The sequence below is a fragment of the Aquarana catesbeiana genome, linkage group LG05, assembly GCF_042186555.1.
Source record: "Aquarana catesbeiana isolate 2022-GZ linkage group LG05, ASM4218655v1, whole genome shotgun sequence".
In the NCBI taxonomy this organism is placed as follows: domain Eukaryota; kingdom Metazoa; phylum Chordata; class Amphibia; order Anura; family Ranidae; genus Aquarana; species Aquarana catesbeiana.
Genome location: NC_133328.1, coordinates 63,775,045 through 64,045,132, shown reverse-complemented (window position 1 = coordinate 64,045,132; position 270,088 = coordinate 63,775,045). Strand labels below are relative to the sequence as shown.

The 270,088-nt window shown below is 41.6% G+C and overlaps 1 protein-coding gene across 3 annotated transcripts; it reads left to right on the top strand.

Moving 5' to 3' along the window:
* Positions 1-27,288: 27,288 nt before the first annotated feature.
* MKX (mohawk homeobox) lies at positions 27,289-206,428 on the top strand. 3 transcript variants are annotated; one of them, XM_073629834.1, is made up of 7 exons: positions 27,289-27,542; positions 48,836-49,085; positions 78,320-78,479; positions 99,603-99,756; positions 106,067-106,402; positions 200,904-200,937; positions 205,649-206,428. In XM_073629834.1, the coding sequence occupies exons 2-7, from the start codon at positions 48,907-48,909 to the stop codon at positions 205,836-205,838; spliced, it is 1,053 nt and encodes a 350-aa protein (XP_073485935.1). In that variant the 5' UTR covers positions 27,289-27,542; positions 48,836-48,906; the 3' UTR covers positions 205,839-206,428. The 3 variants fall into 3 exon arrangements, with proteins under 3 accessions (XP_073485935.1, XP_073485934.1, XP_073485936.1); XM_073629833.1 differs by having other exon boundaries at positions 27,293-27,542; positions 78,317-78,479; XM_073629835.1 differs by having other exon boundaries at positions 27,293-27,542; positions 78,317-78,479; positions 205,654-205,786.
* Positions 206,429-270,088: the final 63,660 nt, after the last annotated feature.

Sequence of the window (270,088 nt, the reverse complement as noted above, 5' to 3'; positions counted from 1 at the left end):
CATCCATGCCACCTATCAGTGCCCATCAGTGCCACCTCATCAGTGCCATCTCATTGGTGCCATCTCATCAGCGCCCGTCAGAGCAGCCCCATCAGTGAAGGAGAAAACGTACTTATTTACAAAGTTTTGTAACAGAAACAAAAAAAACTTTTGTTTTCAAAATTTTTTTTATTTGTTTAGCAAAAATAAAAACCCCAGAGCTGATCAAATACCACCAAAAGAAAGCTCTATTTGTGGGAACAAAATGATAAGAATTTAGTTTAGGTACAGTGTAGCATCACCGCGCAATTGTCATTCAAAGTGCGACAGCGCTGAAAGCTGAAAATTGGTCTAGGCAGGAAGGTGTATAAGTGCCCTGTATTGAAGTGGTTAAAAACCATACATATGATCCCACACATCGAACAAAAACACATTTAGGGTAACATACACATTATTAACCACTTTAGCCCCGGAAGATTTGGCTGCTCAATGACCAGGCCATTTTTTTGCGATATGGCACTGCGTCGCTTTAACTGACAATTGCGCGGTCGTGCGACACCGCACCCAAACAAAATTGACGTCCTTTTTTCCCCACAAATAGAGCTTTCTTTTGGTAGTATTTGATCAAATGAAGAGCGTCAATTTTGAAAAAAACAAAAAAAAAATATTTTGTACTTTTTGCTATAATAAATATCCCCAATTTTTTTTAAAAAAGTGATTTTTTCAGTTTTTTCAGTATAGGCCGATATGTGTTCTTCTACATATTTTTGTTAATAAAAATCGCAATAAGTTGTTTATTGATTGGTTTGCGTAATTATAGAGTGGTTATAGCGTCTACAAAATAGGTGATAGATTTATGGCATTTTTATTACTATTTTTTCTTTATACTAGTACTGGAGGTGATCTGCGATTTTTATCGGGACTGCGACATTGTGGCAGACAGATCGGACACTTTTGACACATTTTTGGGACCATTGACATTTATACAGCGAATCATAAAAATGCACTGATTACTGGGTAAATGTCACTGGCAGGGAAAAGGTTAACACTGGGGGGCGATCAAGGGGTTAACTGTGTTTCCTCAGTGTGTTCTAACTGTGGAGGATGGGACTGACTACAGGAGATGACAGATCGTTGTTCCTAGCTAGTAGGAACACACGATCTGCCTCTCCTCTCCACACAGAACAGGGATTTGTGTGTTTACACACACGTCTCTGTTCTGGCTCTTGTGCCCACAATCGTGCATGGCAGGAGGTCATCGCGACTGCTGGACAGTCACGATGACCCCCGCAGTCCATCAGCACGCACACACCTGCTATCCCCACTTGAAGGGCCGATGTACAGCTACGATGGTTCGTGTGAAACTTGCCGACCTGCCGCAGTATAAAGACGGAGGCTGGTTGGCAAGCGGTTAATATTGTATCTGGGTATTTTGCCTTGTCTTGCGGTGGGACTGCACAGGAATAGCCCCCCAATGCAATCCCTCCACCCCTGGTGTGATTGGGCCCCTAGGGCTCCAGCAAGGAGCTGCAATTGACCTACTTTGCATTGTGCATCTTAGGATGAGTTGCATTTCAACTGGAAGCAAAGCAGGTCAAACAATCGCTTTCCTGTCAAACGCTTCATTTTCCATCTGAACGCAGCTGCATGGGTTCAAATTTAAAACACAGCATTTGCCAAGAACACCCATCAACATGTGCTCATACTCTACCCAGGTATAGTCCAGGAGCATCAACACAAAGGGGTTGATTTACTAAAGGCAAATAGGCTGTGAACTTTGCAAAGTGCAGTTGCTCCAGAGCTTAGTAAACGAGGTTAAGCTTCACTTTGCAAAGAATACCCAATCACATGATTGGATGATGGAAGTCAGCAGAGCATTTACTAAGCTCTGGTGCAACTGCACTTTGCAAAGTGCACAGTCTATTTGCCTTTAGTAAATAAACCCCAAACAGTAACATTGCATCCTATCAATTATACACACGCATCCATACAGTAGCTGCTTACCTTTCTGGCCAGACTATACCTCTGGTTGCACAGCTGGCTGTCTCTCCAGCCTCTTCAGCTCCCCTTGTTCCTGCTCCTTCTGCTGGGGAGAGAGTAGGGGCAATTTTGCACTGCAGCAGAAACATGGATGTCAGCATCCTCGGCACCTGGGGAACCAGGCAAGTTATGTAGGCCAGGGCCGTCATTAACGCAGGGCAAAAGGGGCAGCTGCCCTGGGCCCTGTCATTGCTGTGGGGCCCAAAGCAGCTGTCACTTAAGCCCTGCGCTGCCCGCAGTTTTCCCGGAGTAGCGGGTGCAGCCGACCCCCCCTCCCCTGCTGTCCCAAATGGCGGCCACAATATGACAGAGAGAGCGGGACAGCTGCCATATTCATGTGCTTAAGCCCGCTCGTCCCACTTCCCGCTCGTACAGAGGGGAGCTGTGGATGGAGGGGGGTACAGAGGTGAGCTGTGGATGGAGGGGGGTACAGAGGGGAGCTGTGGATGTAGGGGGGTACAGAGGGGAGCTGTGGATGGAGGGGGGTACAGAGGTGAGCTGTAGATGGAGGGGGGTACAGAGGTGAGCTGTGGATGGAGGGGGGTACAGAGGTGAGCTGTGGACTGAGGGGGGTACAGAGGTGAGCTGTGGATGGAGGGGGGTATAGAGGTGAGCTGTAGATGGAGGGGGGTACAGAGGTGAGCTGTGGATGGAGGGGGGTACAGAGGGGAGCTGTGGATGGAGGGGGGTACAGAGGTGAGCTGTAGATGGAGGGGGGTACAGAGGGGAGCTGTGGATGGAGGGGAGTACAGAGGGGAGCTGTGGATGGAGGGGGGTACAGAGGTGAGCTGTAGATGGAGGGGGGTACAGAGGGGAGCTGTGGATGGAGGGGAGTACAGAGGGGAGCTGTGGATGGAGGGGGGTACAGAAGTGAACATGGATGGAGGGGGGTACAGAGGGGAGCTGTGAATGGAGGGGGGTACAAAGGTAAACGTGGATGGAGGGGGGTACAAAGGTGAACATGGATGGAGGGGGGTACAGAGGGGAGCTGTGGATGGAGGGGGGTACAGAGGTGAACGTGGATGGAGGGGGGTACAAAGGTGAACATGGATGGAGGGGGGTACAGAGGGGAGCTGTGGATGGAGGGGGGTACAGAGGTGAACGTGGATGGAGGGGGGTACAGAGGTGAGCTATGGATGGAGGGGGGTACAGAGGTGAACGTGGATTGAGGGGGTACAGAGGTGAGCTGTGGATGGAGGGGGGTACAGAGGTGAACGTGGATGGAGGGGAGTACATTGGGACCTCCCCTGCTGTCCCAAGCGACGGCCACAATATGACAGAGAGAGTGGGACAGCTGCGATATTCATGTGCTTGAGCACGCGTGTCCGCTTCTCCCTCTGTCAGGAGCTGCGGACTGGAGTGACAGGGAATGACAGAGCGGCGCTCCGTGTTCCTCCCGCCCCCACCCCCACCTGACAGACCTGTGTAGCACACAGTGGAGTGCAGTGTTCTGGGGGTCTGATAGGCGGAGACTGTGTTGCACCCCCATGTCATCAGGTGAGAAAGATCACCCTGGAGAGAAGGGGATTCACATGTGCAGAGAATTGGGGGTACAGAGGTGTGGTGGAGGAGGGGGGTACAGAGGTGTGGTGGAGGAGGGGGGTACAGAGGTGAACGTGGATGGGGGGTACAGACGTGAACATGGAATACAGAGGTGAACTGTGGATGGGGAGAACAGAGGTGGTGGAGGAGGAGGGGGGGAACAGAGGTGAACGTGGATGGAGGGGGGGGGGTACAGAGGTGAGCTGTGGATGGAGGGGGTACAGAGGTGAACGTGGATGGAGGGGGTACAGAGGTTAACTGTAGATGGAGGGGGGTACAGAGGTGAGCTGTGGATGGAGGGGGTACAGAAGTGAACGTGGATGGAGTGGGTACAGAGGGGAGCTGTGGATGGAGGGGGGTACAGAGGTGAGCTGTGGATTGAGGGGGGTACAGAGGTGAGCTGTGGATGGAGGGGGGTACAGAGGTGAACGTGGGTGGAGGGGGGTACAGAGGGGAGCTGTGGATGGAGGGGGGTACAGAGGTGAGCTGTGGATGGAGGGGGGGTACAAAGGTGAACGTGGGTGGAGGGGGGTACAGAGGTTAGCTGTGGATGGAGGGGGTACAGAGGTGAACGTGGATGGAGGGGGGTAAAGAGGTGAACGTGGATGGAGGGGGTTACAGAGGGGAGCTGTGGATGGAGGGGGGTACAGAGGTGAACGTGGATTGAGGGGGGTACAGAGGTGAGCTGTGGATGGAGGGGGGTACAGAGGTGAACGTGGGTGGAGGGGGGTACAGAGGGGAGCTGTGGATGGAGGGGGGTACAGAGGTGAGCTGTGGATGGAGGGGGGTACAGAGGTGAGCTGTGGATGGAGGGGGGTACAGAGGTGAACGTGGATGGAGGAGGGTACAGAGGTGAACGTGGATGGAGGAGGGTACAGAGGTGACCTTTGGATGGAGGGGGTACAGAGGTGAGCTGTGGATGGAGGGGGGTACAGAGGTTAGCTGTGGATGGAGGGGGGTACAGAGGTGGCCATGGATGGAGGAGGGTACAGAGGGGAGCTGTGGATTGAGGGAGGTACAGAGGTGAACGTGGGTGGAGGGGGGTACAGAGGTTAGCTGTGGATGGAGGGGGTACAGAGGTGAACGTGGATGGAGGGGGGTAAAGAGGTGAACGTGGATGGAGGGGGTTACAGAGGGGAGCTGTGGATGGAGGGGGGTACAGAGGTGAACGTGGATGGAGGGGGGTACAGAGGTGAGTTGTGGATGGAGGGGGGTACAGAGGTGAACATGGATGGAGGTGGGTACAGAGAGGAGCTGTGAATGGAGGGGGGTACAGAGGTGAATGTGGATGGAGGGGGGTACAGAGGTGAACGTGGATGGAGGAGGGTACAGAGGTGAACGTGGATGGACGAGGGTACAGAGGTGACCTTTGGATGGAGGGGGTACAGAGGTGAGCTGTGGATGGAGGGGGGTACAGAGGTTAGCTGTGGATGGAGGAGGGTACAGAGGGGAGCTGTGGATTGAGGGAGGTACAGAGGTGAACGTGGATGGAGGGGGGTACAGAGGTGACCTGTGGATGGAGGGGGGTACAGAGGTGAACGTGGATGGAGGAGGGTACAAGGTGAGCTGTGGATGGAGGGGGGTACAGAGGTTAGCTGTGGATGGAGGGGGGTACAGGGGTGTGGTGGAGGAGGGGGGTACAGAGGTGACCTGTGGATGGAGGGGGGTACAGGGGTGTGGTGGAGGAGGGGGGTACAGAGGTGAGCTGTGGATGGAGGGGGGTACAGAGGTAAGCTGTGGATGGAGGGGAGTACAGAGCTGAGCTGTGGTTGGAGGGGGGTACAGAGGTGAGCTGTGGATGGAGGGGGGTACAGAGGTGAGCTGTGGATGGAGGGGAGTACAGAGGTGAGCTGTGGATGGAGGGGGGTACAGAGGTAAGCTGTGGATGGAGGGGGGGTACAAAGGTGAACGTGGGTGGAGGGGGGTACAGAGGTTAGCTGTGGATGGAGGGGGGTACAGAGGTGAGCAAAGTGGTGTGCAGAGGTGACTAATAGATGGTTACTTTGGGGAAGGGGGGGGGGAATATGCAAGTGCTGCCCCTCGTGCTGATTTCTTTCTGTGCCCTGTATGATACAAACACCTCACAGTACACACTCCCAATCCCTGTGTGTCGTCCTGGACTCCTCTACTCCCCCCTGCATCATCTTGAACTTCCCCATCATCCTGCACTCCGCTACCCCCCCCCCCCCCCCCATCATCATTATCATTATACAGGATTTATAGCTCCGACAGTTTGTGCAGCACTTTACAACATGAGTGCAGACAGTACAGGTACATTACAATTCAATACATACGTTTACATGTGTTTTTGTTTTTTGGAATGTTGGGGTGGAGAGAAAATTTGCATGGGGGGCGGGGGCCAAGAAAATGTTTGCTCAGGGTCCAATCAATATTATAGCCGGCCCTGATGTAGACCACATTCTCCGGGTGCCCGATGCAAGTGACTCCCATGGTGCCCATGCTGTGTACCAGGGCTGTGTAAATCTCTCACACCTGCATGCAATCGACTGGAGCCATTGTGTGAGTATTCTGAGAGTTAGTTGCAACGCCTGTCAGAATACAATAGTGGGCACTGTAGATTCATCCATCCTCACTGTTTAGTATTAATGGAGGAAACTGTTCAATTTCTTTCATTCAGCCTGCAGGCTGAACATAAGAAATCTACAGTATAAATGTATAATAATCAGCTTATAGCGTTTGTTACCTCAACACTTCATGTTCCTGATATGTGCCATCTGTACCATGTACTTGTATGAGAAAGTATTCTGTTCTCTTTGTATTACTTCCTTTATGTGAAATCCCTGATGTTCCTGCCAGTCCCCTTGCTTTCCTATTAAAAACTGACCACACTAAGCAGGAGAGCACAGATCAGTTCTCTAGCTATGTTGGGAACTCAGTGTGCTCTCCTCCAATAATCAGACTTGTCCTGACATGCCCCCTGCTGCACAGCCATTTACTGGGAAGCTCAGCATGCTGCTGCTTTTCCTCCCCCCCAGCTCTTATGCAGCTGAGAACAGAGGGAATGGGATCACTTATAAAAAAAGGGATAACAGATATTTATAACATTTTTTTTTTTTATATCTATACAAAAATGTTTTGCCTTTCATTTCTATTTTAAAATGATGGCTTGTTTTACAATGTGATTGTTTACAATCACTTTAACTCTTCCCAATACTTTGGCTAAGGGGGCCAGGTTTGCCGCCCTCCCAAAAATATTTAGCACCAGCCGCCACTGGTTTACACTTATGCTAATTGGATGTGGGTTTCCCTGCATCCAATTCGCATGACAGGAGAGTGTGACCGGCTCTTAATCTAGCCGGTTCACACATCTCCGGGGCGACCGTGGAGCGCACAGCAGAAGTGTCCTGTGCGTCTTTGGCTTTGTTTCAGGTCCGAATTCAGGCAAAAATTCTGACCTAATACTGACCAGATGCGGTGAACGGGAACGCACCGGACCCCTGCTGCGAGCCGCGCCACATATAGTGTGAACCCAGCCTCAGTCTAGTACTAACCAAACCCCTAATCAAATCTCCTAAATAAGGAGACACTAAAGAGAACAGCCTGGGACTGAAAACAAACAGCCCCAATCTTCTGACTGTGAAAATGAGCACGTATGTCAGACACCCCCTTTTCCATTTAAACAGTGTCGGCTGGTGCTCAAAATTTGTTGGGGGGTGCAAACAAACTGAATAATTCTGAAAAATACTAAAAAAAAAACATCAATTGCAGCCTCACTGTGCCCATCAAATGCAGCAACTGTGCCATCAAATGCCGCCTTTGTGCCCATCAATTGCAGCCACTGTGCCATTAAATGCCGCCACTGTGCCCATCAATTGCAGCTATTGTGCCATCAAATGCTGCCACTGTGCCCCATCAAATGCTGCCACTGTGCTCCATCAAATACTGCCACTGTACCCATCAATTTCAGCCACTGTGCCCCTTCAATTGCAGCCACTGTGCCCCATCAAATGCTGCCACTGTGCCCCATCAAATGCTGCCACTGTGCCCATCAAATGCCTCCACTGTGCCCATCAAAAGTTGCCACTGTGACACCCCCACCTGCTCGCTGTCTGACTGACACTTACCCTATCTCGGTGGCAGGTCAGGCAGCGGGTGATGGCGGCAAGCTGTGGGACCTTGCAGCGGGTCAGACAGCGGCTCCTGTGTCCTCCATGCATCTCCTCCCCTCCTCCTGATAGGCATCCAATAGCAGCGCCTGTCCTTTCAGCCAATCAGGTGATTGCTAATTGACCCTTGCTTTCTGATTGGTGGAGAGGCAGTTCAAATATTCATTTGCTTTTCTAACACACCTGGGTGGACTCTAAACGCAATGCTTTGCGCTCCGAGTTCACCTTTTTTGAAGCCTCTAGAGCCTATGGCTCTAATCAGGTGCTTCAAAAATACACCGCTGCTGTAATTCAGGTGCCCGGCATCTGAAAAGGGGTCGGGCGCCTGAATAGGGGGTGGCAGCAGTGGCGGTCATGGATAGATTCATGCAATGCATGAATCTATCCATTATTCATAGTGGGGGGTGTCTGGAGAGAGGAGGCGGCGCCCGTGTGCCCTTAATGAGTACACCGCCACTGAATTTAAATGTAGCACTTCTCCTAACAATATCAGGGCACTTATCAGGAGGCACTGATGATGAGGCACTGATGGACACTGATAGATGGCACTGGTGGGCATGGATTTGCAGCACTGGAGGGCACTGATTAGCGGCACTGGTTGGCACTTAGGAGAACAATGTCCCTCTAACATAAGCCGGCTACCAGCTTTATTCTTTTCTTCACGCTGATAGCATGAAGAAAAAAAAAAAAGCCGGCAACCGCCTTCTGTTTCCGTGATCAGCTGTCATTGGCTGACAGCTGATCACGTGGTAGGTAAGGGCCACTGTGATTGGCCCTTTACTCTGCTGTGTGAACAGCCAAGTCCAAAAAACTTGGCGATCTCAGAGCGCGGGAGGACGTACATGGACTCCCTCCCGGCATTTGGGGTCTGCGCTGTAGCCGTCTTTCGGCTATAACACGAACGTCAAGTGGTTAAGGGGAAATGCGGGATTAAAAAAAAAAAAACATACATATACTCACCTTCCTGATGCTGCAGCTGTCCCCCGCAAGCTCTAAAACCAAGAACTGAGTGATCACATGACTGCTAATCACTCAGTTCTCAGTCTGCTCTCCACTCTCAGTCACTGCTCTCTGCTCTGCCCAGTTTGCTGTCCAATCTGTCTCTGCTCTCTGCTCTGCCCCTCCAGCGCTCACTGGAGGGCTGGGCTGAGGAGGAGAGGGGAGCGGCTGGCTCCAGCTCTCTGCCACATGCTGAGAAGCTGAACCAGCAGCCAGGCCAGGCATGTGGGTGGATCCCAACATCCCAACAGCCTGGATCGGCTCTGTGATGTCAGCAGACAGCAGGCTGAACCTGATTCTGGGCCAGAGGAGGATACAAGTAGGTGTATTCCTGTGACCCTCAAGAGAAGTATGTCCAAAAAATCTTTACAAAATGTAGAAGAAAAACAGCCATTTACATGAGACCTAACAGATACTCTATCATTTATAATAGACACATTACATAATAGTAGATTTGCTGTACTTTATAATAGACATCATAGAGTAGAAAACAATTAACAAAGTGAGAAACAGCCACAACATCTACTGTGCCCTTTCTTCTAGCTTTTTTCTAATTAACTACATTTCATTCCTCATAAATTGCTCATATTATGACGCAAGTCAAATTTAGGCAGCTGTTTATAAAGCAATGGAATCTGCGATTTTTTTTTCTAGATTTTACGGGCTTTGATTTTACTACTAGTACATAAATATGTAACACAAAGGAACAAAATGCTGTGAAAAAAAGGATGAAAAAGTGGTGACACTGTGGGAAACCCAGGAAAATTAGAACAATAAGGCCATTGTAAGGAAAATGTCCTCTTTTCCCTTCTTTGACAATAATGGGTTATGCCTGGATAGGCATGCTGTTATATGGAACAGTGGCCGCTGGTGCTCAATATTTTGATATTTTGGGGGGTGGCAAACTAACACACCCCCCCCCCCCGGAGACGGACGGTGGCGGTCGACCCCCCCCCCCCCCGCATGGGAGACGGACATAGGTGATTAATCCCACCCGCAGACAGATGTGAATGCAATCAGATGCCTTACTTTAGGAGGCAGGGGGAAGGAAGAGCCGGGCCGCTCCGACCGCTTCTCCCGGCCGGACAGACAGTGCATGATGCAGCCATACAGAGAGACATTCTCCTCCCGGCCGAACAGGAAGTCCTGAGACACGATTGGCCTAAGAGTCCTAAGAGAATCAGGAAGACACTAGCGAATATTAATTCGCTATTGTCACACAAGTGCGTGGGCTCCAAGCCCACCATTTTTTGAAGCCAATTAGAGCCTTAAGCCTCGTATACATGATCGTATTGGCCAACAAAACCGTGGAATTTTGTCTGAAGGGCGTTGGCCCAAACTTGTCTTGCATTAACACGCACACACGTGGTGAACAATCACGAACGTAGTGACGTACTACATTGTTTTTCAGCACTTTAGCGCCACCCTTTGGGCTCCTTCTGCTAATTTCGTGTTAGTAGAAGTTTGGTGAGTGTTGATTTGCGCTTTTCATTTTGCGCTTTTCATTTAGCGCTTTTCAGTTCTCGTTTTTCATTTCGTGCTTTTCAGTTCGTTTCTGAACGGGCGTTCGTCAACCAGACATGCTGCGGAATCAGAGGAGATAACGTGTTATTTATTATTGGCCTTGGAGTTATTGCTTTGATTATTATTTTTTTGGTTGAATAATAATTTGATTTGGTATATTTTCTATATTTTTGGATGCATAGAATGCACTTTTTGGTTAAATTCTATTGGCAGATAGCATGAATAATTTTATTTGTTTTCTTTTTTTTAATGCACAATAAAAATTATGTGTAGAATAATACTTGGCTATGTGTTTTACTTCAAATGACAGTTTGGGAGTAGGCAGTTACATTTTAAAAAATATAATGTAAAATTGAAAAGGGACACCAACATAGTTGTATCTTTGATCTTAAAAACTACGGGATAATTGTGTTGTGGTATCTTGCCCAAATGAAAAAAAAAAAAAGAGTAATAATATTATTCTTAATAATACTAGAAAAAAAAAGCTTTTGAAAATTTGTTTGCAATAACTCTATCAGTATGAGCAGCAAAGCAGCTTCATTATTATCCCATTAAAGAAGAAGAGAATTGTGCGCTGCATTTCGAATTTGCCACGTCACGAATGTTCTGTATTACAAACGCTAGTTTACAAGACCGATCGCTTCTGGCTCGTCCTTGCTTCTGAGCATGCGTGTTGTACTTTGGACTTTTGTCCGACGGACTTGTGTACACACGCTGGGAAAATCCAACAACAGACATTGGTCCGCAGAAAATTTTAAAACCAACATTTGTCCGTGGAAAATCCGACAACAATTGAACAAACAGTCAGATTTTCCACCAACAGCCTGTCATCACACATTTCCCGTCGGATAATCAGATCATGTGTACAAGGCTTATGGCAATAATCACATGCTTAAAAAGCAAAAAACCCCATAGAAAGTCATGCGTTCGGCACCCCACATGTAAATTTGGGGGCCAGATGCAGGGACAGGGGGGTGGCGCCTGTGCACCCTGCATGGACGGGCTGCCATTGATATGAAGTAATAAAAAAAATCCCCAGTGCTAAATCCTGCTAACCAGCAACAGGATTCTAACTCACCCCCCAACACTTTAATAAGAACAGAGGCTTGACTTGGGTGGGTACTTTTGCAAATGTATGCATAACCCACATGACATGTCAATGATTCTTTGTCCTTTGTGTTACTACTCTATTCTGTATATAACACCAGTACTGGAATATACACAGAATATTTGGACATTAAAAGCAGTGTTGCCTGAAAATCATTCCACCTTTCTAAGTGGCTTTATATTCGCGCAACTTCATTTTAAATCGGACAAAGTCAGTGCGACTTGGAAGACATCTGTATGGCTTCCTGCACAGATGTAAATCCAAGTCGCTCCTGCAATCGCCAAAAGTAGTGTAGGAACTACTTTTTCAAATCAATGCAGCACTGCAAAGTCCGCATCATGCCGATTTGAACAGTGCCATTGCCGACAATAAGGTGCGACTTGTAAAGCAATTTGACCTTCCAAATCGTAAATCACTCCGGTGTGAATGGGGGTTTAAAGAGCCAATCTTCCCAGAAGTGATAATTTAGTTACGGGTGGAGCCTAACGGGCTGAGTCAGCCTCTGGCTTCTCATATGGCTTGTATACTCCCTGCCATAATTCCTGACTCTGTACCTATCCACCTTGGAGTTCTTGATGTTCCAGCTTACTTTTAAACATTCAAGCAGCTTCTGATGCATTTGTCATAGTGTTACTAAAAAATTGAAAATTCCAACTGTGGGAGCCACAGCAGGTGTGCAGATCCAGGAATTGACGCACAAATATCTAACCAATAAAGTCCCCAAGACTTGGTCAAGAAAATGGTCAAGTTGTTTCATTTTGAAATATTGGTCTTGGCTAGACTGGTCCTTTAAAGGTTCAGCAACACATTAGAAATAGTTCTGTAAAGGGAAGTCAATGAGAGCAATTGTTTACTTGTTTCTTATCTGCCCAAACTGTACAGGGAGTCTGTATTCCTCTATCAAAATAAAAAACAAAATATTACTGCGCTTGTGTCAGTACTTAAAAACATAAAGCTGCAACCACAACTGTGATAAAATGAAAATAAAAAATAATGTGTTGTGCTAAACTAAAATGGGTAATACACTGTGCATATGAAAGTGCTCAATCCAATAAAAATCCAAAACAAAATAAAAATAGTCCCATAAAATGGTGATGGAAAGAAGTAGAGATTCTTGCAATCAAGGATCAGGGATGAGGCGAATAAAACTCCCTCCACCACGGGGGTCCACCAGCACCAAAGAACTAAGATATGCTCTTACCAGATAGCCAGGACCTCCTATAAGGAAGGTCAAACACGCTATGGGGTAATCCCCTATTGTGCATGGATCGCAGAGAGGGCAGAGGTTTCTTTTCCCAATAACATCCACAACAGCAGCCACGGATTCCCGATGGATAATGTGGATAAACAAAACACTATATAGTGTAAAACCTTAAAAACTATTATTTTATTAAAAGAAATACAATCACATCGTAGAATGAAATATGCGCATATAAAGGAGTACATCCAGACAGGTAAAATGGCATCTGCCTCCAATTCTGGGTAATCCAATAACATAGATAAGTAACTCCGCCCTATGCGTTTCGTCACCATAGGACTTCTTCTGGGCATATAGTTTAACAACACATTTTTTTTTATTTTCACCGATTGTCGCCATGAAGCTCACAGTTTTATGAGGCACTTTTTTTATCAAATGTATGCATGTAAGTGTCTACCTGACAGACCCTCCCCCCCCCCCCCCATATCAAATGGATATTTTTGCTAAAAATAAATTAAAATTATCATTCGCAGACACAAACACAACATATAAAATTCCTGCTAAATCTAAAGGATAAAACTGTATTAAGTTAATAAATAGAGCTCCATGTGTGAATAAGGTCTTTGGGGCTCATTTACATGGGTGCTGTGGCTTATCGTGCGAATCAGTGTTTTTGTTTTTTTTTAGCGTGGCCAGAGCTGTATGCAGGCAGCCTACGTTACACTATAGGGACGCAGGAGCTGTGTATGAACACAGCCGCAGATCCTAATTTGACTGTCATGTGGGTGCAGGTGTTTGGTCCAAACACAGTGTGCATTAGACCTGGTTCACACCTATGCGTTTTTTAATGCTTTTTGCAGAAACGCATTACAGGCAATTTAACATGGTTTCCTATGGGACACGTTAACATCTATGCTTTTTTCAGCCACTGCATTTTTGGAAAGGGACACTTTTTTAAATGCAAAACTGTGCATTTTTGGTTCAATAGACTTCAATAGAGAAGTTGCAGAAAAGCATGTTGTGCATTTTTGCTGCTTTTTGTGTTTTTTTTTAATCTGCCCAACAACAAAAACACAAATGGTGAAGGTCTGCTTTAATGTGAAGCAGCCTTTCTCATCCAGGGTTCCTTTAGCAATTTCTGCCTCTTAGATAAGTGACCACCAACACCAATGATCTTTTTTAACTATCCATAAAGGGGGTATTTTTCTACTCACCAAAAATTAATGAGCATTTTTCATTGACCATTATTCTAATGTGCCTTGAGCTGTACAAATATTAATTTTCACAAAGTCTCTGCTGCCTCAGTTTTTATGATGGCAATTTGCATATGTTATGAAGAGTGATCAGAAGAATTGCAATTAATTGCAAAGTGCCTCTTTGCCATGAAAATGAACTTAATCCCATAAAAAAAACATTTCCACTGCATTTGTGAAGAAGGCTTCAGAGAGCTCAAGAAAATCCAGCAAGCGCCAGGACCATCTCCTACAGTTGATTCAGCTGTGGGATCGGGGGGCACCACCAGTGCAGAACTTGCTCAGGAATGGCAACAGGCAGGTGTGAGTACATCTGCATACACAGTGAGGTGAAGACTTTTGGAGGATGGCCTGGTGTCAAGAAGGGCAGAAAAGAAGCCACTTCTCTCCAGGAAAAACATCAGGGACAGACTGGTATCCTGCAAAAGGTACAGGGATTGGACTGCTGAGGACTGGGGTAAAGTGTTTTCTCTGATGAATCCCCTTTCTGATTGTTTGGGGCATCTGAAAAAAACCTTGTTCAGAGACGAAAGCTGAGCGCTACCAACAGTCCTGTGTCATGCCAACAGTAAAGCATCCTGAGGCCATTCATGTGTGGGGTTGCTGCTCATCCAAGGGAGTGTGCTTACTCACAATTGTGCCTAAGAACACAGCAATGAATAAAGAATGCTACAAAACAGCAACTTCTCCCAACCATCCGAAAACAGTGAGTGACAATGCCTTTTCCAGCACGATGGAGCACCTTGCCATAAGTCAAAAGTGATAACTAAGTGGCTTGGGGAACAAAACATCGAAATTTTGGGTCCATGGCCAGAAAACGCCCCAGAAGTTAATCCCATTGAGAACTTGTGGTCAATCCTCAAGAGGCAGGTGAACAACCCACGCACACACGCACACACACACAAACTAATTCTGACAAATTCCAAGCATTGATTATGCCATAAGTCAGGATGTGGCCCAGAAGTTGATTGACAGCATGCCAGGGCGAATTGCAGAGGCCTTAAAAAATGCTCTTTGCATAAACTTAATGTAAGTGTTAATAAAAGCCTTTGACACTTATGAAATGCTTGTAATTATACTTCATTATCCACTTGCTTGCTGGGCACCTAAACCCCCCTCCTGCCCAGACCAATTTTCAGCTTTTAGCGCTGTCACTCTTTGAACTACAATTGTGCGGTCATACAACACTGTACCCAAATGAAAAAAATGATCATTTTTTCCCCACAAATAGAGCTTTCTTTTGGTGGTATTTGATCACCTCTGGGGTTTTTTTTTTTCCGTTAAAAAATTAGAAAAGACCGAATTTTTTTTAAAATACAAAGCCGTTTTATATTTTGTTAATAAATTTTGCAAACAGGTAATTTTTCTCCTTTATTTATGTACACTAATGAGGCTGCACTGATGGGCACTGATAGGCTGCACTGATGGGCACCGATAGGCTGCATTGATGGACACTGATAAGGCGGCACTGATGGGCACTAATAGGCGACACTGATGGGCACTTATAGGTGGCACTAGTGGGCACTGATGAGGTGGCACTGGTGGGAACTGATAGGTGGTGCTGATGGGTAGCACAGATGCGTGGCACTGATGGGTGGCATTGATGGGCGGCACTGAAGGGCATTGTTAGGTGGCACTGAAGGGCACTAATAGGTGGCACTGATAGCTGTCACTGATGGGCACTGATAGGTGGCAGTGATGAGCACTGATGGGTGGCAGTGATGGGCACTAATGGGTGGCAGTGATAAGCACTGATCGGCACTGGTAGGTGACACTGATAGGCAGCACTGCTAGGTGGCACTGATGAGGCACCATTGGTGGGCATTGATAGGTGGCACTCGTGGGCATTGATAGATGGCTCTGATTGCTGGCACTTATACACAGGGCCGGACTGGGAATGAAAACCAGCCCTGGAAAAAATGTCATACCAGCCCCATAGCATTATTATACCAGCCCAACAGCATAACGCCATTATTTTCTTGTTCATAAAATGGAAAACCATGCATTTTGAAGCATATTTGAAGAATGCATTATATAAAGATAAGACACATATAAAAGCACATAGGGCTTTATATATATATATATATATATATATATATATATATATATATATATATATATATATATAAAAGCAAATTACAGTTAAAAGTGGTAAAAGTGGAGCAATCATCAAGAACAGTCAACTTATTGCTATGGTGATATATATTGCCAGAATAAAGAATAATCAAAGAACTTTACTTCAAAGTATGGAAGACATAAACATGTTCAAAACTTTATTAACGTAACATAAATAAATTACTCACAAAGACACAAAATATTAGTAGATAAATACTATACATAAAAAAAGGCAAAATGTTTTACTTAACAGTAATTAAATATTGTAACAGTTACAATAAACCGTTTGAGATATAAATATAAAAAAATATCGCAAATAAATACCACCAAAAGAAAGCTCTATTTGTGTGTACAGCGTTGCATGACCACGCAATTGTCATTGAAATTGCGAGAGCGCTGAAAGCTGAAAATTGGCCTGGGAAGGAAGGGGGTGAAAGTGCCCAGTAATGCACACAAAAAATAAAAAAAATTGCCTGCACACCATCGCCCTTTACACATGTATGGTGTATCAACATTTAGGAGGTGTTAATCTGTCCCTTAAAGTGAATGTAAACCCAATGTCATAATTTCTAAACTACTGCCATAGGGGTTATCTATAAGGATATACATGCCTCCTGCATGTATCTTTACCTGTCAAATGTCTCCCCTCTGTCTGGTAATGGACCCGAAAAACTGCAGATTCTGTGGGCGGGTCTGTTGTCTGGAGCTCGGTGGGTGGAGTCATGATGTCAGTAGACTCCCCGCCCATCTCTACACTCCCCTGTGTATTTCTAACTGAACTTCTGCTATGATCTCTAACATCCAGTGAAAAGCCAGAAAAGTAACCACATGACTTCAGCATGCCAAATCATGCTGAGGTGTGGATTTGGCATGCTGAAGGAACTGCCCCCTATTCAGGTGTCCAGCCCCTTGTCGGGCGTCGGGCATCTGAATTACAGCGGCGGGGGTGTTTTTAGAAGTGCCTGATTAGAGCCGTTGGTTCTAATAGGCTTCCAAATTGGTAAACAGCGGGCACACTTACACAGTGCTGTGTTAGGAAATCAAATAAATCGCTTCCCTAACACTGACCCACCTCTCAGCCAATCAGGTGCCCTGGGTCTGGTTACCTGTCACCTGATTGGCTGAAGCGACAGGCACTGTGATTGGATGCCTATCGGAGGGAGCGTGGAGGAACGCGCTGACCTGAGACAGGTAAGTGCCGGGCGGGGGGGGGGGGGACACTGGCAGCATTTGATGGGCAAACTGGTGGCAATTGATAGGGCAAACTGGTGGCAATTGATAGGGCAAACTGGCGGTAATTGATGGGGCAAACTGGCGGCAATTGATGGGGCAAACTGGCGCCAATTGATGGCAGTGGCACATTGGCTGCGCTTGATGGCACACACAGTGGCTGCGTTTAATGGGCACAGTGGTGGCAATTTATGGGTACAGTGGCTGCACTTGATGGCACAGTGGCTGCGTTTAATGGGCACAGTGGTGGCAATTTATGGGTACAGTGTCAGCGTTTGATGGTGCAATGGCTGTGTTTAATGGCACAGTGGCTTGATGGGCACAGTGGATGTGTTTAATGGGCACAGTGGTGGCAAGTTATGGGTACAGTGGCTGCGCTTGATGGCACAGTGACTGCGTTTAATGGACACTGTGGTGGCAATTGATGGGTACAGTGGCTGCGTTTGATGGTACAGTGGCTGCATTTGATGGCATAGTGGCTGTGTTTGATGGGCACAGTGGCTGCATTTAATGGGCACAGTGGTGGCAATTTAAGGATACAGTGGCTGCGCTTGATGGCAGTGGCTGCGTTTGATGGCACAGTGGCTGAGTTTGATGGGCACAGTGGCGGCAATTTATGGGTACAGTGGCTGTGCTTGATGGCACAGTGGTGGCAATTTATGGGTACAGTGGCGGGGAAATAAAAGTAAAGTTTTGTGCTAATACACTATGTAATTAACAAGCAGCACTCATAAGACTAATATCTAGTTTCTGTATACAGCTTTTGCAAGATAATCTGGAACTTGAACAAAACATGAACTTCTACAGATCCCTGAAGACCACACTGCAGACAAATGTGACTGCCACAAAAAAGAGAGAGAGAGAGAGAGAGAGAGAGAGAGAGAGAGAGAGAGAGAAAGAGAGACAGAGAGAGACAGAGAGAGACAGAGAGATTTTTTTAAGTACCTTAATTCTTCTGATGCACAGGCGGCCTTTAACTTCTCCTATTCTCCTTGTGCAGATTAGTGGGCGGTGCTGGCGCCGCACGGGAAGAGTTATGAATGGAAGGGGAAATCCACCTGCACGGTGTTCCCCTGCTCCTCCCCTCAGGCACACAGAGGCATATCACTCTGCAGTTCAGTGGGCGGCGCCGGATCGGAGGCACACACAGGCATTGCATAGTGCGGCAGCCGTCGCTGCTCTTTATTTTGCTGACACAGCCAGCCAAGCTCCGAACCAAAAGCAGCCCCAGGGCACTGAGTGCAGACAGCCTACCGGGAAATTTCCCGGTATCCTGGTAGGCCAGTCCGGCCCTGCCTATGCACTGATTCCTGGCACTGTGTGGGCACTGGCAGGTGGCACTGGAAGGCGGTACTGGTGGGCACAGATGAGGTGGCTTCGCCTCTTCTTCTTCGGGACCGATATCCCTTGCACTGAAGCCAGTGATCAGCTTTTTTTTCTCCTCACGCTGTTAGCTTAAGGAGAAAAAAAAAGGATTACCGATCTTCTGTTTACATCACGTGATCAGCTGTCATTGGCTGATCACGTGGTGGGGGCCGGGATCGGCCCTTTACTCCGATCAGTCATCACCCGAGTCTCATTGACCCGGTGATCACAGCGCGCAAAGGGAAGGACGTCTATTGACGGCCTCCTGGCAAAGTAGATCCGCACTGTAGCCATCATTCGGCTATAGCACAGATCTGAAGGAGTTAAACCATAGCAATATCTGACAAAAAGATCTAAAAACACTGAAGCAGCAGACTTTGTAAAAATGTATGGTTGTGTCATTCTCAAAACTTTTGGACACGGCTGTAGATATATTATCTCTGTAGATATAGTAACTATTAGTCCCCTGCGATTTTGAAGGTTACGTCCATGTTATAAAAGTTGGGAAAGCCTGATGTGGAAGGAACAATAAAGATATGTAAAAAAAAAAATCCTCATATACATTACACAGTATGTAACAATCACATACAGATATCAGGATATACTATTTGACATGATGGTTGTGTTACCAGTGGAATATTGCCCCCCCCCCCCTCCCCCCCCTCACATTTATAGATCCCATCTCTGCTTTAGCTTTATAGAGGGGGGGGTCATTTTCCTGCTGAGGTGGATGATATTCAAGGAGGGAAATTTTGTCTGCTTTAATAAATGTGCCCCATTATCCTATATAACAGGCTGACTATCTGTCCGTGTTTGTCTTTCTAGAAGAGTTTCCAGTGTTCCTCTGTAGACCATAAGAGGAGCCTCCTGTTCTCTGCACCAACTATTATCTTGTAGGGGAAGCACAAGGAACAGGGTTCTCTTACATCCAGCCTGGCTCTAATTAGAGAGCAGCAGGGCTGGATGGAGCAAAGGGAAAGGCTTGGAAAAGCTTCTACAAAAAGCTGAACACCCCAATGTCTGCAGCTGCAGCTTCAGCCCAGGTAGGTCTCCTCTCCTCTCCCTTCCTATGGTGCTCATTGCCTTTTGTAAATGCTCTTTTCCCACGCACTATACCAGCTGCCACTACACAGATACTAAGCAACCCGTGTATATATATATATACTTCGTTACACTTTGTTTCACCTAATTCCTTTTTTACAGCTATACTTGTTGCTGCTTTATTATTACCTTAACTCGTAATGTCCCAGGACCCATTTGATGCTGACTAAATGCTGACTGATGCTGACTGTTACTAAATGCAGAGAATAACATAAAAAGATGTGCTGGACAATCGGCAGTCCTTTAATAAATGTTGGTGCTAGGTGTTGTGTTCGTAGCTAAGTGCTGAGATTGTTTGGATGAAGAATGGGAATATTGTATGTAACCTATATATATATACTGTATACAATAGTATATAGAGACACAACTGTCACTTTTGAGACACAACTGTCACACATTGGGGGAATTCCTAAGGACTCTGTGAACAGCAGGGCAGAGATTTGAGGAAAAATGTGTGCGATGGAAAAAAAGTATTTTTAATGCTAAAAATGTAGTTTTAATGTCACCTATAGAAAGGGAGAGTGACTTACCTGCTGTACACGTTGCAGTGTAATGCGATGAACATCTTTAAGGATAAAAGATTAATAGGGATTGATAGGGACACTCTTCAACCTCATGATTTCATGTCTACAGTAGTTCAAATATATTTTACTTCGAATAAGATTTTTTTCTATTCATTCGTTAGAATCGATCTCGCTGAACACCCGAGACAGTCCTGATGTATTCTCCATAGTATATATCAATGACAATTGAAGAGATTTGAACCCAAAACGAATAATTGTCTGTCTGCCCTTTAATCACTGTCATTGCTGGTTAAATAAATCCGATAAATTCGCAGAATTATTTGTGTACTATACTCTCTTCTAAAAATTCGTATATTAGCATCTTTAATAATGTGTGTACTATCCTCTCTTCTAATAAGGTCTGTACTATCATCTCTAATAATGTGTGTACTATCATCCCTTGTAATAATGTGTGTACTATCCTCTCTAATAATGTCTGTACTATCATCTCTAATAATCCTCTCTAATAATGTGTGTACTATCCTCTCTTCTAATAATGTGTGTACTATCCTCTCTAATAATGTGTGTACTATCATCTCTAATAATCCTCTCTAATAATGTGTGTACTATCCTCTCTAATAATGTGTGTACTATCATCTCTAATAATCCTCTCTAATAATGTCTGTACTATCCTCTCTAATAATCCTCTCTAATAATGTGTGTACTATCCTCACTAATGACGTCTGTACTATCCTCTCTAATAATGTGTGCACTATCCTCTCTAATAATGTGTGTACTATCCTCGCTAATAATCCTCTCTAATAATGTGTGTACTATCCTCTCTAATAATGTGTGTACTATCCTCTCTAATAATATGTGTCCTATCCTCTTTAATAATGTGTGTACTATCATCTCTAATAATCCTCTCTAATAATGTGTGTACTATCGTCTCTTCTAATAATGTGTGCACTATCCTCAATGTGTGTACTATCATCTCTACTAATGTGTGTACTATCCTCTCTAATAATGTGTGTACTATCATCTCTAATAATGTCTGTACTATCCTCTCTCTTAAAAATTCGTATACATCTCTAATAATGTGGGTGCTATCCTCTATTCTAATAATGCCTATACTATCCTTGCTATTCTCTCTTCTAATAATGTGTGTAATATCATCTCTAATAAATTGTGTGCTATCCTCTTTTCTAATAATGTGTGTACTATAATCTCTAATAATGTGTGTACTATAATCTCTAATAATAATCCATGTACTATCTTCTCTGTAATTTGTATACTATCCTTTCTTTTAGAAATGTGTGTATTATCTCCTTGTCTAATAATTTGTTTACTATCCTCACTTAATAATCATTCGTATACTATTATCTCCAATAAATTGCATTCTATCCTCTCTTCTAATCAGATTTCACTCGATCGCTTACATTGGTTTCCATCTGATCATGAAAAGAATTGGAAATATATTTGGTAGAGGATATATGAAAGCTGTGACACAATTCATTTTATAACAATGACACATTATGGACTAGATTTTGTTTGCACACATCTGTGGTTTATGGTTATATCTAAAAATGGTATTTCCTCTTTCTTTTCCTAAGTTGACAAATAAATGTGTTCAATTACAATACAGCCTGTCAGCTCTTCTACACTCTTCTCACTGTCTGCAATGATGTGTTTTTGCTGCCACCAGCCATCCGTGTCTTTTGAGTGGATTGTTCGTTTGATGTGATGAGATTAGTTAGTGGTATCAAAGCCAAAAACAAACCTGCAGCAGTTTACCAATCCTGAAATGTGGTGGCTGCATTTGTTTTCTTTTTTTCTTTTGGCTTTTTAGGTTCCTTTATAGGTCTGGCCAGTAACACACTTCCTGCCTTGGGGTGTCTCCACTATGCCTGGAGGAGCACTGGAGACACCTTTGGACAGCAGCATTGTCAGTTTGGGGAGAGGATAGTGTTAAACTAGCAGATTTAGATGGACTTGACTAACAGATTGAAGCTGAACTGCAGATAACACATTCATTTACAGCAACAGTTTTCTTCCCTTTTGGAGCAAAGATTTTACATAAATAAATAAAATCTGATCGTTGTAAGCACCCATGTTAGTGTTACATTTTTGTCTCATTCCTCTAACTGCCACTTTTGTTGGACAGCCTTTCTCTGTTAAAGAATGTTTTAAAAAAATAGCAGGCTTACTGGCAGGATCACCAGGTAAAAATAAAAGGAAAAAAAAACTAAAAAAAAAAAAGAAAAGAAAAGAAAACGAATGCAACCACCACGTCTAAAATTGGTAAGCTGCACTATATTACATTTTTGTTTTTGAGTTGGTAAAGCTGTGTCCAATTCTATCTACCAATCTTCAGCTGCTTTAAAAAAAAAAAACTTTTTTTAATGTTTCTGTCTATTCAAAATGAGATCAGGTTCACCATATTTACTACTATTTACTTTGCAATTGCACAGTCTTTACTCCTTTAGTAAAACAGCCATTATATGTGTGAAGTAGAGAATGTAATTATGGCCACAACAACCACAATACACCTGTTATTTTCTGGTTCAGGATAGCAAAGAGAAATTGACATCTGACTACTACTATGACTACTACTATGACTACTACTATGGGCAATGGAAACACTTTTCAGTGGTATTTAGGAATTGTGTTTACAGGACAGCGATTGGGGATGAAGAGAAGGTGTCTAATTATTTACTATTTAAATTAAATCAATTCAGTCACAGTTTATCATTTACTATTTTTATTGAATGTGAAGATATTCACCAACAGGTGGAAATGAAAATGATCTAAATAGGCTCAATCAGAGGGATCGCTAAATTGCATTGTTTATCACACTGTGTATATTTGCATTCTGATTGGTCTGATTTGAGCAGACTCAAGTAGTTCAGGGTAGTTGAGGGACCTAATCAGTTGTGATCCAAGAATGATGAGTTTGTTTGCAGATTGGAAAATTCCTAAATATATATCCAGGGGTACCAGAAAATTGCAATCACTCATTTTTCATTTTTCAGGCAGAGTTTTATTAATATTTATCTCCTTTATACAAACATGTTGCACAGCACTCTAGAGTTACAAAACCATCGGGCTATGACACTGACATTGAAAAGAGTGCAGAGTTACTGGAATTTGTACAAAGAGGACCTGTCCCAGGAGAGGCAGAGAGCACAATGTTTGCAGAGCAGGCTGAACAAATTGCTGCTCTTGCTGTCAGATGACCAAAAAGGGAAATCTGTGATTTCAACATAATTATCACCATCATCATTATCATTATCATCATTATCACCATCATCATTATCATCATTATGCTTTGCATTTTTTGGAAAAAGTGTTAGGCAAAGTGCAGCATCCAAGAATTGTCAGCCAGCAATTGTCTTTCATGATTATGCCACTTTGAAAACAATTAAATCTGATTGGTTGCTATTGGTTTTGGCACTTGACACATCAGCAATGTATATTGCATGGCCTTAGTAAATAAGCCTAACACAAATTTTAATACACTTCTGTCAGGAATACCTGAAATCTGATTATACAGCCAGTCATGTACCACATAGACAGCACCTTCCATTAAACTCTGTGTTATAATTGTATTTATCGGGTGGAAAAGTAATGTCCAAAGTACAGGTATCCATCCCATGCAATCACCCAGATTTCATCATGAATAGTTCTGACTGCAGTCAGATTTACTAAAGGGAAACAGATTGTGCACTTTGCAGAGTGCAGTTGCAGAGCTTATTTAATGAAGTAACGTTTCACTTTGCAAAGAATACCCAATCATATGCAAGGAAAATTAACAAAAAAATGCATTTTTGCTTGCACATGATTGGATGATGGAAGTCAGCAGAGCTTCTACTCATTTACTAAGCTCTGGAGCAACTGCACTTTGCTCACACTCTATTTGCTTTAGTAAATCAACCCCTATGTGTCTCTTTGCATGTTCTTTTTTATTATTGTTCTTTGCCTGGCCCAATCAATCTATTGTATTAATCTATCTAGCTACCTATCTAGTCAAAATATCACTGTATCCCTTTATCTTTAAATCAACATTCTGGGGGTTACTTACTAAAAGAAAATCTACTTTGGACTGCAAGTGCACTTGGAAGTGCAGTCGCTGTAGATCCGAGGGGGACATGCAAGGAAAATAAAAAACAGCATTTTACCTTGCACATGATTGGATAATAAAATCAGCAGAGCTTCCCCTCATTTCAGATCTACCCCTTGGATTTACAGCTACTGCACTTCCAAGTGCACTTTCAGTGCAATTTCAAGTGCACTTTGCACTGGTAGTTTGCACTTGTAGTGCAAAGTGGATTTGCCTTTCTTAAATAACCCCCATAATCTATCTTTCTGTGAGTATGTATATATGTGTATTTTACTATCCCTCCTGGATCAGTACATATGGACTGTACATCAATAGTAACTTCATCTTCAAAGGAAATCATTGTGGAGGAAGTCTCCACAATTCATGTTTTCTGTACAAATCTGTAATATTCGTGTTATTGCTGCATAAGAGGTTCTATTTATCTACACCTCAGGCACTCAGGATTGCCCGTTGTTTTCCGGGCAGGGATGTGGGCTGCTTCTTCCATTCTTCCCGGAGATAGGTGTTGGGTTTATTTTGGAAGGAAGTGGGGAATCTCAGGTTCACTGAGAAAACAAAGAACATCTTTCCATGTCAGACTTAACTGTGCTCTTCCCAGATCTCCCTTGGGGGGCTGGAAATGAATCCTCCATAGCAGACACAGGCAGGGCTGAGAAAAGGGAGGATGATTGACAGGAGGGGCAACACCACATTAGTGATGGACAGGTACAGGGACAGAGGGGTAATAAGAGGACAAAGACTTCAGAACACAGTGTAACAGGGGTGTCATTCAAGGACAGGGAGTGTGTAATAGAGGGAGTAATAAGAAAACACTGTAATAAAGAGTAATAAGAAAACACTGTGTAATAAAGAGTAATAAGAAAACACTGTAATGGAGAGTAATAAAAAGACACTGTAATAGAGAGTAATAAGAAAACAATGTAATAGAGAGTAATAAGAAAACAATGTAATAGAGAGTAATAGGAAGACACTGTAATAGAGAGTAATAAGAAGACACTGTAATAGAGAGTAATAAGAGAGTAATAAGAAGACACTGTAATAGAGAATAATAAGAAAACAATGTAATAGAGAGTAATAAGAAGACACTGTAATAGAGAGTAATAAGAAGACACTGTAATAGAGAGTAATAAGTAAGCAATGAATAGAGTAATAAGAAGACACTGTAATAGAGAGTAATAAGAAAACACTGTGTAATAGAGAGTAATACGAGGGCTGTGAGTGTGTAATAAAGAGTAGACAATGTATGGTTAATAAAGAGTAATAAGAAGAGTGTGTATTATGGAGAGTACAGTAAGTTTGCAAAGAGATAATAGGAGAACAGTTAGGGGGTAATATAATAGAGAGCGATAAGAGGACAGTGAGTGTGCATTGTGGAGAGAATTAATAGGTCAGTGGATGTGTAATAGAGAGTAATAAGAGGACAGTGAGTGTGTAATAAAGAGTAACAAGAAGACAGAGATGGTGCTGAATAGAGATAGAGAGAAATAGGAGGACAGTAAATGTGTAATATAGAGTATTAAGAGGACAGTAAGTGTGTAGCTAAGTATAAATTGGGAAAATAATGTGTAACAAAGTGTAGCAAAACAGAGAAATAAGAGGATAGTGAGTGTGTAATAGAAAGTAATATAGTGAGTGTGTAATAAAAAGTAACATAGAGAAAGTGAGTGTGTAATAGAGAGTAACTATACAAAGACAGCAAGTGTATAATAAAATATAATAAGACAACAGTAAGTGTGTAACAAAGTGTAATAAGGAGGACAGCGAGAGTGTAAGTATAATAAAAGGAGAGCAAGTGTGTAGGAGACAATAATAAAGAGGGAAATAAGTGTGTAATGGAATGTGATAAGAGGACAATAAATGTGTAGCAGAGAGTACCAGGAAGCGACTGAGTGTGTAACAGGGAGAGTAATAACAGTATGGGTGTGTAACAACATGCTAATGTATGTTAAACAGAGAATAGTAAAATGAGAGTGCAAGAAATACAAAAAGGGTAGAATTGATGTGTATTGGAATGTATTTGGAGAACAATGAATGTGTAACAGAGAGTATTAAGAGGACAGTGAATGTGTAATAGAGTGTAGCTAAGGGACATTGAGTGTGTAACAGAGAGGACACAGAAGAGTTTGTAATAAGAGGATAGAGAGTGTGTAACAAAGACTAGTCAAAAAAGTGTGTAAAATAGTGTAATAGGAGGACAGAGAGTGTAAGGGAGTAGACAGAAGACTGGGAGTGTGTAATAGAGTGTAATGAGAGGGCAGGGTGTGTGTAGCAGAGAGTACTCAGAAGAGTCTGAGGACAGTGAGTATGAGGAGAGTAGCCAAGTAATAACGTGTAAAAGGAGAGTAGTCAGACTAGTGTACTGTATAATAAGAATAACGGAGTGTAATATGGGGGACAGTCAGGGAGTGTGTAATAGAGAGTAATAAGAGGGTGACAAATGTGTAGAAGAAAATGCAGACAAGGGTGAATGTAATGAGAGGAAAGGGACTATGGTCAGAGGGGTGTGTAAGTGAATAAGGAGAGTGGGGTCGGAGTATAATGGGGGGTCTCTGGGAATGGGTAACATATTGTGTGTGTGTGTGTGTGGGGGGAGTTAATGAATGAAGGATATAATGCAGGGCAGTCATTATTACATATAGGGACTATATAAGTCCTGTATAAGTTGTATGCATTGGAGTATATTTGCCCATTATTGTACATTGTCCCTCAATCCTCATTATGTGATATGTCATACAAAGCAATAATACATAACACAGGTAAATATGTGAAGCTGCATAATTATAAGACATGTATAATGTATGGGGTATACACATGGACCATGGCTCGGTGTAATACATAGAGAGAACACTATAGGTAGGATTGGGGAGGTATGTGTCGATCCCTATGTGGACTTTTCTCTCCCAGTGATCAGTCCTCCTCCATGCAGTCCTCCTCCATGCAGTCCTCCTGGCTGGGCTGTACCTGTCCTATGTACAGAGAATAGACGGAGAACAGAACACAGCCCTCCTCCCCCGTCCTCCCCCCGCCACCCGGGAAGCCGCATCCCAGCAGAGGACGATGTTCGCGGACTGGGCTGGCCAGCTGGGAAACATGAGCCGCATGGAGTATGCGCATTGCGGGGCGGCGGAGTGTCTGGCTGGTAAATAGAAGAGAAGGAGAGGCGGCCGCGGTTCGTGTGGTTAGAGGAGAGGAGAGGAGGACAGACCGTGCGGGGAACATGTACCGCTCACACCGGGGATGGCACTAGATTGGACGAGCTGGATTATCATCATCACCCTTCTCACCCATCACCGGAGCCAATCACCTCCACCCCGGGAGGGGACCACAAGACACAGCAGGTCTGTCATCTCCATCCATCACCACTGCATGCCAGGACAGCAGGATTCCCTGTAGGAGCAAATGTCAGATCATGGTGACAACCCCAACCCACAATCTGCCAGATGTACTGGACACGGGGGATGCTGGGACTGATAGTTCTACAGACACCTTATAGCTAAGAGGACAGCTATGCATATGCTTCCTATCTATCTATCTATCTATCTATCTATCTATCTATCTATCTATCTATCTATCTATCTATCGATTGGAACTATTTATCTTCCTTACTTTCTTTGAACCTTGAGCATGCTGGGACATGTAGTTCCACAACAGCCTTAAAGTTACAAGGACAGCAATTCTGGCACTCATGTGTTTTATATAACATCATTTTCTTTCTTTCTTTCTTTCTTTCTTTCTTTCTTTCTTTCTTTCTTTCTTTCTTTCTTTCTTTCTTTCTTTCTTTCTTTCTTTCTTTCTTTCTTTCTTTCTTTCTTTCTTTCTTCTCTGTTATCTATCACCTACCTACATATCTATGTTCTATTCCTTCCTTCCTTCCTTCCTTCCTTCCTTCCTTCCTTCCTTCCTTCCTTCCTTCCTTCCTTCCTTCCTTCCTTCCTTCCTTCCTTCCTTCCTTCTTTCCTTCCTTCCATCCACATGTTAAATCTATCTATCTATCTATCTATCTATCTATCTATCTATCTATCTATCTATCTATCTATCTATCTATCTATCTATCTATCTATCTATCTATCTATCTATCTCTATCTATCTATGTTATGTATGTTAGATTCCATCCATTGGCAGGCAGTGATTGTGTAGGGGGGTTGATGTTTGACGTGTCTGTGGTTCCTATACTGGCCCATAATGCAGTATAGAGAAGGTAGGTGGTCCTCCCTGAATGGCAGTGCTGTGTACAGGGAAGGGGGTGTTTCGGTACTGCTGGGGTCCTCTCTATGGATAGCCGGGCTCTCTGTATTATAGGCAGGGAAGGGGGAGTTTGGGTAAGGCTAGGTCCTCTCTTTGGATAGCTGGGCTCTCTGTATTATGTACAGGGAAGGGGGTGTTTGGGGTCCTCTCTATGGATAGCCGGACCCTCTGTATTATGTACAGGGAAGGGGGTGTTTGAGGTCTTCTCTATGGATAACCGGGCTCTCTGTATTATGTACAGGGAAGGGGGTGTTTGGGGTCCTCTCTATGGATAGCCGGGCTCTCTGTATTATGTACAGGGAAGGGGGTGTTTGGGGTCCTCTCTATGGATAGCCGGGCTCTCTGTATTATGTACAGGGAAGGGGGTGTTTGGGGTCCTCTCTATGGATAGCTGGGCTCTCTGTATTATGTACAGGGAAGGGGGTGTTTGGGGTCCTCTCTATGGATAGCCGGGCTCTCTGTATTATATACAGGGAAGGGGGTGTTTGGGGTCCTCTCTATGGATAGCCGGGCTCTCTGTATTATGTACAGGGAAGGGGGTGTTTGGGGTCCTCTCTATGGATAGCCGGGCTCTCTGTATTATGTACAGGGAAGGGGGTGTTTGGGGTCCTCTCTATGGATAGCCGTGCTCTCTGTATTATATACAGGGAAGGGGGTGTTTGGGGTCCTCTCTATGGATAGCCGGGCTCTCTGTATTATGCACAGGGAAGGGGGTGTTTGGGGTCCTCTTATGGATAGCCGGGCTCTCTGTATTATAGGCAGGGAAGGGGGTGTTTGGGTAAGGCTGGGGTCCTCTCTTTGGATAGCCGGGCTCTCTGTTATATATTATGTGCAGGAAGCCGATTCCCCAAAAAATAGTGAATTTTCATGAATAGCATTAAACTTTCCCAAGTTATGTAAACATGTCTTCCTGCTGGCCGGACTGTGAGATCCCACAAGTGCTGCACAAACATTTCTGTGCCCCTCTTACATATTACACGGAGCCGTCACATGTAGAAGTTACGTGTTACTGGTCCTGTGCAGTAAATTAGAAGGTGGACAGAGCAGTGTCTTGGCATTGGGGCTGAGCTGAGAAATTTGTAGAAGAAGAACTTTTGTCTGGAGCAACTAATGAGATTTCAGCTTTCATCCTCTTTTGCACAGGGAAATTGAAGATACTCTGATTATTTTTGTCTGTGTGTATTTAATTGCTGTTGGTAGTGTGTATTGATAGTGGAAGCAGATGTTGTATGTACTAGGGAACCATACGACACGTGTATAAACATGCAGAGCGTGCAGGTTTATGCCTATGTCGGACACCCCGGTGTTGGTCTTATCTCAGGGGAGCCATAGTGATCATCTAGGAAGATCCATACCAGGCATGAGATTCTTCGCCAAGGTTGTGGACAGGTTGGTGGTAGCCCACACAGATCTGTGACTTCTTCTAGCCTGGGGGAATGATCATCTCATGTCTGTAGACAGTATAAGATACAAGCAGTAGCAGAGATGTTATAGAATAATTCAGTAAGAGAGCGCAAGGAACCAAGGTGCTATAATACACAGCACCCAATCACATGCACTCGTTTAGCAGTTCACAGAAAGTGTACCAGTGAAATGCTGTTGCTGATTGGTTGATTTTGAATACTGTACAGCGCTTGTAAATAAGCCAAGTTTATTCAGTAGGACCGCCAGTAATGATGACATTCGGTAACCCATAGCAACCATGTTTTTGTTTACTGCAGCCTATCCTGTTTCGGATGGGTTGGTACAGGCTACAGCATTGCCTATTGCTCTCAGGCTTACAAGGTAGTGCAGAGAACAGTAATGATGGGTACGCAATCTGATTTTACTTTACGGCCGTCATTCCAATGAACAGTCATTTTGAATCAGTTGCTATGGGTTACGGCACTTCACCTGTTGCTTTTAAATAAACCAGTATCGCTCTCATGGTACCCATAGAGGCTTCAATTTTATTATTAAATCTATCAATTAGCAAACAATCGAATAAACATAACTTCCCTTACGATCGATTTAGACCGGAGCCTATCAAACCAATTTAATCAACCGGGGTGCAAAATCATTGATCGTTTTGCATTGATCAACAGCATTGAGATGCTTTAGTCATGAATTGGATTGTATTTCGATCAATCAGATTATGAGATTGCATGAGATACAGTTGATAAGTTATGATTGTATCTTACAGCTATTGATGGAAATCCACTTTCCCATGTGTGACATATTGATTGAATGGGTTGTGGGCTATTATTATTATAATACAGGATTTATATAGTGCCAACAGTTTGTGCAGCGCTTTACAACATGAGGACAGACAGTACACTTACATTACAACTCAATACTGGAGGAATCAGAGGGCCGGTGAAAAAAAAGATCATTTATTGAAGTGTGTATGGCCAACATTGGGCTCACCATAGATGTGACAATGTGAGTAAACAATCTCTATACAGTCATTGTTAAGCTCACCACACACATTCCAATCTACTTCAGATCTATCAACAACTATGTAGCCTAAGGGCCTGTCTGATTAGATACAAATTGATCAGATAGAGGAGGTAGGTTCTCATATTACAAAGATTTAGTAAATCTAAAGTTGATTGTGCAAAGATTGTATGGCCAGGTTGTAACGTGCATGATAACCCTTAGGGCTCGTTCACATGTAAGGCATGGACAGCCACTCCTCTGAAAAGCAATGCATGTTCAGACCGCTTTTCAGAGATGTTTAACAAGCGGTGAGGAGATACGTTGCATCCTCACTGCCTTCTTTAACCCTATAATTGCTGCATTATCATGCTGCGATCGAATGCGCAGCATAAAACTGTATTAGCCGCATTTGGCAGGAGCAACACCTGCTTAAATTTTGCCCCAACTGCGGTGCTCTGCATGTGTACCGCTGTGAGCAGCTGTGTATTAGTGGGTAGGCGGGTGGTTGGGGGGGGCGATAAAACGGTGATTATACTGTCCCCCAACTGCATGTGTGAACAAAGCCTTAAGTCGACCATAGGTGGATCAAATCTCAGCCGGTTCAACAGGGATGGTCCAAAATTCATTCCATCTATGGGCAGGTTGGTTGTACTGAAGTCGATCCAGTGCAACCAGCCTGTCAGATTTTTTGCATTCGATTACTGCTGGCAGCTATAGCCACCAACAGTGATTACTGTGTTCTGCCGGCAGGGAAGGCTCCCCAGTGGCAGAACACAATAGCGCTGCGGGAGGGATTCCCCCATCAACACTGACTGTGTTGATGGGGGAATCAAGCGATTTATTTGCATTATCTGTGGCTAGCTGTAGATCAATCACAACTAGGTAATCAACCTAAATTATCGAATCAATTAGTATCCAATCGGGCAGGGCCGTACACTACATTTAGGACTGGTTAACACCAAAAGGCGCACTCCAGATCCATTTCGGAAGCGTTTCTGCATGTACGTTTTTAACGTGTTTTTGGCGCCTTCCATTGCAGTTTTGATGTGTTTCCGGATGCCTTCCAGATGCTTTTTTTCTTCTTTTTTCCTGTTTATTTTTACTGTACTGGGGTCTGGTGCATTTTTGATGCGTTTTTCCACGTTCCTGTACAGTCCAGTGCAGGTAAACTGCAGCATGTTCTACCTTTTTTTTTCTGGAACTGGAAAGCCCTGGAACTGACCGCACTGGTGTGAACGATGCCATTCGAAACCATATCAATGACATTCCATGCATTTTGCTGCAGAAAAACAAAATGCACTGGACTGCATGTGGTGTAAAAGCAGATTGTACAATCAGACTGTAACGTGTGTGGTGAGCTTTAGCAGGCGGTGCAAAAATCAGTGACAGTGTGCAAAGTGCAGTAGCTCACAGCAACCAGATTTCAGCCCACAGCATCCTGTTGGTGGTAAATGTTTTGTCGACGGTTGCCGTGGGTTACCGCACTTGGTAGGCGACGCCAGCCGGTGAGACCTTGTCCCAGAAGGCAGCGGGGCGTTCTATAAATAGCGTTGACACATTGCAGCGGTGTAGAAAGGCTACACAAATACAAGTGCTGCTGATGTTATTGTAGTATACAGTGGGGCAGTCTGGGGAATTCAGACAGCTGGCCATATTTTATGGAGAACAGACAAATAGCGTCTGAATTACATCCCTGCAAATATTTATAGTGGCCACCCTTTCATGTTGCTCCACTTCAATCTAAACACAGTAAAACCACACTGGGATCCGGGGCTGAGGCTGCAGCAGGTTGTTGATGGTGCTGCTGGATGAAGGAGGGTCAGTGTGTAATCCATCAGGGCCGCTCACACTGTAGAGACTGTTCTGCCGCTGGAACCATCAAAGGCATCGCAGGCTCATCTGGAGGGACGGATGGACGGACGGCTGCAGCTTTACAGCGTTGCCTTCTGCTGCAGGGGGGCTGCCACCCGCCACACTGGAAACCCCCCCGAGGTCCTTACACTACTTCCCCGCTCACTACTACAAAAATTCAAGCAGTAAAAGTTTGAATTTGCTGGGAATTTGACCATACTTTTGGCACACAACACAATCCAGTTACGCTGTTTTTGTGTTCTACATTGTTATTAATGTGCGTGGTTTAATTTTGACATTTTAGCTGCAAGTACTGGAGTAGAAACAGCCAGATGTGCAGATGAGGGTCCATCCAAAACGTTTTATTATTATTCTTATACAGGATTTATATAGCGCCAACAGTTTGCGCAGTGCTTTTGACTTTTAAGTAACATGAGTGCGATCGGATTGTGTAGGTGTGTGTCTTTTGAAATTCGTTTTGGGGTTACGGTCTATAAATTCGTTACCTTTAATCACGCATCCTCAGAAAGTCTTAAAATTGGTACATACCGCAATAAGGACTCATTGTTTTGAGTACTACACATGGAGGCTGATTTACTAAATTGGGGTAGAGAATGTTCATGCAATAAATTCTGTGAATAATATTATTGTTATCATTATTATAATACAGAATTTATATAGTGCCCATCGTTTTCACACATTCTCAGAAAGTCTCAAAATTGGTATATACCCCAATTGTGCTCGTTGCTTTGAGTACACATTGGGGCTGATTTACTAAATTAGTGGCAGAGAATGTTCATGCAATAAATTGTGTGAACGCTATTATTATTATTATCATTATTATTATAATACAGAATTTATATAGTGCCCACCAGTCTCAAAATTGGTACATACCCCAATTGGGGCTCATTGCTTTGAGTACACATTAAGGCTGATTTACTAAATTAGAGGCAGAGAATATTCATGCGATAAATTGTGTGAACGTTATTATTATTATTATTATTATTATTATTATTATTATTATAATACAGAATTTATATAGTGTCCACCAGAAAGTCTTAAAATTGGTACATACCCGAATTGGGGCTCATTGCTTTGAGTACACATTAAGGCTGATTTACTAAATTAGTGGCAGAGAATGTTCATGCAATGAATTGCGTGAATATTATTATTATTATAATTAATATAATACAGAATTTATATAGTGCCCACTGTTTACACACATTCTCAGAAAGTCTCAAAATTGGTATATACCCCAATTGGGGCTCATTGCTTTGAGTACACATTGAGGCTAATTTACTAAATTGGGGTAGAGAATGTTGATGCAATAAATTGTGTGAACATTATCATTATTATTATTATAATAATACAGAAATTATATAGTGCCAACCGTCTACGCACATCTTCAGAAAGTCTCAAAATACCCCAAATGGACCTCATTGCTTTGAATAAAGAATGGGGTTGATTTAATAAAACTGGAGAGTGCAAAATCCGATGCAGCTGTGCATGTTAGCCAATCAGCTTCTAACTTCAGCTTGTTCATTTAAGCTTTGACAAATAAACCTGGAAGCTGATTGGCTACCACGCACAGCTGCATCGGATTTTGCACTCTCCAGTTCTAGTAAATCAACCCCACTGAGTTTGATTTATCAAATCAGGAGTAGAGAATGTCCATGCAATAAATTGTGTGAATATTGTGTGACTACTATCGTAGAAAGTATTTTTTTTTTTTTTTTTTACCAAAAACAGTTGAGTACTCTCCATGATACTTTTTTTTTTCATTAACGTCCACTTTTTTTAGGACAAGCTTTCGAGGTGTACCCTCTTCTTCAAGGTCCAAGCAGTACACCTTGAAGAAGGGGTTACACTCCAAAAGCCTGTCCTGAAAAATTTGGCTGCAAATTTAAAAAAAAAAGTATCACGGAGGGAAGTCACTTTTTTTTGTTGCAAGTGCACTAATACGGATACAATTACAAATATTTTTAACCGAAAGAGTAGTTGATGCTTTGAATAGACTTCCAGTAGAGGTGGTGAGTCCGTCAACAGTAAGAGGATTCAAATATACTTGTGGCACTTAAGATATACTCACTCTAAAAAATAATAATTAAAAAAAAAACAAAAAAAACAAAAAGTAGGGCAGTCTCATTGGGCCACTTGGTCCTTTTTTTATTCAGTCAATTCTTTGTTTCAAAATACAAAACCATCTAAAAACATTGACCTTGCATGAACCTGTACTACGTTTGTCATCCATTTTTAAAATACAACCGCAACCAGCTGTTCATATTGTCATAAATGGTTAGGTTTGGTGCATACATGTTCATGCCCATATGATTTCCGTATACGGGGGTATAATCAATCTATGTATACTTAATACCAAATATATACAGTACATATTATTTTTATTAATATTATTATTATACAGGATATATATAGCGCAAACAGTTTGCACGGCGCTTTACAACGTTAGGGCAAACAGTACAGTTGCAATACAATTAAATCAGACTCTCTCTCTCTCTCTCTCTCTCTCTCTCTCTCTCGCTATATATATATATATTTTATATATATATATATACAAATATATATATATATACATATATATATATATATATATATATATATATATATATATATATATATATATATATATATATATACAGTAAGTACATATTTATTTAAATAAATATATATATATATATATTATTATGACTTCTTATATATATTTAGATTCACTATACTAGCTAATACTATAATACTTCTGACAATCAGTAAACTATACTATCTATGGTCATAAAATTAATTTGATAGTATGTATTTTTTTACACTATGAGCAATAAAACAGATGTAAAACTTTTTTTTTTTTTTTTTAACTTCTTTTAAATTGAATCAATCATCAAACATGTCTGTTTTATCAATTAAAGTACGGCAGTTTAAACTGCGCATGTGTGCTTGTACGTTCGCACCTGTTTGACCCATTTGCACACAACGACTGAACTTTTTGTCAGATTGATGAAACATACGTCTTGCAGAGGTGACCTGCAAGTACATCTGAGAATGCATGCACGTATAGAGCAAAGCGGGGCTGGGGGTGTGAACGCGCATTAAACGTGATTGAGAATTTAGAAAATGTTCACCTTTGCTGGCTGAGTGCTTTTTTTTTAACATATGTCTATTTTTTACATTATAAACTAGAACACTATCTAATTGTGATGCTTCCTGATCATGTTTGAGAGGCAAAACAGTTTATTTATTAAAGAGTTTTTTTTTAATACAGTTGTTTATTTTATATGTGAAATCATAGCATAGGTTTTTTTATACTTAAGGAGGGAAATATTTTATTTAATTATTTTTTTTTCAAATCATTACATTAAAATATTTCTAAGCCTGAATAGTGTAACAATTAGAAAACGTGAACATTAAAATGTTACTCAACATAAAATATATCAATTTTTTAAAATATATGTGAGGCTAGGGGATATGCACTCGGAAATAGGCTTTTACGACATGTGGTTGACTGTAATGTATTTGAATGTGCATAGTACTAGGCTGTTTTTCTTGTGTGTAATTTATGAGCATCCACATGTGCGTCACATTTGCTTGGAGTAAACTAGGGGAGACCTCGGTTCTGCACTGTCGGAGAATAGTGGCTCAGGGCAACGAGCTTACCACCTTAGGAAATCGGAGTCACTAAGTGGATAGTGAAGCCATGTCCACAGGTCACTGAACTCTATGTTGGGTCACTGATGTGGTTTGTGGTCGTGAAGGCTTGCAAACCTCTTTATTTCCACAAATTGTATTAAGTTTGTAATAAAAAAAAAAACAAAAAACAAAAAAACAATATTTCACTCAAAGTGCTGGTAATGATTTTTATGCCCCCTTATATTGGAAGCCTATTTAGATTGGAATTAGATTAGCAGTGGATATAATAAAATATTATGGGACAGTGTTCCATTTAATTAGTTTACCTAGTAGGTAACATCATACAGCCTCTTTTACCACCTGTATTTCAGGTGATATTTAATTATTTATTTATTTATTCCAGGTACTTGTAGCACTAGTAGTCTATTTATGCAGCACTTTTACATATATATTATACATTCACATATATCTAAGGTCCCCAACTCACGTTCATACATACATACAGGGGGGAAATAATTATTGATCCCCTGTAGATTTTGTAAGTTTGCCCACTTACAAAGAAATGAAGGGTTTATAATTTTTTTTATAGGTGTATTTTAAATGATAGAGACCAAAAATCCATAAAAAAACACATAAAACAAATTTTAAATTGAGTTGCAGTGATTAAAATAAGTATTTGATCCCCAAGTAAAACATGACTTAGTACTTGGTGGAGAACCCCTTGTTGACAAGCACAGAAGTAAAATGTTTCTTTTAGTTGGTTTCAGGTTTGCACACATCTCAGGAGGGATTTTGGTCCACTCTTCTTACAAATCTTCTCTAAATCCTTAAGGTTTCTTGGCTGTCACTTGGCAACTCGAAGTTTCAGCTCCCTTGATAAATTTTCTATAGGCTTAAGGTCTGGAGACTGGCTAGGCCACTCCATGACCTTAATGTGCTTCTTCTTGAGACAATTCCTTTGTTTCTTTGTTTTGGGTCATTGTCATGATTTAAGACCATCTATGACCCATCTTCAGTGTCTGGCTGAAAGAAGAAGGTTCTCATCCAAGATTTTACAATACATGACCCCGTCCATTGGCCGCTCAATGTGGCAAAGTCGGCCTTTACCTTTAGCAGAGGAACAGCCCCAAAGCATTTTGTTTCCACCTCCATACTTGACTGTAGGGATGGTGTTCTTATGGGTCATAGTCAGCATTTTTCTTCCTTCAAACACGGTGAGTCGAGTTAATGCCAAAGAGCTCAATTTAGGTCTCATCGGACCACAGCACTTTCTCCAAATCCTTCCTTGAATTATTTAGATGTTCATTTGCAAACTTCCGGCAGGCCTGTACATGTGTCTTCTTGAGGAGGAGGACCTTGTGGGCACTGCAGGATTTCAATCCATGGCGGTGTATTGGGTTACCAATAGTTTGTTTGGTGACTGTGGTCCCAACTGCCTTGCGATCATTCAAAAGCTCCTCCCGTGTAGTTCTGGGCTGATCCCTCGCTGTTTTTATGATTGTTCTTACCTCATGAGGTGAAATCCTGCATGGAGCTCCAGACTGAGGGCGATTGATGGTTATTTTGTATTTCTTCCGTTTGCGAATAATCGCTCCAACAGATGTCTCTTTCTCACCAAGCTTCTTGCTGATGGTCTTGTAGCCCATTTTAGCTTTGTTCAAGTCCACAATCTTGTCCCTGATGTCCTTTAACAGCTCTTTGGTCTTGTCCATGAAGGTGAGGTTTGAATGGAAGAAAGAGATTCTGTGGACAGGTGTCTTTTATACACATAATGAGTTGTTGTTAGGAGCACCTTCTTAAATTGACAGGCCTAATCTGTATGCCACATGAGCACACTCTGTATCCAGTCTATGGGAGCCAGAATTATTGTTGGTTGGTAGGGGATCAATTACGTATTTTACTCACTGAACGTCAACTCAATTTATAACATTTGTTTTATGTGTTTTTTCTGGATTTTTTGTTAATATTTTGTCTCTATCATTTAAAAGGTAAAAGGTATAGACCCTTCATTTCTTTGTAAGTGGACAAACTTACAAAATCTGTAGGGGATCAAATAATTATTTTCCCCACTGTATATTAGGGCCAATTTAGACAGGAGCCAATTAACCTACCAGCATATCTTTGGAGTGTAGGAGGAAACCGGAGTACCCAGAGGAAAACCGCACAGGAAGAACATGCAAACTCCAGGCAGGTAGTGTCAGGGTTGGGAATTCGATATGTTCTGGAAAGGCAGTACTGTACTGGTAGAAGGATACCTGACAGTGATACATAAAATAATGGGTAAATAACTGATTAAAATAAAACACTTTTTGGCCTCGTGCACAGGAGCAGAAAAAAATGCTGCTTTTATTTTTTATTTATTCAATCAGTGGGGTTGATTTACTAAAACAAGTTGAGGTTAGATGCCGATTGGCTTCCATGCACAGCCGCACCAGATTTTGCACTCTCCAGTTTTAGTAAATCAACCCCAATACAACTGTGCACCTTGTGGCATTCAGGTTCTTATTTTAGAGCAGTGTTCAAGGGCAAAAAAAAAAAAAAAAATGCCCCAAACCTGCATTCAAACCTGCCATAATTTCTGCACATACGGGCATAAATGCACATGTCTGCATATAAGTACATTCCAGTGGCCAGAATACATAAATATTCTAGCCAATAGATAGAGTTTACGCACTTTTACAGTAAATGTCATATGCTGGTAAACACTTATAAATGTGTGTAATTACATGCCAAAACAAGCATTTTTTGCCCTGGATTTTTCTGCTAGCTCCTGGATAGGAGTATTTATTTGAAGCTTTACGCTTTTTCTGCATTCTGAAACATAACTCACTGTTATACGTAAACTTGGAAGACCAGGTGAATTTTTTCTAATGCTTGCATTCATGGTTGCATAGCATGCAGTTTGCAGAGGATCATACAATTTTAGATTGCCTAAATTGCACAACTCTCCAGGGGACATATGAATCAATTAGAAAATATTAAGGCAAATAAAAAAAAAAAACAATGACTTGTTAATTTCTTAGTTTGATCATCACCAATAATCTTGCGTCAAATGACAGATGTGTTGACTGCTCTTATTACATGCAGAGAGGCGGCTGAAGGTGTCAAAAGTCATATTATCAGTGATATCTTCCTGGCATCTCTTTTTATTCTAACTATATTGTCTAAATATTAGGAGCGTAACATTAAGTGTTTATGTAATGTACATTAATAATTTTATTTATTTTTGTTAGTACAGTGTTGTATTTGTGTTATTGCATTCTACAAAATAAACTTTAATAAAACAAAAGAGAAAAAAAAGGGAAGAGCAAAACAAAATAGTAATTTCTTAGTATTTATACTCAGCTGTGGAAAAATTGTAGTTTTGGTGCCCTCCTTTTAATTAAGACACTTGTTGGGTTTGGGAGTTCCCAGCCCTGTTCTTTGCCTGGACTCTGCAGACACATTACTTTAAATTCAACATTCGCAGTGAACTTAGTATTACATAGTAACATTAGTCAAGACACTGATAGATTCAGCAGAAACATGTTACTTGTATTGGTGAACTGCTGTGTTTTTTAGCGTTTTTGGTGACAGATTCCCTTTGATTTTAACCCTTATGAGCGTACCTTGCTATGATCCACCGATGCTTATATTATTTTTCTTTTTGTTATCTTTTATGTTGTTTATATGCTCTCTGCAAAGTGCATGATATAAAAGATTCTCATGTGCATATTGGTTAAAAATTCATATGTTTGCCCAAAGATTACGAAAATAATGACTACCTTTGTTGATTTGCTTTAGATTTGATTAATGACAAGAGTTTTGCACCCAATTGTCAAACTCTTTTTTTGCTTTAAATACTCCTTCACGTTGTACAAAATACATTTATTTGTTAAATATGAAAATCAATTGGGGTGTTCTAAGTGAATACAGATTTCGGACCTGTAATTAAGCCTATTGCTGTCTTAGAAAAAAAGTTTAAAGGGGGTGATTTACTAAAGGCAATAGGGCTGTTCACTTTGCAAGGGAATTTTCCTCAGAGTGAATGTGAAGTTAAAGCGGAGTTCCGCAAAAAAAAAAAAGGACCTGTGACGTGTCCCAGATGATTGCCGAGAGGGAGGGGGAGAGATGAACTTACTTCCGGTACCGCGGTCCCAGGGAGGAAGTGGGAGCTGGTACCCTCTAAAAAGAGGGTTTCCGCCCCCCCCCCCAAAAAAAAAATAACATGCCAAATTTGGCATGTCAGGGGGTCACCTTCCCTTAAAGCAGAAGTTCCATTTTTGGGTGGAACTCTGCTTTAAGCTTGCAGACTTCCAATTATCGAATCATGTGCACACAAAAAATGCTGTTTATATTTATTTTCTTTGCATGTGATTGGATATTCTTTGCAAAGTGAAACTCTACCATATTCACTAGGCTTTGGGGCTAATTCCCTTACAAAGTGCAACTCCCCTTACAAAGTGAACAGCCTTTTTTTTTTTTTAAGTAGTTGTAAACCTCAGACATGTAAAATGAACAATGCACATCCTACTATAGTGTGTACTAACCTGAATCCAATGCACTGGTTCCTCTCTGATCTCTCTCTTTCTCTCTCTTGTCTGCATGCCTCACTCCTAATAGATTAAGCCAACACCGCGGCCTCCCAGGAGACCGCCTGCCCACCCCTCCAGCACACAGCAGATGACTGATATCCTCAGGTCTATGTTTCTGTGAAGAGTGGGGTGTGTCACTTTCCTCCAATCAGCTGTCAGATTACACCCAGCTCTGTGCTCTAGCTCTGCAGTGTATGTGTGTGACATCAGATCTCTGCCTACTGCTTTCTGCTACTGAGAAAAATCTTTTGGATCTGTGTGTTGTAGAAGGCGGTACGGGACAGATGGGTGCAGATAAACAGGTACAACTTATATAGGAGGATTCTTTTCATTTCCGTAGATTACCTGGATATTCAATGTGTATCATCTATGTGTATCACCTGATGTTTTCACAGGGTACATGTAATGGTTTACAACCACATTCAGTAAATCAACCCCTAAGTCACTTTAATGACTATGTAATTTAATCTTAGGCCACTTCCACACTGAACACTGCCCCACGCTAGTGGTAAAACACTGCTCGTTTTAGCGGCGCTGTGCTACTCATTGATTTCAATGGGCAGGGCGTTTTGGAAGCGGTGTGTACACTGCTCTCGCATCGCCCCAAAGACGCTGCTTGCAGGACTTTTTTTTCCCGTCCTGCCAGCTCACCGCCCCAGTGTGAAAGCACTCGGGCTTTCACATTGTGGTGGCTTGAGAAGCGCTTTTCAGGTGCTATTTTTATCGCTAAAATGGCTGAAAAGCGCCTAAGCGTGAAAGTGGCCTTATGCAATTTACGCTATTCATAATTATTATTACTACCCTGATGTTACAACGTGTATACCACAAGCCTCTTTCTTAGACAGTTTTATCTTCTGATGTAATAGTAATAGTCTTCCGACAGATTTGCTGTTCTGCATCATTTGCTAATAATTGTCTGACATTTAGGTTTAAGCATCTCAGAGGCTTTGCTAGGTAATCTAGTCAGATTAAATTATACTTAGCTGGTTAATGCCTTAAGTAGTTTTCATTCTTTTTTACATATGAAGATTAAATTAAAGGAAAAAATAATTTGAGGGACTTCTTCATAATTGGAGCAGCTGTGCAGGATAACCAATCAGCTTCTATCTTTAGCTTGTTCAGTTAGGCTTTGAAAATGAAAGATAGAAGCTGATTGGCTGCCATTCATACATGCTCCAGTTTTGATAAATTCCCCTCATTGCTTTTGACTATGTTGGGTTTTAGTTTGCTTTCTCTCTGGGTGAAGGTGAAATCTGGTTAGGGTCAAAACAAATCATAGTAAACCATAGTGACTAATCTGGACTTTGCATTAAGATCTCCCTGACTTGAGTACAATAAAGTGGATTCTCATTGGTTGCTTTTGCTTATTTAATTTGTTTATTGATTGTCACATATTTTATTTAGCCTTTGTTCAGTAAGCCCAATGCTATTGAGCACAGATAAGTAAAAGTATAGAGATATACTGGCAGGCTAATTAGCTCCTGTCTAATTGGCCCTAGTATGTGTATGTATGGATGGGAAGCAGGGACCTTAGATTGTAAGCTCCTTGAGGGCAGGGACCAATGTGAGTATGCAATATACATATATATGTAAAGCATTGCGTAAATTGTCAGCGCTGTATGGGTACCTCAAATATATAAATGTATAAATATAGGCTTCCCCCCCCATCACCCTCCTCGGCCCGTTTAGTCTGTTATGGTAATCATTGTATAATGCAGGGACATGTATATGGATAATTAAAGGGCATTAATAGACTGAGACAGAAATGTAATGGATCATCTCAATGCATGGCTGTAATTGCCGTAGAAGAGTAAACACACAAAAATCATACTGTACAGAGTCACAGCGAGCAGAGAAGAGGAAGGTCGATTGAGTATAACAAATCACAGCATTGTCTTCAGCCAATTATCTTCATTGTATGCTGTCCGCTCCTCTCTCCCTCCTCATGGCTCTGTGTGTCCTATTTTGCTGCATCCTGAAAATTGGAAGACAGGCGGGAGTAGACATAGAGCATTCCTAAACACGGATGGTTGCATTTTACAACATTTTCCACAGCAACGCCTTTAGTGTACACATGGGCCTCGATTATTGAATAACCAAAAAGAACACTACAATTCTACTGTCACGGCAGACAAGCTGCACTAATTATTTTGTGATGAACATGTCCGTTTTGAAACTTAAGTACAGAATCACAATAAAAAGAAACAAAAAGGCAACTACGTTATCACAATAAAAAAAAAAAAAAAAAGGCAACTATGTTATCATAAAAAAAAAAGGGGTTATTTCTTACAGTATAGCTAAACCTACATTTTTAGCTTTGGATAGAGCAGGGCATTGTAAAAACTCAGTCAGGCTTTTTGTTATTTCTGTGTCTCATTGAGGAGATTGCCCCTGACTTCCTGTCCTGAAGATACAACAGGAAGTGGCAAAAAAAAGTGAGTGGAAACCTTTTTTTGGTTGTCACCATAACAGGTGTCCTCATTAGAAGTTTTCCCCTCACCTCCTGTTTCAGGGACATCTGTAATATTTAGAATTTCCAACACCTTCTGTGCTGGTGATAATTAACACCAGCACAAATAGAGAAGGTGAACAAAAACAGCAGTTAAAACATGATCGGGGGTTCTAACACTTCCACACCCCAACCTAAACGAATAAAACAATTTTGGCTTTTGATACCGTTTTTACAATAGTCATGGAACTATGTAGAGGTGTGCAATCAGAACCAATACAGCCCCAATACAGCCTTATAGCATCCCTGTCATCATCCCCAAATTATTACTTAAATCAGTTCACTTATACTTGAAAAAAAGAACAGATAGTGTGCTTACCTTTATTGGAGCCCATGTCTTCTTCTCTCTGTTCTGGTGCTACAACCTCTTTTAGACACTTCAGCATTCAACATTCTTGTCCTCCACCAGGAAAATTGTCCACTTTGATTCCACCCACTGACCCCTATGTCTACAAGACTTAGGGGTTGGAGAGTGGAACCACATGGGGACACAGGCACGCAACATCACTGGAAGGGTCGAACACTAAATGCTTACTTAACATGGTAGGGTTGGGAAGCACAAAGATGTGCCAATTTTGTTTTTGATGAACCAAAAGAAACTAGAATCTCCAATTTCTTTGAACATTGAAAATCCCATTAATAAATGTCTCTTTAAACGATGTCTTGTTAAACAAGACTTTATCATTGACTGAATTCAGCCAAACTAATACACCTGCTTTGTATAGGTCAATTTCTTATATCTTTCTGTAACTTTATTGGCAGGACCTCCCCAGTACATACCATATCAACCAAAAAAAAATAGACGTTACCAGTTTAGTGGAGCCAGACTACCTAACCTTTCCTCAGCACTCCTTCCTAAAAATCACAAGATGAGGAGATTTGACCTCATTTATAGACAGGAAAATAGTCCCTATACTCTTAAAGAGATTGTTCAGAGAGAAAGAAAATATGTCCACATGCCTCCTGTTGCTGGCCAATATAGATGTCCTTATTCCCAGCCCCTCTGACTTGCTGTCTAAACAGTTCCAAGGTTCCCACTAGTTGAAGCAGTTAATTCTCACTTGTAGCAGAGCAGTTGGTGTTCGGAAACTCATTGGGTCTTCTCAAGGTTGGGAGGACAATGGGGTTCTGACCATAGGTGTGCACAGCTTATTGCATTAGGGTGTGCACCCCAAAGCTCATATGTGTGCCTATACTGTATTTATAGGGCAGTAGGGCAATGGACAGTGTCGGTAGAGCAGTGGACGGTGTCAGAAGGGCAGAGATTGGTGTCAGTAGTTTATTTTTTATATATTTTTTTATTATTACTTTCTTACAATTTTATAATTTTTTACAAACATTTTTTTAAAATGTTATATTACTTTTTTTTTTTACAATTGTTTTAAGAGCTCCATTGGGGGGCTTTGATGAAATATCATGGGTCTAAACAGACCCCTGATGTCTCACTTTTGAGACAGAGAAAGGGACTAAGGACAGATATTCCCCAATTCCTTTCTCTGCAACCAAGCAGCAGGGGAAATGTGCCCAGCACAGGGTGATTAGGGTGTGCCCAAGCACACCTGGCACACCCTGTGCGCACGCCTATGGTTCTGACTTTCTCACACCAAAGAAAAATGAGTAGAGTTACAAACAGTGGTAGTCCGGGAGTTACTCTGCAGTGCTATTTAAAGTTAATCAGTAGGAGTTCTGAACTAGGTAACCCCTGATAATTGCCAGCCACATGATGTAGAGGCTGTGCGATATACTAAGTTCTCTCTAAAAGTAGAAACCCCTTTTAATGGTTGTCCTGTACACTTTTGTTAATCTTTAGTGATGCAAGACTTGATCCTTAGCCAAGTCGTGCCAAACCGATCTATTAGTTTGATATAGATGCTGCTAGTTCAGTTTGTTACAATTCATTTTACCGGAAAGACCTCCTATGTGCATATCTTATTGACCAAGCCGAAATAAGCTTTTATTAGTTTTGTGTTGCCAGACTTCTAGTCATGTAAAATACAGATTTTTTGTTACACGAAATTATCAAGATCAATTAATGACCTTGAACTCTGTGTAATGTTTTTGTACATCTTCCAAGTGCTGTAAAAAAGGTATAGACACACATTAGGATGTTCTCATCAGGATTAGTCACTATTGAAGATCTTAGAAGAGCAAAGAATCACAGCTTTGAAAATCATTACAGGCTCTGTGACAAGAATCCGAGGAAAAATGCTTCAAACTAAAAAAAACAAAAAAACAAAAAAAAAAGCTTGCTAGATTGCACAGATCACTTGGTTTATTAAAATTGTAAAGTAAAAATTGCACTAACATTTTATACCTATTACAGGCATATGAGGTGTATCGAAAAAGTTTGGTGAATGGTAGCAGAAAACAAACAAAACAGATGATACAGACAAATGACCTTTATCCTTCACAACACACTTTTGGCATGGTTCATAAAGCTTCTGGAAACTGTCAGCAAAGGCATCTTTAGGAATCGATTGCAGAACTGCTTGCACACATTCTTGGATCCCCTTATGGATGATGCCATCGTTATCGAAAAAAGGCAATCAACATTGTCTTGACCTTGGACTTTTGCAGGGGACTCTTTTTGGTACAACGATCTCCCCGCTAAGCTTTTGTGTTCTGACAGGGACAGCTGATCGTCATTCCATCGATTGCCACTTGGATTCTGGATTGAACTGGTAGCACCTGGTCTCATTCCCTGTGACAATGGTTCGCAGAAAGGATGAATCCTGCTCACACATGGAAATGAAATCTCCAGAGGTTTCCATCCGTTTTGCTTTTTGTTCATCTGTCAGCTTGTGCAGCACAAACTAGGAACAGATTCCACTTACCCAAATCTTCACGGACGATGGTGCGCACCGTGTCCATGCTAATGCCCATTTCCTCTGCCATCAATAGTAGAGTCACCAATCTCATGCCAGCATCTGTCGCACTCGCTTGATCATGTTTGGGGTTCTGCTTGTTGAAGGCCGACCCGAACGTGGCTCATCCTCAGTCGTTTACTTCCGTTGCAAAAACGTTTGAACCGTAAACACATTTTCTGCTCACGGCTTCCGTCCCGTACACTTGCACCAATATTTCATGTGTCTCCGTTGCCATTCTCCCCAATTTTGTAGCAGAACTTGATGTTCACTTGTTGCTCCATTGCACTGTGACCCTACCTCTCATGCTGACTATGTTCGACTGCCCATAACGGGTTTACCCTGAAGGTCACGTGTACTCCATGCTAGGTGGCACTTCTCGATGTGCTTCTGGATAGCTCTGTGCAAGCACGCACACCTGGCCCATGTTGCCGTTTACATATTGGTTCATTCACCAAACTTTTTAGACACACTTCGTATAAGAACAGGTCGTTTTTGAATTATCCCCTTCAGTAGAAGCTCTCAGCCCCCACCTAATAGAGGGCAAGTGGTTGAGGGAAAAGCAGGAGGATCCTATACTAGTGTAGCAAACATGCAAGTCCCTACAAACCACTCCACACTGCTGCTTAAAGATTACCCCGCTAATATCTTCTGGAACTCAGCCCCTTTAGATCCCCTATAAAGTAAGGGCAGACTTGCTGATATTAGTTGGGGTTAAGCACTTCTACTGAATGAGATACGGACCCAAAATCTGCCTGTTTTTATATGCCTGTTTTTTAATTGCAGCTTACAGTGGCTGCATTATTCTTTTTTAGGCTTGTGATGCAGCCAGTAAGTCTGTTAATTATCAAATTCCTTTAACAGACCAAGCTGTCCAAACAAAGTGGCAGTTGAGACAAATTATTTACCACTCACAGTGGTGCTTACAATGGTCATCTTTTATTTATTGATATAAAACATTTATAGCAAAAGGAAAAAAAGCTGTCCTGTAACTGTGTAGCCTCCCTGGCGGTTTTCCCGAGTGTGACTCGGGGGTTACATTTCAGCACCATTAGCGGTAACCCCGAGCCACACTCGGGATTACATCTCAGGATCCTGGTTCAGTGTACTTACCTTGTCCCCAGGATCCTGCAATGTCCCCCCAATGTGTCTGCGGGCTCTGTCCTCCGCCCCGATGTCCTGTGTGCCAGGCTCCGTTCCCTGCGAGCGCCGCGACGCACGGGGGCGGAGCCTGGTGGCAAATTCAAAAAAGTGAAAATTCATAACACATACAGTACACTGTAATCTTACAGATTACAGTACTGTATGAAATTATTTCACATCCCTTTTGTCCCCAGTGATTTGTCCAGTGCCCTGCATGCAGTTTTATATGATATATACTGTTCTTTCTGCCTGGAAACTGGAGATTGTCCAAAGCAACCAAAAAGTGTCCCTTTACGTCAAAAGTGGCTTTAGACCAGCTAGAAAACAGCGATAGTAAATTAGAACACTTGCAGAATTAAGCGATAGTGAATCGTGGGGAAAGTAATTTTATTATTATTATATTATTATTTTTTATAATTATTTATATTTATTTATTGTATTATAATTTATGATTTTGTGTTTCATACTTCATCATATCCGGGATATCTACTAGACTCTTGGTGGACAGATTTAAGTGTGTTATTGCTAAGAATTACAGGCCTACAATATAAAATGCCAAATTGTACCGCTTTGAGACGCAAAAATCTGAAATAATCATACCGCCAGGGAGGTTAAAAAGTGTTATCTGGAGTTCGGCTTTGATTGGTTAGCCAAGTATATCTAAATCTGATAGTTTACCCTTAACCTCTCTCTAGACTGACAACGCTGCTGTCCAAAGGTGTCTCCATTGTTCCTCCATCCAGAGTCGAGACACCCTAAAGCCCTGTACGCACGGCATGAATATCGGGCGGTATTGGCTGGTCCAATAGAAACCGGCCAATATTCGGCCTGTGTGTACAGCAGCCAGTCCGACGGAAGCTGGCCAAATGACCGACTTCTGTTGAAGAGGCATGACCGATCAGCACTCTCAGCCAATGGCTGAAAACAATAGCACAGTGGGGGGGATTGCTGTACTAACACTGGATTGTTAGTTCAGCGGCTCCTCTCGAGCCCAATACCGCACACATTTTCGGTACACAGTTATTATGTGTTAAATGTAAAAAAAAGAAGATAGGAGGGGAGAACATTGACATCAAATGGGTGCCAAAGCAATGTAGAGTATTTGTTCTCTGCATAGAAAATCCATGATCAATAAACAAATTAGTAACCCATAATAACCAATCAAAACATATTTTTTAATGGTCTAATCTGAATTATTATTGGTAAACTGAAATCTGTTGCTGCATCTGACAAACCTAACAGGCAAAAAAAGGTAATCCCACAGCAACCAATGACAGTCCAAGGACAAAATATTCGGGGGTGTCAATTGCATAACTTATTTTTAGTAGTTTTCTGTGTGTGCTGATAGACCTGCTGAGAAATAAACTGACATTTTCTCTTTTCTTCTCCAGGCATTGATTAGTTGACATTCGAGATTTCATTGTCGTCTGGAATCAGGAAAGGAACTTCATTTTGTGCTGCCATGAACACCATAATGTTCAGTAAGCTCAGCGGTCAAGTCCTGTTTGAAGAGGCCACAGGTGACCGAGAACGAGGCGTCAGACCGTATGTAGGGGTAATAGAGAGCACCAACCCTGACATAAGCTTACAAGATGGCGTCTCCATGAAGGACAATGCCAGCCTTAGACACCGGCGTCCCGGGTAAGACACATCAAATTGAGCTTCACTTTCAGTGACTGATTTACGGAGTCATTTTTAAGGAGATCTGTTTACCCCATATACTGGTTTGGGGGGATTTGAAAGGAAAAAGAATAACTGAATCTTATAAGTAAAAAAAATAATTGTCCCATAATCTGTATACATTTGAATTTATACAGAATGAACAGTGCAGTGGCATAAGACTTATCAATGGGTTTTTGGGCTGCTGGTCCTAGGATCTGATCCCAACAGGTCCCTATCTGCATGGAGTTTGAGTGCCTTTACCATGCTTATGTGGACGTTGCCTCTGTGCTCTAGTTGATTTACCACATTTCAAATACTGAATATACAAACACTAAATTAATATTAGACAGTGGGGGTTATTTACTAAAGGAAAATCCACTGTGCACTTGGAAGTGCAGTCGCTGTAGATCCGAGGGGGACATGCGAGGAAAATAAAAAAACAGCATTTTAGCTTGCACATGATTGGATGATAAAATCAGCAGAGCTTCCACTCATTTCAGATCTACCCCTTAGATTTAGATCGACTGCACTTCCAAGTGCACTTGCAGTGCAAAGTGGATTTGCCTTTCGTAAATAACCCCCATTGTGTCAGTGCTTCATGACACTTCTACGGGTATTAAATTGTACGCTCTTTTGGAAAAAGGGACTGGAGTGGCAATATGTAGTTTGTAAAGTCTGCATTATATGTTGGTTTGTTTGTAAATTCCCTTGCAAAGCATTGGGTATTGAAGGTGAAAATACGGTAGCTGTATTGTGTTTACTAACCCCTGGGCCCATTCACACTATAGCGTTGTGTTACTCTAACGCACCAGCCATTGTCCGATGTGTTGCAGAACCATTCATTGGGAATTAATTGGGAATGCCAGCCCAGTGCATCTACTGTTCTACCAATCGCGGCATGTAAGAATTCATAATTTAACTTGCAGTGCGCTGCAGTTAAAAAAAAAAAATGAAGTAGAAGTGATTTTTCTTGCTTTGGGACCAATTCATTATGAATGGGCTGCCATGCAGAATAAGGTGCATATATACTACCACAGTGGTAGGTAATGTGAACGGGCTCTACGTGAACCTTCTCTACTCTTTCAGTAAGACATTTCCAGTGTGTTGCTTAATTTGATAGGGTGGCCCATTTTTAAATGATTTATCATCCACATCTCTGTCTAAAAATGTCTTATTTGTAATTTCCAAAGTCGAAGATGTAAAAAATTGCTGCTGTTTTGTTATGATGTCATACAAAGACCAAGCTTTTTTTGTTTCTTATTTTGAGGAACATTACAGGCCAACTTTAGAGCAGAGCTTCATGCAAATATTTAAATTCACTTACTTGGTATTTGAAATATGTAATAAATGTATTTTTACATACAACCAGAATAAGCACAGTGAACATGCTGCCACCCCACGTAACACATAACACATATGTGTGGTGGCTGATGTTTTTGTGCTGAGTTCGCACTCACTGCTTTCGGTCCCCACTAACGATTGGTAGCCATCGGGGCCGGCTCCTGATCACGTGACCGCTGTGACAGTCAATGGCAGTGGCCACATGATCACTAGGCATTCAGAACTTTTTAAAGGGACGCTGGGGTGGGCAGTAAGGGGTTAATATCAGCATCTTCTATCTGAATGTCCAACACTTAGACTGCACCCTGAATCCTCTAGGACTCTGTTGTTTTGCACAATGCTGCCAGTCTGCCAGTTTACCTCCTGCAGTGAGTTCTGTCCCTTCATTGTTCAGTCAGGGCTGGGAGAGGAAAAGCAGAGCTTAAAGCCATTGTAAACCTCAGACATGAAATATGAACAAAGCATATCCCTCTGTATAATGTGTGCTTGTCTCAAGAGCACTAAGTGTCTTTCTGTCTGCTGCCTTGATCCTCTGCTACCTGCATGAGTCAGCTCTGACAAATTTTCCTGACACCAAGAGAAAAAAGGTGACAGGGGAGGAAGCTCTAGCTGATTGACAGCCTCAGCTTTGTTCCTATGTGCTGTGTAAAGGGGGGTGTGTCCCTTCCCTCCAATCCTATATAAATTCTGCACTTTGAACGAATGTAAAAAAAAAAGAATATATACGCCATATAAACAGGTACAACTTTTGTAGGAGGATTTGCTTCATCTCTGTGTATCAACTGACGCCAGTCACTTCACTGGGTATATGTAAGAGTTTACAACTACTTTAAGTGACACTAAAATCTGGTTTATAAAAAAGAATTCAATTCAAGTACATATGCTTAACTCAAACAAGTCCCTGCTATTGCTCTCAGCCTCCTCCAAATCTCCAAATTTTTTGGTGCTATGACTTGACTTCCTGTTAGAGGGTGGCTATGTTAATTCTCCATGATCCCACTGTATGTAGGAACATTTTCCCTTGCTTGCTCCCCAGGTGGACAATGGGATTTGTAGAGTGCATAGAGCAGTGTGTACATAATCGCAACAAATGCATAGTTGCCAACATTGTAAAAAAATGTATAGGGACACTTTTTGCCTGTGGGCGGGGTCTGATTATAATTAGGGGCGGGGCATTCGTTTGTAGACATGGCATAACAGGGAAAGAAAAATGCAGTGCGTGCAGCGTGACTTAAGTGAAATATTGATCATGGCTTAAAAGGGGTGTGGTTAGAGTCTGAGATGAACGAGGGATGGAGGGAGAAAGAAAGGGAGAAGGAGGAAGGGAGAGAGAAAGAAAGAAAGAGATAGGGAGGGAAGGAGAGAGAAGGAAAGAAAGAGAAATGGAGAGATAGCAGGCTCAGAACCTACACCACAATAGAAATATGTGTATTCCAGAAAGTTTAGCAATCAGCAGATAAAGATACTCCAAACACCTGGTGTTAGCGCTTCAATCATCCCGACACCATGGTTGTTATGGTGTTAGGATTATTGAACAGCATTATTTCTATTATTACATTGGAATATGAAATGAAATCATTCAACTCACCATAATGCTGAATCAGTGGGAGCCCTGAGCGTGTCACCTGCCACGTCACCTGCCACCAGATGCCATCAGGTGCCCCCAGCAGAATCTGTCCTTACATCAGGTACCCCCAGCAGAGTCCGTCCTTACATCAGATGCCCCCAGCAGAGTCCCTCCTTACATCAGGTGCCCCCAGCAAACTCCGTCCTTACTTCAGGTGCCCCCAGCAGAAACCGTCCTTACATCAGGTGCCCCCAGCAGAGTCCGTCCTTACATCAGATGCCCCCAGCAGAGTCCCTCCTTACATCAGGTGCCCCCAGTAGAGTCCCTCATTACATCAGGTGCCCCCAGCAGAGCCCTTCCTTACATCAGTGTCCCCAGAGGAGCCCAGTCCTTACATCGGTCTCCCCAGTGGAGCCCAGTCCTTACATCGGTCTCCCCAGCAGAGCCCAGTCCTTACATCAGTGTCCCCAGCAGAGCCCAGTCCTTACATCAGTGTCCACAGAGGGGCTCAGTCCTTACATCAGTGTCCCTAGCAGAGCCCAGTCCTTACATCAGTGTCCCCAGCGGAGTCCAGTCCTTACATCAGTGTCCCCAGCAGAGCCCTGTTCTTACATCAGTGTCCACAGCAGGGCTCAGTCCTTACATCAGTGTCCCCAGCAGAGCCCAGTCCTTACATCAGTGTCCCCAGCAGAGCTCAGTCCTTATATCAGTGTCCCCAGCAGAGCCCAGTCCTTACATCAGTGTCCCCAGCAGTGCCCAGTCCTTACATCAGTGTGCCCAGCAGAGCCCAATCTTTACATCAGTGTCCTCAGCGGAGCTCAGTCCTTACATAGATGTCCCCAGCAGAGCCCAGTCTTTACATCAGTGTCCCCAGCAGAGCTCAGTCCTTGCATCAGTGTCCCCAGCGGAGACCCAGTCCTTACATCAGTGTTCCCAGCAGAGCTCAGTCCTTACATCAGTGTCCCCAGCAGAGCCCAGTCCTTACATCAGTGTCTCCAGCAGAGCCCAGTCCTTACATCAGTGTCCCCAGCGGAGCCCCAGTCCTTGCATCAGTGTCCCCAGTGGAGCCCCAGTCCTTACATCAGTGTCTCCAGCAGAGCCCAGTCCTTACATCAGTGTCCCCAGCGGAGCCCCAGTCCTTACATCGGTGTCCCCAGTGGAGCCCAGTCCATACATCAGTGTCCCCAGTGGAGCCCCAGTCCATACATCAGTGTCCCCAGCAGAGCTCAGTCCTTACATCAGTGTCCCCAGCAGAGCCCAGTCATTACATCAGTGTCCCCAGCAAAGCCCAGTCCTTACATCAGTGTCCCCAGCAGAGCCCAGTCCTTACATCAGTGTCCCCGCTTGTTGGACACACGGAGCAGAGGGTTAGCGCGGCTCCATTTAGATCTCTTCCTTGTGTTCAGTGGAGAGGGGAGGGGTCTCCGATCCGTGCAGCCAATCGGCTTCAGTGTGCAAGAGAATTGTCTACTTGTACACTGAAGAGAGAAGCCGATTGGCTGCCCCTCCCCTCTCCACTGAACACACGTCGAAACAGTCCTCGGCGGCGGCCATCTTTTTGTAGCAAATGAAAAATAATGTGTTGCGCTAATATTAACCTTCCAATCAATTTGTGCTCATTGTATATATAAATCCCTCCAATTGATTGCTTGGAATAAATGTGAGTGTGATTGGGTCATTAAAACCTATACACTGCAATATTGTGCTCAAAAAATAAATGAAATGCCATCTGTGATAATCATTAAATGAAAAATAGGATATAACCATTATATATTGTCCAGTATCAGTATAAGAAATATAGTTGAAAAAGTTAACAAAATTTCCCAATTTTAGGTTAGTTTATGGCCGTTCTTAGTTGTATTAGTTATACATTCCACTCATCAGTATTAATAGGAGAAGTCCCATATGTGATGAAAAACGAAATCTATTCACCAGGATCCCCCAATATTGCTGTATAATATAAGTGTTCCCAGAGGGGTATTCTCAGGTATCACGAGTATATGCAATAAAAAAGAAGAGACATCATTGCGCAATAAACGATTATTTAAAAACAGCAGCACTTCAGCGAGTGCACTCACATAAGCCTGGATTTTTCAAGGTCACGTGTCGGGTGACGCAACGCGTAGGAGGAGTCAGTGATGGACAGTATTGAGGCTGGTCAGCAGCTTGTAACAAGCGGTGTGAGGATTCACCACGCCCCAAGCGGCTGATTGTCTTCCATCCAGGCATTTGAAAATCCAGGCTTATGTGAGTGCACTCGCTGAAGTGCTGCTGTTTTTAAATAATCGTTTATTGCGCAATGATGTCTCTTCTTTTTTATTGCATATACTCGTGATACCTGAGAATACCCTTCTGGAAACACTTATATTATACAGCAATATTGGGGGATCCTGGTGAATAGATTTGGTTTTTCATCACATATGGGACTACTCCTAGTAATAAGGATGAGTGGAATGTATTATGTAACTAATACAACTAAGAACGGCTATCAGCTAACTTAAAATTGGGAAATTTTGTTAACTTTTTCAACTATATTTCTTATACTGATACTGGACAATATATAATGGTTATATCCTATTTTTCATTTAATGATTATCACAGATGGCATTTGGGATTTCATTTATTTTTTGAGCACAATATTGCATTGTATAGGTTTTAGTGCTAATGACCCAATCACACTCACATTTATTCCAAGCAATCAATTGGAGGGATTTATATATACACTGAGCACAAATTGATTTGAAGGTTAATATTAGCGCAACACATTATTTTTCATTTGTTACTTTGTTTTAGGTGTCTGAACACTTTTAAGTTTTGCAGCTTTTATTATTTGGCTTTCTTCCAAGTCACAATTGAATAATTTGCACAGGGACACAATCCCATAATTAATGGTTTCACTTATATCCATTTCAGCGCTTTAGTATTTTTTTGAATTTTGCACATACATCTTTTTGTAGCCTGCTGCCGTTTTTGTCAAAAACAGTCTGATTTCCCGGGAAAAAAGCAAAATCCTGGGATTTTAATCGGGATGAGCCCCGATCGGGACAAGGGTCCCAAAATCGGGATTGTCCCGGGAAAATCGGGACTGTTGGCAAGTATGCAAATGTGCACTGCTCGTTCCAATCAGATGGAAGTGATTAGGAAAAGGAGTGGTCTGGGGGCTCATGAAGGCCATACAAACGTATGGTGACTTGTACTTGCTATTGAGATTAAAGTCCTCCTTTAATACATGGAAACTGAATTTGTACGTGGTATAGAAATATATATGATCTCATGAGCTGCTGCAGTTTTTTTAATATGACAGCAATTTTGCAGTATAGGGACAATAGAACACTAAACAATGGTCCTGATTGTAGTTTATACTGAAGCATTTTAGCGAAAAAATGTTTTGTGTTTCCAGTGTGAGGGTGTGTATACCGAATCCAATTGATTGGAAGCCCATCATCCTTCACTTCACAGTTAGCTGGAAAGACTGTGGGGTGATTTACTAAAACTGTAGAGTGTAAAATCTGGTGCAGCTCTGCATGGTAGCCAATCAGCTTCTAACTTCAGCTTCTTCAATTCATTTTTGACAAGAAATCTGGAAGCTGATTGGTTTCTATGCAGAGCTGCACCCGATTTTGCACTCTCTAGTTTTATTAAATAAACCCATTTGTCTTATGGTTCTTCTTTTACAGATTTTAATGTTATAATGTTAGGCGGATGTTATGGAGGAATGTTACTCTTTGTAAAGGTTCAGTCCACTATCAGGCTATTTATTCCATTTATATGATAACATTATATGTGTATATTTTTACGATGGATGGTTTTTCTTTGGATAACCCTTGTTTTATTAAAAAGAATGGAGAAAAAAAACTGTAAATAGTTTATTAACGTGTACATAAACTCAAATCTGTTTTAAAGTTGTGTTTGGCATCATGCCTCACTGTATACAAGTCTTTAAAGCTGAGGTTTAGGTATGGCAAGTTTTATGTTACAGTGATCATCGATGGCTTATGGATCCTGTGCCGAGTGGCTGCCCTGCTGCAATGTGAAAACAGGAGGTCGGCTGCTTGGCACAGGCATCATTCAGAGAACACCTTGTATTTTCTCAATGAATGCAATGAATGCAATGTGTTGTTTGTTTGGGTGAGGTGGAGAGGTGGGGGGGGAGGGAGGGAGTGATGTCACAATCTTTACCTTGTGCAATAAGAGAACACTTTCCATCGATTTTGAAAATGCAAAGTGTTCTCTGAATGGAGCCTGGGCCAAGCAACCAACTTCCTGTGTTCAGTAAACAACAGAGCAGCTGATTGGCATTGGACCCGGAAGCTAGTGGTGATCACTGTAGAAGCGGTTCTGATAATATGGATTTTAGCTTCCACAGGGACCCCACAGGTATGGCACATACATACTTACATTGGTTCAAGCTGGATCAATGTAACTATGCAAAGATTAAAGTGATAATAAAGTCTTGTTTTTTTTTTTTTGTTTAAAAATAACAAACATGTTATACTTCCCTGCTTTGTGCAGTGGATCTTCCTCTTCTTGCGTCCCTCGCCGGCACTCCTGGCTCCTCCCTCCTGTTGAGTGGCCCTATAGTAAGCAGCTTGGGGACATCTGAGCCAAGCCGCTGCTGTGTGTCCATTCAGACATGGAGGTGCAGCTCGGCTTCGCCCCCTCTCTCTCCTCATAGGCTTACTGAAATTAATTGTCTCATGTGGAGGGAGAGTCCTGAACAGCTGAGACTCTTGTGCAACACTGCTGGATCGAGATGGGGCTCAGTATTGGGGGGCTGAGGGGGATTTCTGCACACAGAAGTTTTTTATCTTAATGCATAGAACACATTAAGATAAAAAAAAATTTGCTTTTTTTTTTTAAAAAAAAGGGGATATTTATTATAGCAAAAAGTACAAAATATTGTGTTTTTTTCAAAATTGTCGCTCTTTTTTTGTTTATAGCGCAAAAAATGAAAAACGCAGAGGCGATCAAATACCACCAAAAGAAAGATCTATTTGTGGGGAAAAAAGGATGTCAATTTTGTTTGGGTATAACGTTGCACGACCGTGCAATTGTCAGTTAAAGTGATGCAGTGCCAAATCGCAAAAAATGGCCCGGTCATTTAGTAGCCAAATCTTCCGGGGCTGAAGTGGTTAAACTTAAGGTTTTAGAAAAATATTTTTTTAGGAATCTGTTGCAAATGTTCTTACTTGGAGATCCCACCAGTAATAGCGCTTCCTGTTGCAAGATGACACTGCTTAGCAGCCTCTTCACAATTAGCATTGTTAGTCTGCTGTGTGACTATTCCGTTAATTATTGGGCTACCTATCAGGTCTGTTATATAGGCAGTCCAACAGCTGATTGTAGGAGTTGCATTCCAGGCTGACAGTGCTGCTAATATTGAAGTGGCTGCTAAGCCTTGTCATCCTGCGCAAGGAAGTGTTCTTACTGGCAGGATCTCCAGGTAAGAATCTTTGCAAAATATTACATATTCACAAAATTGTGATTAGTTTAAGACAATTTATATCATTCTTTTCAACATTTACCATCATGATAATTAGGGTGTTGAGTGTCCAGTATAGTAGCTTATATTATATATATTATAGTTGAATGTGGAACATGACGGAGGTTGGGGATGTCTGAGCTACAAAAATGAAACCGTGAAAAGTGCTTAGGCAGGTGCTCAGAGACAGATCAAGACAATCTAGAGATATAAAGTTTTGCAGCCCATAGATGAGTCATATTTTTTGGTGCAACCAGTTGGTTGAAGGAAAAAAAAATAACTTGATTTCCAAATCCACATATTCAATGTAGATGGGGGAATCCTTTTCACTGACCTATTGTATTCTAACAGTAAGGAAGCTTCCCCTCCATTAGAATACGCTGATCAGCGTTGCAGGCTATAGCCTGCAGTGCTGAACAAGCAGGGAAAATCCAACAGGGCGGTTGTACAGACGTTGATCAATAGATCAACTTGGTATGGTAGTACAGACCTCCTGTTATCCTGTTATCGGGTTTAAGAAAGTACACAATGGATTACAGACAAGATAGACAAATGAGGTATCGCAACCACACTGATGCTCCATTGAAATCTGCGAGTCCCTCAACATACTTCCATTTGGTGGGGTGGGGGTCTCAAATTGGGAAGATTTTGTCGGGGGAAGGGGGGGGGGTGCGAAGTAGGAAGTTGCGTTTTAAAGGTAAGCATGTGAATGACAATTTAAAACATGTGCTCCCTGAAAATATACAGTGATTTCCCTTTAATTACGGAATACAAACTGTTCTGCATTGGAGAACACAATCATTTGTAAAATCTGTGTAATCCGTATAACTGTGTTGAAAGAGTAAGGCTTGTGGGTTTGGAATTACTGTCATTAGAGCAAGTAGATCAAATAATACAAAAGCATATTTTAGCGTCTGGTCATCAAATGGAATTACCATTCAGCATTCAGAGGAAGTGACCCATTTGGGTGTAATAAGACATGTCTGAATTCTTTGAAGTAGACTTATCAATCAATAGAAAGAGAAGGTTTGCTTTGTCCATCAAAAGTTGATTGAAGCTAGACAGTAGCTACAGGGGGGTGTAGTGCATGAAACTGTCCCAGAGCCAGCAAGTACACAGCGTAGGACTGTTCCTGTTATTACTAGCTGTACACTCACATTACAGTCTGATTAATGCATCCTCTCTCTTCTCTTTATATCCCTTTACCTGTTCTCTGGTCTGGCGTGATCAGTACCCAGACCTTCTCCTGCCTTGTTTGTGTGCTAAAAACAGCAATGTCCCAGCACTGTTTTTTTAAATGCACACATGAGGAATCGATTGTTTTTTTTTTCTTAATAAGAAGAGAATTGTTATACTAATTATAATAAGGACAAAAAAAGAATTTAAATTTACAAGCCATATCTTTACATTTCCCAGCAGGCCACTCATTTTGCATGTCCACCCACAACAGCAGTACAGGCTTTGTCTGTGTTTTAGCTCAAGATAGGCTTAAGTAAAAGTTTAAAAAACAATATAGAAATGTGTAGCGCTGAGAGATTCCTCTAATGAAGCCACATGATACATGGCACAACGCGTTAGGGCGGAGCCGGGTGACATTGGCGTCAGAACTGAAAAAATGATGCAGGAGCTTACTTGTCATGAGCTAGAGGTTTACTATTATATACTATGTTATGATTTTATTATGTGAGTGCAATATATTTCAATAAAATGCGCTGGATATTTTTAATTAGTACGCTATGGTGGCATTTATATGGTTTTGAGAGTCCACAATGTCCAGTTCAACAATACTGAATGTTTAAAGGGACAGTACGCTATTTTAGATGGAAAGAGGCAAAAGTGTTTGATGATGTCCTTGGCTATTCCTATGAACTCCTAAGGTTAGGGAAGGTGTGTATTGACCTATATTCACCTAAATGTCCAGGTATTAAGGTGACGGCACAATTTGAGCACTGAGGTTTATCCCCAGTGTGTATATTTGGTTGCAGCACCGGGATTTTGGTCACACACTCCATGCAGAAAGTTATGAATAATGAAGATATGGCACTGATAATGTTTCTATGAACTTTTTCATTTACCAACTGCGATATAATTATATGTTATGCGGACTTATTTATATGTTATGTGTTCTATCTAATGCACGTTAGTTTCATTCAAATTTTCAGTTAGATGGTATATTGTTATTGATATAATGGTACTTTTAAAAAAGCAGAGCTACACTTTTCTATATTGTTTTTTAGTTTACATATAGGTGTGGGGACAAGCTATAAGTGGAAGTGGCAGCTGTACATTGAGGTGTTATTAATTTAATGGCAGCACACTAGTATTTAATATATTATTCCAAATCCGTATAGTCATAGCCACACAGTAAAATGTTACCAGAACAATAAATAAAAAGCAATTCTCACGTAATTCAGGTTTTGACTTTGAGTAGCTAAGGAGACAGGATAGAGAGAGTGGAGCCATCCATAGAGTCTTCCAGCAAACGGAGGAGATGATGAGGGGGAAAACATCTGGACCTGTGAGAGTCTGTAGCTTTAATTCTCAAACATGATTCTGTAGAACCCTAGAAATCCTCTAGCTATTGCTTGGGGTTCCTTGAGCTTTTGATGTCTGACCTCCTATGTAATGGTGTTTACATAGTTCTAGGGTCAGTGCCATTTGGTAGAACCAGCAGAATGACACCAGTGATAGTTGTAGCTGCCTGTAAGGGTGGGATTGTAAGGGCTGCAATCCTCCCACTGACCATCAATGTAAGGGACATTTTTTCCTATTGACCCCCAATGAGTTGGTTTTAGTAAGGGTTCCCTGAGACCGGAAAATTATTTTAGGGGTTCCTCTGGGGTACAAAAGGTTGAGAAATGCTGGTCTATAGGATATGAATTTCAATGACCATATTCCTGGACTATACCACTTGCCCAGTGGTGACAGTTTGACCAACAATTAAAATATAGCTATAGCTGGCCATACATTATACCATTTTCTTGTTCAATTTCCTTTAGATTTACCTTCAACTGTGTAGAGCAGGGGCCTGCCTGATTGCATACAAATTGAAAGTGTTTAGGTTTGACTTCATATTATATGGTTTTGGTAAATCTAAAGGAAAATTGTACAAGCAAATTGTATAATGTATGACCAGCCTGACTCCAGTCTTTAAAATGTGTGTGGTTGTAAACAATTAAAAAAAAAAAAAAAAATAACAAACACGTCTATACGTACTTGCTTTGTGCAATAGAATTGCACAGAGTGGCCCTGATCCTCCTCTTCTCGGGTCCCCCGCAGGCGCACCTGGCTCCTCCAATAGGGAACCGATTCCCATGGGGGACCCATGCGGGCTCACCTCCAATCCCCGTTGTCTGTGTCAATTTGCCCCAAGTTTGGGGTGGAGGAATATGACTGGCCTGCACAGCCAAGCCTTCTCGTCCAACATCAGTGGCTGACCTCACAAATGCGCTTCTGGAAGAATGGTCAAACATTCCCATAGGCACACTTCTAAACCTTGTGGACAACCTTCCCAGAAGAGTTGAAGCTGTTATAGCTGCAAAGGGTGGGCCAACTCAATATTGAATGCGATGGGCTAGGGCTAAGATGTCATTAAGGTTCACGTGCGTGTAAAGACAGGCGTCCCGATACTTTTGGTAATATAGTGTATGTTTATTCATTGCTGAATTTTCTGTTACTTATGCTAGTGATAGGGCTACAATTGTGCACAAATTGCTTTATTTAAAGTGTTTGTAAAGCCAAAACTTTTTATATTCAATATAGGATAGACAGAATGGAACCCCAGTCAGATTTTTATGGTTGTCTGTGTGCATGTTCATTGGTTTCACCATCTATATTTGTTCTAGTAACTATTATCATCAAAACAGAGCATGACGGGTAATCTAAAGTGATACAGTTGTCACCAAGACAAGAGGTGAGGGGAACTTTCCAGTGGCAGCATCTACTTCAGTGGCAACTGTCTAATTTTCTAGAGCAATCATTTTGCCCATGCTTACATTTCCAATATATGTGAAGACAACATTTTTTTTTTTCACTTTGTATAGAGTATGAGAGGATTACAACTGCTGTTTTTTGCCATCTGTGTTTAATTAGAGAGATTTCCCTTCATGTTCTACAGAAAATATATACTCCACAGAAAATAGGAGGATATAGTATCTTTACAATGTGAGGGAAACCCCTCTTAGGAAAAGTGTCCCCTTTGGCAGATTTTCATTCTTTCCTGTTCTGGTAGCAACTTAAAGAGAGAGATTTACTAAAAATCCGGTACATGGTAGCCAATCAGCTTCTAACTTCAGCTTGTTCAGTTAAGCTTTGACAATGAAACCTGGAAGCTCAATGCATAGAAGTTCTATGCAGAACCATACCAGATTTTGAACTCCCCCGTTTTAGTAAATCTCCCCCAAATTGATGCATTTACCCTCACTTTCATTCCCAGTGATACAGGTGACCACCAGGACAAATAGAGACATCCAGTCTTCCTAACAGGAACAGAGACAGCAATAAAAACAATGCTTCTAACTTCTCCAAATGTAACAAAAAATTGCTTTTATTTATACTTTAAAGGGTAATAGCACAGAATGTATCTTTTTTTTTTTTTTTTTAAAGTGCCTTGCAGGGCTGGTATCTTGGTTTGCCTTCAACGTGGGAGCTGCATGAAGTTTGTATGTTCTCCTTTTGCTTGTAAGGGGTTTTCCTGGGAGCCTAGGTTTCCTCTCACAACAAAATTGTATGCTAAGTGGAGTAAGACCCCTTTCACACGATAAGCCCGCTTGGATCCTCCTGTCCGTTTTTCAGGCTGATCTGAGCAGGCCACCCATTGACTCCTATGGGCAGGTGGATGTCAGTGGAGATGTGTCCGCTCACACCCGTCTGCTATCCGATCCGCTAAAAACAGACGTATGGCAAATACTCCAGATGTGGTCTAACCAGAGTTTTATAAAGTGTCAGGATTATTGTTTTATCCCTGGAGTATATCCCCCTTTTTATGCATGCTAAAATTCTGTCGGTTTTGGTAGCTGCAACTTGACATTGCATGCTATTGCTCGGTCAGTCAGATCTTTCTCCATCCTTGATTCCCCCAGTGGTTCTCCCCCTAGTGAGTAGTTTGCATTTATGTCTTTTGCCCCCAAGTGCATTACTTTACATTTCTCCGCATTAAACCTCATTTGTCATGCAGATTTGTCTCTGCCCTTTTTTGCTGCTGGTACAATTCCTGTCAGTATGCTTTCCGCAAATATAAGAAACAATGGTCTGGCTAGTGGCTATAGCCTGACTGAGTTCTCTGAGCCATCTGGTCCTGGTGTATTAAGTTTGTATTGTATTTCATTTGTATTAAGTTTATCTAGTCTTTCCTTGACTCTGACCTCTGTTAGCCACAAGATGTGATGTGTTACTAACAGTACTGTCGCAGTCAGTATACCCCTCCTTTTCCTGCATAAAAACTGAGCAAAAGAAAGCATTTAGTACAGTTGCCTTCTCTGTGGCATCTGTAACCATGCTTTCATCCTTGTCTAAAAAATTTCTTTGGATTTTTTTACTCTCCTCCGCTATGTGTCTCTCGTAGTCTTTTTTAGCTGCCCTGATTGTGCTTTTACGCTTCTTATTGCATTCCTTGTAGTGTTAGAATGCTGACGATGACCCATCCCCTTTATATTTTTTAAAGGCCATATTTTTCTCTTTAATGAGGCTTTTTACATTACGGTTTAGTCACCCAGGTTTAAGCTTCGCTCTTCTATATTTATTGACCATTGGAATGCACTGTATGATACCTTTGTTTAATATGCTCCCAAAGAATTCCCATTTTTCTTCCATGTTTAATGTTTCTAGGATTTGGTCCCGATTGATGCCATGTAGTAAAATTGGCTCGTTTGAAGTTTAGTGTTCTTGTGCTGCCCTCGTGCCTCCTTTTTCTATGATTTGCGCTAAATGTGATCATCATATGATCACTAGATTGCAAGTTGTCCCCTATTGCCACATCTGAGATCAGACTTGGATCGTTCGTAAATGCACTGCCGCATTGCAAAAATGCAGTAAAAACACATATACAGTATATGTTTTTGCTGCATTTCCGGTGCATTTTACACCTGTGAAGAAAGTGACCTAAAAATACACCAAAAATGCAACTGTGGGTGTGTTTTTGACGCACTTCCCATTCATTTTAATGGGTAAATGCGTTTTCGGTTCGTTTTTTTTACCGCACCTGATCTGCAACTGACTGCTGTGAAGAATTACTTAAGATTTAATAGTCATGCGTTTTTCTTCCAGTTTTGGTAGGGCATAAAGGGAAGAAAAGCTGATCAGTGTGAAAGGCCCCTAAAGTGTCAGGGCAAAATAAAACAATATATATATATAGATATAGATATATATATGTATAGATATATATATATATATCTATATACCGTATATATATCTATATATATAGATATATGCATATCTCTCTCTATCTATCTATCTATCTATCTATCTATCTATCTATCTATCTATACAGTTGTGCTCATAAGTTTACATATCCTCGCAGAATTTATGATTTCTTGGCCATTTTTAAGAGAATATGAATGATAACACTTTCACTCATGGTTAGTGTTTGGCTGAAGCCATTTATTATCAATCAACTGTGTTTACTCTTTTTAAATCATGACAACAGAAACTACCCAAATGATCCTGATCGAAAGTTTACATACCCTGGTGATTTTGGCCTGATAACATGCACACAAGTTGCTACAGAGGGGTTTGAATGGCTTTTAAAGGTAACCATCCTCACCTGTGATCTGTTTGCTTATAATTAGTGTGTGTGTGTGTATAAAAGCTCAATGAGTTTCTGGACTCCTGACAGACCCTTACATCCTTCATCCAGTGCTGCACTGATGTTTCTGGATTCTGAGTCATGGGGAAAGCAAAAGAATTGTCAAAGGATCTGTGGGAAAAGGTAGTTGGACTATATAAAACAGGAAAGGGATATAAAAAGATATCCAAGGAATTGAGAATGCCAATCAGCAGTGTTCAAACTCTAATCAAGAAGTGGAAAATGAGAGCTTCTGTTGAAACCAAACCATGGTTAGGTAGACCAACTAAAATTTCAGCCAAAACTGCCAGGAAAATTGTTCAGCATGCAAAGAAAAACTCACAAATAACTTCAGGTGAAATACAGGACTCTCTGAAAACATGTGGTGTGGATGTTTCAAGATGCACAATAAGGAGGTACTTGACGAAGATGGGCTGCATGGTCGAGTTGCCAGAAGAAAGACATTACTATGCAAATGCAACAAAGTATCCTGCTTACAATATGCCAAACAGCACAGAGACTAGCCTCAAACCTTCTGGTACAAAGTCATTTGTAGTGATGAGACCAAAATTTAGCTTTTTGGCCACAACCATAAATGATACATTTGGAGAGGAGTCAACAAGGCCTATGATGAAAGGTACAGAGCTGGATCACTGATGTTTTGGGGATGTGTGAGCTACAAAGGCACAGGAAATTTGGTCAAAATTGTTGGCAAGATGAATGCAGTATGTTATCAAAAAATACTGGAGGAACATTTGCATTCATCAGCCAGGAAGCTGCGCATGGAACGTACTTGGACATTCCAACATGACAATGATCCAAAACACAAGGCCAAGTTGACCTGTCATTGGCTACAGCAGAATAAAGTGAAGATTCTGGAGTGGCCATCTCAGTCTCCTGACCTCAATATCATTGAGCCACTCTGGGGAGATCTCAAACGTGCAGTTCATGCAAAACAGCCCAAAAATTTACAGGAACTGGAGGCTTTTTCTCACGAGGAATAGGCAGCTTTACCACCTGAGAAGATAAAGAGCCTCATCCACAAATACCACAAAAGATTTAAGCTGTCATTGATATTAAAGGGGGCAATACACAGTGTTAAGAACTGGGGTATGTAAACTTTTGATCAGGGTCATTTGGGTAGTTTCTGTTGTCATTATGATTTAAAAAGAGTAAATACAGTTGAGTGATAATATATGGCATAAGCCAAACACTAACCATGAGTGAAAGAAAAGTTTTTGTGTTATCATTTATATTCTCTGAAAAATGGCCAAGAAATCATAAATTCTGCCAGGGTATGTAAACTTATGAGCACAACTGTGTATATATTTTATATATATATATATATTTATATATATATATATATATATATATATATATATATATATATATATATATACACATATATACAGGCATACCTCACTTTTAAGTACACAATGGGGTTTATTTACTAAAGCTGGAAAGTGCAAAATCAGGCTCACTTCTACATAGAAACCAATGAGCTTCTAACCCCAGCTTGTTCAATTAAGCTTTGGTAATAAAATCTGGAAGCTCATTGGTTTCTATGCAGAAGTGAGCCTGATTTTGCACTTTCCAGCTTTAGTAAATAAACCCCATTGGGTATAGTGTATGTGCAGTATATATCTGTAATAGATGTAGATTGCCCCGTATTTTAGCCTCAGTTCAGATGCAGTGCAGATTTTGAGCTGATTTTGCACTTTCCAGCTTTAGTAAATAAACCCCATTGGGTATAGTGTATGTGCAGTATATATCTGTAATAGATGTAGATTGCCCCGTATTTTAGCCTCAGTTCAGATGCAGTGCAGATTTTGAGCTGCATCTAAATTGCAACCCGTCCATGCGAACTGATTGCGGAGTGTATGCTAAGCTGATGACACCCCGCAATCATTTTGCAAAACGCAGCACAATTTGCAGAATCGGATCGCATAGGTGTGATCTGCGATCTGATTGTGGTGCGGACAAAAAAAATGGTCCTGCACCAGTTTGGTGTGAATGCAGTGCGATTTAAACCATGCTAATCCATGGCTCAAACCGCACCCCAGAGACACCGCATGTAATTCGCACAGGTATGTGCTGCGATTCCTGTGCAAATTACATGGGGTTTCTCCCACAGCAGCAGTGTGAACCCAGGCTGAAGACCCTGCAAGTACACAAAATACCTGTTGATGTGTCAAATGATTTTTGTGGACTGAGTGGTGTCAGCCCTGCCCAGTTTTCTCTTGCCAACCTACATAAACCCTCAAATTTTCCTATTTTACAATAAAGGGACTAATCATTGTGTTTTGCCAAGATTAAGAATGAGAAGTCTAATTAATCTCTTTGAGACAGTGCATAAATTGAGCACAGCTAAACAGACAATTGAAATACTTGTGAATCAAATTACCTGCCAAATATCCGTAATTCTGTTCAATCACTTTTGTGATTTGGATACACCTGCGTGACAGCGTAGCTAGGTCAGTGACCTCACTTTACTTCACTGTAGTCAAACAATACAGCTTGATCACCGGCCTTTTAGATGTTTCTTAGGAGAAGATGTCATGGCTTATTTTAGGAATTTCGTGAAAGTCTTATGCCCCGTACACACGATTGGACATTCCGACAATAGCCAGTGCAGCTCTTCTGCTTCATTCCGAGCATGCATGGAATTTTGAGCGTCGGAATTGTGTACACACAATCGGAATTTCCAACCATGGATTTTGTTGTCGGAAAATTTGAGATCCAGATCTCAAATTTTGTGTGACGGAAATTCCGATGAAAAATGTCCGATGGAGCCTACACACGGCTCCCATCGAACATTTTCCGTCGGAAAATCCGACCGTGTGTACGGGGCATTACAGTCTTTGTCCCCACACAGACTGAGCTATGCCTCATTACCATACAATGAAGGAGGGCAGATTCTACATTTGTAATCCTTTGTTAGAACAGATAGTGTTTAAATCTAATTTACACTGATAGTGAAATGTGAACATAGAACAGGCTGGGTTATTTGTGTTAAACATTACTCCACAACCACCTCCTAAACATCATAAAGTAGGGAGAACATGTAAGGTCGGCCATACACGGAGCAAATGTTTTTCCTGCAACCAAAGGCGTGTGCAGAGGGTGTGCCAGGTGTGCCTGGGCACACCCTAATCACTGCTTGCAGTGCCGATTCTGCCTATTGCCTGGACTTCTCCCCGTGTTGGGTCGCCCCGCAGTGCTGCTGGCTTCCCTCCTATCCTCTCCCTCCGGCTGCTGCGAGGGATGTTTCAGAATGGAGAGTGGGGGAAGGGGCTAGTAAATATGTCATTTAACGGCCCCTTCCTTTACTATGCTTCAGTTTGTGAATGAACAGGAAGCCGCTCAGCACAGAGCACTATTCCGCTCATTCACTGTCCAGTGCAGCTGAGGCTGCAGAGGACATGTGTGTTTGAGCTTTGGGGTGCACACCCTAATGTAATAGGCTGTGCGCTACTATGCCTGCAACCACGGGTTGCAGGAAAGAAATGTGCTCGATTCCCCCATCAAGACAGACAGTGTTGATGCAAAAATCCCTCCTGCTGGGCCATTGTCCTCTCCTGCCTTCCCCCACCCCCCTGCTGGGAGAAGACAATGGCCCAGGAGTAGGGATTCCCGTATTAATATTGTCTGTGTTGATAGGGGAATGAAGCAAATTTCTTTTCTGCAACCCGTGACAGTGATTATCGCTAGCGGCTATAGCAGCTGCTTGCGATAATCGTAAGCGAATCTAACAGGCTGGTTGTACCCAAGTTGATCAATCGATCTACTGGGTACATTCAGCCTGCCCACTAATGGTTCGGATCTCGGGCGGTTCCTGCTGAACCGGCCCAGGTTTGAACCGTGTATGGCCAGCCTAAGGGTTTGTAAGCAAGTAAAAAGCACTTTAAAGTGTAACCGTCATTTAAAAAATTATACTATGTTAATGGGAACATGTAAAAAATATAAAGTATATGTTATCCCAATTTGACTGCCAAATGGAAATACACTTTAAGCTGAACTCCAGGTATGATCTTAATTTTATACTTTCTTTGGTCCAGCTTGGCACATTGGCACAATATACTGTAGGTATACATATACATTAAAACCTGATGGGAAGCTGGGGAAGCTGACAATCACTGTACTAGTCGTCATAACTACAGTAAAAAAAAAAAAAAAATACAAGGCGCTCTTGGCAGTACCAATTGGATGACCCACTGTGGTCACTGTGCAGAGGGGAAGTGGGGAAGCTGCTCAGCACAGGACCGGAACTTTGCAGCTATGGCTGTAGTAGCACTGACTACTACAGTGATCGTGAGCTTTCCCAGCTGCCCATCAGGTATGAGATATACATACTTATATTGTGCCAAGCTTGACCAATGTACATGTATGTAGCCAATAAATATCATACCTGGAGTTCAGATTTAAAAAAGGGTCACACTTATGTGCATACACTATTCTTTTTTCTTGAGGTTGATGAGACTATTTGTGACTGGTAGTTACCATTAGATTATTTTTCTGTATACATAGGAGCTCTCAGTCTGTATTAATCACTCATGTCAACTAGGTATATTAGATGTATAGGTCAGGGCCAAATAGTCAAGGCAAAGAGAAAAAAATGAAGAGGAGGTAGAAAAATAAATATGCAATTTGCAAAAAATTAGCTTTGGATACAAATTGTATAAGACGAAGTTTCTCAACCAGGGTTCCTCCTGAGTTTGTTAGGGGTTCCTTGTGTAGTGAGTAATTTCTGCCTCTCAGATAAGTTCCTACTGACACCACTGATTTTTTTTTAAAGGGGTAATTCTTCCCAATGACCACAAGTGTAAGGAACATTCTTCCCACTGACCATCACACCAATGTATTATGAATTGTAAAAGTCATTTTTAGCCGGGGTTCCCTGAGACCAGAAAGTTATTTGAAGGCATCCTTTGTGTTGAAAAGTTTGAAAAGGCTGGTCTAAGGGAAGAAACTGAGTTCATGGATTATTAGCCTAATGCCGTGTACACACAGCCGGAATTTCCGACAACAAATGTTCGGAAATTCCGACTGTGTGTAGGCTCCATCGGACATTTGCTGTCGGAATTTCCGACAACAAAAATTTGAGAGCTGGATCTCAAATTTTCCGACAACAAGATCCGTTCTTGGAAATTCCGATCTGTGTACACAATTCCAAAGCACAAAATTCCATGCATGCTTGGAATCAAGCAGAAGAGCCGCACTGGCTATTGTACTTCATTTTTCTCGGCTTGTCGTAAGTCTTGTACGTCACCGCGTTTTTGACATTCTGAATTTCCGACAACATTTGTGTGACCGTGTGTATGCAAGACAAGTTTGAGCTAACATCCAGGATTTTGTTGTCGAAATGTCCAATCGTGTGTACGCGGCATAAGGCGTCATTTACACTATGCAGGCGCAATGGAGCACGAGCGAGTATCGCGTGTAGGGCAGCCCATTCATTTCATTGGGCTACCCTATACATGAGAAATGTAGACAGGAATTCCCTGACTCTTGTTCAAAAATGTACCCCACTGAACCACTGCAGCCCCATGGAGTTTTGTAGCAAATACGTGTTTGCTAAGGGGCAGCACATTTCTATTGGGAAAGCGTGCAATTTTTTACACATTCACAACACACACAAGATGTGAATCTAAGCTAAGAACTGAATGAGAACTCAGTTGTTTAAATGAGCTGTTAGGGTTTGTGATTTTTGCTTAAGTGCATTTAGTTACTCCTCTGTTTTGAAGGGATTATTGGACAGACAGATATAAGGTGTCACTAGCATGCCCAGTCCACCTTGAAATATGACATAATCCTTGTAGACAAAAATTCCTTGGGTGGTGACGCCAAACAGAGAACAGAGCGGAGTTTTGAGAATAACAATGTAACATAAAACGTCATTAAAAAACATTTAAAGCTCTCCTTGCCAGTAGATGAAATGGTTTTCATACTTTCATCTCGCTAAACTGTTTTGCAGAAGCAAGGCTTGATAAATAACCATTGTAATTTCTGGTAGACCAGCTTGTCATTAGAGGCTTGATTTATCTAGAGCTACTCCTGTGATGTTTGCAAAAATTCTAAACATTTTTGACAACATTAAATGCGGTTGGAGTGGAACTCGCCGAGTAGGGCTCAAGTTGACTTGCAGTGACATCTGCTGGAATCCCATTACTACTCTGCTGAATGTTATTACTCATGTCTGGGCATATGAAAATGAACTGGCTTCCGAGCCAGAGTTTCAGAAGATGCTTTTCGAGTGTGCGCTGCCAAGGAAAAGTTGATGTCAGGAAAAAATTCCAGGTAGTGAAAGCGTTCTGAAGAGTCTTTTTTATTTTTGAAGACTACGAGAGACAACAGTTTGTCAAGTCACACAATGCAGGAGATGAGGGGGCCTGGAAGCTGTACTGCTAGGATGGAAAATGTGGCTTTCTTCTACCATTTTTTAATAAAAAAATATGTTCACACCAGGTTTGGACAGCTTGCAGTTCTGCAGCTTCTGAAGAAGATGTCCTCTCTGATGGTCACTCTTTGTACAATAAATCCAGTTTAAACAAAAGCCTTCCTAATAGCAGAAACTTCTCTGACAGGACAATAAAGGTGCTATTGAAGATTTCTTCTCCAGGTCCCATTCACATCATATGCTTTGGCTGCGCTGGTCAGCCTTGCCCAATGCAGTCCTAGCGCATAAGGACAATAAAGGTGCTATTGAAGATTTCTTCTCCAGGTCCCATTCACATCATATGCTTTGGCTGCGCTGGTCAGCCTTGCCCAATGCAGTCCTAGCGCATAAGGAATTTGTTTTATGTCCCATGGCAAACTGCATTGCGGTGGTGTGCCCAGAAAAAGTAGGACGTGCTGCAATATGTACAAGTGAATTTGAGAGATGACATCACTAAGGGAGCTAGGGGGGAGGTGGAATCCTTATGGGTAGAGCTCCAAAGGGATGAAGCTAAGGGGGAAATAATACTGGGAGTATGCTATAGGCCCCCTAACCTGAGACGGACCCCCTATCACAGTTTGGCTTAGCAGCAAGGATGGGAAGTGTTATCATAATGGGGGATTTTCATTATCCAGACATAGACTGGGCAAAGGGAACCGCGCATTCGTCTAAGGCTTGCCAGTTCCTAATTGTCTTGCAGGACAATTTCATGGGTCAGATGGCAGATGCACCAACTAGAAATAAAGCGTTACTAGATCTACTGATTACCAACAATACAGACCTGATCACGGATGTGGAAATATTGGGCAATTTAGGAAACAGCGATCAAAGGTCAATTGGCTTCAGTATAAATCACACAAATAGGAAACATAAGGGAAATACAAAGACAATGAATTTCAAAAGAGCCAACTTCCCTAAACTACGAACCTTGCTTGAAGATATAAATTGGGATAAAATCTTAGGAACAAAGAACACGGAGGAGAGATGGGTTCACATCTTAAATAAGGGCATTAGCCAGTGCATCCCATTGGGTAATAAATTTAAAAGAGTGAACAAAAGTCCTGGATTCTATGAGGAGGTGAGTTGCCATCTAGATAAAGGAAGGCCCGTAGACGTGGTGTATCTGGATTTTGCAAAAGCATTTGACACAGTTCCCCATAAACGTTTACTATACAAAATAAGGTCCGTTGGCATGGACCATAGGGTGAGTGCATGGATTGAAAACTGGCTACAAGAGCGAGTTCAGAGGGTGCTGATAAATGGGGAATATTCGGAATGGTCAGGGGTGGGTAGTGGGATCCCACAGGGTTCTGTGCTGGGACCAATCCTATTTAGTTTGTTCATAAACGACCTGGAGGATAAGGGAAAACAGTTCAATCTCTGTATTTGTGGATGATACTAAGCTAAGCAGGGCAATAACTTCTCCGCAGGATGTGGAAACCTTGCAAGAAGATCTGAACAAACTAATGGGATGGGCAACTACATTACAAATGAAGTTTAATCTAGAAAAATGTAAAATAATGCATTTGGGTGGCAAAAATATGAATGCAAGCTATACACTAGGGGGAGAACCTCTGGGGGAATCTAGGATGGAAAAGGACCTCCTAGTAGATGATAGACTCAGCAGTGGCATGCAATGCCAAGCTGCTGCTAACAAAGCAAACAGAATATTGGCATGCATTAAAGAAGGGATTAACTCCAGGGATAAAGCGATAATTCTCCCACTCTACAAGACTCTGGTCCGGCCGCACCTGGAGTATGCTGTCCAGTTCTGGGCACCAGTCCTCAGGAAGGATGTACTGGAAATGGAGCGAGTACAAAGAAGGGCAACAAAGCTAATAAAGGGTCTGGAGGACATTAGTTATGAAGAAAGGTTGCAAGCGCTGAACTTATTCTCTCTGGAGAAGAGACGCTTGAGAGGGGATATGATTTCAATTTACAAATACTGTACTGGTGGCCCCTCAAAACACGTGGCCACTCATTAAAATTAGAAGAAAGGGGTTTAACCTTAAATTACGTAGAGGGTTCTTTCCAGTAAGAATGGCAAGGATGTGGAATTCCCTTCCACAGGTGTTGGTCTCAGCTGGGGGGCATCAATAGTTTCAAAAAACTATTAGATAATCACCTGAACGACCGCAACATGCAGGGATGTACAATGTAATACTGACATATAATCACACACATAGGTTGGACTTGATGGACTTGTGTCTTTTTTCAACCTCACTTACTATGTAACTATGTAATATTTTGCAACGCAAAATGTTGAGACACACTACACAGCATCGCACAGCTCCTGCATAGCAAACAACAGTGCCCATGCATTATATGCAAGCTGCTGATGTGAATGGGCCCTTACTGTTTTACTTCCTCCGAACTTTAAAGTAGATCTAAACCCCAACTGTATGACATTTACTTTGCTACTGCACTGTGTATCATTAACAAATGACATTTCTTTATTTTAATTTTTTTTCACAAACTACTGTGTACACCCTTTTTGCATCCCTATTTTTTCCTCAGTGCTGCTGATCCTCTAAAGCCTATTTATGGCACCTCCTGCTGACATGCACTCACGCCAGCATTGCTGCCTATCATTACTCTGGACCTGCTTCCTGCCAGCGGTGGAGAATGCCTGTGCACTGCATGTTAAGAAGGCTGCTTGTAGTCTGGACCATGGATACATATAGCAGAGTGACTATGCAGTAAGACAGTTAGCAAACAGTTGTCACCCCATTATTAGAAGTGTCTGAATAATGACTTTCATGGTAGGATCACTAATTATTATTATGATGAAAGCTGTAGTTTTAAATCATTTGAAAAATACTTTTCTAAATTGTACATTACTGGACACAGGATGAGTATTCAGGTACATTAGGTTATGCTTCCGTTAAATGCCAAGTTCACCTTAAAAAAAAAACAAAAAACTAATTTTGGTAGCCTTGTGCTGCAGAAAGGATGGTGGGCCTTAATACCTACATGCTACACATATGCGTTTATGTTGGCTGAGGTTTTTGTGCTTTGTATTGCATGCACCCAGTACTGTGACTGAGCTGTCACCACAAACTCCAGGTTTCTAGCTATTATCAGGATCTGGCGCAATGGGCTTGTGATCACCTGACCACTGTAACAGTCAACCACATTGAAGTTTCAAATATATTTAGATAGTTGTTTTAGAAGGCATTTTGCTCAATTATTGCCACTGCAGCACTTCTATCATGTTGGTTGTATAATAGTTGGCTTTATATCATTATTCATATATCATTATACACATGTAAGTAATAATATACACCAAATTAAGACTCCATTAGCAAGTTAGCGATTTCTTCCTCAGAGAAGAATACTATGTCTGCCACCAAATGCCCACTTTCTCTTATGCAATACCTATCTAGAGTATATCTTTCAGATTGCCGCAGCTACTCTGTAGAATGCAAGAATTGTCCTGCAGATTGACAATGCTAGACTTGCTGCTAATAACTTTTGTAATAACCCCCCCCCCCCCCACTGGTGGGAGACTGATGGGAAGGTGGCCTTACCTAAGGTGGCAGATGACTAGGGTCTGGGGTAGGGCTGCTGCTCTGCTGCTCCAGCTTGCCAAGGGAAGAGCCGGGGCTTCTCATCCTGACCCGAACAGGAAGTGGGTCCTAAGACCTGATTGGTTGGAAGTACTAAGACTTCTGATTCCTGATTGGCTGGGAAGAGAATCAGGAAGACAATAGCGAATAATAATTCGCTATTGTTACACAACTGGGTGGGCTCAGGGCGCAGTGCTTTGCGCCCCCGAGCCCACCCTTTTTTGAAGCCAATTAGCCTCAGACTGTTCTGTTCTAAAAAAAAAAAAACACAAAAATCCATGCGTCCGGCGCCCTGCATATAGATTAGGCGCCAGGCGCATAGATTATGGGTGGGCCGCCACTTTTTGGAGATAAAATTGTGCATTTATTATTTTTTTGCACTGGAGCCTGCAAAGCTTTGCATCTGTAATCAGTGGATCAATGTCAGGCTCCTACAGACTCAGCTAACAGCTCTCTGCCCGTACCTCCGTACAGGCAGACAATTACTCAGCTGCATGAAGTGTTATGAACTACAAGGGTGCTCATGAGCACCCTTGCAGTTCATTAAGAATTGCTGTGAATGAGTGACACGTCTGTGCAGATGGAGCCCCAAACTGCTTTTAAAATGTGACAGTGGGTGTGGGGAGAGGATTCCAGTATAACCCCTCCCACTCCCAGCAAGCCTAAAGCTGTACCTAAAGTGACCAGCCTGGATTCTATAAAGAGCCTTTCCAGTGCATTAACTTTTGCACACAGTTCTGTATAACGACTGGCCTAACGACTTGACAGCTCCTTGTTCAAGGAGCAGGCTGAATGAAAAAGGAGGGAGTACTCTCCCTGACGGAACATTGTATTCTGACAGCTGCTATCAGAATATACTGATCAGTGGCTGCAGCTGATTTGCTACAGCTTCTGACTGACGGAATATTTTCCATCATGTCCCTTCAACAGATGATGATTGTCTCATCGACTTCTGACAAAGGGACATGTTAGAAAATAGAAGGAGCCCACACACTGATTGAAATTTGTTGAGTCCCTGCCGGTCAAATTTTGATCAGCGTTTGGCCAGCTTGAATACAGATTTTTTTAAAAAGATTACTCCACCCAAAAGTGACATTTCAGTTAGGTGTAGTCTGGCAACACTGTTCAGTGGATCGATCTCTACTTCCTACGGCAGAATTTTGGTACCTTCCCTACTGGGAGAGAGAGCTTGGCATGGGAGCGTGTGTTCATGTAAGAAAACACTGAAAACCAGTTGGGGGGGGGGGGGGGTATTATTGTTCTAGCCAGCCACTGACCACCAATGCTGGAGGTATGGGTGGTATTTTTACAGCCTGCCACTGACCACCATTACTGGGGCTGGGGGGTTACATTACTCCTATTTACATTACTGCTATTGACTGCCAATGCTGCACGGTTACTACCAAAAACCAATGACAAAGGGGAAATTATTATGGCTACTTACAACACCAATGCAGGGGGTTACTAATACTGCCAATGACACCAAAACTGGGACTGCTTTTACTCCCACACTACATGCCAAACATCGTGCAGTGACTACCACTTGAGGTGTTCTGCAGGATCGTGCCACATTTTTCTTCTTGATACTTTCAAGGCAATCCTCCTATTTTCAAATGTGGTAACTATACAGGGCATAGCCTCTCTGGGTTTATGTACATGGGCAGATCAATATTCTAACTTCCATATCTTTACATAAAGTTGCAACTGTACTTACAGCTGCTGCTGTCTGCCTTCCAATGATGTGTAACTTCTTAATTATTACTGGAAATAATTTTGATGTATGGGATAGGGGTTAAAAAGATAATCCAACCTGGGTGCCAGATAAGTTAGCTACGCCACTGGGTTACATTGCCATCACAGGAATTAACTTTTGATGTGAAGGGGCAGCCTAGCCAATAAAACTGCTAATGTGGTAAGTCATCTTTGTCCCAGTCTGCTCCTTCTAGATAGGAAATTTAAGCTTCTTCTGCTTCCACTCTCTGTGGTTTTCAGTAATGACTGTACAGCCAGGTCCAGTTATAAGTTAATGAAGTGTGTGACTGGCTGTCATACCTACAGAAATTGCTTAACATCAGCCAAACCCTTAATGGATTAAATTAGGCTAGTCGGTTTGTTGAAAAGGTAATTTGTAACACATCCGCTAGCGTGAAAGCATTCTACATCATGGAATCCACGTGCTCTAGCTGATAGAAAATGTTTTATATTGTTTGTATAACTTTACAACTATTATTATTATTATTTATATGAACACAAAAACAATTTTTCAGAATATTTGCCATCATGCCTCAGGGCAGTTCGTGCATTTCCAGCACCGCATTCAAAATGCACTGCCTTTGCGATCTTCTGCAGGTGCCAATACATTGTTAAAAATAAAAAAAAAACAGATCACAAAAACAGTGCATTTGCAGGCACCAGATCACTTTTTGTGCGGTTTGCAGCCCATCCTGTGCAATTCTGTGGTGAACCGGCCCCCACTATATACAGTTTTCTTCAGCAAATTATTTTGGTGAGTTTGGTGTAAAGTTTTTGCTTGGATCCTGACAGGACCAGTACTTTCTTTTGAAGGCTGACTTTGTTAAGCAACTGCTTTACAATTAGCAGCAGCGTTGTCAGCATGCATCAGGTCTGTGCATACAGGCAGCCCAATGGCCAACTAAATGAGCTTACACAGCAGGTAGACAACACTGCTTCTAATTGCGGGGCAGTGGCTTAGTGCTGTAAGCTGTGAACAGGAAATACTCTTACTGGCAGGATCTCCAGGTAAGAAATAAAATGATTTGTTGAGGAAAACTGTAGACAGCAACTCATGATGACAAACATACTGGAAAATAGACTTTGAATTTACATACAGTTCAACCTCTTTTTATAAAGCAACAACATATTTCAGATTATGTATCTTTATTCAGATCCATGTAGTACGAGACCAAGATTTCATATCAAACTGATTTTGTGCCTGTTCCTTTGATATTCTTCCACAAATATTGCTACAGGAAGCTATGTCTACAATATACCCCTGACAGTGCACAATTGTAACTTATAATTGAATTCAATGGATACATCAAAAGTTGTACAGGCACAATGGATCATGAATTAAAACTCCAGGCACAGACATTCTATAATTTCTTATGTGCAAAAAAAAATTACCTCTGGTTAGTTGTACTAAATGTACAGATCGCTGCACTTTACTGTACAATTCATCGGTTTATGCCGGATACTACAGCTATCAATGTAGAATACCTGGATATCCTGCCATGATGGTCCTTGTTCAGGTACTTTCTGTTTGTAGGGTGACAGCTGTTTCCCAGTTGTGCACCTGCCTTGTCCATGATTGAAACTGCAAGTGGCCACGCCAACACACATTGTGTGGGCATGGTCTCTCTTAAAGCCAAGTTAGAGCAATGTAGCTAATGCTGGAGCAAGTGCATATATATAGGAAGTGACTAAAAGGGGCTGGAGAGACCCAGTGCTGAGATCCAAAAAGAGTGTGGACAAATGGTAAAATTCTGTACAGTAAAACCTTGGTTTGAGAGTAACTTGGTTTGAGAGCATCTTGCAAGACAAGCAAAATGTTTTAATAAATTTTGCCTTGATATACAAGCGATGTCTTGATATAAGAGTGGCGTCATGTCACAACTGGAGTATAAAAAAAGAAGAGAGGAGCCTCTAAGTGTAGCAATATGGTTACATTTAATGAAGGTACACCATTTAGCAACTTATCGCTACACTTAGAGGTGCCTCTCTTCTCTTTTATACCCTGTCAAAAAAAATGCTTTGATATACAAGTGCTTTGGATTACAAGCATGTTTCTGGAACGAATTATGCTCGCAACCCAAGGTTTTACTGTATTTTATGAAAACAAAAAGTGCAATTGTTGTAGAGTGCTTAAGCAAACAAAGTGTCATCCAGTTAGGTTTTACATCTAGCTAAATAGCAGCTATTTACTCTATACACTTTTTGGTTCTACTAAATTATTAAATTTATTAAAAGCAACAGCCTTTAAGATTATCATGAATGTTCTTTTATCTTTCTTGTAGCAGCTCTAGAGGAAGCAGCGGTAAAATAAGACACAAACGGCAGGCGCTGCAAGATATGGCGCGACCATTGAAGCAGTGGCTGTACAAACATCGGGACAACCCATATCCAACGAAGACTGAGAAAATCCTTCTGGCACTTGGGTCACAGATGACTCTGGTTCAGGTAAATACAGTAAAACATGCTGCTGTTATATAGTCTAATTACATAACCCACTATAGCAAAAATTTTGTAAAAGTCACATAACAACCAAATTATAGAGTTAGTCAATGAGAAAGAGCTTAATGCTCTTGTTCCGCCTTTATACTAGAGCCCCTGGGCACTTCTTTGGCTCCTTTGCCCATTTGCCTGCTTTATGTTCTGCCTACCAATCTTTTATAACAATGGGCCTTGATGGCTCTTCTTTTGCTCCTTTGCCCATTTGCTTGCTTTATGTTTTGCCTACCAATATTTAATACCATGGGCCTTGATGGCTCTTCTTTTGCTCCTTTGCCGTCTGCCTACTTTAGGTTTTGCCTACCAATATTTGATACCATGGGCCTTGATGATGATATGGTTTGGCATCAACCAATAGTGGATTGTATTGCAATTGCCCCCCTTCCTAAATATGAAGGTTGGAGCTGCATAGATGTAGAACTACTATGGTTCATAAATGACAGCTAAAGGGATATAAGGATCTTTATCCCAAGCCAATAATTATTTTTGGATCTGGTCTTTAGCCCAACACATACATATTTCAAAAGAAAAAATAGCATTGAAGATGGTAAAGTAAACAATGTGCCAATCCTGGCCAAGCCAGGTGTTAAGTAATAGCATTTTTGACAGTGCAAGACAAAAACAGTACATTGCATAACTCAATTTACCAACCAGTCTGCCGTTCAACCAAATTAACTTGTCCAACAGTCTGTGTTATAAACAGGGGTTTAGTTAGGACATGAATTTGCAAACGCATGCGTAAGCTGCAAGGCCTCTTCACAGCTCCCTGTGTATGCTTGCAGTCCTAAACGCTACCGAATTTATGAGCGTCTCCACAATGGGAGCACATGCATTAAACGGATAGATGAGGGGCAGGTGGGCCTGGAGGCAGCCAATCCCCCTTAAAGGAACAGGAGTACACTGGACACCCACCACGTAGCACAGTGGCAGCAAAGGTGCCCAGTGTGTTCCCGGACCATATTTACACCAGTAACAAACATATGGCCCCTACCTCCACCTATAACTGGCCTTCACAGCAAGGAGCACATGGAAGGGCAAACGCATGAAAGACAAAAACAGAACATTCCATAGCTCAACTCACCAACCAGTCTGCCAACCAAATTAACCAGTCCAACAGTCTGCTTTCAAAACAGGGGTTTAGTTAGCACGCATTTGCAAACACATGCATAAGCTGCAAGGCCTATTCACGACACCCTGTGTATGCTTGCAGTCCTAAACGCTACTGAATTTATGAGCGTCTCCACAATTGGAGCACATGCTCAGTTAAATTGATTCATATAATGGTGATAAAAAACATAATATTTTTTTTTAAACTACATTTAACCTTTAAAATGCACATTTTGGCATCTCCCTATGTGCTATAGGATTTAGCAATGCAACTTTATATTTGCCTTTCTTTAGCATTTGAATGCCATGCTCCTTAGTTTCTTTTTGACCTATTATAGAAGATAAACATTGTCATCATACATCAGTTGTGTATGTTAATGCAGGAAGATTTACACGGCAGATTTTATGATCATGGTATAGTTAGCTAAGTAATTGATTGTTCAATCTGTGAACTTTTATGTGGACAGCCAACATTTTTTTCCTGCGTCTATGGGTACCTTAATACTTTTCCTAATCTAACACTGCCTGATCTTAATTAGATTTAGCAAGGCCCGGAGATAACCTCTTACGTCTACCTGATTTTTTATATTTAAGCACCGGCTAGTGAGTTTCTAGCCAGAAGAGACAAAAGAGATGCACAGTACAGATTGCCAGATCTGCTGGCAATTGTGTCGAGCAGGTGCTACAGATGAACCCAAATTGTATTAAGGGATAGTCTTCTGTTTAGTAACTTTAGCTTTGACCTTTTTCGAGTAAATTAGTTTGGCTCCCTGCCACAATCTGCTTGATTTTTTGTTCTTCCTACAGTAAAATCCATCACAAAAGCTTTTCCTAAAATGTTCCCATATGCTGTTGGAGAAGCATTGATTTGTCTATATAAGTGTAAGGCACTGTGAAGGGACAAGCTAGGCCTAGACTACACCCATCATTGTGTAATCCCATACATTTGGTAAAAATCATCTTTAGCTCCGGTATTTACTTTTTCCTTGGTGTAACATTTCTGAGCTGACCTGATGAAGTGTAATGGTTAGCTCCTGAAAGTGTGTCTATAAAATCCTCTTGTTAGAACAGTAAACCATTTTCTCCTCTGTTCTGCCTATATGAAATTACATGACATTAGATGCACACAGAAGGATTCATTTACTGTTCCCCAAGAAACCATCATGTGTCTGCTCCCTTTGCTGTAAGTTCAGGAGGCCAGCCTTCTGTTTAGCAAAGTAAGACAGCTTTCTGCTCAAAGGTAATTCATGCTGCTCTCTTGTGACCATATGACTGTGTATTGGATATTCATGTTGTCTAGGAAGGTTAGCTTAGTGTTCAGACCCATTTCATTTTACTATTTTCCAAATATTTAGTTAGATTGAAAAGGTCAACTTACTGTATTGTTAGTGTTGGACTTGGAAAGTTTACCTACCTGTTCATCAGCTGTTTTTGTGGATGGTCAGACTATTGTTTATTAACCGTTCATTTTGATTCTGGAATTTTAGCCTACTGTTCATTGGCTGTCCATATTGATAATGGAAGGCTAGCATATTGTGCATTGACTTTTCATGTGGACCTTAGATGCTCAGTCTGCTGTTCATCAGCTGTCCAGCCTACTTTCCATTGGCTTTTCATGTTCACCTTGGAAGATGAGCCTGTTGTTTATTGGCTGTTTATATTGACATTGGAAGGTCAGAGCTGGAAAATAGCATATTAAGATCAAAACCAAAACCAGAATATCAAGCAGAAACATGGTAGACAAAATCTGAGACACAAGTAGATTAGGGAGGGAGACCTAGCTCTCAACCATTAGTTAATGAGAAGGCTCTGCTGTATTGGTGGGCTCTTCCACCTTTAACAGACCCATTTCAGAAAAATTACTAGTGGTTCACAATACTTGGCTGCCCCTAGGTCTTAGCGTTCTTCAGAACTTTTTCTACCCCATGGCAGCAGCTTGTACCAGAGTCTAAGGAGTACCAGGAAAGGTGCACACAAAGGTTAGTAGGAACCAAATGGACAGAAGACAAGTGAGCTTAAGGCTGAATGATACAAGGATTCCCAAAAGGAAACACAAACTAAGAATATGTGATAGGGAGCAAATTAACTCTTTCTAGTGGGGGCAACCAAACAATGGGAGTGGGATCAGAAGGTTGCCAGGACAGGATAAAAAAAAACAGTCAGACATTAGGGTAGGACCTGTACCTAATGAAAGTCAAATAACACACATCCAGATTCAAAATCAATGTGCCAGGTCCTGGCTACTAATAATAAGCAAACATTTATAGCCTCAGGAAAGAGAGAGAGGCTAATAAGAGTAGGTTGGAGCTACAGGCTAGTAGAAAACATAAAAAAACAGCAATAGAACAAGCAGTGAAATGTGTTTATGGGAGACATTGCACAGAAAGCAGGCAAAACCTGCAAGGTATCAAAGGAAGCAAGAGTTGACCCTTTTAAAAAATATTTCTGTATATAACTGTAGTTCAAATATCTGTGAATAGTCCAGTACAAGAAGTGTAGCCAGTAAGTGACAAAAGCTTCATCCAAATCAAGACTTTGTAAAATATGTACACTACAGTTGAATAGGAGGTCAAGAAGACTTCTGCATGAAACACTATGGTTTCTAATTGAGAGGTACCATTTGAAGAGTTTTGGACATCTTATACAGATGGGATATTTTTCCCCAACTGTGTGGATGCCACAGGGCATGTCCATAAGATGCTGATGTAATACTGTCTACAATCTTATTAATGAATGCAGGTGAAAAGAGACAAGCTATATTCACTAGGGTATATCAGATGAAGCCATCCCATGTGTGTCTAAACCACAAAGTGGAGGAAAAGGGTGACTTTTTGTGCAACACTAAGCACTCATACTAAATCAACAGTATTTGTAAAAATATAACACTTTTATTATATACAAAATAATAGATTTAATTCAATCATACATGGATATACACAACTGTATATACAGTACAACATGCGTCAATATTAGACCTTAACAATATTGTGTATGTACCGCATTCCGCAGTTACGAGGTAGATTAATTTAAAGGTCTAATCACCTTAATCACTACCTTGTGAAGTATGTACAGTAGAGTTGAATAACAGAGCAGGAAGGTCTCAGTATAAAACAATGTTGCTGCTAATTGAGAGGTACCGTTGAATAGTTTTGGACATCTAATGCAGCGTACACACGACTTTCTGGGAAACTAGGTCCGACGGTCTTCCCGACGGACTTCCGACTGACTTTCTGAATGGACGCACTTGCCTACACACGACCAGACTAGGTAGGTCCGCCGGCCCTCCTGATGGAGTTATGGAGGACTTTCCGAATTAACGGACTTGCCCACACACGGACAAGTCCGTACATTTTGAACGTGACCTGGGTACGACAGGACAAGAAAGGAAGTCAACCTCGCTGCTTTTATCAGCGAAATTGACACCTTGCAAGCCCCATCCCGGGCATACCAGGCCTTTAGGTCCGAAAAAACGGCGTGGGGTTCCCCCCCAAAATCTATACCAGACCCCTATCCAAGCACGCAGCCTGGCCGGTCAGGAAAGGGGGTGGGGACGAGCGAGCGCCCCCCCCCCAAGCCGTACCAGGCCACATGCCCTCAACATGCCCCCCACCCCAAAGCACCTTGTTCCCATGCTGATGAGGACAAGGTCCTCTTCCCGACAACCCTGGGCGTTGGTTGTTGGGGTCTGCGGGCAGGGGACTTATCGGAATCCGTGAGCCCCCTTTAATAAGGGGGCCCCCAGATCCCGGCTCCCCACCCTATGTGAATGAGTATGGGGTACATGGTACCCCTACCCATTCACCTAGGGAAAAAGTGTCAATAAAAAAAACACACTAGACAGGTTTTTAAAGTAATTTATTAGACAGCTCCGGGGTCTTCTTCCGACTTCGGGGGTCTTCTTCCGACTTCGTGGTCTCTCCGGCCTCTTCTCTTGGCGTCCGTTTTTTCTTCCGGCTCCTCCGCTATCTTCTGCTGCTCTTTTGCTAGTGGTGGCCCGGACTTCTGCCTTCTGCCTTCTTGTCTTCTTCCCTCTTCTCTTCTTCCGATGTTGACACGATGCTCTCTCCGGCTGTAATGCTCTCTGAGCGCTCCGTTATGACTTATATAGGCGTTGACCCCGCCACCTTAAGACATCACAGTCCCTGGGCATGCTGGGACTATGACGTTTTAAGGGGGCGTGATCAACATCACCTGGTAACCACGCCCCCTTAAAACATCATAGTCCCAGCATGCCCAGGGACTGTGACATCTTAAGGGGGCGGGGTTACCGCCTATATAAGTCATAGCGGAGCGTTGAGAGAGCATTACAGCCGGAGAGAGCATCATGTCAACATCGGAAGAAGAGAAGAGGGAAGAAGACAAGAAGGCAGAAGTCCGGGCCACCGCTAGCAGAAGAGCGTCAGAAGATAGCAGAGGAGCCGGCAGAAGAAACGGACCCTGGGAGAAGAAGCCGGCGAGACCCCCCGAAGTTGGAAGAAGACCCCCGGAGCTGTCTAATAAATTACTTTTAAAACCTGTCTAGTGTGTTTTTTTATTGACACTTTTTTTTCCCTAGGTGAATGGGTAGGGGTACCATGTACCCCATACTCATTCACATAGGGTGGGGGGTCGGGATCTGGGGGCTCCCTTATTAAAGGGGGCTCCCTGATTCCGATAAGCCCTCCGCCCGCAGACCCCCGACAACCAGGGTTGTCGGGAAGAGGCCCTTGTCCTCATCAACATGGGGACAAGGTGCTTTGGGGGAGGGGGGGGCCCGCAGGGCCCCCCTCCCCCAAAACACTCACCCTCTATGTTGAGGGCATGCGGCCTGGTACGGCTCAGGAGGGGGGGGCGCTCGCTGGTCCCCACCCCCTTTCCTGACCGGCCAGGCTGCGTGCTCGCATAGGGGTCTGGCATGGATTTTGGGGGGGACCCCACGCCGTTTTTTCGGCCTAGGGGATTCCCCTTAAAATCCACACCAGACCTAAGGGCCTAGCATGCCCCGCGCTCGCTGCAATAGGAAAATTTTTTTTCCTATTGCAGCGAGTGCGATGTGCAGTACCCTGCCCTTGCGTCACATTTGGTCCGTCGGACCAGCATACAAACGAACAGGCTTTCCGTCCGGCGGAGTTACGATGTAAAGATTTGAAGCAAGTTTGATGAAGTCTGATGCAGCCCACACATGGTTGGATTGTCTGTCGGACCAGTCCGGTCGGAAAGTCTATAAGACCCCAAATCCCTCCTTTGCACTTAAAAGCATTCAAAACCCCAAGTTTGGCTGTTTTGAATACTTTCATTACTTTAAATTTGGCACCTTTAAATCTTCTGTAAACGGGAAGTGATGTCATGGCATCGCTTCTGGGTTAATAGATCTGAAAACCGATCGAAGCTGATCCTGGCTTTGTTCGGGTCTCAGGCCCACCGGCGAACGTGCTGGCTGCTCGCACGGGCCTCCCGGTGGTACAAGAGAGCCGTGGGAGGAGGGGGGCATCCCCTCCCGCTGCTTGGGATAACAGTAGAGCGGTTTCTTAGCCACATCAGTTGCTATCCCAAGAAAGCCAACCGCTGGCTTCAAAAAACGCTACCAGGGTGATGCCTGCAGCTGCAAGCATCACCCCAGTACAACCCCTTCAAGCCGAGGCCGCATATTTACGTACAGTCAGCATGAAGGGTTAAAATGTCCATGGGCTGGGTGCACCTGAATTCATCACCTGCACTGACGGGCCGGACATTTAGCGGCGGTGAGCCGTATGTTGCCGACCCCTGCTCTACAGTCTCAGTTGAGAAAGATGATGGCAACTGAGAATATTTGAGCTCCCCTTTGTAAATTAATTTTCTTTACAACACGAGCAAAATTTGCATATTGTTCTATCTATATAATAAAGTTTCAAGCATCCTAGATGGAAATCATTGCTAGCTGCTGTGCATTGCATGATCTCTTATGCAACTGTTGGGATAGGTTTTACCAGCCCGGAACAGAAACACGTGGCCGAAGTGGTGGCCCTCATTAATAAGCTCCAAATGTCCTCATCAATTACAAGATCCTTCCTGCTCCAAAGTGACATTTAATAATGGATTGTTGGCATCTACCGCAGTTTGAGCCCAAGAAAGATGTATAATTCAGACATCTCTGTTAGAGTGAGATTGTTTTGCAGTGGAAAATGAGGGATGGTTTTATGGATCCTGTGTCTAGTGTTACCTAACAGCATCTCGGTGCAAGACGCTTATAATTCAACTCATTGGCAAAACATCTCACTTTTTTAACACATGTGGACATGGTAAATCCCAAAGCTGTCGCGTAGCTAATCCCTAATACGTGACCTTTCCAGCGAATGGTTTTGCAGCTTATAAAACAAGGCAACACCACGAAATAACAAGTCAAATAATTACACATAGAGCATAATGCGGGTTTGTTTCACCTTTTTTCTTGAAAAATGGGATACAGAAGTGATATGCAAGTATGGGGAAAACAAAGTGAATGAGAAGAGTTATTGCTGTTAATAACACATGGCCATGTACACTCCATTAATGTTTTTACAATGGCAACCCAGAAACACTGAAGCTTTTGTAGCACTTATTTTTTCAGATTTATGCTGGTAATGCTTGTTAAAGAAGAACAGGACTTAATTCATATAGAACTCTGCAAAAGAAGAACCCTATCTGCAACTCAATGTTGAGCATAAATTACCTCCACTGTAATAACAGAAACCTTCTGACCCTTTGGATTAAACAAAGATACCAACTATAAATGGTGTTCCTATGTGTTTAACTGCCAGGATCATGCATACAGATTTCAATTCAAGATCTAAACCCAAGATCGAATATGTAATATATTGCAGCATTTCAGTCTTTAAGTGTTGTTGCATTATTTTTTATTTTTTTAAGCCTTTTCTTTCCTTTTAACTTCACCTGTTGATCCTACAACTATTACAATTTCTATCCTAGGCTGAAAACGCTTACTCACAATACTAAACCTGTGGAGGAAGAACGTGGTCAATCTAGGTTGCTCGCTCCTGATTTTGACTACAGAACACCTTCCCTCTTCTCCTCCCCATAACTTAATGGGAAAGTGTTCTGTAGTTCACAGAGGTAAACTTGGCAGGGCTGATAGCATTGCTTGAGGTTTCGACAGGCGCTTACGAGTTAACTGGATTTCTGCCACAATTAACAGGTATTTGTTTTCATTTATTGGACAAATATAACAAAATGCCTTTGATGGTATATTTAACAACCTAAAAGGGAGTAAATTATAGAAGTACTTAATTTGAGTTTGATGTACTGAAGGCAGTATGTACAGTCACATAGACTGTGACGGTGTTGAGCAGAAGGAAGGAAAGTAGTTTAATCATTGGTTATAAATGAATGGCTCTTCATTTTATAAGCCAATTCCATCAAAAAGTAGTATTTTGTTTTTGTATTGGCAACCGTAAGTTGAGTAACTTGGCAGCTTCTTATAGCTATCTGGGATTCTAATAGCATTGCTACTTTACTAGTAGTTTGTGTTTCTTCACTCCTCGTTCAAGGTCATAGGTACAAATAATAAATTTGCCACAGACCTAGACAGTTCATGCTGAATGTATGATGAATAATTCCTCTTTAAATCCAGAGATATAAGCTGATGAAATTATATGCAAACCTTGACTTTTGCTGTAAAAGTCAAGGTTAGCTGTGCCCCCTCATGTTCCCTTTTGGACAGTGAGGTCACACATCTTTTACTAGACCCTGGTGGGACCAAGCTCAACTTTTACAGAAAAATAGGGAAGATTGGCACATCATTTCAGTTGCCTTTTATCTCAGGATCTACTGATCCTTGACATGCAAGTTCATCTCTGCTTTTTCAGCATATGCTTATTGTATAGGGCATGTTTACCTCAAAGTGTGTGTAAAGCCATTTTTCCCTTTATTATTTGATAGGGAATGGACTGATTATAACCCATCAGTTTCTTTCTTTTTTTTTTTTTGCTATGCGCGTCCAACAGGAAACGAATGGAAATCTTTTCTAAACAAGGTTTCACCACTGAAAGATTTCCCTTCACTTCCTGTTCTAGTAACAACTCTAAAATTTGGGATTTCCATCAGTTGTGTCCAGTTGACAATGGTCTGTAGGACAAATGGAGAAAACTTGGCAGGGCTGATAACATTGCTTGAGGTTTCGACAGGCGCTTATGAGTTAACTGGATTTCAATCTCTCCAGCAGGGACACTTACAACAGTAGAGCCTGACTGAGGGTCTAACCCTTTCCTAGGGACACTGAGAAAAGAATACATGTGTTTGAGATCTATTTGAAGTATATCAAAACTCAAAACAAAAATGTCATTGATTGTAGTGTAGCTGTGATTAGATATGGTGGCTGGCTAAGATACATTTCCACAAGTGCAGCAAAATACATGCTGATCCTGTACAAAAGCGGTGTAATTTGTGCACTGAACTGAAATCTCAAACAATTATGTCAATCTTCCTAGCTATTATCTGTGGACTACAAAAAAAACTTTACCCAATGTAATGGAAATGAGAATAGGGGAGATGTTTGTAGTCCAAATGGGGAAAGCATTTGGGGAAAGGGGGTTGGATCCCCTCACTAGAAGAAAATAACCTAAAAAAAAAAAGTCTGGAAATAAAGAAAACTATTGCAGCCACCACTTTTAATGCAGACTTCCAGTCCTTATAATAGGCAGAAGGTCCACCATAGAAAACCATCATGTGTTGCCAGCATCCCAGTTTGTAATGAAACAATACAGTACCCCCAATGTGGGTGGGATTTTCAAAGCAACTACTATATCCAATAAAGTTATTGCTATTGCTATTACATGTAAATATAAATATAAATGTAAATATAAATATATGATTTTATACAACTTTATTGGATATAGTAGTTGCCTTGAAAATCCCACTCACTTTGGGGGTACTGTATTGTTTCAGTCCCCATAATAGATTTTTTTTCAAAAGCTCCCCTGTGATCGTTATTTTTATATTTACATTAGACTACTTTTACAACTGTATTTATGCAGGTTATTTTTAAATATTTAAATCTTTACCTGATCTCGGAAGTAGGCAGGGGGCCATGTAGGATATGGGCATCTGAAGCCCGCTTGTGTCTTTTTCCAGGATTCGGTGCAGCTGGCTACCCAGCATGCACCTCCCGATCTCGTGCCTGCGCAGTAATGACACTGCGTGGCGCAGTTTGTTCAGAACAGGTTGCCATAGCAATGGCAGTGGCGACAAAAGTACCCGCCCCCTTGTTATGGCAACCTGTCAATCACATTCCATCCAGGAGGATGCCTGTTGACTTCTGGTATTGATGACACTTATATCCCAGGAGCCAACAGGTGGGAGGATATTACGTGAGGTAGGACGGAAGTGGAGCCCTATAAGGTACTCACACTTTAGAAAAAAAAAAAAAACTTCCAAACAATAATGACATAGCGATGAGCAACAGTGGGGGTTGAAGGTAAAAAATAGGGTGGAACTCCGCTTTAAGGACCAGTAAGCTGAAATATATAACATTTTTGTTTTGGGCTTAGAGACCATTCATGTGCGTAGTCAGGGGGCAGTAAAACCAGGCAGTTGAGACATGGTTTTACCACCTTCCGACCACTCATCTTAACACAGATATGCTGTGTTTAGAGCACAAGTTAACGCAACTGGTGCAAGTCATTGGGGCTGTATTAAAACCAATGTGCAATGTATGCGATTGCGGCATGGCGGTGCGGCATTTACAGGGTTAATACTGGCAGTCAGAAGGCAAAATATCACCTCCTCACTGCTTGTCAAATTCCTTTGAAAAGCTATCAACTATGGATTGTTCATTAGAGGGGTGGCAGGGCCTGCTGCACATGTGAATGAGCCCTTGCTGCTTATGTCCAGTGAGTGAAAAGATGAATGAAGTAGGAGTTAAGCGCACATAAATTACAGCAATACCAGGTGACACTTCCTCCTGTTTTGCACATTACTCTCTCCCCATAGTCTCACCCCCACTTGCATTTCCTTTTTCTATTTATGACATCATTGATATGAAGAAAATGAGAATCCTGTTTGACTTATAAAACCCAGGATTATGGTAATGACTTTTTAAGACGTGTGGGTATAATTTAAACGGAAACAGTAAAAGTCTCTTAACAAAATAGTTTCCCGTAAAAACAAATCTCTTTCTAAGCCCTGAAAGGTATTGTTCACATGTACTGTACATATGTCTCCAAGCACTGGATCCAGAATCATTGCAGTACGCTTATCACTTAAAGCTGAACTCCCAGCAGATACTAACAAATACCAATTCTTGCAGTTATGCATGAATTAAAAACAGCTAAGTACACAGTCACATATTTATATTGCTGTTCTTAATGTCCTGAAAGACATGCATCCATGTCAGATTGGTGACCTGATTTTTTTCTACTGCAGTTTTGCAATATAGATTGGCTACAAATCAGAACGGACAGATTCTGGTACTTACATTAGCAGCTCCCTCACCCTGCAAGGGTTAAATGCTCATTAGCTCTAGAGCACATGTGTCAAACACAAGACCCGGGAGCTGAATCAGGCTCGCCAGGCCATTTCATGTGGCCCTCGCACCTCTCCTGCAGCTATGGCACCCCCCTCATCACCGCCCTCACCTTGTCTCAGCAGTTGGCAACAGAGAGGAGGACAGATCTCCTTCTACAGATCCTACACCTCTCTGTGCTGCTGTAGCACCCCTCTCTGACTCCCTTGGTCTCAGCATTCAGCAGACTCTGGCTGTTGACTACAGCCCTCCTCTGGTCCTCCTACAGACCCTGCACTTTCTGCTTCCTCTATCCCCAGCTTCTTTCTGGAAACAGAACAAGGTAAGTGGGTTGCACTGTGATAAAAGGGAGGGCGGGAGACTCTTGACTTCTGATGGTGGGGTGCTCTGGACATCTAGTCTTACAGATACAACAGGCCCTTTGAGGTCAACCAAAAGGCCGATGCAGAAATTGAGTTGCTCTAGAGGATGAGAAATAAGATGTAATACTTACCTTATTCCTCCCTCTGGTGCTCTCCTCTGTTTCGGCTTGTGGGCAGTCCGACACCCTCCTCATGTAAAATGCAGGGCTATCGGTTATTATTGATTACGCTTTTGTGCAATCGTGGCTAGGAGTGTCTTATAGAAAAGGCTTCAAGGCACAGATGGAGGGAGCTTTCTGGAGCAAGGAATAAGGTAAGTATTTTACCAAATCCCTCAATGCCTCTCAACCTAACCCAACACTTACTTATCATTTTGTATACATGTACAACTTGCATCATCCAAAGGTTTCAACAGTTCAACAAAGATGGGGAGATCTTGAAGGATCTTGGGTTGTATCTAAAATCAAAAGTATTTTTTTTAGTTTTGGATAAGTGAGAAATTCCCTTCATACATACATTTGGTATATATACAGTATGTCTAAACTTTGTATATATACAGTGAGGTTGATTTACTAAAACCGGAGAGTGCATAATCTGGTGCAGCTCTGCATAGAAACCATTTTTTTTGTCAAAGTTTAATGTGTTACTAAACCCACAACAGTAAAATCAATCTGTATATGCAGTAAAGCATGCTTATTATACTCACTGTGGAACCTAAGGGATTAATCCTTCACATTGTGTAAAAAGGCTGTTTGATTCAGTTTTTTCTGGTCCTCCTCTTCTTTTAATTTCCCCAATTTATCTGCTGATCTTACAGAACCTTGGGGGCACTGTGCACATGCTCAGCTTGGTGTGCATTGCTAGAGAGGTTTTTTTTTTCTTTGGAGGGTGCATGTGCTCAACACAATCAGTACAGTCCAGACAGGGGGTCAGGGATCATGCAGCCTCAAAGGACAGTCAGAGGAGAATGAAAGCTCCTCTTACAAGCTTTAACCAGACACTGATAGAAGTCAGAAGACCACTATATACTGTTGAGAAAAGGTATTTAGCAGTTTATATTTACTAAATTAATTGCATTTCCATGTTCTGTGTACTGTAGGAGACCAGATATAGCGAATGCAGGGTCCTGGGTTTAGTAACACTTTAATTGAACAAGCTGAAGTTAGAAGCTGATTGGCTACCATGCATAGCTGCATAAGATTTTGCACTCTCCAGTTTTAGTAAACCAACCCCAGTATGTCTACACTTTGTATGTATATGGCTATACTACTTTTAAATAGTAAAAGAACTCCTTATCCTGTATACACCTGTCACTGACCTTTGTAGCTTCAGACACAATGGAATAATTACGGTAATCTTTACATTTTACAACAGAGGCACTAAAATCTCAGCTATCCTTATTTCCTTTAGTGGCATGGACTTGGCAGTCTTCCAGATTATAAAGACTAAAACAGGTGATGTACTGTAAACTGTTGAGAGTTTATGTTGTGATATTTGAGGATTATTTACTCTGCGATACTTGTAGCTAGAGAAGTCAGTTTCAAAACTGAACTCAAGGAAAAGTAAAAGTCCTTGGGCTGTGCCGGCACTGCAACGGTTAATTGCTTTTTATGTCTTGGGGACCCGGTAAAGCAGTTTTACTTACCGAATCCTCTGCTCTGACAAGCCCCTCTGCTTTGTTAGCCGGGTCCCCACGGCCTCTTCTCCCCTGTGCTTAGGTGGTTAGAGGCACCAGACGCCATCAAGACCATGTATTGGATGTGAGGACGCTAAAGGAACAGTCCAGTGCAACTTACAATTCATTACATGTGGTGGCTGGATCAGTTTTCTTTTCTTTGGCTTTTTACCCTCTGTTTTCACCATTTTTTTTGCTTTTGGGTAAAAGGTTTTGCATTAATAAATAAAAGCTGATCATTTTAATCGCATTAAAGCGGAGGTCCACCCTAAAATAAAAAATTACATAAACATTCTCAAAAAATTTTTTTTTTTTAAATTTAAAAAAAAAATAGTTTTACTTACTAGAAACCCCTGTTGCTAGGCAGTCTTCCTAATCTGCCTCTTCCTATTCCACGGCGCTTCCTCCTCTTCGGCGAGCGGCCCCGTTGCATTCCGGGACATGTGTGTGTCCCAGAAAACAACGGAGCCATTCACACAGCGCCACGTGACTCGCGCATGCGCAGTAGGAAACAGGCGGTGAAGCTGCAAGGCTCCACTGCCTGTCTCCCTTTGTTAAGATGGCGGCGCCGGCACCCGATCCGATGGACGGATCGGCCTCGGGGGGCCGACATCGCGGGCTCCCTGGACAGGTAAGTGTCCTTATTAAAAGTCAGCAGCTACAATGTTTGTAGCTGCTGACTTAAAAAAAAAAAAAAATTGCGGCTGGAACACCGCTTTACATAACTTTAATGTCCCATCCATGTAAACTAATACATTCTGCGGGTGAGCTTTTGAAAAACAACAGATTTGCTGGCTGGACCACTAGGCCCCATACACACTAGCATTTTTTCTGCTCCTAGAAGCTAAATAATGTTAACCTGTCCATGTACACTACTTTAGGCTATTAGTGTTTTTTGAGCTTCTTTTTAGGAGAAAAAAAAATAGTTTTTGTAGAGTTTTTAGGATAATTTTTCCAGCAGAAAAAAACGCTGAACTTTCCTAAACGCTAAAGTGCATGCTGGGTCAGTGACTTCACAAGGGGGCAGTGCCACCAGGTGATGTTGCCAGGTGGTCATGCCCCTTAGCTGTTTAAGAACTGTCAGACGGCGGAGCAGGCAGATGGTGGGAGACTTCAAACTGAGCTTTTTTTTTCTTTTTTCGGGTCAGCAATGGCAGCGGGTGTCGTGATTGACGATGGATTTACATCGGGGGACATTGTTTTTATTTTTTAAATAAAGGAATTGTCAAAAACTGTATCTGTGTTTTTATTTTATTTTTACACTTTTTTTGGTGAATGAGTACCCCATACTGATTTACATGGGGGGTGGCAAGATCTGGGGGCCCCCTCCAGATTTCAATAAGCCCCCAGCCCGCAGACCCCCACAACCACCGGTCCTTTTCCTCATCAATATGGGGACGAGGTGGGAGTTTAGGGAATGTAAGGGCATGTGGCCTGTTATGGTTCGGGGGGGGGGGGGGGGCGCTTGCTTGTTTCCCTCCTTTTCTGCCCTGCCAGGCTGCATGCTCAGATAACGGTCTGGCATGGATTTTGGGTGGGACCCCACACCATTTCTTTTTCTAATTTTGGCATGGGGTTCCCCCCAAAATCCATACCAGACCTAAGGGGGGAACCCCACTCCATTTTTTTTATTTTTGGCGTGGGGTTGCCCTGAAAATCTGTAGCAGACCTGAAAGGGCCTGGTATGGATTGGGGGGACCCCCATGCTGTTTTTTTCTCAGTTTTTTTTATTGCTGGCAGTTGTTTAGTTTACATTTTGCTGTCAGCGGGGAACCCCCGATGACAGCTGATGAGTCATCCGTTGTTAAGGACGTGGTGGCCGGCTTCCCGGCCTGCTCCTTAACAACCAGCTATTCACTAATTGTTAGGAACGCCAGCGGCCACCCGCTCCTTAACAAAAACGCTACCACTCCTAAATACTTGTAAACACTCCTAAACACTGCAAAATGCTGGAAGAAAAACGCTAAATATTAGCATTTTTTATCCAGTGATTTTTCAGCTGTTTTTAAAAGTCTAGTGTACATGGAGCCTAAAAAAGGAAACTAATACAGCCATCACATCGAAGAATTGGTACGCTTTTGGGTTTAATACTGCTTTATTGTTTTTCTTTTTCGATCTGCCTGGATATCACTTATTTCTTCTATAGTCTACAGCAGCATGTCTGAATCTGAGATCTGTCGACAAGAGGTGGCTGTACTGGTCACGGTCTAATCCTGAGCTGGGGCACAGCAACCACTGCTATCCGAATGGGAATACATAATCTGCTCACTTGCATAAACTTTTTGTTTTCATTCCAGATATTATTTTTGAGAGACTTTAAGACTTTTTTTGGCACAGCTGGAATATGCAGACGAGCATTAAACTAATCTTGCCATGTTGTTGTGTGTGTCATAGTAAATCCTACAGACATCACATGAGCAATATATCAGCTGAAACGTTTGGAGGGAAGCCTCTCTCCATGGTGCATTAAAACATGGAGGTCTTCCAAGACATCCCTCTCCACTGATATCTCTTAAGGGACTTGTCAATTCTAAGTAATCCAAACAAGTAGTAGGACTGTGGAGTGAGAATGACAGCAGTGCTGGATAGAATGTTTCTCTAGGAAGATGCAGGATAAAAGAATAGTCTGGTGTACTAAATAACTGAAACACATTTTATTAACCAATACTATTTTATAATTTGATCTGTGTTCCAGTTTATTTTTATGTTTTGCAGAAGATATCTTTTCTGGACGAATAATGCTTAACAGCAAGCTCACGTGAATGGGTTGCGTTTGGCAGCAGTACTGCTTGCCGAATGAAACATTTTTTTTTCTTCATTTTTGCTGTAGTATGGGTACAGTTTTGTGTTTAGGTGGGTGGTCAGGGAGTGGTAAAACTGCAGCTCAACCATCTGCTTTTACTGCCCCCAGCCGCCCATGTGAACGAATCCTATCTTTCGAATTACTGTTTCCCCTGCTGCACACTGTGGTTTCATCCTATGGTCCCTATGTCAGTAGAAGACACTGTAGTGACATAAAGGTCAGAAGATGGAGCCATAACACATGGCGGGGGATGCAGACATTCCACACTCCCAGAAAGGTTAAATGGTGAAGATTCTGACCAGAGGTTCTGCCACCCCTTATAGATCAAGGATGGAAGACACTAGCCAAAGAGGTAAGTATAATACGTCTTCTTTGACTTAGAACTAGTTGTGGGATTTTTTTTCATGGCAAAGACAGTACATTCTCTCTTGTTCCACTTCAAAGTTATTTCATATGACCTTAAAGGTGGAGCAGGGAGAAGGTGGCGGTGATGTCTTGGTCTCTGCATCGGCTTCCCGTTTAGACTAGTTTATACTATAAATGATGTGGATTACTCCGAGGTATCAGCTCAATCCTGGCACCACATGGAACTCAGAAATGTGAAGTGTACAGGGACAATGTAGCTGCACTGTAAACATTTGTGAAAAGCAATACTAGATTTCACTTTTTTGGCTTCTCTTAAGCTTCCTTTCTGGATTCAAAGAGATGGGCAGCCTGAGGTCCCCTAATCTTATTATGAGTGTTCCTAAGCCATTTTGTATCAATATAATTAATATAATGTGCAGCAGCACACTTGCTATAAAATTTTAATAAAATATAGAATTAAGCAACACATTGCCATATGAACATTATTATTTTTTTTGATGCATCATTTGGAATAAACATGTTCCGTAGTGAAAGCCAGTAGTAAAAAAACAAAAGCCTGCCAACACTGCTGCCATGATTTCTAGATGCAGAGTAGTGAGTGCGCACAATGGGGGAGATTTACTAAAATTGGAGAACTCAGAATCCGGCGCAGCTGTGCATGGTGGCCAATCAGCTTCTGACGTAAGCTTTGGCAATAAAACCTGGAAGCTGATTGGTCTCTATGCACAGCTTCACCAGAATGTGCACGCTCCGGTTTTAGTAAATCTCCCCCAATAATGATGCCAGCACCATCTCTGCAATCCATGTAACCCAAAAAAAATCTGGAAAATCCTGTGTGTGGGGGGATTTTTACCAGATTCTGAATGCTCCAGCTTTGGGAAATCCCCCCACTGGGGGACTAATTCTCATCTAGGTAATGGATTGTATCCCTTCAGTGGAAGGTACCAATGTCTGTGTTGGCTCTCCTCTTTTAAATCCTAATTCCAGGCTAACAGATACATTTACAACTTCAATATATATAAATGAGCTGTTTTACCTACCAGCATTGAGTGAGATTTACATGGCATAGCACTGCCTGGCAGGGGAGGAGAACCAATTTCCTTTTCTCCTGTAGTTCAGTAACACTTACAACATGGGTGCTCAGCCTGGGCCCCTCCAGCTGTTGTGGAACTACAAGTCCCATCATGCCTCTGCCTTTGGGAGTCATGCTTGTAATTGTCATCCTTTCATTGCCTCATGGGATTTGTAATTCCGCAACAGCTGGAGGGCCACAGATTGAGCACCCATGGTTTACAAGCTACATCTGACCACCACACTGTGTCTGAGCCATGAAAGGGAAGCAGCTGATGAGTTCATCTCTATGTCATTCTCTCCTCCTATCAGCATGCTCCTTTCATTGCAGCACAACTGACCGGCTCCTTGTGCTACTTCTCTTTCCCCATTCTAAGCTCTGCTGTACAAAGGCTGCAATAGGCTGATACCATGTCAAATTCAGATGCTTACTTTGCTGGAATTTAAAAAAAAAATGTAATGACATATTGATGAATACAATAAACAACATGCATAAAATACATTAAATGCATATAACATTTTACGGAAATATTTTTGTTGATATGAGTGGTCTGTCGACAGGGTCTCTTTAACTCTCATTTAAGTTATAGGTCTATATAAGAAAGTCCATGTGGACCTTTTCTATAAGTAATGTTTGTAAAGAACTGATCGCAACTAAGGCCGGCCATACATGGTTCGAATCTTGGCCAACTCAGCAGGAACCGGCCGAGATTTGAACCGTTAATGGGCAGGCTGAATGTACCAATTTGATTGATCGATCAACTTGGGTACAACCTGCTGGATTCTCTTCTGATTATCGCTAGCGGCTGCTATAGCCGCTAGCGATAATCACTGTCTTCTCCCAGCGGGGACGGCTTCCCTCGCTTGGTTGCAGGAAAGAAATTTGCACTGTGTATGCCATGTAACTCCTTATCTATTTAATTTCAGAGTTAGTTACTTTTCCTGACAAGTCTTTTGTACTGAGACTTGAGCCGAGAAGATTGTCACTACTAAGTGAATGTTTTAAGACACATTTTTTTTTTTGGCTTTGTAAAGCCAAACCTAATTTAAGCAATATGGTGTAAAACATCCAGACTAGATACAGATGTAGCGGAAGAAGGAATATATGGTATCAGCATTTGGGTCTGGACAATGCTGAGTCTTTTAGGGGTTTTCCTGCTGTTGGTAAAGTTTAGCACTTTCTTTGACTGGAACCAATGTAAAGAACTGAAAAGTATTCTAGGAATCCATTTACTTGTATGAGGACCTGCTCAGTGCACATCGCCTAGACCTAAAATTAACAGTATATTTAGTACATGCTGCTGCACATACTACTAGTAACAATATATACAAGTCCTTGTATTGTTGTAGCAATAATAATATATTTCTGATTCTACTGTTACAAATCTCTGTCTAGTGAATGTGTGGAGCTTATTGGCTGAGTGGTTAGTGTTCTTTCCAAGGACTGCATTTTCTCTTCTACGGGGGTAGTCTGAAAAGTTTATGGCCCGAAACGGAAAGAGTAACCACACAAACATGAAACTTTTATCACTGCACCAAGCCACGCTTCCAGATGTTCACCGCTGAAAATGGTGCCTGCACGCTATATGGTTTTCATGCATTCTTTATAGACATTCGGCACCCCCCAGTCAATTTGAAAATGGAGAAAGTGGAAGAATAAGAATCAAAGTGTTCTATCACGCATCAGGCAATAGTCATCTGGAATTCCAAGGGTGTGCAGCAGCAGTGCAGAAGGCTGTTGCCATCACTTTGCCCGATAATGGAACACTTTGAGGTTGATTTACTAAAGGCCAATAGACTGTGCACCTTGGAAAGTGCAATTGCACTCTGCAAGTGCAGCTGCTCCAGCGCTTAGTAAATGAGGTAAAGCTTCACTTTGCAAAGAATACCCAATCACATGCAAGAAAAATTAAAAAAACAGCATTTTTGCTTGCACGTGATTGGTTGATGAAAGTCAGCAGAGCTTCTGCTCATTTACTAAGCTCTGGAGCAACTGCTTTTGCAGTGTGCAACTGCACTTTCCAAAGTGCACAGCCTTTTTGCCTTTAGTAAATCAACCCCATTGAGTCTTCTTTTTCCACTTTCAACTTGACTACGGGGGGGGGGTGCAATTGTTTGCAAAGAGTGCATGAAAACCACATAGCATGCATGCACCATTTTCAGTGCTGAACCTCCAAAAGAGTGGTTGGGTGCAGTGATAAGGCTTCATGTCTGTCTGGTCACTCCTTCTGTTCAGGGTGTGAACTTTTCAGATTACCCTCGTAATAGCTTTAGATATCAATTAACCTAGTTAGGAACTCATTCCTGTGTGACAGTGCTTGGGCAATAACAAAGCACCAGCGCTGTCACATGGGAGGAAGGAAAGTGATTCACATGTTACTCCATGTTAAGAAGTACCAGGTGTTTCTCTGTTCCCGCCAACTGATTAGAGTAGTGAGGGAGCATAAGAACTGTAAGCGCTGCAGGGGAGGTTAAAGTGAAACTATCACCTTATCGAGAAAATTGCTGGTAGGTGGGCTTTTTTTTCGCAGAAGAAACTCTGTATGCGCAGGTCAGTGTAAATTCTTGGCATGCCTTGGTGCCAGGATGTGTTAACTCCTGTGTAAATGCTCAGGAGTTACATTATTCTGGGCTGGCCAATCAAAAAGGTTGAAGATGTCCAACCTGGAGTAAGACCAGATGAAGAGGAGGTCATTGGTGGCAAGGGAGCTCCGGAATGTCACATCACAGGAGGGAAGATACAGTAGACTATATTTCCGCTTTAAGTGAAGCTGTTGTTTGGCTGTTGATCGAACATTGTACAGGTTCACTTTAAGTTTAGGAGTCAGCGACATGTGGGCAAACACTCAACTTTTACTTATTTTTGGTGCCACGTGTCCAAAGCTGAGAACTACTACCACCCTACTACATATTTGTTCTCTTCACATCTTGTTTATGAATTCTGTATTTTTGTCTTTTCTGTATTTCAAAGTAATTAGTTTCAGTGAATATATTCAGTATTATTATTAATATAATCATTTTAGTATTATTATTGTGACTGGACAGATTCTAATAGACAGGAGAAAATGCTAAGGAGAGACAATCATTTGGTGGCCAAGATTGCGGTTTTTGTTTAATTGCAGTCAATGTACAAATGTGATCAATCACTTTTTGCAGTATTTGCTATTAAATTGGAAGCAAATATAATAAGATAAAATAATTTTTCAATTTTCAGGTGTCAAACTGGTTTGCAAACGCAAGACGTCGCCTCAAAAACACTGTGAGACAACCAGATCTGAGCTGGGCATTGCGGATAAAGTTATATAACAAATATGTTCAAGGCAATGCTGAGCGGTTAAGTATCAGCAGTGAAGACTCCTGCTCTGAAGGTTTGTTCATATACCTTTATATTGTGTCTTGGACACTTTATTCATGCAGTTCTTAGATAGGTGGAGTCATTTGTAGGGTGGAAGTGGAGATTCTTCTTACTAAAGTTACATTTAGAATGACTACATTAAGCTGTACAGTAAAATATTGTCCATGCTTCCTATTGGACATTGGACTTGTTTATCCTGCATCCCTGCACCATCACTGTCACTTGTAAAAGGTGGCAGTTGAAAGGTCAGTAAGAACATCAGCTGAAGCCATACGTTTACCAGCCACCAGTAGAGGGAACACCAAAATTGGATGTACACGACCATGTTGACACCCAAAGATAGGTAAACTGAATAGTAAATTGAATGGCACTGTTTCTTTAATGAAATGTTATGTTTAAAGTGTGAAGTCATAGCTTCTGATCTCTATACTTGTTCTGTTTCAGTGATACAGAAAGTATTGGATCAGTATAACAGCTGGGAAAACAGTATTTTCAATGACATCTTCACAATTTTTTTTTTATCACAGACTTCCTTTGGTGATGATCAGTTTACGATTTGGAAACCCATAGGGGAGTCTGTCTGAATAAATGGTTCTTTATAATCTATTCTTCCATTCACATGCAGCAAAAGTGACAGTGACTGATGTTGGGACAAACTATAACACTGCCAAGGGTGCTGGGGGGGCTGTTATAACTGATCTTTTTTTTAAAGCTTTAAAAGAACTCTGTCTGTATTTAAAGAAAGTCACAATCCGTAATATGCTTCTTTGCAGAACCAAGCTTTGCTAAATAAAATGTTCAGCTACATCACTGTTGGGAGTGTCAAATGCAAGCGACCCTTCAATGCGTGGTTCAACAACAGAAAAGGGCACCTGGCATCCAATGTACTCAAAATTGGTCAGGATGCTAAAGACCTTTTAGGTAGTGTAAGCAGGCCATTACCTGGTAGAATTTTGTTACAAATTTTCATTTTAAAGCCAGCCATACATAGATCAAAATTTGGCCAGTTCAGTAGGGACTGGCCCGAATTTTGATCCATGTATGGGCAGAAGTAAATCTAACAACTGAAGTCTCCCCGCCTTCAGTATACAATAGTTCAGTGGCGAGGATTCCCCCATCCATACACTTTGATGTGGATGGGGAAATCAACTCAATTAAAAAGCTGACTCATCCAAAGGCTGCCTATGAACGTTCATTCAATTTCCTGATTGTTATTGGGGTCAAATCAACATTCATTTTCAACCAAAGTGACAAGAAAATTTTAAATGATAGAGACAGAATATCAACCAATCCAAATCCAGAAAAAAACATGATACAAATGTTATAAATTGAGTTGCAGTTCAGTGAGTAAAATAAGTATTTGATCCCCTGCCAACCAACAATAATTCTGGCTCCCACAGACTGGCTACAGTATGTGCTCATGTGGTACACAGATTAGTCCTATCAATTTAAGAAGGTGCTCCTAACAAGAAGTCGTTATGTGTATAAAAGACACCTGTCCACAGAATCTCTTTCTTCCATTCAAAACTCACCATTATGACCAAGACCAAAGAGCTGTCAAAGGACATCAGGGACAAGACTGTAGACCTGCACAAGGCTGAAGCAAGAAGATTGGTGAAAAGGAGATAACTGTTGGAGCAATTATTCACAAATGGAAAAAATACAAAATAACCATCACTCGCCCCCGATATGGAGCTCCATGCAAGATTTTGCCTCATGGGGTAAGGATGATCATCAGAAAAGTGAGGGATCAGCCCAGAACTACACAGGAGGAGCTTGTGAATGATCTCAAGATAGTTGGGACCACAGTCACCAAACAAACCACTGGTAACACAATACGCCGCCATGGAAAGAAATCCTGCAGCACCTGCAAGGTCCATCTCCTCAAGAAAGCACATGTACAGGCCTGTCTAAAGTTTCCCAATGAACATCTAAATGATTCAGAGAAGGATTGGGAGAAAGTGCTTAATTCTATAGAAAATTTATGGAGGGAGCTGAAACTTCGAGTTGCCAAGCGACAGCCAAAAAACCTTAGAGAAGATCTGTAAAGAAGAGTGGGCCAAAATCTCTCCTGAGATGTGTGCAAACCTGGTAACCAACTACAAGAAATGTCTTACCTCTGCGTTTGCTAACAAGGGTTTCTCCACTAAGTATTAAGTCATGTTTTGCTTGGGGATCAAATACTTATTTTACTCACTGAACTGCAACTCAATTTATAGCATTTGTATCATGTGTTTTTTCTGGATTTTTGGTTGGTATTCTGTCTCTATCATTTAAATTACACATATGATAACAATTATAGACCCTTTATTTTTTTGTAAGTGGGCACACTTTCAAAATCTGCAGGGGATCAAATAACGATTTTCCCCGCTGTATACACATATTTAGTAATCATAAGACACATGTATGCTTGTAGTTGGTTTCTTCAGACACACTGTAGCGAAAGCATATACAGCTAGTTCTCAATTGTACAGTTGTGATAATACAGGAGAATATTAGTCTTAACATATCAAAATTAAAATCTTTTGAATGCGATCTTTTTTTTTTTTTGTAGCAGAAAATCTGGGGAAGGTGGGGAAACTAACACATTTCTAACAGAGTATGTGGTCTCCATTCGTCAAAGTTCCATTGTTCCAAAATTGAACATTAAGAGCAAACTTTGAAGTACTTTCGAACATTTGTCAAGTTGTGGAATGTTCAGGGATGTTTGGACAAATTTGCATACAAATATTCGTACAAACGTTTGCAAAAAAAATCTACTAGGGCATGGCTAGCTTTAGGCCTGTAACAAGCAGAGATTGCCAGCATGACAGCAGGACAACTAAATATTTTATTTGCAGGTAGCTTTTCATTTCACTTTTTTAAATAGTCTTTTAAACCAATAAGATTATTCCTTGTAAGCACCCCTTCTGTGGGTGTGTTTTGGGGAACTCCTCAAGTTAAATTACATACAGTGGGGTGGTTTGGTTCCCCCTTCTTGTTAGCATCCCTGGCACAGTTATAGTTTGTGCCTAAGCTACTGTTATAATAGCTGGGTGGCATGTAAATGATGGCAAAATTATAAAAAGAGGTATGTTAATTGAAAAGGATTAATAATACAAAATACTATAATGACATGTATTAACAACATTCATTTTTTAGAATAGATTCTCTTTGAAAAAAGTGGTCATTTAATTTTGTATTTTATTGCACTGAGGCAGAACAGCATTAGTGTAAATGTGAGGATCTAAGAGTCGTACAAAAGAAACAAGGCTTGATATCTAATTCCTTCCATGCCGTGTACACAGTGGCAGCTCATACACGATGTATCTGTTTATACTGGATGCTGGCCAGACTTTCTAAGAAAAGGAGGATTATTCCTGTAAAGAATAGGTTACATATCAGTAGAGGAAAAACTACTGGACTGAGCCAGTGGGGAATGTTTATTGGTAGAAAAATGAAGGTTGGAATACAAGAATACACACTATACTGAGTATGAGGGCACGATCTTACCGTGTTTGAAATGCATACGTTTATTTATGGTGCCTAGTCTGACAATCCAGTTCCTCTTAAACGTGTGACCCCGTTCTTCCCCTTTATACTCAGTTTACAAAAATAAACTGACGGGATTTACTCTTCATTGTCCGCAAGCTCTCGTGTTCATTGAGTAAGAGGGCTAGGAGGGAGAAAAAGAAAATAAACCAGATAGGATATTAAAGAAGATTCCAACACACCTACTGTGAGCAATATTTAAAGTGTACCTGTCATGGTAAAGAAAAAATAAAAATCCTAAAGTAACAATGTATTTGAAGAGCAAGTACCTTGTGGTTCCTGCAAGTACCTGACTTCAAATCTCTATGTCTCCATGAAGCCCCTTGGATCCAAAGCACAGGCTGGTGCACAAAACCTTGTAATTTAGCAGTCAAATGCCAGATCATCAGACTGTGGATACTCTGGCATTTGACAGTTGAAGTTGAGGTGGGGTTTAGAATTGGGAGCGGGGAGGTTTAATCTTTGCTTGTAAAAAAGCCTGGGCCTAGAAAAAAAGGGTCCCTAGAGGAACACAGAGATCAATTAGAAAAATAATGCACAAGTTTATAGGGCTCACTTTATCACTCTTGTTACCCTGGATGATTTATTTTACATCAATAAAGGTTCACTTCAATGGAAAAAATCACTTTACTTTCTTTAAAAGATATACTTAAGCCTAATAAAATGCCTTTTTCTGATTGATTGTTGTTATTGAATAACGCCCATAGTAGGTTTTTCAAATAGTTTAAAAAAAATTGTAATAGATGACAAGTAATTTTTTAAAGGAGAAGTACAGCCAAAGCTCATTTGGCTGTACTTCTCCTGTGGATCACGGGAGTGCAGTCCGTTCTGCACTCCTGTGACCCGTTTTCAGCAGACAGCGGGCTGAAGCCCACTGTCGGCTGGCGTCACTGAGCCGGTCCAGGCTCTGGAAGGATCTCGGCCATATGGTCGGGATCCACCCAGTGCCTGGACCTGCACTGGGTTCAGCCTCTCAGTGAGCCGCCAAGAGCCTGAGCCAGCCGCTCCCGCCCCCATCCACAGTCCAGTGCTCAAGTGAGTGCGGAGGACAGAGCAGAAAGCTGCTGACTGACAGTCAGCAGCTCTCTGCTCAGGAAGCACTGAGACTTGAGCCGTCGGCTGTGTTCGATCACTCGGTTCTCAGTGTTAGAGCCAGTGGGGGACAGATGCAGCATCGGACCGATGCTGTTCCAAGTATGAATTGAAAAAACCCAAACCCTATGCTTCTCTTTTAAAACAACATTGTATTTCCTTTACAAACAACATTTTTGACAAATTCTGAAGTACTAGACTTGAAAGGATAACAAGACTAATTCGGGAGCTAATTTCTGCAAGGCAAAGGCATGATGAGCTAGTATGCATCGCATACTAGCTCATTATGAAATACCTTAGAATGATACCCTGGATCGGCGTCGGCACACTGCTTACAGGCCCGACATGTTTCCCGAAGTTACTTCGGGGTTTATGGCCTCCAGTGCTTTGATTGGCCGGAGCTGCAATTATCTCACTCCCGTGCATGCGCACAGGAACCCGCTGGTCATGGCACAGGCCCTGAAGAAACAGCACAAGCAGGCCGTTCCTTCATTGCGCATGCGCCGATGATGTCGGCGGCAGCGTATACAGTAAATATCTCCTAAACGGTGCAAGTTTAGGAGATATTTACAATACCTACAGGTAAGCCTTATTATAAGCTTACCTGTAGGTACAATTAAAGAGGAAGGCTTTACTTCCTCTTTAATATGGTCTACTATCAGTTACTAAATCTGGGCATAGATGGATCAAAATTCTGCCAGTTCAACAAGGATCACACAAATTTTGGCCAATCCATGACCATTTCTGCTTGAGAGTAATTAATGTCTCCTCCAATGGATCTATTGGAAAATTTCCCTTCTACAGCCAATTGTCTGTAGTGCTGATTGTTGTATTCTGACAGTGGAGGAGTTATCAGAATGCAATAGCACAGTAGGGAGGATTCCCCCAACCACTTTGCTTGTGTGGATGAATCTGTGTTGGTTTTTTTATCCCCCACTGGCTGATCAAATAAAACTGAGTCTCCAATGGCCAGCTTAAACCTTCATGCACACTTTTATAAACACTTCTCTCCGGGCAGGGGAAAAGTAGCTTCAAAAAGGTGCCTAAGCCGCATTTTTGGAAACGAGTCAAGCGCTTGAGCATTTATTTCATTGGTCAGAATAATAATTTATTCTGGCCATTGGAATAAAAAATTCTCAAGAACTAAATACGCCTAGCGCTTAGGCATGTTCAGGTGTATCTACCTACGTTAGGCGCGTTTCGGTATTTTTTCTGCCAAAACGCTCCTCTCTTGAATGCACAAGTGATATTTTTTTTTTCCTGCCTTTAAACATCCCTGCCTCTAAACTCCTGTAAATGCCTCTGTGTGCATGGGCACATAGACTGATATAGAGGGGTGTTTAGAGGCAGAAAAAAAAAATTGGACCGCCTGTAAAACAGGTGGTTTTGAGCTTAAGTGTGCATAAAACCTTACAGTGAAAATACTTCCTTGAAATGGTTTTCAGTTTTAATCTGCAAAGAAAAATCTTCCCTCTTTATCATTATTGCAACACAGTGGGAATTTCTGTCCATTCCTAGTAACAGATGGGATCCAGCTGTGAGAAGAGTCTTTTCTCAGATCTTCATTATTTTATTGGGTGAACATTTGCATAATTTAGCAAGTGTCTTTTTTTACTGAATTAAACTCTGTTTCCTATATTTTATTGATAATTGAAGAATTAGTATAGGCGGATGCAATAACACTTGGTTTTGTTCTACAGATGGAGAAAATGTACCAAGGAGTCACGCTAATGAGGAAAGCTACAACAAACCCATCCACCATACTGTGATTAACAATGAAAGCTCAGTCATCAAGTCAGGGATAAGAGCAGAATCTAGCACCAATGAAGACTATGTATCCCCTCCAAAATACAAGAGCAGTTTATTGCATCGCTATCTTAATGACTCCTTACGACACGTCATGGCCACTAATGCCGCCATGAGGGAAAAGACGAGGCAGAGAAACCACTCAGGGTCATTTAGTTCCAATGAGTTTGAGGAAGAGCTTGTGTCTCCCTCGTCATCGGAAACTGAAGGCAACTTTGTCTACCGAACAGGTGAGGCTATTCATTCCATTCTGTGCATTCCCTCAAGGTAATACAGAATGCTTGAACCACCACAATATCATGGTGATCATTTCAGGATTTAAGTCACTATTGTTAAAACTTAAAAATTGTAAAAAAATAATTCTGACTCTGATGTTTCATAATTTAGCTGTATTCTGTGGAATAATTACAAAATGTCATTACAATCACTGCAAGAGACATGTGGTGTATTTATACAAGATTTACTTAGTTTTTCTTTTGAAACAGAATGTATATTATTTATGTGTGAATTATCCCTGGCAATATTGTCTGCAGATTGAATGTTGTTCATTGTAAAAAAAAAGGAGTTAATGGGGAAAATAGCACATTATGGGCACTAAATGATGTTGAGTATTATAGGAAATAAGTATTTTTCTCAGCTCCATCTAGTGGCCTAATGCAACATTTTTCCATTTGTATGTTTTTTGCATTGAATACTATTCATTCTGCAGGTAAACAGATGCTGAAAACATATGGTTTTGCCCCATTCCTAAAGAATTCATTTACATGCAGTTTTGATGGATGAACAGCAATGCATTTTTTCACAAACACACCTCTTAGTTAGCCATTTTAAACTGGAAATTAATCTCTGTTAGCCATTTGGATGTGTCATCTGATTTATGGTCAACATCTTGTCATATAGCCCGGACCTTGGGGGAAGTTGGATCCCACTCCAGTGCAGTTACTTTAAAAAGCCTGCAAGGTGGTGCTTTGGGATTAATGATTACTGCTCTGCCATGGTAGGGGTAGTGGTATACCACCAACAAAGCTCACAAAAGTCAGGTATTATAGCTGGGCTGGAGGGAGGTTGATGTGCATATGGCCTCTATGAGGAAAGGGGTGCTGTTTATATTACTGCTGTAGTGGAGAGCGTTGCGGTTTAACTGTATTCCTATATGTGGTTGTTCTATAAAGGAGACTGTATTTAGGGTTTTTGTCGAGTGGGAACTGCAAATGTCAGATCAAAGTTGAATAGTTGCTGGCTCATTACTTTACGCTTCAATAAGGTGTGTCCAGGCCATATGTCAGATTTTGTTTGGTGAAACTGGGAAAGTGGCTCCTCTATTCAGATATGAGACTGAAGATGGCCCCATAAAGGATAATCGGGGAAGTTGGTTATAAGTGACAAGGAGAACGCAACTGTATTAAACACATTCTTTTCCTCAGTTTTTACAAAGGAGAATGAGGGGTCTAATAAACAAGATTGCATTGCTAGTATCTCTACACGGAATGTATCCTTGTGTCTAACAGAAGCCAGTGTCTAAAAAAGACTTGAAAAACTCACCAGGACTAGATGGCTTACACTCGAGAGTCCTCAAAGAACTTAACCTGGTTATTGCTAGACCGTTCTTCCTAATTTTTAAGGACATCTTAATGACTGGAATGGTATCAGCAAAACATTAACATGGTACCAATATTTAAAAAAGGGCCAAGATACTGTATTTACCTGGGAACTACAGACCAGTCAGCCTAACATCAATAGTATGTAAACTATTGGAAGATATGATAAAGGACTATACCAGGGATATGCAATTAGCGGACCTCCAGCTGTTGCAAAAACTACAAGTCCCATCATGCTCTGTCTCTGGGTGCCATGCTTGTGGCTGTCAGAGTCTTGCTATGCCTCATGGGACTTGTAGTTCTGCAACACCTGGAGGTCTGCTAATTGCATATCCCTGGACTATACCTAAGAATTTACTTACAAAAACAGTATCATTAGAAGTAACCATCATAGATTTATGAAACATTGTTCTTGGCAGACCAACCTGTTAACATCCTTTGAGGAAGTGAGCTATGAGCTCTAGATAAAGGAAGGCCTGTGGAAGTGGTGTATCTGAATTTTGCCAAATTATTCAATACAGTTCCCCATAAACGGTTTATTTACAAATTAAGGATTTTGACGATTATGTACTGTATGTACCTGGATAGAAAACTGATTACTGGAGCATGTCCAGAGGGTGGTGATACATAACGTATCTTATGAATGGTCTGGAGTTGTGAGTGGGGTACCCCAAGGCCCTGACCTGGGTCCAATCCTTTTTAAATTGAGGTTGATTAATTTGAGGTTGGTAAAAATAGTCCAGTCTCAGTATTTGTTGATGATACAAAGCTAAACAGGCAAAAACTTCACAGCAGAATATATAAACTTTATACGAAGACCTAAGTAAAAAAGGGGTGGGCAGCTACATGGCAAATAAGGTTTAATATGAAAAAAAAAGTAAAGTTAATGCACTTGGAGGCTAAAAATATAAACGTCAGTTACTTGCTAGTGGGAGAAATTCTGAAGGGAGAAAACTATTCAATCTCAGGTCGCTTGGAAAGACAGCCATTCAATAAAGTTGGACAAGAAAAGGTTTAACTTTAAACTGTGTAAGAGATTTTTGCTGTCAGAGCAGTAAGAATGTGGAACTACCTTCCACAGTTGTTGATGGTGTCAACAGGGAGTGTCAATAATTTCAAAAAACTTTAAATGAGCATCTTTGTAAATGCATCATACAGGGATATGGGAAATGGTATTGCCATAAACACAAACCCACACAGGTTGAACTAGATGAACTGGTGTCTTTATTTAACCTTACCAATTATATACCTATTTAAACCGCAAAATAGGGATTTTGTTGTTGTGTGTAATAGAAGAATTTGAGATCCAGCTACCTGTTATTGCATGGAATATATTGGGGCAGGGTCAGAAAATGTATAGTGGGGAACCCCTTTAAATTGTGTACTAGCTCTTTTCTTAGGCTGACCATACATGATTCATTTTTTTTCGTTCAAACCGACAGGTTGAACGAGAAAAAAAAAAGAGATGATTCCCCCATCCACACATTCAAGGTGGATGGAGGAATTCTTCCTGCCTTGGTATTGTATTTTTTCAGCAGAGAAACTTCCCTACTGGCAGAATACGATTAGTATTGCCGTATTGCCTGCTATATCCGGTGACACTGATCATTCGGGAAAAACCCCAGAGGCAGGTTGTACACAAATCAATCGATAGATACCGTAATATATTTAATGAAAGCAGTTTTACTTGGAGATCTACACTTGGCCACTTTATTAGGTACACTTTGCTAGTTCCCGGTTCGAACCCCCTTTGCCTTCAGAACTGTCTTCATTCTTCGTGGCGTAAATTCAACAAGGTGTTGGAAACATTCCTCAGAGATTTTGATCCATATTGACATAATAGCATCACGCTGTTGCTGCAGATTTGTCGGCTGCACATCCATGATGTGAATGTCCCGTTCCACCACATCCCAAAGGTGCTCTATTGGATTGAGATCGGGTGACTGTAGAGGCCATTGGAGTCCAGTGAACTCATTGTCATGTTCAAGAAACCAGTGGTGGGATGATTGGAGCTTTGTGACATGGTGCATTATCCTGCTGCAATCAGCCATAAGAAGATGGGTACACTGTAGTCATAAAGGGATGGACATGGTCAGCAACAATACTCAGGTAGTCCGTGGCGTTTAAACACTGCTCAGTTAGTACTAAGGGGCCCTAAGTGTGCCAAGAAAATACCCACCACACCATGGACATATTCTCCCGCCTGAGCTGCGGATCTCTCCTCCAGAGTTACCATGAGCCTCTTGGCTGCTTCTCTGATTAATGCTCTCCTTGACCGGCCTGTCAGTTCAGGTGGACAGTCATATCTTGGTAGGTTTGCAGCTGCGCCATACTCGTTCCATTTTCGGATGATGGATTGAACAGTACTCCGTGAGATGTTCAAAGCTTGGGATATTTTTTTATAATCTAACCCTGCTTTAAACTTCTCTACAACTTTATCCCTGACCGGTCTGGTGTGTTCCTTGGCCTTCATGATGCTGTTTGTTTACTAAGCTTTTCTAACAAAAATCTGAGGGCTTCACAGAACAGCTGTATTTATACGGATAATACATTACACACAGGTGGACTCTATTTACTAATTAGGTGACTTCTGAAAGCAATTGGTTCCACTAGATTTTAGTTAGGAGAATCAGAGTAAAGGAGGCTGAATACAAATGCACGCCACACTTTTCAGATATTTATTCAGATATGACAAGGAAAATTTCAAGGGGTATGAATATATTTTCAAGGCATTGTATGCACATGAAAATTACATATTTACATAAGGCAGCTGGAGACTTCATCTGCTTTAAATACTGCATTAGCCATAGTATGAATCCCCTGTGCAAAAGAAAGGCCTGGGATCTACTGTATTTCAGTAGCTGTATTTTGCACTTAACAGACACGAAAAAAAAACACAACAGATTGCTAATGCAAATTAAATTCTTCAAGTGTTATGTCTTTTTTTTTTCTCTTTTTGTTTGGTCTTAAAAGAAAATCTTATTTAAAGCAAAACTCCAGGCAAACAGCCCAATTCACAGTTGGAATAAATTTACTCTTTTACCTGCCAAAGGATTTGCAATTCTGTACAGACGACCTTGTGATTTACAAATCTAGATAGCCAGGGAGGTGTCACAATTCAGCACATCAGTTTTGCCTCTCTACCTCCAGCCTGCTTCCTAGCCAATGCATCAGTATCGCCACATCTGTTTGACGAGCGGGGAGCTAAACCAGAAAGTAGCAGATGCTTTTTCCCAAATAAAAGTTGTTGCATATCACAATGGCTGCCTGAAATTACAAAAAGGGCCTCATGGACACTGGACATTTTTGGACATTTTTACAGCTGCTGTTTTTGGCTTCAGACATTTTTTTATACAGTCAATAAACTCTCCAGCATGTTATCCTATGTGTCCATGCACACATAGGCTGTTATCAACTGTTTTTGGCTGGGGCGTTTTTTGGCTGTAAAAAAAACCCAAAACTAGTGGGTTCTGAGAGGTGTTTTTCAGTTGTAAAAATGCTCTAATGTCAAAAACCGCTAAAACCGCTAATGCTGAAAAACGCTAAAAAATGCTAAAACCCGCTAAGGCCCGCTATTGCAAAAACGTTGAAAAACATTGAAAAACTTACTTGTAATTATATCCCCTCTTAAAGTGGTAGTAAGTTCTCTCCGTGAGCAATTTTCTCCATTTAAATAATGAAAACATGCTCTACAAATCACTGTCTCTAGATAGAAACCCGTCTCTGTTCACTTCTATGAAGTCACCGACGCATGCACATAATGTCCCCTGTTCATGGCACGCTTATCATGTCATTAGTCTATTCAGTTTTATGCAGTGGCTCTGTCATGTCCTCTCTGTGGTATGGTTCTGCAATCCCGCGAGAGTACAGGCCCATTCGCTGTTTACAACCCCTGTGACTTGCAACGTCAAAGGGAGTGTAAACATTGGTGCAAGCATGGGACGGGTTGCCGGACAGGGTTGCCATAGTATTCTGGATCGAAAACGAGGCTTGGCTAAATAAATAAATAAATTACTGGGCATATGTGAGATAAGGGCAGGGAGAAACAGAAAGGGTGGAATGGAAGCCCAATCCGCTGCTGCATCAGAAGACAATACCCAACATGGTGCCGGCTTCGGCTGGGAAGCAAAAAAATAAGAAACACACAGAATAACAGTAATGCCGCATACACACATTGATCGGACATTCCAACAACAAAATCCATGTTTTTTTTCCGGCGGATGTTGGCTCAAACTTGTCTTGCAAACACACAGTCACACAAATGTTGTCGGAAATTCCGAACGTCAAGAACATGGTGGCGTACAACACGTACGACGAGCCGAGAAAATTGAAGCTCAATAGACAGTGGGGCTCTTCTACTTGATTCCAAGCATGCGTGGAATTTTGTGCGTTGGAATTGTGTACATACTGCAAAGAGAAGGAGGGGAAGTGGAAACCAACCAGGGATATATGGGAAACCCCACACTCTGTATCACATCCTAAACAGTACTATATGGAGAAAAGAGGGAAGCCCCAAGGATATTGCAGATACAGAGAAGAGTAAATGAGGGTATACCCATAAGTAAAAAATATGTATATTTTATTGATACAAAAATAGTAATAAACAATGCAAAAATATCTTGTACAAAAATCACCTAAAAACAACGAACAATAGAAACTACAAAGAGTGAAACAGCCGCTGAGCTGGAAATGCACCACAGATCACAAACATAAAGTTCAGCTAGTGGGGCATATATGCCAGAAACCCAACATGTTTCAGAGAGCAAAGAGAGGGATTTTTAAATTATGTATATTTCCTTCTTCAGGAGTAAAAAACAGTCGTGCTGCTTCATTTCTATTGAAAGAAAAACATATAATAAATAGTGTGTATATTAATATGTATTAATAACAAACCGATTGGTTTATGGCAACAGAATGGTACATGTAATGTAAATAGAGGTGATCTATACTTACATCACAGTAATTTGTATTTTTACTTTACACACCAGCAGACAGAGCGTTGGGACTTGGATATTGCTTAGCCGTATTTTCAGAGTATATCCGTATTTAGGAAAAAACACTCTCATATAGTTGAAAATGATAGCTGGAAAATCCAAGCTAAATCGGTATAACCAGGATAAGTGGATGCACCCGGCCGGTCCAACAATGCTCTCTGGGATATCCCTAATGGATGGGGACGGACATCTAATAAAAATATAAAAATAGTAGATGGCAATAAGACTACATGCACTGAAGGTGTGGGGTTAAGTGAGACAGTGATGTCCAGTGATGTCTTTTTGGCTCACATAACCCCACAGTGTGTACTCGGCATAAGAAACGTGCAAAGGGGTCAATAATTGGGCAGAATGTATCGGAAAGCTTTATCATACTGGGTGCATAGAGAAGGCACACACCAGGGGCAGAGTTTTCTACCGCTTTAAGTGTTTTATTATGTTATTAGAATTTCTGTGAGTTTTTTTTTTTTTAGTAATAATAAACATTAGCCCACTGAAGAGGCTACCCTCAGATGATACACAGAGATGAATTAAATCCTCCCACATAAACTGTACTAGTATAGCTGCAGCCCTCACTTCTTTACAACCTTCCAAAGTTCACAGATCACATGGTATTTCTCAGCTTCCAGGAGGCAGGGGCAGGGATCTTATGCCACACACACTGCTCAGCGCAGAACTGGGTGTATTTTGAGACCTAAGTGGAAGGAATGGACATACCACACACACACACACACACACACACACACACACACACACACTCTCTCATAGGGACACATACACCTGAGGTTGTCATTTACCTGCTGTGCACTAGAGGAGGGGCATGGATTGCCCAATCTCGGGGTGTGGGGAAAACAGTCAGAAGTGATTTGTGCAGATAGCAGAGAAGAGAATGACATGATCCACACTTGAGTATATGCTTTGTTCATTTTTCATTTCAGAGGTTCACAGCCACTATAACGTTTCTTACAGATTTACTGTTGTAGAGCTATAATACAGCTACCACAGATATTTTTTCATTAAAGGGATAAAGTTCTTTGTTAAATTAATTAGCCCATGGACTGCCAACCCAGGTCCTTTTCACAGTACATTAATAAATAGTTCTGCTTTTCTCATTCATTTTCCATATGCAATAACCTGGCCTGAATTAGATCATGATCCAAAATGAGGTTTAATTCCAGGCTGTTAATTCAACCCAGGTGATTGCGTTTGCTATAAAAAGTAGACTTCGTAGAAAATGACATATGAGTGTTTCAGAACCCTACAGCTCTGGTAAAGGACATCTATCATCTATCAAAGTGTTATTTTAGTTCTTTACAGATAAACTACAAGGTCACATTAGTGTATCACTATTTGTCCATATATTCTATTTATTGCATCTGTATAATGCTAACATACAACCACTTGAAGACCTCATGCACACTTGGGCTAAAAAAGCCCATTTTACAGACATTTGATGTGTTTTCTTCCTGCTTCTAAGTGCCCTTCTATGTTAGCCTATGTGAACCATGCAGTTAAGGGACAAGGGCACTTAGAGGTAGAAAAACATCACCTATGCATTCGACAGAGAAGCATTTTGTCAGAAAAAATGTGCCTAAGAACTGGTAAATGCGTGTATATGTGCCTAAGCAATAGGCACATTTAGAGCTTGAGCATTTTTTCATTTCAATGGCCAGAATAAGTTAATATCCTGGCTAATGAAATAAATAAACGCCCAAGCACTTGGTGTGCCAAAACACGTTTGAAAAGATGCTGCTTAGGCACATAAAACCTCATGTGTAAGGCGCCCATGTAATGGTCATACTGGATTAAATAGGAATGTACTATTATCTCAGTGGTGTGATCATTATATCTTTCCTACTCTCTACCTTCCGATCCTGCATTGGTTGTGTGCAATCAATGTTCTAGGTTCTTCTGTGTACCAGGTTCAGAGCAATTCCTTTAGTAGGACAGTTAGGCAAACTTCAGTCTTCAAAGCTGGAAGAAGGTATGGCGTAAGAAGAGATGATAGCAGTGCCCATCTCAAAATATGTAAGATTAAAACTTAAGTTTTCAAGCACAGAAATGGCATGTTCATTCTGGCATGTGGCATTGGGTCTTGAAATTATAGTGGGCCTTGAGAAGTGGATCCCTGCCATCCAGTGATTGATCAGTCTTTGGTATGGACATACAATTTATTCAAAGAAAGGACCAATTAGGACAGGTGGATAGAGATCTCCCCTAAAAGGATAGCCCATTTCTGGTAAACTGACACAGCAAGATGGTGCAAGATGAGACAGTGGTACTCTTGCTCTACTTTGAATATTTTCTTTTCCATCACATGGAACAGAAGATCAACTGTTTTGGGCCATCTAGGTACCTTTCTCAGTTCTAATGAGTGTCAGCAACATATCCTAGAATGTATAAACACATGGATAACTCAATCTCTATAATCCAGTCATCATGAAATGTGTCAACACAGTAGTTGATTGCCCCAGAATATGAGGGGAGGTATGAAGGTTTGACAACAACCCTTTCCTAATTACATCAGTCATTATAGTGCCATAAAGTGTGGGACAGCTGTTAATTGTTTAACTTTCACAACTGAAGGGGTGAATTGACATCAAAATAACTGGATAGAGATGTTGAAGGACATTATATGTGAAAAATGGATGGTGTTGAAGGCCCCCGAGCCCTGTTTTGGAATGGTCATTCCAGTTTGATGTAGATGAACTCTTATACGCCCCTTGCAAATCAGTTGACCTCCCTGACCAAAATGTGCTCCTCAACTGTCCTTGAAATAATATTACTTTTCCTTAAAATGTATTAACACTTTTGCAGTCCAATTGGGATAACACCTACTTTATGTAGCAATAACTCTCGGCTTGTTACCTTCACTTCACTGTACAGAACAAACCTTCCCTGCGGCTTCAACCGAACTCCGGTATCCGTAAGCAGGGCTCCGGTCAACACAGTATTCAACACGGTGCTTGCAGGGAACATTCTCGGTCCCATAATTGGCTGCATCGCCGGAAAAGACATGGCCACACTCTGATCATCTCAGCACGATCACAAGGCCTCTCTCTTCCCTTGGCGCCAAACTCATACACGCGTCCCACGCGATATCAAGTAGGGTAAGCTCCTACCACTTGTTCTTCTGATCACGTAGTTCCCGGGCCTTCACTGGCGCCCGCCGTCTACGCACTCAGAAATAAAGTCCTGCAGTTTAACCCCTTCTCTTCCTGTAAGATTTTTTTTTTTCAAAGTCCAGTTTTCACCATAAACTCCCGATGAAACACTTCTCTGGGTTGCGAGAATTGACGGTCAACAAATCCCGGACGACGCCCCCACATGTAGCAATAACTCTCGGTGGAGCTGCTGGTTTAAGCAGACTTGTTACCTTCACTCTCCTTCCCTTTGTTTCACCATCACCGGGTCTAGGGTTCAGTTGAGTTTACCTCTGGACGACACACGCACCAACACTTGAGTACGTTTTCAATGCTTTATTAAACCATCAACGAAGGAAGTAGCAGGAAAGAGGCAGAAGGAGAACTGCAGAGGAAAACTCAAATACCTTTTTAGTAAGATTCTTGACAAATGTCCCTGGGGTTGAATATTTCAGTAGAATGAACTCCCTTGGTGGAACACACTCTTTGCACGCCTGGATAGGCCTCTCTCACTAGTCTAGCAGCTAGTACGTAGCACGAACAAAAGCCTCTGCCACAGACTTATTTGGGATAAACCCGTACGATCCTCTGCAACAGGATGTATTGGTTTTCTTGTGGTGAATGTCAGTCACAGTGCTTGAACCTTTAAGCCAACCCGGCAACACTATGCTGTATAATTACTTTAGGATACATCCTCCAACCGAGTCACCAGGCCCCTCTCCAGACCAGCACGCTGCATGATCCTTCCATGACGGGTTCTCCCCTGGGATCTCCTCGGTTGTCCAGCTTTCTCCCTTTGGATAGACAGCTCAGGACCATTCCTCGGCCACTGTGGTAGGCCCTAGACAAGCTTCTGGGCCCACCCCTGCGCCGCAGCAACGTGGGCCTCCGGAACAGAGGACCACGAGATAGCTCTCTAACGCATACCTGTCGGCCAGGAGGGCCAGCAGGTGGCTGTAAAACGAACCCCTAAATATGGCATCTGTCCCATAAATACCCTCGCCCAGATTGCAACTCGGAGGACCACCTCCACCGAGTTGTCTCCGGGACAGAAGAGCATCCATACGCTTAGACACGTTGCCTTTCCAACACTAGCCAGAGGTAACATAACAGCGACACCCACGGCTCAGTATGGAAACACACGCAAAGTCAGCCAAGCTGACACAGAGGCAAATCTAACCTTCCTAACGAACAAGTTACTAAATTTACCTATCAGATGGTAGATTGCAAATCTACCAGCGCTACATACTCCCCCCCACTATAGTAGACGTTGTCCCCAATGTCTGTCTAAAACACAATGACAGTAACTCCCAAGCCTGGGAGTAGGTATTTGAGCTTTTAATAACTTGGATAGACAAAGAGAGAAAGAAAGACAGTGAAAAGATATTATAAAACTTACATCTTTAAAACACTATGTTCACATTCGCAAACAAAACCATCCTATGACTGCACATAACCTCACTATCTATCTAGCTGAAAAGCCTCCCAGCTTGATAGGAGATCCAATAATTCCTGAAAAGGAAAACTTATTAAACACACACATATACTGTACAATATCAGGAGCAAAGCCTCATTTTTAGAGAAAATTAGCCTCTCTTCCCATCATCTAGTATCAAAAAAGAAAAAAATCTTAAGGAGTCCATCCCTGTATACTCTCTTTAAATGGAAAAGTCCAGCTAGCGAAGAGTCTTTGAATTTGAAGACGTCAAGATGAACATTATATTTTGATCACAAAGATCCCTATACACTGATACTAACTAACTAACCCAAAGTTCTTTTGTCCAGTCACCAATAAAACCGGGGATCTGGCAATGCCAATGGTTTTCCCGTTTTATCCACTGTGGTAATGAAATAGACAACATCATCTTTTGCCTGCAGATGACCACTTTGTCAGCATAGATGTGCCGACCGAAGTTCCAGTGCATAAAACATCCTCTCAAACGTTCATCCATTTTAACAGAACATCCAGTCTTTCAGAAAGGCTTAGGAACAGACAAGTAGTCCCAAACAGCTTCACTGTACCAAAGTTCCCGGTTAAGTGCAATCACTTGCATTATATCCTGAGGCACATAAGGGAACTCCAAACCATACTCTGCAGCTACACGTTTGTTTAACATTCTCTGCAAACGTGCAAGTTTGGGCAAAGATCTGTCCTTCCCCATACCAGGCGGCACACAGGAATCCAATGATTTGCTCACCATAGACCCAGCTGGTGTCTGTAGTGAACTAGCAACTTTCGATAAAGTCTCGGTAGCAGTACTGTGCGGCTCCACACAGGGTGACATCTTCCCAGAACTCAGGGCTGTCCATTCAGGGAAGGTCATAGCAGAGGCGACATCTTCACCTTGTGACCACAACAGCTCTTGTGACATAGTCTCAAATAAGTCATCATCACCGGAAAGATCCGACATGGATTCTATTTCCGAATCTCCCAACTCTTCCGCTGGCAGATATTTATTTACGGTCCCAGATACATTCCCCATCAGTGGCTTACCTGTTCCTGACGTGGACTTTGGTAGCTCCGGTTCAGGTAACCTCTGGGGTAGGCCTCGACCATAGCCGCGGGAAGCCTTCACATATCCCACCTTCCTTTGAGCAGGTACAACAGGAGTAGGTGTAGTGGACACAGAAATCACAGTAATGTCCCCTGATGAGACAACAGCAGCAGCGTCTCTCTCCGGAACATTGTCAGTAACAACAGGCGAAGTGACGGCCTGCCGTTCTCTCTCTTTGTAGTAGCAGCTTCTACTGTGGCGATACCTGTTGCCCAATCCATTCTATAAGCACGGGGCGACGTGGTAGGTTGCTCCACCACAAACAAGTACTCTCCACATTGCGGACATCGGCCAAATGGACGAAGATGCACGGCCAGTCCTTCACATCGGTGGCAGATTATGCCCAGTCCCTCAATATCTCCTGAGGTGTACAGAACAAACCTCCCCTGCGGCTTCAACCGAACTCCGGTATTCGCAAGCAGGGCTCCGGTCAACACAGTATTCAACATGGTGCTTGCAGGGAACATTCTCGGTCCCATAATTGGCTGCATCGCCGGAAAAGACATGGCCACACTCTGATCATCTCAGCACAATCACGAGGCCTCTCTCTTCCCTTGGCGCCAAACACATACACGCGTCCCACGCGGTATCAAGTAGGGTAAGCTCCTCCCACTTGTTCTTCTGATCACGTAGTTCCCGGGCCTTCACTGGCGCCCGCCGTCTACGCACTCAGAAATAAAGTCCTGCAGTTTAACCCCTTCTCTTCCTGTAAGATTTTTTTTTTCAAAGTCCAGTTTTCACCATAAACTCCCGATGAAACACTTCTCTGGGTTGCGAGAATTGACGGTCAACAAATCCCGGACGACGCCCCCACATGTAGCAATAACTCTCGGTGGAGCTGCTGGGTTAAGCGGACTTGTTACCTTCACTCTCCTTCCCTTTGTTTCACTGGCACCAGGTCTAGGGTTCTGTTGAGTTTACCTCTGGACGACACACGCACCAACACTTGAGTACGTTTTCAATGCTTTATTAAAAGATCGACAAAGGAAATAGCAGGAAAGAGGCAGAAGGAGAACTGCAGAGGAAAACTCAAATACCTTTTTAGTAAGATTCTTGACAAATGTCCCTGGGGTTGAATATTTCAGTAGAATGCACTCCCTTGGTGGAACAAACTCCTTGCACGCCTGGATAGGCCTCTCTCACTAGCCTAACAGCCAGTACGTAGCAGGAACAAAAGTCTCTGCCACAGACTTATTTGGGATAAACCCGTGCGATCCTCTGCCACAGGATGTATTGGTTTTCTTGTGGTGAATGTCAGTCACAGTGCTTGAACCTTTAAGCCAACCCGGCAACACTATGCTGTATAATTACTTTAGGATACGTCCTCCAACCGAGTCACCAGGCCCCTCTCCAGACCAGCACGCTGCATGATCCTTCCTTGACGGGTCCTCCCCTGGGATCTCCTCGGTTGTCCAGCTTCCTCCCTTTGGATAGACAGCTCAGGACCATTCCTCGGCCGATGTGGTAGGCCCCAGACAAGCTTCTGGGCCCACCCCTGTGCCACAGCAATGTGGGCCTCTGGAACGGAGGACCACGAGATAGCTCTCTAACGCATACCTGTCGGCCAGGAGGGCTAGCAGGTGGCTGTAAAACGAACCCCTAAATATGGCGTCTGTCCCATAAATACCCTCCCCCAGAATGCAACTCGGAGGACCACCTCCACCGAGTTGTCTCCGGGACAGAAGAGCATCCATACGCTTCAACACGTTGCCTTTCCAACACTAGCCAGCGGTAACAGCGACACCCACGGCTCAGTATGGAAACACACGCAACGTCAGCCAAGCTGAAACAGAGGCAAATCTAACCTTCCTAACGAACAAGTTACTAAATTTACCTATCAGATGATAGATCACAAATCTACCAGCGCTACATTTATATTTGTTACATGTCCCCATTCACATAGCATAAAAATTGCAGCTTATCTTTTTAGATGCTCTATTTTGAAAGCTTCAGCATAGAAAGCAGCTTTGGGTTGATGTGTTTGTCACAATAATAATTAACCTTGTCTGTACTGTGCAGGCAGACCTTCATTATCAAATAATAATAAATTGTAAATAGATATGAACACTGTCGGTCCTAACCAAAGGTTAAAGGTGTAGAGGCTGACCTTCTTGTATATTAATGAGGACAGACTTGGGACAGGCTCACTTCACATTCTTGAAAAAATCTTGCAGTCAGCCATTAAACCTCCCTCTGGCAGGCATCTAAAAGGTAAGAAATATTATTTTAAAAGTAGGCATTCCGTGTGAATGGAAACCCATAACGAACATATAGTGGGGTTTTCTCAAATTTGACTGCAAAAGTAGAAATACACTTTAAAGTAAAACTATATGAAAAACTTTCTTTTTTAATTTTGGATAAAGCAATGAAGGGTTATAACCACTGTCAGATTTTTTTTCACCATCTGTATCCCATTGCGGAGGTTTCCTTTCACTTTCCGCCCCATAGCCAAAATAGGAAGTGAGAGGAAATCCCTAAAAATTAGGGAAATTCCTTGGGGACCCCCAGGTCACCAGAACTAGTGTGCCCATTGGAAAATTTCCCGTCTATTACTTTTCTGGGGACAATGCAAAATTTGTTATTTTCTTACCTTCACTTTTAATAATAATTAGGGTTGCAACGATACTAGTATCGGTATCGGTGCTGATACCGAGTATTTGCACAAGTACTCGTGCAAATGCACCGATACCTGAAACCGATACTTTCAGGCTCGTTCTTTGAACTGCCAGTGGGGATGAACAAATGTTCCTCTGTTTAACCCCTTATTAACCCTTAATTTACTGTAATCAGCCTTAATTGACTCCCTATCCTCCTCCATTTAATTATTATTTTCCTGCTTTTTTTTTTTGTTCATGTCTATTTCATAAACAATAAACAATTAAACCTTTTTTTTGTGAAAATTTTCACACATATATATTAACATATATTTACACATTTCACATTTAAGAGAAAAATTAAAAAACAAAATCAATTCATTTCATTTGTAAATGACTTTTCACTGCTTTGCACCATTGCTGACAGCTGAAGTGTAAACAAAACAGTTGCAGTAGGTATCAATAATTGGTATCGGCGAGTACTAAAAAAAAAGTATCTCGTTGTAAAAAAAAAAAATGGCATTGGTGCATCCCTAATAATAATAGTAAATGGGACAAATAGAGAGGGTGAATCTTCTTAACGGGGGCACAGACAGCAATAAAAGCTGAGAAGTGTTCTAATCCATCTGCACTCTGTCCAAAACTAAAAAAAAACTTTTGCCTTTAGTTCTACTTTAAAGCGGGGTTCCACTCAAATTTTTTAACTTAATCTTACCCCCTTCAGTTAATTGCATAGATGTGCAAATGCCGCACAAAATTTTTTTTATCGCTGTAATTACCTTTATATTGTACTTTATTGTGGCACTTCCTGTCTCTCCTCCCATGGGAGTAGGCGTGTTTATTGCCTTTCCCCAGCGCCGCACTGTCTCCTGGGAGCTTAGTGTCAGGCTTCCCAAGATTCAGTGCGGGAACAATGATTATGCGTGTGAACAAGCTGTGAATGAACAGCATTCACCACATCCAGGAAATCAATGCTTGTGGGCTTCACATGCCCACACGCAAGATGGAAACAGCCAGCGTCACATTTTTAAAGTTATTCTTCAGTACGAAAACAGACAGAGGCAGAAATATTACACCCAAACTGTGAATATTATTTTGGGATTAGCAAAGTGTCTCAATGACCTAAAAAAAAAAAAAAAGATTGGTCGCTGGACTCCCGCTTTAAGGTGTAGAAAAACTGTTGACTCCAGAGTTCACCTTCTAATATTGGGCCATCCATTTGTTTAACCTCCCTGGCGGTTTTCCCGAGTGTGGCTCGGGGTTAAAATTCAGTACCATTAGCGGTAACCCCGAGCCACACTCGGGATTACATCGCAGGATCCTGGTGTGGCTTTACTTACCTTGTCCCCGGGATCCTGCGATGTCCCCCGCTGTGTCTGTGGGCTCCGCCCTCCTCCGAAGCCTCTCCGTGCCAGGCTCCGTTCCCTGCGAGCGGCACGACGCAAGGGGGCGGAGGCTGGTGGCAAATTCAAAAAATTGTAAAAACATAACACATACAGTACTGTAATCTTACAGATTACAGTACTGTATGAAATTATTTCACTTCCCTTTTGTCCCCAGTGCTTTGTCCTATGCCCTGCGTGCAGTTTTATGTTATATATACTGTTCTTTCTGCCTGGAAACTGGAGATTGTCCATAGCAACCAAAAAGTGTCCCTTTACATCAAAAGTGGCTTTAGACCAGCTAGAAAACAGCGATAGTAAATTAGAACACTTGCAGAATTCAGCGATAGTGAATCGTGGGAAAATTTATTTTATTATTATTTTTTTTTTTTTTCATTATTTATTTTTATTTATTATATTATAATTTATGTTTTTGTGTTTCAAACTTTATCATACCCGGGATATCTACTAGACTCTTGTTTGGACAGATTTAAGTGTGTTATTGTTAAGAATTACAGACCTACAATATAAAACGCCAAATTTCCATGCAAAATAATTGTACCGCTTTCAGCACCTAAAATCCAAAATAATCATACCGCCAGGGAGGTTAAGAAATGCGTCAAAGTGAACCTAGAATCATATATATCCATGTTGAGTGCATGTGTAACATAAGTATGTACCAGTATCAGTATGTAGAGATCAAATTATTCCCTCTGATAGTGCCTTCATTTGCCATTTTTGTTCGGGTATCATCCAAAGTCAACTTTTTAATGATAAAAGGTCAAGTTTTTGTTTTTAAATATACTATTGTTTCTATTTATTGTAATTATCTATTATCTTAAGAACGGATTTAAACAGACTTGTAACGTTACTAAGAGGTCCAATTTAAATCTTTACCTCTTCTCCTTCTAAGCTTACATACTCCATAGGTGTGGCTCCTGTGGCACAGATCAAGTCCAGCGCTCACTTCTAGCTGAAATAAATCCAGCTGGGACTTATTACTGAAATCTGGAGTCTGGACGGACAGACAGCTCAAAGGACCGATGTTCAAAAACACGGCTACGCTTGAGAATATGTTTCACTTACAAACCAGTCGGCATTACAGCAGCCCTAATTTCTAAGATCATTATCACTCAATGGAAAGTCACACCTTTCGCCCCTTCCTGGCCCTGCAAACGCGGTTTTACGACCTGTGGAAACCGACATTAACCACATAGAGGCAAATTTACTAATGTGCTGTGGGAAATAATGTTTTAGAGGAAGGTGACAGACTTGACATTGTGTTTATTGAAGTGTACCTGTCGACTATTCACGTTCAAGGCGCCATCCCGTAGGCTGCACAGATATACATTTCTGGAAGAAGGGCGCATTGAACTAGAAACAGAGTGCCAAATTGAGTAGTAAAACTTTGCAAGGGGCCATATTTACACAGTGATGGTAATGGATGCAGTCATGTCTCCATTCCCTAATTCTCTATATTTTATTGATTTGGATACACAGACTATACTGCAACTGTTTTATGAAGAATATCTAAATCCAAAAAAAAAAAAAGGTAATATATTGCAGATTAAGGCCTCCTTCACACAGCCGTTTAGCCGCATACACCGGATTCCAGGAGCAAGAGTCAGCGGTGCTTGTGGCAGGGATGATCGGTGCATATAAATAGCGGTGGTTACCCAGCCTATATATAACAATGTCAGACTGACAGCAGCTGCCGCTGTTCACATGTAGCTGCACATCAAGTGGTTACCTGCGGATGTCCGGACCTGGATGCAGCAGACTGCGTTTAGGCTCAGACATCCATCCCTAACTGCAGGTAACCATGTAGTTGGCGGCTATATTAGAACAGCGGTGGCCACTGTCAGCCTGCCATTATTTTATACAGGCTGATCAGCCAAAACTATTCTCTTGAATCCAGTGTATGCAGCTAAACAGCCATGTGAAGGAGGTCTAAAAGTCCATAGATGTGATGGCTGAATTTGTTTTCTTTTTTCAAGCTAAGTATATTTCCTTCAAGTACAGAAAATACCTGGTGATCCTGCCAGATATGCATTGTCCTTATAACTTCCTGTGCAATGAGTTGAAATGTCAATGTTATCAGCTTTCCCAGCTGTCTTCTATGAACTACAAAACAACACCCTTCTGTATAATGGAGATAAGGAGAGGAGGAGAAGTTTGTAGTCCAATTCAGGAGCGCAGCCTAGGGTGACAACACTGCTCCTCTATAAATACAGTGCAAGGTTGGACAACCTCACCAACTATGTAACTATGTAGCTATGAGTTGTCACCCTAGGGCTGGAAGTCCTGGAAAACAAAAAAGTCTGAAAAAAGGAAGCAATGTAGCCAGCACCATCTAAGGACTGGTAAGCTGCAATTCAGTATATTACAGTTTTGGTTTTGGGTTTAGATAGTCTTTAATTTTTGCAAATGATTGCAGTGTCAGGGGCCTTCTAGCTGGCAGTATCAGCCATACAGTCAGTACAAAGCATTTTCTGTTGGAGAAAAAAGAAACAGCGAATGTTTAGAAAAAAGAACTGAAATAAAACGCTCCAACAAATGAAAGGCATGAAGTGAAAAGTGAACTTTGGGACAGTGCTGTAGTTTTCTCTGCCCAGAAAATCCTCGGTAGTAATACAGCCACTGTCTTGATCAATTATTTGTGACATCATTCAAGGCTGCTTGTAGCCCCGTAGCTGTTTTTCCTCTGACTTGCAATCAGATTATTCATCTTTTCTTTCCAAACCAAAGTTCCCTTTCAGGTCATGCATCAGTTGGTACTTAGAACTGCATTTCAGACAATGGTGGAATCCAGGTTTGTGATGTTTAGTAAGTTATGGACTGCCTAGTGTGGCTTTTCCCCTGTCTCTATTAGATGGATTGTATTATGCAAAAATGTATAGCCTTATTTTTATTATTGATTGGGATCTGCCTTTCACTGTTAGCATGGCATGTCTCTGCTGCTTTTTTTAAGACCATTGCCCTTTAAAATGCATATATCACTTTTTTGCATGGTTGTGTTGAGTCACTTGCTGACTTTTTATATGCCTTGGAGACCATGCGGGCAGATTTTCTTGCAGCTATTTGTGCCTTTGCTTTGTGTCTTGTTGGGAGAAAGTTGAGGAAAGCTTGCACATGCTCTAATTTAAGGGGCTGGGTACTCTGTCGCTGTCCCTCTGGATGGAGGAATGGCCAGTCACCAAGCACTAATACCAAGAGTCACATGCTCCAGCATAGCTTTAAAGTAGAACTATAGGCAAAACATTTTTTTTTATTTTGTATAGAACAAGGGAGGCTTATAACCGCTGTCCCATGTCAGAGATTTCCCTTCACTTGTTGTCCCATGGTCAAACAGGAAGTTAGAGGAAATCCCTGCAAATTAAGGGAATTTCTTGGGGACCCGCAGGTCACCAGAACTAGTGTCTCCATTGGAAGATTTCCCCTCTTTTACTTTTCTGGGGACAACCCAATATGTGGAATTTTCTTTCACATTTCACTTTCAATGATAATGATAAACAGGACAAATAGAGAGGTTGAATCTTCCTAATGGAGATACAGACAGCAGTAAAAACAGACAGGTGTTCTAACCCCTCTCCACTCTATCGAACACAAAAAAAAATGTTTTGCCTTTAATTTTACTTTAAGGCTTCTTTAGATTGAGTCTGGGATAGAAGGACAGCACATAGCGATATCGTCTGAACAAAGATTTCTGTGGCTGAGGACTGCTGTCTTTGCTGCCTCCACCAACTTCTCCTGCGTCCACTCCGCTGTCCTCGCTCAGAGTCTGCCCGTTGTCAGAGAGCTGGGAGAGAGAGGGCGGGGGGGAGACGGCTGCAGAGACCAAGAACATGTCGGTGAAGGGCATTTGTACAGTGCAGAAAAACAACACAGATTGCTTCATCTGTGACAAGCTTATCGGATAGATGTCATCTCCTGTGGATACCTGAATCCGTTCCAGTTTTCCTGCCGACTATCCTAGGATATCTTGTGCCGCTTCAATTCATGCTTGTTGGATCTGGTGTCGCTGACATCCAGATCCACATATTCCGGTAAGAGTACCCATTTTATTTCTTCTTGGTGATATCTGCTGACAACAGTTTATTTGATGTCTTCGATTGCCCACATGAAGATGAATATTATCTGACGGACTCCTTGGTTTCTCCACAAACCTCCTTTTTTGGGACATTAGTTATCTAGACATTCACTTTTTTGTCCTTCTTTACACTAAGTTGTCCTTCATTCGAAGGACTATTTATTGTCATCACCATTACCTTTCTCTCGAGATTTACTCTTCCTTTCATTACACTTGTGTTGTCACTGTATTAGGTTTACGTGTCCAGATCCCTCACATGGTTTTCCACATGTTTTTTATTATAACCTTTTTCAGTATTTTTTCAGATTATGTAGCTGTTTCACACAGCTTTTATTAGCGCTACATTCACATTTACCTTGAGTTCACAAATCTTAGTCACATTTACATGTAGCTGCTCTGTTTTTTTTTATTTTTTCCTTAATAGCGCAGTTTTATCTTTTTACCACATTCTTTAGATGGGTGTTGACACCCATTGACAGACCATGTTTGTTGTTGCGCCTGCATCCACCCCAAGTGCAGCCTCTACAACAGCATCCACCTTTATAGACTGCTTGCACATAGCTCAAAGTTAATGCAGATGCTAAAACAAAGGCAGTTTGCACGCAGAACAGGCGTCAGTGCCTATTTGAATGAAACCCAAAGCTGAAGTATGGGCAAAATCTATTTCTGTATATTTTCACAGAAAAAAATACTGTAAGCTACCTATTATGATGTGTGCCCTCATCTCTGGCTGCTTCAGTATTTGTGAAATCACTTTCTTTTACTCAGACAACAGTCTCCTATTGGCACCAAACATCCAGCGTTGAGGATTGTAGTTCCAGCTGCAGTATTGCTGTGGGTCTCTTGCTTGGCACCTCCTCTATTCAGAAAAAGTCTGGCGACTAGAACAATCTATTTTGTCTATTTAGGGTTTGCCTTATTGCTGACATCTTACCTGTACAGACATCCCAACCTGCAGAAACTCATTTCAGGGGGGTTGCGCTTCGCGCCCGCAAACGCTCACTCCCGCGTGGCAAAATATTTTTTAGATTACTTTTTCAATACTATTTAAGTGCTTCTGGAGAAGGGGGTGGGGTGGGGGGGGGGGGGTGGTATGTGGACGGTGTCAGTAGTTATTTTTATTTTCAATAATTGATTTTTTTTACAGTTTAATTTGTTTTTAATTTTTTTTTCACAATGCTTTTTGGGGGGAGGGGGTTTGGGCAGTGGACAGTGTTGGTAGGGCAGGGGAGAGTGGTGTCAGTAGTTTTTTATATTTATTTTTTTGCACTTTTTTAGAATTTTTTTACAATATTTTTTTTATATTTTTGGGGGTCTTTAAAAAGACCCCTGACATCTCCCCTTTGAGACAAAGGGACTGAGGACACATTCTCCAGTCCCTTTCTCAGCACTAAAGATAATTGAACAGGAGGCACAGTTTACTCTGCTCATTTATCATAGGACACAGGAGCGATTTCACTCACTGTGTCCATTAACTAGTTCCCCCCACAGCCGGCTGGAGAGGAGAGGAGGGGAGCCGGCTGCGGGGGACGAGGGGGGTGGAGAAGGACATGGAGGGGGCCGGAGGAGAACGGGGGGTGGAGAAGGACATGGAGGGGGCCGGAGGAGAATGGGGGTGGAGAGAGCAGCTGGGGATGATCGGTGCGGCTGGAGGGACAGCTGTGAACACCGATCTCCCTGTATAGCTTTTTAGCTGACAGCCGCGGGAGGGAGAGGAGAAGCGGCTGTCAGCTAACAATCGATACAAAAGAAGATCTATGATCACAGCTGTTCCCCGCCGCACCGATCATTCCCGGGAGATCGGGAGGTGCTTGCGGGAGTACGGGAGCCGCTGCACCTCGCGGGAGACTTGAGATGTCTGCCTGTATATTGGGTTATTTTGACTTTTCACTTATGAATGAATATCTGTTTATAGCAATCACTATATCACAGTTTGCTGCACATAGGATATTAGCTCTAAGGCTACTTTCACACTGAAGTGCCACTAAAACAGCGCTAAAGTGCTGGTCCTTTTTGCAGTGCTTTAGTGGTGCTTTTCGGGTGCTAGCGGGCCTTTTTTTTAGGTCACATGATAACAGGACCTTAAAAAAAGAAAAAAGACCAGTTTTGCGGCACTTTCAAAGCGCTTTTTTATTCATTTCAATGGGCAGGGGCGGCTTGGGAGCATTATTTATAGTGATCCCAAGCCGCCCCAAAGATGCTGCTTGTAGGATATTTCCTAAGGTCCTGCAAGCACACCGCCCGAGTGTGAAAGCACACATTGAAGTGTATGGGAGGCAGTTTTCAGGCACTTTACAGGCGCTATGTTTAAAATGCCTGAAAACTGCCTCAGTGTGAAAGGGGTCTAAAGTGGACCTTTCCCAAAACACCCTTAGTTAAAGATGGATCACCAAACTCAATTGCTGTATATCATTTGAACAATAAACCTATTTCTTACACAGTGCTATGACTCCATGTGGTCCCGCTTATGGGATTGATTTATTAAAGGCAAATACACTGTGAACTTTGTAAAGTGCAGTTGCTCCATAGCTTATTAAATGAGGAAGAGCTCGGCTGACAATCTAGTGCAAGCAAAAATGCTGTTTTTTTTTTTTTTTTTACATTTTCCTTGCATGTGATTGGCTATTCTTTGCAAAGTGAAGCTTTACCTCATTTACTTAGCTCTGGAGCAATTGCAATTGTAGTGCACAGTTGTATTTGCCTTTAGTAAATCAGCCCCTATGTGTCCAGCTATTGGGTGGATGTCTGATTAAAAGGCCTTTTCTATACCTGTTGGGTTGGCTGTCCTTTTAATCTAAGCGCTGTACTGTATTTTATACTTGTTGGTGAACTCTTTGAGTATTGAGCTAAACCTTGTTTGTTCTTGTTTTTTTCTCTCTGCCCTGTGAGGCAGCATGTTTCTATGTAAACTCTAGTAAAATACCTTTCATAAATAAAATCTGATCTGAAACAAAAAAAGCCATGCATTCTTTTTACAGAATTCAAGAAGTTCACATGCCTTGTATTCTGTAAAAAGGATGCAAAATGAACGACCTTCTGTGATATTTGTATGGCAGCCAGAACAACAGGTCTCAGTGCCGGATGTTCTGCTCCAACAGACTGCAGACTGAATGAAAGTCAGATAATTAAAAATGATGCAGAAGCCAGAGATGGGGCCATACTTCAGCTTTGAATACTGAGACTATTTTTCTGGGAATTTCATTCCCAGATATGCAGATGATCATTGAAAGAAGCATTAAAAAGTTTGTATTCAGCCTCACAGCAGAGCATGCTGTGATTGGCCAAAGCATGCTGGTCAGGTGCATGCTTTGGCCAATCAGCAGCCATTAATGCACTGCGATCTCGCAGTGCATTGACGGTCTCGCCGTTCATTATGGGGCGTTCCGTGGGCGCTCGAATTTCCTGTAAATGCCCTATAATGTTCGACTCGAACATTGGGCTCATCCCTATGCCAAAGCATAGGAGAGCGCTGTCTGCTGGGTGCTTAAAACTACTTTTATGTATGAGTATATACTAGTAGAAGTTAGTTCAACATTTTTTCATTGTAAGAATGCTTGTTTGTTTGTTTTTTTAATCATTAGTTGGGCCAAATTGATGTTTACTTTTGACCGCATTGATGAGAAAATTTGAAGGAGCAGGATTGAAAATTTTTCTTGAATGTGTGAATTTATAATAGCGTATGTGGTTTTCATTCCGTAAAGTCCATTCATTAGCATAAACATGCCTGTGCCCCTGATGACATCATATTTGACAAAACATGTTGGGTGGAGCCAGAGGTTGTGACATCACGTGCATGTGTGTTCGCTGATGTGGAACTCTGGAAGTTGTAGTCTGATGTACTGAGCTTGATCATGGGGCTTTCTTTTTATTTCCATTTATAAATGTGACTGCTGTAGGACAATGGGAGAGTCACATATTTTTTGGTAAGCCATTGTGTATCACATGGTGAAATGGACACTTTGTGGAAGGACACGTGAGGAGCATATCTAATGTCATTATACATCACTGGCATTGTTTCTAAGGACTTATACTGGTTGTCACTTTATATTATTTCAGAGTTGACAATGTATATATTTTTATGCCATAATATTTTTTTATTTGCACCTCTGAAGTAGTTTTTTGTGCCTAATAAGCATTGTGACATTGTGTATTGAAGTTTATTTTTGTTCATTAACACTTTGTGGGAAGGTAGCACAGCACTTTAGATATATCTAAAGTCTATTCATTCCAAAAGCTACTTTTAAACAACATTCAAATGTTCTGATAATTTTCATACGAATTGTTCCAAGAATTTTTGTTGGAAATTCTACTAGTCTACAGTGCCTTGAAAAAGTATTCATACCCCTTGAAATTTTACACATTTTGTCATGTTACAACCAAAAATGTAAATTTATTTTATTGGGATTTTATGTAATAGACCAACACAAAGTGGTACATAATTGTGAAGTGGAAGCAAAATGATCAATGGTTTTCAATGTTTTTTTACAAATAAATATCTGAGAAGAGTGGCATGCGTTTGTATTAAGTCCCTCTGGGTCTGGGTCAGTACTTTGTAGAACCACCTTTCGCTGCAATTACAGCTACAAGTCTTTTTGGGTATGTCTCTACCAGCTTTGCACATCTAGAGAGTGAAAATTTTCCCCATTTTTCTTTGCAAAATAGCTCAAGCTCTGTCAGATTGGATGAACAGTGTCTGTGAACAGCAATTTTCAAGTCTTGCCACAGATTCTCAATTGGATTTAGTTCTGGACTGTGACTGGGCCATTCTAACACATGAATATGCTTTGTTCTAAACCATTTCATTGTATCTCTGGCTGTATTTTTAGGGTCGTTGTCCTGCTGGAAGATGAACCTTCGCCCCAGTCTTAAGTCTTAAGACTCTAACAGGTTTGCTTATAAGATTGCCCGGTATTTGGTTCCATCCATCTTCCCATCACATCTGACCAGCTTCCCTGTCCCTGCTGAAGAAAAGCATCCTCACATCATGATGCTGCCACCACCATGTTTCATGGTGGGGGTGGTGTGCTCAGGGTGATGTTTGCTTTTAGGTCAAAAAGTTCCATTTTGGTCTCATCTGACCAGAGCAACTTCTTCCACATATTTGCTGTGTCCTCCACATGGCTTCTCGCAAACTGCAATTGGGACTTCCTATGGCTTTCTTTCAACAATGGCTTCCTTCTAGCCACACTTCCATAAAGGCCAGATTTGTGGAGTGCACAGCTAATAGTTGTCCTGTGGACAGATTCTCCCATCTGAGCTGTGGATCTCTGCAGCTCCTTCAGAGTAACCATGGGCCTCTTGGCTGCTTCTCTGATTAATGCTGTCCTTGCCCGGCCTGTTAGTTTAGGTGAACGGCCATGTCTTGGTAGAATTGCAGTTGTGCCATACTCTTTCCATTTTTGGATGATGGATTGAACAGTGCTCCGTGAGATGTTCAAAGCTTGGGATATTTTTCTATAACTTAACTCTGCTTTAAATTTCTCCACAACTTTATCCCTGACCTGTGCCTCTGTGATGCTGTTTTTTTCACTAAGATTCTCTAACAAACCTCTGAGGGCTTCACAGAACAGATGTATTTATACTGAGATTATACTACACACAGGTGGACGCTATTTACTAATTAGGGGACTTCTAAAGACAATTGGTTCCACTAGATTTTAGTTAGGGGTATCAGAGTAAAGGGGGCTGAATACAAATGCATGCCACATTGTTCACATATTTATTTGTAAAAAATTTGGAAAACCATTTTACATTTTCCTTCCACTTCACACTTATGTGACACTTTGTGTTGGTCTATCAAATAAAATCCAAATAAAATACAATTACGTATTTGGTTGTAACAACAATCTGACAGAGCTTGAGCTATTTTGCAAAGAAAAATGGGGAAAATTTTCACTCTCTAGATGTGCAAAGCTGGTAGAGACATCCCCAAAAAGACTTGTAGCTGTAATTGCAGCGAAAGGTGGTTCTACAAAGTACTGACCCAGACCCAGAGGGACTTAATACAAACGCATGCCACTCTTCTCAGATATTTATTTGTAAAAAAACATTGAAAACCATTGATCATTTTGCTTCCACTTCACAATTATGTGCCACTTTGTGTTGGTCTATTACATAAAATCCCAATAAAATAAATTTACATTTTTGGTTGTAACATGACAAAATGTGGAAAATTTTAAGGGGTATGAATACTTTTTCAAGGCACTGTTTTATACCCAGGTTTACTCTCCCCTTACTCTAGCCCGAGTTCGGCTTTGATGAAATCACAATACTCCATAAAAGCAGAACTCCAGACAGATTTTTTTAAAATGAATATTACAAAGTTACCTCTCCTGAGGTTTATTGCATTTCCGGATCCCTATTCTGTCTTTCAAAATCACTACTTTTTTTTTTGCCCTGGATTCTTCAGCTATCGCTGTCTTGCGGTTCTTATAGAGGAAACAAATTCTTGCCAGCAACAGGATCTCTAGAGTGACATCAGCTTTATGCTTAGCTATTTATACAGTATAAAGCATACAAGTATATTTTGAAGCGGGGCAGTTTTTTAGGCTCAGCTATGTATACAAAGTATACAGAAAGGTCACCAGTATATAAGCGTGTGACTGTGTTTTAAGTTTAACTTACTTGCCATCACAAAATCCAAGATGTTAAGCCATCAGAACACGCGGTTACTGGTGAATGTACCTCAATTTCTAAGAAATGTTTGCTCTGGAAGCTTTGAGGATTCTTCTATATAAACCAAGCAGCATATTAAGTAGTGATTTAAGGCAACTTAACCTACTTATTAATATCTAAAACGAACATTTCTTGCAGTTTTACGTTAAGAGTAAAAATATTTATGTACCGAAATAATAATTCAATACAGGCACGCCTAGGTTTTTTTTTTAATAAGCTTAAATCCAGGGAAATACGAGTGGGAACAACTGTATTTTAGTGTCTAATCTTGGCAGATACACATTACATATTCCCATATTCCAGTAGATCACAAACTTCACTTAAGTTGGTTTAAGTGCTATATTGGGCTATATATATATAACAAGCAAAAAAAAAAATTATATATATATATATATATATATATATATATATATATATATATATATATATATATATATATATTATTATTTTTTTTTTTTTCTCTTGTGATTTTAGCTTCTCTAAAGTTTCTACATTTATTTTGGAGGAATTCTGTGTAGGGTGTTCCAAAAAAATCTATATACTTAAATATACCTAAATATATAGTATTTAATTTTCTCGCACTGGGAACAGTAGTGCAGTTTAAAGATGAGTTTACTGATGATGTAAGTGAAACCATTTTGTTTTCTTTTGCTCACCAAAAGAAAATGTTAGATTTTATAATAGTTTCTAGTAGCACAGTTATTGCATACATTTTGGAAGGTTTTGTAGTTCATACTTATCCAGAGTTTACCTAAAATTCTGAGCTATGAATTAAACTATTGAAATGTATTAAGCCGTATGAAATGGAATACTTTATGAAAAATTACTTATTCCTTAAATGAACCTTATTCCACAAGTGAACCTGTGGCCAGGCTATGGGCAGTTAAGTATTTACATATTTTTAAAGGGTAACTCCACTTTCATGGGGAAAAAAGCATACAATTGCTACAAAAGCCATATTGTAATTATGTTATTAAAAATTCAATTTCCTTTTCAATTTTCAGTGCTGTAATCTGAAGTTGGTTTACAGAATGTCTCTAGAAATGTAATTTCCTGTTTGTCTGATTGGCTTGGAGATTTTCCAAGGAAGTCTGCACAAAGATACAAGTCATATTTTAGGCATCTTCTGCAACAAAAATTGTATTTTTGGTGAGATACTCCCAAAGGATTAATCACTTCTAAAGGGATGCCAATACTGCAACTTTCCACATTAGAACACTGCGAGTGCGTCAGCTAATTAATAATGAAAAAAATCACTCCCATTCAGACTCACCTTGCACATTGACATAACCAAACAAACAGCTTTTTCTTCACAACAGAAAGGTAGGAATCTGAAACAGTGTTTGTTAAAATTCTTGCAGTGTACATAGATCACCCAGAGTGAATTGTTTTTTTCTCGTAAAAGTAGGTTAGTGGAAGTGCCAGGAGATTGAGATACATATTGGGTACCACCATCCAAATATATTAAACAGAAATAAATAAAAAGGAGCGACTCTACAACACCAACAATTTGGTTTAAAAATTAGTTTCCAAGAATTTTTTATTACAATATAATATATTAAATCTTTTCTCAATAAAAGTGGAGTTACTCTTTAAAGCTTCACTCAAGATTGGGCAAAAGACAAAAAATTCAGTCTCTGGCATAGTCACCCAAACTCTAGCACTGTCCCCCACTGATTCGCCAATCCAAAAATGGAAAGTAAGTGTGTCATTTGACCTCTTCCTGTGAACCCATAAATTTAAAAATATGGAGAATGTTAATGAGATTATTGTGGCAAATTTGATTAGGTCGGGGAAAGAAGCAGATGAATGTAGACAGCAAATACATTATATTACCAAAAGTATTGGGATGCCTGCCTTTACACACACATGCACTTTAATGGATGAGCGAGTTTGGGGTGGAGGAACTTGACTGGCCTGCACAGAGTCCTGATCTCAACCAGATAGAGTACCTTTGGGATGAATTAGAGTGGAGACTGAGAGCCAGGCCTTCTTGTCCAACATCAGTGCCTGACCACAAATTTTCTTCTGGAAGAATGGTCAAACATTCCCATAGACTCACTCCTAAACCTTGTGGACAGCCTTCCCAGAAGAGTTGAAGCTGTTATAGCTGCTAAGGGTGGGCCAATTCAATATTGAACCCTACGGACTAAGACTGGGATGCCATTAAAGTTCATGTGCGTGTAAAGGCAGGCGTCCCAATACTTCTGGTAATATAGTGTATGTTTTATAAATGGGCAGAATCTTTCCACAGGACTCAGCAGAGAACAATCAGCTTCCAGTGTATGTAAACCCTAACAATGACATTCTCCTATTTGCTTCCTTTTGGTCTGGTAAATATACCTTGCAATGATTTTTTAAAATAATTAATTATTTATTATTTCTGATAGAAATGTTGTGAGCTAAACTTTCTTTTGGCCTCTGCCTCAGCTGGATTCTTATCAGTTACATTGTTACTTGTCTTAGAGTTACAACACTGCTCCTCAATAGACACAGTGCAGTGAGTGAGCGTTGTCACTCTAAGACGAGAAGTGTGTTACTGGCTGGAAATAAAAGAAAAAGAGCCTGGAAATAAAATGGTAAGCTGCAATACATTACATCTTTGATCATGTGTTTAGATATGCTTTACAAACAGAATGTCATGCTGACAGCTCTACCACCATACTTTGATCCTGGTAGGTTCCTTTTAATGTTATGAAAAAAAAATAAAACCTAGTATGGTGTTGGTTGTCCAACTATAACTAAAAATAAGAGACAGGCACACTAGAATTCTAGTCAGTGAACAAAATCAATTTGTGACGGTACTTGTAACTTTATACCGTGATTGTTCATGGTAGGGTTGACTGTAAACATGTCCAACTTGACTGCATGGTGGGCCAGCTTGGCTCAGAAGCCAGGCTTCAGGAAATGTGAAAATCTACCAAGTCCTATCTGTTCCACAGGACACAATAAAACTAAACATAAAAGCCCTTGTGTTAGATGTGTTGCCATTACTCTGGACCGTTACCTTCAATTAACCTGTTTATTGAACGGCCTTGACTAATGGCTTTACAATTCCTAAAATGTATATTTCTAAGTGTAGGAATTTCTTGTATTTATGGGTCCTGCAAACATTAGAAAGCAACCAGGAGTGTGAGAAGAACATCGCAAGCACGTATAAATCTTACAACAATGTTCTTGACAGAGGTACATTAGCAAATCCATCCCCACCTGTTGCAAACCATTGAAAGGCACAATGGGCGGAATTAATTCAGAATGGTTAAATGAAAACATAGATTCTGGGAAGGTGCCGTGTTCCAGACTGAGATTGTCTTTGGCACGCCAGTGAGGGTGGAATGGATGGTGTGGTTTGGAAGTGAGTGCAGAAGTGGATGTGCTGTATTTGGATTTGCGAGTGTGACTAAAACAAAAAAAAGGATCAAATGGATCCAGTAATGGGTGGGAACAGAACAGAGCCTGAAATGAGGTCAGCTAAAACAAATACAGCTATAGAAGGTAAAGTGTATTTGTATTCCATGAAAGCATCTTGTACTGGGATGATTTTGAACGTAATGGTTACACAAAAGCTTTATTCAATGGGGGAAGCAAAGATTAAAGCGTATCTAAAGTCAAAAATAAAACTGTAATATATTGCAGCTTACCAGTCTTTAGATGTGGTGGATGCGTTTGTTTCCTTATTTTCACCTAATTATCCTGCCAGCAACAGTTCCTGTCCTAGAATGACAGCACGCAGTCACTGTACTATATCTATGGAGGAGCAGTGTTGCCATCCTAGGGCGATAAGTGTGTTCAGAGAACAAAACACCTGCTTTTTACTCATCTCCATAAAATAAGTGGGAGATGTTCTGTAGTTCACTGAAAGGCAGGGCTGATAACATGGTCACTACAGGGAGGTAAAAGTTCATTGGGTTTCTGGCAGGTTTTATTTTACCCTTGTGGAATATCTATTACAAAACACACACATGAACTTTAATATTGATTTATAAACTCTTCTTATTCATAGCAATTACTTAGTGATCACACTGATTGGCCAATGCAGCAATCACAAGGCACAGAGCCACTCTGATTGGCTTAGTGCCTTTGCTTATGACCTGTGCTGTCTAAAGACAGTAGCATGAGAACCTTACATTTAAAGTAAGTGCAGATTTTCTATGCTATAGGTAACATCTAAAAATGTTTACCATTGCATGACTCCAGACAAACTCATAGACCCTTGACCGGGTTCGAACAACTGTGCACCCTTTCTGAGACTCCACGACACACCTTATCACTGATATATAAATTAATTATAGACCATACCCACGAAGCTCTACCTAGCTATACTACTAAATGGTCAGTGGAGGTCGGGAAAGACATAACTGAGGCGGAGTGGGGGAAAGCCTTCCTCTTCACGAACAAAACTTCCGTATCAAGCTATACACAAGAGAAAAATTATAAATTGTTGTCGAGGTGGTATCGGGTCCCAACTACTCTCAGGATCATGTTCCCATCCAACTCAGACAGATGCTGGAGATGCAACACAATGAAAGGTACTTATATACACATCTGGTGGGAGTGTGATGTTCTTCTCCAATTCTGGATTCAAATTTTTCAGATTTACTCAGACATTTATGACAAGCCACTGCTACCATCACCCTCTATTGCCCTCCTATCCATCCTTCCAGGGACAATCAAATCACAAAAAAACGGCCTTCTGAAATTTTTTGTTAGTGCAGGTAGACAACTCATACCCAGATATTGGAAAACCACTACGCCCCCCTCCCTAATTGAGTGGGTAAGGGAGGTAAACAATTACATGCTAATGGAAGAAATGCAGGCCAAAGCTCTAGACAAGTATGCTAAGTTCTCTTTTGTCTGGAGTATCTGGAGGCGTTACTCTACCTCAGACAAACTCAAACAAAGACTCTCGGCTAAGAACTCCACTTAGGAGCTGAAAAAGCCATATCCATTATACCTCTCATTTGAAGTGAAGACCTCATATGTGGACTGAAGCTCGCTGTCTCACTACCCCCTCCCCCTCCTCCCCTTCTATTATTTTTCTATTCTACACTTATTTCGCCTTCATCCATTCTGTTTTTCCTTTCTCTCCTTTTTTATGTCTCCGATATATCTCTCTAGATGCAATATAATTATAGGATCTTCTATGCAAATAGAGATCTAAAAATTTGTTACTAACCACACTTTTGAAAACTTATGTATACGTTGGTTATCCCAGACTCCCTGTGTCCAGGGGTGCAGCAGGCTCCCAAAGGGGCACCCCCACACAGGGTAGTTAATGCTTATCTATCAACAAACACCCGTTATACGGGTTTAACGTAACAATTTATTTATAATAACCCTCGCACTTGTATACGATTGCACTATTTCAACATTTAAAAGAAATATTTGTTTATTAGGAGACTATATGTCAGGTAACTGGCACTGTTTACACTCCTTCATTCTGTTTTTTTTTTCTTGTTTTTATACGTTTATATACTTGTGAAAACATCAATAAAAACTTATTGAACCATAAAAATGTTTACCATGCCTAAGCCTTACTATGAAAAATGTACCATTTCTCCTGAAAAATATCAGTGCGCTTCTTAGTAGGTAAGTGTGCCTAAGCATTCCTGTTCTGTAGCCTCAGGACACAGTAGTAGGATATCTTGGGTGGCCTGAGAATAACATGGAGGAGCTAAAGTCCAGAATGGGGATGAGGGAAGACTGTATTGACTCCCAGAGTGAATAATGTTTCCTAAAAATGTTTATGCCCAGAAATATTTCTCTCCTTTGCCATTGATATGTTTGTAACAGTACTAAGGATGACTTTTATTAATTACTACAGCCTGATCTCATTTGGTTTGGAATCCCCTGTCTTATGCATCTCTCTCTTCAGAAATTCTATAGAAGATTCCTTTATCCACTTGTTTTGATTGCATAGCCAATGATTGGTACTCTATTTCGATTTAGAACTTAGTATAAAAGACTTACATTTTGTCAAGCATTCTGCATTGTTTGGGGAAGAGTTGGACTATCAGAAAACCTTTTATATAGTATATTGTAATATATCATATATAACAGGCTATATACAGTATATATATTGTCCCTAAAATGAACCAGACAAGTTTGGCCTTACTTATAAAAGATTTACTGTATGTTCTTATTATGAAAAAATTCTGATGCTAGCCATACACAGCTTGAATTTTGATTGATTCCTGCTGAAATGCCCAAAATTTTAGCCAGGTGGAAAACTGTTGGTTGAACAATGACAGCATCCTGTCACTGCAGGTCACTTTTTGGACATTCAGACGTATGTGGGTGTACATAAAGCCGGACATAGATGGATCAATTTTCTTTCCTGCAACCATGGGCTACAGGAAGGAAAACCGCTCAATTCCCCCGTAAGTGTTGATTGTGGAATCCCCCCGCAGAGACATTGTGTTCTCCCAGTGAGGGGGGGGTTTAGCCGTCACTACCAAGAGAATATAGTGATTTTTGCTAGCGGCTATAATAGGCTGGTCCCCACTGAACTGGCCAAGATTCGATGGAAGAATCTACTTGATCCTCTGGTTCAGCTGGCATATGTTTAGTAGTTAAATAAGTTGGTCTTTAACACTACATTGATTTATATGTGCTGCCCATTTCTTTTTTTTTTTTTTAGTTTTTTTTTTTTTTTAGAAATATCAAATGTGACACAAGTACTTTTTAAGAGTACAGTAAAAAGAACAAATGTAGAGGCATTGATTTGTAAAATGGGTTGTAATAGACTGATCTCTAGTCTCATTTAATGTTTCTCCAGTCAATGACTGTCTGTTGAAAAATGTTTCCAGTCTCCAATAACTTCTAAAGCATGTTCACAGTCTCTGAATATCTCCTGCAACATATCTGCAGTCTCTGACCATCTCTTGTAACATGCCTGTAGTCAGTTCCTATTGTATGTCAACAGTCTCTGATATCTTTTTAACATTCACTGAATATTATGTACATCCCATTGGTGATGTCAGAGGCTGCACCTGAGGCTCTCTATATCAAGAAAGTTGACCACCACGCACTTCATGCTTTGGGATCGTGATAAGAGCTTTTTTTTTTTTATAATCTGTTATTGCTAGATTGGGTGATACACTGATGTAACAAATGCAAGAAAAGGATGACTAAGCATACAGTAGGTGACCGCGATATTGTGTCAATCTTGCCGCTTTTATCGGCAATATTTGACACCTGCGAGCCCCGTCGCGGGAGCCAGTGCCGAGATGGCTCGCTGATCGAGAAAGGAAAACTCTTTTTTCCTTTCGTGATGAGCGACAGGCAGTGCTGACAGCTGTCTGGTATGAATCATGAGGGGAACGCCGCGCCAAATGTTAAATGAAAAAAACGGCGTGGGTTGCCCCCCAGGAGCATACCAGGCCCTTAGGTCTGGTATGGATTGTAAGGGGAACCCCCTACGCTGAAAAGTCAGTGTGGGGTTCCCCCCCAAAATCCATACCAGCTCCTTATCCGAGCACGTAGCCCGGCTGGTCAGGAAAGGGGGTGGGGACGAGCGAGTGCCCCCCCCTACTGAACCGTACCAGGCCGCATGCCCTCAACATGGGGGGTTAGTGCTTTTGGGAGGGGGGCACCCTGCGGGCCCCCCCACCCTGAAGCACCTTGTCCCCCATGTTGATGAGGACAAGGGCCTCTTCCCGACAACCCTGGCCGTTGGTTGTCGGGGTCTGCGGGCGGAGGGCTTATCGGAATCCGGGAGCCCCCTTTAATAAGGGGGCCCCCAGATCCCGGCCCCCCCACCCTATGTGAATGAGTATGGGGTACATGGTACCCCTACCCATTCACCTAGGGAAAAAAGTGTCAATAAAAAAAAAACACACTACACAGGTTTTAAAAGTAATTTAGTAGGCAGCTCCGGGGGTCTTCTTCCGACTTCGGGGTCTTCTTCCGGTGTTCGGCTTCTTCTCCCGGGCCCCTCCGCTATCTTCTTCCAGCTCTCTTGCTAACGGGGGCCCGGTCTGCTGCCGCTGTCTTGTCGCCGCTGTCTTGTCGCTTCTTCTCTTCTCTTCTTTTCTTCCGATGTTGACACAATGCTCTCTCCTGCTGGAATGCTGTGTGCGAGCTGCGCAGCCATTTATATAGGCGGTGACCCCCCCTTGTGACGTCACAGTCCCAGCATGCGCAGGGACTCTGGGGTCACGCCCCCTTATGACATCAGAATCCCTGCGCATGCTGGTACTGTGACGTCACAAGGGGGCAGGGTCACCGCCTATATAAATGGCTGCGCAGCTCGCACACAGCATTCCAGCAGGAGAGAGCGTTGTGTCAACATCGGAAGAAGAGAAAAGAAGAGAAGAAGTGACAAGAAAGTGGCAACAAGACAGAGGCAGCAGACCGGGCCCCCGCTAGCAAGAGAGCTGGAAGAAGATAGAGGTGGAGTCCGGCAGAAGATACCAGAGAAGAACCGGACAGCGGCAGCAGACCGGGCCCCCGCTAGCAAAAGAGTTGGAAGAAGATAGCGGAGGGGCCCGGGAGAAGAAGCCAAACACCGGGAGAAGATGGAAGAAGACCCCGAAGTTGGAAGAAGACCCCCGAAGTCAGAAGAAGACCCCTGGAGCTGCCTAATAAATTACTTTTAAAACCTGTGTAGTGTGTTTTTTTTTATTGACACTTTTTTAACTAGGTGAATGGGTAGGGGTACCATGTACCCCATACTCATTCACATAGGGTGGGGGGCTGGGATCTGGGGGCCCCCTTATTAAAGGGGCTCCCAGATTCCGATAAGCCCTCCGCCCGCAGACCCCGACAACCAACGGCCAGGGTTATTGGGAAGAGGCCCTTGTCCTCATCAACATGGGGACAAGGTGCTTTGGGGTGGGGGGGCCCGCAGGGCGCCCCCCTCCCCAAAGCACTTACTCCCCCATGTTGAGGGCATGCGGCCTGGTATGGTTCAGGAGAGGGGGCGCTCGCTCGTCCCCACCCCCTTTCCTGACCGGCCGGGCTACGTGCTCAGATAAGGGGCTGGTATGGATTTTGGGGGGACCCCCACGCAGATTTTTCGGCGTAGGGGGTTCCCCTTACAATCTATACCAGACCTAAGGGCCTGGTATGCTCCTGGGGGGGAACCCACGCCGTTTTTTTCATTTAAAATTTGGCGCGGCGTTCCCCCTCATGATTCATACCAGACAGCTGTCAGCACTGCCTGTTGCTCATCACGAAAGGAAAAAACAGTTTTCCTTTCCCGATCAGCGAGCCAGCACGACATGCACAGTACCTTGTCGCCGAGAACCAGCGTGATGGGATCGCGCTGGAAACACAATCTCGCGGTCAGGTACTGTATACCGGTATATAATTTACCTACATCCCTAATTCCTTAAAGACTAATAAATTATAACTGAAGTTCTTTTTTAGCTTGATGTTTGAGCTAATAAGAATGTTATCTTGTGACACTTAATGCCTGGTAGAAGTGGATACACAAACCTGACTCTAGTGTAATTGCTCACAGCTAGCAGTGTAAGAATGGAACAATGTGGAAACATCTTTGTCCCGTCTTTGAATTTGTTTGAAATCTGTTTTGAATGTAAAGTAGGAGAGCTCATTGAGGGTGGAATGCTGAACTCTCATTATTGTGGTTGGATGTTTCTGTTCCCTGTCTGCTATCCCTTGCTTGCCCTTTCCTCAACAGAATACTTGTTCTGATTAATTTCAATGGCTATTGTGAAATCCTACTTGGATACACATTAACCCCTAGGCGCGTCCTGGTGGTGCATTGTTATTTGGCATGTTTGGTGTTTTTTATTCAGTTACACTGGTTAAAAAGGCTTATTACAATGATCTTATTTTGTCATAAATCGAATTATATGCCTGGAGGCTGGGAATAATTTGCTAGTATATTTCATTGTTTACCAGGGGATTGCGCATGTGGTGTGTGGAATTTTCACTGGTCTAAGATCTTTATTTCGTGTAGCTTTGGGTCCAGCAGGATCCATACATAAAGGATAACTATACGTACCAACATTTTCATCCCAGCTGCCCTCACTCACCCTCCCCATGCAATTTCAAGCTCCCACTGCAGATTTCAGATGAGTGGGTTACTTTGATTAAAGGTCCACAGTCTACAGGTCTACAGGTCAGGCAGCGCTTCTGTCCTCCTCCAAGCTGGCCAGCCGTTTGGTACTAGGCATTCACATATTTTGCGCTACAGGTCCTAATGGAGAAGCTCCTGCAAACTTGCAACTAACTTCTCCAATAAGGTCCGAAGTCTTTAGTTTGGGATATAAATTGCATGGGGAGGAAGAGGGAGGGCAGCTGGCATGAAAATGTTTGTATGTATAGTAAATATAATTTTTTCTATATGTACCTTATATAATAAATGTATAAAAATAGATGTATGACACTTACGCTGTACAAAACACTCTTGTGTTGGAAAGCTATTTACCCATATGCATTGGCTCTGTTTTTTTCTGCACGAAAGTTTAATGTTATAATGCCTTTTACCAAACAAATATAACAGGGATCAGAATGGTCAGAGCGATAGAGGAGGAGGGTCATTTGGCTGTAGGACCCCGTTTAAAATGTCCAAATCTAAATCCACTATCAGAATTGTAATATATTGCAATTAACCAGTTCTTAGATGATGTAGCTGTATTCATTTTTGTTTTTCTAAGGGTCATTTCCCTATCTTTATTAAGTGATCTTGTTAGTAACACACTTCATCTCCTAGGGCAGGGGTCTCCAAACTATGGCTTTCCAGTTGTTCAGGAACTACAATTCCCATCATGCCTAGTCATATCTTTGAATGTCAGAGTTTTACAATGGCTCATGGGACATGTAGTTCCGCAACAGCTGGAGGGCCATATTTTGAAGATCCCTGTCCTAGGGTGACAACTCCTATTCCCTGCACTGTATCTATAGAGGAGAAGCCTTGCCACCATAAGGCTGCATAGTCCTGGCTTGGGCTTCAGAACACCCTTCTCCTCTCCTGATCTCAATAACTTATGAGGTACATTTTCTGTACTTCACACACGTGATCTGGGAAAAACTGAAAACACTGCTTAAAGCTGAATTCCAGGAATGCAGCTCCTTTGTAGAAAATGAAGGCACATTATGAGATAAGTCCAGCGAAGTGCATGACAACTCCTGGGTTTAGCTTTATTATTTAGATCTGAAAGCTTAATAGTACTCCCGGAAGACAGCTATCATCCTGTTCTGTAGTTCCAGGAGAGCAACACTACGCAACAACATGCCCACTATGCCTGCCCCTCCCCTCCTCCTGCCAATTCACAGAAGCCTTTGCTTTATGTGAACTCATTAAAAAAATGCAAAAGCTTCTCTGAATGGGCAACAGAGGGGAGGGGTGGGCATAGATGCTCTGTGTGCCTTTCTCCACTCTTATAGTCCCGAATGTCTGGAGTATAATTCCTGTCAGAGCAATACATTTGTCAGATCTAATAACAGAGCTAAGCCCAGGAGAACTCATACTGTGCCTTCACATTTTACAAAGTGGCTGAATTCCTGGAATTCAGCTTCAAGTTTTCAGTGCAGCAGAGGCAGAAACATATCAGCTTGCAAGATTACTGACAGGATAAACATATTTGTTTGCACATTTCTGTTCAAACAGATATGATCGAATACTTTCAAATATATGTTCAATAAGCTAAAAGGGAGCAAAAAGGTGATGTTCTTTGTTGGGGTTTACATATAGTACACTTTATTAGAAATATGAATAGTGAAAATGGTGTAGAAATGCAATTTTTCCTTATAGAGCAGGTACTTTGGTTCCACCATGGACCTGTATATAATAATATAAAAATTAGAAATAATAAAACAGAAATATGAACATGTTAAGAAATGATCAAAGATAAAGAAAAAGGGTATATAACAGCAAGGTTACAATATAATAATATTAATAAAAATAGAATAATAATTAATTCAGACATTTGGTAATGTACTCAAAGAGCAAGTGTAACAAACTATTTGTGTGTTCTGTACATGTCAATAAACATCTGCATTTGGTCTTTGCAGAGCTATCCCAGTAATTTAGACTTCTGCAAAATCCAACTAATAGTCTCAAAATTTGGTCCAGTGCCAGTTTGCACAAGACAGCTGTGCTTCATCGACTGTTCTTGCGGTACCCACCAGCAATTATTGTTGTAACCTTTTTGGTAGGTTATGAAAACTCTCTGTGGTGTTAGATTTCCTATTCCACCGTGTTTTCTTTATTTTTGCATTTCAGGTAACTGTATTAATTATGAATTTTCTGAAACGACAGCCATAAATCTTTTCGCGTGGCTTGCTTTCAAGATGTCATTTAAATGGCCTCATTATGCCAAACCCAAGACACTTAACCTCCTAACGAGACATTTTAACAGGTCATTTTGTCCCCTTCTGATGGGGTTGTAACCTTGGGTCGTTTCAACTGTGCAAAAGTTGAAGAAATGAAAACAGAACCGTCTGTCGTAAAACATGCTTTGCCGGGTTAAAATAATTGTCTTTGAAGGCGTCGCTACATACGACTCTTAGATTTTTACAGTTTGAAAGCCTACAGTCTCGACCAAAGAAAAACTTTGAATAGTTATGGGTGAGGGCCTCTGGCTCAATCACCCACTGGCTTCTTTTATTTCTCAGAGGTTGAAACAGCGAGGTCTCCGTACTTAAAAAAATATTCTGTAATATCAGGGCAAAAATTTTCTCTTTTGAGAGCATTCCCTTACTAGCACCCACCCTGCACTCCAGTGCTTCTTTATTAATCCATGATCCATAATAGTGCTGAGTCTAAACCATGTGTAGGCTCCATGTTGGGCAGTAACAGAACTTACACATGGTTTAGGCCTGGCAATTGGTTGCTCAGGCCAAAGCCAAAGCCATTCTAGAAAAGTTTCTCCAAACCTGAAAATACTGTATGTCCCATCAGAGGAATAAAGTGGATGGGGCTCATTGCAAAGTTATTGGTTTGGGGGTTCCCATATTGGAGAACCCATGACTTCAAAGTAATTTTAAATATTTTTAAACCTACAGCTTTCATTAAAACTAGCCCAATGGACAACTCACATTTAGTAAAAACAATCAGGCTCCTCAGTATAAAACTTGTTGTGTTTCATGAACGTCTTCCTGCCGCAATGCACTGGCTGAATGAATCTTCACTTCCGGAATCAGGCCTGTACACACCAGAAGCGGAGGTAACATAACAATGGCAGCTCTTCCTGTATGTCTTCTGGCTTGACAAAGCAGTGAACATACTCCGAAACATGTAGACACACCCTGCCATCATGACCTCACCTTCACTTCTGGAGCATTCCAGTGTGGTCCTGGAAGTGAAGACGCCATTGAGCCAGTGCATTCAAAATAAAGTGCGGACTAAGCAGGAGGACGTTCATTAAACACAGCAGTTTTTATATTGTAGAGCCTGACTGTTTTTACTAAATGTGAATTGCCCATTATGGTACTTTTAATAAAATGAATCCATACTGCATATAGAGGCGCTTTGCTTTCTCCTTTTGTCTTTTTGAACAGAGTCTGCTTATACTCATGGAAAGCTTGTCTTGGGACTTTGCTCACTCTTACCAAAAAATTTAGTGGACCTTTATAACACACTTTTTCCCTAAGGGGCCAATACACCTGAGTGCACCTACATATGTATTATTCATTAAAATACCTCGTAATCTGACTATGAAGGTCCTTGTTCAGATACTTGCTCTTATAGAGTTACAACACCATGTGTGCCTATCTCCCAGTTCTCCTGCATTGTCAGCCTGTCACACTCATGAGGGCCTGAATCTATGGGAATCCAAAGCAGGTCAATTGCAGGTGAGAAGGTCAACTGTAGGTTAAATACTATTGACAAAATGGTCAATCAGTTCTGAATGATCTAAGAAGAGTCCCAAATTTTAAACGGATGCCATTGACACAAGCCCATAGCTTGTCAACAAAGTCCATAATGCAGGCACGGTCTACTTTTGTCATCATTTGTCATCAACCCTCCCTGGGAAATGTCACGCATACATTACTAGTTCCCATGTTGACAGAATCTTGCTGCAAACAGGCTGTAAGCGATCAGCAGTACTTGCATGCAACCAGGATAAAACAAAGGTGAAAACAAGTATTTCAATAACAAAAAATTTCTGTTTTTAATTCCCAGTGCTGTAGCAAAATAAATATCATTCCGTTATAATTTACATTTACTACAATTCAAGTAAGGCAGTGGAAATTTGGTTCACTATAAAGAAGTGTTGAGATGTAACATTCTCTTATTTGGACGCAAAAGTAAAAAGGACCTATTGAGATCTGAGCAATGGCTCCATATTGACCGCACCAAAGAATTATGGGAAAAATACAGAGGTAGCTGATCTTTTTTGTTCTTTATGGTTTAGCAGTATCTTTTTTTTTTTAAAGTAATCACGACTCTTTTTAATTGTTCCTTTCCTGGAATGATTGCTGATATATGCAAGTGACATTGAAGGGCTGTAGTGCTGCTATAGGACCAGTCCCCACAGTATTGGTTGGTATGTACGGTGTCTTTTTATTACAATTCCCCACTTGTCATAAAAAAAAAAAGTGTCTGTTGTGCACCTGATTAGCTTACTTGCCTAGAAAATATCCTCAGAACCAATGACAGAAGGCCCAAAGCAACATTCCCTAAAGGGAGCATACAGTCCATGAATCCAAAAGGTCAACACCCAGTTTGAATCTACTGTAATTGTGATCCACCACATATCAGGTAAAAGACATTCAAGTTAAGCATGGTGTGTTTTGGCAAACTCTGTCCTTAAAGGATAAGTTCACCTTTCATAACATGTTACATGTTACACCCATGTTCAGGGTATACCATGTAACATGTTATGAATGCAAAGGCCCCCAAACCTCCCCGCTCCTCCGCTGTGCCAGCTAGCGGAGGTTCTTCACCACCCGCTAGCTGCCAAAAAATTTTTTAAACGTGGCCCTGCGTGGCTCCACCCACTGGGCCACGTCATTCATTCACCGCGCTCTTTAAAAGGAAAACTTCAAGGTCCAGCAACCTTTGCGGCTTTTGTATTGTATTTTTCAGTGAACTACCATGGTGCTGTGAGCACTGTGGTAGTTCATTCATTCTTCCTGTCAGCATGTATCAAGGAAGGCATGTATCAAGTAAGGAAGCAGATACACTGACAGATCTGCAGGAAACCTGCGTGGCATCAGTGATCTGCTGATTGCTGGTGCAATGCTTTCCAGGCACCTGCAACAAAAAATACTAAATGCACATTTTTTTACCTGAAAAAAAATGTGCATTTCTTATTTTTTCTGAAAAAGTTAACTTATCCTTTAATTATTGCTATGACTAGGCCAGGATTGGCTGAAATACATCAGTGGACTGAATTGTGTGTTGTTTTTTTGGATTTAAAGAGTGAGCGTAAAGATTATTATTTTATGTCATGCTTGTTTTTTAGTTCCAGTCTAGCACTAACAATTATTTTTAAGGGACTTACCTCTCTTGTACTCACCACTAACAAAACTGTTATATGCACTTACAATGGACAAACCAACATTTACAGCATATTTTATGGCTGCTGGCTGGTAAGTGCAGACATTTAAATACACGAATCTTGTCTGCTCCACGCTGTTAGTGTCTGTCTATTATACAGTCCATTTAATGTGCTCTGCTTTATTACAGTCCGCTGTGATCCTCAAATTCCACCGTGCAATATTTGATCTCTCCCACCTCATTATACAGGGTATTCACATACAAAAGATCTGACGTTTTGAGTACAGACCAGAACGCGACAAAACTGGAGATTTAAATGTGTAGGAAGCACTTCTGCGTGATATACGGTCCGCTACGGACATTTAACTTATTACGACACTCCATTGAACTAATTTTTTTTTCTGGTTAAACATGGCAGATCTCAGCCTGGAATAACTAAATATAATTTCATTTTAGTAAAAATGTTCTATAGTTATGATAATAGTGGAACTTGGAAGCTAAACAGCTAATAAATAGCCTACTCCACAAACGTGACTGGAAAGTATAGACTGTTTAATGTGTGCTTTAGAATGTGCCGGGACTTGCGAGACCTTTTTTTTTCTTTGTCTTTTCCAGTGGAAAACTAACATTTTTTTTTTTTTGTTAGCAGAGCCCTTGTGGGAATTTCCTCTTCTTTCTAAAGAAAAAAAGAGTGAAATAATTCCATTTGGTGTGCCAAGAATTTTTTGTCTTTTTTCTTCCGTACAAACCAAATTATCGATTAATGGGGCATTTTGCAGCAAATTCAGCAGAGGTGTTTTTCTACCCTCCAGCTAGAGGTTATATCAATAATTATCCCGCTGGATGCAGGAGAACAGTAGATGAATAACAGCTGTGTTGTACATGAATGACACAAGACCAAATAATGACACTTTTTAACTCCTGCTTTCTAGAACGCAGACCACAATTTAGTAACAGAGCCATGATATGTGTTGCACTCATGGCGGCCAACCAGAAATCAGCATTCTTGTTCAATTAAAGAAACTAGCATAGATTTTAGGTTGATTCTGTTTTTTAATTCAGAGCAGTGTTTAAAAAATTATTCTTGCACTTGCTAACCAGTTCCAATATTTGCATGTGTAAGCCCTGAAATTTTCATTGAGATACACAGGGCATGCGCCATACGCCCATCCATCTACTTCTACTGCCGCTCTCCTCTGCCTTTTTGCCGGCAAAAAAAAAGTTGTCAAATTACAGCTACAGCTACCATTTCAGAAATTCAAACGTGTCACCAAGTTTACTCTCTGTTTGTTAGCTCGAACCATGGCAAGATCCTTCATTCCAAGGAATCAAACTTTGTCTTTGCCAGATCTATGTGGTAGCCCATTCTTGAACTGAACAGTGTGTGAAAGTATGCCCATTTGTCGTATACAGTACATCAGAGATTTGCAATTAGCGGACCTCCAGCTGTTGCAATTAGCGGACCTCCAACTCCCATCATGCCTCTGCCTCTGGGTGTTATGCTTGTGGCTGTCAGAGTCTTGCTATGCCTCATGGGATTTGTAGTTCTGCAACTGCTGGAGGTCCGCTAATTGCATATCCCTGCACTACATCATATTTATATGTTATTTAATGTAAAGCAAAACTCTAAAAATAAATAAATTAATTAAATGGTAGAACATTTTTACAGAAATATGTAATTGTTGCTGTTAAACTTATTTACATTTCAGCTTACTTGATGAACATTTGTCAACTTGAATTTGTGAAATGGAAGCATGAAAATAAAGTCTTATGCCCCGTACACACGGTCGGACTTTGTTCGGACATTCCGACAACAAAATCCTAGGATTTTTTCCGACAGATGTTGGCTCAAACTTGTCTTGCATACACACGGTCACACAAAGTTGTCGGAAAATCCGATCGTTCTGAACGCGGTGACGTAAAACACGTACGTCGGGACTATAAACGGGGCAGTGGCCAAAAGCTTTCATCTCTTTATTTATTCTGAGCATGCGTGGCACTTTGTCCGTCGGATTTGTGTACACACAATCGGAATTTCCGACAACGGATTTTGTTGTCGGAAAATTTTATAGCCTGCTCTCAAACTTTGTGTGTCGGAAAATCCGATGGAAAATGTGTGATGGAGTCTACACACGGTCGGAATTTCCGACAACAAGGTCCTATCACACATTTTCCGTCGGAAAATTCGACCGTGTGTACGGGGCATTAGCCTAAACTATATTATCAGTAACATTATTAAATTAACAGTATAGATTAGCAGTGATCACCTTGCTGTCATCCAGTTTGCTGCAGGGTATGGGGGAACATGTCCCCCATCCCCAAATCCCACAATGGAGGAGTGCTCATTACCTGAGGTTTGCATATGCTTGTCAATATGCAAATATCTTACAGAAATTCTGCATTTGCCAAGGCTTTTTGGGGTGGTTTAGTGTTGGATCGAGAGATAATGGAACACTGGTAGGGAAACAGCAGCCATCATGTGCTAAATTGTGATTACAAGTAGAACTACAGTCAACATTTTTTGGGGGAACTATTCCTTCCACTGACTCAGATGATGCGGCACTTTTCCTCCCACTAATATTAAAATAGAATTATAAGCAAAACTTTTTTTTTTTTCATTTTGGAAAGAGAAAGGGAGGGTTATAACCCCTGTCATTTTTTTCTTATATCTGTGTCCCATTCAGGGGATTTCCGTTGGCAATTCCTGCCCCATAGCCAAAAAGTGAGAGGAAATACCTGCAAACTAAGAGAATCCCTTGGGGATCCCCAGGTCACCAGAACTATCCCCATTTGGAAGTTTTCACCCCTAAATTACTTTTCCGGGGACAACCCAAAACTTGTGATTTTCTCTTACTATTACCTTCAATGACAATGGTAAACAGAGAGAGTAAATCTCCCCAATGGGGGAACAGACAGCAATAAAAACTAACAGGTGTTCTAATCCCTCTCCACTCTAGCCAAAACAAAAAACAAATGTATTGCCTTTAGTTTTACTTTCAGTTCCTTTATGGGCCGTATACAATCATATTTAAAGGCCAATAGTAGTGTCCTCAAAACCTATAATAATATAATAAGTCAGCTTGGTTCAAAAAGTAACTGTTGTGCATCCTACTGTTTATTTTTTCTTAAATATCCCCAGGATAAAACTCCAACTGCTGGCAGAAACAGAAGTCCTACAATAGTACAGATCGGTAACTAGAGAAATAGTCTGCAGGAGTATGTGCATTGCACCCACAATTCACTGATTGCGGTTGTAGCACAAGCTATGAAAAATGCACAGTTGTTAAAGTTTACCTTTGTTCACTTATTTCCCCCCCCCCCTAAATTACAGCTCCCCAATATAGCATTAATGTACTTATTTTTCAAAAATAACACCGCTTTTCATTAATTCTACACAGGATTACCTCACTCTCTTCATAGCTGTTTAAAAACACTACTCTATTACTTCTGCCTTACTTCCTGGACAGACTTTAGGACATGACACAGAAGGAGTTGACCAGCTGATCTTATTAGCACACATCCTGCATCATCTACCCTCAGCTGGTCATCTCCTTCCTGTGTCATGACCTAAAGTCTGTCTAGGAAGTAAGGCAGAAGTAATCGAGCAGTGTGCTTAAACATCCATGAACATAATGAGATAAGCCTGTGTAGAATTAACGGAAAGCTGTTTTTTTTTTTTCTTTTGCAAAATAAGTACATCAACGCTATATTGGTACATAGGGGAACTGAGCTTTAGAAAAAAAAAATGGTGAACTTAGCCTTTGAAGGGGTTTACACTCATGTTTTTTCACCTTAATGCATCCTATGCATTAAGGTGAAAAAACTTCTGACACTAAACGCCCCCCTCCCCCCCCCCCCGTTTTTTTCACCTGAGCCCATTCGTTCCCTCGGTGGAGACGTGCTGTACCTCCCTGCCCAGGGTTATTGGCTCTTGATTGGATAGATTGACAGCAGCGCAGCCATTGGCTCTTGCTGCTGTCAATCAAATCCAATGACGCGGGGGGCGGAGCCGAGTCCAGCATTCTGTGTCTATGGATGCAAATGCTGGACTCGAGAGTACGCCTGCAAGGTAACCCCCAGGGAGAGAGCTTCTCCCAGGGGATTTACCGATGCGAGGAGGAGCCGCGAGTGCAGCGGGGGACCCCAGAAGACGAGGTTCGGGCCACACTGTGCAGAATGAACTGCACAGTGGAGGTAAGTATGAATGTTTGTTATTAAAAAAAAAAAATTAAAAAATGAGGGTTTACAACCCCTTTAAATCAATGTGGGTGCATTTATCAATTTTTTGCAAATGATGAAATTAGAATTTAATTTGTAAAAAGACTTGGCAAACCATATTCCACTGCATATACTGCATACACATTAATCTTTTGCCAGTTTGTGTAGAAGTTCAAGAATTAGCCTGTATACAGATTCTATTAACTGACTGAAGTAGCATTTCCAAAAATTATTACCTATGTAGATTTTTACAACCACATCTTATCATTCAGGGTCTTTTGACAACAGTGTGTGTGAACATGTGTTTCAGCTATAAAAGTATAAAAACATACAGAAGTGTTGCTTGGCTCATCCAATCAAACTTGAGTTTTCAAATATTAACAAAAAACTCTCTCACAAGATTCCCATTTTTTCATTTTGTCCAGATATTCCACAGTATATTTAAAATAAAGATTAAAGTAGACAAAATGTGAAATCCAGATTATATATGTTTTCCTTGTGTAGACTATTAAGATTTTACAGCATGTTTTACCTTTAACTTCCACTTAAAATGTAGCAGGCTCCTTTTAACATTCGTCTTGTAAAATGGAGAAAACAAATCAAATTTATAGCTGGCCCTTGTCTTGAATTATGTTCTATCTACACAAATGTGATTAATATCCAGTCTTTACAGATCCCTGTACACCATGTCGTTTTCATTGTCTTGTAACATATTCATTTGTACTGTCTTTCCTTTCAAAGATGTTCTGGAATGGGAGACAGCACATTGAGAACGGGCAATAAAATCGGAAAACCTTTATAATGACCGTTCTCCTGTGTAATGCCGGGATTCAACTAGCAACATGTATGATTGTTTTCCTGTTAGTAACGGTGACACACCTTGTTTTATACTATAAGTCATGTCTATTTATACTCTCATTTCTAGTTAACAAGGCTTGGGGGGACTATTCCGACCAGTGCTGTTTAAACTAACTGGACTCTGGCCCGTATTCTGTGGAAAATGATTGAGACATAGAGTCCATCTGGCTCATCTCCAATACAAGTGTGTCACTGGTCTGTACTACCACCATCGGACATGTTTCACATGCACATCTAAATACATGTTGCATTTCATATAGATCAGGTTTTAAAGTGTAACTGAAGGCAAAAAATAAACATTTGCAAACAGACAGGCTCATGCAATGCCTCTCCTGCAGTAAGATTAAACTTGCTTCAAGATCTTCCCACCGCCTCATGCCGTGTACAAATGAGCGGACTTTCGACGGACTGAACTCCAAAGGACTTTCGACTGAGTTCCAATGCAACGGACTTGCCTACACACAATCACACCAAAATCCGACTTATTCGAACGTGATGACGTACGACCGGACTAGAATAAGGAAGTTATATCCAGTAGCCAATAGCTGCCCTTGCATCATTGTTTGTCCGTCGGACTAGCATACAGACAAACGGATTTTTCGACCGGACTCGAGTCCGTCGGAAAGATTTGAAACATGTTCTATTTCTAAAGTCCGTCTGATTTTTCGACAGCAAAGGTCTGATGGAGCCCACACACGATCAAATTGTTCGGCAAATTCGTTCCATCGCACCTTTGCTGTCGAAAAGTCTGGTTGTGTGTACACGGCATCAGAAATACCTGACAGGTCTATGACCTGTCAAACTTCCCTGAGCTAATATGTCCATGGCCTTTCTAGTGATATTTCCTTAGGCGGTTCACCTGGTTACACGATCTTTGGACTAAAATGAATATGCTAGAATCCATTATCTGATGGACGCTTTACTTTAGGTTATCTGCTCTAAGAGCCTCTGGTCAGCTGCACTGGAGAGTAGAACGTTTGTTACAGTATTATTTGCTGTTCTGTTTGCATGATGACCACTTCCAGTGGCTGTAATTCAAACAAAAAAATTATGAATATTGGTTCCATGTTCTTTTTAACCTTCCCTAAATAAAACTAAGTGAAGGAAAATTAAACTTACCTGCTTGTTCTTAATCTTCCTCAAAATGTAAACTGAGATGTGCATGCGCAGCTCCATTTATATTTTCAGTGTGCCAGGATGAATGATTCCCACACATTTGCGGCGTGAAAGTGATGTCATCCATAATCAAGAAGGCCGATGACCAGCATCTTGAAGAAGATGGGGAGAAAATGTTAGCACCGGCGAGGGACCTCCCATCTGTCAGATTGTTGGCGCACAGGTAAGTATTTGTACCTTTACAGTAGTTCCAGTCTAAAATTAAGATTGTGAAAGCATGTCAGTATAGCTTTAGAATGGATTGGAAATCATGTTTAATTTCTCTAAAGTCATTTTTTTTAAATCAAAAGTCAGAATAACAACAAGGCGCGTGATGTGTTGCATGCCAGTATTTAGCCTGAGAAGCTAATGAAAACTAGGCTCACACTATGCAGTGTATACAATATATACAACACAATAATGGCTACGTCTAGAGGATGCCTTTTTACAATTTATTGCTGAAGAGCTTGAACAGGAAAGGGGCTTAGGGTCACAGGATACTCCAAAATTATACCATATTTTTTGCTCCATAAGATGCACCTGACCATAAGACACACCAAGGTTTTAGAGGAGGAAAACAAGAAAAAAAATATTCTGAGCCAAATGATGTACTAAAATATTTACCAGTGCCCATGAAATGCAGCCTGGCCAGTGCCAATTAAATGCAGCCTTACCAGTGCCAATGAATGCAGCCTGCAGCCTTACCAGTGCCAATAAAATTGCAGCCTTACCAGTGCCAATGAAATGCAGCCTTAGCAGTGCCCATGAAATGCAGCCTGACCAGTGCCAATGAACCCCTTTCCAACCAGCCGCTGCAGTTGTACTGCGGCAGGTTGGCTCCCCTGGGCGAAACGATGTTACCTTACGTCGCTTCGCCTTTTTACCACTAGGGGGCACATGTGTGCCGGCGACTCGCCGCCGGAGTGGATGCCAGTGTCCGGAGCCAATGCGAGTGCCCGGCGGGCGCGATGACCGACGGGCATCCGCGATTGCTCGTGACAGAGCGAGAACACAGATCCCAGTCTTCTCAGAGGAGAGGAGACAGATCGTGTGTTCATACTAAGTATCCCCTATCCCCCCCACAGTTAGAACACACACCAGGGAACACAGTTAACCCCTTGATCGCCCTCTAGTGTTAACCCCTTCCCTGCCAGTGACATTTATACAGTAATCAGTGCATTTTTATAGCACTGATCACTGTACAATTGTCACTGGTCCCAAAAATGTGTCAAAAGTGTCCGATGTGTCCGCCATAATGTTGCAGTCATGATAAAATCACAGATTGCTGCCATTACTAGTAAAACAAATAATAATAATAAAAATGCCATAAATCTATCTCCTATTTTGTAGACGCTATAACTTTTGCGCAAACCAATCAATATACGCTTATTGTGATTTTTATTACCAAAAATATGTAGAAGAATACATATCGGCCTAAGCTGAGAAAAAAATTAGCTTTTATTTTTTTAAAAATTGGGGATATTTATTATAGCAAAAAGTACAAAATATTGTGTTTTTTCAAAATTTCGCTATTTTTTTGTTTATAGCGCAAAAAATAAAAAACGCAGAGATAATCAAATACCACCAATAGAAAGCTCTATTTGTGGTTAAAAAAAGGACGTCAATTTTGTTTGGGTACAGCGTCGCACAACCACGCAATTGTCAGTTAAAGCGACACAGTGTCGTATCGTAAAAAAATGTTCTGGTCATTGAGCAGCCAAATCTTCTGGGGCTGAAGTGGTTAAATGCAGCCTTACCGGTACCCATGAATTACAGCCTGACCAGTACCAATTTAATGCAGCCTTACCAGTGCCAATTAAATGCAGCCTTACCGGTGCCCATGAAATGCAGCCTTACCAGTGCCAATTAAATGCAGCCTTACCAGTGCCCATGAAATGCAGCCTGACTAGTGCCCGTGAAAGGCAGTTTTACCAGTGCAAATTTAATGCAGCCTTACCAGTGCCAATTAAATGCAGCCTGACCTGTGCCAATGAAATGCAGCCTTATATGCTCTATATTAATTAATTTGTTATTAAGCCCTGGTTCACACTGCCACGACTTGCCATGACACAGTTGCATGACAAGTCGTGCCATATTAGCGGCAATGAAACCATTCTAATCAGTGCGACTCAAGTCGCTCTGACTTAAATAAAGGTTCCTGCATTACTTTGCGGTGACTTCAACACGACTTGCATTGACTTCTGTTGAAGAAGTCGTATGCAAGCTGCGATAAAGTCCCGCAGGGCTGTAAGACTTTGAAGCCGTGCTGGTGTGAGCCGGCACTAAAAAAAAGAACAAAGGAAAAATAAAGGTGAAAAACTGTGGATTTTGCATTTTTCGCCTAACACTTATTTGTGGTCTACAAAACTGGGGCATAGCAGGGTTGTGTCCTTTCACTGCATACTTTGTGCTAAGGTGTCCCTTTTTGTTATTTCAGGAAGTTGGGTGGTATGGATCCCTATGAATAGCCTTAAACAGATATATATTGAGGTGCATTTTAATGAGATTAGCTGCTTTCAATAATATCAGTAACATGTATGTCTTGTAGTTTCAGCAGAAATGTTCTTGGATGCTGTAGATCTAAAGAAGTTGAAAATGCTTTGGCTACTTTCTAATTAGAAATAGGAATACACCTGCTGCTGGGCAGCATTGCAAAGGGAAGGAAATTAAGATTCAGCCTGGAATTCCATACTCATTAAAAGCAAATTATGCTGCAACATAAAGTCTAATGGATGTGGGATTATTTGGCGGGCTTTGCCCTGTCGGAGAAAAGGGAGTAATTGTGATGTAGCTCACATTTTTTCCTTTGGTCTCCCTGAAGAATTTCTTTGGTTCTGTCTGTGGAATTTGGTCTGCACTTCCCCTTCTATATATAGAGTGAGTGGATTGACATGCTGACCGTGCGCGGGCCTTGGGCCTGCCAGCAAAATTTCAGACAGTGAGAAAGCTTCTACTGGAAAATTGAGATGGCTGATTTATGGCCTGTTTTTATAAATCTAAAGAGGCAAATTACTTGTGCTTAAAACAAAGCGATCGCAGTGTTAAAAAACAATGTAGTGCCAGAGCGTTAGGAAAAAAAAGTGTGTGGTGGATGTTCTTATTGAGAATTTGGACGGGCTGTTTTTTTTATATGAATTAATACTTGGAATGTTTGAGGCAGCAGCACAGTTTCTATTCATCAGGTGTGAGGCAGCTTTGTGCAGCGATGGGCTGCTTCCATTTTGTTATGGCATCGGCTGATCATGGTGGAAGTAGTAGCTGAGGTGGATTCTAGCAATGCGCGCTTGCAGGAAGAACCACAAGGGACTGGCTCATATTATGGCTGTGGTAAAACATTCCCAGTCAGCTTAGGAATTTTTATAAATTAACAGTCATGCACAATTTAACCACTTCAGCCTCTGAAGATTTGGCTGCTCAATGACCAGAGCATTTATGGCGATACGGCACTGCGTCACTTTAACTGACCGTCACGCGGTCGTGCGACGCTGTACCCAAACAAAATTGACGTCCTTTTTTTCCCACAAATAGAGCTTTCTTTTGGTGGTATTTGACCATCTCTGCGTTTTTTTTTTTGCGCTATAAACTAAAAAAGAGCGACAATTTTGAAAAAAACACAATATTTTGTACTTTTTGCTATAATAAATATCCCCAATTTTTTTTTAAAAAAGCTATTTTTTTTCTCAGTTTAGGCCGATATGTATTCTTCTACATATTTTTGTTAATAAAAATCGCAATAAGCGTATATTGATTGGTTTGCGCAAAAGTTATAGCGTCTACAAAATAGGGGATAGATTTACAGCATTTTCATTATTATTTTTTTTCTAGTAATGGCGGCAATCTGCGATTTTTATTGTGACTGTGACATTATGGCGGACATATCGCACACTTTTGGGACGACTGACAATTATACAGCGATCAGCGCTATAAAAATGCACTGATTACTGCATAAATGTCACTGGCAGGGAAGGGGTTGACACTAGGGGGCGATCAAAGGGTTAACTGTGTTCCCTGACTGTGTGTTCTAACTGTAGGGGGAGGGGACTGACTATAGGAGATTGTGGTTATTAGCTATTAGGAACTCACGATCTGTCTCTCCTCACAGAACAGAACAAGGATTTGTGTGTTTACACACACACGTTCTTGTTCAGCCTCTCGTGCCCGCGATCACTCGTGGCCGGCGGTCATCGTGACCGTCGGCCACGAGCATCGGCAACCCCCGCAGTGCAGCAGGTGCGTGCACACGCCTGCTGTCCCGCTTAAAGGAGCCTACGTACAGCTACGACTGCTCGTGGGAAAGTGCCGACTTGCCGCAGTTCAATGACTACACTGCATCTGAGCACCACAAACCAAAAACATTCCTTAATCACTTGCTGACCAAGCTTTTTCCGGCACTTTTTGTTTACACGTTTAAATTATTCTTTTTTTGCTAGAAAATTACTTATAACCCCCAAACATCATACATTTTTTAGCAGAGACACTAGGGTATAAAATGGTTATTGTTGCAATTTTTTATGTCACACTTTAATGAATTAAAAAAAAAAACACAATTATTTACCCAAATTTTTGTATAATGTGAAAGATGATGTTACGCCAAGTAAATAAATACCTAACATGTCAACTCTTTAAAATTGCACATGCTTGTGGAATGGCAACAAAGTACGGTACTTAAAAATCTCCATGGGCCATGCTTTAACACCTTTACAGGTTACTTGTTTAGAGTTTTATTGCTGTCGCTCCAATGTTCGTGGTGATATCTCACATGTGTGGTGTGAATACCATTTACATATATGTGCACGACTTCACTTCTGCGCGTGAGCACGGAGGGATGGGGGTGCTTTCATTTTTTTATTTATTTATTTATTTTACACTGTCCCTTTCATTTTTTTTTTTTTCACTTTTATTCCTGTCTCAAAAAACATCGCTTGTAATAAAAATACGGAAGACACGTTCTGTCTGCAGCTGCAGTATTTGTAGCTGCTGACTTTGATTTTTTTTTTTTTTCTTCAACGGAACTCTGCTTTAATTAATTTATTATTTATCACAGGCCTTTATATAGCAACAATTTACACAGCACCTTACAAATAGTACATTCACGTTAGTTCCTGCCATCAGGTAGCTTACAGGCCTCTATCCCACAGACATACACGCACATACAAGGGCCAACACAGATAGGCGCCAATTAACCCTCCTGCATGTCTTTGGATTGTGGAAGGAAACCCATGTAAGCACAGGGAAAACATGCATATATAGAAATTCATGCAGATATACAGTTGATATAAAAAGTCAGGTTTCCATGATGTAAAAAAATGAGACAAAGATAAATAATTTCAGAACTTTTTCCACCTTTAACGTGACCTATAAACTGTACAACTCAATTGAAAAATAAACTGAAATCTTTTAGGTGGAGGGAAGTAAAAATAAAAACTGTAAATAATATGGTTGCATAAGTGTGCACACTCTTAAACTAATACTTTGTTGAAGCACCTTTTGATTTTATTACATCCCTCAGTCTTTTGGGGTATGAGTCTATCAGCATGGCACATCTTGACTTGGTAATACTTTTGCCAAGTCAAGATGTGCCCACTCTTCTTTGCAAAAACACTCTAAATCTGTCAGAATGCGAGGTCATCTCCTGTGCACAGCCCTCTTCAGATCACCCCACAAATTTTTCAATAGGATTCAGTTCTGGGACTCTGGCTGGGCCATTCCAAAACTTGAATCTTCTTCTGGTAAAGTCATTCTTTTGTTGATCTGGATGTATGCTTTGGGTCATTGCAATGCTGAAAGATGAAGTTCCTCTTTGTGTTCTGCTTTCTAGCAGAAGCCTAAAGGTTTTGTGTAATATTGACTAGTATTTGGAACTGTTCATAATTCCCTTTACCTTCACTAAGGCCCCTGTTCCAGCTAAAGAAAAACAGCTTCAAAGCATGATGCTGCCACCACCATACTTCACTGTAGGTATGATGTTCTTTTGGTGATGTGAAGTGTTGTTTTTGCACCAAATATATCTTTTGGAATTATGGCCAAAAAGTTCCACCTTGGTTTCATCAGACCATAACACATTTTCCCATATGATTTTGGGAGACTTCAGATGTGTTTTTGCAAAATTTAGCCAGGCTTGGATGTTTATCTTCGTAAGAAAAGGCTCCAGTCTTGCCATTCTACCCCATAGCCCAGACATGAAGAATACGGGAGATTGTTGTCACATGTACCACACAGCCAGTACTTGCCAGATATTCCTGCAGCTCTTTTAACGTTGCTATGGGCCTCTTGACAGCCTCCCTGACCAGTTCTCTTCTTGTCTTTTCATCCATTTTGGAGGGACGTCCAGTTCTTGGTAATGTCACTGTTGTGCCATATTTTCTTCACTGTGTTCCATGGTATATCTAATGCCTTGGAAATTATCGTGTACCCTCCTCCTGACTGATACCTTCTAACAATGAGATTTCTCTGATGCTTTGGAAGCTCTCTTTGGACTATGGCTTTTGCTCTAGGATGCGACTAAGAAAATGACAGGAAAAACCTACGAGAACAGCTGAACTTTATTTATTTGGGGTTAATCAGAGGCACTTTAAATGATGACAGGTGTGTATTGACTCCTATTTAATATGAGTTTGAATGTGATTGCTTAAGTCTGAACACAGCTACACCCCCCCCCCCCCCCCAGTTAAAAGAGGGTGTGCACACTTATGCCACCACATTATTTTCATTTTTTATTTTTACTTTCCCCTTCTAAAAGATTTCAGTTTGTTTTTCAATTGAGTTGTACAGTTTATAGGTCACATTAAAGGTGGAAAAAGTTATGAAATGATTTATCTTTGTCTCATTTTTTAATCACAGAAACCTGCCATTTTAACAGAGATGTGTAGACTTTTTATATCCACTGTAGCTAACAGGTAACTTCTCAGTTCCATATACATAAATGTATTAAAGAAAGACTAAAGCAAAAATGTGAGCACTTTTTGATGTACCTGGAATGTATTTAGCTGTTTGAAAAAGAATGTTTAACTGAATATTCAGTTTAAATATTTTTATTAAGGATATATATATATATATATATATATATATATATATATATATATATATATATATATATATATATATATATATATATATATATATATATATATATGTATAGCCATATAGCATTTGCATGTCAAGATGTGTAACTATGACAGTAAAATTTAACTTGGTCTCAAGTGCATATCATTATGTTGTCACTTCTGTTAAAATTGTAAAATACATCAACTTCAATTAGTATACAATGAGAATCCTTCTGTTTCGTTATACAGAGGAATCCTAGTACTAAAGAATGACATGTCATTTTGACTTTAAATCATGCCCACATAAAAAAGTAAAAAAAAAAAAGGAATGGCTGATCTTCTCTAAAGCATAATAGGAGCCAGACTAATAGTTCAGGTAATTTGGATAGGTTGACCCTAGCTACAGAATGGAACAAGCTGTAAATTCTGATGCAGAACCTACGTACTTTGACATTGACACCACATATGAAACATTGACTCAGTAGCGTTTTATAGTTAGATTCTAACAGAGTGGTGTTTATAGATACCCATACAAAGTTACTTGTGACTTCTAACCAGTCCTGAACCTGACCTAATTGACTTCTGCTTTGCTGATTGCAGTCTGGGCTCTTTGCTGAGTATTCATGTATATGTGGCTGGCTTTAAGTATATGTTTATACCATTAAGGCTGCTGGCTCTCATTGTCCAAGTCCATACCACCAACCCGTCTCCCTCCTCTCATCCTGTTTTTGTCTTTTTGAGTCTTTCCACCTGCCAATATTGTCAATATAGGTGCTACTTGGCACTCTGAGCTACTGGCTCTTTGTTATGAATACCCAAGTACCTGAGATACTTTATATGATGATACTTGAAGCTTAATGGGTGAGATTATCTTCCATGGACTCCCTTGCAAGATAGTCAGACCTGTTTTCTCCAACAATCCCTGAGTGTGTCCTGATGAAGCTAGACAGCAAAATGCGTTGAGGCACAGGGGCTCACTACTATGTATATTATGCATGTTCATCTTTGTCATGTATTGTGTATAGAGTGTGTCATATGTTTTTAACCCTTTATCCTTCTTTGCTCTTCTGTACCAGGTATTGTTATAAATAAAATACTTTTTATACCTACTACTGTCCATTGTGCCTCTAAAGTCCAACCCTGGGCTATTTCATGCCCAATTTTTTCTTTTGCTGTATCAATTCCTTACACGGATGTGGCCATAGGAGTGCTTCCTTCATATTTTCTCTAATTATTGCTATTTTGTTAATTTGAGGGGGGTTTTTTGCCCCATATGTAGATAAAGATTTTTTCCTGCATGGCAACCATTTTTGGTCTGGGGAATCGGTATAAGGGGGTCCCAAAAATGTATTTTGAATTGAATATATTCTTCTAAATCATGGCCGGGCCATCTGTCTACAAATGTGTTTAAAGAGACAGAGATAGTTTTGTTGAAACAATGTTTGTAAAGAAGGCATCAATTAAATAATTCATTTATCATATAAGAGATAGACCTAGAGACAAACCAGAAGCCCAGCAAAGCACAGTGGCAGCTGGAGACTCCTCCAAGTGTGTCTCTGCACCGTATCCAGCAAAATACCCAAAAATGTCCCCCTGCTTACTAACTTTTAAAAATGTCCCTGCACCTTTAAGGAGTATTAGGCTACCTTCAGGCATACCTACCCTCAATGTATTCTTTGCTTTATAAGTACCAAGATTGGAGCTCTCTTAGATTAGGGTTTGGGACCACACTTTACAGAGGAATCTTTATGAGGCGATATAACCTTTATATACATCCCCTTTAATGCAAATCTGTTGCTAGTTTAAAAAGAATTTAAAGTAGTTAAGTTCTGAAATGAAGAAAACATTTCCGGTCCCCTTGAATTACATATTAGCACGTTATGAAACACCGCTGTCAGGGCTTCCATCGTCACACAGTCTGTCTTCTGGGTTTGCGGGCTCCTTACATTTGAATAGCCGATCTGCGATGACGTTACTCCGCGCATTCAAATGAGAGTCATGGGAGCGGCATAGTGCTCTGGTTTGAAGGCACATTCAGTGTGCCCTCAAATCAGAGCGCAGAATGCATGCGCCGGTGACGTCACCGGCTGAAAAACATGTGGATATCTCCTAAGCGGTGCATGTTTGGAAAATATTCATTTTACCTAAAGGTAAGCTTTATTATAAGCTTACCTGTAGGTAACAGTGACAAAGCAGAGTTTGCTACCATTTTAAAAAGTGCTTTTTTGCAAAAAGGTTTATTTATTCCTTTGACTACCCATACTGCAGATTTTTGCTCAGCATCCAGCACACCTTTGGATGCCTGGTCCCCCACTGTGTGCTGTGATTCTTTCATTCAGCCCCCATATCATTAAAGGATTTTATAGCGATAAAAGGGTCACCAGAAGGAACCACAGCATGCAGAGGGGGTTTTGGCTTCGGGCACATCTGGAAGTGTACTGGATGCTGAAGATGTTTCTGGCAGCGTAGCTTCTATGGCGGAGATTGGTGGCACAGGGGACAGGAGGGGTAAACATTAACCCATTACTTTGCAGGGAAGCCCTTTAAACTTGAAATTAAGGTGCTTTACATTTGGCCTTCTGTTCTACCTTTTTAAGCATCAATAAAAAATGTTAAAATCACACTTTGAGAAACCTTCCTTGCACCATATTGAGCACTGGTTTCTTGTTCGGTACTATTAGAATCCAGTGTTAAATCGGAAGTTTAACAAGAGGGGGTATAGGTGTCGCCATATATGTGTCATCTGTACACAGGGGTGAGTGACCTATATGATCAATGATGGATGACAACAGCTACAGTACATGCACTTTTTCTCTTTTTAATTTAATTCCTTCTAATTATAGCGGGGTCATTGTCAGGTTTCTTTGTACTCTGCAACATCAGAACACCCAGTCTTATTTGGATGACAATCACAGTTCCGTTGAGTATCATGCTGGGGAAGATTTTCCAGCCTCTATCTTATCTCCTTGGCAGGAAGAATCATCAGTAGCTTTCACAAGAATTTTGGCTCGCATGTTTGCTTTGATGTGTTCTGTTGCTGGATCAGATTTGCCCTGAAGGCAGATGTCTTGACACATTTCCTTTCAGGAGCAGTATGGAGTCCTGGGATGTGTTTATAGCTGCAAAGTGTGACTGTGCAGAAGTCTACAAGATCCTATCTGTTAATAAAACCCTCTTGCATGCAGCAGCTCTGTAACAGGAATGTCATTGATTTGCTTAGCCTTCATGGACCACTCTAACCAAAATTTGCATTTTAGTGAACCGTGGAGCAGCAGTGGGTTGGGTTATCTGCCAGTATCTCTTTGTGACTCTCATTGTGGGATTCTGGACAACCTTTTGTGCATCCTCACATTCTCACAGGGTCAGAAGAAAGGTGTCACAGTTGACTGCAACGCTTTCTGTGCAAAATCACTTTGGTTAGGTTCACACAGGCATTACAAAAAAAGCTTTTTTAAAGCAAAACTGTGTTTTTTTTTCATTCTGTCCCATGTATCCTCCTTTCATGATGTAGTGCTTGGGCTTAGCAGGCATTTGCTAGTCACCTGAAGGAGATATCGTCACCACTTTTTCTGAGCTCCTACATTGGGTGTTTTTGGTGGAGGTTGCGAAGGAGGATAGGAAGATGGGGAAGCCATTTAGAGTTGAGTAAACAATGATACAGCTTAGGAATTAAAAAACGTTTTAGCTCTTCACCTACATGCCATAGCTGTCTATGATGGAGTACACTTTTATGTACACTCAAATAGGAACAAACCAAGGAACAAACCAAAGAATTTGATATATAAAAAACACAATTTTATTTTATACAGTTTAAAATATCAAAGAGATGCATCACCAACACAGCTGCCTAAAATAAATCTCATTAACCAATGCACTAATCCTCAGTGGGGGTCTACATATTTCACGTTGTCCCACTTCTTCAGGACCTCTTGGATGTAGTGACAATTTTTTTAAAATAAATGCAAGTATACAAGATAAAGGAACAACATACGTCAAAAAACAATAATATTAGTATGTAACATATATATATTCATATATCTTAATCACATATTGGTATAGATCAGGACTCAATGGTAGAATCTGTACATTTATATTTGTAGATTAGAGACATGCCTCATGTGTGGTAGAATACATAGCATATAATAATGATCATTAATAACAGCAAGACAGAAGATGCACTCACCCCAAAGGTGAACAAGGAAGGTGAACAAGGGGAAAGTTCATGCAGTGTGAAAGAGTGGTTTTGGACCAACGACTCTTCCTCTCTTATCACACTGCATGAATATTGTTACCTACTAATATTATTGTTTTTTGACTTATGTTGTTCCTTTATCTTGTAGAGTTGCTTTTATTTAAAAAAAATTGTCTTCTACTGCATTACATCCAAGTGGTCCTGAAGAAGCGGGACAACCGCGAAACGTGTAGACCCCCACTGAGGATTAGTGCATTAGTTAATGTGATGTATTTTAGGCAGCTGTGTTGGTGCTGCATCTCTTTGATGTTTTAAACTGTATAAAATAAAATTGTGTTTTTTATATATAAAATTCTTTGGTTTGTTCCTATTTGAGGGCACATAGAAGTGTATTCAAAGTCCCAAACAGACATTCCTTTTCCTCCAGTTTAACCGGCATGACACTTCTATGCCACTATGGTTAGGTTGATACAAAATTCCTTTCCACACATAATTTCTCCTATTTAAATGCCTTTAATGGAGGTTCAAACATGGCTGGGCATAGCTCTTGTGGCATACATGCACAGGCATAGACAAAATAAAATCCTGGGTGTTTGATTTAGGAGATTAGAATTTTCATATTCGATTCTGAGCTTTAGAAACTGTTGAAGAAGTGATAATTATAGATATTATAGATCTTACATAGTTACATAGTAGGTGAGGTTGAAAAAAGACACAAGTCCATCAAGTCCAACCCATGTGTGTGATTATGTGTCAGTATTACATTGTATATCCCTGTATGTTGCGGTCATTCAGGTGATTATCTAATAGTTTCTTGAAGCTATCAATGCTCCCCACTGAGACCAACGCCTGTGGAAGGGAATTCCACATCCTTGCCTCTCTTACAGTAAAGAACCCTCTACGTAGTTTAAGGTTAAACCTCTTTTCTTCTAATTGTAATGAGTGGCCACGAGTCTTATTAAACTCTCTTCTGCGAAAAAGTTTTATCCCTATTGTGGGGTCACCAGTACAGTATTTGTAAATTGAAATCATATCCCCTCACAAGCGTCTCTTCTCCAGAAAGAATAAGTTCAGTGCTTGCAACCTTTCCTCATAACTAAGATCCTCCAGACCCTTTATTAGCTTTGTTGCCCTTCTTTGTACTCGCTCCATTTCCAGTACATCCTTCCTGAGGACTGGTGCCCAGAACTGGACAGCATACTCCAGGTGCGGCTGGACCAGAGTATTGTAGAGCGGGAGAATTATCGTTTTATCTCTGGAGTTGATCCCCCTTTAAATGCATGCCAATATTCTGTTTGCTTTATTAGCAGCAGCTTGGCATTGCATGCCATTGCTGAGCCTATCATCTACTAGGACCCCCAGGTCCTTTTCCATCCTAGATTGCCCCAGAGGTTCTCCCCCCAGTGTATAGATTGCATTCATATTTTTGCCACCCAAATGCATTATTTTACATTTTTCTACATTGAACCTCATTTGCCATGTAGTCACCCACCCCATTAATTTGTTCAGGTCTTCTTGCAAGGTTTTCACATCCTGTGGAGAAGTTATTGCCCTGCTTAGCTTAGTATTGTCTGCAAATACAGAGATTGAACTGTTTATCCCATCCTCCAGGTCGTTTATAAACAAATTAAATAGGATTGGTCCCAGCACAGAACCCTGGGGAACACCACTACCCACCCCTGACCATTCTGAGTACTCCCCATTTATCACCACCCTCTGAACTCGCCCTTGTAGCCAGTATTCAATCCATGTACTCACCCTATGGTCCATGCCAACGGACCTTATTTTGTACAGTAAACGTTTATGGGGAACGGTCTCAAATGCTTTTGCAAAATCCAGATACACCACGTCTACAGGCCTTCCTTTATCTAGATGGCAACTCACCTCCTCATAGAAGGTTAATAGATTGGTTTGGCAAGAACGATTCTTCATAAATCCATGCTGATTACTGCTAATGATATCGTTCTTATTACTAAAATCTTGTATATAGTCTCTTATCATCCCCTCCAAGAGTTTACATACTATTGATGTTAGGCTAACTGGTCTGTAATTCCCAGGGATGTATTTTGGGCCCTTTTTAAATATTGGTGCTACATTGGCTTTTCTCCAATCAGCTGGCACCATTCCAGTGAGTAGACTGTCTGTAAAAATTAGGAACAACGGTCTGGCAATCACTTGACTGAGTTCCCTAAGTACCCTCGGATGCAAGCCATCTGGTCCTGGTGATTTATTAATGTTAAGTTTCTCAAGTCTAATTTTAATTCTGTCCTCTGTTAACCATGGAGGTGCTTCCTGTGTTGTGTCATGAGGATAAACACTGCAGTTTTGGTTACTGAAGCTCCCCGATTCACTCGTGAAGACTGAGAAGAATAAATTCAATACCTTCTTTCTTGGGATTTTTTTTGCTCTCCTCCGCTATGTGTCTTTCATGTTCTATCTTAGCCATCCTAATTGCACCCTTACATTTCTTGTTGCATTCTTTATAAAGTCTGAATGCTGAGGATGATCCCTCAACCTTGTATTTTTTGAAGGCCTTCTCCTTTGCTTTTATATGCATTTTTACATTGGAGTTAAGCCATCCAGGATTTTTGTTCGCTCTTTTAAATTTATTACCCAATGGGATACATTGGCTAATGCCCTTATTTAATATGCTCTTAAAGCAAACCCATCTCTCCTCCGTATTCTTTGTTCCTAATATTTTATCCCAATTTATGCCTTTTAGCAAGGTTTGTAGTTTAGGGAAGTTGGCTCTTTTGAAATTCAGTGTCTTTGTGTTCCCTTTATGTTTCCTATTTGTGTGATTTATACTGAAACTAATTGACCTGTGATCGCTGTTACCTAAATTGCCCCGTATTTCCACATCCGTGATCAGGTCTGTATTGTTGGTAATCAGTAGATCCAGTCATGTTTTATTTCTAGTTGGTGCGTCTACCATCTGACCCATAAAATTGTCCTGCAAGACATTAAGAAACTGGCGAGCCTTAAATGAATGCGCAGTTCCCTCCGCCCAGTCAATGTCTGGATAATTAAAATCCCCCCCTTATGATAACACTTCCCATCCTTGCTGCTAATCCAATTTGTGATAGGAAATCCGTCTCCACTTCCTCCCTCAGGTTAGGGGGTCTATAGCATACTCCCAGTATTATTTTCCCCTTAGCTACATCCCTTTGGAGCTCTACCCATAAGGATTCCACCTCCTCTCTAACTCCCTCAGTGATGTCATCTTAAGGTAGAACTACTGTGTACCCTCTAATCCTCTATGGCCAAGGAAGTGGCCATCTTGGCCTGTATTTGATTGGATGTTGTCATGTTGCTGAACAAGTTATCAGGTAGATGGCTTGACGATGTGGTTGAGAGCACAAACAACTGTGACAGTTATTATTCATGGTATAACTTGAATGTAACTGTTTTGGGAAATAATTAAATCAGTGGGTTGGTTTAGTTCAGGTTAAATAGTAGATATTTTAGAGCAAATTTCTTTAAAGCTGAACTCAAGCATGTGTGTTTTTAAACTGTTGTGTCTCTCTCCGGTGTGCCAAAGTTTTGACTGTGCTGCTCACCATTTCCACATTCCAGAGCTCCAGTGTTGGAACAGGGGTGTAATTAAAATTTGTCTTGATCTCTTGTACGCACGAGCACTTACTCATCCTTTCATTGTTGGCATTAAAATAAGCACGGCTGTCAGCATAGGGATGCAGAGCAATGAACCAAGATTTCATTATGTTAGTTTATAACCTGAAATATTAAAATTAAAGAGTGCTTCCTGGCTTCTGTTTAGTTACATTTCTGTATGGTTTTGTTAATCTGCAGTATACAAGCTAATGTAGAGTGACTAATATTGCTGAGCGATCACAGCACTGATTGCAGTCAAGCACTGCCACCTGCTGCACTGTTTAATCCAGGCTTATCAGGCTTGTTTCATAAAGTTAATAAAGTAGTTCAGTGTCCCGTAGCAACCAGTCAGGTATGATTTTTTGATTTATTGAGGTTAGAAATTTCAGAGCACCAGCAAGATTTCAGGGACTTTTTTTTTTCAGAAATACATACAGCATGTTAGCTACACTCTGCAAGCATTATGAAAAATGAATTCCTCATCTGTCTCATTTAGTTTATTCTTCACATGCAGCATATCCTCGGAAGTCTTTTCAATCACTTCCTCCATGTGCTTTCAGAAAACATCTGATGACCCTCTCCACCCCCGTACCACATTAATGTGCAGTCCACAGGATAACCTCTTGTAAGAAGGGGAGAAGCCTTTTTAAACACTAGGTCATGCATCCAGTCCTGGGCCAGGTAACCAAAGAATAGATATTAAAAGATTTTTTAGAACGTCAAAATATTTTGAAGAAGTTTTTTTTATACAAACATGACATAAAATAATTATAAAAAACATGCTCAGTGACAATTGACTTCTTTGAATATATGAAATGTAGACTCTTGTTGCTATGGCTTGCTTCACCTTTCTCATCACAATTGCTCCACTCTGACCTGGTGAAATAAGTCTTTACTGAGGTGTTGCATGAGCTTCTCAAGGCTCCCGGGACAGAATGAGAACCATGATCATCTCAATTTTTTAATAATTTGACACTATAAAACAGACAAACACTTTACCCATCTGGTGTGAGGTAGGTCAAGAACTTTGTAGATATTTCTGGTGCCCTGCTGTTATACTTACTATAAGCCATTCTGCTGTAAGAAAAAAAAAAAAGAAAAAAAAAAAAGGCCCAGATTAGATTTATAGGCATAGCTGCGTTTTCTTTCTTTACCACTTATGTTCAGCCCAGAGATTGGAAATAGTACTTACGCAACGATGCACAGACTAACAATACAATACCTTTATGTTATTGGTGAGGAAACCACATGGACAGATGATCTGTATCCTTGATTAAATAGGACTTTACCTGAGGCATGGCCATGTATGGGAGACTCGTTCATTTTAGCAAGGGTCAGAGGCCTTTATTGTGCGTGTGCACAAATATAAATTGTTCCAGGGGCAGGTGGTAACAGTCATTGTAACTTGCAGTAATTAAAAAAGGACATACACTTCTTAAAAAGAGCAACATCACGTGCAATGTGCAATACATGGAATCACTGTTTGCAAAACAAATTAATAGGAAAAGTTTTACAAAAAGAAAATTATTAAATCACTGTGGTCATTGTGGATGCATATGTACAGCTGAACATGGAGAATGCTTAAGTCCATAGTTCTGCTCCACAACGGCCACTTCCCACTGACCTACAGAATGAGTGGAATCCCTCCCTCTACCAACACTACTCATGTGATGGCAAGAATGGGACCTAAAAGACAGGTACTGAAGCTGAAGAAGTTTTCTAATGCCGCGTACACACGGTCGGACTTTCTGGCAGGAAAAGTCTGACGGAATCTTTTCATCGGACATTCCGATCGTGTATGGGACTAATCGGACATTTTTTTTTTTTTATTCTGATGGACCTAGAAATAGAACATGTTTTAAATCTTTCCGACGTAATTAATACCTATTGGGAAAACTGCTCGTCTGTATGCTGTTCCGACAGACCAAAAACGAGGCATGCTCTGAAGCAAGTATGAGACGGCAGCTATTGGCTACTCGCTATTGAACTCAGAGTTTATTCAGACGTAAAAACCCTTTGTGTGTACGCGGCATAAGTCTGTGGCCACAGTAGCACATACAGAAGCTGGAGAAGTCTTCTAACATGGCAGCAGAGCCGCAACATACAGCACATGGACTGGCAATACCAGCAGACCCCCGGCAGAGAGACTCAGGCTTTAATAAGTTCTCATCACAATCCACAACTATATACTGGGACTCACCATGTCACAAATACCCTGTCTTCACTGCTTCCCTAATTGATGGTTTTGAGGGTATAATGCATACTCAGAACTGTTACTCTCCTGGAAGCCCCAACTTCTGTACTTTCTAATCTGATCCAGCAACCAGGGTACTCTATTTATTTCCCCAGTTTCCAGATAACTAGAATAAAGCTTTGATAAGGCCACTAAATTACTGAGATAAAGGCTAACATTAAAGATATTGGTATGCACATGGAAAGTGACCTCCCTGACGGTATTCCCAAGTGTGGCTCGGGGTTAAATTTCAGCACCATTTGCGGTAACCCCAAGCCACACTCGGGATTACATCTCAGGATCCTGGTGCAGGTTACTTACCTTGTCTTACCTTACCTTGTCTTACTTACCCCAGGATCCTGCGATGTCCCCCCGCGCTGTCTGCGGGCTCCGTCCTCTTCCCTCTTACAGATTACATTACTGTATGAAATCATTTCACTTCCCTTTTGTCCCCAGTGCTTTGGCCCATGCCTTGCATGCAGTTTTATATTATATATACTGTTCTTTCTGCCTGGAAACTTGAGATTGTCCATAGCAACCAAAAAGTGTCCCTTTACGTCAAAAGTGGCTTTAGACCAGCTAGAAAACAGCGATAGTAAATTAGAACACTTGCAGAATTGAGCGATAGTGAATCTTGGGGAAATTTATTTTATTATTATTATATATATTTTTTAAATTATTTATATTTATTTATTATATTATAATTTATGATTTTGTGTTTCAAACTTCATCATACCCGAGATATCTACTAGACTCTTGGTGGACAGATCTAAGTGTGTTATTGGTAAGAATTACAGACCTACAATATAAAATGCCAAATTTCTATGCAAAATAATTGTACCACTTTGAGACGCAAAAATCTAAAATAATCATACCGCCAGGGAGGTTAATGAATCCAAATTTGATTCAATTAGTCAGCATATAAGCCCTATCACTGACCTTCAACAACAATTTGAAACTACCTTGGGTAAAATTGGTGGCTTGGAAATTAGGTCTTGCAAATCATACTTTAGCATATGCAGTTTGTTGATTCTCTCACCAACATAGAAAAAAACAGTCAATTCCATCTTGAAATAAATATAACTATACATATCAAAACATTGTATTGAATTCGATTGCACTTTAATATCAAATCAATATGAAAGCCTGACCCAATACATCATATTGAAACCATACTTTTATGAGGTCAAAGGACAAGTAATGGCAAAGGCCAGAGACAGTAAAGAAGTGCTGATCCTAGGTCATACCAAGAACATCTTTGCAGAGATCTCTCCCACAATTATTTAAAAGAGAAGATTTCTTAAACCCCTTTTTCACCCTCTGAATAAACAATGCAGATACATATGGACCTTTCCTTTTTGGTTGTCTTCCCTTACAACAATAAGATCTATTTACTTGCAGCCTTTGAGGAAGGAGCAGACCTGCTTTTCTAGAGACTCTTCTAGGACTAACCTGGATTCTCTGCATGCCTTTCCCCTTCCAAGATAAGACCCCCTTTGTCTCCAATCTGGCTACAATCAAGTAACAACAGGACCACTAATACCTCCCCTACCTGACCTACCAGGAGATTAGTTCTATTTCTACCTTTTCAGGTCCCAAGGATTTACAATTTCCCCCTCGCAAAGTGACTTCTCATTCCTTGCTCAACCTATTAGCAGAATGTAATTCCATAAACCATTGGAACTTCACTAAGCTTCAGGTTTGGAAAAATGGACATCTCAGCTTTTTCCTCCCCATTTAAAGTGTCCATACTGGTGACATCTGTCCTGATGCCCATATCATCAACTGCAAAGCACATAAAGCCATCTTACCTTTGTACTTCCTTGACTACAGACGATGGGGAACTATGTACCACATTTAGTGGTTATGGTTGTGAAAACTTTGGAATAGGGTGTACAATCTTGTACTCAAAGTCCTATAGTGTAAACTAAATATACACCCTTCATGACTTAAATTAACCAATGCCCAGTATTTCAACTCATTCGCAGACCTTGGTGTTCTTTATATGCTATCTACAAAAAAAGCTATAGCATGGTATTGGAAGACATCAATGGCTTACATTGCCACTACCAAAGTTAAAGCTTTCTTGGATCATGGCTCATGAAAAATTGGCCATTACTGTGCACAGTGGCTTAGTGGTTAGCACTTCTGCCCAGCAGCACTAGGGCAGTTGGTTTGAATCCTAACCAGGGCACTACCTTTCTGGAGTTTGCATGTTCTCCCTGTGCCTGCGTGTGTTTCCTCCACTGACTCTGGTTTCCTCCCACACTTCAAAGACATTCTGGTAGAATTATTGACTTTTGACTAAATTGGCCCTAGTATGTGTATGTATGTGAGTTTGGGACCTTAGATTGCAAACTCTTTGAGGACAGGGACTAATGTGAATGTTCTATATATGTATAAAGTGCTGCTTGAGAGCATTATATAAGAACCTGTGATAAATAAATAAAAAATATATAACCACATTTCTAAAGGGTCTGGAATCCTTACCTCTGCTTCCTATATGCATGGAAAGAATTCTAACTATCCCTACTGAGGCAGTCTAGAAGGGCATGAACATCCTTGAGTAATGCTTGAGGTGCCCCTCCCACTCTTTTTTTTTTCTCTTTGACTTGGATTTTACCCCTTATCTTTGCTCTTCCGTCCCTCAAGTGCACTGTTAGCGATTTATGTGCAATTTCATCACCTTCTGACATTGCCATTTTATTAGTTAACATCCCTACCAGATTATCTTTCCTCTGTATTTTTATTGCATATTTTTATCTTGGCGTTGTGTTTTAATATGCTTTGTTTTTATGACTGTATTCAGTTCCATAAGCTGTTTCAATATGGAATGACAAAAACACATACATACTTTTCTGCTTTCCAAATCTTTTATTGTAAATCTTTAATAAAAAGTTATTGAAAGTAAAATCACTGTAATCACTTACTGAATACCGTGTCATAATACATAGTATGAGAAATAAAAATAAATAGACTACAGCTTTAGATACCAAAGGTAAGATCTGGTAGAAATGTGTTTTTGCAGTCTTAAAAAAAATTATTTAAATTGAATCTAGCTAGAAATTAAGATATAGATAAGCAGTCATATATATCTATAACTTCATAATATTTTTAACATTTTGTGACTAAAATAATATATTTTTACAATTCACTCAGTGGTTCAAATATAAAACATCCTACAGCTTTAGACTTCAAAGTTAAAAAAAGTCGAATTTTGGGTCTACAAACTGTAAAAAGTCACTTTGTTTGCATAGAAATTATTCCAAACTCTAAGATGGAAACTTGAATAAATTGGATTTATATACACATTTATATATATATGTCTTTGTATTATGTTTTTTGCAGCATTAAAAATACAATTTTTACAGTGCTCACATCTGTGCATGTCCAAAGTGGAAAGAAAAAAAATCTATAGATTTAGGCCCAAAGTAAAGAAATATTAGTTACTGGTGTCTATGATCTCAGAAAAATAACCAGATTTGTTCTGAAATTAGGCCAAAATTTAAAATGGAAACTCGCATGACTTTGAGTTAATAGTACATATGTTTTTTTGTATTCAAAACATTATAATTTTTTTGTATTTGCAATGTAGAAGAATTAAAATTTTTACAGTTCACAGTTTTTCATGACAGATTCAAAACAGATTTTGAAAAGAAAGAAGTTAAACAGACTAGTATCAAGTCTCAGAAAATATTATCATTTGTTGTTAAATGATTCCACAATTTACTGCAAAAACTTACATTTACCATTTGTTTATGTCTTCATAATGTAATGTATGCAGTGCTAAAATACCTGTGAAATTGAGTTTTAGGCACTCCTAATTAAAAATCAACAAGCTGACTGCATTTAGCGTTGTGAACCTATATGATGTATAAGAAATTTTGGCCAGCAGCTTTAAGACGAGTGTGTTGGTGCCAGTCAGTTATGTGTTGGCGTCTAAAAGATGGCAAGATATACATATTAAAAAAAAAGTGTGAGACTGTTTAGTACATGCAGAAAGGTGTACGGAAAATTTTCTGGAACATTAAAAAAGCAATATCAAAGTCGTTTATAACACTTAAAATAGCTGGAACCGACTCTAAATACTTCAGCAAATCCAGGGACTCATTTAACAGAAGCCAGGAAATGACAAAGTTACTGAACATCCAGAGTTTGCATTGCAGGCGAATTGCTTCATTGGGAATTTCTCTATGGCGGTGAATCACGGATTATGTATAATTGCTTAAATATCTTTTTTTTACAACAACAATCTCTCATTCCTATTGGGTGTTTGGTCAGTGGCGGCCAAGTGTAGAGGAGGGTTGAAGGGCAAACACTTTGTAAAGTTACTGTAAAGAAACAAATAAAAACATCAGTTAGAAAATTTATTGACATACACTCATGGCAGGGACTGAAGAGTAATTAAGGTTTCAACGTGTTCCAAATTTACTACAGCAGTTTCTTTGTAGAAAATGTTGGATGCAGCTTATAGTTTTTTTTTTTAAGTTTTTTTTTTCTCTTATATATACAGTATAAGTGAATGCGATCAGCATAGCTCAGTAATTGCCAAATGTATAATCCACACACATAGTATAACCATTATAGTTTATAATGCAAATAACAAAATTAGTCAACTGTGTGACCAGACAATAAAAAAGACAAATGGAATTCTAGGGTGCATCACCATCAGGAAGAATGTACTAAAACAGGAGAATGCAACATCTGGTGCAGCTCTGCACAGAAACCAATCAGCTTCCGTGTTTTTTTTTTTTTTGTCAAAGCTTTATTAAACAAGCTGAAATTAGAAGCTGATTGGCTACCAGGCACAGCTTCCCCAGATTTTTCACTCTCCAGTTTTAGTACTTCAACCCCATTGTGTCCAATTCTGAGACCTCACTTATGGTTACATAAAGCAGGTCCAGAGACGCACAACAAAAATGGTACAAAACCTCAGGGATGAAACATGTCAGAAGAGACTAGAGGAAATTAATATGTACAGGCTCAATGGAAAGCAGGGGCATGAATGAAACCTTTAAAAACATTAAGCATGTGAATAAGATTTATAAGGGCGGTATTTTCAACCTGAAGCTGAGGTTAAGAACACTGGGACATGACCTAAACTAATAGGAGGAAAGATCAAGGGTAACAGAAAAAAAGTATAGTGTATACTTGGAACAGATTTAGCAGAGGTAGTGGGACAGATTTACCAAATGCAGATGGCCTTTTCACTTTGCAAGAGCTTAGTAATTGGGGTGAATGTTTGCTTCACAAAAAATAACTAATCATGTTTAAGGAAAAAAAAAAGAATCATGTTCAAGTTAAACAAAAAAAAGCATTTTTCTTGTACGTGATTGAATAATGGGAGTCAGGAAAGCTTTGCCTCATTCACCAAGCTCTGGGAAAAATGAATTTGTAAAGTGTAACCTCCCTTGAAAAGCAAAGTCTTTTTGCCTTTAGTAAATTGACCCCAGTGTGTCAATGAGCAATGAGTGAAATAAAACATGCTTGGGGTAAACATAGCTCTGTCAGAAAAAAAAAAAAAGGTAAATGTTAAAAAAATAAATAAAATAGGGAAAACTCTAAAAACAAGCATGTTATACTTACCAGTTGGTTTTGCACAGAGCAGCCCAGATCCTCCTCTTCTCGGGTTCCTCTTCCCTACTGCTGGCCCCTACCTCCTTTTGAGTGCCCCCACAGCAAGCAACTTGCTATGGGGGCCCCCAGAGCCGAGTCACAGCTCTGTGTGTCCATTTAAACACACAGCCCTGACCCTGCCCTTCCCCTCTCTATTCTGATGGGCTAACTGACTTTGATTGACAGCTGCTGGAGCCAATGGCGCCGCTGTTGTGTCTCAGCCAATCAGGAGGAGAGTCCCGGAGGGTTAAGGCACTTGTGGACATTGCTGGAGAGAGATGGGGCTCAGGTAAGTAATTAGGGGGTGCTGTGGAGGCTGCTACGCACAGAAGGCTTTTTATCTTAAATAAAAAACCTTCTGTCTTTACAACTCCTTTAATGTCTATATGTTTACTATTGTTTAAATTTGAGTTTTAATTTACTGTGATACTGATTCCTACTCCTGTTACATGCAAAAACACTGGTTTTGGAAACAGTATTCAAAGTAATTAAAGTTATTCATAATGTATCAGGTTTTTTAAAATGATTGGGCATATTTATAATATAAAAAAAAAAAAAAAGCAAAAATAGAAACATGTTTATCAGCCACACTTTCACTAATGATTGCCAAATATTCTCCATTCATATAGATTATAATAGATTCATAGATTTATAATAGATTGCATGTGGACTTGTATGTGGCAGCCAGAGAAGCTGCTTTTAACTTGGCTGGCAAATGTTAGTGGTCCACAGTGCTGAAATTATTTCACACTGTTTCAGCACTTGGAGGGTTAATGAAAGCAACATTTAAAGTGGAACTATACTTCATTTGAGCACCACAAACAAAAAACACTATTTAATTCATCTACTGTATAATATTTAAAGCAAACTCCCCCATCCAGCTATGTCTCCATGCTTTATTTTACTGAGAAATCACTTTGAAAAACCCACCCCCTAGCATTTTTGCCTATTACCATCTTGAGTAAGGTCAGATGATTCATGTAGCATTTACTTCCTGGAATCCATCTGAACTTAGCGCAGGCAGGCAGGAGGGTGTGCTTAGCTGAGAAAACTCCTCCTCCTCTCCTGAGGACTCCTGGGATGTATGAAATCATTTGCCTAGGCCTGGAATACAGGAAGTAACTGAAGAAATGTAAAAAAGAAAAGTTTAACCACTTGCCGCCAAATTAGGTTTCTGTACATTATTGGCTTCAAGTGGTTGTACTGGGGTGATTTCTGCAGTACTGTCAGCTTTCTTGTAATAACAACCGATGCGGCTATGCAGCCGCTCAGCCGTTATTACAAGCAGCATGGTGAGACATCCCCCCTCCCGTTGCCCTTCCGTGGCTTGCCCGGTCTCTCCCGACCCACCGGGAGACCCAAAGTCACCAGCCATTATGTTTGCCGGCTGGCCGGAGACCCGAACAAAACCGGAATCGGCTTTGGTCGGATCTTGGATGTAAAAACCTGGAAGCAACTCACTTCCAGTTTACTCGACAGCCAGCGGCACCAGTTCAAAAAAATCCAAAGTATTCAAAAATGCAGATTTTGGCGCTTTGAATACTTTCAAATGCAGAAGAGGGGTTTGGGGTCCTTAAGACCCCAGATCCCTCCATAAAGAGCACCCGTCATTGCCTTTTACTATCAAAAGGGATGTTTACATTCCTTGTGACAGCAATAAAAGTGATCAGATTTTTTTTGTTTAAAGGGACAGCGTAAAAAAAAAAAAAAAAGGTTTAAACCGTGTTCAAATCACACATGTGAGGTATCGCCACAATCGTTAAAGTGAGAGCAATAATTCTAGCACAAAACCTCCTCTGTAACTCTAAAAGGGTAACTGTCAAACATTTTGAAAGCGTCGCCTATGGCGATTTTTTTAGTTCCCTAGTTTGTCACCATTCCACGAGTGTGTGCAATTTTAAAGCATGACATGTTAGGTATCTATTTACTCTAGCAAAAATACAGATTGTAAGCAACAAATGTCAGAAATAGGCCTGGTCTTCAAGTGGTTAAAACAAGTAAATATAATATACCTTCCTATCTGTTTACTATTACTAGCAGCTTAAGGATTAAAAATAGTCAGTGTTGATTGAGAGAGTGAAGTTCCACTTTAAGAATGCATCTACAAAGTGTACACCACCCACCCATCAGTACCATCCTGGCATGCCATGGCAAGGGTTGCAGCCATATTGATACCAGCTCACCTGCACTTCATCATAGGGGAGTACTGTTAGAAGAGTTCTCAAAAAAAGTGGGTAACTATACTAAAAAATCAGCTAAAAAATATAAAAGTGTGCAAGTGAAGAGAAAAAAAAATGCATCCCCAGCATTTCCTAGATATATGGTGCCTAGAAAGTTTTCTACCTTCCAGATGCAACTTGATTCTTAAAAGATTGATTTCATCATGCTTCCTATTCATTAGATTCACTTGAAAGAATACATTGTAAAACTTCGAATCCCTTGATTCCATCTGTCCAGTTTTCAGCCTGTAGATCAGGAGTTCAGACTCTGCCTTTCCAGATCTGCACGCTTGTTCCAGGTAACTATTTCAAAGGGAGAGGCAGCCAAGCAACTAGCATTTTCAAAAGGACAACAGCGATGACAGCCTCCATATTTCTGTCACTACAGGTTATGCTTCCTATTTCATTTTGATACAAGTTTACATTTTTATTTATGCTTTGTTGCTTTTTTATAGTTTTTTTTTTTACAGGGTGATTTATGCTGTTGTAAGTTAATAATGCATGTATTTTCATATATATGTTTTTAAAACTGAACTCCAATCAGATATAAAATAAAGCTATATAATATAACTATAAAAGCTATACAATTTTAAAATAATGCAGCTCCAAATTCATGAATACACCATTGTGTATTTTTTTTAAATACATAATAGCATTGTTAGTACCTGAACTGGTATTTGGTCTCTTGTAATCCCTGTACAGCTGAGCTATGACTTGGAGAGAGGGAAAAGCAGCACAAGGAGACAGTTAGCTATGCTGCAGTGCTCATGTGCTAAGTAACATGCTGATAGTAGGAGAGAACGGAGTGAAAGAATGAGCTTATCAGTCTGCTGCTTCTCCTTTCACTGTCCAGTCACAGGCTACGAGAGACAAGACATGAAAATGATGCTTAAACTGGAGCTCCACCCAAAAGGGGACATTCCACTTGTTTGAACCCCCCTCCCCTCCACTGCCACATTTTCACTTTTTGAGGGGGAGCAGATACCTGGTTTTGATAGGTACCCACTCAAAATCAGATCACCGCGCCAATCTAAGCCAAAATACCCCCCCTTCTTCCCCTGCAGTCTTCTGGCACACATCACAGGTCCCAGAAGACTACAGGGCCACTTAGGCGCGGCTCTCACATGTGCAGTAGAAAATCGGCTGTGAAGCTGCAATACTTCACTTCCTTCTTTCCTTACTAAGGATGCCGGTGCTTGCATCCAAAGCCGATTTAGAATGGTGACAACATTGCTGGATCCTTGGACAGGTAAGTTTCCTTATGTTAAAAGGCAGCAGCTACAGTTTTTGTAGCTGCTGACTTTAAATTTTTTGGGGGGGAGTCTGGAGCTCCTCTTTAAACTAAACCTAACTTGTAAAAAACTGCAAGCATGCCATGTCTCTTCTGCAATAACACACATTTACCTGCCTGCTACACCAATGTGCAATCAGAGAATTACATCATCCCCCACTGACCAATCAAGAGGCAGAAAACCCAGCACCCGGAAGTAGCCTAGGGAGAGAATGACAGTGGCTGGGGAGGAATGTAACTATCAAATAGACGTGCAATTCGTTTCAAATTCGTTTTTTAACGAATTTCAAAAAATTCGTTAATTCGGAAATATCCGAATTAAAGAAAACCCATTTAACAAATTTTTCCGAATATTCGTAAATTAGAATATTCGAATATTTGTAGATTTGTATATTCGTTAATTCGTACATTCGTAAATTCTTAAATTCGTAAATTTGTAAATTAGTAAATTCGGAAATTTGTAAATTCGGAAATCTGAAATAATAATTAACTAATAATTTCTTAACCATTACTAACTATTAAATTATAGGTACTGTAATTTCCTTTCAAATTTGGCTGTTAGTGAATGTAACAAATACAAATTTGAAATCTGAAGTTATGAATTATCCGAAATAACGAATGCCGTATCCAAACGAATGGAACGTAATGAATTAATAATAATAAATAACAATAATAATAATAAAAACTTTTTATTATTATTATTTATTATTAATTTGTTATGTTCCATTTGTTTAGTTGCGGCATTCGTTATTTTGGATAATTCGTAACTTCGGATAAATTCGTATTTGTTACCTTCACTAACAGTCAAATTTGAAAGGAAATTACAATGTCTATAATTTAATCGTTAGTTACTATTTCAAATTTTCGAATTTCCGGGTTTTCAGATTTTCGCATTTAGAATTTCCACATTTCCGAATTTTCTAATTTACGAATGTATGAATTTACGAATATACGAATTTACGAATGTACATGTGTGCGAATTTCCGAATTTACAAATTTCCGAATTTACGAATGTACGAATGTACGAATTTACGAATGTACGCATTTACGAATTGTGATCATAACGAATGACCTGAAAAACGAAAAAAAAGAAAAATGAATGAAATGAAAACAAACAAATTTCTTGGCAGTGCACAGGTCTACTATCAAATCGCTGGAAGTTGGATGTAGGTATTTTCAGGTGTTTAGATCTGCTTTAAAGGGGTTGGAAAGTCAGAAGGTTTTTTTTCTCTTTATCTCAGTGCATTCTATGCTTTAAGATAAAATATCTTCTGTGTACAGCAGCCCCCCTCAGCCCCCCTAATACTTACCTGAGCCCCATCTTTGTCTAGCGATGTCCACGAGTGTCTCGGCTGTCCAAGACTCTCCCTCCTGGCTATAACATAACAGCGGTGCCATTGGCTCCCGCTTCTGTCAATCAAAGTCAGTTAGTCAATCAGGAAAGAGAGGGGGTTGGGCCGAACCACAGCTCCGTATCTTAATGGACACACGGAGCTGCAGCTCAGCTTGGGTGCCCCCATAGCAAGCTGCTTGCTTTGAGGGCACTCAACAGGAGTGAGGGGCCAGGAGCACCGAAGAGGCAAGTAGAGAAGAAGTAGAGGATCTGGGCTGCCCTCTGCAAATCTACTGCACAGAACAGGTAAGTATAACATGTTTGTTATTTTTATAGAAAAAAAACAAGACTTTACAATCGCTTTAACTGCAGCTGAGATAAAATCAGGTCTTCTACCTGGCTTGTGGGCTGTCAAGTATGGCAGTGTAAATCTCCGGACTGGATGGATAGAAATACAAATCCTAAAGTGCAGCTTTGATCTTTCTTGCATTTTTGTGCTTTTCGGATACACAAATGCAGCTAAAACCCACATAAAATGTATGAAAACACCTAGCGGGGTAAGGAACTGCATCCAAAAACATATAGGAGCCATCATGTGGTTTTAACGGCAGCAGTGTACACAGGCTCTAGTTTCGGCTCATTTTGCTCGTATTTGTCTTGTGGTTAAGTGGAGACCATCCATGTAGGAACGATGTATGTTCCCGCAACATTTTTTTTTCATTTACAACATGCTCGTTAGCAGCTTGTGTAATATCAGTTGGTTTGTTCACAGATGAGTGCAAAGCCTAATGAGAGGCAGATTTCGTCAAGTTATATCTACACAAACACAGCCCAATATAAGCAAGTCATAGTGGAGAAGCTTTTCTTTTTTTAATCCTCGCCAACACCCACTGACCTTGGAATGGCTTTCACCAGCGTCTGCTTCTAATGAGAGGGAAAATGTTCTCTTCTAACAAGTATTGCTGACAAACTTGTTTAGTGTCTTGAGTGATACAGCAAGTGTGCTCGAGACACGTTTTCCTCATTTTCTGTTCTCAGGAATATTTTTTTTTTCCAAATTTGTTTCTCTGCAACAACAATAGGAACACCGAAATAAGGAACAATAGGACCCCAAAACAGATGGACTGGACTGTATGTTATCCCAGATCCTGCTGGGTGACAACAGCTTCCAGGCAGTTACATGCACAAATTCTGCTTCTTGCTGCATCTGGTACTGGTAAAAAAATGTATCTTCCAGGGTTTTTAAAACCATTTCAGGCTCAGAAGTGGCAAAAAACAAGGCACTTAAAAGTTGGTTAAAAAAGAAGCAATTTGTTACACTGTTATTAAAAAAATGATGTATAAATTTGCATACATTGTATAAGTACATCATATTCTTACATACATTGAAAAATAAGGATTAAACTATATTTAAACCCAGATAAAATATGTAATAGATTGTAGTCTACAAGTCTATATAGCAGAGCTAAGCTGTATCTTACACACAGCAGAAGCCAATCGGCAGGTGCAGGGTACTCTATGTCCTCTAGCACCTGCCGATCGTTAGGCAGAGAGACAGAACTGTGATCTGCCCTATATAAACAAGTAGTAGAAAAAAAGGAGTTCAAAAGCTCCAGACCTGTTGAAGACACCCGCCCTATATGATCTTGCAGGTGCTGGCTCTGCTCAAATTAGGAAGGAAGGAAATATCCTGCATGGCCGCACACCGCTGAAGACATCTTTATTGAAAGATTAAAATCCAAAAACAGTCATGTCTTAAGCATAAAGATAGGGAAGAACAGGTAACGCGTTTCACATCATAAGCAGATGCTTAGTCATATCTGTTTATGATGTGCAACGCGTTACCTGTTCTTCCCTGTCTTTTCTGCTTAAGATATGACTGTTTTTGGATTTTAATCTTTCAATAAAGATGACTTCAGCGGTGTGCGGCCATCCAGGATTTTTCCTTCCGCCCTATATAAACAAGGCAGGTCGCTGTTCTGACACAAGGGAATAAATGGAATCTGTGTCTCTGCAAAGCAGGGAATAAATTCCATCTCTTCCCCTAGTAAAAGCACCTAACACAGTATAGTAAAACACTGGTTAGGTACAAAGTTAACCTTTTGATTGCCCCAGATGTTAACCCCTTTCCAGCCAGTGTCATGAGTACAGTGGCAGTGCATATTTTAGAGTTTTAGTGCATGTTTTAGAGTCACTGGTCCCCAAAAAGCGTCAGAGAGGGGTTTATTTACTAAAGCTAGACAGGGCAAAATTAGTCACACTTCTGCAGAGAAACCAATCAGCTTCTAACATCAGCTTGTTTAATTAAACGTTAACAATACAATCTGGAAACTGGTTTCTTTTTAGAATTGTGACTAATTTTGCCCTCTTTAGCTTTAGTAAATTAACCCCTTAGTGTCAGAATGTCTGTCATAATATCAAAATCCCACTATAAGTCGCTGATCGCTGTCATTACTAATAAAAAAATAAAATAAAAATATCCCATAGTTTGTAGATGCTATAACTTTTGCACAAACCAATCAATATACGCTTATTGGGATTTTTTTTTTTACCAAAAATGTGTAGCAGAATGCATACCATGTTTCCCCGAAAATAAGACCCGGTCTTAATTTAATTTTGGCTACAAAAAATGCATTAGAGCTTATTTTCAGGGGATGTCTTATGTGCCCCCTGTCTTCTCTCCCCCTCTCCCTCCCTGTCAGCTCAGGAGTCAGCATCTCTGTAATCCCCAAATAAACCCTAGTTAAAGTCCTTGTAAAATCATGTAATCAGCTCTGTAAATGGATTTTATAATGTCCAGTGTGTGTCTTTATGTAACATTGTAGAAAATACTTTATTTACAGCACCACTGGGCGCTCACATGACCTGCTGGAGCTCTTCTTCCATTGCTGAGGGAGATGCCAAGATCCCCGTTGATGTCAGCCGGGAGGAGAGCTCCGGCGGGTCACATGAGCACCCAGTGGCTCTCTAAATAAGGTATTTTCTACTATATTGGTACATAAAGACACACACTGGACATTAAACAAGAAAAGGGCTTCCATCATAACAAGTATAGAGTATGGTGGTCCCATCCCTTACATAATAGATCATAGAAACAAGATTCCCCCTTAAAACGGGACTTTAACAGACCCCCAACTCTTGAAATAAAAAAATATATGTTTTATTAAATATACTAAAAAAGACGTGAATGCGTCTATAACAAACAGGATAAAAAATCATTCCATACAAAATTGATACAGAATCAAAACAGAGAATGTATGCAAGAAGAAAATGTAGGATATACTCTCATGGGGGTAGTGTAGGGTATTGGGGTACACTACCCCCATGAGAGTATATCCTACATTTTCTTCTTGCATACATTCTCTGTTTTGATTCTGTATCAATTTTGTATGGAATGATTTTTTATCCTGTTTGTTATAGACGCTTTCACGTCTTTTTTAGTATATTTAATAAAACATATATTTTTTATTTCAAGAGTTGGTGGTCTGTCAAAGTCCCATTCTAAGGGGGAATCTTGTTTCTATGATCACACTGGACATTATGTAATCCTTTTACAGCGTGGATTACATGATTCTACAAGGACTATGACTAGGGCTTATTTTCGGGGTAGGACTTATATTGCAGCCATCCTAGAAAATCAAGATTTTCAGGGAAACATGGTATTGGCCTAAATTTATGAAGAAATTAGATTTTTGAAAAAAAAATTATTGGATATGTTTTATAGCAAAAAGTAAAAAAATATTGTTTTTTGTTTTTTTTTAAATTGTCTGACATACATTTTATTTGGATACAGTGTTGCACAACCACACAATTGTCAGTTAAAGTAACGCAGGGCCGCATGGCAAAAAATGGCCCGGTCATGAAGGGGGGTAAATCTTCTGGAGGTCAAGTGGTTAATATTTTATTGTTTACCATGGTTTTTAATATGTCTTTATTTACTATGTGCTATATAATTAAACTTTTGATATGCTTGGATAGATGGCTTGTGGTTTGGGACTTTTTGCACTATCATTTCTTATATGGGATTGTTGAATCCACAATTCAGGTTCTTTTTTGATGTTGATGTTGACTCAGATAATGGTGTGATTCCGAACTTGGATTTTCTGACCTTGAGTCAGCTTATAATCTGTTGAGTTCTATTTCTAATTTTGAAAGAAATAGAATCCCTGTCAGGTTTTTATTTCTGTCTAAGTCTTCACTGGGGAGATCCATGCTGTTGGAATGACAGGTGTATACTAACAGTGATGGCCGCTCAGCTTGTACAAGGTATTGACAGGCTGGGAGGAGCTGCCGCTATTCTCATGTAGCCACACACTCAGCAGTTACATGCAGTTAGGGATGGATGAGTGACCCTGGATGCAGAAAGATGCTTTCATCTTCCCTAACAGCATGCTACTGCTGAGTTTGTGGCTACATAGGACAGCGATGACCCCTTTCAGACTGCTTTTACTTTGCACAGGCTGAACAACTGCCACTGTTTGCATACCCCTGTCATGCCAGCAGCATGATCTGCTGATTCTTACTGCTGGAATATAGTGTAAGTATTGTTTGTCAAAAGTATTGGGGCGCCTGCCTTTACACACACATGAACTTTAATGGCATCCCAGTCTTAGTCCGTAGGGTTCAATATTGAGTTGGCCCACCCTTTGCAGCTATAACAGATTCAACTCTTCTGGAAAGGCTGTCCACAAGGTTAAGGAGCATGTATATGGGAATGTTTGACCATTCTTCCAGAAGTGCATTTGTGAGGTCAGGCACTTATGTTGGGTGAGAAGCCCTGGCTTGCAGTCTCCACTCTAATTTATCCCAAAAGTGTTCTATCGGGTTAAGGTCAGGACTCTGTGCAGGCCAGTCAAGTCCTTCCACCCCAAACTCACTCATCCATGTCTTTATGGAATGACATAAGCTGGGAATAGGCTTCATAGCTAAAGAACTGTATTTAAAAGGATTAGAGGGAGACAAAAATCTAATTTCTTCATAAATTTAGGCCAATACCATGTTTCCCTGAAAATCTTGATTTTCTAGGATGGCTGCAATATAAGTCCCCTTCTATGAGGAGGTGAGTTGCCATCTAGATAAAGGAAGGCCCGTAGACGTGGTGTATCTGGGTTTTGCAAAAGCATTTGACACAGTTCCCCATAAATGTTTACTGTACAAAATAAGGTCCGTTGGCATGGACCATAGGGTGAGTACATGGATTGAAAATGGGCTACAGGGGTGAGTTCAGAGGGTGGTGATGAATGGGGAGTACTCAGAATGGTCAGGGGTGGGTAGTGGGGTTCCCCAGGGTTCTGTGCTGGGACCAATCCTATTTAATTTGTTTATAAACGACCTGGAGGATGGGATAAACAGTTCAATCTCTGTATTTGCAGACGATACTAAGCTAAGCAGGGCAATAACTTCTCCGCAGGATGTGGAAACCTTGCAAAAAGACCTGAACAAATTAATGGGGTGGGCGACTACATGGCAAATGAGGTTCAATGTAGAAAAATGTAAAATAATGCATTTGGGTGGCAAAAATATGAATGCAATCTATACACTGGGGGGGAGAACCTCTGGGGGAATCTAGGATGGAAAAGGACCTGGGGGTCCTAGTAGATGATAGGCTCAGCAATGGCATGCAATGCCAAGCTGCTGCTAATAAAGCAAACAGAATATTGGCATGCATTAAAAGGGGGATCAACGCAAGAGATAAAACGATAATTCTCCCACTCTACAAGGCTCTGGTCCGGCCGCACCTGGAGTATGCTGTCCAGTTCTAGGCACCAGTCCTCAGGAAGGATGTACTGGAAATGGAGCGAGTACAAAGAAGGGCAACAAAGCTAATAAAGGGTCTGGAGGATCTTAGTTATGAGGAAAGGTTGCGAGCACTGAACGTATTCTCTCTGGAGAGGAGACGCTTGAGAGCGGATATGATTTCAATTTACAAATACAGTACTGGTGACCCCACAATAGGGATAAAACTTTTTCGCAGAAGAGAGTTTAATAAGACTCGTGGCCACTCATTACAATTAGAAGAAAAGAGGTTTAACCTTAAACTACGTAGAGGGTTCTTTACTGTAAGAGCGGCAAGGATGTGGAATTCCCTTCCACCGGCGGTGGTCTCAGCGAGAAGCATTGATAGCTTCAAGAAACTATTAGATAATCACCTGAATGACCGCAACATACAGGGATATACAATGTAATACTGACACATAATCACACACATAGGTTGGACTTGATGGACTTGTGTCTTTTTTCAACCTCACCTACTATGTAACTATGTAACAAAGAGGTTATTGGGACAGTCAAATTTAGAATAGGACTAAATATACAGAGGTTATCTTCAGTGAAAACCACATGTCATACTGGTAAGTAAATACCGAAATACACTTTGAAGTGTGGCTACACTCCCTCCTGCCTCCTAAACCTTTAAGTTCTGTCCAGCACCATCCAGACATTATAAGGGCTGCGCAAACTGTTGGCGCTATATAAATCTTGTATAATAATTATTAAAATTGATGTTTACACAACAATATACAAGCCCTCACAGGCTTGCTGATTGGTTACTGATGTTGAATAATGCTTTCTGGATGAAAGTGTATGAATAATTCCCACTGTTATGCAGTGGAGAAGCTGTGGAACCTCCGGGAATGGGGTACTGGACTTATGATACAAGACCAATGTGCCACCCCCAGAAGATGTTTATTTTTTAAGTCTGGATTTATCCTTACCCTTTATATTTGTCTACTTAGCTATTTGAAGGTCTGATGGTCATTTAGAAAAACACCTTTTAAAGTGAATCTATGTTTTATCCATGAAGAGCAAAGTAACAGGTTTACTTAACCACCTCAAGACCGGACCGATTCCCCCCCTTCCTGCCCAGACCATTTTTCAGTTTTCAGTCCTGTCACACTTTGAATGACTGACCCAAATCGGTGTGTAGCTATGTATTATGTGTGAATGCTAAAGAGTCTACAATCTATGGTATATATATATACTAACCAGCTATCTCATATCGTGAGGCCCTAAAATGCCAGGACAGTATACCTACCCCCCAAATGCCCCCCTTTTGGAAAGAAGACAGTCCAAGGTATTTGGTTAGAGGCATGATTTTTTTTTAAGTTGTAATTTTTTGTCACAATTTTTTGGAAAATTAAAAAATACATTTTTTTTTCACAAAGTTGTCAATTAATAAAATATTTCTAACACACATCATAGGCATACTTAAAATTACACGCCAAAGCATATTCTGCTACTCCTTCCGAATATGGCAATACTACATGTGTGAGATGTTTTCACAGCCTAGCCACATAGAGGGGACCAAAATCCATAGAGCACCTTCAGGCGTTCCAGGGGCATAAATTACATCTATCACATTTTTGTAGGCCCTGGAGAAACAGAACAGTGTAAACACCAACAAAATGACCCAATTTTGTAAAGCAAACACCCCTAAAAGTCATGGTGAATCCATTTTTTTACCACAAGGTTTTGGAAAAAGCAGAATGAAAATATATATTTTTACACAAAGTTGTCAATTAGATATTTCCAATACACAGCATAAGAATAGGTGTAATTCTAGTTACACCCCAAGACACATTTTGCTGCTCCTTCCGCTTGTGGCAATACCACATGTGTGAGACCTTTGCACAGGCTAACCTCATAAAAAGGCCCAATTCCAAGGAGCACCTTTAGACTTTCTAGGGGCATAAATTATGCATTTTATTTCCTGACTTCCTATCACATTTGGTGCCCTGGAGCATCAGGACAGTAGACGCACCAACAGAATGACCACGTTTTGGAGAGAAAACACTCCAAAGTATTTTTAAAGAGGCTTGATCTTTTGAAGACTTAACTTTTTGCCACAAGTTTTTGGAAAATGCAGAAAGAAATACAAAGATACAATGCCTTCTCGCTGCCTATCAAATGCTTTCTGAAGAGCGACCCGAACATGGATGACTCTGCAGAGAGTATCCCACATGTGAACAACTCCTTATGGTGACAATATGGGGTTGATTTACTAAGGGCAAATAGAATGTGCACTTTGCAAAGTGCAGTTGCTCCAGAGCTTAGTAAATGAGGTAAAGCTTCATCTTGCAAAGAATACCCAACCACATGCAAGGAAAATAAAAAAACAGCATTTTTGCTTGCACAAGATTGGATGATGAAAGTCAGCAGAGCTTCTGCTCATTTAAAAAGCTCTGGAGGAACTGCCCTTGCAGAGGGCAACTGTTTTGTAAATCAATCCCTATGACTGGTGTGCCTGTGATCAGGTACTAGAGTTCTATATATGGAGGGTTTTCATTTTTTTGATTAATGTTTTCCTCTTTGTTAAACTCTATGGACTTGTGCCTTTTTTCAACCCTACTAGCTTTGTAACTTTAAATTTTTATTTTTACTAGTATCCTTATGAATGTCTTTATTATAGGTTTGTATGTAGGTCAATATCCATTATTGGGGAAAAGTGACAAAAATTGCAGAAAGCATATTCTGCATTTCTGTGTTAACCCCTTGGAGCCGGCTGCGGCCTCATGGCCACGTGACCGCCAATCCGAAAACCTTTATGTGAGCCACTGGTCACTGTGTCGGGAGCGACCAAGGCGCGTGCTCACAGCACAACACTTACTGCACTATTGCATGCAAATATGCGGCCGCTCTGCGCCAAGGCCCGGCTGCCAAGAGGCCGCATATTTGTGTGCCCTCGGCGCCAAGAGGTAATGTGTTTCATAATAATTTCCCCAAAATAAATTCTTCATGTTGGATGAAACAGATCCAACATGGATACGTCTTCACTGCAAAAGCCATCTGCATAGTTTTTATATTTTTTTTTTTGAATGAATAACAACGTTTTGTGCTATCTGCAGCTGTTATATTTAAGTATTACTTTATGTTTTCTTTTTTCTCATTAACATTACAATGACGATCCTCATTCCAGAAATAATGTTTTGGAGATAGCTGTCTAAATCTATTAATTCAACTATAACTCCATTGCGATGATTATGTATTGAAATGCCATTTTTGTGGTTACCAGCGCACATTATATTATGAATGGTCATTAGGCTACGGGCCTGAACTACTTTTGAAATGCTTCATATTGTGCCCGTATCACCCTCTTACTGCACATGCTTTTTATTAAGCTATACAGTACAGGAGTGTGCTGTGCCAAAGGCTGGCCTTCTGCAAGTTATTTCAACTGGTAGTATTGTTTAACTACCTGACACCGCTGTCATACTCGATTAGATGAGAAAAAAAGAACTTTTGATAGAGGTTATTAAGAACCATACCTTTCATATTTATTTACCATCTGTTTTGAAATTTTGATACACAATGGTGGCCAAGTCTGAGGACATTCATTTAAATATTACTCATCATTTTAAAATTGGCCTCATTTATCGTTATGTGTGAAATAAGAACTGCCATTGTTGTCCAATTAGATTTGAATGCCCCAGCTGTCTAGTGCGGCTTGAAAGTGATTAGTTACCATGAGGGCTGCAGTTCCTATGTAACAACTTTTGATAATTGATTCCCATAGAAACACTGAAAACACACCATTATGAACATTTATATTTGGGGTGTTAAAGTAGTTTTAAACCCCTTACTGGATGACATATAGTTTGCTAAAACACTGTTATTACCTGACATTTCGGGGTTTTTTTTTAATTATTTTTTGTGTTTTTTTTTACATCTTTTGTGTTGGTTTTTCATTACCGTGTTGCTGACCTCCTGCAGCCTTTTCTCAGGCACTCCCTGTCTGCACGCACTTCAGGGATGACTGTATAGCTTTTCTCAGGTTTTCTAGTGGTGGGCCATGCCTGTGTAAGGCTGCATTCACACCGATGTGGCACGTGACAGCACATTGACTTGAATGGGCTCCCTGTCTCCAGAAAAAAGCCCCAAAGTACCATTTTTTGGCACTGAGCCAAGTGCATTTGGCAACACATTATTTGCACCTAAGATGAAAACACACAACAAAACATGCAATTGCTACCCACGTTTGGGGTGCTATTAGGAAATAATGGCACTGCAAGTGTGACATGCATTTTGGCCTGTTTTATCTTGCAGAAATGCACTTTTTTTGCCCTTGTTTTCATGCCCCAGTCCTCTTTCACACAGAGGCAGTTTTCAGGCATTTTAGCGCTAGAAATAGCCTCTAAATAGCACCTGAAAAACACTTCCCATTCATTTCAGTGTGTCTTTTCAGACTGGGGCGGTGAGCTTTCAGGACGTTAGGAAAAGTCCTGCAAACAGCATCTTTGGGGTGGTTTAAAACGCCCTGCCCATTGAAATGAATGGGCAGCGCTTCCAAAGCACCTGAAAAGTGATTCGGAAGCGCCGCAACACAGTGTTTTTAACCCCTTCTTTGTGGTCAAAAGCGCCCCGCTAGCGTCTGAAAAGCGGTGCAAGAGCGCAGTTTAGCGCTTGCAGTGTGGAAGGGGTCTAAGGGTTCATTTAAACATAAGGCCAGGGGGCAGTAAAACCAGGCACTTGAGGTTTTTTTTTTTTACGCCCCCTTTCTGCAACAGCCCGCCTGAATGGCATGACATGAAGCCACATAGCTGTTTCATGCCTGCAGAAATAATTAAACAGAATGTAATTTTTTATGGATGTTGCCACTGTCAAATGTGATTAATACAGGTCTACAGGGCCGACCTGCAACTGTACTGCAAAGGTGTGCAATGCAATGCTATTTTGAAGCAGTAGTGTGGCATTTAAAGGGATAAACATAGGCGGTGAGGAGGCAACATATCACCTCCTCACCACTACATTCGGATTGCTTTTTAGAAGAGCAGCAGCCCTTGCTGCACATCTCAGCAAGCCCTTATGCTTGTTGCAACAACCACTTCTTTCTCCACTTCTAGTCTTCATTAGAAGCCCTTGTAATTATATAATAAGACAGAAGTACCATTGGGAAACAGAGACAGAGGGGTTGATTTTTATAAAAGCAAATAGACTTTGTACTTTGCAAAGTGCAGTTGCTCCAGAGCTTTGTAAATAAGGTAAAGCTTCACTTTGCAAAGAAAACCCAATCATGTGCAAGGAAATTTTAAAACAAATGGATTTTTGCTTGCACATGATTGGATGATGGAAATCAGCAGAACTTCTGCTCATTTACTAATCTCTGGAGCAACTTACAAAGTGAACAGTGTATTTGTGTTATCGCCCTAGAACAGGCAATGGATGAACAAGTAACCTAATGGCTCTATCACCAAGTCTTAAATTACTGAAAGGTACAGATTTAAACATATTAAAAAAAATACTTTTGAAAATACACTAACATGTTAAAGGATATTATCTTGTAAAGTAAGAAAGAAGGGAAGACTTTCCCAGTGTTGTGTGTTTTTTAATAATGAAAATGAGTATTTTGTGCTGTTACAACGACCTTTAAAAGTGGACCTGCATTCAGATGTTAACATAAAGCCATGTTAACAGTATATGCTAGTCACAAGCCTGAAGGCCTAGGTATTGGTCACCTTGTCTTTGCTGAAAATCAGCCAGTCTGAATTCTGAGCCTACCATACCACAGAGATGACATGACTAAGTGCCTAGGCATTTTGTGCCAGGAAATGGTCGTGTGATGGGGTGGTTTTTCTTTTATCAGAGAAAGGAGAACAGGGAGGGGCCACATTGTCCTGTACATTGATGTGCTTTACCCCTTTATTCAAATGTAGGGAAGGTGGGGAAAGCTTATGATCTTCTAGATATGCAGCCAGTAGAGCTCAAAACCAAGAGGTCATACAAAATCCCAGGTTCTCTTGCAATCCCTGCCCAACAGCTGCGAACCCTATTAAGAAATACACAAACTTTAGGCTGCCATACATGGCTTGAATTTTGGCAGAGCCATGCTGAATCAAATGAAAATCGAGTTATGGGTGCCATGGGCAGCACTACCCAGCTCGGTAAAAATTGATTGTTCGATCAACTTTTGTCACAGGAACCAGCTGGAAAATTGTTGACTGAGTAGTGACTACATCCAGTTAGATGCAACAAATATTTGAGTATTCTGATAGCCGCAGATACAATAGCGGCAACAACATGGACAGATTGTGTTCAATTTCTTTTCTTCAGGCTTTATTTTTCCGGTTGCCATGTTGCCATTAGCCCAATTTAATGCAATACACCCTAATATCTTAAGTTACGTGTGTAGATCAGGAGAGTTGAAAATGAGCCTGTACACAGCCAAACAATGCTACCATTCTCATTTACCTGGCGCCAATGAAGCCCTGATTACATGGGGATAACATTGACTGCTAATTATAACAGTCTCTGTCTTAACAATTACCCAAAATGCTTTTCTTCACTTTGTAAGTTAATGGAGGAGTAGTCAAGTGAAAACATATGCTGAATTGGATGGTTGACAGTGGTGAGAATGGTGCTCCTACATTTTTTTAGAGCCCTTCCAGTAAAGATACCCAAGGTTACCTTGTTGAGCATGCATGGGAAGTGGCCAGTTGGTGACATTACCATCTCACAGCTCAATACAGCCAACTTGTACTGGGTATACACCAACCAAAACATTTTTTTAAAATCAGGAGCTTTTAGCCATAACGTGCTAAAATGCACAGCTAAACGTCAAAAAAGAACATTGATTGTCATAGAAGGTTTAGTCAGCCATACTTTTTCATAATGGAATATTAAAATTAAGACTGTTTACCCAATTGTTTACTTAATTGTATGTTGAAGCTCTGTACTGTTTGTGTGTACAAACAATATAAACTTAGAGTTAAAAGAAAAAAGAAACATTAGTTCTTCTGTAAGCGCCCATTCACACCAGAACATGATACATTCAAAACAAACTTCAACTTTGGGAAAATCTGGGATCTCTGGATAAAATATCTTTCAGTTTCCACTTGGGAGGGACAAATACCTGTGTTCAGGCAGTAGAAGGCGCTCTTCTCTTCACCTTGTTTTTCTACTTCTTCTTTCCATTCTCTTCATCTTTGTATGCTTTTCTTTTGTTAGTTTTCTCCATTGAAAGTACTACATTGTACATAAGTTGACACGTGTTGCGCAGTGTGATGTAGGAGAGAGTATGTTCTATAAAGCTGGCGTGGCGCACACTATAAGCGACGCCTCCAGCCGGGGAGGTGGTCTTGCCCCTTCTTTCTTCTGGATGGGGGGAGGGTCAGGATTATGCCATGGTTGATATCCATTAATGTAACCTTGTATTTTCCATAGTTGAACTTCTAGCAGAGAGGCTACTTAACCACTTGCTGACCAGCCGCCGTCGATATACTGTGGCAGGTTGGCATGATCCCGCGAGCCGTCGTAGCTGTATGTTGGCTCCTTTAAGCAGGATAGCAGGCCTGCACTGCGGGGGTGCTGATGCTTGTAGCCGACGATCGTGATGAGCGATCGCAGGCACGAGAGGCAGAACAAGGACATGTGTGTGTGTGTAAACACACAAATCCCTGTTCTGTTCTGCGAAGCTGTGCCGAATCGCAAAATGTGCTCTGGTCTTTGGCCAGCCAAATGGTCCGGGGCTTAAGTGATTAAGACCCGCCCTGAAATTTTTGAGTGGGGACACTAGTTCTGAGGGCCTGGGGGGATGTATTCCCTTAATTTGGACCATTTGGGCATGGGGGGGAATGTATTCCCTTAATTTGCATAGATTTCCTCCCACTTCCTGTTTGGCTAAGGGGAAGAAAGTGAAGGGAAATCTCTGCAATGGGACAGGGATGGTAAAAAATAAACTGACAGGGGCTATAACCCTCTCTTGTTCTATTCAAAATGAAAAAAAAAGTGTTGCCTATAGTTCTACTTTAGGACTAAGAAGATATAACCATGCCAATGGTGCAGCAGAAAACATATAGCACAGTGAGAAATGTTTGTGGTCCAGGATGAGAGGACAGTCAAAATTAGAAGCGGCACCTCCCCCCCCAACAGTTGCGGAATGCTGGCCGCCAACACACCAGAAGCAGTGCGGTCGCTTTATGGGGGCAATAGACTAATTTGCCTCTCAGCCCAGTCTGCCCCCCCCCCAGGCCCTCAGAACTAGTGTCCCCACTCAAAAATTTCAGGGTGGGTCTTAATCACTTAAGCCCCGGACCATTTGGCTGGCCAAAGACCAGAGCACATTTTGCGATTCGGCACTGCGTCGCTTTAACTGACAATTGCGCGGTCATGCGACGTGGCTCCCAAACAAAATTGACGTCCTTTTTTTCCCACAAATAGAGCTTTCTTTTGGTGGTATTTGATCACCTCTGCAGTTTTAATTTTTTGCGCTATAAACAAAAATAGAGCAACAGTTTTGAAAAAAACGCATTATTTTTTACTCTTTGCTATAATAAATATCCCCAAAAAATATATAAAAAAAATATTTTTTTCTTCAGTTTTGGCCGATACATATTCTTCTACATATTTTTGGTAAAAAAATCGCAATAAGCGTTTATTGATTGGTTTGCTCAAAAGTTATAGTGTCTATAAAATAGGGGTTAGTTTTATGGCATATTTATTAATATTTTTTTTTTACTAGTAATGGCAGTGATCAGCAATTTTTATCGTGACTGCAACATTATGGCGGACACATCGGACAATTTTAAAACATTTTTGGGACCATTGTCATTTTTACAGTAATCAGTGCTATAAAATTGCACTGATTACTGTAAAAATGACACTGGCAGTGAAGGGGTTAACCAATAGCTGGCTAGGAAGGGGTTAAGTGTGTCCTAGGGAATGATTCTAACTGTTAGGGGATGTGGCTACATGTGACACATCACTGATCATAGCTCCCAATTACAGGGAGCTATGATCAGTGACAGTGTCACTAGGCAGAACTGAGAGATGCTTGTTTACATTAGCATCTCACCGTGCTTCAGCTCCGTGAGGCGGGACCCGCGATCCTACTCACGGAGCTCGCGGCAGGGTCGTGCGCCACTGGCGGCGCGCACACAACCATACGGCAGCAAATTCAAAGGGACGTACCTGTAGGCCCATTTGCCCAGCCGTGCCATTCTGCCGACGTAAGTGTACATGCGGCGGTCGGCAAGTGGTTAAACAGCAAGGGGTGTGGCCTTGACAGGAAGGGGTGGGTCATTTAAATTAGGGGATGCATGAGTTTAGTTAGGCCTAGGGCAGCACAAAACCTAAATACACTACTGCCTGGCTGCTGTCTAATGTCCATCTTAACAAATTTGAAGATTTGATGTTTTCTTCTTCATAGTAGTCACAGATCTCTCCCTCTCGTGAGAACCTGCAATTTGGTGAGTGTAGTATTTGAGAAAAAATGGTGTTAGTGCCGAGGGTGCAAAAGAAATGTCCTGAGATGTATGGAAAAGACAGCGTCAGGTTTGTGGGTCAGTAGAAAACATCTCATGAAAACTTTCTTGCAAAAAAAAAAAACCTTTGTGGTCTTGGCACGTGGCATACATCAACATGATTTTACTGTAAAAGTTTATGGGACTTTCTGCACATAGCACAAAGTGTGGGGGATTTTGCAAGTTTACTGAAGCAGCTTTTTTTGTCCAGAGCTCATAAAGAACTTTCTGACCTCTAAAAAGACGCTCCGCTATGCCGACTGCGATAATGTTCAGCTTATTGCCTTATTTTATTCCCCCATTACATTTTGTTTTATTAAAAACAGCCTTAAGTGTGGTTTTCATTAATCGCTTACTATTTCAGTTTATTTTTATAAGAGGCATGCTGTGAAAATATGACCATTTTTAACTCACACAATGAAATCTCCACATTGCATTGAAAAAGACAGAGGGTTTTCATTGGCGTAGTGTGTATTTTGGAATACATATACTGGCTTTGTTATCATAATCACAGAACATATGTACATGGACTACTTCGATATTGCATTAATAGAGTCGTTTCAGTTTTTATTTAGGAGTTGCATTGTAAGTTAAAGGCAGTGGCTATACCACAGACATAGTCGTTTTCAAAGCCCATCATTGGTTGGGAGGGTAGGACAGTGTGGTATCTCCCAAACCCCACTCCTTGCCTATGGTCTTCTCCAACAGATATGCTCAGGCCTTGCCTGCACTAACCACTAATTGTCTTATAATTATACTGGGCCACGCTTCTGTTTTCTGCGAATGTGTCTCAATGGATATGTACCATGGTATAAGAGTAGGATGGTTGGGCTTCCTATTGGTGTTACAGGAATGATGGTCACAATGGTCTACTTGTGATGTATATTATGTAGAGCTCCTGGGGACTTATTTTAAGTGGTTGTAAATCCTTACATATACCCAATGAAGGGACTATCCCCAGGTGAAACACAGATTTACTAAAACTGGGGAGTGCAATATCTGGTGCGGCTCTGCATAGTAAGCAATCAGCTTCCAGGTTTTATTGTCAAAGCTTAATAGAACAAGCTGAAGTTAGAAGTTGATTGGTTACCATGCACAGCTGCACCAGATTTTGCACTCTCCAGTTTTGGTAAATCCACCCCAAATCCTCCTACATACATGGCATCTGTCTATCTGCATTCTTCACTACATCTGTTCAAAGTGATGAATTTATAAGCTTGTCTCAGAGTTCAGAAAAAAGGGGGCAGAGAGCTGAAGTTACACTCTGCAGAGCTCAGTGAGGAGAGCTCTGAGAGCTGATTGGAGGGAAGGGACGCACCCCCTTCATACAACACACAGGAACAGAGATGAAGCTGTCAATCTGCTGGAGTTCCCTCCCCTGTCACCTTTTTTTGTCTTGGTGTCAGGAAAAATTTTCAGAAGTGATTCATGCTGATAGCAGATGAATGAAGCAGCAGACAGAAATTACACTTAGTGCTTTTAATTGAGACAAGTACACACTATAGAGCAGGGGTCTCAAACTGGCGGCCCTCCAGCTGTTGCAAAACTACAAGTCCCATCATGCCTCTGCCTGTGGGATTCATGCTTGTAACTGTCAGCTTTGCAATGCCTCATGGGACTTGTAGTTTTGCAACAGCTGGAGGGCCACCAGTTTGAGACCCCTGCTATAGAGGGATATGCTTTGTGCATATGTCAATTCTGAGGTTTACAGCTATTCTTATAATGTTTATAGACATCATCTGTCATACTTGCTCCACTTCATGTTCCTTTCCACCTTCAGGGTTTGTTGTTGATAAGTCTCAGAAGAGTACTGGGTGGTGAGGTGGCCACATGCTGGGTGGTGAACAGACCAGTGGGGGATTTTTGGTGTATTAACACAGGACACCTGAAACAACATGCATGACTGAAGTCTGATGCCACCACTTTACAGTAACCAGATCTCCAATACATGGGGGGCAATATTTTAACAACGTACACAAAGCCCCTTCTTACTAATCTCCACCTATTTCCTTAAGTATAAAGGGGCTGGAGCTGAAAGTTAAGTATAAGAAAAGGTTGACAGAGCTCCAGTCTTCAGAGAAATGCAAGCTTTGTTCACTAAAATCCAAATGGTACAAACCATACAGACCCAGGACACAGGATGACAGCACAAATGTTAACGCGTTTCATGCAGGATGCGCTTAGTCATAACTATAACTATAACTATAACTATAACTATGACTAAGGGCATCCTGCGTGAAACACGTTAACATTTGTGCTGTCATCCTGTGTCCTGGGTCTGTAATGTTTGTACCATTTGGATTTTAATGAATAAAGCTTGCAGTTCCTCAGGTCACAGACTGGACCGGCACCCACTCATTCAAAGCAGGAGCTACTTGGGGATGTCTTACCTGGAGAGGTATCGGCTTGTGCACTTTCAGTAGTTTGGAGCTGAAAGTTGTACTGCCAACTTGGCACATCAAGAGTGGCCTAATGCTGGAATCACACTGTAGCATTCTGTTGCATGCTAATACATGCGCTATAACAGCTTTAACTCTTCTGGGAAGGCTGTCCACAAGGTGGGAATATTTGACCATTTTTCCAGAATTGCATTTGTGAGGCCAGGAATTGATGTGGATGAGAAGGCCTGGCTCGCAGCCTCCGCTCTAATACATCCCAAAGATGTTCTATTGGGTTGAGGTCAGGACTCTGCTCAGGCCAGTCAAGTTCCTGCACCCCAAACTCACTCATCCATGTCTTTATGGACCTTGCTGTGTGCACTGGTCCAAATTAATTGGTGGAGGGGGGATTATGGTGTGGGGTTGTTTTTCAGGGGTTGGGCTTTGCTCCTTAGTTCCAGTGAAGGGAACTCCTAAGGCATCAGCATATAAAGACATTTTGGACAATTTCATACTCCCAACTCTGTGGGAACAGTTTGGGGATGGTCCCTGCCTGTTCCAACATGACTGTGCACCAGTGCACAAAGCAAGGTTCATAAAGACAAATGAGCGAGGTTGGGGTTGAGGAACTTGACTGGCCTGCACAGAGTCCTGACCTCAACCCAATAGAACACCTTTGGGATGAATTAGAGTGGAAACTGTGAGAGCAAGGGTCCTTCTCTGCAGCATCCTGACAGGGGGCAAACGTTTCTGCTTAGATTGTTGCTGCTTTCTTAAAAAAATTGTTTTCATGTACCTGCAATGTATTTAGCTGATTGAACCTGAACATTTGATTGGGTTTTAACTTTCATCCTATATAGCTGACAAAATTGACTGACTTGGTATCTCTGCTTTGTTTCAGATACTGTGGAATCAGGACCAAGTAAGTGCCAAAGGTGAGTGTGGTGGATTGAAGTGAGATTATGTATGGTGTTTATTTTTTATGTTATGTACAGGAGGACAGAAGTCAGTAGTAAGCAATTAAAGTGTTACTAAACCCAGGACCCTGCATTCACTATATCTGATCTCCCACAGTACACAGAACATGGAAATGCAATTGATTTAGTAAACATAAACTGCTAAATACCTTTCCTTATCAGCAGTATATAGCAGTCTTGTGACTTCTATCAGTGTCTGGTTAAAGCTAGTAATAGGAGTTTTCATTCTCCTCTGACTGTCCTATGAGCCTGCAGGATCCGTAACCCTCTGTCTGGACAGTGCTGATTGGCCCTGTGCTGATCACATGCACTCCCAGAAAAAAAAAACTCTAAAAAAAAAAAACTCTCTAGTAATACAGACCAAACTGAGCATGTGCATAGTGCCCCCAAGGCTCTGTACTATTAGGAGATGGAGTGGGGACTGTGGAAGAAGGGGAGGAGCAGAGAAGACAGGATCAAACATCCTTTTTACACAATGCGCAGGATGAATTCCTTAGGTTCCACAGTGAGTATAACAAGCATGCTTTACTGCATATACGCACTTATTTTACTGTTGTGGGTTTAGTAACACTTTAAAGGGGGAAGGATGAAAGTTCTGGGACTGCTAGGTGGTCTTCCATTGGACGTCTATAGTAAGGGGGCTTTGAAATTGTAGATCATCTCTGTGCTGAGTTCCTGGGTCTGCACACCTGCTGTGCCCACTCTGTTGGATTTTTTCTGTAATGCTGAGCACAGCAGGGATCCACTGGATGCAGAGCTGGGTGGGGGAACCGATCAGAATTATGTCAGGGAGATCTAGTGCTTCTATAGTGTCCAAGAGATATAACTAAGCAGAGAATGACTTAGCCCACTAGGGATATTTTCTGCTTAAAATAACATCTAGGCTAGACGGATCTTTTAAAGTATAACCTTTTTCCAGGAAATAATCATTTTAAAACAACCCATTTAACAAAATTAAAATACTTATTTAAATATACGCACAGTCCTTGTGGAAAGTTTCAGTCTAATTTTTGTTTATTTTCGCTGAATGCGCCAGTTTTATCTACCATCCAAAAACATACTGGGAGTTTTACTGGAAGGATGTTATGTTTGTATGACATGCACAATGGACTTTAGATCATAATTTCCCTTGGAGTTGGAACCAGTGTAAATGGTTCAGAATTCTTTGCATGGTGCTGCAGAATATGGAGACAAGTTATCATTATATACACTATATTACCAAAAGTATTGGGACACTTGCCTTTACACGCACATGAACTTTAATGGCACCCCAGTCTTAGTCTGTAGGGTTCAATATTGAGTGGTCCCACCCTTTGCGGTTATAACAGCGTCAACTCTTCTGGGAAGGCTGTCCACAAGGTTTAGGAGTGTGTCTATGGGAATGTTTGACCATTCTTCCAGAAGCACATTTGTGAGGTCAGGCACTGATGTTGGACGAGAAGGCCTGGCTCACAGGCTCCACTCAAATTCATCCCAAAGGTGTTCTATGGGGTTGAGGTCAGGACTCTGTGCAGGCCAGTCAAGTTCCTCCACCCGAAACTCGCTCATCCATGTCTTTATGGACCTTGCTTTGTGCACTGGTGCGCAGTCATGTTGGAACAGGAAGGAGCCATCCCCAAACTGTTGCCACAAAGTTGGGAGTATGAAATTGTCCAAAATGTCTTGGTATGCTGACGCCTTAAGAGTTCCCTTCACTGGAATTAAGGGTGCAAGCCCAGCCCCTTAAAAACAACCCCACACCATAATCCCCCCTCCACCAAATGATTTGAACCAGTGCACAAAGCAAGGTCCATAAAGACATGGAAGAGCGAGTTTGGGGTGGAAGGACATGAGACTGGCCTGCACAGAGTCCTGACCTCAACCCGATACAACACCTTTGGGATGAATTCGAGCGGAGACCTCAAGTCAGGCCTTTTCATCCAACAATCAGTGCCTGACCTCACAAATGCGCTTTTGGAAGAATAGTCAAACATTCCCATAGACACACTCCTAAACCTTGTGGACAGCCTTCCCAAAAGAGTTGAAGCTGTTATAACTGCAAAGGGTGGGCCAACTCAATATTGAACCTACGTACACACGGTCGGACTTTGTTCGGACATTCCGACAACAAAATCCTAGGATTTTTTCCGACGGATGTTGGCTCAAACTTGTCTTGCATACACACGGTCACACAAAGTTGTCAGAAAATCCGATCATTCTGAACGCGGTGACGTAAAACACGTACGTCAGGACTATAAACGGGGCAGTAGCCAATAGCTTTCATCTCTTTAATTATTCTGAGCATGCATGGCACTTTGTCTGTCGGATTTGTGTACACACGATCGGAATTTCCGACAACGGATTTTGTTGTCGGAAAATTTTATAGCAAGCTCTCAAACTTTGTGTGTCGGAAATTCCGATGGAAAATGTGTGATGGAGCGTACACACGGTCAGAATTTCCGACAACAAGGATCTATCACACATTTTCCATCGGAAAATCCGACCGTGTGTACAGGGCATAAGACTGGGATGCCATTAAAGTTCATGTGAGTGTAAAGGCAGATGTCCCAATGCTTTTGGTAATATAGTGTGTATATATACAGTGGGGACGGAAAGTATTCAGACCCCCTTACATGTTTCACTCTTTGTTATATTGCAGCCATTTGCTAAAATCATTTAAGTTCATTTTTTTTCCTCATTAATGTACACACAGCACCCCATATTGACAGAAAAAGACAGAATTGTTGATATTTTTGCAGATTTATTAAAAAAGAAAAACTGAAATATCACATGGTCCTAAGTATTCAGACCCTTTGCTCAGTATTTAGTAGAAGCTCCCTTTTGATCTAATACAGCCATGAGTCTTTTGGGGAAAGATACAAGTTTTTCACACCTGGATTTGGGGATCCTCTGCCATTCCTCCTTGCAGATCCTCTCTAGTTCTGTCAGGTTGGATGGTAAACGTTGGTGGACAGCCATTTTTTAGTCTCTTCAGAGATGTTCAATTGGGTTTAAGTCAGGGCTCTGGCTGGGCCATTCAAGAACAGTCACTGAGTTTTTGTGAAGCCACTCCTTCGTTATTTTAGCTTAGGGTCATTGTCTTGTTGGAAGGTAAACCTTCGGCCCAGTCTGAGGTCCTGAGCACTCTGGAGAAGGTTTTCGTCCAAGATATCCCTGTACTTGGCTGCATTCATCTTTCCCTCGATTGCAACCAATCGCCCTGTCCCTGCAGCTGAAAAACACCCCCACAGCATGATGCTTCCACCACCATGCTTCACTGTTGGGACTGTATTGGACAGGTGATGAGCAGTGCCTGGATTTCTCCACACATACCACTTAGAATTGAGGCCAAAAAGTTCTATCTTGGTCTCATCAGACCAGAGAATCTTATTTCTCACCATCTTGGAGTCCTTCAGGTGTTTTTTAGCAAACTCCATGCAGGCTTTCATGTGTTTTGCACTGGGGAGAGGCTTCCGTCGGGCCACTCTGCCATAAAGCCCCGACTGGTGGAGGGCTGCAGTGATGGTTGACTTTCTACAACTTACTCCCATCTCCCGACTGTATCTCTGGAGCTCAGCCACAGTGATCTTTGGGTTCTTCTTTACCTCTCTCACCAAGGCTCTTCTCTCCCGATAGCTCAGTTTGGCCGGACAGCCAGCTCTGGGAAGGGTTCTGGTCTTCCATTTAAGGATTATGGAGGCCACTGTGCTCTTAGTAACCTTGGCCAGATCTGTGCCTTGCCACAATTCTGTCTCTGAGCTCTTCAGGAAGTTCCTTTGACCTCATGATTCTCATTTGCTCTGACATGCACTGTGAGCTGTAAGGTCTTATATAGACAGGTGTGTGGCTTTCCTAATCAAGTCCAATCAGTATAATCAAACACAGCTGGACTCAAATGAAGGTGTAGAACCATCTCAAGGATGATCAGAAGAAATGGACAGCACCTGAGTTAAATATATGAGTGTCACAGCAAAGGGTCTGAATACTTAGGACCATGTGATATTTCAGGTATTTCTTTTTTAATAAATCTGCAAAAATGTCAACAATTCTGTGTTTTTCTGTCAATATGGGATGCTGTGTGTACATTAATGAGGAAAAAAGAACTTAAATGATTTTAGCAAATGGCTGCAATATAACAAAGAGTGAAAAATTTAAGGGGGTCTGAATACTTTCTGTCCCCACTGTGTATATATATATATATATATATATATATATATATATATACACATACAAATGTGTGCTCACTAATTTTACTAAAAGGTTGGCTTTCACTGCAAGTATGCATCATAAAATCTAGAACTGACTCCAGCAGTACTTTTTTCCACCACTAGATGTCCTTATTCTGCTGAGTTGACTGTTGACATCATTCAACCCACTTCTTATGAGCCCAGGTTGTCATGGACCCATTCCCAGAGGTGGCGCTATCTTGTAGCCTTGGTTTAGAATATTACTGTACAATGCTCACATGTTAAAATGCAAGAGCCATTCAATGCAGAAATAATGATTACCTTATGTAATGTAAAGATATAAATGTATATTGTATATTTTTTTATTATGCAGGGTGGGGGGCATGATTTAAAAAGACATTTTAAATTAGCTTTAAGCCCTGCTTGTGACCATCTTGTACATCTTTAGCTTCCGATTTACCATAAATTCTCTGACACAATTGTGTTTCTTTCACTTAATCTAGTGCAGTTAACAGAAGAGGAGCCAGCAAGGATGAGACCTACTGGCGAGAAATCAACGCAGCGATGGCGCTCACAAACCTCGCACAAGGAAAGGACAAGCTTCAGGGGACAACCAGCTGCATTATCCAGAAATCCTCACACATATCAGAAGTCAAGACTGTCAAAGTGCCACTAATTCAGCAATATCAATGACTCTGGCTTGTCTGCACACCAAGAACTGATACTCTGGGCTGGTCACTGCTACAAGCATGTTTTGCCTTAGAACTGTAATGGACTGTTCTGACCAGCGGTACAAGACTTGGAAAGCGAGATCTAATGGACATGTACATTTTATTGTCTTACTTAAAAAAAAAAAAAAAAACCCAAAATACTAACTTATTTTATGCCATAAATATTCTGCTTTGAAGTAAAATTGTTTGCCTTGCTATTACCATATGTGCCTTGCAGAAATAAGCTAGAACGTGGGCATAATGTAACATATTTATGCCTTAAATTATGAATGCCATAATGCTTCGTCTTCTTGTATTTAATCTTGGACTTCTTGCCGTCAGGTTAAAGTAAAAACTACCTGAATGCAAAGTGAATTATCTTCATTTGTTGCCAAAAAATGGGAAAGGTGCACAGCATTGTTTGTATAGAGTCTGGAGTGTATAAATGACCAGCATTAAACTACAAAGCACTTGAACATGGACTGAAGTTGATAAAGTAGCTTTATTCCAGAAGCCTTTCTTAATGAATCAGGAAAATATAATAAAACCAAAAGAAGTTTGTTACATTGTGAACTTTTATGTTGTTGGTGTTTTATACTTAGTAACAAAACCACAACCAAACCGGTAAGCATGGCTGCTGTGTACATAGCCTGGTACAGGATCTGTTCCAAACTTACCCCTTCCACATATAGGTGTGATCCAAGAAAGATTTTATTTTGTATTTTTATATGGAGATACACAGTGTGATGCTTGCTGAAACCATGTGAACAAAATAAATGTACCATGATATCACAACATACAAAAAAGTGCATAAGGGTATAGTACTGGTCCGACATCTGCAGAGGACGGGCCTCCCCCTACCTCTCCCCAAGTCATAGATGTTCACTTGTGTAATGGGTGGCATCCGCCTAATAAAACTCTACCTTCATCCGCTGGATGCTTGCTTTAAAGTTGACTACACACGTAACAAACTAATTGCTCAATCCCTGTACAATCTCATTAACAGCAATCAACAACTATGCAGTTTGTGGGTCTGCTTAACCTCTTGCCGACTGCCATCAGTACATTTCCTGGTGGCGGATGTCAGCCCCAGGCAACGCAATGTACCAGTTAGAGGTGTGTGTGCGCCCTCTGCTGATCTTTGCTGTGATTTGACACAGCACGAGTTTGTCAGCAGGCTACAGCCAATCATTTTGGCTGTATACCTGCTGATTGGCTGCGGCCAATCACAGCACAGAGATCTGTGTGTTTTTGAACACAGGCTCTGACTGGATTTCTCCCTGCTATCAGTTATTTTTCAGAACTGAAAGCAAGGAGAAACCCAGCCAGATCTGTAAGTAAAAGTATCACACATACACTTGTTAGGCACATAGTTAACCCCTTCATTGCTATCCTGATCACTCCTGTCACTTAGCCAGTGTCATTACTACAGTGTACAGTATTGTCACTGTATTAGTGTCACTAGCGACTTCAGTGTCAGTCAGTTAGTGTCCCTTCTAGCCAGTGTCAGTTGGTGCCTGATTGCCCAGCACACTATCACAGTCACACTATAAGTCACTGATCACCACCATTACTAGTATAGTATCTGTAGGGATCAGTATCTTGATAACTATCAGAACTATACTAATTTCCCCAATAGTATAGTATAGTGCAGTGTTAGCATGATCACCCCGATCACTGCCAGCTCTTGTGACATGTAGTAGAATACATTTTGGCCTAAATGTAGGAAGAAATTTGATTTTATTGGATATGGGGTTTTTTTTCAAAATGTCAGTCTTTTTTCATTTATATATTATAAATACCACCAAAAGAAAGCTCTATCTGTGTGAAAAAAATTATATAAATTTCATTTGTATACAGTGTTGCATGACTGAGCAATTACAAGTTAAAGTATAGCAAAAAAATGTCCTGGTCAGGAAGGGGGTAAAACCTTCTGAAGATCAAATCCATATTACCAATTTTATTCTACTCAAGACCGTTTTTTTTCCATATTAGCCTATATTTTGTCAAACCTACAATGCATGGTACTTTTTCTAAATGTTTTTTTAAATATTGCAATTGCACTCAGTAAAAAAGAATCAAATAATTAACTGTTCAAATACCAATATAAAAAGAGTGAAAGTAATAAGAAAGGGGAGGCTGCACTCAATTGTACCCGAATACAAGGAAATAAAGCAGATGTAACAAAAAATAAATGTTATGCTTCCCCTTTATATAAAAAAAATAAAATATCCCAACTATCAACAATATGTTTTAAGTTAGCATCACAATAAACACTAAATCCAAAATGGTGAGCAATATTACATAGTTATTGAACAAAAAGTCCAATCAACATGTGTCCAGTGTAAGACTTCTTGGGAAAATCAACTCTTCAAACGGGCAAAATCCAGTGCATCACCCCCATGGGTTAAATGCTACTTGCCAGATATATATGACCGCTTACCGGGCCTTTTATTCACTTCACTATGTCATTTTGCTCATTGTTTTGGATCTAGAGTTTAACATGACACTGACTTAAAGGCATATTGTTGTTTTTTGGGGATTGATATTATTTATTTTTCCATTCAATTTTTTTTTTTTTTTTACCATTGGACTATGGCAGCCATTTTTTAAAGTGGCAAAGTCAGGGTGACCTTTTTTATATACTGCTGTTAGGGGTATAGTTCTTTTCATCCAGCACATGAGGACAGTGTGCATTGGTTCATCCAAAATTGCAGATTTTTAATGAATCAGGACAATCCAGTTTAGGTTAATAACATCAAAAGGAAGAGGGGGTCGTTCTTACAATGCCCTATGCCTGCTTTACCTAAATATAACTTAAAGTGGGAGTAAACTCCCATGGTTGACATTCACCTATAGTTAACTATAGGATAGTAAATATATCCTAAACATGCACCGTTTAAGAGATATTTGCTTGCGAATGGGCCAGTGACGTCACCGGCATGCGCTCTGAAGGAACGGCATGGCCGTGCCGTTACTTCAGAGTCCTGTGCCGTGCTTAGAGGCTCCCATGTACATGGACAGGAGTAACGTCATTGCGGCGCGGCCAGACGGTCAGAGGACATGAACCTGGAAGGAAGATCGGTGAAGATGGAAGCCCTGTCAGCGGTGACAGTGCATCGCTGGAGGGCTTCATTTTAAGGTAAGTTTCACATAATGTGCTAGTATGTGATGCATACTAGCACACTATAAATTTACCTTCCAGGTTTAAAAATTTGAAAAAAGCATAGCGGTTTTCTACCGCTTTAATCTCAAATATATTGACTAGAGGTGTGTGTGTGTGGCTCCCCTAGTGAACTTGAAAGAACCAAAGTGGTAGAACCTTTCCTTAGCACTATCCGTCTTAACACAGACATTACTGGAGTCACTGTAGGCAACACACAACATAAAATCTCAGCGTATGCAGACAACATTCTTTTCTCCCTCACTAACCCGTTAGTGTCCCTCCCAAACCTTATTCGGGAATTTGATGTCTATGGCCGATTATCCAACCTGAAAATAAATTTGAGTAAATCAGAAGCCATGGGGGTGGGAATATCCCCTTCACTACTTCACTCACTGAAACTGAACTTTAACTTCAAAGGGACAGATACAGCTCTCAAATATCTTGGAACACATATCCCTTCTGATCTGTCACGGATATTTGAACTTAACTTCCCCCCTCTTCTCACTATAACCCGCATTTTACTAGAGACCTGGCATCGGGGATTGCATTCCTGGTTTGATAGATGCAATCTCCTTAAGAAGTGTATCTTACCCAGATATTTGCACATCTTCCAAGCCTTACCGATCAAGATACCTGCTAATTATTTTCAACAGGTACACTCCCTGTTTATCAAATTTGTATGGGCACACAGACGACCCCGCATTCCCCGATGCCAATTAACTATACCTAAACAGTGCGGAGTCAACGTTCTTTCGGATGTACTGAAATACTTTCAAGCAATCCACCTAGGCAGACTCATAGATAGGAACTGACATTCTCCCGGCAAACTATGGGTTCAAATTGAACAAGCCCAAACAAATGTTCTTCTAAAGGGAGCACCTGTCAAAAACCATGAATCAGACTGAGACAGAAGTACAGTTAAATCACACTTGTTTAATAATAATAAAAAAAGGTAAACAGAGTAAACGTAGTCAAAACATAGCCAGAGTTCAAGGCCAGGGATTCCGCCTCGAGTATTACCTCTATAAGAGGTATGTCTGGTTCTGCTCCGCTTCTCCAGCGATTTGGGGGCGATCCAGTTCAATGCAGAGGTTTCTCAACCAGGTTGAAATATACTTTGAGATGCTGCCCCAGGCATTTCCCATGGACAGAAGCAAAGTAGGTTTCATGATATCTTTGCTTTCTGAGAGAGCCTTGGCCTGGGCAAATCCTCTATGGGAGACGCAAAAACCTGTTGTCTTGAGTTACCCTGAGTTTGTGGCCTCCTTTAAAAGGGTATTTGACATTCCCGCATGCTCCGCTTCTGCTGCCAAGTGCCTCATGTCCATCAAACAGAGTACAAGAACTGTTGCTGATTAAGCCATTGAATTGCGTACTGTGGCAGCAGAGGTTGCTTGGAACAATGAGGCCCTCATGGCTGATTTTTCTCATGGTCTCTCGGATACCATCAAGGATGAGATAGCAGCCCGAGATATACCCACTGAGCTGGAGAAGTTGATCACGTTTGCCATCCTCATTGACTCCAGACTCAGAGAAAGACTCTTTTAAGGAGCGCTTGTGGAAGCCTCCTGTATATTTGTCTCCGGCTTTGCAGTCCCACCCGTGCCTCCCTCACCTCCCACGCCTCTCAGTACCGAGTCGGTCAGTGAAGATGAACCCATGCACTTGGGCTTCACGCCTTTCTCTGCGGATGAGAGAACCCTTAAGAGGTGAGAGAGATTGTGCTTTTATTGTGGCCAGGTCACTTTTTGAAGTCTTGTCCTACCCGTAAAGGGAAGGCCCGAACCTTGAGGTCCTGTCACGGATAGACCTTAGGTGGCGTTGTTCTGTCCTCAGTTATCCTGAAGGATAAGCCCCTGGTTTCGGTTACCCTTTCTTCGGCTGAGTCGTCCGTCGTAATACAGGCTCTAATTGACCCTGGGGCTGCAGGCCTGTTCATTGATGCTGCCTTTGTATCGAAGTACTCAATTCTGCTGCAGCTGCATGACACTCCACTTGCCATGGGAACTCTTGATGGGAGACCTCTACAGCCTGCCCATGGGACTCATGAGACTGTTCCGTTGTCCATGGCCGTAGGGGCTCTTCACCATGAGATAATACAATTCCAAGTTTCCTCACCTAAGTTTATGCTGGTTATTGGTTATCCTTGGTTACAGAGCACAACCCCTCTTTTGATTGGCTCCAGGCTGAGGTTCTCTCCTGGTCGCCACAATGCAGTGAGACATGCTTCCAGAAAGTAGCCAAGGTCCTGTGCACTTCTTCTCTCGCTGGAGGAGTACCGCGATTTTAGCGATAGTGCAATTACGAGATTGGTGACAGAGAGCTGTTAGCGATCATTTTAGCCCTGAAAGTATGGAGACATCTCCACTAAGGTAGCACTGTGCCGGTTCTCATTGTTACTGAGCATAAGAGTCTCACATTCTTGTCTGAGGCTAAACGCCTCTCTCTCAGAAGGGCACGATGGGCTCTTTTCTTGTCTAGTTTAAATTACATTGTCTCATTCTTACCTGGTACTAAGAATGTATGGGCTGACGCTTTGTCACAACAATTTTCCTCCACTTCAAATATGGAGTCGGTTCCGGTTCCTGTGATTCCTCCTGATCATATTCTGACTATGGTTTGCACCAGTCTCAGTTCTCCTTTAGGTAACAAAATTCTTGCTGCTCAGGTTTATGGTCCTCCTGAGAAACCTTGTGACCGCTGCTTTGTCCCAGAGAGTCTCTGTACTGCCGTGCTCCAGACTTACCATTCTCCCAAGGCTGCTGGCCACCCTGGGAGGAATCAACTCTTTTGGACCATTTACCAACAATTCTGGTAGCCTAGTCTATGTGCTGATGTAACTGCCTTCGTAGCTGCCTGTTCCGTGTGTGCTCAGAGTAAGACTCCATGACACCTTCCAATGGGCCCAACCATACCCAACAGAGAGAGGCCCTGAACGCACCTGTCTATGGATTTCATTGTGGAGTTACCCAACTCCCAGAGCAACACAGTTATCCTTTTGGTGGTTGATCGGTTCTCCAAAATGTCTCATTGTATTCCACTTCAGAAGTTGGCCACTTCTAAGGATCTGGCTTCCATTTTTGCTCAGGAGATCTTTCACATACATGGGTTACCCAAGGTGATTGTCTCGGACAGGGGTAGTCAGTTTGTGTCCCGGTTCTGGTGGGCCTTTTGTGCACAGTTGGGAATTCAGCTTGCTTTTTCCTCTGCGTATCACCCGCAGTCTAATGGGGCCACAGAATGAGCCAATCAGTCCTTGCAGCAATTCTTACGTTGATATATTTCTGACCATCATAACAACTGATCAGACCTCTTACTGTGGGCGGGGTTTGCTCACAATAGTGCCTTGAATTCTGCTTCCCGATTGTCCCCGTTTATGGCGAACTATGGTTTCCAACCTTCCATGTTGCCTGACTCATTTGTTCTGAAGAGTATTCCAGTGTTAGAGGAGCATCTACGTGGTCTTTGTTCCACTTGGGCACAAGTCCAGGAGGCTTTGCGACATGCTAATGATACGTACAGACTCCATGCTGACCGCAGACGCCTGCCTGTGCCTTCCTACCAGGTTGGGGACAGGGTCTAGTTGTCATCTCGCAACCTCTGACTTCGTGTTCCCTCTCTGAAGTTCGCACCTCGGTTTATTGGGCCTTTCTGTATTCTTCACAGGATTAGCCCAGTGGCTTACGCATCAGACCTTCCTTCTAATATGCGTATCTCAAATGTATTTCATGTCTCCTTTTTAAAACCTTTGGTCTGCAACCGCTTTACCACCTTGGTGCCTCGTCCTCACCCTGTACAGGTTGAGAACTATGAAGAGTATGAAGTACAGTCTATTGTTGACTCCCGTAGGTTCCATGGGTGCATACAGTACCTGGTGCATTGGAAATGGTACGGTCCGGAGGAACGCTCTTTGGTCTCATCCTCGGACGTACATGCCCCTGTCCTCCTCCGTGATTTCCATAGATGTTTTTCCCTCAAGCCTGGTGGTCCTCTGAGGGGGAGGGGTCATTGAGGAAGGGGTACTGTCAGGGCTGGGCTCAGCCCTTCCTTCTCTGAGCTGGCTGCTCAGCTGTTGGCTATTTGCCAGCTCCTATCTCTCCACAGTGACACATCTGTTGATGATATCCTGCTCGTCAGTCCTGCCTACTTAAGCCGTCCAGCCCATATGATCTCTGCCTTCGCCTTGGTCACATCTCTAGACGCTCTCCTGTGTTCCTGTTAAAGACTTGCTTGGTTGACATTCCTTCTGGCTCCAGATCCTGCTTGCTGTTCTACTACACTTATCTCTGACTCCCTAATGTTTTGGCTCTGGCTATGTTTTGATGTTTACTCTGTTTACCTTTTTTTTATTATTATTAAACAAGTGAGATTTAACTGTACTTCTGATTCATGCTTTCTGACAGTATTGCCACAGTAATCTCAAAAATGTACAGCCTATTGAATACTCCTATGGAACAGCCGCATCTATCTTGCATGGCTAAATGGGAAAAGGAATTGAACCGTTCAATCTCACCTGGCCAAAGACAAACTATTATTAGGTTCTCATGGAAGTCTTCCAATTGCACAAAAATCCAAGAAACCAATTATAAAATACTAACACGGTGGTACCGTACCCTGCGGATATTGCACAAATTTTACCCCAAAGTAGCTGATCGCTGCTGGAGATGCCAGGAGGAGGGAGGCATATGCTACACATCTTCTGGTCCTGTCCTAAGCTAGGACCCCTCTGGAGGGAAGTACGGACGTTATTCAAAAATTCACGGATCACAACATTCCAGATGATCCGGCATTTTTCTTGGTACATGCCACCACTATTCCGGCCAAAAAATATAACAAATCAATTTTGAGACATCTATTAAATGCCGCTAAATCATGTATCCCTCTCAAATGGAAGGAAACATCACCTCCGACTATCAGCTGCTGGTTGTGTAAGGTGGAAGAGATCAATAAATTTGAAGCTCTCACACTCTTAGCACAGTATAAACAAGAAAAATACTCCAAACTGTGGAGACTATGGAATTTGTTTATCCTCTCTGATGAGGGTCTCACCTTACTTGGCCTGTGACTTTTGAACGGCCATTTCAGAAATAGTAACCTTGCCGCCTCCAACCCAGGACCCCCCCCCTTTTTCCCACCTTCCGCCTACATCCCCCCTTCTATTCTCTCTCCCCCGCCCTTCCCCACTCCCTTTACTTCCTTACCCCTTATTGATTTAATCTGTCCTCCTTTTTCTCCTTTTTCCTTGAAAATATGATAATGGAAAATAGTGTAGGCTTTTCCAGGAGTTAACACCAGTAATCCAGACATTATATAGTCTAGCCTTATACAGCATGTACACCGCCATTGTTATATCTATGTTCCCTTAAATCTTCCGAATTTTGTTGGTTATGTTGCTATACAGCTGTACTATATGTAATAATGCTGTCCTACATTGTTTATGTGGTGGCCTGGACTCGCCTTTTGGTTGTCTAAATAAAATATTTGAGAAAAAAAAAGAAGTAAAGTGGTCCTCTTACTACTTTACTATATGCTAGGCAGACTGCAAATATACCTCTATAGTCATCGAAGAGGCATGGCACCACGTCACCCTTATAATGCCACCTTCTCTATAATTGTATAAATTCCCATACAACACACTCAGACATCTTAGTCCTGAACAGCCTGTTAATATTACTACAAGGAAAAATTCACATTGACTACAAAGTCATTATATAACAAACGGGATGAAAGAAGATCTACAATGAAAATAAATTGTGGAGCTGTTTATTTGTATTCTGTGCACATAATCAAAGTGTTCTGAGACATAATACAAATCTTTTCCAACATATAACAAGTTGTTTACTAAACTGGATCAGGACATGATCCCTTCTACATGATCCAGAATGTGTTCTGTACAAAAGTAATTGGCTGCCAGATCGCCAGCTGCTACAGTAACTGAGAATTGGTGCTTTTCACATTTTGATGAGCATTTTACTTTTCTTTCTCCACTGAAAAGGGACATCTGCCTTTTGGCTATTAATAAGCACATATTTATGGTTCTAACCTGCTAATGTGGAAATCAAACATTTTGGTTAAAAAAAAAAAATGCCCAGAATGTTATACAGTATATAAATAAATCAATAAAGTCTTCTGAAATGTTTCTACTCAACAATGTATATTGGGGTATATTACAAGGTTACATTTAGACAACATAGAGAGGTAGCCCATCATAGAAAACACTGGGGTTGATTTATTAAAACTGGAGAGTACAAAATGTGGTGCAGCTATGCATGTAGCCAATGAGCTTCTAACTTCAGCTTGTTCAATTAAAGCGAGAGTCCGGCGACCAATCTTTCTTTTTTTTTTTAGGTTATTGAGACACTTTGCTAATCCCAAAATAATACTCACAGTTTGGGTGTAATATTTCCGCCTCTGTCTGTTTTCGTACTGAAGAATAACTTAAAAAATGTGATGCTGGCTGTTTCCATCTTGCTTGTGGGCATGTGAAGCCCACAAGCATTGATTTCTGGGATGTGGTGAATGCTGTTCATTCACAGCTTGTTCACACGCATGATCATTGTTTCCACACTGAATCTTGGGAAGCCTGACACTAAGCTCCCAGGAGACAGTGCGGCGCTGGGGAAAGGCAATAAACACGCCTACTCCCATGGGAGGAGAGACGGGAAGTGCCACAATAAAGTACAATATAAAGATAATTACAGCAATAAAAAATTTTTTCGTGCAGCATTTGAACATCTATGCAATTAACTGAAGGGGGTAAGATTAAGTTAAAAATTTGAGTGGAATCCCGCTTTAAGCTTTGACAACAAAAACCTGGAAGCTGATTGGTTTCTATGCAGAGCTGCACCAGATTTTGCACTCTCCAGTTTTAGTAAATCAACCCCATTGAGTCTTCTGTTTATGTGTTAATCTGTGTCACGTTTCCTTGCTACCTCACTGGCTGCTTTATAAAAGAAGTCTCTGACACTACATTTGAGATTCTGTGCCTGCGTGTCTTGCCGTCAAATTGCCATGTACAACGTTCTTCCCTTGCCTTTGGCATATGGAGGAGTATCAGTAAGGGTAACAGACATGAGTGGGCTGCATAACATTAGACTTATTCACAGAGGTTAACACAAGGATAAGGATCTTTAATTATGACGTACAACTGTAATATTCATATCCTATTGGATTTATTTTAAAATAGGTATCCATATCCTGGTGTGTTAGCTTTGTGAATTAAGCCTATTTTTTTATTATGAAATGCCATCAAGTCATTGTCAACTCCTGGCAACTACATGGGTGGTTTTCCTCCAGAATGGTGAGTCTTCTGTTTGGGTTTTAAGTTTTTGCAACTACATGTTCATTAATTCTTTGACCACGCCCACACACTTTATTGTTGGTTGCCTCTTCTTATTTCTTCAAGCTTTCTATGCTTAATTGACTTTACCAGTGAGTCAGTTCTTCTCCCAATTAAGTGCAAAATAGAAACGCTTCAGCCTAGTCATCTGTTCTTATAGTGAAAAGTTAGGCTAAATTTGTTGAAGGATCTATTTGCTTGTTTTCTTTATTGTCCATATTAAATAAGACACAAGACAGTGCTCTATGGGAGAGCTGGGATTTTTTAGGTGCCAATAACTTAGGTCACAACATCTGATTAAAATCAATCAATTTATTCATATATTGTATATTAAAAACAGATAGAGAGTATAGAAAAATATTTAAAAACATTGGATCATTTCATGTTTGATATCCACATTGTGAATTGTTTACAATTGTTTGTCCCAACAGTGAAGCATGGTGGTGGCAGCATCATGCTGTGGGGCTGTTTTTCAGCTGCAGGGACAGGACGACTGGTTGCAATTGAGGGAAAGATGAATGCGGCCAAGTACAAGGATATCCTGGATGAAAACCTTCTCCAGAGTGCTCAGGACCTCAGACTGGGTCGAAGGTTTACCTTCCAACAAGACAATGACCCTAAGCACACAGCTAAAATAACGAAGGAGTGGCTTCACAACAACTCTGTGACTGTTCTTGAATGGCCCAGCCAGAGCCCTGACTTAAACCCAATTGAGCATCTCTGGAGAGACCTAAAAATGGCTGTCCACCAACGTTTACCATCCAACCTGACAGAACTGGAGAGGATCTGCAAGGAGGAATGGCAGAGGATCCCCAAATCCAGGTGTGAAAAACTTGTTGCATCTTTCCCAAAAAGGCTCATGGCTGTATTAGATCAAAAGGGTTCTTCTACTAAATACTGAGCAAAGGGTCTGAATACTTAGGACCATGTGATATTTCAGTTTTTCTTTTTTAATAAATCTGCAAAAATGTCAACAGTTCTGTGTTTTTCTGTCAATATGGGGTGCTGTGTGTACATTAATGAGGAAAAAAAATGAACTTAAATGATTTTAGCAAATGGCTGCAATATAACAAAGAGTGAAACATTTAAGGGGGTCTGAATACTTTCTGTCCCCACTGTACATAATATGTTCTGTTTTCAAATATGGAACTACTGGATCGATAGCTCATCTATCCTACCGAAATTCATATTGAAGACTAATTTTAACACCTATCATCAGTGGTAAAAGTGGTTGACTTGTTTTTGGGGATGCAGGTCCAAGGCTGTCATCCGTATTCTCCCTGTATCGTGAGTTATAGACCTGGAGTAAACAGGCAAGTAAAAATCAAGTGTTGGGACAGCTTATATGCACAGACCATGACAGTAGATCAGTAAATAGCCAAGTGCAGATAAGCAGAGCAGCTCTGGAGGCAGCACCTAAAGAACTAGTCAGCTATGGTGGGTCCCATGTTTTTATACTGATAGGGCCATAATGTAGGAAACCAGGGAGCAAAAACTTTTGTTAAATACCATTTTAAAATGTAGTAGACTTTTTTTTTTTAACAAACTTATGTTTGACTTTATTCACATGAAATGTATGCTAGCATGTATAATTCATTGAATCCAGACATAAGATTACCTTCCAGCCAGGGGCCCCACACAGTAGTGTTGTTCTTATGGAGGCTTCATGATATTGCATGTATTTCAGTAATGTTTTTATATCGCCTGGCTGCCCCAAAACCTTTGTAGTTACTGCAGCTGTGATATTATGTATAAGGTTACTCCTTTTTTTTTAAAAAAAAAAAGAGCAAGAGACTCAGTCACAAAGCAATTTAATTAAAAGCATGGATAGGGCTTTTTTTTATAATGTTTCCTAGATAGGTGGTTTGAATGAAGCACAAAAGAGGCTGGGTTCTCCCCTAGATCAAAATCTGTCAGTTTGTGTGCTATGTCATGTGCTTGTCTCATGATTTGGATTTTTGAACAAGACCAAAATATAAGAAGAGATCTCTTGTGTTGTTTCTGTATCTCCAGCAGAGCTCAGAAGTCTGTTGGTAAATTCTATCTATAGCCGTAGTCTGGTTTTTGGTGGTTTTTAAGGGAGTAAATAGCTTTAAATGGCTCCTGAGTGTTACAAAAGCTCCTTCCAACTATCCTGGACCTGTTCTGGTGTCAATAAATAAATCCTCATTAGCCTGGTTATTTTACATTTTACAAAAAAAAAACAATAGGAAAAAAATGTAATTGAAAAAATGGACAGTACACTTATACCAATCAAATACACAAAAAAAGGAAAAAAAGACACAAATATGAAGAACACTAAACAAAATAACTACACTAAATAAAAAAAAAAGTTAAAAAAGAGTAGACCTTTTTTTTTTAAAGCAAATTTTGCCTAAGCAGCTCAATGAGTAAAATAATACCTGTCGACCTTGCCAAGAATGCAGTGTCTTTCTCACCTCCTGTGAGTTTAACAGAAAGCACAAACAATTTCATCTTCTGTCAGTAAACTACTAATCCCTCAACCCCCAATGTAATGAAGAGAGGAAGACATTTTTGTTGGGTTTAGAATAGCGTTAAAGATATGGACTCATAGACAAGGGACACAGGGTTAAAAGTTAAGGCAAAATTAGTTTGCAATAACATGAGACCACCAACTGTGCAAATTGCACTGTCCTGGAAACATAGACCACTGTCACTATGTATTTGAGCTTCTTGGGGGGCCTGTACTTAAAATACCTTACCTGTTTGGTGTCTGATGGGATGTCATCTGCCTGTGTATTTGGCCAAAACTCAAGATCTAAAATAGCCTTCACAGGTCCATATTTTTATCTGATCATAGTGTACCTTTAATTTGATTAGACCTATAATTGTATAAATGGCCGCTATGATTTTGACCATGTAATTTAAGAAAGATAAAGGATTCTTTCCACAGCATTTGTCTAGAAAAAAAAAAAAAAGAAAATTGAAAATTGTAATAGCTAAGTATTTTCTCAGAAACAAGTTTTATTTTTGTCAACCCCAAAGTAAAAGAAGCCATTATTCAAAGGGGGGTATTTTTTCCATGTTCCTGAGGTTGAACTAAAGAATGTGCCCTGTCTTTATTTACATAAAGCAGATTGCTTACTTGTAATCTCAGTAATTGTCTGGCCAAGACAAGATCTTTAGGCAACCAATGCCGACCAATAACTACTCCGGACATGAACTATGATGCTGGACTTGTTTTTAAATGTGTTACAATTTAGCATACCTACTTGGCTCTTATCTGACTCATGAGATTTACCTTGAATACTTTCCACGACCACAATATCAAAAGCTTTTCCTGATATCATGCTGAACTTATTTTGTTTCAATCATTTCTACTTGGACATAATGGCTTTCATTGTTCCTTTGTTCTTAAAAAATGCACAAAAAGCCCAATTTGCCCATCTATTATGCTTGAAAACACAATTTATTGTCAAAAACATTTTAGGCTACAATCATTTATCATAGTGCGAGCAAATATAAAGAATTCACTTTGGGATGCAAACTCACATTTTTCCTATTTATAAAAGTAATATTTTATAAAATTTTGATAAACATTTAAATATGATTTTTAAAATAAAGGAATCTTAAATTGCCAGACAGCACCCTGGTGAGATTTTGTGGTGTTGGAGGATGACCCACCACTGGCAGAACAATAAAGAGGAGGAGGACCCTTTGTGTTGACCCACCTGAAGACTTTGGAAAAGGTAAGTAAAAAAAAAACAGCATAGCATACTGTTGGGGGTACCCGGAGGTGACAGATTGAGCCTAGAGTTGGGTTTAAAATGTCCACATTCTGGGCACAGGTGCACAGAAAGTCAAGTGACTTTTGAGCACCCTAATTAGTTTTATTGAGTGAGGTCTTTAAACATGTACAGTATATAATAATATAGTGGTAAGAAAACAATTATTTGTAAAAGATGAAAAATCTAAGTTTGTATGAAGAAAGATTCCAGCCAAATAACTTTACATATCTTTTTAGCTCACTTATCTGTCTCTTCAAAGGTTATGAAATATTTTTCAATGCCGTCAGTGTAATTAATTTAAATCTGCGTTTATGATGAGTGTCTGGAATCTGATATCAGGGTTGCAGTATGAAGACCAGCTCTGGATGTTGATAGGCAGAAGGAGAAGGTACTTCTGTGGGCCTCCTGTGAGGTAAAATGACTCACCAGTCCAGTGAAGTTCACTGCTAGACATCAGAGCAGGGAATAGGTTGTCAGTGGTTCTGAGTCTGCAAAATGTAGTGCCATTGCCTTTCTCATGCTATGCACCTGTACAACACAGTAGAGGCGGAAAAAGTGAAAGATATAGAAAATAACCCAAAAGGAGACTAAAAAAACTTGAATAACCGTAATAGAAGGTTAAAAAAAAGCAGAACTAAAAAAAAAGTAAAGATTTGCTGTGTTATAGGGAACATCTAAAAATTGTATTTTTCCTTAAGGCTCCATTCACACTTATATGACTCCAAAGTCATAGGACCTTGGAGTGCGACTTTGATGCAACTTTAAAGCAACTTTGGATAGGTACGACTTGGATGTGACTTGTTGTCCCTAAGCAAAGTCGGACCCAACTTTGCAGCATGGTTGCTCATAAATCGTTCAAGTATAACTTTCATGCAACTTTTGAGGGTTAACATTGAAATCTATGGCCCTCAAGTTGCATGAAAGTCAGACCACAGTAGTCACTGCGACTTTAAGTCGAACATATATGAATGATTATCATTGGAAAACATGGGGTACAATTTGTCATGCGACTCTGATGTCCAAAGTCATAATATATAAGTCCTGTCCAAAAAAGATCAGCTGCAGAACAGGCAATGCTGGTGACTAGTTCTTTGCCCTCTGCCCACTCTGTGAGGCACAGTCTTATGCTGCGTACACACGATCGGACATTCCAACAACGAAATCCTGGGATTTATTTCCGATGGATGTTGGCTAAAACTTGTCTTGCATACACACAGTCGCACAAATGTTGTTGGAAATTTCGAACGTCAAGAACGCGGTGACATACAACACGTACGACAAGCTGAGAAAAATGAAGTTCAATAGCCAGTGTGGCTCTCCTGCTTGATTCTGAGCATGCATGGAATTTTGTGCGTCGTAATTGTGTACACACGATCGGAATTTCCGACAACGCATTTTGTTGTCGGAAAATTTGAGAAATTCCGACAAAAAATGTCCGATGGAGCCTACACACAATTTGCGACAACAAGCTCCCATCGAACATTTGTTGTCGGAAATTCTGATCGTGTGTACGCGGCATTAGAGTTAATTTCCTCTTTAATATATAATTTTGCTACCTTGTAATAATGATGGGACACACTGAAGACATGCTGCAGACATGGTGCATTTTTCCACACCACACTGCTATGCATTGGAAGGCTCTGTTGTAGTGTGAAAGTGCATGAAAAAGCGCAGGTGTCCTCCCAAGTGTGACCATTGGGAAATTATTCTCTGTTTATCTACAGTGCCTTGCAAAAGTATTCACCCCCTTGGCTTTTTACCTATTTTGTTACATTACAGCCTTTAGTTCAGTGTTTTTTTTTATCTGAATTATATGTGATGGATCAGAACACAATAGTCTAAGTTGCTGAAGTAAAATTAGAAAAATATATACATAAAACTACTTTTCAGAAATAAAAAACTGATAATTGGCATGTGCGTTTGTATTCACCCCCTTTGTTATGAAGCCCATAAAAAGCTCTGGTGCAACCAATTACCTTCAGAAGTCACATAATTAGTGAAATGATTTCCACCTGTGTGCAATTTAATTGTGACACCATCTGTCATTACATATACACACCTTTTGAAAGGCCCCAGAGGCTGCAACACCTAAGCAAGAGGCACCACTAACCAAACACTGCCATGAAGACCAAGAAACTCTCCAAACAAGTAAGAGACAAGGTTGTTGAGAAATACAAGTCAGGGTTAGGCTATGAAAAAATATCCAAATTTTTGATGATCCCTAGGAGCACCATCAAATATATCATAACAGCAAATCTGCCAAGAGACAGTCGCACACCAAAACTCACGGACTGGGCAAAGAGGGCATTAATCAGAGAGGCAGCACATAGACCTAAGGTAACCCTGGAGGAGCTGCAGAGATCCACAGAAGAGACTGGAGTATCTGTACATAGGATGCCAATAAGCCGTATGCACCATAGAGTTGGGTTTTATGGCAGAGTGGCCAGAAGAAAGCCATTACTTTCAGCAAAAAACAAAATGGCACATTCTGAGTTTGCGAAAAGGCATGTGGGAGACTCCCAAAATGTATGGAGGAAGGTGCTCTGGTCTGATGAGACTAACATTTGACTTTTTGGCCATCAAAGAAAACGCGACTTCTGGCGCAAACCCAACACATCACCCAAAGAACACCATCCCCACAGTGAAACGTGGTGACGGCAGCATCTTGCTGTGGGGTTGTTTTTCAGCAGTTGGGACTGGGAAACTGTTCAGAGTTGAGGCAAAAATGGATGCTGCTAAATACAGGGATATTCTTGAGCAAAACCTGTAACACTGTGTGATTTGAAGCTAGGACGAAGGTTCACCGTCCAGCAAGACAATGACCCCAAACACACTGCTAAAGCAACACTTGAGTGGTTTAAGGGGAAACATGTAAATGTGTTGGAATGGCCTAATCAAAGCCCAGACCTCAATCCAATAGAAAATCTGTGGTCAGACTTAAAAATTGCTGATCACAAGTGCAAACCATCCAACTTGAAGGAGCTGGAGCAGTTTCACAAGAAGGAATGGGCAAAAATCCCAGTGGTAAGATGTGGCAAGCTCATAGAGATATATCCAAAGTGAGCTGTGATAGCCGCAAAAGGTGGCTCTACAAAGTATTGACTTTAGGGGGTGAATAGTTATGCACATTGACTTTTTCTGTTATTTTGTCCTATTTGTTGTTTTCTTCACAATAATAAAAAAAAACATCTTCAAAGTTGTGGGCATGTTCTGTAAATTAAATGATGCAAATCCTTAAACAATCCATGTTAATTCCAGGTTGTGAGGCAACAAAACACGAAAAATGCCAAGGGGGTGAATACTTTTGCAAGGCACTGTATTTGCTAAATGCCACTAGGGCAATGTGTCCTCTTGCTCTAAAGACAAGAATCACCCCTGAGCATACAACTTTGGTTCACAAAAATCACAGAGATCCTTATGGACTATTTGACGGTGTCCCTATATCACCGTGATGAAAAATGTTTGAAACCATGGTTCTACTGGACAGATTTTGTATATTGCCAATAGTATAAAAAACCTGATCCTAGACATATATGGGTTGATTTATTGAAGGCAAATAGACTGTGCACCTTTGAAAATGCAGTTGCACTTTGAAAGTGCAGTTGCTCCAGAGCTTAGTAAATGAGGAGAAGCTCTACTGACTTCCATCATCCAATAATGTGCAAGCAAAAATATATAAAAAAGATATTTTTTTCCTCAGTTTAGGCCGATACGTATTCTTCTACATATTTTTGGTAAAAAAAATAGCAATAAGCGTAAATTGATTGGTTTGCGCAAAAGTTATAGCGTCTACAAAATAGGGGATAGTTTTATGGCATTTTTATTATTATTTTTTTTTATTAGCAATGACGGCGATCTACGATTTTTATCACGACTGCGACATTATGGCGGACACATCAGACACTTTTGACACTATTTTGGGGCCATTGTCATTTATACAGCGATCGGTGCTGTAAAAATGCATTGATTACTGTGTAAATGACACTGGCAGAGAAGGGGTTAAACACTAGGGGGCGATCAAGGGGTTAAGTGTGTCTTAGGTAGTGATTCTAACTGTGGGGGGATGGGCTTCCACTCACATGATAGAGATCACTGCTCCCGATGTCAGGAAGCGGTGATCTCTGTCATGTCATTAGGCAGAACGGGGAAATGCCTTGTTTACCGTCATATGTCATATATGTTTCATATGATGGCGGGACGGTGCAGCTGTTGTTCTGGGCCGCCATCATATGATGGCGCAGCCTTCCAGGCAGCCCAGGGGGCGCGCGTGCGCGCCCGCCGCATCGCTCGGGTCCCAGTGCGCGTGCCCGGCGGCCGCGATGTCCGCCGGGCACCCGCGATTGCCCGGTAACCGAGCAGGACCGTGGATCTGTGTGTGTAAACACACAGATCCACGTCCTGTCAGATGGGAGGAGACCGATGGTGTGTTCCTTGTACAGAGGAACACCGATCGGTCTCCTCCCCTTGTGAGTCCCCGCCCCCTACAGTTAGAATCACTCCCTAGCAACACATTAACCCCTACAGCGCCCCCTCCTGGTTAACCCCTTCATTGCCAGTCACATTTATACAGTAATCAATGCATTTTTATAGCACGGATCGTTGTATAAATGTGAATGGTCCCAAAAATGTGTCAAAATTGTCCGATGTGTCCGCCGCAATATCACAGTCACGATAAAAATCGCAGATCGCCGCCATTACTAGTAAAAAAAAAAATTAATAAAAATGCTATAAATCTATCCCCTTATTTTGTAGACGATATAACTTTTTCGCAAACCAATAAATATATGCTTATTGCGATATTTTTTACCAAAAATATGTAGAAGAATACGTATCGGCCTAAACTGAGGAAAAAATTTGTTTTTTTAAAAAAAAAAAATTGGATACTTATTATAGCAAAAAGTAAAAAATATTGTGTTTTTTTCAAACTTGTCACTTTTGTTTTGTTTATAGCACAAGAAATAAAAAACGCAGGGGTGATCAAATACCACCAAAAGAAAGCTCTATTAGTGGGGAAAAAATGATAAAAATTTAATTTGGGTACAGTGTTGCATGACCACGCAATTGTTATTCAAAGTGCGACAGCGCTGAAAGCTGAAAATTGGCCTGAGCAGGAAGGGGGTGAAAATGCCTTGTATGGAAGTGGTTAAGGAGCCCCTATTAGCCTCTGGAGGAAACCTGTTGAGAAAGAATGCATTATATGATAATCGCTAAGTCATTTCAATTTCAGCAGATAAGGCAACAATTTACATCTCTGGGCATCTCCAGATCTCCACTAAACCTAATCAAGCATATCATGAAGCACAAGTAGACATGTGCAATTCATTTCCGTACGAATACAAATTCTGACAAATTTTTGTTTATTCGAAGATTCAGATGTATCCAAATCTCCGAATTAAATGGTAAGGAATTTGTTAAAATTTGTTAAAATTAGTTTTGTTTATTCGTTTTCTAACGAGTTTCAAATTTTCGGAACAATTTGAATTTGGATCGGTTGAAAAATGATTAACCGATTCAAATGCTGTGTGAAGGGCCTGGTATTGAAGGGGGGGGGGCTGAATTTTCTATGGCCGGAATTCTTTTGTTTACATTTCAGCTGTCAGTGAGGAAGCCCGCTGGCAGCTGATAAGTCATTGGTTATTAAGTACGTGGCGGCCAGCTTCCCTTCTTCACACAGAATTCGAATTAGTCGATCATTTTTCGACCAACCTGAATTCGAATTGTTCCTAAAATTTGAAATTCGTTAGAAAATTAATAAACAAAACGAAATTTAACGAAAACAAAACTAAACTAATTCCGAAACAAATCAACAAAACTAAATTAGTAACATAACTAATCTATCCAAAACTAAACACATTTTTTCATTCTGCACATTTCTAAGAACAAGTAATCTAGGTTGAAATCTATATGCCGAGAAATGAATGCTCCCTAATGAGACAAGAACACCCAATGGAGTCTTGTGAGGGCACAGATGTATGTAAAGTAATTTGAATGCATATTTTTGTATGACATCTTAATCTAACATCTCTATGTCATCCAAGACAAAGATTATTTGTTCGTCAGACTGTGTGTGTATGTCTGGTGATTCTTCTCAGCACTTTGCGCCACATCTGGATTCACTAGTTTGATGTTGAGTAAACAAGGACACTGAGCCGTGATAATGCAAAAATGAAAAGCTGCAGATCAGAGCAGAAGACCTGCAAAATCCATCTTGATACTTGGATTGGCTCTTGGCTTTGCCAAGTCCCTAAACAAAAAATAAAAAAACATAGTGGTAGTTCTCTGTATAGATAAAATAAGGAGGTTGCCTTTGCTGACCTTTCCCTCTTTCCCTCTGGAAATACAAGTTGCCTGATTGACCTCCTTATCCAGGGCCTTCGGTTCTTCATGAACTGGAACAAGTATGCAGACTGTGAGTTCCGACTTTCTAACCTGCATGCTTGTTCCAGGTCAATCACCAAGGAAGGATTGAAGCCAGAGACAGTCAGTAAACTGGTATTCCAAAAACAAGGTCAGCAATGGAATTCCCTGTTTTTCTCTCAGTACAGGTTTCCCTCAATATATTTGGTTTTGGATTTCCTCACCAATTTACTCTGAGTTAACAAATCCAGTTTACAATCTGCTGAATATATTTTATTACGGGTCGAAAGAGTTATACTTTCCGAACAAACCACAAACAGAGGGATTAATGTCCACAGGATGGCGGATCTCAACTTGAATGCATCTTTGTGGCTCAGTGCAGTGCACTTTAATCCTGTTATTGGAGAAAACCTTTTAAAATCAGTTTTCATTGTATAAATATTCTTACATTCCATTCTGACTTAAAACCAATGAGTAATATTTATTCTCCTTTGTGTTCTTTCAGAATTCTACCAATAAATCCTCTCCTGGATTATGGTATTTGTTAGTTATTAGAAAGATGGTGTTAGTTAATAAAATAAAAATAAGATCACCCTGGTTTTTCCTATGTATAATGTAAAATGCATTTTTGAAAAATAAGTACCGGTAGTTACAATGATTAAATTATAGTAATTATAATTAAAAATAACCAATGCAAATAACGTCAAGCCCCAAGCCTATAACATTTTCCATTTTTTTGCAAAAGCTGCTACCCAGTATAGTACTTATGAATGAGTTCCGTTCCAGGAGCTTGTTTATAAGTCCAGCTTGTTCATAAGTCCAATAAAGATCAGCAATTGCAGACAAAGGCTGCAAGCACTCATCAGTGTGTTCTGGTGGGGGGGAGTTCCCCTGTCAGAACGCTAAGCCACAATGGGGGGAGATCGCTGCACCAACATTGCTTGTGTCGGTAGAGCGATCTGTTATTGTTGTTTGTTCAACCCACAGGGTTGAACAAAAAAAAACTGAGTGTGTGTACCCAGCTTTACATGATTGGACATGCAAAGACATGTTCACATTTTTGAAAATTTGCAAGTTGAATGTTCGTATGTAGGGGACTTACTGTACTGGGGTTTATGATAGCACTGCCATTTGCACTATATTACCAAAAGTATTGGGACACCTGCCTTTACACGCACATAAACTTTAACCGCTTCAGCCCCGGACCATTTGGCTGGCCAAAGACCAGAGCGCTTTTTGCAATTCGGCACTGCGTTGCTTTAACTGAAAATTGCGTGGTCGTGCGACGTGGCTCCCAAACAAAATTGACGTCCTTTTTTTCCCCACAAATAGAGCTTTGTTTTGGTGGTATTTGATCACCTCTGCGGTTTTTATTTTTTGCGAGATAAACAAAAAAAAGAGCAACAATTTTGAAAAAACGCATTATTTTTTACTTTTTGCTGTAATAAATATCCCCCAAAAATATATAAAAAAAATTTTTTTCCTTAGTTTAGGCCGACACGTACTCTTCTACATATTTTTGGTGAAAAAAAATTACAATAAGCGTATATTGATTGGCTTGCGCAAAAGTTATAGTGTCTACAAAATAGGGGATATTTTTATGTCATTTTTTATTAATAATTTTTTTTATTAGTAATGGCGGCGATCAGCGATTTTTATCGTGACTGCGACATTATGGCGGACACGTCAGACAATTTTGACACATTTTTGGGACCAATGGCATTAATACAGCTATCAGTGCGATTAAAAATGCATTGATCACTGTAAAAATGTCACTGACAGTGAAGGGGTTAACACTAGGGGGCAGTGAAGGGGTTAATGTGTGTCCTAGTTTGTGTTCTAACTGAAGGGGGATGGGGACTGTGCAGGGAAACTAACAGATCCTCTGTTCATACTCTGTATGAACAGAGGATCTGTCAGTTCTCTGCTCAGAGAACCGGAAACTGTGTGTTTACACACACAGTTCCGGGTTCTCCGTGTGCCCCAAGTGATCGCGGGAGCCCGGCGGTGATTGAGACCGCTGGGCGCTCGCATCGACTCGGGATCGAGCGGGGGTGCGCGCGCACCCCCGACGGCAAGCACGCGCCCCCTAGTGACCACAGGGCGAAGCGACATTACATAACGTTGTTTCGCCCAGCCGTGCCATTCTGCCACAGTACAACTGCGGTGGCTGGTCGGCATGTGGTTAATGGCATCCCATTCTTAGTCCCTAGGGTTCAATACTAAGTTGTCCCACCCTTTGCAGCTATAATAGCCATGGGCGTAGCATAAGGGGTTGCAGGGGTCACAATCAAGGCCCCTGCAGCCTCCCTGTCATATCATATCCTCCACAAAGTCCAGCTCCGATCTGCTCTAGGGTCCCACAGCCACACTCCAGTACTGGGCTTTTACTTTGCCTTCCACAGTCCACACCTTTCCGTTCTTATTGGCTGGGGAGAAGCTGTGAGCCAATTCCTGAATGGAGAAGAGCACGGGGTGAGAACAGCACAGGATGGGAAAGTGTCTGTGCTGTGTCACATGGCTTTGCCCCTCCAGATCTAAGTTGCGCCCCCCCAAAGCCCCCTGACTGCCCCTCCACCCTGGATGCTATGCCCAGCTGCTGAGCTCCTTTTCCATTAAAGCACTCTATACTGCTCCTCCTCCGCAGGGCTGCAGTCACATTCCTTTACAACACAGCCAGTCAGCTACGATCTGCACAGGGTCTATCTGCCTACTGCAACTACACTGCCATTCTGACCAGAGAATTTTACAGGTCAGAAGGGCAACATAAAAGCCAGATACACCTTGTGCAAGCTAACAGACTGTGTGTAATGTAATGTGATTTCAGCCCTGTGTAGTGTGGGGGGGAGGAGCTGTATAGTGCTGTGATGGAAAAAAGTTCTGTCAAGTGACCTGCCAGGGGTACCTGTCCTCTGATGTAAGGAGGAACTGTGGAAACTCAAACTCTTTTTTTTTTTTACAAACTATTTTTATTGGGTACAAAAAAATTGGTACAAAAAAGTGATATCATATGTCAAGAGAAATGCATTACATGAGATTTACAAGTAAGGAAGATTATGTTAAAATATACAGTAGTTGATAGATGTACTTTGTTATAGTTGACTAACATGTTAACAGTAATATCCTTGAATACCATAAACAACTTATATTTTTCAATGATCTCTGATGCAAAGTATTATTATTAAGGGTTTAAGAAGTGTATAGAATTATTGAACGAGGGGTCCCATTTTTTGGCATATAAATGATTTGTATTATGTAAGGTGTGAAATATTTTTTCCATGAGATTAATATTGTTCTAATTTTCAAATGGACTAGAGGTATCAATGGGGATTTCCAATGGTATGCTATCAGCCAGTGTATTGCAACACATATTGTGTGGAAACTCAAACTCTTAAGCCGCTTTGAGTATCTTGGCATGCGTGGGTGTATCTGCATGCACGGTGGAAGTGGTGGGTGGTAGTGGGGAGGGGCCCAGGTCAACTTTTGCATCGGGGCCCACAAGCTTCAAGCTACGCCTCTGATAATAGCTTCTAATCTTCTAGGAAGGCTGTCCAAAAGGTTTAGGAGTGTGTCTATGGGAATTTCTTGACTATTCTTCCAGAAGCACATTTGTGAGGCCAGGCACTGATGTTGGAGGAGAAGGCCTGGCTTGCAGTCTCCACTCTAATTCATCCCAAGGGTGTTCTATCAGGTTGAGGTCAGGACTCTGTGAGGGCCAGTCAAGTTCCTCAACCCCAAACTCACTCATCCATGTCTTTATGGGCCTTGCTTTGTGCACTGGAACAGGAAAGGGCCGCCCCCAAACAGCTCCCACAATGTTGGGAGCATGAAATTGTCCAAAATGTCTTGATATGCTGATACCTTAAGAGTTCCCTTCACTAGAACTGGGGCCAAACCCAACCCCTGAAAAACAACCTCACATCATAATCCCCCCTCCACTAAATGATTTAGACCAGTGCACAAAGCAAGGTCCATAAAGACATAGATGAGCGAGTTTGGGGTGGAGGAACTTGACTGGCCTGCACAGAGTCCTGACCTCAACCTAATAGAACACCTCAAGGATGAATTTTAGTGGAGACTGAGAGCCAGGACTTCTCATCCACATCAGTGCCTGACCTTACAAATGAACTTCTAGAAGAATGGTCAAACATTCCCATAGACACACTCCTAAACCTTGTGGACAGCCTTCCCAGAAGAGTTGACGTTGCTATAGCTGAAAAAGGTGAGCCAACTCCATATTGAACCCTACGGACTAATGCCCCGTATTTTGCTGTCGGAAAATTTTATAGCCTGCTCTCAAACTTTGTGTGTCAGAATGGAAAATGTCCGATCGGAGCGTGTTGTCGGACATTCCGACCGTGTGGGCTCCATCGTACATTTTCCATCGGATTTTCTGACACACAAAGTTCGAGAGCAGGCTATAAAATTTTCAAACAACAAAATCCGATCGCGTCAATTCCGACCGTGTGTGGCCATTTCCGACGCACAAAGTGCCACGCATGCTCAGAAGAAATTCCGAGACGGAACAGCTCGGTCTGGTAAAATTAGCGGTCGCAATGGATGCAGCACTTTCGTCACGCTGCAATGTAAAAAATAGTTTAATGCAGCGCGCTCTATTCTTCTTTATAATGTGAGAAGAATGAAGTAGTTTTGCTGCTCATATTCACACAGACTTCACACAAACTTATTTCTTTATTATTTATTGGGATTCCCTCAATATATTTACATTTGTCACATCTGACCAAATATTTTTTGGTTTGTTTTTAAATATTTTTTCTTTTTTTCAAGGCTGTTTTTGTATTTGTTTGGTGGTTTGTATTTTTTCCAAGGCTGTTTTTTTTTTTTTTTTTGTATTTTTAAAAAGTCTGATGTTTTTATTTTTATTTTTTTGTGTTTTACTCCTTTGTGTGTGTTTTGTGTGTCAAGTTACCACAACACCATTATTATCTTGTATTATTGAATCTCAAGGAGATTGTTTGGTGTTGGTGTCTCTTGTTAATTTCACATTGTATATTAATAATGTACCTGCCTCCTCACAAACAAACTGTCCTTTTAAAAGGAAAACACACATAGGCGAGTATAATTGTAAAAAAAATTCCTTTATTAATGGCTCAGAACCAAACAAAGAGGGAGGCAACTCTAGAGAAACAGCTGAAATTGGTGAAGCCTTTGGCCCCCAGGCCACACATCAACTATTTTCTTGCAAAATTGGTGGCCTGAGGAGTCCATATCTAAGGGAGTGCAGTCTGGTCCATAAGTCCCAGAGACCCGGAAAGCAGCAGATGACATCTGTGTCCCCAGGCTGTGGTCATACAAGAGGCTGCATCTTTGGCCAGACCAGACTGAACCCAGGGCCATCACTCTCTGGTCTTCCTTCCACGCTTCCTTCCACGCTGTGGCTGTGGTGGTGGAGTTGTGGCAGCAGGAGGAGGAGGGGCCAACTCACTCAGGTGGGTATTGGGTGTTAGTTCACCACTCACCCCCTTACTTAGGACTTTATAAAGAAGGTCCTCACATAGCTTGCGTTGACCCTCCTGCATGCCCTTCAGTTTGGTGGCAGCCATGCAGGCAAAGGCCTCTTCAGGAGTGGGTAAGGCTCTGAGGGACGCAGAAGCCTCCTGAATGAGCCTGAGAGCTGAATCCTGCATGTGAGTCGCCTTCCTCGCTCTTTTGTATGGAAGGCGGAGGGGAGGAACCTGCGATTCGGTCAGGCTGCGACTGGTCCCAGGCTTCTCCTGGCTGCCACTTAGCCCCGCCTCCTCCTGGCTGCCACTAACCCCCGCCTCCTCCTGGCTGCCACATTCCACAGCCTCCTCCTGTGTGCCACATTCCAGAGCCTCGTCCTGGCTGAGGTCTTCCTGTGTATGAAAAAGGGACATAGTTTTAGTTTTTTATTCATCAATCACACACAATTTTCATCTCATGACTGTTGCAAATTGAATCTTAACAAATATAACAGACTATCCTTCTGAGCCCACCATTTTTCAGTCTTGTCCAAAATCTTTTTGGCCACTACTGTCTATTGATATGTAAAACACTTTTTTCAATCAGCAATTAGTGATCAATAATAACATCTAGTAAACATCATTTCTTTATTGACCAGAAATCTTTTAAACAATGCTATACCTGGCTCCATCTGGGCTCCTCCACTTCTTCCTGGCTGGAAGTCCCAGGTTGGACATCGGAAGCCTCAGCCTCGCAGTCTCTCATAGTACCACAGTCTGGGGACATAAATGTCATCTGCTCCAGCTCTGGATCTCTGGGAATCCGTGACCTTCTTGCGCTCCCTTAGATAAGTGCTCCTCAGGCCACCAATTTTGGTTTTTAAATAGGGGATGGTTGCTGTGGGGACCACCGGCTTCACCAACTCCAGCAGTTTCTCCAGCGCTGCCTGCCTCTTTTGTTTATGATTGTAATGTGGATGTTTCATCTGCCACAGACAGGGCAGCTCCCTGTATTTGTCTATGAACAGGGGGAGGAAATTGTGGTCATTGAAGCCATCCATTTTATTATCTGCAAGACACAACACAAGACAAACCCTAATGTCAGCCTAAAGTCTACTAAACTTGTGCAAATACAGGCCTCAGTCTAGAAGCAGTATAGGCCCAATTTCTAAATCTTACCTTTGCAATTACAGATCGTACATACTACGCACGCGTGTTACGCTTTATAGACACTGCACATGCGTGAAACTCCGCCCGCCCCTGACGTTCTTTCTAGTCTATTCCCCGCCCCTTCTCGTTCGGCGCAGTGGGGGAAGAGCACATGGCGGAAACACAGCAGGTGTCTGATAATTACACCAACGAGGAGGAGGAAGAGGAAAGCCCGGAGCCTGAAACGTCTCGATCCAGAAGGAGACACACATAGTAGGTGAGGTTGAAAAAAGACACAAGTCCATCAAGTCCAACCTATGTGTGTGATTATGTGTCAGTATTACATTACATATCCCTGTATATTGCGGTCATTCAGGTGATTATCTAATAGTTTCTTGAAGCTATCAATGCTCCCCGCTGAGACCACCGCCTGTGGAAGGGAATTCCACATCCTTGCCGCTCTTACAGTAAAGAACCCTCTACGTAGTTTAAGGTTAAACCTCTTTTCTTCTAATTGTAATGAGTGGCCACGAGTCTTATTAAACTCTCTTCTGCGAAAAAGTTTTATCCCTATTGTTGGGTCACCAGTACAGTATTTGTAAATTGAAATCATATCCCCTCTCAAGCGTCTCTTCTCCAGAGAGAATAAGTTCAGTGCTCGCAACCTTTCCTCATAACTAAGATCCTCCAGACCCTTTATTAGCTTTGTTGCCCTTCTTTGTACTCGCTCCATTTCCAGTACGATATAAGGCATCAAATATGTGCTTTAGGGAGATGTTGGAGATGGTGGACATCCTGAGGAAGGCCGACTATGATGGAAAGTATGGTCCTCACCCCAACCCCAATGTCAGAAAGGTCAAGATAATGGCGAAAGTAGTCAAGAGTCTGCACCGGAATTTCGGGGTACGACGATCGAAAGATCAGCTCAGGAAGCGGTGGTCGGACCTGAAATTAAGAGAACACAAGCAGTACAGAAAGATCCGGCGAGTGCTGCAAAAAAGTAAGTAGTTGTGCTGTGTTCCGATTCTTTCTGTTCGTGCTGCTCAATGTGCTTTTCTTAATAACTGTTATCCAGTTTAAAATGGCAACTTTCATGTTCATGGGCACATTATTTGTTCGTATCAAACATAGTTCGTTTGGCCATATGCAACTGCCATCATTTTTTGGGGCCTACTTGTGTGAAAAGAATTGGGTGGTGTAGATGTGTTTGTTACTAGAATGAAATGCCAACTAGATTCTGTGTAAGGAGAGGACACTCAGCAGCAGTTTTCACATCTGGACGCTGGAGCACTAGTGTGGGACACAAGAACACCTTTTTTATTAGGGGGGCCCGCACAGGTGCTCCAGTGGGGGTCTCCATCTGTGAAGCTTGTACAAGACAGGTAAAGTATTGAAGCTTGACAAAGGACAATAAAAATGCTACATCTTGGAACTCTGCCAAAATAGACAATTGTACCCCACTTCCAAGCAATGCTTCATATTTATAGTTCTGACATTAAATATCTGTGTGCTAAGTATACCTATTTTTTTTTTACATAGGGGATAAAAGACTCGGAGGACACCCCTCATCTGAGGAGACCACAGACCCCCCACCTCTGGAAGAAGGTGAAATCCCCCAAAGACAAGAAGAGCAGGAGGAGGGAGACGTGGTGGAAATTGTCACCACAACAGGTGAGTGTCTGCGACCACAGGCTCAGGTAAGAGATGGATGCCGGCATATTTATAATACCTGGTTTTTTTTTTGGTTTCTCTCTTTTTAGGTGATCATGATGTTGTGGATCCTGATCCTTTCACCTCTGAAAGTGCCGAGATCCTGATCGGGGAGATCATGGGGTGTAATGTTGCATTGGAAAACATCAAGAAAAACATCAATGATGTTCTGCAAAAAAATAAGAACATCATTGATGTTTTAGGGCGAGTTTAAAAGCCCTCCAAATCCCTTTGTTTTTTGGTGTGCTACAATTTTTGAAAATTAAAAAAAAAAAATTATTAGAAAAGCCAAATTTTGAAGATGCACACAGTGTGTCAACATGTTCTATCTGCCATCACGGGAGATCAATGGACGCGTTTTGGGGGTGCAACTCCTTTCTCAATAATAAAGTAGCTGTGAGGAAGGGGTTGCACCCCCAAAACACGTCCCTTGATCCCCCATGATGGCAGCTAGCACATGTTGACATTCTTAAATTTGTGTGCATCTTCAAAATTTGGCTTTTCCTGGGGTGACTTCACCCCATCTGAACGCAATATCAAACTCAGTTTGTAAATACTCATGTCTGATATTGCCTTCAAGTTCTACCAAATGTGAACTTTGTAAGTTCAAGATTTGTGTCTTTCTTGTTGGTTTTAAACATGCCTGTTTTATCTTAAATGGACATTTCTAATTTTTCTAATGTGACCCCAAAAATTGTTATACAACAAACATGTTGGTTTGTTTTAAAAACCTTTTCTAAATGCACATGTGATTGTGCTGGTATTAAAAAGATTGTTAATCAAGATTGTGTGGATTATTGTCTCAACGCTACAAAACTTTTGTTGTGCTGTAATGGGTGTTTTCTGTGACAATGGGGGTTATTTCCTGAGGGCAAGTCCAATTTGCACTACAAGTGCAGTTTCAGTGCAGTTTCAAGTGCACTTGTAGGGCAAAGTGTCTTTGCCTTTAGGAAATAACAAACAACAGTGCTTTGTATGGTTATACAATCACGCCAATTTCAGGACTCACCACATTTCTCTCAGGGTCAGCTAAAACAAACACAAGCAGGAAATGTCACCAAACCTTGGTTTTATTTTTTTTTATTTAAAAAATGTTTTAGACATTGTCTGGCATATTGATGGCCCCCCTACCCGCAAAGAATTCAAGGTATCTTAGCCGGACATCACGGGCACTCAGGGAGGGCAAGCCAGGATGGCCACTTTCAAGCGCCGTCAGGGTTGGTTCATTAGGAATTCCGGCCTCAGGCCCAACTGAGCCAGCATAGTTGGCAGAATGTTTCCGTAAAAAGTTGTGTAGAACACAGCACGCCAGGATAATATGATTCAGTTTGTACTCCGCCATATGTATGGGTATAAGAAATAGGCGGAACCGACTGGCCATGATTCCAAACGTGTTCTCCACCACTCTTCTGGCTCTGGCCAGCCGGTAATTAAAAACCCTCTGGTCCGGGGTGAGGGTCCTCATCGGGAATGGCCGCATAAGATGGTCCCCCAGCGCAAATGCTTCATCCGCAACAAAGACGAATGGGAGTCCTTCCACATTGTCTTCTGGAGGTTGCAAGTCCAAGTGTCATGAGAGGGTTTACCCGTTGGTGGCGCTATTGGCCTCTTGGATCGCAGTACCAGTGTCCACCAGCGGGTGTCTTCCAACACCTGGGTCCTGCAGTAAGAGGTCTCTCCTGCTGGTGGCACTGTTGCATCCCTGGGCCGTAGTACCGGTGTCCACCAGCGGGTGCACTCCGGCAGTGTGGAGCAAACAGCACACACTGCGCTCAGCTGTGACATGAGTTCAATTACCACAGCCTTATAAATACCCAGCAAGCCCTCATAGGCTTGCCTTGGTATCTCTCTCCTTGAGCCCTGACCTTGTTCGCCTGTTACCCGATCCTGAGCCTGCATCTGACCTTGTGCCCGAGCTTATCCTGACCCGATCCCTTCTGTGTTCCTGTACCCTTCAGCCCTATCCATCCCCTCTCTGTCCTGTTGGTTCCCTGTCCCTCATTTACTGATCTTCCTGTGTATGACCTTGGCTTGGCTAAACGTTTATGTCTCTGGTATATCCCTTGTCTTGCTGACCTGCTGTGTATGACCCTGGCCTGGCTGACAGCTGTAATATCGGTATTGCCCCTTGCTGTAGATATTGTTGTTTGTAGTGGGTTTGTTGGGTTGGTTGTTTACTGTTTGTATTTTCTAATTATCACCTATTTTAATAAATATCACTATTCACTTACATGTGTTTTGGGTTATCTCTGTGCAGTCCACACAGTCTGGTCTACTAGTCTCCTGACAGTATACCAAGGACATCCCTACCAGATGTGACTGCACTGAGGAGCCTTTTTGAAAAAATGCAGGCGGAAATAGTGATTTATCTTACCTCATTGGTAACTGAGGATAATTGTTATTGCCGTCTGGTATTAAAGGAGTGGACCAGGGATCAACTATTAGAGTGTATCCGTCTGGCCCATTCTCTGGTGGATGAGGGCGGTATGCTATTTGAAAATGTTCAGCCTCTGATCCAGCTGTGTGCAGAGCTAGCCTTGTCCAGTACTCCAGAGGGCAGGGATGATTTTTCTCCCCCCTTCAGTTTTGATCAGGTTGAGTCTCTGGTGTGGTTATTAGAGGATGATCCAGCCTTTTTCATGGAACGTTATGCCTCTTGTTCACAGCAGGTGTTGTCTGATTGCATCCATTCAGTGCAATCGCTGGTTAGTCAAGCTGTGTGTGAATCAATGTTTGTTCATCCTGTGCTACAGGCATGGTCAGATCTCCTTAATTTAGCCAAGCCACAACAACCCAGCCCTGCCATTAATCACCTGCCTTCTCAAGAATCTATTCCCCCATCGCTCATGGCAACCTCAGCTACAGCCCAGTATACACAGCTTTCCACCAAGTATTATTACCCAGTCTCTACTTCCTGCACCTATCCTGCCTTTAACCCACCTGCCTCTTCTCTAATACCTGCAACTTCCCCACAAGAACTCCCTCTGGCCGCTGTTCCCCCTTCCTTGCCATATCCCAGCCCTTCCTTTCAGTATGCCTCACCTCCTGTCTACAGTCCTACAGCCACCTACAGATCTCCAGCAGTTAAGCCAAAGAAGAAACGGAAGTTCTTCCCCACTCACACAATCCTGCCAGTAACCCAACCTGCCTCCGCACCAGCTAATCCAACCCATACCATCATGCCAGTGTCCAGTCCTGCCTCCCCGCCAGCTGATCTGTTCCAGCCTGATGTCCGGGTGCCTGCCCTCCAGCCTGATATCCGGGTGTCTGCCCTCCAGCCTGATGTCCGGGTGTCTGCCCTCCAGCCTGATGTCCGGGTGTCTGCCCTCCAGCCTGATGTCCGGGTGTCTGCCCTCCAGCCTGATGTCCGGGTGTCTGCCCTCCAGCCTGATGTCCGGGCGTCTGCCCTCCAGCCTGATGTCCGGGCGTCTGCCCTCCAGCCTGATGTCCGGGTGCCAGCTGCCCAGCTTGAAGTGCCCATGCCAGCTGCCCAGCTTGAAGTGCCCATGCCAGCTGCCCAGCTTGAAGTGCCCATGCCAGCTGCCCAGCTTGGAGTGCCCATGCCAGCTGCCCAGCTTGAAGTGCCCATGCCAGCTGCCCAGCTTGAAGTGCCCATGCCAGCTGCCCAGCTTGAAGTGCCCATGCCAGCTGCCCAGCTCGATGACCCGGAGCCTGCTGCCCAGCTCGGCTTGTCCCTGTCTGCTGCCCAGCTCGGGTTGTTCCTGTCTGCTGCCCAGCTCGGGTTGTTCCTGTCTGCTGCCCAGCTCGGGTTGTTCCTGTCTGCTGCCCAGCTCAAGTTGTTCCTGTCTGCTGCCCAGCTAAAGTTGTTCCTGTCTGCTGCCCAGCTCAAGTTGTTCCTGTCTGCTGCCCAGCTCAAGTTGTTCCTGTCTGCTGCCCAGCTCAAGTTGTTCCTGTCTGCTGCCCAGCTCAAGTTGTTCCTGTCTGCTGCCCAGCTCAAGTTGTTCCTGTCCGCTGCCCAGCTCAATGACTCTGACATGCCAGCCGTCTGCCCTGATGTACCTGATGCCCAGCCTGATGTGCCCTCAACTGTTCGATTGGAGGCCATGAACTGTGGACAATTGCACCTTGTTAGAGCGTCCGGAGGCCGCTCCTTTAGGGGGGGGTACTGTCATGAGAGGGTTTACCCGTTGGTGGCGCTATTGGCCTCTTGGATCGCAGTACCAGTGTCCACCAGCGGGTGTCTTCCAACACCTGGGTCCTGCAGTAAGAGGTCTCTCCTGCTGGTGGCACTGTTGCATCCCTGGGCCGTAGTACCGGTGTCCACCAGCGGGTGCACTCCGGCAGTGTGGAGCAAACAGCACACACTGCGCTCAGCTGTGACATGAGTTCAATTACCACAGCCTTATAAATACCCAGCAAGCCCTCATAGGCTTGCCTTGGTATCTCTCTCCTTGAGCCCTGACCTTGTTCGCCTGTTACCCGATCCTGAGCCTGCATCTGACCTTGTGCCCGAGCTTATCCTGACCCGATCCCTTCTGTGTTCCTGTACCCTTCAGCCCTATCCATCCCCTCTCTGTCCTGTTGGTTCCCTGTCCCTCATTTACTGATCTTCCTGTGTATGACCTTGGCTTGGCTAAACGTTTATGTCTCTGGTATATCCCTTGTCTTGCTGACCTGCTGTGTATGACCCTGGCCTGGCTGACAGCTGTAATATCGGTATTGCCCCTTGCTGTAGATATTGTTGTTTGTAGTGGGTTTGTTGGGTTGGTTGTTTACTGTTTGTATTTTCTAATTATCACCTATTTTAATAAATATCACTATTCACTTACATGTGTTTTGGGTTATCTCTGTGCAGTCCACACAGTCTGCTCTACTAGTCTCCTGACACCAAGCTGCCATTCTGGAGATGCCTGTAAAACTCTGTCTGGGCGATGACTCCACCATCGGACATCCGGCCATTCTTCCCCACGTCCACATACAGGAACTCATAATTAGCCGACACCACCGCTAACATCACAATACTATTGAACCCCTTGTAGTTGTAATAGTACGACCCCGAGTTGGGTGGTGGGACCATGTGGATGTGTTTCCCATCAATTGCCCCTCCGCAGTTAGGAAAGTCCTAATGGTGCATAATAAAAACCTGTGGCTTTGTGTAACTAAAAGGCAGGCTTGATCCACCTGCTGGCTCGTATACAATTTTTGATCAATTTTTAGGCATTTTGCCAAAGCACCACTGAAGAAACCTCAAGGTACGACAGGGTGCCTGGGCACCCTGGTTGAGAAAGGCTACCTTAGGCTGCTCTCCTGTGTAAGACAACTAACACCTTCCCTTATCTTCATATCCATTACACAGGGTGGTGGTGTGTTGTAGTTCACAGAAAATAGCTGATAAAGATGTTGAGATTTCTGCACTGGGCGTTACAAGAACACAAGATTTATGGCAGGATCAAAAGGTATTTTTAAAGTCACTATACAGTTTCCCAAGCATCAGGTGGCCCAAAAAGAACAATGGCTGTTCCAGGTTCCTAGGCCAAATTATATTCATGACAAGCTCAGAAATGGTTTTCAAGTTGGCCTCTAAAAAGACACTATAAAGGTATACCCAGAGTGATGAAAGTACTCTTTAGAGTAAGGTGTTTGGGTGTAGATGGAGGTGGAGTTGATGAAGATTGGCCAGAAGTTGTAATTACATGGTTGACCTCTGATCTGCTCTGGTCATGGTTCTCTGTACAGGCATCGACAGCCCTGAAGGTGATTCCTACTAGAAAGACTTTAAACATTGGAACAGGCAGCAGGTGAGCTACTGATTTAAGTAAACAGCGGGGGTGGGGGTTTTCATATAGATAATTTCACAAGGCCTAGGAAGGGTGGGCTACTTACTTTAGTTACCGTACAGCTGTTCTTTATGTGTCATTGCAGCTTTATTAAAAAGGGACATTTTACTCAATGCTTTTATGATGACTTCTTTAACAGTATGTATTTTTATGTTATATTGCCTTCTGACTTTAACACATGGCAGTAAGAGAGAACAAGCATTTGATTATGCCTAATGAATCCAATATAACGGAGCTCTTTTGTGTGATTAAATTAAGGAAGCATCTGGCATTGGGATGGCATCTGGAAGCCATTTTGTAAAGATCTGATTGCAAGCTACGCACCCCATCTGAGTCTGCTGGGCATCCAGAATTTCAGGCAGTATAGAAAAAAAGGCTGTATTCCCAATAACCTGTTCCCTGCAGGTCATGCTTATGATGCAGCTACAAAACAGTCAAAGATGACAGCTAAACCAATCAGCAGGGGAAATATTTTAAGGTCAAAGATCAGACCTCGCATGGTTGAATTCAGCAAGTAGGCTTGGTTTACAAGGGTACCAGCTCTGGCAACCTCTGAAAGTATCTATGGTAGCAATTTGGGGCCCACAACAGTTTTTGTGGAACATTCAAATTCGGCCCCATGTAAGAATGGTAACTTTTTTGTGGGACTAAGGTTCCAGCACAGAAAACAAAAACAAAACATTTTAGGAGGTAAAACCCAGGGTTAGGGCTATGTCAGGTTTTCAAGTTAAAGCAGAAATAAAGTTCCCCTCTCGCAAACTGAGCAAGCAGGATTTTTATTGCAGAAGAGACATGCACCTATCTGCCTGCTCGCTGTCTTCACCTGCAATGTAGACTGAGTTGCTCATGTGCCCAGGATGATGATCTCCTGTGCATGTGAAGTAGTGATGTCATCGTACACCAGCCAATGAAGACAGCCGAAGACCAGCATTAAGTAGAAGATGCTGGCTCTGGCGAGGGACCTGGACCATTGAAGGACAGATGATTATCACTCCTTTTTTATTGCCCTTTAAGCATCTACTAATTACTCGCTCTTCTCTAAAGTGAATATGTTAGCCTGAGTAGGCAAAGATAGCTTTGCTTTAAAGCTGAACTCCAGCAATTATCTTTTTGTACACATATATTAGTCTGACATGGTCACATCTGAAGGGTTAAGGGTGCAGAAATTCACCGTAGTAGCCTGTGCTACATACAGTCAATGCTGTTCTCTTCCAGGGCACATGGGCTGACTGGAATCCTTCCTTTGGGATACAGTAAATAGCTTTAAAGCCCAACCCAGGGCAAATAAAAAAAATATCCCTTGCAGTGGGGTTGTGCCTGCACTGCAAGAGTTAGTTGCTCTTTTATATCTAGGGGGCAATAAGCTGAGATTTGCTTACCCGATCCACTGCTCCTTCTCACAGCTAGACCCTAACTACTCTTAAAACTGTCCATTCCCCCCTCTAAACTCCTATACTAACTAACCTGTGTATGAAAGATGTATATATTTATCTATTTTCTCCTCTGGTCCGGTCACATCATCCCCCCTGTGTCAGCCAGTGCAGCTGCAGGGGAGAAGAGATAGCGCCGACAACAGATTAGCCATTGAAGCGTATGGGTGATGTCACCGCTCCAGGGTCTACTAGCCGTTGAGTGCTTCCTCCTTGCTCTCACAGCTGCCTGGCTGGCTGATGAAAATAGATAAGTATATATCATAGGTGTTAGTAGAGGGAGAGGACAGTTTTAAGAGTAGTTAGGGTCAGGGCCGTCTTTAATATTGATTGGACCCTGGGCAAAATTTTTCTTGGGGTCCCCCCATGCAGTTTCGCTCTCCACCTGCTCTGAGACATACAATAAATAGCAGCTAGACTCAAAATCAGTTTACTGAATCAGATCAGGCAGCGATTGCAATCGGTTGCCAGAGGTTACAGTGTATCATTACCGCTCATTGACTGGTTGCTAGAGGTTACAGCACACATTACGGCTCACTGATTAGTTGCTAGAGGTTACAGCACGCGATTTCTGCTTGTTGATTGGTTGCTAGAGATTACTGTGGATATGACCTCAGGGGGGCATGATATACATATCAATTCCGCTGGCCACCGCTTTTTACATATGAATGTCACTGCTATTTACATATGAATGCCGATAATTTACATGTAAACACAGGGTCTGCAGGTGAGTTACCTGTACACAACAATAGGGCAGAGCTGGGCAGCATTAGTAGCAGCACTTCACACTGAGATATTGGGACACAGCACGGGACTAAAAGCTTAAGGGACGAGGGAATTTAAGCCAGGATAGTTGGCAAGTATGAGGCAGCTGCTTTGGGCCCCGCAATAATGACAGGGCCCAGGGCAGCTGCCCCTTTTGCCCTGCCTTAAAAACGGCCCTGGTTAGGGTTAAGTTGGTATTCCAATTTAATTGTCTTTAGATTTCATTACACAATGAACAATATCTTTTTAAAAAGAAGATATTTTGTAGCTCATCCAACTGGCATAGCTATGGGAGGTTCTTTTGAGAACATTGCTGACCAATATGTTGTAGGATCGGGGGGGGTGCCAGCATTGGGCATGTGAGAAGAAGTTTCTCACGTAGCTCCCTCCGCTTATCCTGCCAGTGATTCTTTCCCCAGCTGTCTGGGACTACACTAATGGCACCATCAGCTTCATTACACTGCCAGGATTGCAGCGGTACAGCTGACCTGATCTGCGACTGCTATGACCTGCATTAACACAGAAAATGCAGCAGCCTCTGAAAGCCAAAATGGCGCTGTGGCAGGTCTGCCACTGAAGGCACCGCAAGGAGCTGATAAAGGCAAAGACCCTGGAGCAAAAAGTAAGTCCACCCAGGCAAGGGGTAAGGACAATCCTGGAGATATCCTGTATTATACCAGAAAACTGTCTGAGCTCAAGGGACAGGGGGTGGAGGAGGAAGACATTGATCCCTCAGTGATTCCTCCAGAGACTGAGTCTGACAGTGGGGCTGTTGCAGAGGCCATGCTTTCCCCTGAGCCTGTAGCACCACCTGGCTCTGAGGAGCTCTCTGATAATGAAACACAGCCTACTCTAAGCCAGATCCCAAATGCAGTCCATGCATGCACAGCATCAGTGAATTCCAGGCCCGGACTGGACCAAAAAACAGGCCCGGGCATTTTAGACTGAGCAGCCAACTTTTCCAGGGACCGGGGGGGGGGGGTGTCGGTCCTCCACACTGTAATGTGCAGGGACACTGTGATATAAAGGGGACTGCGCTGTAAAGGGAGCACTGCAATGATTACAGTGCTCTCTCTGGTGGTGTGGGTACAGTGTGGCTCTCTCTCTCTCTGGTGGTGCTGGTACAGCGTGGCTCTCTCTGGTGGTGCGGGTACAGCGTGGCTCTCTCTGGTGGTGCGGGTACAGCGTGGCTCTCACTGGTGGTGTGGGTACAGCGTGGCTCTCTCTGGTGGTGTGGGTACAGCGTGGCTCTATCTGGTGGCATGGGTACAGCGTGGCTCTATCTTGTGTTGCAGGTACAGCGTGGCTTTCTCTGGTGGCATGGGTACAGCGTGGCTCTATCTGATGGTGCGGGTACAACGTGGCTCTGTCTAGTGATGCGGGTACAGCGTTGCTCTCTCTGGTGGTGCTGGGGTTATTAGTTCCCCCAGCACAGTCCTCTCTTTCTTTTTCCATGTCTCTTGTAGTAGCTGCTACAGTGTAGCACTCCTCAGCTTGTTTACGGGTTTTCTCTTTTCCCCCCAGCAGAGTACATGCTGGGAACTATAGCCGGTGTTCCATCAGATTCAGCAACCCATCAGAATGTGTAACAGAAGTGATGTTTCGTCACCACCATCTTGCTACACCCCACACCCGTCCACAGTAAGGATACAGTGAGAAGGGGCAAGCGGACATATTGTTACACCCTCCGGAGTTTTGCATTTTACACTTATTTTTAACAGTAAACTGACTTTATACAGTGAAATACAGTACTTAGAACTTCGTTTGACTGTTTAGAAAAGCAGCGGCAAGCCTGCTGATCTCACAGGTTTGCAAATTGGACAGAACACTGCTGCTTTTAAAATTCAACATCTAAACATTTACACGGAGTTCTAAGTACTGTATTTCACTATATAAACTCAGTTTACTGTTAAAAAAAAGTGTAAAATGCAAAACTCCGTTGGGTGTAACAATATGTCTGCTTGCCCCCTTCTCAGTGTATCCTTATTGTGGAGGAGTGCTGGGTGTAGCAAGATGGCGGTCACCTAATCTGACGAAACACCGGCTCCCTGCTGAGAACAATTGGGCCACCAATCTCCGGGGCTACATTTCCCATGATGCCACTCTTGTTTCTTCTAATTGGCCCTCCGCTGTGGCCAATGGGGAAGTAAGAAAAACAGGCAGGAAGCGTTCTCTTCTCCCGTGCTGCCAACATGAGAAGGGGGGCAGGGGAAACATCCTGACAGCGGCCCGCAGCTCTCCCCCCTTGCCCCACTGTGCGGACGCCCATGGCTGGAGGAGGAGGAGCAATCCGTAGGAGCGGAGAGCAGAAGTGTCAGTGTCGGCTCTGAGGCTGAGCTGTGTGTGAGAGAGACACACAGCTCAGCCCATACACCTGCTAGTTCCACCGGAGAAGAGACAGGCATGGCCACATAGCGGTAGGTGAGCGGCCAGTGTTATTCCTGTCCAGGCCGAGGCCGCCGCTTACCTCCCGCTGTGCAGCATGATCATCAACATGCCGCGCCGCAGGCATTCTTTGATGTTAAACAACGCCTGCGGCGTTTGGGGCTTTCATACGCAGTGCTTTATCCAGCCCGCTTACGAGTTACGGCTAATGGCCGAGCACATTTCTTCAATACTGCTATGGATGCAACTGATTGGCCAGATGTTACATAGTTAGTCAGGTTGAAAAAAGACACAAGTCCATCTAGTTCAACCAAAATAAAAATACAATCTCATATACACAATTCTTCACCCACAGTTGATCCAGAGGAAGGGGGAAAACCCCAGCAAAGCATGCTTCAATTTGCTACAGCAGGGGAAAAAATTACTTCCTAATCCCCTGAGAGGCAATTGGATTTTACCTGGATCAATTTTACATATAAATATTAGTACCCAGTTATATTATGTATATTTAGGAAAGAATCCAGGCTTTTTTAAAGCAATCTACTGAGCTAGCCAGAACCACCTCTGGAGGGAGTCTATTCCACATTTTCACAGCTCTTACTGTGAAGAAACCTTTTCGTATTTGGAGTTGTAGTCTTTTTTCCTCTAGACGCAAAGAGTGCCCCCTTGTCCTTTGTGATTACCTTAAAGTAAATAACTCAACACCAAGTTCACTATATGGACCACTTATGTATTTGTACATGTTGATGTACAGGAACCTTCCCTTGGACAAAGACCACGAGAAGACGCTGATGCCTGATGAAGCCTTTCTACAATATTTAGCTACCCTGTAGCGGATCTCATGGGTTAGTTCTTATTTGCAAAAATACCCTGACCGGGGACGTGTTTTCTTTTTTTTTATCTGTTGTGCTGCTCCAGCACTTATGTTCTCTCTTTATGACACCAGGAGTTTCTTTTGTGTATCTGCAGTGCATAATGGCTTTGGGTGACTATGACTTGCAGGGGGTGTTTGGTGGACTACTCTGCTCTCTGCTTGTCACCATCTGCAACTGAAACTATCCGGTTATTTGACCTTTTTTGGGCACCGTTGTGCACTACTAGTTTGGCTGTTATTTTTTTGTTTTTTCCTTTTGCCAGGATGTCACACAACTACACTGCACCTGAAGACCGTTTGCCATCATCAAGTCAGACACTGCTTCAGGACTGCTGGGCCCCTTTAGATACAATCCCATTGAGGGCGGGTGTATACATTATTGTTAATTTCTGCCTTTTCATAACATGGCTGAAGTGCTGATCATTGCCTGGAATTTGAGGGGCTGGGCACACCTCTGAAAAGAACAATGGTAAATTCCTTTTTACACAAATATTACCCAGCAATAGTTGGCTTGCAAGAGACACATTTAGTTAGAGACTTGGTGTGCTGCCTGAGATATGCTTGGATGGGATGTGCCTACCACTCCACTCATACCTCCTTTTCTAGAAGGGTGAATGTACTGGTACGCAGAGCCTTAACCTTTCAAGAACTACAATGTCTAATAGATGAGGAGGGTCACTATGTGTTTTTACATTGTAAGGTATATTGGGTTGAATGTATTCTTGCTATGGTATATATCCCTCCTCCATTCTCTATGGCTATTCTGCGAGAATTAGTGGCATTTGTACTTGCTAAGCCTGATATTCCTATATATATTTTAGGTGATTTTAATGGAATACTGAATCCTAAGTTGGATAAACACCTCCGCCTCCTCAGCATGGAGCACACAGAGGAACCTTACTGTCTCTGTGTCTCTCTGACCTAGGCTGGGTTGACTTATGGCAATTAAAACATCCCGATATTATTCAATTTTCTTGTTTTTCCATGATTCTCCTGCTGTTGTGGGCTTTGAATATGGCTCTAGGCAGGAGAAAATTCTGCTCTATGCAGATGATATGCTTTTGCTCCTAGGGGATACAGACTCTTCTATACGTAGCGTTGTGTCCCTTATTTTGGAATTTGGTAGGTTTTCAGGGTTGACAATTAATTGGTCCAAGTCACCTCTGTTACCCCTTGACCAATTAGACACCCCTCTAGTATTGCCATCATGTCCTGTACCAATAGTGACCTCATTTAAATATCTAGGAATTTTAATCTCCCCTCAACTAACAGACTTTTCCAGTTTAAATATTCTCCCCCTATTAGTGAGGTTTAGAGATAAAGTTAAACTGTGGACTAAACTGTCACTCTCTGTGGCAGGGAGAGCTAACCTGATTAAAATGATTTTCATGCCCCAATTACTCTACTTTCTCCCCAACAGTTATACCTCTTAAGATTTTCAGAATAGTAAACTCCATATTTAGATTGTTACTGTGGAAGGGAGGATGTGCCAGAGTAAAATTAGAGCAATTAAAGAAACCAAAGGACAGTGGGGGACTAGCTCTCCCAAATCCTTGGATATACTATAAAGCAGTGGTCATCAACCCTGTCCTCAGGGCCCACTAACAGGCCAGGCTTTATGTATTACCTTGGGGAGATGCAGACTAGAATACTGCAATCACTGAGCAGTAAATGATATCACCTGTGATGTATTTCAGTTATCTTGCAAACCTGGCCTGTTAGTGGGCCTTGAGGACAGGGTTGATGACCACTGCTATATAGCATCTCAACTTCAACATTTGATAAGTGGATTGGTAGAGACTCAAATCTCTTCGGGGAAGCAATCCAAGAGTCCACACTATACGTCCTGTTACATTGCACTGGGGCCTCCTCTCTGGCAGAGGGCTTGAAGGCACAACTTTTTGTAAGCTAAACAGGCAATACACAACATTTAGTCTCCTACAAAAAATTTGGGACAAAACAAAGCAGCTTCAAAAGATGACTGGGTATACTGGGTTTAGCCCTATTTGGGGGAATCTCGACCTACCCAGAACTAGCCAAGTTGCAATATGCACCTGTATGGCGAGCATATGAGGTGACACTATACATATTTTGGCCCCTGGTCGGCTGCTTTCCTTTCCTCAATTGCAGGTTAAATACGGTATACCCTCTAATATGCTCTTTTATTATCTGCAGCTAAAACATGCTGTGGCGGCTCAGCGATCCCTAGAGGCCACGGGGCTGTCTCCCACACCGATCTTTACTTTTATGCAACAAACATCTTCCACAAAGAGATTTATCTATAATTGTTACGCCATGCTTATGGGGGTACATTTGGAAAATTTCCCAAATTCTACCTATGAGGAATGGGAAAGGGATGTGGGTGATTTACCTGGAGACCTGTAGGAGGAGGCTTTGGAGGCTGTGTGCTTCTGCTCTCTTAATGTGACGCAAAGACTTTCTCAACTATATATTTTGTTTTATTTAGTTCATCACACTCCGTACAAATTACATTTCATGGGCCTATGCCCTGATCCTGTATGTACCAAGTGTCATAGAGATGTGGGAGACCTAAATAATTAGCTATGGAGATGCCCAAAATTACACCGATATTGGAGCTCGGTTTTCTCCACAGTGAATATTGCTCTATAGGTGTCTATTCCCTTAGATCCCAAGCATTGCATTCTGAGTGTGTTAGATGTCATAATCACTGATTTGTATGCTAGGGAGGCAGCTACTAGAGCTCTGTTCCAGGCTGGTAGGCTCCTTTTATTACATTGGATCTCTCCTATCCCCCCAACAAAACAAATATGGATTCAACAAATGGGATCGGTACTGAGAATGGAGAAGTTGATATATACCAGCATAGAGGCAGTTACTCAAAATTTGAAAAAGTGTGGGGCAATTGGTTGGCTACTCCTGGGCTAGCTCCAACTGACTTAGTGTTAAGATCCTAATATAGCATGCAGACTAAGGTAAGCCAGAGAATCCAGTGCTCTGTAACTGGTGTCATGGGATTCTGACCATTGGGTTTGTACTCTCACTAAGCTTGCTAGGTTAATGCGTGTTTGTTTTAAATCTGCTAAAACTTTTCTTGTATGCTGATTGTTTATGTCATTGTTTTTTTTTAATCTAAGGGTATGCATTACTGCTTTTCCTTGCTAGATGTTTTTTGGAGGAGTGGGGTTTGTACTTGGTATACTGTAATTGAATTCTCGTATTGGGGCATGTTTCTTGTCCTTTGTCAATTGTTGTGACATCTCAATAAAATTATACCTAAAAAAAAAAAAAAAAAACATGTTGTAGCATCTGCACTGCATGTCCTTCCATTTCACCTCATTTCAAAGTTTTACATTATAGGAAAGAAATATACAACATACAATCCTGCCATTTCACTTAAAGCTTTTATGAAACATCTGGTTGTATTGCTTAATTGAGCAACATGCTGTTATAAGATGTTTCATATGAACATTAAAGAGGACCTTCAGTCATTTTTTCAACTTTCCATCTATTAAATCATCTGCCCTTGTTGTTTTAACTTTGGATAGTAAAACATTTTTTTCTGCCAGTAAATACCTTATACATCCCACTTCTTTTTACTTGTCTGGTCATTAGCCTAGGCTTAGGACATCATGCACAGCTCACTCTCTTACTATGGTGAGAGTTTGCCAGGAAGGGAAGGGGGATGAGTCATAAGAGGGCCAATGAGAGCTGCAGAGCTGGATTTGTGCATCTGTGCAAATCCAGGAAGTGAACAGGCAGCAGCTTCAGCTGCCCACATTTAAAATGGTTGCAGCCAGACTCAGAGGAGGGAGAAATCTGCAGAATATTTGACAAGTACAGAATCACAGTATATATAAAATAATATGAAGGCTATTTTCTGTGGAAATAAAGGGCTCATTTATGATGTCCTGAAGCAGCCCGAAATGTGTGTCATACTTTACCTGCTTTTATGCTTAAAGGATAACGCCAGTCTTGTGGACTAGATCCATATTGTTAAGTGGTTATTAAGTGGTTTTTGTTTTTCAGCCATCGAAAAATATGCAAAAAAAGAATCCTGTTTTTTATTCCACTTCCATACCATTGGGAATTCAAAGTGAACATAAATTATCCTTATTTTCTAAGCTCAAGGAACTTTCACTTTACAAGCTGAACAGTTTCTATCCCTTGAGGCAATCAACCCCATTATGTTATTATTGAATCTTGAATCTCAGAAAGTTAAGTTTCATGACTTATGTTTGTTAACTCTACTTTAGTATTTCGCACTTTGAATTTACAATATTTGATGTACTTGAGTATCTTTTGTAACACTAAAAGAAGACATAATACTTGTCCAGCTGCTAGCGCCTCCCATCTTCACTCTTGCAAGCTACATTGTCTAAGGATGTTCAGCATCCCACACACTGGGGTTGATTTACTAAAAGTGAAGCGTGCAAAATTTGGTGCAGCTGTGCATGGTAGCCAATCTGCTTCTAACTTTAGCTTGTTCAAAGCTTTGACAATAAAACCTGAAAGCTGATTGGTTTCTATGCAGAGCTATACCACGTTTTGCACTCACCAGATGGAAAGAGGGTCCCCTGATGCAAGCTACGGTTCCACACATAACTGCTACATCATCACAGGTTACAGTATTGGTGTAGCAGTTGGGGGGTGGCCCAGAAGGTACAGTGGATGCTGAAGATTCCTTGACCAGGATAGTTGAGATCAATAAAGGTCAAAGGCACTAGTGGCAGGACAGGAAAGTATTAATTTACCTTTTTACAGTTTTTTCTTTACTTCTTTTTTTGTCAATTTTCAATTATATATATATATGAAGATTTTTTTTTTTTTTTTTTATAGCTTTGGATTATGTGGGGAAGGGTTAGACCATCTGACAAGTTCCTTTTGCTGTCTGTTCCCCTGCTGGGTGTATTTACTCCTCTATTTGTTCTGGTGATGAGGGCCCGACCTAAAGGTAGGCAAAAGGAGCAGCTGCCTTGGACCCTTCAGCAGGTGCGTGGGGTGCAAAAAGGCAGAAACCCTGAAGTAGTTTAGATGGGCACACAGTCCCCCACTGCACTCAGTGGTTAAATTCCCTGGCCCCCTATATCACTAGTATGCCCTGTCATGACTTAAAGGCTAGGGTTAAACAGACACCTGACATGCCCAGAAATGCTGAACTATGAACAGTCTTTAGCCTGTGGTCTCTCTCTTCAATACAGCATAGATCGGTGGCAAGGGAAAGGTGGGAATTTTCAATCTTCTTTGCATGAGACCTCTTTTTGGAATTTTTATTTTGGCCATAAAGTTACTTTAATAATAGACAAAAAACACTAGTCCACAATTTTACTTTCTACAGTCTTCTAATTATTGCAGAAATTTCATTCACATTTCATATATGTATATATGTATAATTAAGGGTACACATTCTGATTTATGCTGCAAAGCTTTGATAGAAAAATACATTTACCAAACTATTTTCCACAATTTCCTCTTGAATAAAACCATTTCAGCATTGCTTGTTGTAAATAAAGTGCTTCTTTCAACGTGTGGACAAATAATTACTCAACGGCTGGTTAAGGAAAAAAAAATTACACAAGTCCAATCACGTTCCTTGCACAATTTCCTATTGTGCAACCAAGTTAAGGATTCAACACACAATTTATAAAATGAAATATGTGGGGTATCAATTTCACTGGAGCATGCACAAGGCCATGACATGGGTTTTAGGAGTGTATAGATTTACAACTGGAAAATAAATGCAAACATGTGGAAAAATTACAGACCGTAAACTTATACTTAGTAGCAAACTTTATGTCACATCACAACAAAGTGAAGACAGTGGAGATACAGCGCAATAACAAACAGATGATTGATTACATGGGCCATGGCATGCTAAGATAGTGGCTGAAAGGCAGAAAATGACGCAAGGTGAATTTATAGTAACAAAACCAGAACATTTGTCGAATGTTACAGCAGACGTATTTTATTCTTACCAGCATGAAACTGAGCTCAAATGCAAAATGATACTGCAAACGTAAATCATTATGGTTTTTTTACTATTATATTCTGGCGTATCTGGCTGTAATGTAAGTCAAAGTCTGAATCCATTTATGGTTTTTACTTTTATTTTTTTGAGCAAATGCATTTGTCTTCCAGAAAATGTATTCTAGCCAGATGTCAGCAAGAGGTGTATCATAAAGTCAGAACAAAGTCAATTTTTTTAGAATTTGTTTGCCTGAAAAGGTTATTTTTTATTTTGAATTGGCAAAGGTCTCTGAAAAAAAAGTTGAAAAGATGGTGTTGGTGGGCTTTATTTATTAAAATGACTAATTATTATTACAGGTACTTGTATAGTGCTATCAATTTAGGCAGCACTTTACATGGGTGCAAAGACCCTTTGGTGGAAGCAATGGATGCTCTGGTGTCTCTGTGGTATCACTAAAATCTGATCTACCCCTTTTCTCCTCTCACCTTCCTGATCTGCTTCACAGGACTGAGATGGAGGGCATTCTGGTAATACTCATTGTAATGGTAACGCATACTGGGCTGCTCACAAAGCTGTGCGAAAGGGCAAGGATGCCATGTTGTTAAGAATACAGCCATAACAGTTTGTAACACAAGTTGGTGAATAGCAGCAGTGGGCCCCTTTTTCATCCCCTCCCTCCTCCTTCCATTCATATAATACACAAACTGTTAGCTGATGCCAGAACCATCTTATCAGATCCTTGAGAGGACAGGCGCAGACCCTCTCACACCTATAAGCCGAATCCACACAGTCTAGTCAGTTCAGTCTAGGAACCCTAATAAAACCATCAAATTCACATGCATGAGCAAACTAGAAAACAAACAGATACATGCCAGATCTTCCAGCCTATCGTATATACTCACATAATCAAGTATATTTCATATCTTCTGAAATAATGACAGTACAGCCAAAATAAGGACATATTTTCCTCCATCAGTTAATTAGTTACGTTCAAACACCCCTATATTGGACAATATGGGGAGCTAACAAGACACATTAACCTGGCTAGGTAAAGTAGACATCCGAAACCTGTCATATGTATATTCATTCCGAAGGTAATTAAATACTGGATAATAATATGCATGTAGCAGACTGGCAACTTTTTGGCATTAGGCAACTGTTTCCCAAATTTCAAGGCTGCAACCTGGTCTTCTGTTTACCTGGTAGGTAGCATGTAGGTATTAAAAAATATTAATACCTATAGAAAACTGTATCTGGGACCTGGTCATAAACCTAATGACATCCCAGCAACCACATCTTAGAATGGATGATTGGTCATGTAATTTCCCAGGTGGTATTACAGCTCAAAGCCTCCCTCCTCCCCAAGGTGACCTCAGCCTTTTACTTTAACCAGGACATTGCGTTCCCATCCCTCTGTCAGGTCCTGGTACATCAAAAAAAGATTTAATTTCATTGTCTAGATGTGGTTTGAGCTGTGTGTGTCTAACTCACAGCCACTGCCTTAAAAAGACTGACTTTCTCTTTACCTTCCCTGACCGTCCTCATAAAGGGGAACCATCTTCTCGCTACACCATTTCTCAGTGCTCAGACAAATCATTATTCAACCTTATAATCTTAGAGATCAGGTTTCACCCATTCCTGTAAAGATACATTCTACAAGAGCTTTTTGGCATTAGGCAACTGTTTCCCAGGTTTGCAAGGCTGCAACGTGGTCTTCTGTTTACCTGGTAAATGGTCAGGTTTATTTTTATGCCAGCTTTGGTTGCAAGGCCCTCCAGGCAGCTCTTTGAGCTGCAAGCAGCCCCTAGTTTGTTAATAGTTTGGCCTGTTACTGTTTTGTGTGCTTTGTTGCCCACCCCTCAGCTGAACTGCTTTTAGATGTCCCAAATGTCTCCAAATCCTGTGTTCTCCAACAAAGAAAAAAGGAAACAGGATTTTTGTGCTCACCAAAAATTCTAATTTCTATAGTTCATATGTTTATGGCCTTGTTCTCTATAGGGCTTTATCACAAAACTGAGACATGCTGGGAATGGGAGGGGTTGTACTCCTCCCACTCCAGTACTGTTTTTTTTTGCTTATCAGTGTCCAAATTCTCCTGTAGGTGGAAGCATGACCCAAATGTCTCTGAATCGTGTGTTCCTCTAAGAGGTTCAGAAAAAAATGTTTTTAAAATACCTGCATCAGTAGGCCTATGTGCTTCTCTGTGAAATTCGGACAGATCATAAAATAAAAGTGGTCTAAGGACAGTCAGGCTGGGTGGGAGAGCTAAATGATGCTGGAGAGCCTCCAGCCAGGAAAAGAGGTGGGCTCTCTTTGAGTTGCTGCAACTTTTAAACTAAGACTAATGCCGCGTACACACGGTCGGACTTTCTATCCTACTTGGTCCGGCACACTTTCCGACGGACTTTGTTCGCCAGGTGCGCCGGACTTTAAAACGGACGGACTTGCCCACACACGACCGGACTTTCCGGCGGGCTAAGTCCGCCCGTCTTTCCGACGGACTTTCGCCGGAGTTACGGCGGACTTTCAGAATGAACGGACTTGCCCACACACGGACAAGTCCGTTCATTTTGAACGTGACTCAGGTGTGACGGGACTAGAAAAGGAAGTCAATCTTGCCGCTTTTATCGGCGAGATTGACACCTTGCGAGCCCCGTCGCGGGGCATACCAGGCCCTTAGGTCTGGTATGGATTATAAAGGGAACCCCCTACGCCGAAAAAATGGCGTGGGGTCCCCCCTAAAATCCATACCAGACCCCGATCCGAGCACGCAGCCTGGCCGGTCAGGAAAGGGGGTGGGGACGAGCGAGCGCCCCCCCCTCCTGAACCGTACCAGGCCGCATGCCCTCAACATGGGGGGTGGGTGCTTTGGGGGAGGGGGGCGCCCTGCGGGGCCCCCCACCCCAAAGCACCTTGTCCCCATGTTGATGAGGACAAGGGCCTCTTCCCGACAACCCTGGCCGTTGGTTGTCGGGGTCTGCGGGCGGGGGCTTATCGGAATCTGGGAGCCCCTTTAATAAGGGGGCCCCCAGATCCCGGCCCCCCACCCTATGTAAATGAGTATGGGGTACATGGTACCCCTACCCATTCACCTAGGGAAAAAGTGTAAGTAATAAAACACACTACACAGGTTTTTAAAATAGTTTATTAAACAGCTCCGGGGGGGATCTTCCTCCGGCTTCGGGGGTCCCTCCGCTTCATCTTCTCCCGGCGTCCGGTTGGTTCTTCTCCCGGTGTTCCAGTTCTTCGGCCGGCTCCTCTGCTGTCTTCAGGTAGCTCTCTTGCCAGCAGAGGTCCGGACTCCTGGGCTTCTGGGCTTCTGGGCTTCTTCTCTTCTCTTCTCTTCTCCAGATGTTGACACGACGCTCTCTCCGGCTGGACTGCTCTCCGAGGGCTGCGTTGTGACTTATATAGGCGGAGACCCCGCCCCCTTTTGATGTCACAGTCCCTGGGCATGCTGGGACTGTGACGTTTTAGGGGGCGTGGTCACTGGGTGATGTTGACCACGCCCCCTAAAACGTCACAGTCCCAGCATGCCCAGGGACTGTGACATCAAAAGGGGGCGGGGTCTCCGCCTATATAAGTCACAACGCAGCCCTCGGAGAGCAGTCCAGCCGGAGAGAGTGTCGTGTCAACATCTGGAGAAGAGAAGAGAAGAGAAGAAGCCCAGAAGCCCAGAAGCCCAGAAGCCCAGGAGTCCGGACCTCTGCTGGCAAGAGAGCTACCTGAAGACAGCAGAGGAGCCGGCCGAAGAACTGGAACACCGGGAGAAGAACCAACCGGACGCCGGGAGAAGATGAAGCGGAGGGACCCCCGAAGCCGGAGGAAGATCCCCCCCGGAGCTGTTTAATAAACTATTTTAAAAACCTGTGTAGTGTGTTTTATTACTTACACTTTTTCCCTAGGTGAATGGGTAGGGGTACCATGTACCCCATACTCATTCACATAGGGTGGGGGGCCGGGATCTGGGGGCCCCCTTATTAAAGGGGCTCCCAGATTCCGATAAGCCCCCGCCCGCAGACCCCGACAACCAACGGCCAGGGTTGTCGGGAAGAGGCCCTTGTCCTCATCAACATGGGGACAAGGTGCTTTGGGGTGGGGGGCCCCGCAGGGCGCCCCCCTCCCCCAAAGCACCCACCCCCTATGTTGAGGGCATGCGGCCTGGTACGGTTCAGGAGGGGGGGGGCGCTCGCTCGTCCCCACCCCCTTTCCTGACCGGCCAGGCTGCGTGCTCGGATCGGGGTCTGGTATGGATTTTAGGGGGGACCCCACGCCGTTTTTTCGGCGTAGGGGGTTTCCTTTATAATCCATACCAGACCTAAGGGCCTGGTATGCCCCGCGCTCGCCGCAATAGGAAAATGTGTTTTTCCTATTGCAGCGAGCGCGAGATGCAATACCCTGCCCTCGTGTCGTATCTGGTCCGTCGGACCAGCATACACACGAGCGGGCTTTCCGTCGGACCAGCACACACACGAGCGGACTTTCCGCCCGAAACTGAGTCCGGCGGAAAGATTTAAAACTTTCTTCAAATCTAGGTCCGGCGGGCTTTTGGGAAAAAGTCCGCCGGCGCCTACACACGGGCGGATTGTCCGGCACACTCTGGTCCGCCGGACTAAGTATGCCGGAAAGTCCGACCGTGTGTACGCAGCATAAGTATTTCCAGTACAAGAGAGGACCCCTTGGCAAAGTTAATGGTAAGAATGGAATTTAGCTTTAAGGGAGAGTACAGCTCAGGCTTATAACTTGTTCTTTAACCAAGGATTCTTGGCCCAGAGTCATGGCTAGACCCCTATGTTCCAACAACTAGTGAATACTATCTCTTCTGCCCAACTGTTAGCAATCTCCTCTCCATCAACCACCATTGGACTTCCAGAAACTTGCTCTTGATCTCTTGAATTGTTTGACTTTGCCTGAGTTTAGGCCTGCTGGCTCAACTAATTAATGCGTTGGTGGTACTTTGGAGAAGCAGGTATTGTAGCATCTGCTGTTTTCTTTTCTTTTTGCTTTGTACTTTTTGCCATGCAAAACTGTGTTGTTGGTTCCACCCTTCCCAAATACACACCATTGCTTATTAAAACAAACATGTTTTATCACATCTTGTTCGATCTCCTTTGTTTAGAATAAGCTAAGAAATTGCAGGAAATGAAGTTCTGTCAGTAACCGCAATATATTGCGATGAAGTGAGTTTACATTTTGTCCAGACCTGAACCCTTTCTATTTTCTGGATACACGCCTTTGATACACTTTTGTTTCCAAAGAACACAGAAAAGCTGTTCATGGATGACAGTTGCTCAGATGGGTTTTTTTTTTTTGCTGACTAACCGAAGCTGTTTCTGTCAATTAATTTTAAAAAGCTTCTTTTTCATAAAAAACATCTTGGAGTAATTACTGTATGTTACAATTATGCCATGGAATGTTAAAAAACGATATTTGGTTTACTCTAAATTCTATTTACACATATGGAAAACAGTTGGACTTTTTATTATTACTGTTAATACCAAGCATGTTGGACCAAAGGAACCAAAAGATGCATGACAGGGTGGTTTTGTTTACTCAGATGATGACATGATAGTGAAGCATTTCGTATATAGAGCCCTTATTTACCCCCTTTGCTCTCTGTGTCACTCGTTCTATACTGGGCTCTTCAAACTTTCTTAAAAAAGGACCACTTTACTGTCATTCAGACTTTAGGGGGTCAGACTGTGCCCAGGGGGAGTAAACAATGCCCAATCGTTGGTATTAGGGGGAGAAATAGTTGGTGTCAGTGGAGGAATAGTGCCCAATTTTTGTTGTCAGTGGAAGGAATTATACCCCATTGTTGGTGTCAGTAGAAGGAACAGTGCCCTACTGTGTCAGTGGTAGGAATAATGCCTCAAGGGCCAGATAAAGTCAAGCAAAGGGCCACAGTTTGGAGACCACTGCTCTAAATCATATGTTCTATAAAAAGATACACTGTTGTGTTGCTTCTGGGGTGTCCTTGTCTGTTCTCTATCTTCTTAAGGCCCCTTTTACATTGGGGGGATTCTGTTCTGACCAGCAGGAGATCAGCTCACAGATTCCCTGATGATCGGAGAAGAGTGGGCAGATGACACATCTGCATCTGCTCAATTTCTGCAGAACGTACACGGACAGAGCCTGCTCTGCTCTATGGGAGGACAGGAGTAAACAGACTGTCCATTTACACCTGACTACCCTCCGATCCCCTTCCGGAGGTAATGCATGAACCTTCTGATCAGGCGGACCAGATTGGATCACCCATGTGGAAGGGGCTAAAGGTCAGCTGAACCCCAAAACAAAAATCTAATATATTGTAGCTTAACAGTCTATAGATGTGGTGGCCATAGTAGTTTTTATTTTTCAGGCAGAGAATATTTACAAGTACAGAAAATTTTGTTGATTTTGCTGGAAATCCAGTGTCCTTGTCATTGGCTGTGAATTGAAATAGTAGCACAAATAAATGTTCAGTGGATTAATTTGCCCAAACCAGGATTTGACCTGGATCAGGCACAGTCAGTTTCTCAAAGTGAATTCCATAATATGATGGGTTCAGAAGAAAAATGTGTTAGAGTTAGACATTTTAAAAGTAAAGGTGCCCCATAACCAAATGTTATGATTGAGATCAATCATAACTTGGTAATTTTTCTAGCTCCTTATGAGTCAGTCTATAAACCTTTGAACATAATATAATCCTATCTAGAGAGATATTGATATTATTTTTTCATTTCAAATGTTCTTAAAACATCTAAACCAAGGAACATAACTTTAATATTTTGCAGCCTACCAGTCTTTAGACCTGGTAGTTGCCTTAATTTTTACTTTTTTCAGGCTTTCTCCCCTTAACTTTCAGAGCAGAGGAGACTGCCACTTGTTGGGGAAGCAAGAAATAGGGTAAGTTCTTCTCTGTTACACTCCTGTAGACTAAAGTCTTAGGGAAAGGAGAGCCACACAATACTGATTTTTTAAAAGCTGCTTGGAGTTTAGCTTTAATGCTGGGTACTTTAATGACAAATAGAGTATTATGGATTTTATAAAGAGAGTTGCTGACTGTCAGTCAGCAGCACCCCTGCTCTGCTCTGCCACGCTCACTGGAGCACTGAGCTGTGGAGATGCTGAGACGCCTATCAGTCTAGGCACCTGGCGGATCCAGACTTCCGAAGTCGGGATGACACTGTGCCTGAACTGATGGCAGTGACATCAGCAGAGACTGGACCTCAGACCGGTCTCTGCTGAAAACGCCTGTGACCCTTAGGCGAAGCCCAGTCGAATGAGCTCAGGCTGGACTTCTCCTTTAAAGCACCACTTGCTGGCTAGAAAAAGATGATATGTGTTTACAATATTTTAAAAAATAGTCCTTACAATGATAAACAAAGAAATATATACAAAACCGATATATATTCCCAATGTCTGCAGTAAAGAAGACTCAGGTCAACCCGGGTGTGCAGGCTGTTTGGTAGAATTGTGTAAATCTCAGGTCGGGATAGACTAAAATAGAATTAATTTGGTAGCATTCTGCCTGTTAGCTTTAATTGATATACTTATTCTAACATGTGAAAGGATAGAGTATGGAAGGATTAGACCCCTGCCAAGTTTTTTATGGCTGTCTGTGTCACCACTGGGTAGATTCACCTTCATGTATTTCGCTTGCTGTTGTCCCTAAGACAGAAAGTCATAGAAAATCCAAAATCACCATACCTGGTAGTAAAGGTGAATCTTCCAGTGGGATTACTTGTTCTGGTGATAACTGTCTAAGAAGGGCTTTACCCTCACTTTGAAGAGATTTTTTCTCAATTCTCATTGCATGTCCCGGACACTAAGTAAAGGGAACTTTGTATAATGCAACATAGACAGCAGAAAAAAAGACTTAACTCTTCTCTACTCTAGCCAAAACTAAATTCCGATACATTTTAACACAATCTTAGTTGCATTAAGTTTATCTGTAATGCCAGACAGACTGGACATTAATGATACTGTTTAGGTGCTCTTTTGATTTATAACTTATGTATTTGGGGATTACTAACTGCAGTAATATAGTGTGGGTTGCTATCTTGATTATATTTATATAGACTTTTATCTAACTCTGAATTCTGCACTTCTTTGGGCTATTGCTAACTTTCTAATTTCATGTTTGTATTGCAATGTATTTGCAGAATTTGGTTTGCTATCATTTCAGCTATTTAATTTTTATATTAATTATTCATTAATTAAAAGTTGCTTTGTTTTTTACCTAGGATGTAAATGACGGGGTGTCTTTCAGTGCTCTGGCCCATCTCTTAATGGTGTATTAAATCTAAAACCAAAAATGTAATATATTGCAGCTTACAAATAATTAGATGTGGTGGCTGCATCCGTTTTCTTAACTTTTTTCCCTCTGTTTTCACTTGGTGATGTGGCCAGTAGCACAGCTCTTGCATTAGAGTGCCTCTATTCTGGATAAAGGAGCACAGGGGACACCTTTGGACAGCAGAATTGTCAGTTTGGGGGTAAGAGGAGTGTTGCATGTACTAGTAGAATTAGATACACTAACACATTGAAGCAAAAGTTCAGCTGACACTTTATAAGCAGTTACAGCAAATCCTTTTGTTTCCTTTTGGGATAAACATTTTATATAAATAAATAAAAGCTGATCATTGTAAGCACCCTGCCAGTGTTAAATGGTTTGTCTCATCCCTGTAACTGATACACCTGGAAGAAAGCTTGTTCTTTTGAAAAACAACAGCCTTACTGGCAGGGACACCAGAAAATAGAAGACAGAAAGCCTAAAAAAGAAAATGAATGTAGTCATCACATCTAAGAATTGGTATGCTGCATCATAATAAATGCTTGCTTTTGGTACCATGGTATTTTTGGTCTCATCAATGTACTGGAATTACTTCTTGTATGATATACAGTATATATATATATATATATATATATATATATATATATATATATATATACACACACAGTGCCTTGAAAAAGTATTCATACCCCTTGAAATTTTCCACATTTTGTCATGTTACAGCCAGAAATTTAAATGTATTTTATTGGGATTTTATGTGATAGACCAACACAAAGTGACACTAAATTGTGAAGTGGAAGGAAAATGATAAATGGTTTTCCATTTTTTTTTATGAATCTGAAAAGCATGGTAAGACTTGAAAATTGCTATTCACAGACATTCTCCATCCAATAGCGCTTGAGCTATTTTGAAGAATGAGCAAAAATGTCACTCTCTAGATATACAAAGCTGGTAGAGACATCCCCAAAAAGACTTGCAGCTGTAATTGCAGCGAAAGTATTGACTCAGGGGGGGCTGAATACAAATGCACGCCACATTTTTCACATATTTATTTGTAAAAATTTTTGAAAACCATTTATCATTTTCCTTCCACTTCACAATTATGTGCCACTTTGTGTTGGTCTATCACATTAAATCCCAATAAAATACATTTACATTTTTGGCTGTAACATGACAAAATGTGGAAAATTTCAAGGGGTGTGAATACTTTTTCAAGGCACTGTACGTATATATATATATATATATATATATATATATATATATATATATATATATATATATATATATTAGATTTTTATAAGGCTTATTGTTGTAGTTATTGAGAATTACTAAAATCAATGTATCTTTTTTTCATTTTCATATATATGTATTTTCCATATTGTATAGATTTTTTACCCATGTACACGTTATTCTATATTGCTATTTAATGAAATATTATGAATTTTATTTTTTTTTCTATGGAGAAACCTGGGGTCTACTCCAGTGAGTATTTCCATACCCCATCACTGATATATGTACATATATTATTGCAAGTTGATATTTAAAGAATGGGGATAGTTTTGCAAGTGTTTTTTGGGTGAGGTTTCAATAAAGTATTTGTATTTTTTTTAGATTAAAACTACTATGTATCTATGTAGATAATTGTTATATTTTACATGCTAGAATGATCAAAACAAATAATAAATAGAAAGTTTCAATAAATGCTGTTTATAAAGTGGCAAATGTGACATCCATTAAACATTTACTGCATGTGAATCAATTGCTGTAGTTTAAAACAAATTCAAAGGGAAGATTTAAATAGCATATTCACTACTTGATAAATATACCTCAATGAAATGAATTTGATAAAGTAGAAGAGAGTCTCCACTTAGGTTAGTGAATACAATTTCGTTTTGTTCATGCAAAATGCTCAAGCATGTGCATAATAATTAATTTTACAAAAAAATGAATTTTGCCTTACATTTAATTGAATGGTTACAGCAGGGTTTGATTTACTAATAAATTAGGGCATGCTCACTTTGCATAATTCATTTTTACTTAGCTGAGTGAATCTGGTGCAGCTGTGCATGGTAGCCAATCAGCTTCTAACTTCAGCTTGTTCAATTAACCTCCCTGGCGGTATTCCGGAGTCTGGCTCGGGGTGAGATTTCAGTACCAAAAGCGGTAACCCCGAGCCAGACTCGGGATCGCATTGCAGGATCCATGTAGAGGTTACTTACCTTGTCCCCTGGATCCTGCGATGTCTCCCCGCCGTGACTCGCTCGATTCACAGTGCCGAGCTCCGTTCCCTGCGCACGTTGCGACGCACGGGGACGGAGTTTGACGCCAAATTCAAAAAGTAAAAAACACAGTATAGATACAGTATACTGTAATCTTACAGATTACAGTACTGTATCAAATAATTACACATCCCCTTTGTCCCTAGTGGTTTGTCCAGTGCCCTGCATTCAGTTTTATATTATAAATACTATTCTTTCTGCCAGGAAACTGGAGATTGTCCATAGCAACCAAAAAATGTCCGTTTACATCAAAAGTGCTTTTAGACCAGCTAGAAAACAGTGATAATAAATTAGAATCACTTGCAGAATTGAGCGATAGTGAATTGTGGGGAAATCCGTCATCAAACACTAAAAGTAGCGAAAGCGACAATTCTGCAACTGAGCAAATTTCCGTGTTTTTGATTTGATTACATTATTGAATAATTTTAATTATTATTATATTATTATTTGTTATAATTATTTAAAGTTATTTATTATATTATAATTTTTGGTTTCATTTTTTCAAACTTTATCATACCCGGGATGTCTACTAGACTCTTGTTTGGACAGATTTAAGTGAGTTATTCCTAAGAATTACAGGCCTACAATGTAAAATGCCAAATTTCCGTGCAAATAATTGTACCGATTTCAGCATCAAAAATCTGAAATAATCATACCGCCAGGGAGGTTAAAGTGAAGTTCCACCCATTTTTACATGTTGCTTATACCAGAAAGCCCAGTACAGTTATAATTGGCTATCCTTTTTTTTTTTGTTTGTTTGTTTTTTCTAAATCCCTTTTATTCCTGTATACAGGCGGCACTTCTGGTCCTGGTCGCCTAGGCAATTTAGTCATTAGGCGACTCCTGGGATATTGGCACCATCTATGCCAGGAGTGTTGGAGCGCCTAATAGTGAATTCTCGCGGTATTTCAGGACTGGAAATTATGCGATCGGGAGGAGTTAGGTACCATTTTTGAGAACTAGGATCTGCCAGGAGGAAGTACAGACGATGTGTTGGGGACACCGCCAGATTACTGCGCAGATGCAAGATCGGGAGGTGCATGCTGGATAGCCAGCTGCACCTAATCCCAGAAATACACAGGAGCGGAGTTCAGATGCCCACATCCTCGATGGCCCCTGCCTGCTTCCGAGATATAAAAGTAACAAGCATTAAGACAGTTAGGACAGTATCCAAACATTAATGTACAAGAACTAACAATCATGGGGGAGCTTTAAAAAAACAAAATGATTATGTGGACTGAAGCTCCGCTTCAAGCTTGGACAATAAATCTAGAAGCTGATTGCTTACTAAGCACAGCTTCACCACAATCTGTGTGCAGTAATTTTCATAAATCTCCCCCACTTTACTCCTTTAGTAGATCAACCCCATAGATGGCCTTAGTTAACATACTAAGCTAAGTTATTATTCTCTACTCCCTTTGTAAATCAACCTCACTGATTTAAAGTTGCTATTTAGTCTACTGTTACTAAATTAGTATATTAGCAAAATGTTCTTACTGCTGATACGATTTCAAATGTTAACATAAGATTCTTATTATGTGGAAAGTTGTATGTTCATGATTTCATGGCTTTTTACCCATAAATAACAGACATATTAGACTTCTGCTTAGTTAATACCTTGGTGGATTCCACTTGGGTTTTCAAAGCTCATGCATGCTTGGAGCAGATCCCAGCCAGCAGGGATTACTGGTGGCAATCTCCCCCCAATAGACTTTAATTTTTTCAGAGATAGCAAGGTTTAAATAATTTGCTTTTCTAATAGCTGAGTATAATATTATTCCAGGGCTGCATGTCATCCACTGAGCTTTAACAGTATTAAAGTGCATCTGTATTTGTACTAGTCAAAGTAGATTTACAGTGTACCCAAAATGTACTTGGCATGCACCTCTTGAAATCCCCTGTACAGCAGAGCTTAGACTGGGAGAGGAAGACACAGTATAAGCAGCCAATTATTATTTCTGCAGCCCCAGTAGGCCGCCTGCCCTGGGGTCGCTTTGCAGGGCCGATCCTGGGTGGGCGCAGGTGCCGCAAGCTGAGACAGAAGGGGGGAGCCCAGGGCTGACACTACCATGAGTCCTGCTGGGTCCATTGGGCTGCCTCTGAGGGGAAGGGTGGGTGAGCGCTGCTGGATTACACAGAGTGGGGATCTCCCACTTACCCGGTGGCTGCTGTCATACAGTCCTGTCCTGTCTCCTGGACCAGCTCCTATGATAGACAGCACACTGGTCCAATGCCAGAAAGTGTGACGTTCATTGGTGGCTCTCCTCTCTCTAATCCCCATACACTGATGAGGCTGCATTGATGGGCACTGATGAGGCTGCATTGATGGGCACTAGTGAGGCTGTGCTAATGGACACTAGTGAGGCTGAGCTGATAGGCAATGATCGGACTGCATTAATGGGCACTGGCGAGGCTGAGCTGATGGGCACTGGTGAGGCTGCATTGATGGGCACTGATCAGGCTGCATTGATGGGCACTGATCAGGCTGCATTGATGGACACTGGTGAGGCTGCATTGATGGGCATTGATCAGTCTGCATTGATAGGCACTGGTGAGGTTGCATTGATGGGCACTGGGGAGGCTTCATTGATGGGCACTGATGAGTCTGCACTGATGGGCACTGGTGGTGCTGCATTGATGGGCACTGATCAGGCTGCATTGATGGGCACTGATAAGGCTGCACTGATAAGCACTGATGAGGCTGAGCTGTAGGGCACTGTGAGGCTGCATTGATGGGCACTGGTTAGGCTGCATTGATGGGCACTGATGAGGCTGAGCTGATGGGCACTGGTGAGGCTGCATTATTTGGCACTGGTGAGGTTGCATTGATGGGCAATGATCAGGCTGCATTGATGAGCACTGGTGAGGCTACATTGGATGGGCACTGGTGAAGCTGCATTGATGGGCACTGATCAGGTTGTATTGATGGGCACTGATGAGGCTGCACTGATGGGCACTGATGAGGCTGAGCTGATGGGCACTGCTGAGGCTGCATTGATGGGCACTGATGCAGCTGAGCTGATGGGCACTGCTGAGGCTGAATTGATGGGTATTGGTGAGGCTGCATTGATGGGCACTGATCAGGCTGCATCGATGGACACTGGTGAGGCTGCATTGATGGACACTGATCAGGCTGCATTGATGGACACTGGTTAGGCTGCATTGATGGACACTGGTGAGGCTGCATTGATGGGCACTGATGAGGCTGAGCTGATGGGCACTGGTGAGGCTGCATTGATGGGCACAGATCAGACTGCATTGGATGGGCACTGGTGAGGCTGCATTGATGGACACTGGTGAGGCTGCATGGATGGACCCTTGTCAGGCTGCATTGATGGGCACTGATCAGGCTGCATTGATGGGCACTGATGAGGCTGCACTGATGAGGCAGAGCTGATGGACACTGATGGGGCTGCATTGATGGACACTGGTGAGGCTGCATTCATGGGCACTGATCAGGCTGCGCTGATGGGCAATGATGAGGCTGCGCTGATGGGCACTGGTGATTATAATACACTTTTCAAATGTGCTTTAAAATGGTTTTCCTTTTTATGAACAAGAAAATAATGACGTTATGCTGTTGGGCTGCAATAATAATGCTATGGGGCTGGTATTAAATTATTTCCAGGGCTGGTTTTTATTCCCAGTCTGGCCCTGCCCATGTGCTAATAAGGAGAATGATGATAAACGAGAGAGCAGAGTGACATGGATTAGCCATCAGTTTGCTGAGTCTCCATTAACTGATCAGCCACAGGCTCAGGGAGGGACTAGACCTGTAAGTGCTACTTAACTGCAATAGAGAAGAATCAGGTCTGCTGCCCTTGCAGACGGGACTGTGCTATGTGACAGAGCTGTGTAAATCACAGAACTGGTAAATGGGAATACAAACCTTTGGTGGGTAAAACAGCTTCCATATGCTGTATGTACTCCATGTGTGCATTTAACTGCTTGCCTTTAAGTGAATATAACACACATGTGGACCAATCCAGCTGATGCATTTATAATAACCTTTATTGAATTGCAAACATCATTTTTGAAAGTAAACACAAAAAGCAGCAAGTAGTACAAAGTAATTATAATACTACATGCCGTGTACCTTAGTGAATTGAGAAAAAATGTTTGTTATCAGTGTTTCATCTACTGATTTTATAGTAGTATTCACATTCACTTGAATTGGTTATTAATACATTTTGATACTAAGAGCAACTTATTCTGAACAGCCAAGTGTCAGACTGTGATATTAATGTGCCGAACAAATCAGTTCCTTAAATTTCAAGGATCACACAATTATCTCACTTGAGTGCTGTAAACTGGCTCCCAGCTGGGCCATATACATATTTTAATTTGTACGACTTACAGAGTTTAGTCATAAAAGCCTCCTCTGCTTGATACACTTTTACTAATATTGTGCCCTCTTTCCATATCCTCAATGTGCTGTGACGCACTTCAATTTCCATTTTCATCTTAGGTTACAATGCCTCCTAAAATCTTTGGCAAAGCCGACTCTGTAGCACTGCATTATCAGCCTTTGGTTTTTGGAGAAACGTCTGGAAAATATCTAAATTTAGTTTTGTTGGAACAATGTTTGCACACCTCCTTGTCTGCCTCCAATTTATGTTCATGTGAAAAACATCCCATTAAATCTCTGAAAGGTAATAATAAATGTAGAGTTTAGAGTGGACATCCACCACTTTGTATATTAAAGAAATGCCTTGCTACATACTCTTTGTAGGTCATTATAATCTAATCATAATATAGTTTACGAAAAATGTTAACCTAGAGGCATAAAAAGAAGCCATACGTCCCTGATACGCAATTTAAAATGAATTTTCAGCACAGAGCTACTGTCACTGATGCCCTAACTCAGAGGTCCAGATCACACTTACCCTTCTTGTAATCCTAACACTAAAGCCGCGTACACACGAGTGGAATGTCCGACAGAAAAAGTCGGACGGAAGCTTTTCATCGTCTATTCCAATCGTGTGTGTGCCTCATCGGACTTTTTTTCCCGAAAATTCTGATGGACCTAGAAATAGAACATGTTCTAAATATTTCCGACGGAACCAACTCCTATCGGGAAAACCGCTCGTCTGTATGCTGTTCCGACGGACGAAAAACGGCGCATGCTCTGAAGCAAGTCCGAGACAGTAGCTATTGGCTATTGAACTTCCTTTTTCTAGTCCCGTCATACGTACTGTACGTCACTGCGTTCTGGACGTTCAGACTTTGGTCAGACTTTGGGTTGGCTGTGTGTAGGCAAGACCGCTTGAATGGAATTCCATCAGAGTTCCGTCGGAGAAACCTTTGGTGTTTATTCTGACGGCAAAACCAGTTGTGTGTACGTGGCATAACCCTACCATTAAGCCTCCCGGTAAGCTGAACAATAATTCTATCACTAATCCTCCCTTAAACCCTAAAATTATTTCTATGAATAAACTTCCTTGAAACCCTAAAACAACCCTACCACTAAACCTCCTTGTAACCCTAACAGTAATTCTTCCACTAAGCCTGCCCATATTCCAAAGGCTAACCCTACCACTAAGCCTCCCTGTAACGTTAACACCTATCCCACCTTCAAGCCTTCCTGTGACTCTAATGCCCCGTACACACGGTCGGATTTTCCGATGGAAAATGTCCGATCGGAGCGTGTTGTCGGAAATTCCGACCGTGTGTGGGCTCCATCGGACATTTTCCATCGGATTTTCCGACACACAAAGTTGGAGAGCAGGAGATAAAATTTTCCGACAACAAAATCCGTTGTCGGAAATTCCGATCGTGTGTACACAAATCCGACGGACAAAGTGCCACGCATGCTCAGAATAAATAAAGAGATGAAAGCTATTGGCCACTGCCCCGTTTATAGTCCCGACGTACGTGTTTTACGTCACCGCGTTCAGAACGATCTGATTTTCCGACAACTTTGTGTGACCGTGTGTATGCAAGACAAGTTTGAGCCAACATCCGTAGGAAAAAATCCTAGGATTTTGTTGTCGGAATGTCCGAACAAAGTCCGACCGTGTGTATGCCCTATAACACAAACCCTACAGCTAAGCCTCCCTATACCCCAAACCTTGTAACCTTGTAAAGTCTACAGAGGGTTAAAGTGATTGTAAAATCTCATTAAAAAAATAAAAATAACAAAAATGTTATACTTACCTCCTCTGTACAGTTGGTTTTGCACAAAGCAGCCTGGATCCTCCTCTTCTCGGGTCCCTCTTCACTTCTCTTAGTCCAACCTCCCTGTTGAGTGCCCCCACAGCCAGCAGCTTGCTATGGGGGCACCCGAGCCGAGTCACAACTCCGTGTGTCCATTCAGACACAGAGCCCTGACCCAGCCCCGTCCCTCTCTCCTGTGATTGGCTAATTGACTTTGATTGACAGCCGCAGTAGCCAATGGCACCTCTGCTGTGTCTCAGCCAATCATAGTTACATAGTTACATAGTAGGAGAGGTTGAAAAAAGACACAAGTCCATCAAGTCCAACCTATGTGTGTGATTATATGTCAGTATTACATTGTATATCCCTGTATGTTGCGGTCGTTCAGGTGCTTATCTAATAGTTTTTTTAAACTATCAATGCCCCCCGCTGAAACCACCGCCTGTGGAAGGGAATTCCACATCCTTGCCGCTCTTACAGTAAAGAACACTCTACGCAGTTTAAGGTTAAACCTATTTTATTCTAATTTTAGTGAGTGGCCACGTACTTATTAAACTCCCTTCTGCAAAAAAGTTTTATCCCTATTGTGGGGTCACCAGTACGGTATTTGTATATTGAAATCATATCCCCTCTCAAGCGTCTCTTCTCCAGAGAGAATAAGTTCAGTGCTTGCAACCTTTCTTCATAACTAATATCCTCCAGACCTTTCTTTGTACTCGCTCCATTTCCAGTACATCCTTCCTGAGGACTGGTGCCCAGAACTGGACAGCATACTCTAGGTGAGGCCGGACCAAAGTTTTGTACAGTGGGAGAATTTTCGTTTTATCTCTGGAGTTAATCACCTTTTAAATACATGCCAATATTCTGTTTGCTTTGTTAGCAGCAGCTTGGCATTGCATGCCATTGCTGAGCCTATCATCTACTAGGACCCCCAGGTCCTTTTCCATCCTCGATTCCCCTAGAGGTTCACCCCCTAGTGAGTAGATTGCATTTATATTTTGCCACCCAAATGCATTATTTTAAATTTTTCTACATTAAAGCTCATTTGCCATGTAGTTGCCCACCCCATTAATTTGTTCAGATCTTCTTGCAAGGTTTCCACATCCTGCAGAGAAGTTATTGCCCTGCTTAGCTTAGTGTCGTCTGCAAATACAGAGAATGAGCTGTTTACCCCATCCTCCAGGTTGTTTATGAACAAATTAAACAGGATTGGTCCCAGCACAGAACCCTGGGGGACCCCACTTCCCACCCCTGACCATTCCAAGTATTCAGGAGTAGAGTCCCGAATGGCTAAGACACTCGTGGACATCACTGGAGAGAGATGGGGCTCAGGTAAGTATTGGGGGTGCTGGGGAGGTTGCTCTTTACAACTCCTTTAAAGAAGCTCATTTCAACTTTTCTGACCCG

Bases quoted from the DNA above. Each gene is read 5' to 3' on its own strand.
- MKX (XM_073629833.1), top strand. From the start codon at position 48,907: ATGAACACCATAATGTTCAGTAAGCTCAGCGGTCAAGTCCTGTTTGAA. The intron at 78,480-99,602 runs GTAAATACAGTA...TTCAATTTTCAG, and splicing joins CACAGATGACTCTGGTTCAG to GTGTCAAACTGGTTTGCAAA. The intron at 200,938-205,648 runs GTGAGTGTGGTG...CACTTAATCTAG, and splicing joins GGACCAAGTAAGTGCCAAAG to TGCAGTTAACAGAAGAGGAG.